The sequence below is a fragment of the Kogia breviceps genome, chromosome 10, assembly GCF_026419965.1.
Source record: "Kogia breviceps isolate mKogBre1 chromosome 10, mKogBre1 haplotype 1, whole genome shotgun sequence".
Taxonomy (NCBI): Eukaryota; Metazoa; Chordata; class Mammalia; order Artiodactyla; family Physeteridae; genus Kogia; species Kogia breviceps.
Window position 1 is genome coordinate 75,931,287 of NC_081319.1, and position 209,869 is coordinate 76,141,155.

General features: G+C 44.8%; 8 protein-coding genes, 1 long non-coding RNA gene and 4 pseudogenes across 19 annotated transcripts; 8 read left to right on the top strand and 5 right to left on the bottom strand.

The window, feature by feature from the left end:
* Positions 1-17,755: 17,755 nt before the first annotated feature.
* TBCC (tubulin folding cofactor C) lies at positions 17,756-20,168 on the bottom strand. Its single transcript, XM_067006232.1, has one exon. The coding sequence runs from the start codon at positions 19,439-19,441 to the stop codon at positions 18,098-18,100; it is 1,344 nt and encodes a 447-aa protein (XP_066862333.1). The 5' UTR covers positions 19,442-20,168; the 3' UTR covers positions 17,756-18,097.
* Positions 20,169-44,205: 24,037 nt separating this feature from the next.
* On the top strand, positions 44,206-127,067 carry BICRAL (BICRA like chromatin remodeling complex associated protein). Of its 4 annotated transcripts, none has more exons than XM_059075645.2 (12): positions 44,206-44,317; positions 92,152-92,197; positions 92,812-92,860; positions 92,949-93,017; positions 96,420-98,099; positions 113,144-113,249; positions 114,099-114,199; positions 115,260-115,321; positions 116,530-116,675; positions 117,776-117,870; positions 120,588-120,690; positions 123,181-127,067. In XM_059075645.2, the coding sequence occupies exons 2-12, from the start codon at positions 92,157-92,159 to the stop codon at positions 123,966-123,968; spliced, it is 3,240 nt and encodes a 1,079-aa protein (XP_058931628.1). In that variant the 5' UTR covers positions 44,206-44,317; positions 92,152-92,156; the 3' UTR covers positions 123,969-127,067. The 4 variants fall into 4 exon arrangements, with proteins under 4 accessions (XP_058931628.1, XP_066862332.1, XP_058931630.1 ...); XM_067006231.1 differs by lacking the exon at positions 44,206-44,317 and adding an exon at positions 73,412-73,440; XM_059075647.2 differs by lacking the exon at positions 44,206-44,317 and adding an exon at positions 81,491-81,508.
* On the top strand, positions 44,975-52,020 carry LOC136792012 (uncharacterized; annotated as a pseudogene).
* On the bottom strand, positions 75,548-76,064 carry LOC131764187 (mitochondrial inner membrane protease subunit 1 pseudogene; annotated as a pseudogene).
* Positions 115,339-116,516, top strand: LOC136794903 (histone-binding protein RBBP4 pseudogene; annotated as a pseudogene).
* Positions 127,068-133,330: 6,263 nt separating the features above from the next.
* RPL7L1 (ribosomal protein L7 like 1) lies at positions 133,331-138,619 on the top strand. The gene is made up of 7 exons (XM_059075694.2): positions 133,331-133,655; positions 134,262-134,370; positions 135,025-135,188; positions 136,511-136,648; positions 137,323-137,432; positions 137,569-137,783; positions 138,194-138,619. The coding sequence occupies exons 1-6, from the start codon at positions 133,615-133,617 to the stop codon at positions 137,775-137,777; spliced, it is 771 nt and encodes a 256-aa protein (XP_058931677.1). The 5' UTR covers positions 133,331-133,614; the 3' UTR covers positions 137,778-137,783; positions 138,194-138,619.
* Positions 138,620-148,530: 9,911 nt separating this feature from the next.
* On the top strand, positions 148,531-149,429 carry LOC131764188 (mitotic checkpoint serine/threonine-protein kinase BUB1 beta pseudogene; annotated as a pseudogene).
* Positions 149,430-152,206: 2,777 nt separating this feature from the next.
* C10H6orf226 (chromosome 10 C6orf226 homolog) lies at positions 152,207-153,068 on the bottom strand. The gene has a single exon (XM_059075708.2). The coding sequence runs from the start codon at positions 153,047-153,049 to the stop codon at positions 152,717-152,719; it is 333 nt and encodes a 110-aa protein (XP_058931691.1). The 5' UTR covers positions 153,050-153,068; the 3' UTR covers positions 152,207-152,716.
* A 14,465-nt stretch (positions 153,069-167,533) lies between these two features.
* PTCRA (pre T cell antigen receptor alpha) lies at positions 167,534-173,280 on the top strand. The gene is made up of 4 exons (XM_059075692.1): positions 167,534-167,591; positions 170,998-171,318; positions 172,168-172,212; positions 172,814-173,280. Exons 1-4 carry the CDS (start codon positions 167,534-167,536, stop codon positions 173,278-173,280), a joined length of 891 nt encoding a protein of 296 aa, XP_058931675.1.
* Positions 173,281-176,234: 2,954 nt separating this feature from the next.
* CNPY3 (canopy FGF signaling regulator 3) lies at positions 176,235-185,139 on the top strand. Of its 3 annotated transcripts, none has more exons than XR_010835102.1 (7): positions 176,241-176,616; positions 180,636-180,759; positions 181,422-181,476; positions 181,580-181,676; positions 183,655-183,777; positions 184,012-184,129; positions 184,462-185,139. XR_010835102.1 is itself a non-coding variant. In XM_067006235.1 (7 exons), exons 1-7 carry the CDS (start codon positions 176,442-176,444, stop codon positions 184,683-184,685), a joined length of 942 nt encoding a protein of 313 aa, XP_066862336.1. In that variant the 5' UTR covers positions 176,241-176,441; the 3' UTR covers positions 184,686-185,139. The 3 variants fall into 3 exon arrangements, 2 of the variants coding, with proteins under 2 accessions (XP_058931674.1, XP_066862336.1); XM_067006235.1 differs by having other exon boundaries at positions 181,554-181,676; XM_059075691.2 differs by lacking the exon at positions 181,422-181,476 and having other exon boundaries at positions 176,235-176,616.
* A 1,305-nt stretch (positions 185,140-186,444) lies between these two features.
* Positions 186,445-192,291, bottom strand: LOC136792013 (uncharacterized). Of its 2 annotated transcripts, none has more exons than XR_010835104.1 (4): positions 191,631-192,291; positions 191,086-191,216; positions 187,170-187,689; positions 186,445-186,971 (listed from the first exon to the last, which is right to left on the bottom strand). It is a non-coding gene; the product is annotated as an uncharacterized lncRNA (long non-coding RNA). The 2 variants fall into 2 exon arrangements; XR_010835103.1 differs by having other exon boundaries at positions 191,086-191,219.
* Positions 192,285-195,333, top strand: GNMT (glycine N-methyltransferase). Its single transcript, XM_059075690.2, has 6 exons — positions 192,285-192,600; positions 193,658-193,785; positions 194,236-194,352; positions 194,498-194,640; positions 194,747-194,868; positions 194,958-195,333. The coding sequence occupies exons 1-6, from the start codon at positions 192,395-192,397 to the stop codon at positions 195,127-195,129; spliced, it is 888 nt and encodes a 295-aa protein (XP_058931673.1). The 5' UTR covers positions 192,285-192,394; the 3' UTR covers positions 195,130-195,333.
* A 119-nt stretch (positions 195,334-195,452) lies between these two features.
* Positions 195,453-207,944, bottom strand: PEX6 (peroxisomal biogenesis factor 6). Of its 5 annotated transcripts, none has more exons than XR_010835101.1 (18): positions 206,967-207,944; positions 205,282-205,445; positions 204,724-204,807; positions 201,022-201,124; positions 200,515-200,648; positions 199,495-199,606; positions 198,920-199,128; positions 198,347-198,542; positions 198,073-198,149; positions 197,791-197,923; positions 197,504-197,709; positions 197,325-197,386; positions 196,994-197,235; positions 196,577-196,693; positions 196,376-196,453; positions 196,084-196,223; positions 195,713-195,889; positions 195,453-195,549 (listed from the first exon to the last, which is right to left on the bottom strand). XR_010835101.1 is itself a non-coding variant. In XM_067006234.1 (18 exons), the coding sequence occupies exons 1-17, from the start codon at positions 207,846-207,848 to the stop codon at positions 195,753-195,755; spliced, it is 2,910 nt and encodes a 969-aa protein (XP_066862335.1). In that variant the 5' UTR covers positions 207,849-207,940; the 3' UTR covers positions 195,453-195,549; positions 195,713-195,752. The 5 variants fall into 5 exon arrangements, 4 of the variants coding, with proteins under 4 accessions (XP_066862335.1, XP_058931631.1, XP_058931635.1 ...); XM_067006234.1 differs by having other exon boundaries at positions 196,994-197,102; positions 198,380-198,542; positions 206,967-207,940; XM_059075648.2 differs by having other exon boundaries at positions 196,994-197,102; positions 206,967-207,940.
* Between the last annotated feature and the right edge of the window lie 1,925 nt (positions 207,945-209,869).

Below are 209,869 nucleotides of genomic sequence, written 5' to 3' on the forward strand. Positions count from 1 at the left end.
ACAGATTGTGAGAAAACATTTGCAACATGTAAAAAACAGAATGAATAAGCAAAAAAAGAAAAAAAAATTAACTGCCACAGTTCCACATCAAAAAAAAAAATCATCGGGACTTCCCTGGTGGTCCAGTGGTTAGGACTCCGTGCTTCCACTGCAGGGGGCACAGGTTCAATCCCTGGTTGAGGAACTAAGATCCTGCATGCCGCATGGTGCGGCCAAAAAAAAAAAAAAAAAAAAAAATCATCAACTGGAAAAACAGGCAAAGGAAAGGAACAGGTGATTTATAACAAGCGAACCTGGAAAGTCCAAGGATCTGAAAAACTTGTCAATCTGAGTAGAACAAAGGGCAATGCAATTAAAACAATAATAAAAGACCAAACTTGCACATCTGTCAAAATTCTGTCACCAATATAAACAAAGATAGTAGAAATGAGATATACATTCTTGATGAGTCTGTAAATTTATTATTTTTTAAAATTTATTTCTTGGAGTAGTTTCAGGTTTACAAAAAGAATTGAACAGAAAGTACAGAGAGATCCTAAATACTCCTTTCCCCCAACCAATTTCCCTATAATTAACATCTTTCCCTTGTGTGATACATTTATTACAACTGATGAATCAATTTTGATACCTTAACTAAAGCTCATAGTTTACATTAGGGTTAACTCTTTGTGTTGCGTGGTTCTATGGGTTTCGCCAAATACATAATGTCACGTTTCCACCATTATATCATATAGTATCACACAGAATGTTCTCACTGCTCTAGTAATCCCGGTGTTCCACCTGTTCATTCCTCCTCCCCTCCCTGCCCAGTCCCAGGCAGCCACTGTCTCTATAGTTTTGTCTTTTCCATGTCATATTGTTGGAATCATACAGCATATAACGTTTTCAGGCTGGTTTCTTTCCCTTTGCAATATGCACTTAATGTTTCTCCATGTCTTTTTGTGGCTCGATAGCTCATTTCTATTTATCACTGAATAACATTCCATTAATGTGAATGTACCATGGTGTGTTTATCAATTCACCTATTACAGGTCATCCTGATTGCTTCCAATTTGGGGCAATTATAAATGAAGCTGCTACCAAAACTCTACTATGCAGGTTTTTGTGTGAACATAAGTTTTCAACTCATTTGGGTAAATACCCAGGAGTGCAATTGCTGGATCATATGGTGAGATTGTGCTTAGCTTTGTAAATACCTGCCAAATTATCTTCCAAAGTGGCTGTATTATTTTGCATTCCCACTAGCAATGAATGAGAGTTCCTGTTGCTCTACGCCTTAGCCAGCATTTGGTATTGTTAGTGCTCTGGATTTTAGCCATTTTAATAGGTGTGTAGTGGCATCTCACTTGTTTTAATTTGCATTTCCCTAATGGCATACGTTGCAGAGCATCTTTTCATATGCTTATGTGCCATCTGTATATCTTCTTTGGTGAGATGTCTGTCCAGCACTTTTGCCCACTTTTTAATTGGATTATTTTCTTTAGATTGTACATTTTTACAGCCTTTTGGGAGAGTAATTTATCTATCTCTATTAAAATTTAAAATGCACATTGCCAGTGATCCAGCAATTCCACTTCTCAGAACAGCCTGTGTATGAACACAAGCCGTTTTAAGAAGAAACCGATCCTGTCCTCACATTCATGTCCACCAAATACCAAGGAAGTCTTCATGATTAGAATAAGAGGCCCATGAGCTCAAGGCAGTAAGAGGGTCAAATCTCCAACCTGGAATCTCCTTTTTTCCCTATGTGTTTGTTGGGTTCCACTAGATTCACCACCTACACACTCCTCTTTAAGATCTCCAAATCACTGAGTAAAATCGAAGGAGTATTTCTCCACGTATAGAGGAGGTGTGAGAACAAAGCAGTGGGACCTGATTTTTTTGTCCTCCAGAGTAGTCGCCTCAGAAAACAAAACACATATTCCATTGCTGGACCCAAGTCTAAACTCCAATTTGGGAGTAATTTCCAAGGCGAGGTTCTGAGTCATTTGGGGAAATCAGTCTTGTTGTTTTATTGTCAGACCACATTTTGAGTCAAAAACAAAATTACCCAGAATGATCACTCTTCTAACAGCCAAGATTCAGCTTCTAAGTAGCTTTGGACCTTCAAAGGATTTTAACTCTTCATCATCAGAGACATTGAACAGAATGTGCTGCAGTTTCTGAAGTTCCCCCCTCCCCCCAAGAGAGGACGTTCAGACAACCAGAAGTACAACCAGACTTGTACCTCATATACACAAAATCTGAGGACAAATGTCCCAAGAGAAAAGGGACATGAATGAGTGTGAAGCTGTCTCAGAGAATCTCCTAGGAGCACACATGCATGTGAGACAATCCGAGGGAAGGAGAAGAAAGATTTGCTGTAGAAAACAGAAACAAGAGTTAAAAATAGTTCTACAGGGATAAACCAATTAGTCAAGGACCTCTTTCTCCTCAAATGACCTAGAGGTGTATATCCCGAGGAGGGGCAGGGTTGAGTCTATGGCAAGTCTTTGGATGCCCCCTGGTGGCCAAAAATATAATGACTTCAGTGGATGGGAAAGGGAGATTTCACCTCTCAGGTTAGAATCTCTGAGGATGTTAAATTATGTAGAAAGGCAAAAGAGAAAGACCAGACACATCAGAAATGTCCCTGGCCAAACTTTTCAAGTAGGAAGCAAGGCAGAATACGCTGAGGAACGAGCCAGGAAAAACAGACTGCAGAGGAAGGAATAATGCATCCCTGCTGGAGGATGGGGAAAGCTGGCTACCTCCCGTGCTGGACCAATGGATGTAAGTCTAGACGCTATAAATCTATTACAAAGATAATAGAATAGGTTAATTGAATTAGGGGTGATTAGTTTTTCTTCCTTAGAATTTCCTTTATTGTTATTATAATAATGGAATGAAAATAATGAAATTATACATTTAAAACAAAAAAAGAGATCATCTCTCTGGACTTCCCACCCAAGGAAGAATGAGGCACAGGTTGGCTCTTTGAAGAATTAACTGACTCTTGCTTTCTTAACCTCTCTCCCTTGTCATCCTGACTTCTCTTTACTCTTTTTCCTTCTTCCTTCCTTCCTTCCTTCCTCCCTCCCTCTTTCCCTCCCTCCCTCTTTCTTTCCTTCTCTTTCTTTCTTTCTTTCTTTCTTTCTTTCTTCTTTTCCTCTTGTTAAATATATTATACATAAGAGCATAAAGAATAATGCTCGTTAAATAAATAAAGGAAGGAACTGCAAAGCAATAAAAACCTTTTCTCGTGAATCTTTGCCCTCCCTCCTTCAGGTATAGTCCTGGTTACTTCTCAGAATGAAGATCAAACAGAGCCATGAGAACCAGTTTAAAATTGAAAATTCCATAATGAACACAAAACTCCAGTTTGATAAGAACAAACAAATCAAGATCATAAGGACTGTTTATGAAAGAATATTTCAGAAAGAGTTAAAGAGCAAGAAAATATCCCTCTGAGTGTCCCTCTGCAACAGCCAGCTAACCCAAAAGCTTGACCTGGAGCTGGCTTGCAGGTATAATGTCCCCGACCTTTACAGCCAAAATTTAAACATCTCCAAGATAGCAGAGGAGTGCAGTGTTCCTCCCACAGGTGCCAATCTGAGTGGAAGAGTGGGATTACACCACTTGATATCACTTGACAAATATTAAATTGTTTGCTGAATTTAGACTAAAGCAGGAAGAAGACAGAAGTGAAAATAGTATCTAAACAGTTCGTTTTTATGTATCTCAAAGGAGAGTATAAGCATTTGGAAAATAGTCATCTTAAGGAACCAATTATATACAATCTTTGACTAATTAAAATTAATATGAGTTTTAAAAAAAGTATAATGCTCAAATGAACATTCCCCCATATTCCCTCCCCCAGCATAAAAAATAGAATATCACCAGCACCATGAAGCAACCTGGGTGCCCCTCCTTCCATACTCCCAGAGGTAACCTGAATTTGGTAATTATTCTTCTCTTGATTTTCTTTAGTACCTATGTGTGTGTGCTTCAACAATATATTGTTTCGTTTTGCATGATTTTGAACTTGCCATAAATAAAATCATACGGTAAGTATTCTTTTTGCTTTTGTTTTTTTCACCCAAACATTACTTTTAAATCTTTTGTACATACAGAAAAATCCACATATCATAAATGTACAATCAGCATTAAAATTTTATTTTGAATTTCACTGATATTAATACACACAGCTATAGTTCATTTTTAATCTTTAAATATAATTTTTATGTAAGTTTCAAGTGTACAGCATTATAATTCAACATCTGTATATACTACAAAGAGGTCGCTACAAAGTGGTCTATATAAACTACAAGTCTAGTTACCATCCGTCACCATACAGTTGACCCCCTTTTCCCATTTCACCTACACCCAACCCAGTTCTTTTCTGTTAACCACTAATCTGATCTCTATATCTGTGTTTGTTGGTTTGCTCTTTTTTTTTTAATATTCCACATATGAGTCAAATAATACAGTATTTGTCTTTCTCTGATTTATTTCACTTGGCATAATACTGTCAAGGTTCATCCTTATTGTCACAAATGGCAGGATTTCATTCTTTTTTATGGCTGAGTAGTGTTCCATTGTGTATATATACCACATTTTCTTTATCCATTCCTCCATTGATGGACACTTAGGTTGTTTCCATATCTTGGCTATTGTAAATAAAGCTGCAATGAACATTGGGATGCAATATATCTTTTCAAATTAGTGTTTTTGTGTTCTTGGATAAATACCCAGAAGTGGAATAGTTGGGTCATATGGTGGTTCTATTCTTAATTTTTTTTTCTATTCTTAATTTTTTTTTTTTTTTTTTTTTTTTCAGTACACAGGCCTCTCACTGCCGTGGCCTCTCCCACCGTGGAGCACAGGCTCCAGACATGCAGGCTCACGGGGCCAGCTGCTCCATGGCATGTGGGATTTTCCCAGACCGGGGCACAAACCCGTGTCCCCTGCATCGGCAGGCAGGTTCTCAACCACTGTGCCACCAGGGGAGCCCCCTATTCTTAATTTTTTTGAGGAATCTCCATACTGTTTTCCATAGTGGCTGCACCAATTTATTGTCCCACCAACAGTGTATGAGTGTTCCCTTTTCTCCACACCTTCTCCAACATTTGTTATTTCTCATCTTTTTGATAATAGCCATTCTAACAGGTATGGGGTGCTATCTCACTGTGGTTTTGATTTGCACTTTCCTAATAATTAGTAATGTTGAACATCTTTTCGTGTGCCTGTTGGCCATCTGTATGTCTTCTTTGGAAAAATGTCTGTTCAGATCCTCTGCCCATTTTTAATTGGGATGTTTGGGTTTTTTGTTGTTGAGATGTATGAGTTCTTTATATATTTTAGATATTAACCCTTTATCAGATATATGGTTTGCAAATATTTTCTCCCATTCAGTAGGTTGCCTTTTTGTTTTGATGATGGTTTCCTTTGCTGTGCAGGAGCTTTTTAGTTTGATGTAGTCCTATGTATTTACTTTTGCTTTGGTTTCCCTTGCCTTTGGAGTCAGATCCACAAAACCTTCACTAAGACAGATGTTGGTGAGGTTACTGCCCATTTTTTCTTCTGAGAATTTTATGGTTTCAGGTCTTACATTCAAGTCTTTAATCCATTTTGAGTTAATTTTTGTGTATGGTGGAAGATAGGGGTCCAGTTTCATTCTTTTGCATGTGGCTGTACATTTTCCCCAACACCATTTATTGAAGAGACCATTCTTTCTCCATTGTGTTATTTGCTCCTTTGTCATAAATTAATTGTCCATATAAATGTGGGTTTCTTTCTGGTCTCTCAATTCTGTTCCATTGATTTGTGTGTTTGTTTTTAGTGCTAGTACTATACTGTTTTTATTACTGTAGTTTTGTAGTATAGTTTAAAATCAGGGAGTGTGATAACTCCAGCTTCGTACTTCCTTCTCAAGATTGTTTGGCTACTCAGGATCTTTTGTGGTTCCATACAAATTTTAGAATTATTTGTCATATTTCTGTGAAATATGCCATTGGAATTTTGATAGGATGCATTGAATCTTAAATATAATTTTTGATATAAAGAATATATGTAACATAAGTTATAAATCATAATAATAAATATTCACTCATCACCCAACTCAAATATCACATGTAACTTGTATCAATATATGTGATTCTTCTCATCACATTCTCCTCTGTTTTGGACTCATTGAGTCCCTTTGAAATTCATATGTGGAAGCCCAATGTGACTGTATTTAGAGATAGGACCTATAAGGAGGTAATTAAAGTCAAATGAAGTCATAAGGATGGGGCTGTAATCTGATAGGACTGATGTCCTTATAAAAAGAGGAGGAGAGGGAATTCCCTGGCAGTCCAGTGGTTAGGACTCTACGCTTTCACGTCTGTGGGCCCGGGTGCTAAGATCCCACAAGCCTCTCAGCCAAAAACAAGGGTGGGGCGGGGGAGAGACCAGGGCTCTCTCTGAGATAAAGGACTGAGGAAAGGACATAGCAAGAGGACATGTGAGGACATAGCAAGAAAGCAGGAAGAGAGTTCTTGCCAGAAAACCAAATCAGCCACTACCTTGATTTTGGACTTCCTGCCTCTAGAACTGTGAGGAAATAAATGTCTGTTGTTTAAGCCACAGTCTATGGCATTTTGTTATGGCAGCCTGAGCTGACTAATATACCTTCCCTCCCACTCAAGATGTAGCCATTATTCTAAATACCTTAGCTTTTCCTTTTCATATAAAAAGCATGTAGTATTTCCCTACGTATATATATATTTTTTTGCTTGTTTTTGAGATTTACAAAATTGTATCATAGAGTAGATAGTCTCCAGGGATCTTTTTTTTGCCCAACATTATGTGTTAAGATTCATGCATGTTGCTGCATGCAGCTTGTTTATTTTCATATGTTGATCATAACACATGTGATCTATTCTCCTGTAGGTGGATACAGAGGTGATTTATCATGTTTATTTTTTAATGATTTCCAGTGTTGCTTTTATGAACAGAACTGCTCTCAACATTCTGTACCTGTCTCCCACTGAGCAGAAGCTTCTCTGGGGTGTAGCCAAAAGAGGGGAAGTGCTGAGAAGTAGCGTACATGAGTCTTCACCTTTATGGAGTGATGTCAAATATTATCTAAAGTGATCAAGCCAACTTTTACTCCCACTTGCAGTGAATATTTATCATCCACAATTTCTCCACCTATTACTATTGAGTCAAGACTTCTTAATTTTTGTTTTCCCTGTTTCGACTGTGGTCTTAATTTGCATTTCCCTGGTTACTAATGAGTTTGTGTACATTGTCATAAATTTATTTGCCATTTGTGTTTCCTCTGCAAAATGTATGTTCTTGTCTTTTGCCCATTTTTCGTATCAGTAGTTAATATTTTTCTGATTGACTTCCTTATATTTTCCATATAATATTTCTTTGGCGTTTATATGTGTTACAATGATTTTCTCCCAATTTGTGACTTGACTTTTCACTTTCTTTGTGGCATCTTTTGAAGATCAGAAGTGCTTACTAATGTAGTAGAATTTTTCAATCTTTTCCTAGTGCTTGTTTAAGAAATTATTCCTTACCCCATACATAGAAACAAAGGTACTATCCTCCATTGCCTCCTAAAATTTTATACTTTTTCTCTCTTTAAGATTTGAGTGTATCTGGAGTAGATTTGTGTGTAAGGTGTGATGAGGGAATATGATTTAATTTTCTTCCATATGGATAACCAGTTGTCCCAGCACACAATTCATTGAATAATCTCTCCTTTTCCCAATAGTCTTAACTGCCCAGTCGTGAACTAGTTTTCCATACGTGCATGGATCTATTTTTCAGTTCCCTATTCTGTTCCATTAGTCACTTTGCATATTCCTGTGCCATCATAATTTTGCTCTAATTAAATAAGTCTTGCGAGTTCGCTGGTGGTCTAGTGGTTAGGATGCTGAGCTTTCACTGTCATAGGCCTGGGTTCGATCCATAGTCAGGGAACTAAGATCTTGCAAGTCTCACAGAGTGGCAAAAAAAAAAAAAAAGGTCTTCGTATTTGATTAGGCAACACACTCACACACACACACACACACACCCCTTTTCCTTTTTCATCAAGAATATCTTGGATGTTTATTGCTGATATATAAAAATGTGATGCTCTTATTAGCACTAATAATTGCTCTATAGATTATTTTGGAATTTTTATGCTTATGATCATATAACACACATGGAGTAAGTTTTGTTACATTCTTTTAAGTGCTTATAACTTTCAAATTTTCTCTGTCTTTTTTAAAAAATTGATTTCTAACTCAGTTGCATTGTAGTAAAATGATGTAACAATACCAAACCTAGAAAAAACTTTTGAGATTTGCTTTATGGCCTTGTTTGTAGCCAATTGTCATGTGGTCAATATTCCATGTGTGTTTGAAAAGAATGTGTGTCTTATATAATAGTTGGATGCAATGCTCTTGTTAAAAAGTGTTAATGTTGTTTAAATCTTTCACGTTATATTTGAATTTTGTCTACTTATCTGTTAATTACTGAGAGAAGAAGGTTAAAATGCTCCCAGTTGACAATGAACTTGTTGTTTGCTCTTTGTTATTTTGCCAAATTTTGTTTTATACATTTTGAAGCTCTGTAATGGGGCATACAAGCTTAGACCTATTATATCTTCCTGTGAATTGAGGCTTTTTCATCTTATAGGGACCTTTTTTATCCCTAGTAAAGTTATTCTATACAGTGTGTTTTTTCTAATATTAATAGATCTATGCCAGCTTTCTTTAAAAGTTTTTGCCTGTTAATTTTTAGCCTTTCACTTTCAACACTTCTCAATCCATGTGTTTAAATCTATCTCTTGAAAACAGAATATAGTTGATTTTTAAAATGCAGACTGACGATCTGTGTTTTAAGTGGAAGCCTTATTCTATTTGCATTTCCTGTGATTACTGATGTATTTGGATTTATTTCTACCAAACTTATTTAGTGTTTTTTCATTGTCCAACTTTTTCTATGCTTCTCTTTTTTCTTCTTCCCTTTATTTTGACTTCTTTAGGATTGGTTAAAGTATTCTTCCTCATTTAACTTTTCCATTTTTACCAGTTACAAATTATACACTTTTTTTTTTTTTTCTGTGGTACGCGGGCCTCTCACTGTTGTGGCCTCTCCCGTTGCAGAGCACAGGCTCCGGACGCGCAGGCTCAGCGGCCATGGCTCACGGGCCCAGCCGCTCCGCGACACGTGGGATCCTCCCGGACCGGGGCACGAACCCGTGTCCCCTGCATCGGCAGGCGGACTCCCAACCACTGCGCCACCAGGGAAGCCCACAAATTATACACTTTATTGCTATGTTTTAAATAATTACCCTGGAAATTTTTTCATGTATATTTAATAAAGTCTAAACTTAATAAGTATATTTTCCTTCCTTTAGGATAATACAAGGGTCTTAGAACATTTTTTTAAAGATTAGTGACGCATTGGCAGAATTTTTTTTAATACAGTAGTTGTTTTTATTTATTTATTTACTTTTATTTTTGGCTGCGTCGGGTCTTGGTTGCGGCAGGTGGGAACTTAGGTTGGGGTGCGGTCAGGCTCTTCGTTGTGGCGCACAGGCTTAATTGCTCCCACGGCATGTAGTATCTTAGTTCTCGGGATCGAACCTGCCTCCCCCGCATTGGAAGTCGGATTCTTAACCACTGGACCACCAGGGAAGTCATTTGTTATACCTCTTAATCCCCTCCCCACCTTCCCTTTCCCCACTGGTAACCACTAGTTTGTTCTCTGTATCTATGAGTCACAAGCATCACTTTTTATTAAGCTCCCTGGGGACATATCCCAGTCAGTGGGAGCTACTGTACTGAACAAGTTAATTTGTTCCTTATCATCAGTTACAAGTCAAGCCACTTCACGTCTCACCCATATTTCCAGCACTGGAAACACATTTCCTACCATAAAAATGCCAAAATTGAAGATGAAAAGAAATGAAAGTAAAATATGAATATACAGCAAACATAAACTAAGTATGTATAAGGTCAAAAAGCTGCTGTTGATGTTCTTTTTGAGGAAAATTTGTGCACAAGTGGGTTTGCTAATGTTTGTTTCTTAAACTACAGCTTCAATGAAATGTTCTTGGTGAATGTCCATAAGCCTTCTCATTACTCAGGGACCTTAAAAATCTTTCAACATTCCAGGCATCTTTCTTGGAAATTTCTATAACCAATGAGAAGTGTGTGAATGCCCCTCCCCCTCTCCTCCCTCCTCCATTTCCTTCTCTTCAAAGATTACAGATAACTTTTGTGTAAGTCTTGGTACTTCTGTGTTGGCACTGGAAGCTTCCCTTTTTCCTTTCCTGTAGAGGTCATTCTTTGGTCTTTCTGAGAAGTTATTCCTTTTTTTAAAAAATTTTATTTTTTATTTTTGGCTGCGTTGGGTCTTCATTGCTGCGCGTGGGCTTTCTCTAGTTGTGGGGCTACTCTTCGTTGCGGTGTGCGGGCTTCTCATTGCCATGGCGTCTCTTGTTGTGGAGTATGGGCTCTGGGTGCTCGGGCTTCAGTAGTTGTGGCACACGGGCTCAGTAGTTGTGACTTGCAGGCTCTCGAGCGCAGGCTCAGTAGTTGTGGCGCTCAGGCTTAGTTGCTCCACAGCATGTGGGATCTTCCCAGACCAGGGATCTAACCTGTGTCCCCTGCATTGGCAGGCAGATTCTTAACCACTGCGCCACCAGGGAAGTCCCAAGAAGTTTTTCCTTTGATGTCTTATCTTTTCTTAAACTTCTTAAAAGACAATGACTGCTGAAATTATTGCTTGACTCAGAGGCATACTGGATTCTCTGTATCTAATCATGCTGCCAGGCCTTCTAAAGTTCTGCCATCACATGAACGTCATCTGAATTGGCCTACACTTCTCACTTTCTTCAAATTTTTTTCTTTCTCTCAAAAATTGTCTCTACTGGAGAATGCAACAACTTGGCCTCAGAGTCTGGCTCATTCACTTTTCTTTCTTGCTCTTATTGTCTCAAAATATCACGCTTCATTCTCAAAGAGACTGAGGGAAATCCCAGAAGACTTCCCAGATTGGCTTTTGCAAAATTTTGGCAACTGCACATGGACTCAAGCTGTGTGGGAACTGCTTGAGAAAAGACCAGAAAGTATGGCAGAAGGTGTTTGTAGCAAATATCTTCCATTTGTTCCTCCAAATCTATTCTTTACTTTTCTCCACCCTGGAGATGTCCTGGGAGCTGGCCCATATGGACTGCATCAACAGACTTCCTTGCCCTAAAATTGGGAAACAAGACGTCCTTGCCCTAAAATTCCAATTGGGTTCAGCCAACGGAAGGCACAATTGAAGAGAGTTTTGAAATTCCTGTTGCTCTTCGGCCCACAGGTCACAACAGATTGGCTACATCCCTCTACTGAAGGCCACAGCTCCTGCCATGTAGCATGCTCTCTTTCTGGGTTCAGGTAACAGTTTTGTCCCTTCAGCCCTAGGAGTGATAAGAGGTATTGCACTGTCTGTTATTGCTTTTCCTAAACTCTGCCCACAGCTTTGTAAATAGCTCCTGTGTTAGGCTTTTCTCAAATTATCCATTTTAAGTGTGCCATCTGTTTCCTGCCAGGTCCCTCACTGATACAGTGTGTTTGATTAATGGGTCTTATTTCAGACTAGTTGGAGCATGGAGTGTGTGTGCTGAAACGGTAAAACATCATGTAGGAACAGTAGGCTGAAAGCAGGTGGTGGAGGGACTTGTCTTCCAAGCCAGGGAGTCCAGCAGGCTATGGGAATCTCAGAAGGTTTTAGACCAGGAGTGACATGCTTTAAGAAAACTAATTTGGTAGCTGCATGCAGAATGCTTTAGAAATTGGAGCTGAGGAGACAACTTAGGAGACAATTACTATTACAGAAAGATAACATTTTTTAACTCTCAGATTGGCAAAAATCCAAAAAATTTGATAGCACAGTATGTCAATAAGGATGTGAAGAAATAGCACTCTCAGTCATTGCTAGTGAGTGTGTAAATTGATAAACCTCCTCAGAAGGCAATTTGATAATATCTATCAACATAATAAATGTTCATAACCTATTGATCCAGCAATTCCACTTCTAGGTACCTAGCCTACCCCTAAGAACCCACTGCACATATGCTAAATAATTTATGTATAAGGATATTCATTGTAGCATTTTTCTACTGGCTAAAGATTGGAAACAACCTAAATGCTCATCAGTTAGAGACTGGTTAAATATATATGGCACATTCCATATAACAGAACACTAGGCAGCAGTTAAAGAGGATGAAATGACTACGTACGTATATGGGAAGATCTCCAATATAATGTTAAGGACAAAGGCAAGGTGCCCAAGCATATACATAGTGTGCTTCTACTGGGGTGGGAGGATAGAAGGATATATTGCACATAAGTTTGTAAATGCATAGACCAGAAGAATACAAAGGAAACAGGTAAAAGGTGGTTGCTCTCCAAAGAAAACTGAATCACTGGGATCAAAGGAAGGAGGGAGATTTTATTTTAATCTTTTTGTACCTGTACATGAATTATCTGTTTTGAAAATCCATTGCACTATCATCTCAGAATCAAACGTCTACCTTGTTATCAGTTCTAAAAATTAGTTTATGTATAGCTTTCTCGGTGAAATAAACACAACTAAAAGGTATTCAACTAAAAAATATTTTTCAGAATATAATAAAGTACTTAAATGCCTGCACAGAATGCTGAGCTTGGTTACCAGGTGAGTAAATGGCCTTGAATTTTTTGCTTGGTCTTGTCAGTTCTTAAAGTTCAGAGTGTACAGTATCTGAAAATTTGGAAAGCAGACCTTTGAATAGTAACTACTTCCTTCTGTGACTGCTGCTGATCTGAGTTCAGCCAGGGAATTCAAACCCTGGATTGGTGGTTAAAATAGAAGCCTTACTTAAGCTCCCTTCTAATCAGGAGAGGTTATATTGATAATAATAGGGCACTACCCTATCGGAGCTCTCAGGGTTTCTCTCTCATGATCGTTGTTTCATTCATCTGATCTTCAACTAGGCAGTAACCTCCGTCAAGGAAGAGCACACACTTACCTTGTTTACCATTGTGCTCTTAGCACCCAACATGGAAAAGTTGCATACTGGATGCTCAAATAGTTATTCAGTTGAATTGAATATGGCTTTTGTGTCATATTGTCCCTGCCCTTCTTGAAACTTAAAGTGGTAAATAATTGACCATCTAATTGTAATGGCCAACTCATTTTCTTTATAAGAGAAGAAAATTGTCAAATAGTGCACTTAAGTTTTTGAGTTGGTGGTGAAACTTTTGAATTAAATGTAATTTAGCTGTCCAATTTCTTTGGTACTACAGTAATTGCCACGATGTTTATGAAACATATTACCATGTAACATTACCCATAGACAGTTGAATCTTTACATCTTGCTGTTTTTATTTCTGCCTGATTAACACAATTAAAACTAAATTTTTTTGTTAAATAATGACTCTTGCATTGCAATCAGAAGTTCAGCATTAAAACTTATAATTGACCATTCTTCTATTCTTATGCAGCTGAGACTAGAGTAACAATTTTTTTTTAATTTTTGCATTATATTGTACATACTGGTTTTTTTATTTTTTTGGCTGCATTGGGTCTTCATTGCTGTGCACGGGTTTTCTCTTTGAAAAAGAGATGCGGTGAGCGGGGGCTACTCTTTGTTGTGGTGTGCAGGCTTCTCATTGCAGTGGCTTCTCTTGTTGCAGAGCATGGGCTCTAGATGTGCGGGCTGCAGTAGTTGTGGCATGTGGGCTCAGTAGTTGTGGCTTGCGGGCTCTAGAGTGCAGGCCCAGTAGTTGTGGAGCATGGGCTTAGTTGCTCCGCAGCATGTGGGATCTTCCCAAACCAGGGCTTGAACCGTGTCCCCTGCACCGGCAGGCAGATTCTTAACCACTGCACCACCAGGGAAGCCCTGGAGTGACACTTTTATAATCCTACAATACTCATATAATACTGTACTAAGTTATATTTAACATACCTGATCATAAATGAAGTTTAATAAACTGATTGCTTGACTAATATGCAATTTTATTGCTTTCCAGAGTTGACCTTAATGAAAATATATGGTCATTACATTTATTGGTGAATATGCCCTCACTGCAATGACCATTGTCATTAGATTTGCTTGATAAAAACTTACTAAAGTGAGTTTAAGTCAATGCTTTTAATTCAGGGGTGTGACTTTAATATAGATTTGTTTTGTCTTATTGTTGTCTTTGTAAAAAACAAAAAATATCCATCCCAGTTTAAGCGTCGGGAAACATAGGGTCTATCTTCCTGAAACGGCAGAAAGACTTGAGAGGACAGGATGAATAGGCAAGACCTTCCAGGGAAGGAACTGACATGATATGCGCATCACTCATCCCTCGGGGCATCACTTATTTTAGTTACAGGTTGGCCAGCTCCGGGACCAGATGCAGGCTGCAGAAAAAGTTTTGCTTGTCTTATCCAATGTTTTTTAAATGCCTGAATTTGTCTGCCACGTTATCTGGTCCCCCACTCCCTAGCGACTTACTCTCAGCAGCCTTACTCATGGACTTCACCTGCCTGGCCCTGGTAAGCATTGGGTGCCTGGAGACAAGTGACATCCTTAAAATAAACATGGAACTTGGGAGGGAAAGAAGTGAAAATGGAGATTTTAAGAATATATGGAGGGACTTCCCTGGTGACACAGTGGTTAAGAATCTGCCTGCCAATGCAGAGGACACGGTTTTGATCCCTGGTCCGGGAAGATCCCACACGCCGCGGAGCAACTAAGCCCGTGTGCCACAACTACTGAGCCCATGCGCCAAGAGTCCGTGCTCCACAAGAGAAGCCACCGCAACGAGAAGTCCGCACACCGCAATGCAGAGTAGCCCCGGCTCGCCGCAACTAGAGAAAGCCCACGCACAGCAACAAAGACCCAATGCAGCCAAAAATAAACAAATAGGGCTTCCCTGGTGGCGCAGTGGTTGAGAATCCGCCTGCCGATGCAGGAGACACGGGTTCGTGCCCTGGTCCGGGAAGATCCCACATGCCGCGGAGCAACTAAGCCCGTGAGCCATGGCCGCTAGGCCTGCGCGTCCGGAGCCTGTGCTCCGCAACAGCAGTGAGAGGCCCGCATACCGCAAAAAAAAAAAAAAATCAGCCCCCAAAATAAACAAATAAATTAAAAAAAAAAAAAAAAAAAAAGGATATATAGAATTTGAGGGAATTCCCTGGCAGTCCAGTGGTTAGGACGTGGTGCTTTCACTGCTGTTTGCCCAGGTTCCATCCCTGCTTTAGGAAACTAAGATCCTACAAGCGGCGCAGCGTGGTAAAAAAAAAAAAAAAAAAAAAAAGAATATATGGAATTTGAAAGGCAGGTGAGCCCAATAAAGGTGGAGGCTAGGGATACAGACACAAGACTACGAATATAGGTTGAGAGTTGAGGCTCTGAGAGAATGAATACAAAGAAGCTGATAGCAAAACTTTGGGCATCACTCATATTTAAGGCTACAAATCATCAGAATCCCAATGAAGGGAAGGAAGCTGACATAAGAGAAACAGGTTAGGGAAAGATTACGGCCAAGGAAAGAGAGAACTTCAAGGATGAGTAAACTGTACCTAAAACAAAGAAACAAACAGAAAAGGGTAAAGGGTACCAAGAGTAAAAAAGCTAAGGAGGGGGAGGGGAGGGAGCCGGAGCCGGTAGATTTGGTGATTAGACCACTAATACCATCAAAGAGCAGTTTCAGCAGAGAAGAGTTAAAATTACAAAGACTGAAAGAGGGAATAGATGTAGGTGTATGTGGACACAGCTATTCTTTTAAGATGTCTGACACCCAGGGAAGGAGCTGGAACATCATTCAGTGACATGTAGGGCGGAGGATCTCAGGATCTGGTGTCTTAAAAGAAAAAAGGCCAGTGGAAAGGGAGGCCATGGGAGGTTGGAGGGGATGGGCACAAGCGGAGAGGAATCTCTGGGCATGAAGAGATATGCCTCTAGTAAGGAAGAAGACCAGCAAAGATGGAAATGCTTTCAAATATTGAGGGACGTCAGTCCGGGGGAGCTAGTTAGATGGCCTACAACTGGTCGAGTAGTCAGCAGAGTTACAGGTGTAAAATTGTGAGCTTTAGTAGAAAAAGGTTGGGAATTCCCTGGCGGTCCAGCGGTTAGGACTCCGCGCTTCCAATTCAGGGGTCCTGGCTTCGATCCCTGGTAGGGAACTAAGATCCTGCAAGCCAGGTGGCGCAACCAAAAAAAAAAAAAAACCAAGCATGGTTTATTCTTAAGTGCACTTGTGTTAAACTATCAGTCTCTAGGGGCACAGCTTTAGGATACCGGTCAGTTTCTAATGTAAAGATATGCTTGAGAATTTCATTATATGTTGTTTCTTTTTATCATCAGGATTAACTCTCCTAAGCAAATGATTTTCCCTCTTGTTTATGGATGCTGCGAATTGTGAAACTGATTAGGATCCCTTTTCAAGTTAGCTAATAGTTGAGGGGAAAGAAATCTGGATTCACCTCCAGCTAAGGAATAGGGCTTGGCAGCTTACATTTTTTTATTGGCTTCATTTCTGCCTCCAATCCGTCATTCTACCCTTGTTCCTCCTTGTCATTTGTTTTTATTATCTTGTTACATTTCACATATCCTAGAAGCCACTTTTTTTTTTTTTTTTTTTTTTTGTGGTATGTGGGCCTCACTGTTGTGGCCTCTCCCGTTGTGGAACACAGGCTCCGGATGCTCAGGCTCAGAGGCCATGGCTCACGGGCCCAGCCGCTCCGCGGCATGTGGGATCCTGCCAGACCGGGGCACGAACCCGTGTCCCCTGCATCGGCAGGCGGACTCTCAACCACTGCGCCACCAGGGAAGCCCTAGAAGCCACTTTAAATCCTTTTTCAGAACAAAAGAGAACATATAATATTAAATACATAAATACTTGAGATATTTAAGCACCTTAATACTTGTGGTAATTATTAAATAAAAAGCACATCCACAGTTACAAGGCCACTAGACCCAAAAAAGCTTTTTAAAAATCTTACAACTTTCCATTTAAGAATAATGAGTGGTAGCATATAGAAGAAAAAGCCAAATTTGTAACAGTAGCGAATTACAGCAAAATGAGTGGAAAAATTAAAGACTCAGCTAGATGTCTGCCTCAATTCTTTTTGTATGAGGATAGATACGTAGTGCCATTATGCCTGAGAATTTAATAAAAGCAATTTGCCCTATTTACTTTTGGAAGCTTTCTTTCCAACTTAATTAACACTATTCAAAAATCAATATCTAGTAGAGGTGAAGAATGTGGGCTCTGGAGCCAGACTACATGATTTCAAATCCCAGTCCACCACTTGGTCTGTGTGCCCTTTGGGCAACTTATCTGTTTCCTCACTTGAAAAATGGAGTTAACAGAACCTACCCTCATAATATTTTGAGGACTTAATAAGTTTACATGTGTAAGGTGCTTACAATGGTGTCGATAACATTTTAAGCGCACAAAAAATTGGTAGCTATAACTACTTTGGCTTCACAGGTAATTAAGACTCATGAGGCTCTTGGGGTCCGTGCCAAAAGTTTGTACCCAAATAAGTCGATGACTAGCTGGATGCCAAAAACCCAAGCTAACATGTAACTGAAGACCAGAGAGGAGTCTTTCCATTGCCCCACTGAAAAATACGTATGGAAGTCAAACCTGCAATTCAAAAAAGCTCTTGGTTAATGGCAGTTTGAACACGTTTGATACCTTACTTCAACATTAACTGGCTCCTACTAGCCCTACTGAATTCGTTTATTAAACAAACATTTATTGAAGGCTTACTTTATTCTGCAATAACTTTTAAACACCACAAATCATTAAAAACCGACACACAACCACGCTCTCTTCCCCTTATGGCTTCAAATTATCACCGTCAAACAAAAGCTCCGAAACATCATCAAAATAGCAAAAATTCTTTAAAGTGCTAGACCTGCCACAAATTTAATGGAAATCGAAAGTAGGAGCCTATCACAATCTAAAGTCTTAAAATAATGAAAACAGACAGCGAGCGTGACAAGAAGTAAATTTGGGGGTCCCATTAGCTGGAGTCAGTCCCACAGAGGAGTGTATTTGGTAGGATTGAAGAAAAGAGTGACAACTGCTTAGTCTCACTGGATCCTTCGCTCTTCTTCAGGAAGAATACTCCAGTTTGGGGAGGCCACATCACGGGCCAGCCAGTTGAAATCGTCAACGTCGCTCCAGTTATTTTTGCTCCTGTCTAAACCAGAGCCCTCGAAGTCCTTGTCGATCCCCGGGTAGCTCCAGGTGTACGGGGCGAACTGTATCCCGGTGCAGTCCTCCACGATGGCCCTGCTGGTCACCTGCAGGAAGATGCGGGTGTCTTTCGTGGTGTGTACGCGGAGCTGCTGGCAGGCCACGGCCAGCACGCAGTCACTGCAGTTCTCCAGGAACACGGAGGTGGACACCGGGCCGCAGAGCAGCGTGCAGCCTCGAGCCTTGGTCAGCCGCAGGGTGTTGGGATTGCCATACAGTTTGATCGTGCAGTTAATCAGTTGGGTCAAAAGGACGTCCCGCTGGTGCAGCTCCTCGGCCCTCTTCTCCAAGACTTGGGACTGCAGGTTGGAGAAGCCGCAGATCCAGCTGGAGCCGAAGCCTTCCTCCTCCTTCAAGGGCGGCGGGGAGGCCAGGATGCCTTCCGCTGCCGGGGCGCCGGGAGCCGAATCTACTTTGGTGGCTGAAGCAGCATCCTTCCTGCGGGTCTTGAAAGCGAAACGCTTCTTAGGCTGCAGCTCCCGGCGCCGCTTGGCCAGGGCCTCCTGCAGCCGCGCCAACGCCTCTTGTCCCTGCCGCAAGTCGTAGGCGGCCAGGAACAAAACCGAGTCGTTGAGTAGTTTCTGCAGCCCCTGCAGCCGAGCGGCCGCCTCCTCCAGCTGCTCGATGGACTCCCCTTCCAGAAGCTCTTCCACGGCCGATCGCTCCCGAGAGAAGGCGGCGGCGAAAAAGTCGCTGTTCTCCTCCTCCACCTCCTGGTTCTGCCGCTTTTGTTTCCGCCTTTCCACCTCCACTTGCCGCTCATGTTCTCGACTCTGAAGCCGCTCAGGCACCAGGCTCCAGTCCCTCTGGGATCCCAAGTCCCCGTTCGCCACAGCAGTGGCAGAGCCACTACCAGTCTCCATCTTGACTTCAAGCTTCCTTTCTCCTGCCTTCCTTCCTCCGGGCGCGCCCTCCGCAAGGCCTCCCACCAACGCGCCCTGTGATTGGCCGGACATGCTGACGTCATACCCCGGCCTTATTTTCTTCACCCATTGGTTCCTCAGCTTTGGAGGGGGCGGGGACATGGGGCGGGGCCGACTGACAGAGGGGGTGGGGAGACAAAGGTCCTTGTAGATGGGTAGGGTGGAAGGCAGGCGGGGGAAGCTTTTTTTCCTCTTAAAGGGGCAGGACTTATATCCGGGATTGTGGGGTGAGTTGCAGCAGCGGCAGCTGCACATGTGGGTTTGTTTATAAGAACAAGGTTAGAAACTCGCAGGCCTCCCCCTCCCCCCCAGCTCCTTCTTACTACCCCCTTACAGGCTGGAGATCCGCTACTGGTGGGGGGAATGTGTGCCTGTGATGCGTGGGTGGGACAGGTAGTGGTGAGAAAGATGGAGGGGGGGGGAATATTACACCGCCCGGCCCGCGCCGGAGGAAGCGGCAGCTGGAACAGCTGGCTACGGAGCCGTTTGCATGCCTCTGTTTTTCTCCTTCTCCCTTCCACCACCCCTTCCCCCCACCCATTCCTGCCGCCCCTAAACCCTCATCCTACCCGCCCCCACACCCCCGCCGCTGCAGTTCCGCGTGGCCTGGGTCTCCAGGATTCCCGCAGGCACTTACGGGGCCGGGAGAAGGCGAGGGGCACCGGAATGGGAGAGACTGGGTTCCTCACTGCAACCAGGTTCAGGGGGCCCTGGGGAAGTCTAAAAACGGCTTATTATTTTTGCCAATTACTGCAGTCGGAGGGGTGGGGGTGGGGGAGGTGAGATTCCACACCCCCTTCCTCTTCCTCCCACGCCCAACCCCCCCCCCCGACCTTGGCCGTCACTCCCTCCGCAGCTGGGCGCTGCTGGTCTCGCCGGGGTGAGACCCCAGACCCGGACTCGGCGGCTGCCTGAGGGCCCGTCGGTTGTTAGGAAAGTGATGGGGGAAATGTTACATTATTTCTAGAAGTGGTGGGAGGGATTTGTCACCGGAAGTGAATGAACCTAGCCTAAAGTCGGGACCAGCCAGAGGTGTGAGTGGGCACCCCGGACGGCGCAGTCGCTGGCAAAACCCAGTACAGCTGGCCAGGCCAGAACCGGGGCGCGGCCGGCAGCAGGCGCAGCGCGACCCCGCGTGCTCGGTGCAGCCCGGCAGAGCGCCGGGGCCTCTGACCCGGCCCACCCTTCCAGTCTTCGATTTCACCTTTATCTCCACCCACTGTTCCCAGACTACGTCGGGTTATTTAACTGCCCGAGAAACTCACTTGAAATTTCAATGATATACCTGCATTTTGATGCAGAGAAGGATGGGAGGAAACAAGAGAATTAAGACTCATTTCCAGTTTTTCACGCCCCACACTCTTCCTTTTCCTTCCCATTGAAAGCCAAAACCACAACTAAACATAAATTCCTGTGTTTCTCCGCTGAAAGTCAGCACAAGTCACACTGTTTGGCAAATTCCACGGGGGCGGGTGTGAGGGTTATTGTGTGTTTGTGTGGGTAGACGTGCACCTGATGGAAACGGGGTTGCTAAAAAAAAATCCTGTGCTTGCGCTTGTAGTATATATTCTAAGTTTTTGTTCTCTTTGTTTCATGGGCGAGGTAGATGGAGGCTTTTGGTTTTTTGTGAGGTATGGTTCCAAGGCTGGTGAATGAAATATAACAACTGGTTGTCTTGTCTTTGGGTAGTCCGGGGGAATGCAGTAGCTGCTTTATTTTCTGAAGGGTTGATTTACCCAAGGAAGGTTTAGAGAAGATTTATTTTTGCTAGGGAAAAAAATCTGACCTGCCTCCCTTAAATTTCTCAGCAGTTCAATCTGTCCTACTCAAATTAAGAAAGTCTGTAGCCAAACAAAGTTTATTGGACTTGAGAGTTGCAAGCTGGCGTTAGGCAACATTTTTGAATTAGCTATAGTGAACCTATGGGTAGGGGGTAGTGTTGTCCGTATCAGAAATGGAATGGAAGATTGTTAAACCCTCTCAAGAACTTCATTTCTGCCCAACGAGAGGTTTTGGCATAGAGTCCAATAGACTTTGGAAGTTTCCAAATATTTTAAGTTGGCTAGTTCAAACTTTTATGGGAAGGGAGCAGTAAAGGACAAGAATGGACAGGCTACCCTGCAGACCCAGTGTGTGGGAGGCACCTTCAAAGACTGATGTGAGACCCCATTGTGAATGGACAGGGGTCAGGAGTATGGTCATCATGAAGCATTGGTTTGACAGTTCTTGACAGACCCCAGCACAACTGCAGGCCAAGGTAGGTGGTCAAGACATGAGTTTAAAGCTGCATTTCAAAAGCAGTAGGAAGGCATTGCCAGACTGTATTTGCCTGTTCTGATGGAAGGAAAGAGGGTGATGCATTACAGTGGAAATGTGGCAAAAGGCAAGCAGCCGGTGAGTGCTGAATCCCACTTTCAAAGATACTTTACAGAGCTCGTGAATCAAAGTACTGCTCTGTTGTAGACTTCTTGGAAAGTGAAAGAATTCTAAGGTGTTCCAGACTTTAAAAATTATTTAACAAAAATTTAGACACTTTAATGGTTCAGTTTGTTAGTTAGACTTCTTTTTTAACTTTTGAAAATTTAAAAGTGGAGAGCAGAGTGTTATGTGTACCAACTTCAACAATTCCCAACTGGCAGTCTTGTTCCTTCTACAACCCTAGCCCTTCCCCACCCCACCTCACTCTGATTATTTTACAGCAAATCCCAAACCTTATATTATTTCATATTTTACAAACCATAAATATTTCAATATGTATCTCAAAAAGATCAAGACTATCTTTGAAAAACATAGCTGCAATACCATTACCACACTCCAAAAAAGTGGTGATTATTACCTCGTTATCATCAGAGTTTCAGGCTATATTCATATTTCTCTGATTATCCTATAATTTCCTTTTTTTTTTTTTTTTTTCTTTTTTTTCTTGTGGTACGCAGGCCTCTCACTGCTGTGGCCTCTCCTGTTGCGGAGCACAGGCTCCGGACGCCCAGGCTCAGTGGCCATGGCTCACGGGCCCAGCCGCTCCGCGGCATGTGGGATCTTCCCGGACCGGGGCACGAACCTGTGTCCTCTGCATCGGCAGGCAGATTCTCAACCACTGCACCACCAGGGAAACCCACCCGTTATAATTTCCTTTTTTAAAAGTTACTATATTTGAATAAGGAGCCAAACAAGTTCTATACAACGTGCCTAGTTAATGTGTCTCTTTAATCACTTTTAAATCCTTCCCCTGTCTCCCAAGTGTTTTGTTGAAAAAAAAAAAACAACGGTCATTTGTTTAATAGAGTTTCCCACAGTCTGGATTTTGCTGGTTGCATCTCCATACTATGTTTCTAATTTTAAATACTTGTCATATTTATTTGGGCTTTTAAAGTCCTTAAGTGAATATTTGTATAGTGATATGCCAGAGGAAATCAGTAACCAAGTAGTGAAAGCGTGTAACACAATAAAATAGTCTTTGGGTGTGGTTAGACAGCAAAGAATGAGGCCTTTTGTGTTCTCTGGAGTTTATCAGGGACCCTGTGCAGGTGGGATATGCCAGCCACACCTGGGCAAATGAAAAGATCCAGGCCCTGTTTTCTAGTAGCTCGATGCCAGAAGGAGGTGTCACCTATTCATCTTTCAGCAAATAGTGAACATGTAGTGGTTTAAAAGGATTCATTAAGAGTTCTGCGTGTCAAGTATGAACTATTAAGCAAATTTTCCTACCTGAGTTGCTGACTTTTCTGACACAAAGACAGTGAAAGGTGTCAGCCATGAAGGCATGTGCTGTTCTGCAAAAGGCCCCAGATTGGTCTGGAAAGCAGGACAGGAGCTGCCCCTTATTTCCACCTCTGCCCCTGGCTTTCTCCTCCCCCTCAACACCCTTCACTTTCTGGGACGTTTTTCATAATTTTACACATAATGCCTGGCACAGGGGCTGGTGCCAATTATTTATCTAACATCAGTTTATTAAGCACTGTGCCCAGCGCTGAGCCGGGGAGGCTCTTGGGCTGCCGAGGGGCATCAAGATAGGCAGAGTCCCCTTCCTCCTTGAGGAGGCCTAATCTGGGCAAATAATTACAAAAAACATGTAAAATTGTAACAGCAACAATTGACAACTGTTAGGCAGGACAGAGGAACAGTGAGTGCCCCTAGTGGGAGGTGGGAGGTCAGTGAAACCTTCTGGAGGTAGGGAGAGGGGTTGAGCCCAGGCTGGAGGAAGGGAGCAGGAATGAACAAGGAGTCATGAACAATGGAAAGTGTCTTCTAGATGTGTGGGCTCAGGGGTCACCGGTGACTTTGCGGACAGCTGTGTGCCAGGAGTGCTGTGGGCAGGCGGCACGCCGAAGGGGTGAGATGAAGGGGTGGGAGCAGGGTATGGAGTTGATGCTGAACCCAGATTACTCTTTGGAGGAGTTTGACTGTGGGGGGGAGAAGAGGGAAAAAATGGGGGGTATGAGGGGGGCCAGTGAGGTGGTTTTGTTTTTCACAGAGAAAGAAGACATAAGGTCCATAATATAAGGGTCCTGGAGGGGATGGGACCCAAAACACAGGTGTGAGGATTAGCCGTGGACGGAGGGAAGGACAGCTTTCTCTATGCCAGTGTTGTTTTAACTTTTTATTGTGAAAGTTTTCAAACATACACACACTTCTTGACCTCAACTCATAGTAACAGATGCATCATAATTGAAACAGAAGCTTCAAGAAACAGTAAATACTCTTAGGATGTACAATAGATGCTGTTTTCTCTTCTTTTTATTGTATTTTTAAATGTTGGTTAAGACCCCCTAAATTCAATGGCAGTTTTTAAATGGTGTATCAGCAGGAGAGGGTGCAGCTGTAGGTAAATTTGCATGTTTGGTAGTTGGCAGATGAGTCTGATGGTGTCTGTGTGCTCTGTAAAGTAGACAGTGGGGAGGGGGAAGGGATGGGGGTTTCTGCAAAGGTGGGGGGAAGGTTTGGAAGCCCTGTGGGAAGAGGGAGAGCATGTTGCCCGGAAAAATGGGGCTCGTGGTGTGTATGTTCAGCAAATACTTGGAGAGTGAAGAACCTTCCCGGCAGCAGTCTAGACTGACTCAGGGGAAGGAGCCGGGTTTGGGTCAGGCCAGAGGAGAGAAGCTGGTATGGAGAGCCTGACCCTCAGAAGGCAGGAATCCCCATAGAGCAGCTTCTGTCGAAGAGTCGGGAGGCTTGACTTCCGTTGCCCCTCATGCATTCCCTACAAAATCTTCAGAAATTTACATCACTCTTCCAAGACCTGCACTGCCTGTCAGCAGATGACCTTCCCTACTCTTCTCTGAGAAAAAAAGGCCATCAGATGTGAACCTCACCTTGCCTCCATCTCACTAATGACTTCTCCGTGAAGATCCACCCCTTTGCCTCTTGTCCTTCTTCTTCAAAGCCAAGCCCTCCACCTGAACTGTGTCCCTCCCATTTCCTAGGACCTCGAGCCACTTCCATCCTCTCATTCTTCGTGATCTTTAATGCCTCTTCTTTGGCATCACCTCTGAGCAAGCAAGTTCCCTCAACTTAAAACAATTTTCCCTTTGTCCTTTCATCTACCCAAGCAAATGCTCTTTTCTCCTTCTCTTGTCAATAGACTTTAATTTTATTTATTTTTTGAAAAAAAGTTTGGGAGGAGGTAATTAGGTTTATTTTTTATAGCTTTGTTGAGCTATAAGTGACATATACCACCGTGTGAATTTAGGGTATCCATTGTGATGATTTGACATATGTATATATTGTGAAATGATCACCATATACTTAACACATGCATAATTTCATATAGTTACCTTTGTGTGTGTGCGTGTGTCTGTGTGTGTCTGTGTCAGTGTGCGTGTGTGGTAAGAACTTTTAAGATTTTCTCTCTCAGCGACTTTCAGATATACATTACAATATTGTTACCAATATTGTTACCATGATGTATGTTATATCCCCAGAACTTATTCATCTTATAACTGGAAGTTTGTACCCTTTGACTGCCTTCACTCATTTCCATCCAACTCCTCACCTCCCACCCCACCCCTGGCAGCCACCAATCTACTATCTGTTTCTTTTATTTTTTTTGTTTAATACTATCTGTTTCTATGAGTTCAGCAGCACGGCTGGCGGGATCTTAGTTCCCTGACCAGGGATCGAACCATGACCCCTGCAGTGGAAGCGTGGAGTCCTGACCACTGGACCACCAGGGAAGCCCACAGATTCAATAGACTTTTTAAAAATAGTCATCTTGGGCTTCCCTTGTGGCGCAGTGGTTGGGGGTCCGCCTGCCGATGCAGGGGACACGGGTTCGTGCCCCGGTCTGGGAGGCTCCCACATGCCGCGGAGTGGCTGGGCCCGTGAGCCATGGCCACTGAGCCTGCGCGTCCGGAGCCTGTGCTCCGTGACGGGAGAGGCCACAATGGTGAGAGGCCTGCGTACCACAAAAAAAAAAAAAAGTCATCTACATTTGCTATGATCAGATTCTCAATTTCATTCCTTCCTTAGCCCCTTATCATCTGACTGCTGCCTCTGCTACTTTATTTGAAACTCCCCATTCCCTCCTAACGTTCAAGTCCATTGTTCTTTGTAGCTCTAAGCACTGGATGACCCCTTCTTCTCAAAGTACGGCTCCCTGGTTCTGTCAGTTCTCTGTCCATCCCTGATCACTGTTCCTTGTCTTCTTCATAAGCTTCTCTCCATCCACCCCTTAAGTATCCACAGGGCCAGATTTCTATCCTGGTACCCCTTTTCTCGTTCCTCGAACCTCCTCTGTTGAGCTCACCTTCCCCTCCCAGGGCACCATGTCCTGTCCTTATGCTGACTGATTCTCGAATCCCTGTCTCCTCCTTCCACTTCTCTCCTGAGCCAAAACTTGAACTTCCAACATCTTTTTTGATATTTCCGTGTCTCCATATTTTTACTGTACAAAATATCTCATATTTTAAGGTGGCTTAAAATGAAGTCCTTATTGTCCCAATGATGTCCTTTTTCTTCTACATAAGTTTAAGTTTATTACTGTGTAGCAAACCGACCCCAAACTTACTGGCTTGAAACAGCAATAATTCATTATTTCTCACAATTCTGTGGGCTGAGCTGGGGCTGGAGTCTCCAAGACAGCCTCTCTCACATGCCTGGGGCCTTGGTGCTGCTGTCGGCCTATGTACCTCATCTCCTCCACACAGCCTCTCTCCCACCTGGTCTCCTAGCATTCAGTAATTGGACTCCAGCTTTGCATGGTGGCTGGCTCCCAAAGGGGCAAAAGTAGGTGCCACCAGGCCTCTTAAGGCCTGGGCCAGAATTGATACAATGTCACTTCATTTGGTCAAAGCAAATCGTAAAGCTGCCCAGATTCATGATGGGGAGAAAGAGACTCCACCTCTTGATGGGTGGAGCACAGGCATTCAGAGGGATGGAGGGAATTGTTGGCAGACAGTAACTCTTTGCAGATAATCTAGCATGCTGTATATAAATAGTTTTGCTAACTCTTATATGGCATTTACTATGTGCCAGGCAATTGCTAAGCATTTATGCATATTGCCCCAATGAGCCTTCACAACATCCCTGTGGTGTAGGTACTACTTGTTATACCCGCTGAACAGATGAAGAACTGAGGAGGTGAGGGTGACTTCCTGAGGACCGAAAGCTACTAAGCAGTGGAGCCAAAATTTTAATTGAGGCAGTTGAGTTCCTGAGTCCAGGCTTTTAACACCACATATCTGGTCTTGATACCACATCTGATCACACTCCTGACACCACATCCGTACTCTTACAAGCAGGAAATCAGAGTCATCCATAGAGCCTCATTCCTCCTCACTGGGCCACCCAGTCTGCAAATACCATTAATTCCCTCTCTCTCTCTCTCAGCTGGCTCTCTCTCTTCAGGCCTCAGCTCCCTCCTCATCTCCTCCTTGGGCTGTTGCTCTAGACCCCCATCTGGTCCCCAGCCCCCGTGCTTCCCTGAACTACCCCAGTCCTCCATGCCTCAGCCACTTATTGCCCTAAAATTCAAGCTGATGGTGTCACTTTACCTAAAACTTCTGCTGACTCCCTATTGTCTAATACTGTTCAGAGTCTTTGGTGTGGATGTCAGGCCGTGTCCCCAGTGTGCCTCTCCAGCCTCATCTCCCACCATTGCCGTTACCCCAGCCGCACCATACTGTGCTGTTACACCCATACTCGGGCTCCTTCACTTCCATTTATTCGTGCTGTGCTTATTAAATCAGAACTGACTCTATGCTAGGTGCTTTGCTAGGGGATGGAGGTGCCATACTGATGAACACACAGAGAGGACTCCCTTGGAGTTTACAGGCTACGTGAGGGATGCAGACAATTACAAGGTGGTGTGATATATACTATAATGGGAGAAATCTGGGGTGCTGAGCTCACACAGAGTCACCTAACCCAGAACAGGGGAATCAAGGGAGGGAGTGTCTTTTAGGAAATCAAAGCTGGATCTTAAAGAATGAGTGAAATCTAACCAGGTGAAGGGAGAAAGCAGAGTTATTCTAGCACTGTTCTAGGTGCTGGAATTACTGCAGTGAACAAAACAAACAGAAAGTCCTGGGCCTCAAGCCTGGAGAGCTCCAGTGCCCCTGGCAGCAGAGACGGGGCATGTGCAGCAAACCTGTGAGATGTGTTGGACTAGGGCAAGTTTCTCAGCCCTGGCTGCGTGTTAACATCACACAGAGAGCTTTACAACACCCTGATGTCCAGGGCCTTCCCCTGAGTAATTCAGTACGATGTCTGGGAGTGGGATATGAAGTTGGTATTTTTTAAAGCTCCCCAGGTGGTTCTGCTGGGCAACCAGGGTCATAAGCCACCGTGTTAGAGGAACTGAAGATCAGAGATGAGGTTAGGGAGGTGAGCAGAGGCCAGATGACCAAGGGTCTTGTAAATCCTGTTAGGAAGTTTTGTCTTAAACTTGAAGGCACTGGGATCTAGTGAAGTTTAAGCAGGATAATGACAGGATCAGGTGATTCCTACCACCCACCTTTTTTTTTTTTCCCTTTAACAAAGGCTCAGTCTAGATGCTCTGTGCTGAATGGATTCACATGGAGCAAAAGTAAACTGATGTCCCTTTGGAGGCTGTCGCAGGAGCCAAGGAGAAATGGTGGTACTGGGCTATGGTGAGGGGAGTGAGGATGGAGAAGGAAGAAGAAATGTCTGAGAGAGACTTAGAAGGAGACTAGACAGGACTCAGGGATTCACTGGAAGTAAGGGCTACAGGAGGGCAAAGAGTTGTGGAAGGTTCCAGCTTGGAGAACTGGATCTGTAGTGGGCTTGGTGCCAGGACGAGCGGGTTTGGAGAGAGAGCTGGTGGGTCCACGTGGGACCTGCTGCTTGCTCCCTTGTTCTGCTGCCTGCAGTCTTGTGCTTTTTCTTCTCTGCATGACAGAGCACTTGTCTCCTATAAGACCTCTTTTACACATCTCTTCTTCCAGGAAGCCTATCTGGATTCTCCCCTCCATTGGCTCCGGGTGAGTGTTTGTCAGTATCCTGACTGTATTTACAGATATCTATTCTGTAGCTTGGGCTCCTCCAAGGAGGGATGTGTTTTATTCTATGCCTAGCACAACACCTGGTACACAATACACATTAATAAATGCTTGTTAAATAGATGAATAATGGATGGAGAGTTGGGCCAGAAGCAAGACTTCTCCTAGGAGTGTGAATAGAAGTGGGTCAAGGGGCTTGCTGTTCTCGTTCCTAGGGTAAAGGATTGAAGGAGTCCAGGGACAGAGAAGAGGATATTTGTTGAGCTGATCAGGAAAGAGGCCTAGTTAAAGAGGTGTCAAGCCACTGACTCCAAGATAGAGCGATATGTAGTCAGCTATCTGAATTGTCTTTAAATTGAGGTATAATTATGTATACTACTATATAAATTTCAGGTGTACAACATAGCGATTCACAATTTTTAAAGATTATACTTCATTTATAGTTATTATAAAAGGTTGGCTATATTCCTTGTGCTGTATAATATATCCTTGTAGCTTATTTATTTTATACATAGTATCAATAGTTTGTACCTCTTACTCCCCTACCCCTATCTTGCCCCTCCCCCCTTCCCTCTCCCCACTGGTAACCACTAGTTTGTTCTCTATACCTGTGAGTCTGTTTTGTTTTGTTATATTCACTAGTTTGTTTTATTTTTTAGATTCCACATTTAAGTGATATCATACACTATTTGTTTTTCTCTGTCTGACTATTTCACTAAGCATAATTCCCTCCAAGTCCATTCATGTTGTTGCAAAAGGCAAAATTTTATTCTTTTTTATGGCTGAGTAGTATTCCATTGTGCATATGTGCACGCACACATACGTGTGTGTGTGTGCGTGTATCACATCTTCTTTATCCATTCATCTGTTGATGGACACTTAGGTTGCTTCCACATCTTGGTTGTTTTTTTTTTTTTTTTTTTTTGTGGTACGCGGGCCTCTCACTGTTGTGGCCTCTCCCATTGTGGAGCACAGGCTCCGGACACACAGGCTCAGCGGCCATGGCTCACGGGCCCAGCTGCTCCGCGGCATGTGGAATCTTCCCGGACCGGGGCATGAACCCGTGTCCCCTGCATTGGCAGGCGGATTCTCAACCACTGCGCCACCAGGGAAGGCCCCCACATCTTGGTTGTTATAAATAATGCTTCTATGAACATCATTTGGGTGCATGTATCTTTTCAAATTAATATTTTCTTTTTTTCAGATTTACCCCCAGGAGTGGAATTGCTGGGTCATATAGTTGCATTTTTAGTTTTTTGAGGCACCTCCATACTGCTTTCCATGGTGACTGTGCCAATTTAGATTCCCACCAAAAGTGTGAATTGTCTTTTGAACATAGTTTCAAATTTCTCTCATATCAAAAGGCACATAAATCTCTTAAAGCTTTTCTGCATCTGTTCTTTCTCTGATGTCTCTTCCTTCCAGTGAGGTGTGATGGTGGCAATAAGTAGACAGATCTGAGTTTAAATTCTGATTACTAGCTGTGTAACATTGGGCATGATATTTAACCTCTCTGAGCTCAGTTTCCTCCAACTAAAAAGTGGAGATAAAGAAAAAAATATATTTCTCATGGGATAGTTGTGATGTTAAAGTAACGTGTGGGAAAGTACCAAGTTTTGGGCCAGACCTGTAGTAGATTCTCAACAAGTGTTCCTTTCTGCCTTCCAATTACCAGGACCTTTGTCCCTTTGCACTTCCCAGAACTCAGGGTCAAGGATGGAGCCAGAATTTGCTGTGTATATTATGACTCTCAGAAAGGACCCTGTAATGATTCTCCTAGGAACAGGTCTCTGGCCTTTCTGCAATTCTGGGGGATATTTGGCCAGAATTTACATGTAAGTAGTACTGCAAAAGAAAACCAAAGAATCCTACAAAGTCAGAGCTGGGCAAGCCCTGAGGGATCCTTAAATTCCAGGACAAAAACTGGCTTATATAGTAAAAGGGAAAAATAAGGCTATGTAATGATTTTTTTTTTTTTTTTTTTTAGTGACAAGTCATTCAGTTTAAAGAATTGTATTGTGAGATCATATTCTTTCTTTTTCTTTTTTTCTCCTCCCACTTTTTTTTCAGTTTCTTTTATGAAATCCTTTTTATCTGTGATATCTTCAGTTTTGAGAACCATTGATCTAATCTTACCTCCCTTTACAGGTAAGGGAGTGTAAAACACTCACATGCTATGTAACATTAATGGAATGTGAAGTATTTTCACAAACTCTAAGCTGTTACTTGACTGTAGGCTCCATGAGGGCTGTGGTGTGTCTTCTATTTTTTATACCCCATAATCCCTGCACACAGGCAGATCATGCCTGGCATGGAAGGCTCACAGTAATTATCTTTTGGAGGAATAAGTGAAATTCTCAACCCAGGCACTCTAGAATCCTAGTTTGTGATGATATTTATTCTTATTGATGGAGCCAGTAAACTCCTTGTGGGATCCTCTGTCCTCTGTTGCCTAGCTGGGTAGGTGTTCAGTGAATGAGCCCCCAGGTCACACAGAGTTCAGGCATGTCCAGGAAAAGATAATCCAAGAAGCTGAAAGATAGCAGGAGCCACGGGGCCCTTCTCTCACATTATCTCATTTAATCTTCATGGTAACCTTGCCAGGAGGGTAATAGTTTGAAGCAACACAATTTTAAGATTCTTTAAAAGGTACAGCTAAATTTTAATTCCCAAACAGATGTGCATTTTTAATACACATGGTTGGGGGAATACCTTTTCAACCTCAGTTTTTTTCTTCAGTGTAAGGGGAATAGTGACCCACAAAGTTTTGAGATACGTTTCTGTAGAAATGGCTCATTTATTGAGATCAAGTGCTTTTAAAATGTCCTGGCAGTTGAAAGTTAAAGAAGCAAAAAAAGTATTCCTCTTCAACTTTTCTGCCTAGAAGTTGAAAGGTTCTCTTCTTTAGATAGGATTTCATTATTTTCTACAAAACACCGCTTTTCTGTGAAATACTATATGTTTTCAAACCACAGGTTCCAACCCAATAAGGACATGAAATCCATTTAGTGGGTGGAAGTCTGCATTTTTTTAAAAAATGACAAAAGAAATAGAATAGAAAATGTCAGAGTGCATTGTACTGCATAAGCAGGTTTATAGTGTACATATACATTTTTCATATACATATACATGACTTGCAGGATAAAAATGTATTTCTTTTTATAGGTTATGGTCAAAAAAGTTTGGAAAAAAATGTTTGGTGATTGATGCCTTGCACATTATGGTGTTCAAACATGCTCCTTGACGTGGATAAAGCGATGTCTTTGTGTCATTATGATGTGATAACGATAAGGAAATGTGGATGCACAGTGAGAACCCATTTGTGCTGCAGATACTTTCTCCTTCATTTGTCAGGATGATGAACGTTTGTTTGCAAAAAGTGAAAGATGCCAATTTGTTCTTTCTTTCTTTATTTGTAAAAGATGCCAATTTGGACGTGGGAACAATGGCACATAAAGTTCAGGGATGTGGCTGTGTGACGGGAGCTACAGCATAAGGCATGTGTGGCTCTGACAAGCGTTGAGTTCCACTCTCTGAGAGGGATCCAGCGGTCCGTGACCTGTCGTAATTTGAAATTTGCTGGGGCACAAATCTGAGCACATCCTAGAAGGCCTGTGGCTGGGGAGAGACAGTGATTTAGCTCATGAGTGAGCCACGGCCCCTGCCCTCCGTCTGCATTTCAACAGAGCATGAGAGTTTTTCTATTCTTTGTGTTAAGAGCACAATTCCCTTAAAGTAATAAAAAGTTTGTTTCTGTGTGAAGAATGAGGCACAAAGTGAAAGGTGAAGTTTGAGTGAAACTTGGGATCTGAAGATAAGCTGAGAAAGATAGCCTCTTGACACAAGTGTGATTCCCCAGAAAGCCAAAGCTGCTGCAGGTATTCCGGTGTTCTACAAGTTGGTGATTCCTGGTACTTTGTGTAGGTAGTTCTAGAGGCTGTCAGGGGTCTATGCAATATGCTTTGCTGCCTTTTTAGAACCTGTGGGGTAAGCATTGATTTGAGCCAATATTCATTTACTATATAGCCTCTGGAAGATAGAAATTTAGAATGTAGAAATCTTCACTTTTGTTTAAAAAAAGGAGAAAATATGTGTATGGGTTTTGGGGGGGGTGGTTTTTTTTTGCTTATTAATTCCGATACTTCTTGATCCATTGCTTTACGAATGACTGTGTGACTTTCTCTGCTATTTTCTTTAGGATTCTGGGTTGTCCGTCTCATGTCTTCCCAGAACTAGTCCTTCCCACAACTCTGGGAGGGAGAGGAAGAATTGGGGACAGGAGAAGGATTATCAGTGGACAAATCAGGACCAGATTCTGCTTCTTCCTTCACATGTTGATGCTGACTCTTTTGAAAAAGGGGCAATGAAGTCACTTGTGGGTTGACTCACCTGCCCTTCTTCTAGAACATGTGAATTATATAACTGTGGAGGTCGCCCCCATTCCCATTCTCCAGTAGTTGTTGACCTAAAGCTTCCATTCTGTAATGTGCCTGTGAGTCATAATTGCAACTGTAGAAAGAGGGGGAAAGAGGAGAAAAGGGGAGCAGCATGTTAGTTTATCAGGATATGAGAAATAGCACCTCGCTTTTTATTAAAAAAAAAAAAAAGTGAGGCTGAGATTCATTCATTCGTTGCTGCACCGTGGGTGTCACGAGGAGTCTGACTCTGCTCTCTCACCTCTGCACGTGCAGAGGCTAGGTGGGCACCTCACCTGAACATCATCAGGTCCAGGGGAAACTTGTTCTTGCCACCTAACTGACTGTCATCGATTCAGTGGCCATTTGTTGAGTGCCTGCTACCTCCATCACCTGGATACAGAAAACACTCAATGAATGTTAAAGTGTTGATGCTTTATTCGGCCCTGGGATGAGAGAAAGATAAACATGAAAAAAGCTTAGTCCTCGTCTCCTTGAGGCTCACCATACAGGGATAGACAAGAAGACAACTAATTATCAGTCAAGTTGACTGCAGTGTGTGTTATAAAGGAGAGAGGAGATTCTGTGGAAGTACAAAGGGGAGAGGGAGGAGGGGCACAGAGAGGAGTGAGGGAAAGTGAGCAGGCAGGGGAGGTACCCAGAGGAAAGGGATGCTAGCGATGGGAAGAACAGGAGCAGAGCAGCGTGGGTACCAGTTGCATTTAAGGAACTTGGAATCATGCCACGTGGCAAGAAGGAGTCAGGAGGAGTGTCGAGGGGTGTGGTGGAAAGTAGGGCTGTCGCCTGCAGTCATTCCCAAGGCACTGGGGACCATCAGAGGTTTTGAGCAGAGAGCAAGGCATTGGATTCTTTGTGTTTTAGGAAGAGAGTTGAAGAGGATGGACTGGAGCAGGGCTACTGCCATGGGAGGCTACTGTAGTGGGTCATTGGATAAATGACAGGGCTTGACCGAGGGCAGTGGAAATGAAATGGAGGTTACTGCAGAGTGATTTGTACTTGAAAGCCAATCTGTGAATTTATAATGGGCATGAACTTACCCAACCTACTCGAATTATTAATTCAGCTGGCCAGAACACAGCTTTTTAAATTGAAGTACATTAATAATCAAAGGATTATTTGGTGAAAATGGAGTTAAGGCAAAAGGAGTTAGATGGTCTGAAAGGACCTTTTACTCCATCTATAGCCATTTTTGCATAGTGGTAATAACACAGCTTAGTCTCTGGCCAGTAGTTGCTCTTCTCTGGAGAGATCCTTGGCCTGCCACGACAGGAGGAGCCACTCCCCTTGCCAGCACTGGAGAGAAGCTGGCCCGAGGCGTATTTGAGGATCTTTTGGTTTCAAGAAAGGGAACTCAGTCATCAATGAGCAAGTAAAATGGGAAGTAATTATAAGGAAGGGGAATCTTCCAACCCTAATACTAGAAAGGCAGCCAGACCTCCTGGGACTTAGAATATCTCAGGCAGTTTCCCCTCCCCACTTCCCTCTCTCCACGTCCACTGAGAATCTGCTTTCTTCTTCTTCCGGACACATTGGCGTTTCTGTTCCTATCCACTTGCATGGGCCCCATTATAACTTCTCCAAGATGGTGGCCTTGACCCCTAGTCTTTCCAGACTTACAGTCTGCTTCTCACAGCTGACCCAGTTTCTGTGTCTCAAGTACTAATACTAGAAGAGAGGATCCCATTTGTCCAAGTTGGGTCAGAGGCCTTTTCCTAGTCTAGTCAGGCTGAAAATGTGACATGATAGATTCTTAGAGGAAAAAAAAAAATGGTAGTCAGTCCTGGATGACTCTAGTATACTGGTATTATTGTTCAGTTTTTCTAGACTTCATGAATAAGTCACTGTATTCGTTGTCTTTTGCTGTAAAACAAAGTACTTCAAAACCTAGCAGCTTAAGTAATAAGCATTTATTGTATTATATACCCAGTTCTGTGAGTCCAGAACCCAGGAACAGCTTAGCTGGCTGTTTCTGCCTCAGAGTCTCTCATGAGGGTTTAGTCAAGCTGTCCCTTGGGACTGTAATCATTTGAAGGGTGGACTGGGGGATGATTTGCTTCCATGACAGAGAGAAAGCCTCCTTTCTTGGCTCTTGGCTAGTGGGGACCTCAGTTCCTTGCCATATGGGTGTCTCCATAGGCTGGGTATCCTTAGGACATGGCCGCTGGCTTCCCCCGGAGCGAGTGTTCCAGAAAGAGCACCTAAAACGGAAGTTGCAACCTTTTATGACCTCCCCTCAGAAGTGACAGTCACTTCTGCCCTATTCTGTTGGTCACACAGACCAACCCTGGTATACTGTGGGAGGGGGATACACAAAGGTGGGGATGCCAGAAAATGAGGTTCTTTGGGAATCTTCTTGAACATTAGTTACCATACTCAGTCAACATTTATTTAGTGCCTTCTTGTGTGCCAGGTGCTAGGAATTGAGAGCTATGTGACACAGAGTTTCTGTCCTTAAGGAGCTCACTGTCTGGTGGGGGATACCTTTTAAAAACACCACCATGTGTCTCCTGAGCTATCACACTTATCCTCATGAAATTCACCTCTGTTCATAGCAGTCTCTTATTTAATCATCCTCAAATGGGTCCCTTTCTTGCCCAGATGTTTTGTTTTTTTAAGTTTAAATCACCACCACAGTAAGAAATACATTGTATATCACAAACCACTATATACATAGACACATTTATATTGGGAAAACATTTCACAAAAGAGTTTATACCCTCAGTGCCCACAATATATTCAAATATTTTCTATTCTAGGCAATTTCATTTTTGTGAAAGCTGGTCACAATTTCATGGATTTCACAACCTATCGTATTGTGACCTGCAAAGTGGAAAGTGGCAGCCTAAAGTGTCATACAGACTCTCTGCCATGAGCAGCAAAGCCCCTCACCATCTACGTGTCTGCAGCTCCCCCCTCCTTCATATTTAATAATGATTCCCCCACATAAGTTCCTCTACCTGGAGCTCTCTCCTCTCCTTCCCCCCATGGTTTGGAGAACTCTTATTCATCCTTTAAAACCCAGCTTTAAAGTGACTCTTCTTCCCCTCTCTCCTTGGAAACACTTGCCTGCTCCATCCTCTGGCCCCCAGAACATCTCACTGACACTTGGTCCCTCCTCCACTTCCAGCCTGTCCTAGGGCCAGCTCCTCCAAGCCCACAATATATTGTCACTAAATCTCAGTACATTTAGGAGAACATTGAGGAAATTAGCATCACACAAATGACGATGCTGCAAATGAGCGGTGTGCAGAGTTGGGGGGGTGTTGCAGGCAGGTTTCCTGTCGATGGAGCCACGTGCTGCAGAAAAAGGATCCCTCCCCCTGCGAGTCTGCTGTCTTCCCCACGCATCCATCACAGGTACAATTCGCACCGGAACTTGCCGCTTAGGTTCATTGCTGTGGTTCATTTTAGGTGGTCTGGTTTCTTTTTGTTTTTTTGGTTTTTTTCCCTACTTTTTGCATGTGCTTGTGTCGATGGGGACAGCCTAGTGAGACATGGAGCTTTAGGCAGCACAGATAGAAAGGCCTCTATATCTGCACCCGCCCTGCGGGAGGGGGGTTTCCTTTCTGAAGTGGTACGGAAGGAGGGTTTTGAGGTTTTTGAATATTTGCTTCTAAGTATCTTAAGTAAGAGATTTGTTTGCCCACATTTGTACTATCTTGGCAAGCTAGCAACCCGACAGAATATTTTCTGGTTGGTTTTGCCTATACGTGGTTTTTATTTTTGAGGGGAAGAAAAATTTACATCTTGGTTAAATTGTACTGAAATACAATGGCTGTTTTTTAAAAATTGCTGTTAACTTAAACGGTTGAAGCTAATATGATTTCCAGGCTCATGGGAATCGCTGATAGACTATGCTGTGAACCATAACCAGAAATGGAAAAAAAAAAAAATTAGACATGAACAAAAGCAATTAAATTATTCCTTCTTCAATATTCTCATTTCCGCATTTGTCAACGGCTGGGTAACTGCCCAAGGATGTGCTGACTTCCTTGTGGTGTGTGCGTGTTGGGGGGAGGGAAGTGGAGGGGGAGACAGACTGTAAACAGATCATTACTGTAGAGTGTGATAAATAGTATAATAGAGTACATATCACTTGCATAGGGAAGGGAGTCATTTGTTCACTTTCAGCAGTATTTTTCAAATGAATGTTGCCTCCCTTAGTGGATCGTGAAATCCATGATGTATAAGGTGGCAAACAGCATTTTTTAAAATGGGATGATAGAATGAAATAGATCAAGTTACATCCTCCATAGTAAGTTCAGATATTGTTTTCTGAAACCTTCATTTCAGTTATATATCTATTGCATTGGAATGTGAAATCTATTTCTTGAAATTGAATGTCAGACAACGTTTTGAAGCCACTGATGTAGGGTTGGAAGAAGTCTTCCCAGAGGAGGTAGCATTTGAACTGGACCTTGCAGAATGGTGGGCTTGCTCCAGAAGAAGAAGGACATTCCAGGCAGAGGGAAAAGGATATGCCCAAATGGAGAAGAGTTTGTTCTTGTTCGGGGATAGGTATTCTCTGTGATTGGACTGCAGGGTACCAGGAGAGGAGCGGCTAGAGATGTGCCTGGGAAGACAGGTGGAGCTAATGAACCACTTGTAAGCACAAATATCAGGGCCTCAGCTCTCCCCAGAAACTCCATTTTTCTGGTGATGGGTTTGGCCTTGAGAATCTGTATTTCTAATAAGCTTCCCCAGGCAGTGAGGTGCTAATGGAGGTGTGACATGAACAACTCTGGGTTTTCAAAAGGTGATTTGGGGTAGTAATTTAGATAGAAGATTAATTGGAGGGAAGTAAAATAGGGAGGCCAAGCAAGAGGTAAGGGCCTGAATTTAGGTGAGGCAGTTTAGTGGCGAAAAGGGGCTGGATTTGAGGGAGATTTTGGAGGTGGGTTGCATGAGTTAAGGTAGATGAGAGAATAAGAAGGAATCATACACGATCCTAAAATACGTTGAGAGTACCTGTCCTTTGCTTTGATTGCCCATCTCTGAACCACCTCCTTGCTGTCTTAGACCTGACTCAAGTTAATCTAACTCACAAGGGACTGATCAATATACCCAAACTGCTGGTTGATTAGTATGATTTACAGTGAGGGAGGTGTCTAAACCTTTTTGGGTACAAAAGTACTTGTACCTTTGTTCAGTATCAGAGTACCTGGAAAATAACCCTAGTAATTAGAAGATTTAGGAAAGAGAGAATTGTATGGTCTGAGGGGTATTTCATGGGAGCTCTACAATTGCCTTATTAACTTTACTCTGCTCACATAATGTGATCAAAATACTTGTGGAGGTGATACAGTGTCTCTACTCCTTCAGTGTTTTTCTTCAGTGTTGAGGATATATCTTGGTGCCTGCTTTGTACCTACTTATTTATTTGTATTCGACTTGTTTTTACAAGTCATCTTTTAGGGGTGGTTCTTTCTTCAGATGTCTTACCTCTTAATTTCATTTTCAGAAAGGACACTGACATTTATTTATTGAGCAAGCCCCTTTGCATGGGTATCCTATCTTCATGAAGGCTGACTTTCTCACCACCAAATTCTGAGCTTATGAGACCTCTCTTCCACTGCCTCTACAACCCACCATCCTCCTGGGCATGGTGGAGTGGAAGGGATGCTCTGTTGAGGAGATGTTGGGAGTTCTGGCACCACAGGGGCCTGCGAGCTGGTGAGTGACACCTCCAAGGCATGTGTGCGGCATCCTCCTAACCTGATGACTGTCCTCCCCCTCACATACTCTGTGGGGAAACAGGCTGGATGTGTAAGACAGCAAGGCCAGTGGGAGTGCCAATGCCTCTATTTTTTTAAACAGTTCTGCTATATTCCTTATCCTTGTACTAGAAGCTTGTAGGAGTTCAGATTTTTTTTTTTAAGTCTGTCAAGGAAAATAACCAGCTTGAAATGTGTCAGGACTAGAATAGCCTTAGTCTCTACAAAGATGACTTAAAGTGTTTATACTCATGTATCAAATAAAATAATAATGTAGTCAAGTTATTGAAAACATTTGTAATTACTCCAGTAATTTGCTTGTTTACCATTGCTTTGAAAACAGTTCCACATGACTTCTTCTTTTTTTAAAAATTTAATTTATTTTTGGCTGTGTTGGGTCTTCGTTGCTGTGCTGGGCTTTCTCTGGTTGCGGCAAGTAGGGGCTATTCTTCGTTGCGGTGCACAGGCTTCTCATCGCGGGGGCTTCTCGTTGCAGAGCATGGGCTCTAGGCACGCGGGCTTCAGTAGTTGTGGCACACGGACTCAGTAGTTGTGGCTTGCGGGCTCTAGAGCACAGGCTCAGTATGTGTGGCGCACGGGCTTAGTTGCTCCGCGGCATGTGGGATCGTCCCAGACCAGGGCTCGAACCTGTGTCGCCTGCACTGGCAGGTGGATTCTTAACCACTGAGACACCAGGGAAGTCCCCACGTTACTTCTAATAATAGTATTAACAACCACAACAGTACTGGCAACCAATATTGAATGTTTACTGTATACTAGGCACTAAAACAAGGGTTTTGCATCCTAATATCATTGAACTCTCCCTGCTACTGACCCGAGATATACATATTGTCACCTTCACTATACATATGAGTAAACTGAGGTGAGAGAAGTTAAAAAATAATATGCCAAGTTTACATGACTAAAAAGGAGCAATGATAAAGGTCTACTTGATGAGAGAGGGAGAGAGAGAGAGGGGGGGGGGAGAGGAAGAACTTCTAAACCGTTAGGCGATACTGCCTGTGATCAACTGGGCAATGGTTTTATGTGATTCAGGGAGACTTACTATATTACCCTCGTAATACATAAGTATCTAGGTAGAAATACACTGATTTCTTGTATTCTTTTTTAAAAAATAAATTTATTTATTTAATTTATTTTTTTGGCTGCGTTGGGTCCTCGTTGCTGCACAAGGGCTTTCTCTAGTTGCGGCGAGCAGGGGCTTCTCTTTGTTGCAGTGCACAGGCTTCTCATTGCAGTGGCTTCTCTTGTTGCAGAGCACGGGTTCTAGGCACACAGACTTCAGTAGTTGTGGTATATGGGCTCAGTAGTTGTGGCTCGCAGGCCCTAGAGTGCAGGCTCAGTAGTTGTGGCACACGGGCTTAGTTGCTCTGCAGCATATAGGATCTTCCAGGACCAGGGCTCGAACCCATGTCCCCTGCATTGATTGGCAGTCGGATTCTTTTTTTAAAAAAAATAAATTTTTTTATTTATTTGCTTTATTTTTGGCTGTGTTGGGTCTCCGTTGCTGCGCGTGCGAACTTTCTCTAGTTGCAGCAAGCAGGGGCTGCTCATCGTTGTGGTGCACGGGCTTCTCATTGTTGTGGCTTCTCTTGTTGCAGAGCACAGGCTCTAGGAGCGCGGGCTTAGCTGCTCCGAGGCATGTGGGATCTTCCCAGGCCAGGGATCGAACCTGTGTCCCCTGAATTGGCCGGTGGATTCTTAACCACTGCGCCACCAGGGAAGTCTCTGATTTCTTATATTCTTATACATCTTGTGGATTGGACCTGTTTCTCTTTTATCCCACAAGTACTGATTGAGAGCTAACTGTATACAAAGTACTCTGCTAGGCCCTTAGAAAATAAAAAGCCTTTGTGGAGCTCCCTATCCTGGACAGAACATGAGAGAGATATATTAGGTGGAATCATGTGAGATTGCCATTGGAAAGTTACATGGGAAGACTTCACATAGTTCCACTTGACACATAACTAAAATGAGGCTATAGAATATTAGCTGAATATACTGACTTCTCGTTATGTTTTAGGCACCATGCTAAACATTTCATGTCCGCTAGTTCCCGAATCCTTAAAATAACTCTCAGATGTGAGTACTATAATTATCCTGGTTTTATAGATGAGAAAGTTGAAGCTCTGTGGGGTGAAGTGACTTGCCCAGAGCCACACACCTGGTGTGTGACAAAGGTGGAATTTGAACCTTGGTCAGTCTCAGTACACAGCTAGTGCCCTTAAGTCTCAGAATATAAGTACCTCAAGAGGTACAAATAAAAGTAACTACCTTATTTATGCACATTGAGAACTTTAAATGTTTTATGTCACAAACACTGTATAGAGCACTTACTTATCAGATATATTTCAGATTTCTGTGATCTGGACACATCTGATCGTGCATATCACCACTTAATCTCCAGCATTTGCATTCTCCCCCTCTGAGAACGGCCAACCAACCAAGGGGAACATTTGGAGGAAGAACACAAAAAAAGAGGAACATTTCCACTTTTACTTGTTATGTGGACATTGGACCTGTTTATTTAGAGGCCCAAACACATGCTAGAATACATCAGTTATAATTACAACTTTTTTTTTCTCCTGTGTCCAGTTGCCCTTCTTTCTAGGTCACATACACAGATGAGCATCATAGGAGTGAACATTTAATTGTACATAATTAAATTGTAGGCAATACAATTAAAGTTTTTTGCATATAGTCAAGCCATTTTAAGAACTTTCCTCTTTAAAAGTTTCCTAATCTTACATTCAGATACCGAAATCCTGTCTATATAAACCATAACTTAAAATTTTATGTACAAAGGGATACCCCTTTTAAAAAATGTTACTTTTTTTTATTTGCATGCAAAAAAATTTAAGAAGTTTTTTATTATTAAATGATATCAATTTTCGTGTTACCTGGTGAATCTGAGATTCTCCCCACTGCTGTCCCAATATTTTTTGACATGCCCCTGAAATATTTTAAATTAGCTTTGACAACTGGCATTCTCAAAGTAGGTCTTCCCCAATTAGAGGGTGGTCCCCTCTGTCTGCCACACCACTGAACTTGGTTTATGTTGAAACATCAAGGACTGCTTGTGCTTAGGATCCTTTTTGGGCCTTGAAGAGAGGGTGAGTTGAGGAGTCAACCATGCCTGGGTTCCCCCAGCCCTTATTAGACTGATGACGTCAGGCAGATTACAGAAACCACTGGGAGACTCATCTGCAAAAATCTGGATAATTAAACATTATTCTATCGGTTTGTGTGAAGGTTCATGCAATAATGTATAAGAATAAAGTATATAGAATAATGCCTGGCAGCACTTAGTAGGCCCTCAATAAGTGTTAGTGCTCTTACATTTGGGCATTCATGAAAAAGCCTGCCATGCCCTATCCTCTTCCTGAATTCACCTCTTTGTTAGGTGATCGCTTAAAGTCAGATTTGTGTTTCTTAGGGGTCTTGGCCTACTTGGGAGAACAGCTTTCTGAAATCCATTAATATTTCATTGGAGCTGTGGAGCAACAGCTGTAAAACTTGCTTGGTGGGCCCTAATTGCAATGAATAATCTATGGACTCTTTTGAAATGTAATTCTTCAAAATGTGTATTATAATTAAACTCCAGCCAATCCAAAGGCACTTTAAAACAGGTTTTAAAATTTCCCAAGCCAGTTAGAAAACTGGTTGGTCCAACTGTCAAGTGTAGAGAAATATGCAAATTTATGCAAAGACTACTGTTCCAGGAAGACCTTGGCTGAATGTGAACACAACACACATCTGAGAAAACACCTCGATGATACTATGTGATACTAAATCATTGACTGTACTTATTAAGGCAGGTCTAAATACAAAGCACACATTGTGAGTGATAGAGTGGCAGTTACTAGAACAAGATACGTTTTGTTTTTTAAAAAGATCTTCTATCTTAAATATGACAACATTGTATGCCAACCTTGACATTCTTACTTTGTGCAATAAAATAGCATAGTTACAGTATCCTTCTAAAAGCAAACAAGGTGTGCTACCATTATGTTTTTTAATGCTAAGGGGATATTATATTAGAAACTAACGAATTCCACGTAAGTAATTTAAATCTAGGGATAACTTTATTTAGAACTCAACAAATATCTGGGGGATATGGGTTTGAGCTTTCCTGTTTATCAGCAGGACCCCATTGCTATATGCATTAGAAACTAATTTAAAATAATTTTAGAGTGTTTCTGGGGCTTACATATGTATTTTTAAAAATCTGAATCACATTTTTGTACAATTTATCTTTTACCTTGATGTTTATTTAAAATAAAAGACAACAAAACCTCCACTATATTTTTGTGGGCATTTACAGGAAAAGTAAATGTAATTTACCTAAACCACAAAGGTACCCACTCCCAATCCACAGTCATAATTAACATTTATTTAAATGCTCTGGATGCTGGATGGTTTATGGAGATGTCTCAATTTGAGATTTGAGATTAAAAATGGGTAGTAATTATACTTGGACTACAGAATGTTAAAAGGTTGGGTAGCTCTCTCTCTTTTTTAACCTATTCTATTTCACTGGATGTTTGGGAAGCTCTCTTTTTAAGACTGGGGATCACGTCATGAAAATTCCACAAATCTGGCGGTACAATTATCTGCAATAAAGAGAAAGCAGTGGGAACTGCATGTTTTGAGAGTGACTTAGCTCCTCACCTTCATCTTCGCTGCTAAAGTTTTTTGTTGTTTTTTGTTTTAATGTTAACATACAGGTTTACAGATAAGGGTTCACTGCATTTTGAAATGGAAAGAGGGTGTTGCAAAGGAAAGCTTACTAGAATTAAAAGTTGGAATGAATCAGTTATTTGCCAAATAACTAAGTTAAAAGTTATGTTTTCGTTTTTGTGTTTTTTTTTAAAGCATATGCAAAAAGTATGTACTGGAACATGTTCCAGTTAGAGTTCTAAACAAATATTGTGTTTTTTGTTTTTAACCCCCCCCATCGGAGCTTCCCCCCCCCCCCAGCTAAAACTGGGGTGGGTGGGTGTGTGTGTGTGCGCCTGCGGAGAATAGCACGCATCTTGTAGATCTTCAAAAAAAAAAAAAAAAAAAAAGCCAAGAACCCTGTTTCTTGAATAAACCACTGCATTTCTTGAAGTTAAAAAGAATCCCAAAGGAAACAGGAATTATCAGCTTTAGAGCTTGATTTTCTAAAAAAAAAAAAAAAAAAAAAAAAAAAAAAAATTAATTGAAAAAATCCTAATCTTCACATTTTTTGCTAGGCGAGAACCGAAGTTTGGAGGTAGACGAGCAGGCGAGCGGTTTGCCCGGGCGCAGAGCATGAAGGCCGGGCGGGCGCGGGGAGCGGGCGCCCGCCGCCCGGCGCGGGGGTGAGCAAGAGAGAGAGCGGAGCGCGTGTGGCCGGCGCCGCTCGGCCGGGAGCTCCCGCGCCCGCGCCCCGCGCCCCGCGCCCGCCGCCGCCGCCGCCGCCGCCCCTGGTGCGATGGCGCAGAAACCCCGTTGACAAGGCACTGCTTTTTCATGACGGTGAGTTTCCCTTTGAGTGTATTATAATTTTGTGATAAAAATTTCAAGGAGAAAAAAAAAAACACACACAACCTCCTTCCTCTGCCTCTTTCCTTCGGGGAGGGGAAAAGCGAGGGGGGGGGGCTGGAGATATATCTCCAGACAGAAAAGAAAGAGGAGCAAATTAAACACCGAGTTGCCAAAACCAGGATATTAGGTTTCAGCCCAGAGAGCTATTGGCTAAGGCTGTGTTTTTTTTTGGGGGGGGTGGGTTTGTGGGTGGGTGATGGTGGTGGTGGGTGGATGTTTAATGGACACGGAGAAAAGGGGAATCGAGTGTTTATGCCTTTCCCAGCGATGCCCGGGCCCCGGGAAGACCAAGTTCAGTGTCTCGGGCGGGGGCGCGAGCGGGCAGGGGGCGGCGGGGCCGGGCTGGGGGCGTCTAGGCGGGGTGGGGGCTCCGGCGCCTTTTTTTTTTTTTTTTTTTTTTTTTCTTTTCCGCGGATGCAAATTTCTGGAGCGGGGAGAGGGAGAGCCTGGGAAGGGGGATGGCGTGGCTGTTGGTGGTGGGGAGGAGAGGGGAGGGAAGCCGTTTAATGACTCATTGATTGAGCCGGTTTAAAATTAGTTGTGTGAGCGAGTGCGAGTGTGTTTTCCGCCCCCCCCCCCCCCCCCGGAGCCGCCGGGAGCCGGGAAGGAGGGAGCGGGGCTCGGCGAGGGGAGGACTGCGCGGCGGGGCCGCGAGCAGGGGCAGGGAGGGCCAGGAGTGACGGCGAGCGAGGAAGAAAAATAAGCTTTTCCAATCTCCTCCCCTCGGTTTTCCCCCCCTCGTTTCTTCTCTCTCTCGGAAGCTCTTGGGTGTGAATCGCATTTTCTTTCTTCTCGGCAAAATGGACCCCGCGTCTCGAGAGGGGGAGGGGAGCGGGTGGGAGGGAGGCGGCGGCAGCTACACGGGGTTTATTTTTCATCTTGGCTTCCTCCTTCCCGCCGCTTGTGCGGGCGGCCGCGGCTGGGAGAGCTCGGGGCCGGCCGGCCTACCCGGCCCGGTGCCCGGTCTGGCCCGGTTCTCGGCGCGCACCTGCCGGCAGGACTGGCCCTTCCCCGTCGCCTCACTGCCTGGGCCCGAAGCACCGCAGACAACCCGCGGCCTGGCCGGGACGAGTCCTTGTGCCGCGCGGAGGACCCTCGGCCCAGCCAGGCGCCTCCTGCGGGGCCTGCGCGGCTGGTCCGAAGAGACGAGAGGCTCGGTGGCACTCTTTTGGTCGAGAGTGCGCGGGCTCGACGCGGTTCGCGCCCCCGGATCGTCCCGGACGCAGGATCTTGCGGGGGTTGTGCGGGGCGGGGTGGGGGGGTGGCAGCTGGAAGGCGCTAAGATGGCGCTGGGCCTGGCCCGTCGCCAGGGCTGGTGGCGCAGTTGCTCCGCGGGCGCCATCTTACCTGGCGGCGCGGGCGGCGCCCTTCGGGGACAGTTTGCCGGCCCCAGCGCCGGGCGTTCCGGGGCGTGGGGGCTACGCTCCGGGGGCCGAAATCTGTACTTGTGTCCGGGGCCGAGTAGCCTGGTCCTTCCCAGTGCCCCCAGACCCGAAAGGCGAGGCCGCCAGCTCGGAGCGGGAAGGGGCTGGGGCCGGCGGCATCTTGTTCCTTTTACCACTTGCGTTGAGGAAGGAAGTGGGCTGAGGGTCGGGCCTTGGCAGCCGAGGGGTTCCCTCCCTGAACCCGCAGCCCCCTCCGCCCCCGCCCCAGTCAAAATTGGAGGTGAGGGCTTCCCGTCGTCTTCTTACAGCTTGGACCTGGACGGCTTTGCTTTCCCTGGCCCGGCTTCGGGCAGGCCATGGACGCTTTTCGTTCATCCTCTTCCACTTCATTTTGAGAGTAAAGTCGAACCAGGTTACAAAATTGCAGAAAAAAGAGTCGAGGACAGTGTCTGCCTGCCTTCCAGTAGCGTGGTTCTGTATAGGTCCCCTACGTTAGTGTTTTTAGTTGGTTGTGTTTTCACAACCCTGGAGAGACTTTCCTCTAGTTGTCAAATTGTGGGAAGGTGATGGGTTCCAGTGATTTGAAACTTCTTTTTGGCTTTCATATCCCCTATTCCAAATGGTAGTAAATTACGATAGTTTCTTAGAACTCTGATCTGAAAAATTGAACTCGCCTTGAAACACCCCGGAGACTTTCCCTTTTCCTTTCTAAAAACAAAACAAACAAAACACTGTGTTTTGGTTCATCTCTTTCTGATCAGTGTAAGACTTCTCAGTTCCCCCACTCATTAAAGTGTTTCCTTAGAAGCTTTCATATAAGTATTTATCTGTGCTGTAGTAGCTGTTTATCAAGGTGTGTGTGGGTTTTAACTTTGTTTTCAATTGTTACTGAAAAGGTTATTGGGAGGAGGAAAAACGTCGATAAAGCTCTGATCTCTCTAGGAGTCCACCGAGATGGAAAGTAAATAGTTAATTTCTGGTGGATAAAAGTAACATTGTGGCACCATTAGGTGTGTGCTTGAGTTTACAAATACTATAGTGGATGTTTCAGGCCCTTTAACACCTACCCTGCGTTGAACACTGTTGTATGCCAGGAACTGTATATATTTACCAGGGAAGGAACTAATAATGTTTGCCAAGATATTCGAATTGTTCAAGGTCTCGAAGTTTTAAGTGGTAGAATTGACAGTGGATCCCAAAAGCCATGTTCCTGGCTCGGTGTCTGTGGTTTCCAAATCTGAGCATCAGAATTAACTGGGGAGATGTTTTAAAATACAACTTTGTAACATCCATTTGTTAGGGAGAGTTGGGATTTTTTCAAAAGGTCTAATGTGTTAGGCAGTCTCAGTTTTAAGATTCCTACTTTCAACTTCTCGATGCCCCTAACTCCCTCCAATTTTGAAATTCTGGCTCATCCAGTATCCCCTGAATCCAAATATGTAGGATTCTGTGTTATTCCAAAGCTCTCCAGGTGATTCCATTGTGACACAGATACACTTTCAGAACATCACTGTACTACCCTATGCACTGTGCTGCTGGCTCTCTTGAATTGTAACATGAGACGAGGTCTATATCATTTTGAGTTTCAGCAGTTTTATTGCTCACATTATTTTTATTTTTCTTCTCTGCCATTTATCAAATTGTTGAAATGATTTTCTTACAGAAAGAAAGCTTAAGTCGCAAGCCTTTAAAATCTTAGTACATATTTAAAAGTATATAATTTCATTCTCCTGTAAGTTACATAACATACTGGCTTCTAGGTCTAACCGGACCATCTAGTTTAGTCAAGACAGCTATGCAACAAAAATATTGATAGAATTGAATCTGGGGTTGATACAGAATTTAGGAATAGGGTAGGAGATATCCTGAAATAAAAACCCAGAGATAAATCCTTGAAAAGAAGGGTTCTTTCTGATTTTGAATTGGGAAGGTATTTTTTGGGTTGTGGGAAGTAGGATGGGGAAGTCATTCTAAACATGAGGCTTGATAAGAACAGAGTATGCATTAAAGACAGAAGGTCAGGAAGAAACATCCAGAGCAAGCAGGTAATGAATAGCCAACCAGACCAAAATGAGGACCGAGTCAGTGAGGAAATCATTAACTTCTCTGGAGCAAGGACCACGTATTTTAGTCATTTTGTGCTTTTCTTTCTTTATTCTAAAATTCTAAGATTTCCTTTCTTTAAAGTGTTTAGTGATTGCTAGAGGGAATGGTTGAAAACTTTGATATTTGATGCAGATATCAAAATTATCTTTGTGTATATCCACGTTCCTCTGTCCTTCTACATTTGGTTAAGTTTTATAAGGGGCAACTATTGGATACCTGAGTGCAGTCTGTGTCCAGTCTAGACTAGTGACTGGATGGAGTCCTAGTATTTGTGTCATGTGGTTTTTCTCCCCTTGTTGTTCATGGTAAATGCCAGAGTAATTATTTTCTTTGACTAAAATCCAATAAAGCTTGAAAGGAGGGGAAATCTAAAATAAACCTGCTCAGAGGGAAAGAGTAGCTTCTTTATTTTAAAGTAGCCTTTACTGAAATTCAAGACAGACAAGATCTCTGCCCTCATGGACTTTATAATATAGTGGGAAAAACAGGAAATAAGTAAACACAAACAAGATAATTACAGATTAAGAAAATTTATAAGAAGTTAATAAGCTGGTGGGTCTAAAAGAGTGTTGTAGGGAATGACTATTTTAGCTAGTAAGAGTCAAGGAGTGTCCCTTTTGAAAAGGTGACATTTGAGCTGAGACTTGACACATGAGCTTGTGCTAGCCATGTGAAAAGCTGGGGAGACATTCTTGGCCTGGGAACAAGTGCAAAGACCTTTAGGCTGAGGGGTGTGGATGTTAGAACAGAGAAAAGCAGGAGGAGAATGCAGTGACCTAGAGAGAAAGAGTGCAGGGCCTCTTCTTATATTAGAGCTTGTGGGAGTTTTGAGATTTTAATGAAAATGAGAAGCTATTGTAGGACTTTAATTAGGACACTGATATGTTTTTGTTTTTAAATGTCACTGGCTGCTCTGTGGAGCAAGAGAGGAAGCAGAGAGGGCAGTTAGGGGGCTACTATTGCAATGGTCAGCTCAAGGCTGATAGTATCTTAGACACATACAGTGGCAGTGGAGATGGCACAGAGTAGATGGTGGGTTTCAGATATATTTTGGAGGTTGAATCAGTATTTTCTTCTTGGGTTGGCTGTGGAGGGAGAGAAGGAGGAATCAAGGATGCCTTCAGATTCTTGGCCCAAGCTTTGGTGGCTGGTGGTGCCAATTGCTTGTAGAGAAGACTAGGAGAGGGAGAGGTGTGAAGGGTGGGTTCTATGTGGAACCTTTTAGGTTTTTGAAAAACTTGTGAGACATCCAAGTGGAACGTCAAGTAGGCAGTGAATATTCAAGTTGAGCTCAGTGGAGTGGACATAAATTTTGGGAGTCACTGTCATAGAGATAGTATGTCATGGAACTGGTTGAGGTCATTTGTGATCATGGAAGACTTAAGATCAAGCCCTGAAAGTTCCAGTGTGTAAAGCTTGGGTAAAGTAGACCGAGAAGGTTCAGCATTAAAGCAGGAGAATGAATTATCCCTTTCAGGAAAAGAAGGACTGGTCTGCTCTGCCAAATACTGTTGAGAAGTTAAACAGTGAGGATAGAGAAATTCCACTTGGATTTGGCTCTCTTGACAAGTAGTTTCAGTGGCACAAGAGGATGGAAGCCAGGTTGGAATGCATTGAGAGAATGGGAGTGAAGTGAATGTAAACTGCTTGTTGGGGAAGTTTTCCCGTAAAGCTGCGCAGCAGTGGTTGGACAGAGAGGTGTGATCAAGGAAGCGCATTTTTAAAAATGATGGGAAATAGAAGATCATTTTCAAGTAGGCTAGCAAGAATATCTAATAGGGAGAGACTAATGCAGAAGAGAAATAAGACTACCAAAGGAGCAAAATTCTTTATTTATTTGTTGGCCTCGCTGCGCGGCTTGTGGGATCTTAGTTGCCCAACCAGGGGTTGAACCCAGGCCCCAGCAGTGTAAACGCCGAGTCCTAACCACTGGACCACCAGGGAATTCCTGCCAAAGGAGCAAAATTTTTCAGAAGGAGAAAAGGAATTCAAAACACAAGAAGAGGCTTTGCCTTTGGTGGGAGCAAGATGACTTGCAGTGTAGCAGGAGAGAAGGCAAAAAATTGGCACAAGTGCAAGTAAGTTTAGGAACTGGAGATAGAATATAGGGCTTTCTGTTCTGGTGGCTTCTGTTTTCTCAGTGAAGTCTGAGGCAGGGCCAGCAACTTAAAGTAAAGGAGGAAAGGGTGTGGATGGTTTGAGATGAGGACACCTCACCTTGGACAGCAGGAAGTGAACTCACTGAGACACCAGATAGGGTGGCTGGGCATTATTGAATGCCTGGATGTGGCTGGAGGTGGGGGGTAGGTCTGAATTTAAGGTGAAACCAATAGACCCAGTTAGTTGTGTGGTTTTCTGCCACCAATGTTCAGCTATAACAAGGGAAGCAAAAGCAGCCAGGTGATCAGTTCAACCAAGATTGGAGTTTGGCCCCCCAGGTGTGATAGGAAGAGAGGAGCTAGGGAATTGAGGGTGGTTGCAAGGGTGTGATTAGTGAGGAACCTTGGGATGTTACCTGGGTAGGAGCAAGAGAGGATAATGGGGTTGGGGGCCAAAGAATTTAACCATGAAAATCAGTTTTGGTTAATAAAAAGTGACTTATTGGGTAGAAAATTTCAGCCGGGGATGATGAAAAAGTTCTGGAGCTGGATAGTGACAACAGTTGTACAACAATGTGAATGTACTTAAAGCTCATGAACTGTACACTTAAATGGTGAATCTTAAGTATGTTTTACCACAATTTAAAAAAATGCATTCGGGAGTTCCCTGGCAGAGCAGTGTAGGACTCTGCGCTCTCGCTGAGGAGGGCCCGGGTTCAGTCCCTGGTTGGGGAACTAACATCCCACAAGCCACATGGCATGGCCAGAAAAAAGAAAGAAAGAAAAAGAATTAACATTTAAAGGTTTGTGGCAGGTACAGATGTTAACTTGCACACTGCCTTGGACTATTTTCAAAGTACTATATTTTCTATGGAAGAAAGGTTTAGAAAGCAGATCTCAAATTATTGAGGCTAAAGAGATGGTATCCTCTCTTATCATGGTCCCAAACTTGAGTAGGCATAACAGTCACCTGTAGACACAGAGGTTCTGGAGTGGGACCATGAAATCTTATGTTTCCCTGTTCACGCACTTATTCTAAGCCTTTAGCATATAGCATTTAAAACAAGATGGGCACTTAGTAGACATTTTCTGGCTAAATACTTAGATAACCTAGGTAGAGTAGAATGATGGGAACCAAAGAAAAAAACATTTTTTGAGGTAGGTAGAAATCAGCAAGGCCTTATAGTACATTGTGATCTCTGTGGGTAAGAGAAAAATCAGATTAAAGGGAGAAAAATAAGGGAAAATCATTTTTTTTAAAAATTCAGATAATACCAAGTGGAACTTCATAGCACTCTCCCTAACCTCCCTTTCTCTCTTCTTTCCTCAGACTGCTGTCATTCATCTTTTCATAAGGTTCCTCTGTTCCCCATATGGCCTACAGAATAAGTAACAGTAAAGTAAAATTAGAGAAGAGGAGAGCAGGGTAGATGATAGGATTCAAAATAGAGGTCTGTGGTCTTTCCTGAGAAGATAGCAAGGTCATTTGTCACGGGCAGAGGCAAAAGAGTTTGAGGGGAGTAAATTTGTGGAATGTGTCAGATGTGGGGAAGGTGGATGAAAGGAATGGTACTTAGCTGCACTGAGGCAACATGAATTAAGCAACATACCAGTTCCATCTGCATGGCATGGTTCTCTCGTGATCAGTAATGTTCTAGGGTAGAAGTAGAAAATACAGTGGGTGAGGGGGCTGGCAGAAAGCAGGGCGGGGGTGGGGGTGGGGGTTAAATGAATGTGAAGTGGGAGAGCTGACAGAGAAGGAAGGAGGTGTGGACTTTAAAGGAAAGCCCTAAAAGGGAAACCTTGTAAGTGGTCCCTCGCTGAATGGAGATGGGCCCAGGAGGCGCCTCTGCTGGGGTGGCTTGCCCACGTGTAGTGCAGTTCGCAAGTGCTCAGGGCTGGCAACATACCCAGTATGGGAACGTGGTAGAAAGAGGTCTTGGGGGGAGGCAACTTGATCTTTTTTCTCCCTTACCTCATATGTGCTTCCACTCAGGAAAAGATCCTGAGACCTCACGGTACCAGATCTGAAACCCAGGTTCCCCTTCCCTGTAATCCTAATCAACTTTTAATTTATATAGTTGTTATTTAAGTATAAATTTCTTTTTAATAAAGTTGGAAAATTGAACATTTTCTGTTTTTGTGGGTTCTTTGGCTTATCTTGCAAACACATTGAACATTCATATTACCTGAAATAAAAATCCTAAATGTGAGGGAATGAGGTATGAATGGTATTGCCTTTCTGGGAAAGGCTTATTTCAGTTAAACTAAAATCCAGGGTGCTTCCTTGTAGCGTCAGAAATTAAACATGTGTCACAGGTGTCCCAACCTGTGACTGTAACATTTTCACAAGAAAGAAAATGGGGGAAAGGAGAAAGAATATTGTTAAACCTTAACATTATTTCGGGCCCTGACGGGTTTTAGTATTATTAAATTCTGACAACACCCTGTAGGTAGGTTTGTCTCCGTTTTATAGATAATGAAACTGAGGTTTAGAAATGATAAATAACTTGCCCAAGGTTACATTACTAAGCGGCAGAGCTGGGATTTGAATATATACTGCATGTCCATGCATCATACATTTTGCCATTGGTATTAAGCCCATGTATAAGATTTTATCTACAAATGACTGCCTACTAGTTAAACATTTTGAGGTTTTAAAATTAAAATTGGATGATCTTTGTTTCAGTAGGAGGAATAGGGAAAAGTAGTGGGGGTTTTTTTTGTTTTTTTTTTAATAGTGTTTTACTGATAAAAGTGATCACAAAACCCAGAATCTTATGTCGATAGTCAAATTTTAGGTCAGAGCAGTTACTCTGCTCCTGCAGGTAATTCAGTTTTTTATTTGCATAGTATGGTGAGTCAAACATGCATAGTATTGCTCCCAAGCTCTATACTTGGGAGCAATCAGGGATTATGAATCATATCTTTCACTTAGCAAAAATCCCAATTGGAAAAAAGAACACTTAGAACCTGAATTAAACGTGATATGGTACAGCTCAAGTTGTTCCCTTGCTTGGAATGTTGTCAGTGTAATCAAAGTACAGATTTGGATTTAAAACATACAAAGTGTGATTCGCTTTAAAGAAACATTCTTTTAAAGAGGCCATACTGTAGGTTGAATATAAGGCCAGTAAAATAACATGTCACAAGGATTTTTTTCCTTTTCTTTTTGACCCTATGAGAAAGCTGAGCCCTGATGGACAACAGTAATAAAAGATGATGAAACATTCTTACTGTGGATTTTTTAGTTCACTGGGGCTGACCTACAGCTCTTGATCGTTAAGTTGGTTCCTGAACAGTCCTGAGGTAGTGCATGAGTTCTTCATGCAACGCTGCCAGAGCTAACCTGAATTTTCCTTCTTTCCCAGTGAGAACCAGCCCTCTCACTACTTACTAGTGGTAAGCCTAATTTGGGGAGATGAAGAATTTCAAAATCTTGTGGTAAATGTTGTATGGGAGAGACGTTCAAAATTTGTTGTGTAGACTAAATATTTCGAACATAACTAAGGAGTGTTAAGACTGCTTTAGTATGTATTAAAATCACTCATCTTTAACAGTTGCTTGCAGTGATTTCAGATTTTTATTGTAATTTTTTAAAAAAGATAATCAGGGGCTTCCCTGGTGGTGCAATGGTTGAGAGTCCGCCTGCCGATGCAGGGGACACGGGTTCGTGCCCCGATCCGGGAAGATCCCACATGCCGCGGAGCAGCTAGGCCCGTGAGCCATGGCCACTGAGCCTGCGCATCCAGAGCCTGTGCTCCACAACGGGAGAGTCCACAACAGTGAGAGGCCCGCGTACCGCACACACACACACAAAAAGATAATCAGTTTATTTATCTGATTTCTTGGTTTTTATCATAGAGTTGGTATTCACCTCTCCTTAGAATAATATTTTACAGTGTTAGGGCCACCACCATCAGTTGATTTTTAGCAATAATTTTTAAAGCCCTAAGCATTTCCCCTGAATTAAAAAAAAAAATGCCATAGTTGTTGAATGTTTAGTTTTAGTCTAATATACATGAAAGCTTTAGGAATATAAAATAACTTAAGGTAGTTTATAATTCTTTTCAGTAGTCATTTCTCAATAAGTAGTAGAGCTGGAGAAACCTGGATGCCATATTGAGAGATTAAATTTAAAATCTTTATATCTGTGTTTGGCAAACAAAGGTATTACATACAAAATTTAAATTACTGTCAAAGTTTTCTAGAGCAAAGTTTAGTTTTTTAAACTGGACTTAACCTGGGAAGTAGAATAATAGATTTTTGTTTTTAATGTGGAGAAATGTCTTCAGATTTAGAAGTAACTCCTTCCATGTGTAGAGACTATTATCCTCAAAAAAAAAAAAAAAAAAATCAGTTTTTTTTCTCCTGATTACTGAGAGTAAAAGTTTTCGATTGTGTGGTTTAAACTTGGAAGTATTTCTCCTAGGATTTAAAATAAAAATGAATGCTGCTACATTTAGATTTTTTAACTGTGATACTTCCTAGAAGTGTAAAGAAATATATTTAGGAATAGGAAGTAAGAATAAACTGAACTATTTGTATTCTGATTCTCCAGATCTGTAAGAATCAGGATTGGAAAGATCATGAGAGTCCAGCCCCTTATCTCTAGGTGTGATCACACTTAAAAGATGCAGATTTACACCTAGAGATGTTTGTAGCTACCTCTATCCATATACCTCAAGAATCACTTGTTTGCTTATTTATTTAGGTATTTTTTTTCACTTTACTGGTCTAATTTACAAGGTAAACAATAACTGATTTCTTTTTTTTGAGCTCACTTCTCCCTCCAGCTACTGCCCTAATCCTTTGCTCTTCTAGGTTTGTTGGGGTGTTTTTTTCCCAAATTTTAAAAACTATTTTACTTGTTTCTCTTCATTAGTCTGATTTTTATGTCACATGTATACTTAGAATTATTTTCTGTTACAGCATATATTACATACGTAAAACAATCTGAAAGTAAATGTCCAAAGAGAATAATCATAGAAAAATGAAATTTGGGGAACTGTGTTTGAAAAAGAGGAGTGGGGAGGGTCTTAACTTACCTAGAAATGTAAAATGGACATTGTGCCATGTGAAAACCTGTGCATACCAGAGAAGATTTCCTTATCTTTTTAATATATTTTATGAGTACCAAATTATTACTGTACATTCTTTTTTCATTTGCACTGTCATGTTGAGGTTCTAAGGTTAAATGAGATAATCAATTAAGAAATCACCGTAAGTCTTGCAGGGGTCTGTTTACATGTCTTCCCCACCAATACAAAGAGAATAGTGCATGTGCTACAGTCAAGATGAGTGAAAAGATCTGCATCTAATGTTAAAAAGTTGTCTAAACTGTTTTTCAAAAATATGCACATTGGGGCTTCCCTGGTGGCGCAGTGGTTGACAGTCCGCCTGCCAATGCAGGGGACACGGGTTCGTGCCCCGGTCCGGGAAGATCCCACATGCCGCGGAGTGGCTAGGCCCGTGGGCCATGGCCGCTGAGCCTGCGCGTCCGGAGCCTGTGCTCTGCAACGGGAGAAGCTACAACAGTGAGAGGCCCGCGTACCGAGAAAAAAAAAAAGCACATTGGATATGCAGTACAAAATGAACAATATAGAGAGATATGTTAAAGTAATGTAAGTGAATTCTTTAGTTCTATACATACATGTAAACTTAAATTGTTTTATAGAACACATTTTCATTACAATTAGATGCTCCCCAACTAAAACTGATATTGCATCAAAAAATGTGACATAAAACCTATTTGACATTAACCTTTTATTTTTTGTCATACATTACATAAATTCTCAACTCATTATTTAAAATATGTTCTATGTTCCAAATTACCTTACTATCCAGATCTTACCTTGAGCTTGACTCTCAAGTATGTCTTCAGGATATAATATACATGAAAGTCACAAAGCAAATAATTTATTTTCAGAGTATGACATGGATTTGGTATGTGTATATGCATTGTATGTATATACCTTTAAAATATTTTCCACCCTTTTAAGATTAATTTAAAGTTAAAAATATTCTGGGAATTTTCTGGCAGTCCATAGGTTAGGACTCGGTGCTCTCACTGCCGAGGGCCTGGGTTCAATCCCTGTTTGGGGAACTAAAATCCCATAAGCCATGTGGCACAGCCAAAAATAAATAAATAAATAAAAATATTCTCGTTTTTTTCTTCCTTTCCAGAATGTTTTTTTTTCTAAATGGAAGATCATGTTTTGAAAAGTTATTACTGTAACTATTTGGAAAGAAAAAGCCCCTGCACTGATAATTCATCATCAAATATTTATTAAATGCTGATTTTGTACAGTGCACTTGGAGGGTACAGGAACATGTGATCTAGCTGGGTGGATAATAGGTACATGCAGAAAAGTACACAGCAGCATGTTAAGTGCCAAATGAGAGCAAAGGAGAGAGCCTTTGACAGAAGTGTGTGAGTGCGTCCATCCATTCACTCATTCAGCAAATATTATTGAGTACCTAATATGTGCCAGGTGCCATTCTAGGCTCCAAGATACCTCAATGAGCAGGACTCTCATGAGAATACAGACAGCATACCTAAGTAAACTTGTAAGTTATAGGGAGATATATAAAGCAAGACAAGGAAGATGTGGAATGCTGGGGGGATGGGAAGGTGGTCACTGGTAGGTCATGATCCTCGGGGCAGAGAGTTGAAAGAAGTAAGGAGTGAGCCTTATCTTAAGGAATGACATTCCAGGCAGAGAGCAGCCAGTGCAAGGGGCCTGAGGCATGAGCATGCCTGGTGAGTTCTCGGCCTGGGAAGTCAGAAAGGGCTAGAATCAGAAAGAAGTCAGAGAGGTTTGGGGGTGGGGGTGGGGGCCGTTGTTTACTCAGTGGTTATTCACAGTTGAACATAGAAAAAGAGTTTGGTTTTTACAATGAGAAAAATGGGGATTCATTGGAGGGTTTTGATTTATATTTTAAAGGCATTGCTCAGGAGGTTGGGGTGAGAATAGATGCAGAGGGTAAAAGAGGGAGAGCAGAGAGGCCAGATGATAGGTGATGACGGCTCGGACTAGGGAGGTAGCAGTGGAGGTGGTGTGTGGTTGGATTCTGGATCTGTTTTGAAGGTATAGCCGATGGGATTTCTTGATGGATGGGATGTGGGGCGTGAGAGAATGAGCAGTGACAGGTTACATATAAAAAATGAAATTTGGGGCTTCTCTGGTGGCGCACTGGTCGAGAGTCCGCCTGCCGATGCAGGGGACACGGGTTCGTGCCCCGGTCCGGGAAGATCCCACATGCCGCGGAGCGGCTGGGCCCGTGAGCCATGGCCGCTGAGCCTGCGCGTCTGGAGCCTGTGCTCCGCAACACGAGAGGCCACAACAGTGAGAGGCCCGCGTACCGCCAAAAAAAAAAGAAAGAAATTTGAACGGGAACCTAAGGAATTTGTTGACCGGAAGAAGATGGCAAAGCAGAGGAATTTAGGTGGGAAAGAAATAAATTAAGTGAGAAGTATATAAGAGGGGAAAGACAGTGGGGAATCTTCTTTGGATGAAGTGAGAAGTTTCTCAAAGAGGAGAGAGAAAAGGAAGGCTGGGATGGGACACTGGGATAACAGTTTGTGAAATGCACTCAGTGCAAGGCCAAAGTATTTGAATTTTTCTTTATGTACAAAAAAATCATAAAGTTTTTCAAGCAAGACAGTTATTTGACTAAGAGAAAAAGAAGAATTGTAGTTAATAATAGCCTTGGAACCAAACAGATCCGTGTTCCAATCCTGGCTCTTTTCCTTTCTGTGCTGTCTCCAGTAAATTATGTAACCTCTCTGGGGTCATGTGCCTTAGTTTCTCTGGATTGAGGATTTACCTTGCAGAGGAAGTTTGCCAGGATTAAGTGAGACCATGCATACAAAGAGTTAACAGTACCTCACTAATTTGGAGCTTAACTATCACTACTTTTTAAAATTATTGTTATAAAAAATGTTAAAGCAGTGTTTAATTAGACTAGTCTGCTAATAGTGAATGAATGAGTGAATGGCTCCTTTACAAAATGAAATTGACTTTTTGTCTTAAGTGAATTATTTCTGTCAGTCAGTATTGCCTTCCAAGACTAGGCAATGCCCCTTGAAATTCCTGTTAGTTGTCCAGTGGTATACTTTTATCAGAACAGCAGGGGTTCTCTAACAGCAGTTAGAGAGATCAAATATAACAAATTCCCATCTTGACATTCTCAGTTTAGTATAGAAAAGACTCAGAAATTTAGCAGTAGAAACCTGATGTCACTTAAAAACCCACTTTCCAAAAATCAGTGTCCTGCTGAACACTGGGCTGCAGAATGGAGGTTTAGAAAATGCTGGGAAAGTGAAAAAAGGCATATGGGCTTTGATTTTGTTTAAATATAAAACATACTTCAAAAAATAAAAATATACTAAAGAAAAAGATTGAAAAAATATGTTCCAAAGTATTAGCTCGGGCTGCCATAACAGAATACAGATGACCCTTGAACAACATGGGTTTGAACTGCATGGGTCCACTTATGCACGGATTTTTTTTTTCACGGAATACTACTACAGTTGACTCATGATCCGCAGTTGATTGAGTCTGCAGATGCAGAGTAGCTGCCTACGTAGAGAACTGACCATAAGGTTATATGCGGATTTTCGACTGCACAGATGGTCAGAGCTCCAACCCTTGAGTTGTTCAAGGGTCAACTGTACCATAGACTGTGTGGCTTAAACAGCAGAAACTTATTTTCTCACAGTTCTGGAGGCTGGGCAGTCCAAGATTGGGGTGCCAGGCAATTCGCTTGCTGGGGGAGGCCCTCTTCCTGGTTTGCAGATTGCCACCTTCTTGCTGTCCTCACAGGAGCTCTGGACTCTCTTCCTCTTCTTATAAGAGCTCCAGCCTTGTTGGATTAGGGCTCTACCCTTGTGAACTCATCTAACCTTAATTATTTCCTAGAGACCCTGTCTCTAAATCCAGTCACATTAGAGCTTAGGGTTTCAACATGAGTTTTGTGGGGGACACAATTCAGTCCACAGCAGTTACTGCTACGCAGTGGAATCATAAGTGATCTGCATTTTCTTCTTTATGCATTTCTGTACTTTCCAAACTTTCTGCTGTTGAGGGTGTTGGGTGAAACTGGGTTCCACTTATATGAGTTACCTACAGTAGTCAAACTCATAGGGACAGAAAATAGAATGGTGGTTGCCAAGCGCTGGGGGGAGGGGAAAGGGAGCGTTAGCATATAATGGGTACAGAGTTTCAGTTTTGCAAGATGAAAAGACTTCTGGAGACGGATGGTGGTGATGGTTGCACAACAGTGTAAAGGTACTTAATACCACTGAACTGTACAGTTAAAAATGGTTAAGATGGTGAATTTTATGTTATGTGTATTTTACCACACATACACAAATTCTCAGCCCCCTCTCCAAAAAAGGCCCCAAAAAACTTCCAAAAAATATATAGCTTTTGGAGTTAGACAGATTGGGTTTAAATACTAGTTCTGTGTTGATGTAGTGGTTCTCAAACATGACTGTGCATCAGGAAAACCTGGATGGCTTGTTTAACACCTCCTGAGTTCCTGGTCCAATAGGTCTGGGATGGGCCTGAGAATTTGGATTTTTTTTTTTTTTTTTTTTAATGTGGTACACGGGCCTCTCACTGTTGTGGCCTCTCCCGTTGCGGAGCACAGGCTCAGCGGCCATGGCTCACGGGCCCAGCCGCTCCGCGGCATGTGGGATCTTCCCGGACCAGGACACGAACCCGTGTCCCCTGCATCAGCGGGCGGACTCTCAACCACTGCGCCACCAGGGAAGCCCGAGAATTTGGATTTTTAACAAGCTCCCAGGTGATTGAGAGCCTACAGCAAGTTCACTGTTTTGTAAAAGTGGGTCTGTTTGTCAGCTGTGAGGCTTATGTGGGAGTACCTGGTTCAGGAGCTCTCAGCATCAGTTTTAGTTTCTTTTTAGCAAATTGTTTGCTTTTTCCTCAAATAATTTACTCTTGGATTTTTTTCTCATGTATTTAAGATCATTTTACACAAACATGAAGAAATCACTTATTTTTAAAATTTATTTTTATTCAAGTATAGTTGATTTACAATATTAATTTCTGCTGTACAGCAGAGTGATTCAGTTATACATATATATATTCTTTTTCATATTCTTTATCACAGGATATTGAATAGAGTTCCCTGTGCTATAGAAGAAACTTATTTTTAGAAATATATATTAAAGTCTTTAAATATGTAAGAAGCATGTAAAATTAACTTTGCTTCTTAGAAGATTAGGATTATTTCAGTCCAGTGGTTAGACTAGGGTTATCTTTGGAACTGATACTTTTTTTTTTTTTTTTTTTTTTTTTTTTTTTTTTTTGCGGTATGCGGGCCTCTCACTGCTGTGGCCTCTCCCGTTGCGGAGCACAGGCTCCGGACGCGCAGGCCTAGCGGCCATGGCTCACGGGCTTAGTTGCTCCGCGGCATGTGGGATCTTCCCGGACCAGGGCACGAACCCGTGACCCCTGCATCGGCAGGCGGATTCTCAACCACTGCGCCACCAGGGAAGCCCTGGAACTGATACTTAATATTCAACTTTTTTGCTTTTCCAAATTATATCTGTGTGTGTGTGTGTGTGTGTGTGTGTGTGTGTGTGTGTGTGTGTGTGTGTAGGGGGTTATAATCTGGTGAAAACAAGGGTTATGGCAACTCCCTTCCCTTCATCCCCCCCTTCATAAAAAAAAATCCCACAAACAAAACCTCTTGGAAACCATATGTAAATAATTAGGGTAAATATTATTCATACCTCTTTAACTGTTCTTAAATCTTAAAGATTTCCACCTTGTGGCTGTCCGTAAAGGCTGACAAGGGGAAAATGAGCCTCTAGGCCAGTGTTTTTCCTAAACTAAGTTCTATAAAAGTCTCTAGATGGGAACTGTCCAATATGGGGGACACTAACCACATATGGCTATTAGTGCCTGACATGCACCAATTGTGATGTACTCCAAGTATAAAGTCCACACCAGATTTTGAAGCCTTTGTATGAGAAAAAGGATGTAAAATATCTCATTAATTTTATATTAATTACATGTTGAAATGATTAAATAAATACTAAATAAATTGTTTTAAATTTTGTCCAAAATATTTTTTGGGTATTCTGGACAAAATAAAACGCAGTTGACCCTTGAACAACGTGAGGATTAGGAGCCAAAATCCACATATAACTTTTTATCCCCCCAAAACTTAAATAATAGCCTACTGCTGAACAGAGAGAGCCTCACTGATAACATACAGTCAATTAACATATATTTGGTATGTTATACTTATTATATACTGAATTCTTATGAAAAAAGTAAGCAAGAAAAAAGAAAATGTTTTTAGGAAAATCATACACAGGGGACTTCTCTGGTGGTCCAGTGGTTAGGACTCCGTACTTCCACTGCAGAGGGCTCGGGTTCAATCCCTGATCAGGTACCTAAGATCCTGCATGCCATGCACCGAGGCCAAAAAAAAGGAAAATCATACAGAAGAGAAAATACATTATTTAGAGTACTATACTGCATATATCCATACCATTAAGTTTATGACGTCTGTTTACAAGATGAATTGTCTTGTCAGTACCTACATCAACATTGTCGATTTTTTAAAAATTAATTAATTAATTAATTAGTTTGTTTATTTGGCCGAGTTCGGTCTTTGTTGCTGTGTGCGGGCTTTCTCTAGTTGCAGCGAGTGGGGGCTACTCTTCGTTATGGCGCGCAGGCTTCTTGTTGTGGAGCATGGGCTCTAGGCATGCGAGCTTCAGTAGTTGTGGCTTGTGGGCTCTAGAGCACAGGCTCAGAAGTTGTGGTGCACAGGCTTAGCTGCTCCGCGGCATGTGGGATCTTCCCGGACCAGGGGTCGAACCCGTGTCCCTTGCATCGGCAGGTGGATTCTTAACCACTGCGCCACCAGGGAAGCCCAATATTGTCTTATATAATACAAAACACTGTAGATGTTACATGTATTTCTAACACTAAACATCAAAAATGAAAAGATAGGGCTTCCCTGGTGGCGCAGTGGTTGAGAGTCCACCTGCCGATGCAGGGGACACGGGTTCATGTCCCGGTCCGGGAAGATCCCACATGCCGCAGAGCGGCTGGGCCCGTGAGCCATGGCCGCTGAGCCTGCGCGTCCGGAGCCTATGCTCCGCAACAGGAGAGGCCACAACAGTGAGAGACCCGCATACCGCAAAAAAATAAATAAATAAATAAATAAAAGAAAGAAAGAGAAGACCTTTAAAAATAAGTAAATAAAAAGCAGGAGGTCTGATCTATATCATGAATTACTGAGACGGGTATGTGGTATGTAACGTTTCCCAAAGTTATTTCATTATGGAACCTCTGCCAGACTTTTTTGTTTAAAGGACTCCTTTCCCTGAAGTCTTACATGGAAAAGACTAAAAAACGCTGCTCTCAGCTACGATGTTCCCACAGCTCCTTTTCTCGAAGCCAGTGCCAATGTATTTCTCCTTATATTTCTCCCTACTTTTAAAATATAATTATTTACTTATTTTATTTTATTTATTTATTTTGGCCGTGCTGGGTCTTAGCTGTGGCACGCTGGATCTTCGTTGCATTATGCGGACTTCTTAGTTGCGGCATGTGGACTCTTAGTTGCGGCATGCGGGCTCTTAGTTGCGGCATGCATGTGTTCCCCAACTAGGGATCGAACCCCGGGCCCCCGCATTGGGAGCCGGAATCTTACCCACTGGACCACCAGGGAAATCCCTCCCTACTTTTTAGAGTGATAGATTTACAATAATGTGCTTCACTTTTCTCAGCAAAAATACCTTATAATAAGTTGATTTAAAGTTTTAGAATTGTAATTGATGGAATAATGAGGTTTTTTGCTGTGGGAGAAAGTGTTTTAAGATTCTCAACTGCTGTGTTTTTGGCATGGGAAACATTTACAGAAATCAGACCTTCCAAAAATCCTGTTTCCACCCACAGAGATGAGAAGCATAGGCTTGGGAATTAGAGATTTGAATTCAAACTTCTGTCTTGCTGCTTACAAATTGCAATGTTGGGCAAGTGTCTTACATTCTCTCTAAAAATAGGGATAATAATACATACCTGGCAGGAATGTGTTAGAAGGATTAGGACTGTGTAAAGTGTGTGGCAGAGGGAAGGCACTGAATGAGCGTTAGCTGCTACTACAGTTTTTATCATATCATATGCCTTTGGTATATTAATAATTAATATTAATTTAATTTATATTTTGTAAGTTAATAGTAATAATAGCAATAATCATGAATTGTAAAAAGGGCTTAATGTTACTGTAAATATCCATGCTAGTATATGTTTATTTTCATGCACATTGATAATGCTTACTACAGTTTGGAAGATTATTTCAGATGTAGGTGTCTTGCCTTTCCAACAAGATTATCAGCTACTTGAGAGCTGGGACATATTATACACTTGTGTGGGGCTTTTTGTGTGTTCTTTAATCCTCTACCCTGCCCTTCCATCACGGGCTTATTTTAATAAATAAATGATCATTGAATCAAGCCCTCATTATCATTAGTATGATAAATTACAGTTCTGCTTAATATATCATGCTATTTTAATGTAATTTGTTAAAGAAAAATTATGATATTAATATGAGAATCATTAACAAAATTTGCAAGCTTTCATTAGAAGTTTAAGTTAAAAGAATAAAAGTTAAATAATAGAAAAATAATTTTACTAAGTGAAGCCAAACCAAAGAACTTAAATATTTAGAGAGGTAAATAAGGTGTTCTAAAGGCAAGACTATGAAGACATAATGAAGCAAGAAAAATTTATTCTAATTTGTCCAAAAGAACGGTACTGAATAATGGTGGTAATAGAGCTATGGGTCTATCCTATTTTAAATGACCCAGAAGTGATAGAAGAGGGTCAACCTAAATGAAAAGTCTTCACCTCTTTCCTAAGGAAAAGGGTTGTGTTGTGGCACAAATCTCTCAGAAGATGGGACTGCGTTCAAAACCAGTTACGCAGTTTCCCAACACCACTTGCTTCTAGCACATGTGACTGCCACTTCAGAATGATGTGGTTTTAAGTCAAAAAAATTTTTTTTTAATTACACTGAGCTGGCTTTAAAAACCAAGCGTAGTGGTTTATTCTTAGATCACCAGAGGCTGTTTCTAAGTTACTTGACTCTTATATGAAGGTTCAATAATCTATAGCAGGATAGCCCAGAAGTCAGTATAGAAAAAGGTGTTAATTTACACGTCTATTCAATTCCAAGCATTCATGTAAAAACTAGAAAAGTAAATGATTATGTGGCTATTTTCTACAGTGGACATTTGGGAGAATAAAGATGTGAATTTTGACTAAGCTTTCCAGAAAGGACTGTTGCATGTTTATCAGATGAAACTTGCCTTTGTATCTCACTCTGGTCCAAGGTGGAGAATGTTGATGGCTTTTTCCACTGCAGTGTCAGATTTTTTAAATTGTAAAATGCATTTCTGTTGCCCTCTACTAAGCTTGCAGAAAAGTGGGTTATACATCACCTTCCTCCCTCAGGGCATTCTTTGATAACTTTGGTGATAGTGAAGAGTATACTTTCTGCACTGTTGAAATTGACAGCTTGCTGCTACCATCCTGAGCATCTGGCAGCACCTTCAGCATCTTTGCATTGCAAAAAAGTACATCCAAACAGTGTGTAGAAATGGCCATTGTGCGCTTAGCAAGTTTAAAAATATATTGTGAATTATATTCAGATGTTCAGAATCCCTTTGTTATTTGTTACTGGATTGAGTTTATTTGTTTCACATGTTGAACAACTGTCCTGGACCCCAATAGTACAAGGGCTCCGTGGACTGACCCCTAAAGGATCCGTGGTTAGAATTGGGGAGAACTGGGGAGAGGGAGGCCCGTGAACTTGGATACGAAAAAAATTGCATGTTACTTTCACTAGACTCCAATTGAAATTTATTATTTCCTAAATCTATGAGTGAAGGCCACCAACCACAGTAGTATTAACAGTGCCTGGGAAATGTTACCAGTAGAAATATTGTTTATCACATTACATTTGCAGGTATCTTGAAAGATTACTATCTCCTAAATGATAGTAGTTACTAGACTCACCACTACATCTAGTATATTAGTGCATTGATGAAGAACCACATATATAACTATATTACAATTTTAAAATATTTTTATAACTGTATTTTTAAAAATCTTCCATATACTTTGCATCTTGGAAATATTACCCTGAGAAGGGTTCCATAAGCCTCACCAGATAGACAGAAGGCACAACAGGGTTAAGAACCCTCCTCCTTCCTTTGTGGGATGATTTCTTCCTACATCTGTGCCTGTTGGTAGTTGTGTGGTGATCTGCCTCAGCTTCTTTCACCCCACTGTTTGCTGGGGTTAATTTTAACTGATGTGCCATAGGTCCCTCATTTTCCCTCAGTGAGCATGTGTCCTGAAGCTGCCAGCTTGAGGGAGAGAATACTTTTCCAGAAATAGAAAGATTTTTGGGGTGGGGGGCGATTTTTTTTTTTATTCAAACAGAAAGTCACAAAAATTATAATCATCCTCATCAGTTCACTCAGTCCCATGTAATTAATTTCTTTGTTCATCTTGATCTTTTTTTAGCACTTTTATGAATTCATCAGTTTTCCATTAGAGTTCTGAAAATGCTTATTCATTCAGTTCAGCAGTACAGTCAGTTACCAGAAAACTGTACTTGTCAGAGTCCTTTCCATGAATTCCTTGAAGATGAAACCCTTTTATAGGAACATTTTTGCAAAAGCATCAGAGTACACCCAGAACTGTCTGTAAATGACAAAAGACTTAAAAATGACCACAGTTAAAGATTTGATGAAAGTTCATAATAATGCAATTGACAAAGAAATTTAGTTATTTCTGAGTTATACATTTTAAAGTAATAACTAGAATTATGACTTATAACGTTATACAAGAACATATAAGATTTTTAGAAATTTCATATAATGTCTGAAACATTTATATTAACATATTTCCATACAAATAACCCAAAGAAAGTTTAGTATTAGTTGTTTGTTTGTTTGTTTGTTTATACTGCAGGTTCTTATTAGTCATCAATTTTATACACATCAGTGTATACATGTCAGTCCCAATCGCCCAATTCAGCACACCACCATCCCCGCCCCACTGTGGTTTCCCCCACTTGGTGTCCATACGTTTGTTCTCTACATCTGTGTCTCAACTTCTGCCCTGCAAACCGGTTCATCTGTACCATTTTTCTAGGTTCCACATACATGCGTTAATATATGATATTTGTTTTTCTCTTTCTTACTTACTTCACTCTGTATGACAGTCTCTAGATCCATCCATGTCTCAACAAATGACTCAATTTCACTCTTTTTTATGACTGAGTAATATTCCATTGTATATATGTACCACATCTTCTTTATCCATCCATTCGTCTGTTGGTGGACATTAGGTTGCTTCCATGACCTGGCTATTGTAAATAGTGCCACAATGAACATTGGGGTGCATTGTGTCTTTTTGAATTATGGTTTTCTCTGGGTATATGCCCAGTAGTGGGATTGCTGGGTCATATGGTAATTCTATTTTTAGTTTTTTAAGGAACCTCCATACTGTTCTCCATAGTGGCTGTATCAATTTATATTCCCACCAACAGCGCAAGAGGGTTCCCTTTTCTCCACACCCTCCCTAGCTTTTGTTGTTTGTAGATTTTCTGATGATGCCCATTCTAACTGGTGTGAGGTGATATCTCATTGTAGTTTTGATTTGCATTTCTCTAATAATTAGTGACGTTGAGCAGCTTTTCATGTGCTTCTTGGCCATCTGTGGCCATCTGTCTCCAAAGACATTTCTTTGGAGAAATGTCTATTTAGGTCTTCTGCCCATTTTGGGATTGGGTTGTTTGTTTCTTTAATATTGAGTTGCATGAGCTGTTTATATATTTTGGAGATTAATCCTTTGTCCATTGATTCGTTTGGAAATATTTTCTCCCATTCTGAGGGTTGTCTTTTTGTCTTGTTTATGGTTTCCTTTGCTGTGCAAAAGCTTTGAAGTTTCATTAGGTCCCATTTGTTTATTTTTGTTTTTATTTCCATTACTCTAGGAGGTGGATCAAAAAAGATCTTGCTGTGATTTATGTCAAAGAGTGTTCCTCCTATGTTTTCCTCTAAGAGTTTTATAGTGTCCGGTCTTACATTTAGGTCTCGAATCCACTCTGAGTTTATTTTTGTGTATGGTGTTAGGGAGTGTTCTAATTTCATTCTTTTACATGTAGCTGTCCAGTTTTCCCAGCACCACTTATTGAAGAGACTGTCTTTTCTGCATTGTATATTGTTGCCTCCTTTGTCATAGATTAGTTGACCATAGGTGCATGGGTTTATCTCTGGGCTTTCTATCTTGCTCCATTGATCTATGTTTCTGTTTTTGTGCCAGTACCATAGTCTTGATTACTGTAGCTTTGTAGTATAGTCTGAAGTCAGGGAGTCTGATTCCTCCAGCTCCGTTTCTTTCCCTCAAGACTGCTTTGGCTATTTGGGGTCTTTTGTGTCTCCATACAAATTTTAAGATGATTTGTTCTAGCTCTGTAAAAATGCCACTGGTAATTTGATAGGGATTGCATTGAATCTGTAGATTGCTTTGGGGTAGTATAGTCATTTTCACAATATTGATTCTTCCAATCCAAGAACATGGTATATCTCTCCATCTGTCGGTATCATCTTTAATTTCTTTCATCAGTGTCTTACAGTTTTCTGCATACAGGTCTTTTGTCTCCCTAGGTAGGTTTATTCCTAGGTATTTTATTCTTTGTTGCAATGGTAAATGGGAGTGTTTCCATAATTTCTCTTTCAGATTTTTCATCATTAGTGTATGGGAATGCAAGAGATTTCTGTGCATTAATTTTGTATCCTTCAGCTTTACCAAATTCATTGATTAGCTCTAGTAGTTTTCTGTTGGCATTTTTAGGATTCTCTATGTATAGTATCATGTCATCTGCGAACGGTGACAGTTTTACTTGTTCTTTTCCAATTTGTATTCCTTTTATTTCATTTTCTTCTCTGATTGCCGTGTCTAGGACTTCCAAAACTATGTTGAATAATAGTGGTGAGAGTGGACATCCTTGTCTTGTTCCTGATCTTAGAGGAAATGCTTTCAGTTTTTCACCATTGAGAATGATGTTTGCTGTGGGTTTGTCATATATGGCCTTTATTATGTTGAGGTAGCTTCCCTCTGTGCCCACTTTCTGGAGAGTTTTTATCATAAATGGGTGTTGAATTTTGTCAAAAGCTTTTTCTGCATCTATTGAGATGATCATATGGTTTTTATTCTTCAATTTGTTATTATGGAGTATCACATTGATTGATTTGCGTATATTGAAGAATCCTTGCATCCCTGGGATAAATCCCACTTGATCATGGTGTATGATCCTTTTAATGTGTTGTTGGATTCTGTTTGCTAGTATTTTGTTGAGGATTTTTGCATTTATATTCATCAGTGATATTGGTCTGTAATTTTCTTTTTTTGTAGTATCTTTGTCTGATTTTGGTATCAGGGTGATGGTGGCCTCATAGAATGAGTTTGGGAGTGTTCCTTCCTCTGCAATTTTTTAAGATTTTAAATCATAGATGTACTGCTAGTTATTTTCAAATAAACCCTTTTGGGTATTTTTAAAGTAGGAATATTCAGGGATGCTTTATTCTTTTTTTGTGGTAAAATATACATAACATAAAATTTACCATTTTAGCCATTTTACTTATTTGTTTATTTAAAATTTTTAGCTGTGTTGGGTCCTCGTTTTTGTGCAAGGATTTTCTCTAGTTGTGGTGAGCAGGGGCTACTCTTCGTTGCGGTGCGTGGGCTTCTCATTGTGGTGGCTTCTCTTGTTGTGGAGCGTGGGCTCTAGATGTGCGGGCTTCAGTGGTTGTGGCACACTGGCTCAGTAGTTGTGGTATGCGGGCTCAGTAATTGTGGCTCGTGGGCTCTAGAGCGCAGATTCAGTAGTTGTGGCACACAGGTTTAGTTGCTCTGTGGTCTGTGGGATCTTCTTGGACCAGGGCTCGAACCCATGTACCCTGCATTGGTGGGCAGATTCTCAACCATTGCGCCACTAGGGAAGCCCTTTAGCCATTTTAAGTACAGTTCTGTGGCATTAAGTACATTCACATTGTTGTATAACCATCACCACCGTTTTTCCCCAGAACTTTTTCCTCTTCCTCAACTCAAACTCTGTATCTTATGGTCTTTTGATAGAAAAAACTATCAATTAAAATTCCAGTTCACATGGCATTTCTTAAAGTTTGTAAAAGATTTCACACTAGATAGAAGTTTATGTTTCTTACACGGAGTTTAGAAGAGTGAGATTAATTCAGCTTCTTTAAAATTTTTGTAGAAACTGGGAAATCTTTCTTGGAGTAATATGCTACATATATATTGGCCCATATTGTTTCTTAAATCTTTTTTAAGCTTTAAAAGTTTCCTTTTATTTTCTTCTCCTTAAAAAATTGACTCATGCACACATCTTTCTTTTGAGCCTGCTTTTATAAAAGAGAATCCTCAGGATCTCTTCCTTGGTAACATCATTGACTTTGTAAAATGGAATTTTGTTTAATATTGTTATTTGTTTTTATAGGGCTTGTTTTTCTTGGAACATACCGTAAAACCAAAATATTTTTAATGTTACTCATTGACAGAGAGCAATGAGAGTCAAGAGTTTTGCATGATAACTTTAACCAGATTGCTAATACTAAAGCCAATAAAAGAAAAATATTTTTTATTTATAATTACTGCCATTTCAAAGTATTTTTTAAAGCAGTTCCATACAAAGAAACAATAACATGTACAAACTACACTAAGAGCAATGGTGTCCTATTGTATTTGAGGAAATATAGAGAAAGATCAGGCAGTTTTTATTTTTTAATAGCTTAATTATTACCATACTGTACTCTAGTAAATTTTGTGATTGTAAGATGGAAATGCAAACAGCAGTCCTTTTTCTATTTATGACCGGTATTGTGCAATAATATCCATTGTTTTTAAAAGCAGGAAGAAAACACATTGGGAGGATTTTTCTTTTACTTCATTTAAAATGCTATCTAAAAGAAATCCCTTTCAATTAGAAAAAAAACACAAATGACTCAGTAAATCTCCATTTAATAAAAGATATCTTTTTTCTGAATGAAACTAAAAATTTTTAAAGTGTCAAGAGCCGTTTGTGTTTAATATTTAGGTAGTTTGTTTTTATGGAGAGGATGCAAGTAAGACTTACTTTTGGCTTTCTAGTTTTTAATTCCTATTCCTAAAATTTTGGCTTAATGTGTTTTTGGTTGATGCATGACCAGGTTCATCTTCATGAATGTTTATTTCAATGTTGGCATTGCTTCCTTTTGCTAAGTCAGCTTGTCATTGGAGCCGATTCTCTGAATGATTGATTATTTTTAGTGGAAGAAAGTAATAAATGTGGCAATCAATGATTAAAACAGAAACTCACCTTTTATTTGGAAGTATAATACAAGAGTTCTTTGAAATTTAGTAGTGTAACTGAAAAGAACTGACTCATCTTTTTAGTACTTATTATTCTATGTAGTGCAGTATTGTGAATTATCACAAAGATAGTTTCAACTTAATTTTATTTAACATTTAATAGCAATCAGGACAGCAGTATTTCTTGGTCACTTCTCAATCATTTCCTGTTTACTGTTTTCCATAGTCATTAAAATCTTGTCTCTTATAAAACACAGTAAAGAAATTATGAAAACATTTTTGGCAGAGCATCTGTTTTTCCTAATACTGCAGAGTTTTTTTTCTTTTCTTTAAAGGTCTAGTGTTGATGCCCTGAAAAAGCCGTTCATGGCTGTGCCAGAGACTTCATGTTAAACTTTTACTTCTGAGTCTTTTAATGAACACAACTTTTTTTTTCTTTGGCTGTGTCGGGTCTTAGTTGCAGCACGTGAGATCTTTTCATTAGGGCGTGCAGGCTCGTCCTTGCTGCGCGCAGGCTTCTGTCTAGTTGTGGTGGGCGGGCTTAGTAGTTGCAGTGCGCAGGCTTAGTTGCCCCGCAGCATGTGGGATCTTAGTTCCCCAACCAGGGATTGAACCCACGTCCCCCTGCGTTGGAAGGCACATTCTTAACCACTGGACCACCAGGGAAGTCCCTGAACACAACTTTTTTTTTTTTTTTTTCGGTACACGGGCCTCTCACTGTTGTGGCCTCTCCCGTTGTGGAGCACAGGCTCCGGACGCACAGGCTCAGCGGCCATGGCCCACAGGCCCAGCCGCTCCGCGGCATGTGGGATCTTCCCGGACCAGGGCATGAACCCGTGTCCCCTGCATCCGCAGGCGGACTCGCAACCACTGCGCCACCAGGGAAGCCCCACAACTATTATTAATATAAATTACTGCTCAAGATTTCGGGACTCTAGGAGTTATTTATGTTTATGTTTAGTGCATAAATCCGTTTTAAGGAGGCTTACTAAATGTTAAGTAGGTTATTATGGAAGGATACACAATTTTTTGGTCATATGGATCTTTTTTTTTTTTTTTTTTTTGTGGTACACGGGCCTCTCACTGTTGTGGCCTCTCCCATTGCGGAGCACAGGCTCCGGACGCGCAGGCTCAGCGGCCATGGCTCACGGGCCCAGCCGCTCCTCGGCATGTGGGATCTTCCCAGACTGGGGCACGAACCCGTGTCCTCTGCATCGGCAGGCGGATTCTCAACCACTGCGCCACCAGGGAAGCCCTGTCATATGGATCTTAAAAAATGACATTTTCATATGCCTCAGAGAGTTGAACTGTCTGATCAGATGGGGAATCAGTTGACCTCGAAAGCCTTTTTCTCCCTGGCAGGAATGCCGGGCTAAGTACATAAGGGCCCAGCATAAGCTGGTGGATCCCGGACAATGGATGACCAGCCTGCATCTGAATCCTGTGTTTTATGATTGTGGTAAAGTGCTCCTGTGTAGCCTAGCTGAATATTCTTGGAAACCAAATGATAAGGAACTGACATCACTCCTGAAAAAGTTAGTTTTTAAGACCAAAATTTTACTTAAGTACTGAGTAAAACATGTTTATTGGGCACATTTGTATCGGGCATTGCACTAAACTCTGGTAACATGAAGATGGAACAAAATTGACCCAGCTTTCATGGAACTTGTAAGCTAATGAGGGAGTCAGAAAAGCAAAGTTTTGTCACACACATGTCAGATCTAGTAACATGTCAGACGTGCTCTAGGGATACAAATAAATGAGCAATTAATTTTGCTTCAGAATTTTCTTTAAATTAATTAGTTAATTTTATTTTTGGCTGCGTTGGGTCTTCATTGCTGCACGTGGGCTTTCTCTAGTTGTGGCGAGCGGGGGCTGCTCTTCGTTGCGGTGCGCAGACTTGTCATTGCGGTGGCTTCTCTTGTTGCGGAGCGCGGGCTCTAGGCACGTGGGCTCAGTAGTTGTGGCTCGTGGGCTCTAGAGCGCAGGCTCAGTAGTTGTGGCTCACAGGCTCCAGGGCGCCTGGGCTTCAGTAGTTGTGGGCTCTAGAGTGCCGGCTCAGTCGTTGTGGTGCACGGGTTTAGTTGCTCTGCCACATGTGGGATCTTCCTGGACTAGGGCTCGAACCTGTGTCCCCTGCATTGGCGGGTGGCTTATTAACCACTGTGCCACCAGGGAAGTCCCAGGATTTTTTTTAAAAAAAGAAAGGCAAAATCATTTTACTCAAAGCCTTAAAAGATAAGGAGGTATTGTCAGTTGACCACTTGGAGATGGGCAGGAAGGTCTTTTGTCTTCTAAGTAAAGGGACAAGTGCAAAGCCAAAGAATTGAAAAAGTGGCAAGTTAAGTTTGGGGGACATCAAATGGTCAAGATGGTGAAGAAACAAGGGTTCCATATAGGGGAGGGTGAGGTGGGTTAAGGTACAAAATGAGGCCAGGGCCTATTGTAATGGGCCAGAATTTTAAGTTCACTCATGCCAAAAAGCCATGCAGTCTTAAAGTTGCTTGGCTTTAGGGTGGGAGAATTCATTGTACTCTTGTAGCACTTTATACTGTTTTTGTTTAAATTTGGGCTCTGCTTTAGTTGGGTACAGAAGATAGGCATAATGAAGCTAATCACACAGAACAGTGGCTGATCAATGTCAAAAGACATGGTTGGTGCTTTTAGAATTCTTGGTAGAAAATCCAAAAGACAGCCCAAGGTTGTCAGAGAAAGACTCAGAGAGGTAGAGTCAAACTAAGTTTTGAATAACGGATGGAATTTCAGTAGATGTAGGAGAGAAAGAAGAGCATTTCAAATAAGAAACTTGTCACCTGAACCAGGGCAGGTGCTGGGAAAGTGTGCATTGTGTTTGGGGGCTAGGAGAGTGGCAGTTTGGCTAGAATAGTGTGCAGGGGAATAGTGGGAAGTAACTTTAGCCCCACTGTATGTTCTAGGTTTAAATATAATTCTTTGTTTTCCACTTTAGATTGCTCTCCCATAGGAATAACCTGGTGTCCAAAGTAAGCATGCTTTCTTGGAAAACTGAAGTAAGTTTCAAGAAAAAGGGAATAAGCACACTTTCCTGGTATGCCTGATCCTGTTGCAGGTCTTGCCATCGTGTGACCAACATATTGGAAAGGGGTGATAAGTTCATTTCAAAAAAATGTTCTTTGACCACAGTGAGATACCACCTCGAACGTGTTAGAATGGCTATCATCCAAAAGACAAGAGATGACAAGTGTTGGCAAGGATATGGACAAATGGGAACCCTTGTGCACTGTTGGTGGGAATGTAAATTGATGCAGCCACTATGGAAAACATTATGGAGGGTCCTCAAAAAATTAAAAATAGAGCTACCATATGATCCTGTAACCCCACTTCTATATGTATATTTGAAGGAAATGAAATCACTATCTTGAAGAGATATCTGCACCCTCATATTCATTGCAGCATTATTCACAATAGCCAAGATATGGAAACAACCTAAATGTCTGTTGTTGGATGAATGGATAAAGAAATTGTTATATATAAATACAAATATATAGATACTTGGATATACACATACGTACAGTGGAATAGTATTCAACCATAAAAAAGAAGGAAATCCTGCTATTTGTAACTAAATGGATGAAACATAAGCTAAGTGAAATAAGTTGGACAACGATAGACAAATACTGTATGATCTCATTTATATGTGGAATCTAAAAAAGTTGAACTTGTAGAAGCAGAGTAGATTGGTGGTTGCCAGGGACGGGGGTGTGGGGGAAATGGGGAGCTATTGGTCAAAGGGTACAAACTTTCAGTTATAAGATGAATAAGTTCTGGGGATCTAATGTATAACATGGTGACTGTAGTTACCAATAATATATTGTATACCTGGAATTTCTTGAGAGAGTAGATTTTAAATGTACTCACTACACCAAAAAAAAAAAAAATTAACTATATGAGGTGATGGATGTGTTTGTGGTAATCATTTCACAATATAGATATATATCAAATCATCAGACTGTACACCTTAAACTTACACAATCTTATTTGTCAATTATATCTCAATAAAACTGGCGGGCATGTTCATTGAGCTCCTGTCACGTGCCAGGCACTATTCTGAGGTTCGTCGGTGAACAGACAAACCTCTGCCCTGATGGAGCTGACATCCTAATGTAAATATGAGTAAGTACAGTAAAGACGGGAAGGGAGAAATAAATTATTTGAGGGGAAGCAGTGGAAAGGGACCGGTACCGAAGGTGGTTGAGAGTGATGCATCCTCAAATAAAGTTTCACCTACAGCGTTTCCTTTAGTCAGATTACCAAGAAGCTACCCTTCCCCTGAGTTTGGAAAGTTGGCAGCCGAGATTTGGGTCTCTGAGCTGACCAGAGGCCCTTGTTTGCAGGTCCCATCTGCCTGCAGTTGGGGACAGTTTCCCCAGTTTGCCTGAAATGTGCCTGTGTGTGCTGTAACATGGGGGGAAAAGAGTGACCAACCTCAGGGGGTCAAGGAGAAAACCCCATAGTAACCCTAGATTCCTGGTGAATCAGAATCTCTGGAGGGGGCAGGGGAGACAGATTTCCATGTTTTTAATAACTAACTCCAGTCCATCTTATTATTATTATTATTATTATTTTATTTTATTTTATTTATTTATTTGCCGTGTCACACAGCTTGCAGAATCTTAGTTCCCCAACCAGGGACTGAACCCATGCCCTTGGCAGTGAAAGCGTGGAGTCCTAACACTGGACCACCAGGGAATTCCCCAGTCCATATTATTTTGAAGCAAATCCAAGACATCGTATTACTTAATTCATACCTATTTCAGTATGGGATCTCTAAAAGATATGAGTTATTTTTAAAAATGTAACCCAAGTTTCATTGTTACGCCTTAAAAAAAATTTTAACAGAATGTAATTGCAAATTTTCAATGCTGATGGACTTTGGGAAATTATAAATTTCTTTTTCAGGATTAAACTAGAATTATGTGAGTTTTTAAGGCAAGGCCTTTGGGAACACAATATTTGCATAAAATGCAGCTGCCCTACATCTATTTATTTATTTATTTATTTATTTTTAAAATTTTTTTATTTTGAATAGCAAACAGTTTATTAGCAAGTACATGGTTTTAGTGACAATAATAAATTCACTTGAACGGAAGACAATAATCAAATCAAAAGAATAAATGCTTGCCAATCAGAAAATCTGTGGCCATTAGGGCTGTCATGTAGAAATCCAAAATCATTGAGTCCAAATCTTAAAGAATATACGTCCTCTTATTAGTCTATGTGGAACAGGTCCACAGTACCTGGAATCTGTAGAATTCTGTAGATCATCACCTTCTAACCAAACATGACCCGTTGGCACATAACTGTGGCTTTTAAATAAACCTGATGGACTGTTGATAAGAATTTTGTCTCCTTCCAAACCAATTACTCTTTTACAAATATTTGATTTTGGATCACTCGGGCTTTTTGTAATCACAGTGCAACCTCTTTGGATACCATAAAAATGTCAACTAAAATTTTCTGCAAAGACTATATCTGAATTTTGAATTTTAGGCTCTATTGATGGTTCAGAACACATGACAACACCACCAAAGTACTCAAAAACACGAGTTATACAGCCAGACTGAATAGTATAACCAACAAGCTGAAAGGTTTTTCCCGGAACACCACGAAGCATGGTTCTATGTAGACTCTGCCAGCATTGGCCATATGTCTTTTCAACAATACATTCAATTTTTAGGGTTGTTGCAAGGCTTCCAGAAAAAAACATCTAAAGCATGTCTCAAAACATATATAGGTGATCCATGGTTTCAAGATTCCTCTAGCCCCAAAGAACCCTGGAAGGCTCTCACCCAGCACTCAGGTGGCTCTTGCTCCACAGCTGCCCTACCTCTAAACCCTGAATATTTATTAAGTATTTATTATACCTGTTTATGTGCTATTTGCAGGGGATATGAAGATGAATATGACAAGATTCCTGCTTTTGATGGTAGCACTGTAATATGTTTTTTACTGTATGCTTCTAGAAGGTAGTCTGTGAGTAACATTTAGATTTGAAGTCAGTCTTTTAGTCCACTATACTTGAGCCATAACTTAATACTCAGAGTTCTTTACCACCACTAGCTGTGCAGTGGGAGAGAGTAGGCAGTTAAGAGCATCCTCCCATGCTGCAGGGCTTTGTTACTTCCAGAATTTGGTATCTCTTGAACCACCTCAAAGACTTTTGAGACCCAACCCACAGTCTCTTTTGATGCCATCCTTTGTTTAGACCTACTTTACCCAGCCTGGCACAGCATTGGCAGTTGAGATTAAAGGAGGATAAAGAGAGGCCTGGAAATGTTTTCCCCAGGACCATCTTTGCATCAGTCAGACAACGCATACACAGGTCTTCTGTCAGTAGATTCCCATTAGATCTCAAGATTTTGAGAGGCTTTTAGCAAACACGTTAAGCACAAATTTTATCAGCCTTGAAAATTTTCAGCAAGTGTATTTCTGGCTGGTTTTAAAATCTGTTGATGTTTCTCCAACTTGAGAACTCAGACCACCCAAGATTACTGCTGCAGATCCCAGTTTGAGAAACACCGATCTGTGTATGATTAATGGTTCTATAGTCAGTAAACTTAGGATCATTATCACTATGTTGGAATTTATCTTAAAGAAGTTTGATGTATTTATCAAACAATATTTATCACTAGTCTCTTGCTTGCTAAAATAATCATGAATGTCTTGCTTTCTATGGATCTTTGTGTTTCCATTTTCAGTTTGACCACCAGTAAAGGTCATTCCTTTACAGCACACAACAAATCACTGAGTTCTGGAGTTGGATAAGTTAAATGATTTTCAAACTTTTTTTTCCCAGTTAAGAGTTCTATCACTGAGTTAAAGGGGAGAAGTGGAGCATTACAGTGCCTCTACTACCAACCTTTAGTCCTCCAAGACAGCTCCTGGACCCCTCAGAGAATCCTAGGTCCCCAGGGATCAAAGTATTTAAATCACTGATGTGGCTATTAATTTCATTTAAAGATGAGAAAACAGGCCCTGAGAGATTGGAATTTGTCAGTAATCACAAGCCTAGTCAATGTCAGTATCCAAAACAAGCCCTTTCCAAATTCAGTGTCCCCCCTGCCCCGACCTGTATGTGTCCCCAACCCCTGTAAAGCCTTACCAGACTTCTCCCTGACGCCCCAAGGTAGGTCACTCTTTCCCCCCATGTTATAGTGCATTGTTTAGGCAACTGGATTGCTTAATGTATTAGATTTATTTTTATTCTACCTCATTCCAAGTTGGAATTAAAGCAGCTTTAAGGCCTGGAATTTTTTTTTTTTTTTGATACCTAAGTTTTTCTCCTAATAATGTTTTTTAGTTTTTTCCACCTTTCTTCCTTGCTGTTAGTATGCTCTAGCTAGTTACAAAAAGAATGAAGGTCTTGTTTGAATAACAAAGAAAAAAATCAGAGCCCACCTTGTTGAGTTTGACAGCTTCTTTTTATTACAAGTGGGCATAATTGTGAAAATACAGTAGTGTTTTCTCCTAGTAAAATGTCATATTATTTCACACAAAAAAAGACTTCACCTGAAAAAGCTTGGGAACCCCCACCAAAAGCTCTAGCACTTCTTACCTTGCGTTGTGACGAATTGTTGCATCTCTCTTCCAAAAGAAAGGGAGTTCCTTACAATCAGGAACTGTGCCAGGAAGTTTGACACAGCCTTGCAATTACAAAATTTAACAGTCCAGGGACTTCCCTGGTGGTCCAGTGGTTAAGACTCTGTGCTTGCACTGCAAGGGGCACAAGTTCGATCCCTGGTTGGTGAACTAAGATTCCGTGTGCTGCATGGTGCAGCCAAAAAAATCATAAAAATAAAATTTAACCGTCCATAACAATGACAATATAGTAAAAGGAATAAGATGAAAATACTTTATATCCTAGATGACATAAACAGTTACTTGCCCTGGGTAAGTGATTGTTTTATGGTGTAACTTTTTGATCATGACACTTATCATAATATTGTTTGCTTAAACATAATAATTTACTTCTTGGCCTTGCTTTTACAGTCCTACAAAAATGTTAAGGGTATTTACATTTATTATTTCATTTTATGTCATACTCATCTGATATTCCCAGTCCTTAACAGAGGACCTGGCACATAGTGGGTGCTAAATGTTGGTTAAATGCTTATTCTTTTCACCCACTGAACAAGTTCATTAAAGGTAGTAATTAAAGAAGCGGCTTTCCCCATTCCCTAAGCTATTCTTCAAGGTAGAAAACAGAAGGAGGCAGGAGACGAAACTACAATTTACTGTCCTCCCTTTCTCCTTTCCTCCTTTGAGGATGCTCTGATTCTATAATTCATGCTAATGAACTCATATAAGCTGTTCTTACCTCCTAAAGTGATTTCTTCCAAAACCTTAAAAATCACTATAGGACCAAGATGCAATGACAGGGACTGGATTGACCTTCCTGCATAAAACAGTTAAAAATTAGATAAAATATATTAAACAATGGTTTTTAGACACTGACTATCAGGCAGCACAGGACAGGGATTCATGAGAAATAGAAAACAGATAAGGTAAGCCCTGTAACTGCCCCAGCTTCTGCCTGGGGAGTTTTCAGGCCATAGCGCAGGGAAGGGGAACCCAGATGGAGTCTGGTAATCTTCCTGAGTTGAGCTGATGCAGCTGGGGGGTAAAAGTGGCTAAAACTCATTGGGCAGAGCACCAGAGGAGAGAGCTACATGGAGATAAAACCCTGGAGAGCTGCAGAGAGTCTCCCTTGAGTCTTCAGCTGGTAACTGATCGGTACATGTGTGTGGGGAAACTACCCAAGTCCTGGGAAAGAATCAACCAAAAGGATTAGAGGAAATAACACTTGGAGCTTACACAGGGCAGAGAAGAGTTTGTGTTCCCACCTGCAAGACTGCAAAAATCCTTGTAATTCATGGGACATCAAGTAAAGTACTCAGAAGGGTATTGTCTCACTATAGGGCAAAATTAGCCCTAGTCTAAAGACTGACAAAGCTTAAAAGCAGACCTCAAGAGAATCAAACCATTTACACGTAACTTAATTGTGTCCTAGACAAAGTTCAAAAATATCTATAGGAGGGCTTCCCTGGTGGCGCAGTGGTTGAGAATCCGCCTGCCGATGCAGGAGACACGGGTTCGTGCCCTGGCCCGGGAAGATCCCACATGCCGCGGAGCGGCTAGGCCCGTGAGCCATGGCCGCTGAGCCTGTGCGTCCGGAGCCTGTGCTCCGCGACGGGAGAGGCCACAGCAGTGAGAGGCCCGCATACCGAAAAAAAAAAAAAAAAAAAAAAAAAAAATCTATAGGAATACAAAAATATCCAGTACTCAATAATGTAAAATTAGCAATGTCTGGAATCCAGTAAAAAAGTACCAGGCATACAAAGAAGGAGAAAAATACCACCCACTATGAGGAAGAAAAAAATCGATCAATAGAAAAAGATCCAGAAATGATATAAATGATAGAATTAGTAGAGAAGGACATTAAAAAGCTGTTACTATTCTGCATAATTTCAAGAAGGTAGAGGAAAGATTGAACATATTAAATAAAGAAATGGAAGATATTAAAAAACCCCAACTTCTAGAGATGAAAACTACAATGTTTGAAAATAAAAAATACATTGGATGGAATTAACAAGCATATTAGACACTGCAGAAGAAAAAATTAGGGTGCTTGAAGACATAGCAATAGAAACTATCCTAAATGAAAGCCAGAGAGATAAAGGTCACTTAAAAAATTTTTTTAAAAAGAGCACCAGTGAGCTGTGGAACCACTTCAAGCAGCATAATCGTAGGTAATTGGAGTCCCTGAAGGAGGGGTAGGGACACAAAATATATGAAGGAATGGCTGAAATTGTTCTAAATTGGAGGAAAACTATAAACCTACAGATCCTAGGAGTTTAATGAACCCCAAGCACAAGAAGCATGAAGAAAATGATCCCAAGCCATATCAGAATCAGATTGCTTAAAACCAGTGATAAAGAGAAAAATCTTTAAAGCATTGGAGTGGGGGTGGGGTGGGGTGGGAAGACCTATCATGTACAAAAGGACAAAAGTAAGAATGATAGCTGAATTCTATTTGGAAACAATGCAAGAAAGAAACAGTGTAGCAATATCTTTAAAGATCCAAAAGAAAAGAAAAAAACTGAATCTAGAACTATATGTCCAGTGAAATACATTTCAAAAATGAAGGCAGAATAAACACTTTTTTTAAAGACATACGAAAACTGAAATAATTCATCACAAGATCTGTACTACAAAAATATTAAAAGAAATATCCTCCAGGGGCTTCCCTCGTGGTACAGTGGTTAAGAATCCACCTGCCAATGCAGGGGACACGGGTTTGAGCCCTGGTCTGGGAAGATTCCACATGCCACAGAGCAGCTAAACCCATGCACCACAACTACTGAGCCTGTGCTCTAGAGCCCGCGAGCCACAACTACTGAGCCCACGTGCCACAACTACTGAAGCCCGCATGCCTAGAGCCTGTGCTCTGCAGCAAAGAGAAGCTACCACAGTGAGAAGCCCGTGCAGCACAGTGAAGGGTAGCCCCCGCTTGCCGCAACTAGAGAAAGCTCGCACACAGCAACGAAGACCCAACCCAGCCAAAAATAAATAAATAATTAATTTTTTAAGAAATAAATCCTTCAGAAGGGAGAAAATGATACCAGATGAAAATTGGATTTACTCAAAGGAATGAACAGCACTGGAACTGGTAAGTATGTGGGTAAAAATAAAAGTGACTACAGCTCATTATACCTTCAATAGCTCAGGCACAGATCACATGAGAACACTGCAACCATTCCATAGCTAATGATTGCTTAGATAAAGTTTCCCAATGATCCCTCTGCTAGCCTCAGCTCCTTTTTTTTTTTTTTTTTTTTTTTGTGGTACGTGGGCCTTTCACAGTTGTGGCCTCTCCCGTGTGGAGCACAGGCTCCAGACATTGTGGAGCACAGGCTCAGCGGCCATGGCTCATGGGCCCAGCTGCTCCGCGGCATGTGGGATCCTCCCAGACCGGGGCACAAACCTGTGTCCCCTGCATCGGCAGGCGGACTCTCAACCACTGCGCCACCAGGGAAGCCCCCTCAGCACCTTTTAGAGGTAAATTTGTTTGTAAATGATTGGGAAATTAGGGTATATACTGATGCTATACCAAATTAATGCAAATAAGGCAAATGTCAGTAATTTTCTGTATGTTGGTAAGATAGCCTATTATATTGACTCTTGGTGATCTTTTAAAGTTTTAGCTTCCTAGTCATTTTCACTATGTGTAATGTTTTTGGAAGAAGAAAAAGAACAGAGAGGCATATAAAAGAGAAGAGAATCATTTGTTATAGCAGTCACATACCAAATTTCATTTTGTGAAGTATTTGAAATCCTGTGTTATGACTTTAAAAGTTTTCTTCTACTGCTGCTAGGTTATGATATCTTAAATCAGTAGAATTAATTTGCTTAGCTAGCTTTCCTGAAATAGCTGTTCTTGAAACCAATACATTTCCTGATATGAGAGCTCAGACTGTTCCCACTGTATGAAAAAAATTTTAAATAGCCTGTCATCTTCCTTTTTATTTCTGTCTTAGAGGTCTTTAAAATCTTTCTGTGATCTTAATGAAAATCAAACTGTCTGGAAGATATTTCTTACAGATAGCTGATGTAGATTATTCTTCAGGCCACTAGGCTGCTTGAAAATTTTCCAGGCATTTGATCTCTGGTATGCTTACCTAGAGTGAGACTGACTTGAGATTCTTGTGTTTCATGGGTCTCCCCCATCCTCTTTGTTTTATTAATTGTATTTGGTGTGGGGGGCACCGTGTGGCTTGCAGGACCTTAGTTCCCCAACCAGGAATCAAACCCCGGGCCCCAGGCAGTGAAAAGCCAGAATCCTAACCACTGGACTGCCAGGAAATTCCCATATTAATTGTATTTATTTTTAAAAATAGGCCTTACATGCATATGGCATAACATTCAAGAGGTACAAAAGGACATATAAGTGACGTGTATACCTTCCTCTGTGTTTCCAGCCACCCAGATTCCCTCACAGAAGCAGCTGGTGTTGCTGGTTATTTGTACCTCATTTCAGGGTCCAAATATTTACAAACACATGTATATATTCTCCCTCCACCCAGCACTTGGGAGCATAAATCATGATTCATCCACACTGGAATATTACACAACCATTAAAAATAATGAGACAGACAATTCTGCAGCCTGTGGAATGAAAACCACGTTCACAGAAAGATAGACAAAATGAAAAGGCAGAGGACTATGTACCAGATGAAGGAAAAAGATAAAACCCCAGAAAAACAACTAACTGAAGTGGAGATAGGCAACCTTCCAGAAAAAGAATTCAGAATAATGACAGTAAAGATGATGCAGGACCTCACAAGAATGGAGGCAAAGATCGAGAAGATGCAATAAATGTTTAACAAAGACCTAGAAGAATTAAAGAACAAAAATCTAGAAGAATTAAAGAACAAACAAACAGAGATGAACAATACAATAACTGAAATGAAGAATACACTAGAAGGAATCAATAGCAGAATAACTGAGGCAGAAGAACGGATAGGTGACGTGGAAGACAGAATGGTGGAATTCACTGCCACAGAACAGAATAAAGAAAAAAAGAATGAAAAGAAATGAAGATAGCCTAAGAGACCTCTGGGACAACATTAAACACAACAACATTCGCATTATAGAGGTCCCAGAAGGAGAAGAGAGAGAGAAAGGACCCCAGAAAATATTTGAAGAGATTATAGTCGAAGACTTCCCTAACATGGGAAAGGAAATAGCCACCCAAGTCCAGGAAGCGCAGAGAGTCCCAGGCAGAATAAACCCAAGGAGAAACATACCGAGACACATAGTAATCAAACTGACAAAAATTAAAGAGAAAGAAAAATTATTGAAAGTAACAAGGGAAAAACAACAAATAACATACAAGGGAACTCCCATAAGGTTAACAGCTGATTTCTCAGCAGAAACTCTACAAGCCAGAAGGGAGTGGCACAATATATTTAAAGTGATGAAAGGGAAGAACTTACAACCAAGATTACTTTACCTGGCAAGGATCTCATTCAGATTTGATGGAGAAATTAAAAGCTTTACAGACAAGTAAAAGCTGAGAGAATTCAGCACCGCCAAACCAGCTCTACAACAAATGCTAAAGTAACTTCTCTAAGTGGGAAACGCAAGAGAAGAAAAGGACCTACAAAAACAAACCCATAACAATTAAGATAATGGTCATAGGAACATACATATAGATAATTACCTTAAATGTGAATGGATTAAATGCTCCAACCAAAAGACACAGGCTCTCTGAATGGCTATAAAAACAAGACCTGTATATATGCTGTCTACAAGAGACCCACTTCAGACCTAGGAACACATACAGACTGAAAGTGAGGGGATGGAAAAAGATATTCCATGCAAATGGAAATCAAAAGAAAGGTGGAGTAGCAATACTCACATCAGATAAAATAGAGTTTAAAATAAAGAATGTTACAAGAGACAAGGAAGGACACTACATAATGATCAAGGGATCAATCCAAGAAGAAAATATAACAATTATAAATATATACACACCCAACATAGGAACATCTCAATACATAAGGCAACTGCTAACAACTATAAAAGAGGAAATCAACAGTAGCACAATAATAGCGGGGGAATTTAACACCTCATTTACACCAATGGACATATCATCCAGACAGAAAATTAATAAGGAAACACAAGCTTTAAATGACATAATAGACCAATTAGATTTAATTGATATTTATAGGACATTCCATCCAAAACCAACAGATCACACTTTCTTCTCAAGTGTGCACGGAATGAATATTCTCCAGGATCACATCTTGGGTGACAAATCAAGGCTCAGTAAATTTAAGAAAATTGAAATCATATCAAGCATCTTTTCTGACCACAACACTATGAGATTAGAAATGAATTACAGGGAAAAAAATGTAAAAAACACAAACACATGGAGGCTAAACAATACGTTACTAAATAACCAAGAGACCACTGAAGAAATCAAAGAGGAAATCAAAAAATACCTAGAGACAAATGACAATGAAAACACAATGATCCAAAACCTATGGGATGCAGCAAAAGCATTTCTTTTTTTTTTTTTTTTAAGTGAGACCCAGAGTTGAGGCAGATCTCTTTTTTTTTTTTTTTTTTTGTGATACACGGGCCTCTCACTGTTGTGGCCTGTCCCGTTGCGGAGCACAGGCTCCGGACCCGCAGGCTCAGCGGCCGTGGCTCACAGACCCAGCAGCTCGGCGGCATGTGGGATCTTCCCGGACTGGGGCACGAACCCGTGTCCCCTGCATCGGCAGGCGGATTCTCAACCACTGCGCCACCAGGGAAGCCCAAAAGCAGTTCTAAGAGGGAAGTTTATAGCTATCCAAGCCTACCTCAAGAAACAAGAAAAATCTCAAATAAACAATCTAACCTTACACCTAAACGAACTAGAGGAAGAAGAACAAACAAAACCCAAAGTTAGTAGAAGGAAAGAATTCATAAAGATCAGAGCAGAAATAAATAAAATAGAAACAAAGAAAACAATAGCAAAGATCAATAAAACTAAAAGCTGGTTCTTTGAGAAGATAAACAAAATTGATAAACCATTAGCCAGACCCATCAAGAAAAAGAGGGAGAGGACTCAAATCAATAAAATTAGGAATGAAAAAGGTGAAGTTACAACAGACACCGTAGAAATACAAAGCATCCTAAGAGACTACTACAAGCAACTCTATGCCAATGAAATGGACAACCTGGAAGAAATGGACAAATTCTTAGAAAGGTATAACCTTCCAAGACTGAACCAGGAAGAAACAGAGAATATGAACAGACCAATCACAAGTAATGAAATTGAAACTGTGATTAAAAATCTTCCAACAAACAAAAGTCCAGGACCAGGTGGCTTCACAGGTGAATTCTATCAAACATTTATAGAAGAGCTAACACCCATCCTTCTCAAACTTCCCAAAAATTGCAGAGGAAGGAACATTCCCAAACTCATTCTATGAGGCCACCATCACCCTGATACCAAAATCAGACAAAGATACTACAAAAAAAGAAAATTACAGACCAATATCACTGATGAATACAGATGCAAAAATCCTCAACAAAATACTAGCAAACAGAATCCAACAACACATTAAAAGGATCATACACCATGATCAAGTGGGATTTATCCCAGGGATGCAAGGATTCTTCAATATACGCAAATCAATCAACATGATACTCCATATTAACAAATTGAAGAATAAAAACCATATGATCATCTCAATAGATGCAGAAAAAGCTTTTGACAAAATTCAACACCCATTTATGATAAAAACTCTCCAGAAAGTGGGCACAGAGGGAAGCTACCTCAACATAATAAAGGCCATATACGACAAACCCACAGCAAACATCATTCTCAATGGTGAAAAACTGAAAGCATTTCCTCTAAGATCAGGAACGAGACAAGGATGTCCACTCTCACCACTATTATTCAACATAGTTTTGGAAGTCCTAGACACGGCAATCAGAGAAGAAAATGAAATAAAAGGAATACAAATTGGAAAAGAACAAGTAAAACTGTCACCGTTCGCAGATGACATGATACTATACATAGAGAATCCTAAAAATGCCACCAGAAAACTACTAGAGCTAATCAATGAATTTGGTAAAGCTGAAGGATACAAAATTAATGCACAGAAATCTCTTGCATTCCCATACACTAATGATGAAAAATCTGAAAGAGAAATTATGGAAACACTCCCATTTACCATTGCAACAAAGAATAAAATACCTAGGAATAAACCTACCTAGGGAGACAAAAGACCTGTATGCAGAAAACTGTAAGACACTGATGAAAGAAATTAAAGATGATACCAACAGATGGAGAGATATACCATGTTCTTGGATTGGAAGAATCAATATTGTGAAAATGACTATACTACCCAAAGCAATCTACAGATTCAATGCAATCCCTATCAAACTACCAATGGCTTATTTTACAGAACTAGAACAAAAAATCTTAAAATTTGTATGGAGACACAAAAGACCCCAAATAGCCAAAGCAGTCTTGAGGGAAAGAAACGGAGCTGGAGGAATCAGACTCCCTGACTTCAGACTATACTACAAAGCTACAGTAATCAAGACTATGGTACTGGCACAAAAACAGAAACATAGATCAATGGAGCAAGATAGAAAGCCCAGAGATAAACCCACACACCTATGGTCAACTAATCTATGACAAGGGAGGCAAGGATATACAATGGAGAAAAGACAGTCTCTTTAATAAGTGGTGCTGGCAAAACTGGACAGCTACATGTAAAAGAATGAAATTAGAACACTCCCTAACACCATACACAAAAATAAACTCAGAATGGATTCGACACCTAAATGTAAGACCGGACACTATAAAACTCTTAGAGGAAAACATAGGAAGAACACTCTTTGACATAAGTCACAGCAAGATCTTTTTTTTTTTTTTTTTTTTTTTTTGCGGTACACGGGCCTCTCACTGTTGTGCCCTCTCCCGTTGTGGAGCACAGCCTCTGGACGCGCAGGCTCAGCGGCCATGGCTCACGGGCCCAGCCGCTCTGCGGCATGTGGGATCTGCCCAGACCAGGGCACAAACCCATGTCCCCTGCATCAGCAGGCGGACTCTCAACCACTGCACCACCAGGGAAGCCCAGCAAGATCTTTTTTGATCCACCTCCTAGATTAATGGAAATAAAAATAAACAAGTGGGACCTAATGAAACTTAAAAGCTTTTGCACAGCAAAGGAAACCATAAACAAGACAGAAAGACAACCCTGAGAATGGGAGAAAATATTTGCAAACCAAATATTATTAGAGAAATGCAAATCAAAACTACAATGAAGTATCACTTCCCAACAGTTAGAATGGGCATCATCAGATAATCTACAAACAACAAATGCTGCAGAGGATGTGGAGAAAATGGATCCCTCTTGCACTGTTGGTGGGAATGTAAATTGATATAGCCACTGTGGAAAACAGTATGGAGGTTCCTTAAAAAAATAAAAATAGAATTACCATATGACCCAGCAATCCCACTACTGGGCATATGCCCAGAGAAAACCATAATTCAAAAAAACACAATGCACCCCAATGTTCATTGCAGCACTATTTACAATAGCCAGGTCGTGGAAGCAACCTAAATGCCCCTCAACAGATGAATGGATAAAGAAGATGTGGTACATATATACAGTGGAATATTACTCAGCCATAAAAAGGAATGAAATTGGGTCATTTGTAGAGTCGTGGGTGGATCTAGAGACTGTCATACAGAGTGAAGTAAGTCAGAAAGAGAAAAACAAATATCATATATTAATGCATATATGTGGAACCTAGAAAAGTGGTACAGATGAACTGGTTTGCAGGGCAGAAATAGAGACACAGATGTAGAGAACAAACGTATGGACACCAAGTGGGGAACATGGCAGGGGTGGAGGGTAGTGGTGGGATGAATTGGGAGATTGGGATTGACATGTATACACTAATATGTATAAAACAGATAACTAATAAGAACCTGCAGTATAAAAAATAAAAAAATAAAATTCAAAAATACAAAGAAAAATTATGCATATTTATACCAACTGACTTAGAAAGATATATGATCATAAGAACAAGAAAGGTATACACCTCTTTCATTATGGACATAGAGTTTTTAAAAATGTTTTAAATAGAATTTAAATACCACAAAATGCACCCTTTAAAATGTACAATTCAGGGCTTCTCTGGTGGCGCAGTGGTTGAGAGTCCGCCTGCCGATGCAGGAGACACGGGTTCGTGCCCCTGTCCGGGAGGATCCCACATGCCGCGGAGCGGCTGGGTCCGTGAGCCATGGCCGCTGGGCCTGGGCGTCCGGAGCCTGTGCTCCGCAACGGGAGAGGCCACAACAGTGAGAGGCCCGCATACCGCAAAAAAAAAAAAAAAAAAAAAAAAGTACAATTCAGTGGTTTAATTACACAACATTTCCATCACCTTAAGAAGAAACCCCGTACCCCTGTCATCGAGGTTTTTAGTCTTTTGCTAAAACCAATCTTTCTGCATTGGATATTCTTATACACATATCATTTCACACGTGTGCAAGAATATCTGCGGGACAAGTACCTGGAAATATTTGCTATGTGAAATGATTTGTGCACTTAAAACTTTTAAAGCGACTGCTAAATTGCCCTCTCCAGAGGTTACATGAGTTTACACTCTCACTACCAGGATATAAAAGTCCCTATTTCCCATTTCCTGACCAGCATAGTCCTTAACCAAACTTTTTTATCTTTGCCAATCTGACAAATAATAGTATCTCATTGTAACTTTAATTTCATTTCTCTTATTCTAAGTGAGGGTAATTACTTTTACATGTTTAGGAGCTACTTGTCTTTCCTTTTTTTATGAACTGATTTTTCATACCCTTTGATTTTCTGCAGGGTGGCTGACTTTTTAAAAATAGGAGTTCGTTATGTATTAAGGAGAAAAGCTGTTTGTGATATGAACTGAAAGTATTTTCCCAACGTATGTTTTTTGGGGGCTTTTTAGTCTTTGGCTTTATTCATTTTTTTTTCTTTTATCATGCAGAATTTTAAAATGTTTTGTCATCAAATTTGGCAATCTTCTTTGATGACTTCTGCGTCTTGTGACATACTTAACCTTTCCCTACTCCAAGATTATAAAAACAAAATTCTCCCATATGTTATTCTAGTACTCTAAGCTCTCCTCCTCCCTCCCATTTAACTCTTAGATCCACCTGGAATTTATTTTTGTGTAAGATGTGAGGTATGGATCCACCTTCTTTTCTCTAGAAGGCTAACATCTTTCCCCCACTGATTTTAAATGTCACTTTCATAGTGCCTCTTGACTAAGAATAGTAAGAGCAATTTTAAATATTAGCTTTAACTTTTTGAGAGTGGTAGTCAGGTGTCTGGGGCAGTGATTTCTGATCTCTTGGGGTGCCTGTGAGGATTCTGTAAGAACTGCAATCCCCTTCTCTCCCTGACAAATTCTACTGCTGTAAACTACTATTACTTAGGGGATGTGTCTTGCTCAAGTGTGCTGAACCAAGAAGTAGTTTTTAACATCTTAGAGGGGGGACTTATCTTTCACACAGCCTTATAGGTTTCACCTGTGGCCAGAGGCCCATCTAGTGAATCCAGGGTTGTTACTTTAATGAGCAAAGAGCCTCAACAAGAGTCCAGAAGTAATGGGAGAATCTTTTCAAAAAAAACCAAGCTCTTCACTTTTGAGTCAGTTTCTGATCCTCAGGTTGTCTTCCCACTTTAGAATCATAGTCAATTTCTGCAGTTTTATTTTGGTAGATTTGCTTTGATGGGCCATGTGTCCTCCTGGGAAAGGACTACTGGCTCCTGCTGTAATAGGACTGTGTTTTGGCACCATGTAGAGCTGGGCATGTAGGGATAAAAGTCATCTCTTCTAATTTGAAACTGTTTATAGTCAGAAAAGAGTGCGGCCCTTTAAAAAGTAGAATTCTTGGGGTACCCCTGACGATTAAGGCTCGTAGAGTTCTACCCAAGGAGGCCTGGAGGAGGAGGTATGTCTGTTAGGACTGGTGCCCCTGAGTAGGGCGGATGTCCCCAAGGAGCGTTTCGTCAAGCATTTGAGTGGCCTGCTTGGTTTGCTGGGGGGGATGTGCAATGGCTTTTAATTTCATCCAGTATTATAAAATTGTTCTCTTACTTGGGCTACGCAAGGAGTAGCTTGTCACTTTGAACTTTGGGGTAACAAATGTCCTCTGTGCTTGAAAGTCCCTGTGGCAGTGACACCTCAGAGGAGTGACTGGGGCTGCCTCCCTCCCTCAGTGTGTGTTAACCCTTGGGCAGCTCATCCACTGGAGGAGCTGGGTACAGGTGTAAAGTAGTGAGGGAAGCTGGGAGAAGCATGAAAGTGTTCTGCTTTGGTGTAAGCTATTTTTCACGCGCGTTTTTATTAATTAGTTTGTTCCAGAGACTGTTAGACACTTTAAAAAAATAAAATTACAAAGGATACAGTGGAGCTCCATTTAAATGGTCATGTTGAAGTAAAGAAATAATATCCACTTTATAGGCTTAATTATACATCATATTTGGCTAATTTAGTCCATGTGATTGTGATGTCTGGGAGACAAGCCCAGGATACGGTAATGAGCAACAGCTAGTGCAGTTCTACTTATTAAATATCATGATTTAAGGGAAGATCTTCACACTGATTTCTACATATCTACTTAATGATAGTTTTCCTGTTTCCTCTTTCCTGTCCCTTTTCACCCCTCAAAACTTGTATTAGTAGAGTCGTCCTAGCATGCCCCTGAGCACCTGGACATCTGAGTGCTAGATGCAGATTTCACTTAGCCTGCTGTGCCTTTCACAGTTTTGGCCATAGATGTTACCTTTTGATAAGCTTTCCCCACTCAGACCTCCTCCTGTCTCACCCGTCATCTCTCCTCTCCACTGATGAGCCACTCAAATGGATTGCAATCGTCTGGGTCATTCAGCAGCTGAACCAATTCTCCCATCAACGGGAAGGTCCCACATGGGGGGGGATACTTACCCCTTCCAGACCCTTCCTGAAGAGAGCAAGTTTCCTTTCATGTGGCAGGAGTACATTTTATATTTGTTTGGCCTTGTGACTGATAGGATGGGAAGCTGAGGGGAAGTGGAGAGGAGATGGCAGTTTTAACCGAGAAAAAAAACTTAGTAGAAACTCTGCCTCTGCCTTCTTCGGGCGTGTCCCTCTTCTGGGCATCTCTTCAGGATTTCATTCCTCCGTCCAACTGCCGTTCACAACTGCCCTTTCCAACGGCTCCAGAACTCTTGGCCTTGGCATTCCGTGATGTAAATTATTCCACGCATGGCTCGAAATGGGTGTGAAGCAGTGTTGCCAGGTGTCGGATCACTAGTGTAAGTTTCCTGGATCTCGGGGGAGGGAGGAGAAAGAAAGGGGGAGAACTGCTCTTGGAATTTATACAGTTGTTATTGTTTCAGCCAGAGCACAGTGATTGCGCTGGGTTAAGCTGGATGCTATTGATGGCTGGGGAGAGAGAGAGATTTGGGCTTGGAGCTGGGGTGAATTTGGAGTTGAGGGTTTCTACTTTAAAGATTTCCGTGTTGGGATGCAGATTGTTTGGAATTGAACAGTTGGCGTTACTGCTGCAGAGGGAGGAACTTGGGACCTTCAGGGCAGAGCCTGTCGCCGTACTGCCTGGGGCGATGGTGCCTCTTCTGTCTCAAAAAGTAGGGACAACTGACTTTTCTGTTTTCCTAAAGATGGCCAAAATGTGGCTAGAAATCCAGATTGCTCACCAGGTTTGGAAATATCCAGTCGCAAAATTCAAAGACCTCTGTATGCATGAGATTTTTTCTAAAACAAAAATACTATTTCTCCTCTTGTTCACTGTGTACATTTTGAGGAAGTTACTGTTCATGGTTTACCGCCCCTTTGAGGAATCTATGTGTGAGTGGTTGCTGCCAACTATCCTTGATTTGTCTAGATTGTTTTTTTGACTTGTAAGTAAAGGATTTGTGTTCAATAAAAACAATTTAAATTGAATACTTCATCTCTTGAATGACCACAAAAATTTAAAAACCACATTCATAATAAGCAATTAGAGGGAAAACTCACATGAATTAGTTATTTATCTAGGAAAGTATAAGGTATATTTTTGTGTTGCATTGATGCTACTGGCTTTAATCTGCTTTGCTGAAACAGTGCTTTCTTATTCCTTTTCTTTATAGTTGTCATGGATGATGATGATGACTCGTGTCTCCTTGATCTTATTGGGTAAGATGCTCATTCCAAAATAAGGGTAAATCAAATGTGTGAGGTTTGCTGTACTAAAACAACCTAATAAGCATATTAAAACCAAGTGGGTTTTTAAAATAAAGATTAAATAATCATCATAGATATAGTAGGGAGACAAAGTGACATGGATTAACATAGGAGTCATAATTAGGTAATTCTTTATTAAATTTATTTTATAAAAAATCCTAGGAGGCAGAAATGAGTGATAATAGGAAATGGAACATCAAAATGAAACAAAACAGGGCTTCCCTGGTGGCGCAGTGGTTGGGGGTCCGCCTGCCTATGCAGGGGATACGGGTTCGTGCCGCGGAGCGGCTGGGCCCGTGAGCCACGGCCACTGAGCCCGCGCGTCCGGAGCCTGTGCTCCGCAACGGGAGAGGCCACAGCAGTGAGAGGCCCGCGTACTGCAAAAACAAAACAAAACAAAAAACAAAATGAAACAAAACAAAACCAACAAAGAAACTACTAATAGTTTTAAAACAGGGAGAGGATTTTACTCAAACTAATACTTCTTTTTCCCCTGTAAAAAATGAACCCTAAATATAAGTAATGTATTTATTTGCTGTTTTCTCTTTTTGGCTGTTGTTTTCTAGAGACCCACAGGCATTGAACTATTTTCTACATGGACCTAGTAATAAATCGGTAAGTAATACTCAGACCATCATAGGCATACATTTTGTTTCTTCTTCAGAGTCAAAGTGATCACTTTTTTGAATTTGTACTTTTGCAGAGCAATGAGGACTTGACTAATGCAGGATATTCTGCAGCCAATTCAAATTCAATTTTCGCCAATTCTAGCGTGAGTATTGGAAACTGAATGCAATGATCAGATATTTCTGTCTCATTGATGCCTAGTGAATTGAAGCTTTAATTGCCTTTGTATCATGATGGGAATCCCTACTTTGTCTTTTGTAATTGACACAAGAGGAAAATCTATTGAATTTTGTTGACATTTTCTACTTTTAACTTAGACTATTAAGATTTTTACTTTGCCATTTTCCTAAGGTTTCAACTTTCTTTCTAAAATGCCTCAGAAACGTTATAGCCTGAGAAACTTATATTAGAGTCTTTTGAATGTTGTTACATAAGCTTTAAAAAAAATCATTCTGTATTGTGGTTACTTTCTAATCATTTTCATCTTAAACAAGGAGACAGATCATAGTAGCTGACACCTATTGAGCACTCAGTATGTTCTTGGCACTAAGAGCTTAACATATATTAACCTTGTTAACCCTTACAATAATTCCGTGAAGTGAAGTAGGTTCTGTTATTATCCATATTTAAAGATGAGAGAACTAAAGGTTGGTATTTACCCAGTATTACACAGCCAGGAGTCGCAAGCTAGGAATTGAACCCAGGCCATCAGGTTCCAGGGCGCAGGTTCTTAAGCTCTAGAAACATCTAGACAAGAAATCTGACCTGAGGGCAGGGAAGTCCTGCCTGGAAACTATATCCGGATTGCTGTGTTTAAGCCTATGTTACTTTAATCTTTTCAGCTGCTTTGTTCTACCATGGATGGTAGTCCAGAGTCCGACCACCCAAGTTTGAATCCTTGCTCTGCCACTTACTAGCTTTATAACCTTGCATCTATCACTAAATCTGTAAGACTCAGTTTCCTTATTTGTGAATCCAGGAGAATGATAAATCTACCTCATAGGGTGGTTAAGATGAATGGACTAGTCCATGGAAATCAGTTGATACAGTGCTCAGTTAATGTCAACTTCTCGTCATCATCAGGGTCTTTATTTTCTTCATCCATAAAATGGAATAGTATTCAGAAAGTCCTTGGGAATGCACAGTTCTCTAAAGTATTTGAGTGTGTGTAAAGTATGTCAGATCATAACATGCAAGACTCCTCCACTTGCTAGGGGTGGCTTTAAAGTCACAACACTGATTTCCTGTAAGGCTTATGAATCCGTAGCAATTCTGAAATTCATTCTGAGTGGGCAATAACTGCACGTGTTGCCATTAAACCCATAAAGTAGATATTGAGCCTGTTTCCCAACACTAATGATTTTTACTTACCAGCTTTCCCACTTCCACGTAAGTATTAATTCTAACTCTTCAGGCTCCTTCATTCAGGGCGTATTTATTGTAAACTTGAGTTGCATCATGTCAGTAAAACATTTTAAAAGCTTTTAAAAATATGGAATTTTAGGGGCTTCCCTGGTGGCACAGTGGTGGAGAGTCCGCCTGCCGATGCAGGGGACGCGGGTTCGTGCCCCAGTCTGGGAGGATCCCACATGCCGCGGAGCGGCTGGGCCCGTGAGCCATGGCCGCTGAGCCTGTGCGTCGGGAGCCTGTGCTCCGCAACGGGAGAGGCCACAGCAGTGAGAGGCCCGCATACCGCAAAAAAAAAAAAAAAAAAAAATGGAATTTTAAACCTATGGTCTGTTAATTTGTGCATTGTAAAAACATTAAACTGTGTACCACCACTCAGGAGATAATCCACTGTTGCCTTGATATTTCTCTGCAAAAACAAACAAACAAACAAACCTCCTTGCTTTCAGTTGCTTTTTCCCACTTCCTTTCAAATGACTGTTCAAGTCCTAAGGGGGTGTCCACCTAACTGAGGCCACATTAGTCCCGTTTCAACTGTTGATTGGGTGTCAAGTGAACTAGTCTTGGCTTTTCTACCTGGCTCTTCCCATCATCTAGCCCCCAACACACCTTATTAGCCTAGGGCTGAGAATCTCTATAGTTTTGAAAGTTGGACTATTCATTCTTTTTTTTTTTTTGGCTGTGCCATGTAGCTTGTGGGATCTTAGTTCCCCAACCAGAGATTGAACCCAGACCCTGGCAGCTAAAGCGCCAAGTTCTAACCTCTGGACCCCCAAGGAATTCCCTGGACTGTTTTTAAAAAAAAAATTTTTTTTTTAATTTATTACTTTTGGCTGCGTTGGGTCTTCGTTGCTGCGCACGGGCTTTCTCTAGTTGCGGCAGGTGGGGCTACTCTTCGTTGCGGTGCGCGGGCTTCTTATTGCAGTGGCTTCTCTTTTCGTGGAGCATGAGCTCTAGGTGCATGGGCTTCAGTAGTTGCAGCGCGTGGGCTCAGTAGTTGTGGCGCACGGGCTTAGTTGCTCTGCAGCATGTGGGATCTCCCCAGACCAGTGATCAAACCTGTGTCCCTTGCATTGGCAGGCAGATTCTTAACCACTGCACCAACAGGGAAGTCCTGGACTGTTTATACTTGATCGATCTATTTTTAGTTTTTTTCTTCATCTTTTTAAAATTTTTAATTGTGTTAAAAATATATATATAACAACAAATTTATCATCTTAACCATTTTAAGTGTACAGTTCAGTAGTGTTAAGGATATTCACATTGTCTTCACCTTATGTTAAATAACTATTGATTCCATTTTTTTTCTTTTATAATTTTGACATATCCCATGATAAACTGCTGGCCAGCAGCATGTCTCTTATTTATCAATGACTGTGTTCAGTTCCCTTCATTTGCCTGTGTTGTCGTCTCTAGTTGGAATGCCCAGTCCTTAAGGACTCATTATGGACAGACACAAACGCACAAGTGAGCGCTTGACAAATGTTGACCAACATTTGAATAGGACATTGAAATGGTTTTTAAAGCATCATAATAAGCTGATAACTTCTAAGAAATCAAATGACTATTCACTTATTTCATATGGGAAGCTTGTTTTTAATCCAGGCCGATTTTGCCTGGAGTGGGGCAGGTTAGAACTAGGGGAGTTCTGAACCTTTAAAGTCAAGGCTGGATCTGGGATACCTTCTGGACCTCTAGTAGAACCACACTCGGAACTCTCAAAACTCACGACTACTCCTGTGGTACAAAAAAACTAGACACCGCTGTGTCCTGGATATGCACATACCCTAGGTTGAGTCGCACTCAAGCTTTGGACTTGGGAGCAATCCTGAAAAAATTAAGCCATGCCACTATCTAAAAAATAAAGCTAAACTCCAGGTAGTCATGGGTATGTTGGCATTATTGATCTGTGTCCTATAAAATAATTTATCAGAGCAGTGAATGCATATACTTACAAAAACAACATTAAACATCATTACTAAGGAAATCAAGTATCAGAATAAAGTGAGCAGTTTGGAGAGTTGTGCCTGAAAAGCAGACTGTTATGCTTTAGTCATATTCAAAAGTGAGATTAGTTTTCTGTTTAAGAATCTCTTTCCAAGGTTAGATATGCCATGTAACATCCTGCTTATTTTTTTAGAATGCTGATCCTAAGTCATCCCTCAAAGCTGTAAGCAGCCAGCTTGGAGAAGGGCCCAGTGATGGACTGCCACTTTCAAGTAGCCTTCAGTTTCTTGAAGATGAACTTGAGTCTTCTCCTCTTCCTGATCTCAGTGAGGACCAACCTTTCGACATTCTTCAGAAATCCTTGCAGGAGGCCAATATCACTGAACAGACATTGGCAGAAGAGGCATATCTGGACGCCAGTATAGGTTCAAGCCAACAGTTTGCACAAGCTCAGCTTCATCCCTCTTCATCAGCATCCTTTACTCAGGCTTCTAATATTTCTAATTACTCAGGTCAGACGCTGCAGCCTATAGGGGTGACTCATGTGCCTGTTGGCACATCGTTTGCAAGCAATACAGTGGGTGTGCACCATGGCTTTATGCACCACGTGGGGATCAGTGTGCCCAGCCAGCATTTGTCTAATAACAGTCAGATTAGTGGTTCTGGTCAAATACAGTTAATTGGGTCATTTGGTAATCAACCTTCCATGATGACTATTAATAACCTAGATGGATCTCAAATCATTCTAAAGGGTAGTGGACAACAAGCCCCATCAAATGTGAGTGGAGGGCTTCTGGTTCACAGACAGACTCCTAATGGCAACTCCTTGTTTGGGAACTCCAGTTCCAGTCCAGTAGCACAGCCTGTTACCGTTCCGTTTAATAGCACAAATTTTCAAACATCTTTACCTGTGCATAACATCATCATACAAAGGGGTCTTGCACCAAATTCAAATAAAGTCCCAATTAATATCCAGCCAAAGCCTATCCAAATGGGTCAGCAAAACACATACAATGTGAACAATTTGGGAATACAGCAGCACCATGTTCAGCCAGGGATCTCGTTCGCCTCTGCGAGCTCACCCCAGGGCTCAGTGGTTGGTCCGCACATGTCGGTGAACATTGTAAACCAACAGAACACAAGGAAGCCAGTCACCTCGCAGGCCGTGAGCAGCGCTGGGGGCAGTATCGTTATTCATTCTCCCATGGGCCAGCCTCACACACCCCAGAGTCAGTTCCTCATACCTACAAGCCTTTCCGTCAGTTCCAACTCGGTACACCACGTCCAGACCATAAATGGGCAACTTCTTCAGACTCAGCCCTCTCAGCTCATTTCTGGCCAAGTGACCTCAGAGCATGTCATGTTGAACAGAAACTCTTCCAACATGCTTAGGACCAACCAACCATATTCTGGACAGATGCTGAACAACCAGAATACCGCCGTCCAGTTAGTGTCTGGGCAGACGTTCACCGCCTCTGGAAGTCCAGTGATAGTCAATCATGCCTCTCCTCAGATCGTTGGTGGGCAGATGCCCTTGCAGCAGGCATCGCCAACCGTCTTGCACCTGTCCCCTGGGCAGAGCAGCGTCTCCCAAGGAAGACCTGGCTTTGCCGCCATGCCCTCGGTGACAAGCATGTCAGGACCTAGTCGGTTCCCTGTTGTCAGCTCATCCAGCACTGCCCATCCTAGTCTTGGGGCTGCGGTTCAGTCTGGTGCATCAGGATCAAACTTTACGGGAGATCAGCTGACCCAGCCAAACAGGACTCCAGTACCGGTCAGTGTGTCTCATCGTCTTCCAGTTCCTTCTTCCAAATCTACTAGCACCTTCAGTAACACACCTGGAACAGGAAGCCAGCAACAGTTCTTCTGTCAGGTAATAGTATCAAACAAATGATAGTATCAAACAAATGTTTGGATGATTACGGAATGGAAGAGTGGAATGAGTGTCTGATAGAATATAATTTTCATCCTAGGCTCCCAATTTATTATCTTAAGATGTTCAACTTACGATTGATTGCCTTTTTTCTTCTTAACTAAAATGTTTTATCCAGGATAGTGTTGTGGTTTAGAGTGGAGGCTCATGGATTTGAATCTAAGCTTAATGACGTGGAGCAAGTCTTACCTTAACTAACGTCTCTAGAGGTTAAGTTTTTTCATCAGCAAAGTGGACATAATAATACTACCATCCCATGGAATTATTGGGAGAATTAAATGAGATAATCTATGTAAAGCACTTAGCATAGTCCCCGGCAAATGACAAATACTTAATAAGAGCCAATATTAAGACATATACTTGATGGAATGTATTATAGGCATTTAAAAGGAAAGCTTGTTTTGGATGGACTGGGTAGAGAAGTCACGGCTGTTTCTTGGGTGCCAACTGGAAAGGCTCAGGGACCCAGTGAGACTCAGCAGTGGGTAACTGGCCTGCACAGAGGGATGCATACGGAGGGAGGGATCCAGGGCAATGGATTTGACCAAGTACCTGAGCCCACTCTTACCAGAGCATTGTGCCGGTAAGTGACTGTGGGCAATCTGTAAAACCATGTAAGGATTATGTTTCTGAAAAGCATTTCAAAGGGTCATCAGCTTTGGTCCTTCACCCCACCTGCCGATCTTTGAACTCCTCTGGCTTTTGGTTCTCACTCATTCTTAGCATGTTCTGTAGTTCCAGCTCCATACCCCACTCCCCCACCAACCCCCTGCCGGCGGTCTACCCTCCTTACTCCTCTATTTTCCCTGTCTTTCTTCTCCACATTTAGAAGAATTCAAAAACTTCTGTCTACCACGTATATCAATATTTTTTAAACTGTATAACTTTGACTTAGTAATTCCACTAAGAATCCTAAGGAAACAAAGATTATTTATGATCAAGGCTGTTCATTGTATTACTTTTGGTGTCAAAGGTGTGTGTGTGTCTTTGTGTTTCGAAAGAATGTCAAGCTTACAGAAAAGTTAATGTTTCGAGACTAGTGTAAAGAATTCTCATATACCCTTCACCAAGATTCCCCAGATGTTAACTTTTTACCCCTTTTGTTTTATCCTTCTCTCTCTCTTTCATACACACACACATACACACACAAACACACACACACATAGTTTTGAGAGTAAATTGCAGGAATGATGCCTCTTGACCCCTACATACTTCAGACTTCAGTGTGTATCTCTTAAGAACAGGGGTATTCCCCTACATAACCACAGTACAGCCATCAAAACCAAGAAAAACAGCATTATTACAATATTATCATCTAATCTACAGACCTTATTCCGATTTAGTCCATTTTCCCAATAATGTCCCTTACAGCAAGAGAGAATAAATTATATTTTGTTTTGTTTTTATGGTCTAGGATCCAACCGAGGATCACTGCCTAATTCTGTTGTCATGTCTTTAAATCGGAAACAGGTTTTTTTTTCTTTCTTTCTTTTTTTAAATTTTTGGCCACACTGCGCGGCATGCGGGATCTTATTTCCCCAACCAGGGATCGAACCTGCACCCCCTGCAGTGGAAGCGTGGAATCCTAACCACTGGACCGCCAGGGAAGTCCTGGAAACAGTTTCTTTATCTTGCTGTTTTTCATGACCTTGATTGATTCATTGATTGATTGGTTGATTGATTGATTTTTGGCTGTGTTGGGTCTTCGTTGCTGCGCGCAGGCTTTCTCTAGTTGCGGCAAGTGGGGGCTACTCTTCGTTGCCGTGCGCAGGCTTCTCATTACAGTGGCTTCTCTTGCTGTGGAGCACGGGCTCTAGGCGCGTGAGCTTCAGTAGTTGTGGCACGTGGGCTTAGTATTGTGGCTGTCGGGCTCTAGAGCACAGGCTCAGTAGTTGTGGTGCACGGGCTTAGTTGCTCCGCGGCATGTGGGATCTTCCCGGACCAGGGCTCGAACCCGTGACCCTTGCCTTGGCAGGCAGATTCTTAACCACTGTGCCACCAGGGAAGCCCCACCTTGATTTTTTTGGAGAGTCAAACCAATTGTTTTGTAGAGTGTCCCTCAATTTGGGTTTCTCTGATGTTTCCTCATGATTAGATTCAGATTATACGTTTTTGGTAGGATTGCCACAGAGGTGATGGATGTGTCCTCACGATGTGAACTTGTCGCATTCCTGGTGATGTTAACTTTGAACACTTGCTTAATATGGTGTCTGCTTCATGTGGTGTCTGATGCATAGTTAATAAGTTTCTTTGGGGAGTTACATTGAGATTATGTAGATATCCAATTTCTTGTCAAACTTGAACACACTAGTTTAAGCTTTCATTGATAATTGCTGACTGAATCAGTTATTACTAAATCAGCTGTTACTGTGACAATCACCAAATAGAGACTTTCTAATTCCATTGTTTGTTCTACATTAATTGTTGGCATTCTACTCTAAGGAAGGGTTTTTCTGTCTCCCCCTTATGCCAGTATGGACACATAGATTCTTATTTTATTTAATGGGTTAAAAATCATTACAATCATTTATTTTGATGCTCAAATTGCTTTGATGCCATTGGGCACCCCTCCAAATTGGCTGCTGGTCCTTCTGACATGTTTCCATCGTGCTTTGAGCACTTCCTTTAATTTCTGGCAAAACATGATGTTCCACATTCCTCTTTCACTTTCCCTGCCCCTGCCCTGGAATCAACCACTTAAGGGACCTTGTTCCTTCTAGTGGAGAACAATATTTAGAAGCCAAGATCTGAGCACTACATATTCATTGCTACTGAGGGTGTCTCAGCTGGGACTTATATGTATTTACACATACACAACATCTATAGCTGTCTGTCTATCTATATTAAAAACCATGAGTTCACACTGATAGTTTCAATTCTAATCTAGTACCACCAGGTTCATTATTCAAGTCTCCTTTTCCATATTTGTAGCTCTCTTTTCTAACAGTGAGAAAGCCTGCCCCACAATATATTTGCTTATTTGCCCAGTCCTAGAAAACAGAGAAAATAGTTTTAGAATTGCTAATTCATAGCACTGTGAAAAACAAACCTACTTCAGACTTCAGTATTGGTTTACATTCTGTCTTTAACCTAAAGGTGTATAGTAAAAATATTGTGTTCAACAACTGAAAATACCACAACATTGTAAATCAACTATACTCCAATAAAATTTTTTTTAAAAATACTGGGTTCAAAAGTTACTAGAGTTAGTACCTTTTTTTTCCTCCCTTGGTATGGTTATGCTATTCTTTTGAACTATACTTTTGCTTGTTTCTGTTTGTGTTTCATTTTAGAATTCTTTTCCCACTACCCTTGTTGATTTTATCTATTTAATTTCTTTTGAATGAGTGAACCATTAGCATGGTTCCGAAAGTCAGGGCTATGCAGAAAGTGTGCGGGGCAGTCTCCCTCCTCCATGGCCTTTCTCCCTGCTCCCACCCCTCCCTCCATCCTTTCCTGCCCGTTCTCATCCATCCCCTATTTTCAGCAATCTCATTAGTTTCTCCTTTATTTATCCTCTTTTTTTTCACACAGATAAGCAGATCCATTTATATTTTCTTATTTCCTTACATGTATATTTTCTTATTTCCCCTCCTTTCTTACTCAAATACAGCATACTATACATAGATATTCTTCTATACTTTTGTTGCAAAAAAGTTTTCTAAACCCAATATAATAATTCTCCAATAGTAGGAGGATTATTGGATATAATGAAGTATTATGTAGCCATTTTAAATGTTTTTGCAAAATAATTAAAGATTTGGGAGAAGGCTTACAAAGTCATTTTAAGTGTACATTTAAATGTGAAATATTTAAAATGCACATTTAACTGTAAAATATTTAATAAGCAGTTAGTTTTCTCTTTTAGAAAAATGATGAAAGACAATTTGGTGAACTAGAAAATTGAAAACCCTCTTGCTTACAAAACATCCAGAAACTTGATTAGGAGGAAATGCACTGCTCCCTTAGCAGCAGTGGAATTACAGATACTCTTGTTTTCTTCTAGTTTTAAAAACTAACCCCACGTAGAGGAGGTGATACCTGGACAGCATTTATCAACATATTGATGCATTTTTCGAAAATAAGTAAAACATGCCATTGGTAATCATTAGAAACAGTTCCAAAATAGTTTAGAATGAAAAGTAAGTCTTCCTCTTCCAGAGGCTGCCACTGTTTCTAGGTTCTTTCTCTTCCCCCAGATATGTCCTCTGCATATACAGCACAAACGTCACATATATGCTTATCTCTGCAACACACCATACCTGTTTTTACTTAATTATAGAACTTGAGGATTACTTTATATCTATATATATTGACCTGCTTTATGTTTATTATAATCAGTTATACATAATCAGCCACAGCATGGTCATTTCCTTTCTTTTTCTCTTTTTTTTTTCAATAATGCTTCAATGAGGGGAAAAATAAATCTGTCTTTCTGACTCCCCAAAGTTTCAACTATCCAAAGGTAACAAGAAGCCTATACCAGCAGCTCCAGAGTAATTTTTGTGACTTTTAATGCCAAAAAGTATTGGGAACTAGATCAGTTACATTATGTCCTGTGTGCTCTGCTGCAGGTTTTCCAGAACAATTAAAGCATCAGGTGTTTTGGAGTAAGGAAGACACAGCCTTGGAGGCAACACAAGTTGGAAAAATAGTGTTGAGGTGTCATCTGACATTTAAACTCCTAGGACATCCAGAGACATTTACAGTGACTCTTTTACTTTATAATTTCTGTATAAATTACGTTATAGAACACTGTAATGAACAAGAATACCATTATCAGGGGCCTTCAGTGTTTATCTACTTGGAGAAATTTAATATGTCAAGTTTTGATACTATAAAGCATTAATATTAGAGAACAATGAGTTTTTAAATATAAACTTTATTTTTGGTATAGATAATACACTTATTTGGTTCAGAATTCAAAAAGTACAGAAAGGCGTATACTGCAGGGAAAAATTTCCTTCCTCCTGTTCCCCAGGCACGCAGTTGCCTGCAGGCAACCAATGTAACCAGCTTCTTGAAGAGCAAACTGAAGTCCCCACCCCACATTTTCCATTATGAAAACTTTCAGAACCACAGAAAAGTTGGAAGAGTACCGTGAACCTATTCACCTAGATTCACCAGTTGTTTATGTTTTGCAACATTTGCTCTGTGTGTGTGTCTCTCTCTACACACACACACACACACACACACACACACACACACACACACAGACATTGACCCCTAAATTCTTTTTTTTTTTTCTCGGTACGCGGGCCTCTCACCGTTGTGGCCTCTCCCGTTGCGGAGCACAGGCTCCGGACACGCAGGCTCAGAGGCCACGGCTCACGGGCCCAGCCGCTCGGCGGCATGTGGGATCTTCCCGGACCGGGGCACGATCCCGCGTCCCCTGCATCGGCAGGTGGACTCTCAACCACCGCGCCACCAGGGAAGCCCTGACCCCTGAATTCTTAAGCAGGTATCTCCCAAGAACAAAGACCTTCTTCAACACGATCTCAGTATTACTACCACCCCCAAGAAATTTAACATTAACATAATAGCATTATATCAAATTTCTTCCAGTTGACCCAGTAATGTCCTTTATGACAATGCCTCCCTCTAGAAAGCAGAGAACACTGATTTCATTTATTGTCCCATCTCTTTAGGCTACCGCAGCCTGGATCAGTTGTCTCCTAGGGTGGCCCTCAGTGTGTTGTCTGATTGTTTCCTCGTGATTAGATTCTGGCTGAATGGTTGGCACATAATGTTGATTTTTCCCATTATGGGTGATTCCGATGTGATCACTTGGTTATGATGGCCCCCTGCCAGGTTTCTCCTCGAGGTATTCAAAGGTATCTTGTTCCCATATAAGGAAGAAATGATCTCTAGGATGGTGCTTTGGGACCACGTGACTCTCCTGTTTCCCGGCCTCTCACCCAGTGATTTGACTCCATTAGTATATATTGCATTAGTGGTTGCAAAATGATTTTCTAGTTGTATTATCCTATCTACTGTTATTGACTGGGATTTTTCCATAAAAAAGAGCTTTTTCGTCTCACATTGTGTGTGTTTAACACTATGAAATCATAGTTGTTTTTTTTTTCATTAATTTAAAAACTTTATTACAGGGAATTTTAAACATGAACAAAAGTAGACAAGCTAGTGTGACGAGCCCCCATGCTCAATCAGCTCCAGTGCTTACCAGCTCATGGCTATTCCTGTTTCATCCATACCCTACTCAGTCTCCCCTGCCCAGTATTACTCTGAAGCTAAACCAGGCATATAAGTTCATCTGTAATTTTTTAGTGTATATCTCCAAAAGGCCATGTATTCTCTTTAAAGTTAACGTTGCAGTTTATTGCTTTCATTATTCTTTTTGATGCTTATTATTGTCCCAAGTTTGGTCCGTGGAGGCCTACATAAGCTGACTTCTACACTTCTGACACATCCTCACCTTCTTTGAGTACTTTGAAGCACAAGATATTGTAGGCATGTCTGGTGATTACCTTGCCACAGACCTAGAATCAGCCATTTCTCTAAGGAGCCCTGTGAATTTAAATCTCTTAATGCAGAGTCATTTACGGGATTTAAACTTTCTTTTAAATGGATTAATATTTCAAAAGTTAGTGATAAAGAAGGCAGTTTGCAAGAGTTTAGCCTATCAAACAAAAGTAAACAAATTATTTTAAGTCCAAATCTCTTTAGATCACTAAAAGTTTTAGTAGATTTTAAATTCCTTGAGAGCAGCACATACTGGTGCTTTGCAGCGCGTTGCGTATGAGATTTCCAAAGCGATTACCACTGAAGTCTCCAGCCTGCCCTGCCCCTCTCTAATTCCTTTCCCCATCCAGCTCAGCCTGTCTACCTTACTGTGGAGGCACTGTATTTTCAGACGCCCAGACTTCATAATCTAGATGTTCTTGTTTTTTCTCTTCCTCTGTACCTTTAATAATTTACAAATCCTACAAATTCTTCTTTGAATGTCTTATATCCATTCTTCCCAATAACAATGAAAATAATGATCATAATATTAACAACTGGTACATGCAGGGGCTATCTGTATTATTTCTAATCCTTACTTTGGGGCTACAAGTAGCATTACTGTTCCCATTTCATAGTCAAGGAGATGGAGGTTCAGAGCATGGGCAAATTGCTGTAAAGGTGAAGTCTTGGGCTTCCCTGGTGGCGCAGTGGTTGGGAGTCCGCCTGCCGATGCAGGGGACACGGGTTCGTGCCCCGGTCTGGGAGGATCCCACATGCCGCGGAGCGGCTGGGCCCGTGAGCCATGGCCTCTGAGCCTGAGCGTCTGGAGCCTGTGCTCCACAACGGGAGAGGCCACAACAGTGAGGCCCGCATACCACAAAAAAAAAAAAAAAAAAAAAAAAAAAAGGTGAAGTCTTTCACCAGCTAGCTGTCTCTGTCACACTGCTTGCCATTTCTCTCTTTTCTACATCCATACCTTGAGCTAGACTTTAAGAGGGACAGCAGTATAACGGGGAAAACAAGAGTTGGAATAGGAGTCAGAGCTCACTTGCAGGTCCTCCTCTGCCAGTGACTGGTTTTGTGATCTAAGTTCCTGTCTTACATTCTGAGCCCTAGTTTTCTCTTGAAAATGAGGAACCCTAGCAATGCAATAGAATCATCTGGGGAGCTTTGTAAAAATATGGATGCTTGGGCCTCACCTTCATAAATTCTGATTTAAATGGTCTAGATTAAAGGTTCTAGGCAGCAGCATTTTTCAAAAGCTCCCCAAGTGATTCTAAAGTGCAAACGAGGAAGAATGGACCGCTGGGTAGACGTTTTCCAAGGCCCATTTGTACTGTAATTAGACAGCTGTAACAATTGTCTGGGTGATGAATCTGCCTTCAAACTCTCCCTAAAGTCTGGCTTCCACCACATTTATCTTCCTAAAACATTTGCTCGGTGACCTGAACCAAATCATCTGGGAGCTTCCCATTGCACAGGAGAAAGTACCAACCCCCAGCCTGGCCGCTAAGGTTCGCAAGCTGAACTGCTCCAGGGTAGCCAGGCAGGACCCCTCATGGCTCCCTGAACAGGCCAGACTCATCGTGAGCCTCAAGCCTTTGCTGATGGGCATTCACTGAATGTTCTTTCCTATCTGGCCTAGATGCTTCTCCTCCCTCAGGGCACCCAAAGCCCCTAAAAGAATGAAGCCTTTTTCGGACCCTCCACTGATCTCCTCTCTGCACTTTTTATTTATACTGCCCACCAGGTACAATATTTCCTTCACTGATTCATTCATTCAACAGTGTATCAGTAGCTGCCGGGGCCAGCCCTGGGCCAAGTCCCAGGGATGCAACAGTCTTTTGCAGAGCAGGAGGCAGCAGATAAGCCAACAGCCACAAGACAGTATTCTAAGTGCTCTGGTGGAAGCAGCCCAGGGCACCAGGCTCCGAAAAGGAGCCTCTCACCAAGATGGGATGGTTTGAGCAGGTTTCCACGAAATAGTGGTTTGTGACTGAGCCCTACTATGGGAGAAGGAGGTTATCCAGCAAGAGAGGGTCTGAGTAAAGAATGTTCAGGCAGTGGAATCAGCAAGTGCAAAGCCTTGCAGAGAGAAGAGAACGTGGTTCTGCAGGGGAAGGAAAACAAGTTCAAGTGAGATGTGAAGATTTAGGTGGGAAAGGTAAGCAAACCCTAAACGCTACAGGACCCTGATGCCGGGCTCAGGAGCCAGTGTACGTAAGCATGAAATAGTGCGGACCCACTTGAGCCTAGTGGCAGAAGAAATGGAGAGAAGTGAATGGATTTTTTTTTTTTTTTTTTTTTTTTTTTTTGTGCGGTACGCGGGCCTCTCACTGCTGTAGCCTCTCCCATTGCGGAGCATAGGCTCCGGACGCGCAGGCTCAACGGCCATGGCTCACGGGCCCAGCCACCCTGCAGCATGTGGGATCTTCCCGGACCGGGGCACAAACCCGTGTCCCCTGCATTGGCAGGCGGACTCTCAACCACTGTGCCACCAGGGAAGCCCAAGTGAATGGATTTGAGAGAGGTTAGACAGAACTTCTGATTGATTGGCTATAGTGGAGGAATAAGGGTGACACAAAAGTTTCTGGCAGTGACACCCAGGTTCACCGAAATAGAGAACATGGGAAGAAATCATGGTTTGAAGGGAAGTTCTGAGTTCAATTTAGGTGGTTTGTCAAGGGTGAGGTACCTTTGGGACAACCAAGTTGTATGGGCAACAGCTACATGTGCTGAAGCAGAGAGTGAATTGTGAGCTGAAGTGGGATTGACCAGCATATATATCGTGTGGGAGTGGATGAAATGGATCAGGAAGAGTGTGTCAGTAGAGAGGAGGAGCAGCCAGGAGAGAGCCCCAAAACACCAACACACTTAGGGGGTGGACACAGAAAGAGGAGTCCGCAGGTAAGACTCAGAATATTCCAGAGAGGAGGTGTAAAACCCATAGGGCTCAGCATTTTGGAAGCTAAGAAAGGAAAATGAGGCAGGCGGGAGGGAAGGTGTCCACAGAGTGGAGTGTTGCTGGGAAGTGGGTGGGAGTCAGGATGGGAATGTTTCTGACACATGTAGCAACAAGGAGGCAGCTGTTGACCTTGGTAAGATTTGTTTCCATGGAGCGATATGTGCAGAAGCCAGATTGCAATAGATTAAGGGGAGTAGGGGGGTGTGGTGATAAGCACAGACAACTTCCAGAAAAATGACAGTAATTAACACTGCAGTAGCTCCACAGATGTGTGGAGTCAGGGTGTGGTTTTTATAAGATACGGAAAAGGCTTGAGCTCTTTTCCAAGCTCATGGGAAGGAGAAGGACATGAATTCCAGAACGTTGGTGGGATTCTTTGTATAAAAGCATTGGGAGATGCTTCTTCCACTGTAACAGAGAAGCAGGAAGGAAGGGATGAATGGGGTTGCAGGTGATGTCGTAGCTTTGGTGGTAGAAAGTTGAATGAATTCTCACCTGGCTTACAGGTTTGAAGATAATGAAATAGGCTTCAGTGGAAAATAAGCAAGGAGCTGGCCAGGGGAAAAAGAGGATTGCTGGTCATGCATGAGGGCCTGAGGTCGGACACCATAATATGGTACACTGTGTCTGGGTGGACCTGGTTGTTTCTGGATGGTAAACTTTCAGAGGGCAAAGACTGTGTGTGGTATCCTTCAGCTGCTTTCTCTGTGATTACCATGGTGCTGTGCATACAGTGAACACCCAAATGTCTTAGTCAAGGTACTTTGGGCTGCAACTGTCTAGAAACTCACCCTAACACATTTAGCAAAAAGGAGAACATCTCGTGTAGTGTAGCTTCTTCTTTTTTTTTTTTTTTTTTTTTTTTTTTTTGCCGTACGCGGGACTCTCACTGTTGTGGCCTCTCCTGTTGCGAAGCACAGGCTCTGGACGCGCAGGCTCAGCGGCCATGGCTCACGGGCCCAGCCGCTCCGCGGCATGTGGGATCTTCCCGGGCTGGGGCATGAGCCCGTGTCCCCTGCATCGGCAGGCGGATTCTCAACCACTGCGCCACCAGGGAAGCCCAGTGTAGCTTCTTTATAAGAGTCAGAACCAGGCTCTCTGCTCTTCCCTTGGCCTCTTCAAGATAGCATGGCCTCACCTCTCTCCTTCATGGTCCTCTCTCACTCTTCCAAGCATTTAACAGAAACTGGCAAAAACAAAACAAGAAAACAAAAACAGACTGGCAAGCGCAGTGGTTTCCAAAACTTAGCAATGCATCAGAATTAACTGGAGAGCTTTTTTAATTTATAGATTCCTAAGCCCCACATTGGATTTCTGAATCGATCTTTGTGGATGGAACCCAGAAACTTTGTCTTTCAGATGCTCCCCCAGGTGATCTTGATGCAATTAGGCTATAAACCTGCGTTTGAGAACCGTGGCCCTTAGTTATCCCTCCCCCTCCCCCAATTCTCAGGTCCAAGGAGAGAGAGTCTGATTGGCCCACCCGTGGTTCAGTCACCCTTGACCAGAGGAGCCAGTCGGGCAACATGAGGAAGTGGCCACACGGGGCCTCTCTACGGAGCTCTATACGTATAGAGTTGATGCTCTATATGGAGTCTTTGTTCAAATTAGGAAAAAGTGCCCCTCTGAGCCAAAATAGAAAAAAGCACCCCTCTGGGTAGAGAAGCTGCTCACTGTCAGGCTTGGCACTTTTCCATGGGAAGAAAAGGTGCTCGTTCCCTGGATTGTAGCTCTTAATGCCCTCTAGCAGGTAACAGACCTTTGTGTGTCCAACTGTGCTGGCTCCAACCCATTTCTATGGCAGTGGGGCAATTTCCAGAGGAGACTGTGGGCTGGGAAGATCCCAGATGGCCTCCCTCACTCAGCAAATGCCTGTCGGTTGATGAATATCATCTTGCTAGTTTTCCGTTGGCTTCTTACAAAGTGTACCACAGCAGGGGATAGGGATATATTGAGTATTCTGATTCACTGGTGGATTTCTGTCTATTCACGTGGTATCAAGATAATGCAGGGTCTAAAGAGTTAAAATTGTACATTGATATGAGCAGAGTTCTTGGAGCCAAGTTCTCAACAAAATATCCTTAAATAGCTTCTCTATATGTGAAGAAAATATATTTCAAGAGCAAGTCTTCTCTAAGAGGGACTTCCCTGGTGGCGCAGTGGATAGGACTCCATGCTCCCAAAGCAGGGGGCCCAGGTTCAATCCCTGTTCAGGGAACTAGATCCCACATGCATGCCGCAATCAAGAGTTCAAATGCCGCAACTAAGGAGCCTACCTGCCTCAACTAAGACCCGGTGCAATAAATAAATAAAATTTTTAAAAGTCTTCTCTAAGAGTTCAGAAAAAAAAAAAAAAACCTGAATGATATATTTTCTTTCTGGAAAAGTTGTCAGTTCGGGGGCAACCTAAATTTGGGGGGAATGAGAGAAAGTTGCTGGCTCCTGGGCAGGGGCATTGGACTAGGAGGAAGTACAGACCCCTATGACTTAATGCCACAGTGGAATTCACTCACTTACTTTCATTTAACAATGACTTACTGTGTGCTCACTATGGTGTCAGGCCCTCTTCTGGTGCTGGGGATACAGCAGTGAACCAGACACACAAAAGTCCTGCCCTGAAATCAGGGGACTGGGAGTGGCCAGTGACCAGCAAACATCTGGGAACAGAGCAGATCCCTCGGGCAGCAGAGCTTTCCAAACATACAGACCTAGTGAATGGAGGAGATTCCAGTGGGGACACCAAACCGAGTTCCCAATGGATTACAATTCTACCACCCCCCTGGCCCTACCCACCCCGCCCAACCTCTGTGTTACCCTCACAGCATAAGAGGTGGGAAGATCATTCCAGTCCCAAGGGGAGGAACACAGTGAGGGGTACTGGCAGTAGCTGAAAGATGAAAATGCACTGATGCCAGTGTTGAACCCCCACATGGGTGGGCAAGGGGACTGTAAAACACTTTTACACCAAAACCTGCTCAGGGCTTCCCTGGTGGCGCAGTGGTTGAGAATCCGCCTGCCAACGCAGGGGACACGGGTTCGAGCCCTGGTCCGGGAAGATCCCACATGCCGTGGAGCAACTAAGTGTGTGCACCACAACTACTGAGCCTGCACTCTAGAGCCCACGAGCCACAACTACTGAGCCCACGTGCCACAACTACCGAAGCCCACGCGCCTGGAGCCCATGCTTCACAGCAAGAGAAGCCACCACAATGAGAAACCCGCACACCGCAACAAAAGAGTAGCCCGCGCTTGCTGCAACTAGAGAAAGACCACCTTGCAGCCAAGAAAACCAAAAACGAAAAAAACCTGCTCAAACCAGAGGTGTCCCTACAGTTAGTAACCTTGTTTTCAGACACAATAGTAATTTATACCCTTAAATGATGGCAATTTTTCAAGCTTTGACATTAGATTAGATTGTTCAGAGTATTTTTTTTTCTCTTTACTCTTCTGTATTATGAAAAAACACATAGAAAAATACAGAAAACATAAATGTACAGTTAACAAATAATTATAAAGCAGATACCCATGCATGTAACCACTCAAGAAATAGATTATCAGTACCTCAGAAAGTACCCCCTTCCATATACCTTCCTAACCTAGCCCCTCTCCTGACTTTTATGGTGATTTCTTCCTTGCTGTTCTTATAGTTTTACTACTTCTGTATGCATGGATTTTGTTTTATTTGTCTGTTCAATAGCTAGGAATCATTCAAGGTGATATCTGATAAATAAGGTGGGAGATCAGGCTGGGTAATGGCATTTATTTATTTAAAAAAAAAAAAACAAACTTGTGTGCTCTTAAGCAATTAGGATGATATTCTTCTGTTTCATGTGAACTAGGCATATTGAAAGAAATTCCAAAAATTTTGTGTCCTGGCAACAGTGCTATGAGGATTTTGGTCATTTGAACATATTCATTCTGGTTCATCTGTTCATCGGTTGATCTCGTTATTTCAGAGTCCCATCTAGAATATAGCCTTGCCCTGTTAGACCACGTTTTTCCAGCTTTTATCTGTTTGTTTTTTTTATTCAAGGTGGCCCTTATTTTGATTTTTATTTATTTACTTTTTGGCTGCGCCGAGTGGCTTGCGGGATCTCAGTTCCCCGACCAGAGGTGGAACCCGGGCCGTGACAGTGAAAGCCCAGAATGCTAACCACTAGGTCAAGGTGGCCCTTAGTGTTCATCCCTTGGAAATATTTGTGAGGAAGGCCTGTGCTCACTGTTCACCCCAGGCCTCCTCACAACATGGGTGCCCTTCTTGTGAAGAGCTTCCCTACAGTGGGAAAGTGTGGAGTTATGTTCTAGGGCAAATGCTGTGAAGACTGGGAGATTTTCCCCCATGGTGTTCTCACTAAGAGATGCAGGTCCGACCTTCCCTGCTAATGGAAGGATGAGCAAAGTGACTGTTTCCAACTTTGTAATGACCTCCTCCAGTCTTTCTTGGTTGATGTCAAATCCATCTCCATTTCTGTGTTAGAAAAAAGGACCAAATAGATAATTAATTGTTTAGAATAATTCATTGTTTAGAACAGAAATAGTAACATGAGTTTAGTTGGCCAATGGCCAGGTATTGCCAAGGTCTGTGTGAGCGGCCACATGTGAATGGTTGGTGGGAATATTTTGCTTAGGCCAAGGTCACAGGTCATCACCCATGGAGATGGTTAGACTAAACTCTAAATCATCTGCTGGTATACAAAATATAAAACTGAAGGAAAAACTGAAAACTTACTGCACTGTGAAGTAGTAATGACATAAAGGATTAAAATTTGGGAGTAGTTTAGAAACCCTTTATCATCTTACTTTAAAGGCATTATAGAGATAACAGATTTTTTTTAGAGCTAAAAGGAATTTGTTACTCCTTAAACATCATCTAGTTCATCTTCCTTATTTATAGAAAAGAAGCACACAACAGTTTAAACATTAGATTGATTTTTCTAATAATATTTTGCTCAGGCTAATATTCAGTTGAATCTACATTTCCCAATTACATGCCACCTGAGGTTATCATGACATGAACTAGAGACATCCCAGACGGCAGGGGTGAGATGTCCTTTAGATCATCCACACGGTGGACAGCGAATGTTGACAGTAGATTTGGGGTTGGTGCTTGGGCCCTGACCGGGTGCTCAGCGTCCCTGCAGACCCCACATAGGAACTGATACTCAAGTTCATAATCCTTGCAGGCGTGACATTGCATTACTGAGGATAGAAACTGTTGGGGGTAGAGACTTGTTTCAGGCTCAGCGTTGCATCTGAGCACCATGAACGCGGGAGTTCCAGGAGTGAGAACGCAGCAGCTATCAATCAGCTCAGCTGGGATCAGTCATCCCTCCTGAATGGCATCAAGAAAATTCAGCAGGCTTGTAGACTTTAAAGGGTACTCTTTGCAGTTCTCCCAATGTGATAGGAGACTAATTTTTTAAACTTTGTTTTGTAAGCTAAACCGAAGGTGATGCGGGAGACTCATTAACAGACTTGGTTGGCACTTTAAGTGATCTGTTAAAGCTTTTATCATGAAATTAATTTTTCCATCTTGGCAATGTTTTTTTCACAGGCTCAGAAAAAAAGTTTGAATCAGACGTCCCCCATTTCTGCTTCCAAGACCGCAGATGGCCTGAGGCAAGCGCCCATCCCAGGCCTCTTGAGCACCACACTGCCAGGTCAGGAGCCCCTGTTGTGAGCTCTCTTTAGTCCGTCCCTGTCCTCCCAGCACCCAGGGGACACTCTTCACGCATCCCTCATCCTGCATCTCTTCCACTCAGCCTCACCTCCTCTCTGATCCTTCCTTCTTTCCGTATCCTTTCCACCCGAATAATGTACCATGTTGCATCTGTAGTATCTTATATACTAATGAGGAAAAAAAAGCACTTCTATTTAAATTACAACACATTAAATTATGTGAAAAAAATGTGTGCTGCTTAGAAACAATGAAACCTAGTATTATACGGCACATGCGACTTTGTAACAATCCTGTATTTGTATATTTAGAATCCCCCCCCCAACTCCCCCTCGCTGACCCAGACAAAAACAAAAACTATCGTGGGCCATGTCTTCCATTTCTTCTAAAGCTTTGAACACCCGCACTGCTCAATAAGTACTAGAAAAGATGACAGCATGAACACTCCTAGCCAGTCCCCTGTTTGGGCCTCCCTTTCTTAAGTTGTGAGTATTTGGGGGTTCGGTAGTACTGACAGATCACTGGCTCGAGGCCTATTCCTTAGACCTTAGATAATTTGAAACTCTAGCATTGACAGCTTTTATTTATTACCATTTATTTATGTGTTTATTTCTATTTATTACCTAAATAAGCTTTAATAATCCTTACCTCTGTCTTTAGAGCTTTGGTAGATAAATGTACTTCCTGCTCTCCTTCCTCACAGCCAGCACCCATGATAAACAAATCCCTTTCAGAATGTTCAGTAATCTGTGTATATTGGACTCTAGGGGTTACACAATGGGCCTGATTTATTGTTTCTGTTGAACATTGTCTCATGTGTTCATTCTAATAGGACAGGATTCTGGAAGCAAAGTTATACCAGTGTCCTTAGGAACCACACAACCACAGCAGGAAAAAGTCGTTGGATCGTCTCCTGGCCAGCCCGCTGTGCAGGTAGAAAACAGTTTGCACAGCTTCTTCTCAATGTTCAGCATGATTGACAGAAAATGTGGTCACATCACTTTCTGCTTGCTCGTGGCTGTCTGGCATCATCTGCACAGTCAGCCTTGTCGCCCTGTGTGCCCACAGAAGTGTTCACTGAAGACCTTCCCTGAGAGCCACGCCTTGTAATGTTAATGTTTATAGGATGAATGTTCTATTTCTCACATATTTACAGTTGTTTCATTTCCTCATGAATTAATAGTATACCAGCAGCCAACACATCGTAGGCACTCAAAAAATGTAGTTTACTGTTGAATGATAATGATTATTATCCTATCAAAAGTGGATCTGTTCCTCTTAGTTACACTAGAGATTTTTTTTCCTACAGGAGTGTATGAAGTAGTCAGTCCCTATGGTCTTTTAACCCATACTGGTCTGAAAAAGAAGAAAAAAATTTTTGTTTTCAGTTTTCTGAGGCCTTAGTCTCTTCTCCATCAAACTTATAATAGCTTAATGAAATCTGTGGTAGTCTGGGCCTGCCTGGAATACTCAGTGAAGGATCTGGTTCAGTTCTCAGGTTCTGATGTAAGGCGTATTTGTTCCTTACCGTGATCTAAGAAATGCCCTACTAGGTCACACACCTGGACTGTATGTGACAGGAGCTCAGACGTGTTTGCCCCCTTATTTACCACTGAGAGGATGAATTAAGGACTGTCTACTGAATTTTCAGATGTTTATGGAGTTGTTAGTTAAAATATATTTCTTCAAAAATAAAATGAAGCTTTGTAGAGGGAGTTGGGAATTCAGGCTTATAAGGTCCAAGCTAAGTCCTTCCAAGGAACTGATAGTACAGTTTTCTATAATCTTGACACAGTGCAACTTCACTACATGGGTCTATGGATTTCCTTGTTTCATTTTTCAACGCTGGCAAATTACAGCAAATGCAACATGCTTAGAGTCTGCTCTTGATAAGGATTTGAAAATATTGGAAACATAGTGACCTTTATGTATAACTGTATTTTGCTTATTTTTTCTACAAAAGGGAATAATAAGAGGTGTGTTTTGTCTTTAGGTGGATAGTCATTCGGGAGGACAAAAGAGGCCTGCTGCAAAACAGCTAACTAAAGGAGCTTTGTGAGTTACCTTCGGAAATGACCCATTTTGAACATTTTTCTAGGTTCCTAACCTTCAACAAATATACAACAGCAGTCAGGTTATGATACTACATATTTTTAAAAGTATACTTTGGAAATCTTTCCCTGTAGTTTATTTCTGTTAGGAGATATATATATCTAAATATCTATCTATCTATATATCTCAAATGTAGTTTGAGCCTACCATTCACCCTTTTGTTCTTAAGGAGAATAGTTCTTTGTCTTTTTAGCAACCACATACCCTCTGATTGGCCTAAGGGTCTCTGAGGAGAAGCAAGGTTTAATAAAGTCCTATGTCCAACCAAGCCACACAGTTGGTGCTCACACTGCTGAAGTGAACTGACTTTCTTTCAGTCCTTATAGTGAGTTCCTTCTTGCCACAGGATCAGCTGACAAGACTGTTGCCTTGTGGGATCTGAGAAATCTGAAACTTAAGTTACATTCCTTTGAATCACATAAGGAGGAAATATTCCAGGTTCAGTGGTCGCCTCACATTGAGACTGTTTTGGCCTCCAGTGGTGCTGATCCCAGACTGAATGTCTGGGATTTAAGTAAAATTGGAACAACCGCTGGAAGATGCAGAAGATGGGCCAGCAGAGTTATTCTTTATTCATGGTGGTCACACTGCCAAGATATCTGATTTCTCCCGAAATCCCAATGAACCTTGGGTGATTTGTTCTGTATCAGAAGACAATATCATGCAAGCTTGTCAAATGGCAGAGAACGTTTATAATGATGAAGACCCTGAAGGGAGCGTGGATCCAGAAGGACAAGGATCCTAGAGAATGTCTGCACTTCTTGTGATTTTAGACTCCCCTTTTCCTCCTCTCAACCCTGAGATTGATTTAACACTGCTTTTAACTACTGGGTTCAGAACAGAAATATTACCATAAGCTTAGCTGGCCAATGGTCAGGCATTGCCAAGGTCTGTGTGCGCACCCACACTTGAATGGCTGGGGGAAACACCATGCTTTTGAGGCCAGGGTCATAGTTTGAGTCCCCTGTGTTGATAGACTAAACTCTAAACCCACCATGATGTATGAAGTATAAAACTGAGGGGAAAAAAGACCCGCTATACTAAGGATAATAACATTCCTGCGTCTCTCATTGTCTTTGCATGCAAATAATCATCCTGATTAGATTTCTTAACATGACTCTACACTGCCATTGGCCATTTCTCTTTAACAGCATTCTCCAGCAGTTACAGAGGGACCAAACCCACACGGTGACACCTGATAAAAGTCAGTTCCGATCACTCAGTGACGCAGTGCAAAGGCTGCTCTCCTACCATGTGTGCCAGGGCTCCATGCCCACAGAGGAAGACCTGAAGAAAGGTAAGCAGGCTGGACCCCCAGAGTGCCACCTTGATACCAGACACCCTCCTAGGGACGCCCTCCTGGGGACTCACCCTACAGGAGAACCAGAGCCTCGTCACCCCCAGATGGTAGCCAGGTTACTGTTTTTCATTGCAGACCTACCTTCTTCCCAATTTACTTGATTTCCCAGTCCATGTTTAGGGTTGTGACTTATTTTTCTCAACATTCTGTGGAGGGATACCCAAATGTCCGAATATTTTATGGACACATTTGAGGGCAGTGAATCCAGAGCACTGTTTGGACTCTGGCTGCAGACAGGATGGCCCTGGACAAGGTGCTCTGCACGGTGATTCAGGCACAGTCCTTGCGTTTAGATAGAATGCCTACATACCCTGAGCTGCTACTATTACTTTTATGAATTAGATAGATACTGTAGCTCCCAAAAAGCATTCTTTGAGGTTCCAAATTGAGTCCAGAGCAGGGTCTCTGAGGGGAGTGCAGCAGTCAATCCACTGTGAGCTTCCCTGGGAGGACCAGGGAAGAGCGTCCACATCCAGCATTAAACAGGGATGTGGAGGCTCTGAGAAGAGTGAAGTGGAAAATGTGAGACCTTTGGAGACAGACAGACAAAGGACAGAGCCACAGGACCATGACCTGCGAGATGCCATGGACGAGTTGGTGTCGTTACATGAAACTGGTCTGCCCAGCCCGGACAGTAGGACTTCATTGTCTCAGCAGTTTCCGTTTTTCATGATGTTGGAAGGAAGTGGAGGCTTAGGTCACCTAAACTAGTAGATCATTCTCTGTTCATTGATATTTGCTGCTGGTCTGTGTTACGTGGTTTTCTTTTATAAATGATCTTAATTAAAGGCATTATGGTTTTGGTTTCCAAATTAGAGTGAAAATAAGCTAGTATTAAAAAGAGTTTCTGTGATCACATTCCAGTGAACAGTGAGGGACAGGAGTGCAGAAGGGTGATGTTTAACCAAGCAAGAACTAAACTAAGAAGAGAAAATGGAGGAATAATTCATTACAGTCCTAAGGAAAAAAGGACCTAGTGGGTGATTTGCACTCTCTCACTTTTTTTTTTTTTTTTTTGTCTCTCTCTCTTTTTAAAGTTGACAATGAATTTGAAACAGTTGCCACTCAGCTCCTAAAAAGGACCCAAGCTATGCTTAACAAGTACAGATGCCTGCTCCTGGAAGATGCCATGGTAAAGTTCCACTACCAAGCATGTTCGTTTCTTAAACTCCACAGGTCACAGCTACTAATTCAGAGAGAAAAACTTCAAGAAATTACATTTTCCCAACATAGTTTAAAAGGCACAGATACTTAAAATTGTAGAAAAACTCACCTTTGACTGAATCTTCTACTAACAGCAGCTATATTTGCTATGGTTTCCATGGTTGATCACACTGAATCAGTGCTATTGTTTTCCTGGTTGCAAATGAGGGACTAGGGCTTTGGTTACGTAATTTGCCCAACATCATACAGCAGGTAAGTTTGCAGTGTAACTAGCAGAGCTAGAATACAGACCAGGACCACCTGACTCCCATCTGCACTCTGATGCTGCCCACTGCCTCTCGCCAACCAGAAGACGTGGGAGAGGACCGGCAACACTTCTGCTGAATATTGTTCAGAATAATATCTGAAAAGATGAGGTGGTGACAGATGTTAACATTAGTTTTGTCTTGGGAATTCCCTGGCGGTCCAGTGGTTAGGACTCTGTGCCCTCACTGCCGAGGGCTCGGGTTTCCGCCCCGGTCAGAGAACTAAGATCCTGCAAGCCACGTGGTGCAGCCAAATGAATAAAAAGTTAGTTTTGTCTTGTTTTCAATTGAGACATCACTAGCATGTCATAAAAATCATGCTTAACAGGGAGATCAGCTTGATGCTTTGTGACCACCTAGAGGGGTGGGATAGGGAAGGTGAGAGGGAGGCTCAAGAGGGAGGGGATATGGGGATATATGTATACATATAGCTGATTCACTTCGTAGTACAACAGAAACTAACACAACAAGCAATTATACTCCAATAAAGATGTAAAATAAATATGAATCTTTTGTCATATATTACAATAATAATTTCCCCCAAAAAAAATCATGGTTAATTTTAAAACGTACAACCTGATGGATTTTAGTATATTCACAAAGCAGCGCAAGCATCACCACTCACTAATTCCAGAGCATTTTCAGCACCCCACATAGAAACTAAAATTAGCTGTTTTTTTTTTCCCTTTGGCCGCACCGCATGGCTTGCAGGATCTTAGTTCCCTGACCAGGGATTGAACCCCAGCCCACAGCAGTGAAAGCGCTGAGTCCTAACCACTGGACCGCTGAGGAACTCCCCTAAAATTAATTTTAAAGCACCAGATAATTAGAGAAAGGAGTAAGGTATCTCAGAAAATGATGGAAAGACCAAACCTATCTGAGATTTTAGAAGCAGTTCTAAAATCATACAGACTTTAATAAACTGGTCTCTTACCAGTGCCACTTAATTTGAGATCAGCTTTGAAAATGTACCTTGAGAGATTAGCTGAACTACATTATACACATATGCAATATAGTATAAATATGTATGTGTGTGTGTTTGTGTTTACTAAAGCGTATATATTTACAGGCATACCTCAGAAACATTGTGGGTTCAGTTCTAGACCACCTCAATAAAGTGAATATCACAATAAATCGATTCACATGAACTTTTTCGTTTTCTGGTGCAAATAAAAGTTATGTTTACACTATACTGCAGTCTGTTAAGTGTGCAGTAGCGTTGTGTCTAAACCAACAATGTGCATACCTTAATTTAAATATACTTTATTGCTAAAAAATGCTAACCATCATCTGAGCCTCCAGTGAGTTGTAATCTTTTTGCTGGTGGAGGGTTTGAAATATTGGGAGAATTACCAAAATGTGACACAGAGACATGAAGTGAGCAAATGTTGTTGGAAAAGTGTTGCCAATAGACTTTCTCAATGCAGGGTTGCTACAGCCTTCAATTTGTAAAAAAAACGCAATACCTGCAAAGCGCAATGAAATGAGATATGCCTATACTTATGTATATTAAAACTGTGCCACCAAAGTCTGAAATAGTTGTTCTTATAATGACAATCATTTCTGAAACAAAACTCTGAGATATCAAAAAGACTAACTGTATCATTTGTGAGAAAAGGACCATTTGGACAGACTTGGACAAATGGACTAATTACTTGGACAAATTATATCTGCCATGAATTTTTATGTTAAATAAGACCCAGAAATATAATTTAAGATTTGATTCTGTACAGCAAAAAATAATTCTAAGGAAAGCCTTAATACAAAACATAATTATAGGGAATTCCCTGGAGGTCCAATGGTTAGGACTCTTGTGCTTTCACTGCCGAGGGCACGGGTTCAGTCCCTGGTTGGGGAACTAAGATCCCGCACGCCATGCAGCACGGCCAAAAACAAAACACAACACAATTATAGCATAGCAGAATATAAAGTAAAAGGTCATCCTAATGAAAAGATTTCCCACATATTAAGCAGAGGAGGAAATAAGAAAAGTACAGAACAGTGTGTATAGGTGCTGCCATTTGTGTGCAAAAATAAAGAACGAAGAACGTAAATTTGTGTGTTTGCGTAAGCTACCTCTGGAAGAGTTTACTAAACTGCTTGGCACGAGGGTTCCTGCAGGGAGGGCCCTGGGTGGGTGGGGAAGGCAGTGCACAGGGGAGGCAAAGAAGGAAGGCTGACTTTCCACATCCCCTTTAGTACCTTCTGAAGTTTGTACCAGTGTGGTGAATTACCTTTCCTCAAAAAACACGATTCAAAAAAGTATGTCAAGGATAAACATATTCTCCTTTCTGATTGCTTCCTTTGTCCCCAAAACACAGCGAGCTGTTTGCACTTGTTAAAGGGCGTCTGAAATGACTGGGCTTTTTCTCATTTTCAGCGGATCAATCCCTCCGCTGAGATGGTGATGATCGACAGAATGTTCAACCAAGAGGAAAGGGCTTCTCTGTCCCGGGACAAGCGCCTGGCACTTGTAGACCCCGGTAAGAAACGCCAGAGTAAAAGCAGAGGAGAGCTACCGCCAGGGTTCAGGGACTATGGCTTTGCGGAGACTGTCTGAAGTGACCTTGGAGTATGAAACCTGAAGGTAGATCCTGAATTCTGGGGAGAAAAGAATCCAGAGTTGAGAGCAGGATATGAATGCTCTGAAAAGGTTGTTCTGCAAAATCCAAACTGGAATTTTACATTCAGTTAAGTGATTCTTCTTCCCCATTGTAAACTCAAACTTATCAATCTTTCCCTAGTTTTTGAGAACGAAAGCAAGTCAGAAGCCTTCCCAGAAGCAACTGAACCTCAGCAAATGATTGAATTTTCTTACTATGTGCAATGCATTGTTGGGGGGGAAATCAGTGAAACATGGTCCCCGCCCACAGGCTCTAGTAGATTGTAGTGCTCCTTGTTGGTACTCTTCCTGCACCCCATCAGCTTCCTGCCGTTTGCATCTGCGCTAGATTCGACCCACATTCTGCCTTTTAAAAATGAATTCTCTTGGGGCTTCCCTGGTGGCGCAGTGGTTGAGAGTCCGCCTGCCGATGCAGGGGACGCGGGTTCGTGCCCCGGTCCGGGAAGATCCCACATGCCGTGGAGCGGCTGGGCCCGTGAGCCATGGCCGCTGAGCCTGCGCATCCGGAGCCTGAGCTCCGCTACAGGAGAGGCCCGCGTACCACAAAAAAAAAAAAAAAAAAAATGAATTCTCGGGCTTCCCTGGTGGCTCAGTGGTTGAGAGTCCGCCTGCCGATGCAGGGGACACAGGTTCGTGCCCCGGTCTGGGAAGATCCCAGATGCCGCGGAGCGGCTGGGCCCGTGAGCCATGGCCGCTGGGCCTGCGCGTCCTGAGCCTGTGCTCCGCAACGGGAGAGGCCGCAACAGTGAGAGCCCCGTGTACCGCAAAAAAAAAAGAAAAAAAAAACAAAAACAAAAATGAATTCTCTGTACTTCTTTCTAGCATCTAAAATTTTTTAAATCGAATAACATAACAATTTGTGGAATATCAATTTTTACCCATACTTTTACTATCCTAGAAAAGGAATGTTTTTATTTCTCCAAGTTTTCTTCCAGTTATGGTTCCCATTTGCATACATCACTTATAATTGTAATCATTATATCACGTGCTAGATATGATTTTGTTCTTCTAATGTTCTTCCATTTATCCTGTTGCTATAGTCTTCAAAATAATATTTAATAAATTTTTAATATACTAATTTGGTTAATCCATTCCCCTCCTATTGGAATATTATTTTCCTCTGGCTTTACTTCTATTTTTCCTAACATCTTTTCTGATACTTAAATATTGAGGTTCAGCCTTGTGTTTGATGTGGCTTAAGAAATTTTCAAAGAGAATACATGATCCTTATACTCAGTGTAAAGGGAGAGTCCTAAAGAATTGCCATATACCTAGGAGAATCCTCAAATCTTTCCAAAAAACAAGAGAATAATGTGAGATATATTTCTGCCCCTTTTTCTTAGAACCTGAAATCCCCTGTTGCCATTGGGTGAATTGGGCTTTGGAGATAAACCCTCCTCTTTTGTCACAGCCCCTCAGGCCTGGTGTCACGCGGGCAGGGGCATGCTCCGTTCTCCTCTGTATTGTACCTGCACAGTGTTTGTTGGGTGGAATCACCTTTTTTGATTTCAAGGCTGTATCCCCTAGATCTCATATTTTGGGATTTAGTGAACAAATTCATGTTTGTGGCTTTGTAGGTATCATCAAAGCTCTATTTCACTTTCATTACTTCCAGAGTGAACAGTTTCTTTGCCCTTGCGTAACAGCAACCTGCCTCCCTCCCTCCGTACCCTCAACCCCCTAAATCCTCACTAACATTTCTCTTGCCATCCTTGGCTCTTCGAGCCTGGCACAGGTCAGCGCTCACCCTCAGACCCGGTTCCTCCATACCCCACTGTCCTTCCAAGCAGATACCATTTAAGGTGCATGTTGACTGTTCGTTTTGTGTTCCTGGCAAAGTGCCACTAGTTATGCCAGGTCCCCTGCCACGTGTTTAGAGGGACTGAAGTGCCATCACCCACAGACAAGTAGTTGTGTCCTCCCCAGCCCCTCCGCCAAAGCCTCTGTTCAGGACCTTCTGCTCCAAGGAAGAAATGAGGCAGATACTAACATCTGATTTCTGTTTTCAGACTGTTTCAAAGCAGTCATTAATAAAAAAAAACTGATCAAAAACTGCAGTAAGAGACCAAGACAGAGTGGAGCTTTTTGCCCATTGGGTTTTCCCATTTGTCATCCAGCAACTCCCTTTTCAAAGAGGTTTAAGCTCCTCTGGAAGCTGCAGCCCCGCAGCCTCGGTTCCTTTTAAAGGACCCCCCCCCCCAAGTACTGTGCTTCTGCACATTCCTGGACATGAACAGCTGACTCGGTGTAGTGGGGTAGGGTGGGGTGGGTTTGCACCTGATCCACTGAGGGGCTACTGTCGAGTCCTGTCTCATTCTTTCATTAATGTTCCTTTTGTTCCCATTTCCAGAGGGCTTTCAGGCTGATTTCTGTTGTTCCTTCAAACTTGATAAAGCTGCTCATGAGACACAGTTGGGCAGGAGTGACCAGCATGGCAGTAAAACAACCAGTTCTGTGCATCTGACGGCCAAGGCCCAGAGCAGAGACAGAGCCAAACCAGGCATGGCAGAACCAACGAATCATGACCAGTTTCATCTAGTGCCTAATCACATCGTGGTCTCCGCAGAAGGAAACATTGCTAAAAAAACCGAATGCCTCGGCAGAGCACTGAAATTTGACAAAATGGGCTCAGTTCAGTACCGGAGTGTGTCCGAAGAGAAAACCAGCCGGAAAGACTCCGTGAAAGGCAGTGAGTGCTCCCCGGGCCCTGAAGGGCACCGGAAAAACTCGTCCAGACCAGATTACGGTCCTGAGAGCAAACTCTCAAGCCTCCTAGTAGATTCGCACCTGGAGATGACGTGTAATAGCTCCTTCCAGGACAAGACTCTGCGGAATTCTCCAAAGAATGAAGTTTTACACACAGACATCATGAAAGGGTCAGCCGAGCCCCAGCCTGATCTCCAGCTCACTAAGAGTTTAGAAACAACATTTAAGAACATCTTGGAACTCAAAAAGGCGGGGCGGCAGCCCCAGAGTGACCCCACGGTTAGCGGCTCTGTTGAGTTAGATTTCCCCAACTTTTCTCCAATGGCTTCGCAGGAAAACTGCCTGGAAAAGTTCATCCCGGACCACAGTGAAGGCATTGTAGAAACTGACTCCATTTTAGAAGCAGCTGTAAATAGTATCCTAGAGTGTTAATAGTCGCAGTCCTCCCCTACCTGCCCCCGAGACTCCGCCCCGGACAAGTTACATTCTTTCCTGGCAAAAGCAATGGAAATGGTCTCCTGTCTCCAGCCTGCTTGATCTTTCATCACAGCTTATTCTTTCTAATCTCAATCCCATTCTTTGTTTAAGAGCAATACTCGTTGTGGTTACAGGGAGATCCTTTAGTAAAACTGATCCTTGTTAGAAAGCAGTCTGATAGGCCCTACACATTTCAAGTGTCTTGAAAGTGCTTATAGTCATTTTTTTGTTTGTTTTTGTTTATTTGTTTTATTTTTTTAAAACACTGTAACTCAATGAGATCACAGTACACTAGGCCCTGGGTAAAATTCTGACAATCATAAGTCTTTTGAAAAGAACAGACTTATTAAAGAAAATCAAACAGGACTGATAGAAGACACTTTGTAAAGAATATCCCACTGCATCTCCAAATTTTGGCTTTGGGGAGGGTCTTGGGGTGTCATGGGCCAGGAGACCACATGGCTCTCCCCTTGGCTGTCTCTGAGCAGTTAGTCCTGGCTGCTCTGCCAGGGCCCACGGCCCTGGCGTGAGCACCTATAGCGCACAAGCAGGGCTTCCTGTTCATTGTTCAGGTGCTTTTCTGATGCTCCCGGAGCAAAACCTCACCTCTTCAGCATATCCACGTTGAGTTTCATCTAGGGAATACTTTGTTTTGAGTTGCGACAGCACGACTTGAGATAACCTCACCAGGCGAAATAAAAGAAAATGGAAACCAGTTAAGTGGCACAGTGCACAGGGGAGGCCGGGATAGAGCCATGAGGAATATAATATGTATATATGTACAAGCATATATATGTTAACTCTTGAGAAAAAGCAAGCGTTTTGCATTCTATAATTGGATCTAGGCAGCATACGATGTATGTTTTTGTTGGTTGCTGGGTTTTGTTCCATTTAACCTCTCTTTGCACCCCTCCCACAACAAACAGGCAAGCGTCAAAAGTATTTTCATTTGAACACTGTGTTGTAATTTTTCAGTTTAAACGTTAAGGGGACTTTGGCCTTGTTTCTGCTTCTTGTTGTCTGAGAACAGTAGTCACCCCTGGCAGCAGTCATTACCAAAACACAGACAAACCAAAGGTAACCAGCCAGCCCACCACTGAGAGGAAAGATCTGAGACCCGGGATTCCCACTTGAGAGCCAAAGGACATTCCCTGCCATAGTTTGTGTTTGGCCCATGTTCCTGTTCGTGAACGTGACTTATTGCTTTATTTATTTATATTTCTTTTCAGGGAGCTTTTCCCCCGTTTCCTTTCTTGTATACCTGCCCCAGGTCATCCCGTTTCGGTTGGCACTTTCATTCTCAATGTCATTGTAACCATCAGTATCTCCTAGCATTGGGAAAGCTACATATGGTATTTTGTACGTACCCTCTTACGTACATGTGTGTGTGCGTGTGTCTGGGCTGTTCAGATCCAGAGGTCATTTTGGCGACAGTGTGTACACACTCGCCCTCCCTGTTATGTGCACGGGCTCTCATTTATTCTGTCCATCTCTCTGGCTTTAGAGGTGCACCCACTGGTCACCATTCTAACCTGTTGCCAAGATCCGCTTCTGGCCACCCCCAGAATGGGGGTGACCCCACTGTCATCCTCATGTTGGGCATTTCTCTTCCAGGTTGGCCCGCAATGGAAAGGAAGGCTTCTGATTACTAGAAAACACAGTAACAGAAGACCTAGACTCTCCCTGCCCCTTAGTCCCCCCCAAACAAAGAAACCCTGTGAGACAGCCAGTCTTCACAAAAGCAAAATACCTTCTCCCCACTCCCACCCCTGAGCCAATAGAAATTGGAAAATCTGGGCCATTTTACGGTGACCATGTTTTCCTAATTTGTGCCAATGTCCAAGTTGCAGATTTCCCCTTTTTCCTGTATTGTAACATATTAGAAAGATAAGTTGGTATTGCCAGTTGGAACTTTCTGTTTGGGTAGCCCTGGGGTAACACCCTGCCCTGAACACCATGATTTCATAGGCTTTTCTCTTAGGGCGCATGCTCCCCTAATTCCTAGCAAGACTTAAAGATGGTCCCTCCTGATCAAATTCTTCTCGTAGAAATTTATACCTAGAAGCCTTCACGGAGGCTACTAATGAGTTACATTAATTACTGAATCAGTGGAATTCTTAAGAGACAAGATAAGCTCCTTGTACCTTTGTCACCTCTCTCTCTTCCCTACCCTGCCCTGCTACCCCAGTCCCAACTTTTCGATATACCATCTTAAAGGGTTTTTTAAGCCTTGACACTTGTCTAGAAAACGGAGAGCCTAATTTACCAAAATGAAACTTGTAAATTTTTGTGTCCTTGTATGTAAGTTTACTTTTTATGGAGGAAAGATTCTAGATAATGACAAATGACAATTACGAAATGTATTTTACTCCTGTGATTAGGTCATGACAAATGACGATTATGAAATATATTTTACTCCTGTGATTAGGTCATAACTCGCATGTCGAGGCCCCTCTGGTGGAGGGTGAGAGCTCAGCCTCAGATGGCCAACATTCAGTTGTTCAGATTCATTAGTCAAAGTTAAGTTTTAGAGCTACTCATACTCAGTAACAAAAATCATTTTCTTTTCTTTCTTTTTTTTTTTCTGTTGTTGTTGTGGAAAAGTGTGAATTTGTTATTAAGCATTTGATTTTCTGTGTCCTTAAGTACTGCCTAAAGATAAAGCAAATTTTAAACTGGCAATTACGAAAAAGAACTATTTTAGCGCTGAAGAATTTAGCAGACTTTGTTAGATTAGGGAGGCCTTACAGACTGACTTGACTTAAAGAGGACGCGTCACTCACTGTCAGTGTGGTGTGGGCTTTATTTGCTTAAATACCTTCATTTGTATAGTATGTCTCACTTGAAATTGCTTTGTATACATTTTGTAAAAATATTTATAAAATGTTTTGTAAAAAAAAAGTATAACAAATTGCAGTTTATTTTGTTATGTTGGATAAATACTGTTAAAAGAAACCAGTCAGTAACTATATTGTTAATCCATGGTTAGGAAATGTTTAGTTGGAGATTACAAAATGAAACAACCATTGCAATACAGCCAAAGATTTGGGAAAATGTGCAACTGTGATTGTCTTGATTTTGCAAAGAGGAATGGCTGCTTCTCCCAGAAGAAAAGGGTAAGTAAATGTCCAGTGGGAGTTCTGTTATTAAATACCATTACCAAAGAATACCCCTGCCAGTGAGGGGGTAGGATTTTAACTGATCAGCCTTTCTAAACAGTTACAAATTAAACAAAATTGGTCAAGGAGAAAGTTTAGTCATGAACATCTCCGGCCTCCCTCCGGAGCTGCTCCCCTCACATGGGCCCTTAACTAAGGGAGGAAAAATGAGGTCATTTAAAAGTTAGATAAATGTGCCTCAATCTGCAGGAAGTTTTCTTTAATCGTTACATTTCTTTTGTTTCTGCAGGAAGGAGAAGGCTAAGGGATAGGTAAAAAATGAAAAAAATAAAAAACTATTTTACATAGAACTTGTTCCAGAATTAACATGTTTCTCTTTGGATTCACACGTTTGACCAAATTGTAACCTTATCTGTAAAATCAGCCCCACTAAGCCCTTTTGAGTTCCTGCCCTCACAAGTGTGACTCTACCCAAATTGTTAGGGAAACTAACAGAGGGAAAACTTCCTAAATTTTCCTTTGGGGCCTAGACTTTATACTTAGACTCCCTACTTTATGGTTTAATTGCTCTCCACCACCACCAATAGGTAGTAGCAGTCAGGATATCAAGATTCTTAAGTAATCAATATATAAAGTGGAAGTTGTCCCCATATAACTAACAGAAGTTAGAATAATTATGGCTAGAATAATTACGTCAGTGGATGGATCCCTTAATGTCTTTTACAGTGGTGTCCTGCTGTCAAGCTTCTCTCCTTGCTAAGGACAAACGTGTGTCCAACATGACGCTCTTGCCCCTCTTCAGGCCATTTGCAATGGGTGTGCCCCATGAATAAAGAGTTAGAAGGATCATCTGGCTGCTTGATTAGGATCGGAGTCTGTGTGTTCTGCAGAGGCACGCCCAGAGGAAAGACCAGGCACCTTCTCCTAGGATGGTTAAAGCCCTCAGGCCCGTGTACAGGAGGCCATGTCCCAGGAGAGGGGCCCTAGCACTGCCTGGTGTGGAGCGAGTAGCCAGGATTTTACTGGGGGGAAAGGAATGGGAAAAGAAAGACACTCCAGTGTCTGGGGTCACTGAAACAGCATTGCTCAGGCAGGACTCGAGCTCTGCTGTCCTCGGGGGGGCTGAGCCCTGGATCTGGGCTCTGGCTCTGCTTCAGCCTTTGTGCTCTGAGATGGAGGATTCCTGGGTGTCTGGCATTAAGCACTAAACTATTGAGCAGTTTACAGGCGCTGTGCTGGACACTAGGAGTCTACAGATCATTCAGGTATGATTTCTACTCAGGGAGCTCAGTCTAGAGAGGAAACAAGCACATAACTAACTACATTTCAAGAGAAGAAACTGGGGCTAAAATTCTTCTAGATTGCCGGTAGGGAGAGAGCTGTGACCTATATTCCCGTGCCCCGCTTACTTCCATGGTTCTTAGTGAAATTTCCTGAGGTATGTTTGAGAAAAAAAAGTATGACACTTTTTGCAGGAATGAAGATAGAGGAATTTTATAGTGTTAACTACGTGGAGAAAACTGGTTCAGCGGACACACAAATTGTAGAAACACATTTGCAGTATGAAGTGGATTCTGTAATGTAAACAGCCTGTATGTACACTGCTTCAGGTAAAAGGCCTGTATGAGTCCCTCATCTATATTCCTTTTAGGCGTGTGCTGGAGCCTGGCCTTTGAAAACACTTTCAAGGGTGTGATCCTTAGGGAAAAATCATGTCTGTGAAGGTCAAGGAAAGCAGTACAATGGGCGGGTGCAGAAGGTGCCTTTGGCAGCAGAATCTGGAAACAGGTCCCAGGACTTCACCTAACCCATCATCAGACACCTTTGTGCGAGTTCCTCTCAGCCTCAGCTTCCTTGTGGATAAACTAGGAAGACTTGTCCCGACCCTCTACTTCTTTGGGTGTAAAATGAAGTCTTACTAAAGAAGTGTGGAAGGTAGGAAAAGCTAATGTTCCATTAGCCCCGAAATAATTCAGAAGAGGTTTGGGTTTTTCCGTTTTGCATTTATTCTTACCTACTGCATACTGTCTCCTTCCTACCCTAGCTCTCCTGTGTCTACCCTCTACCCTCAGAAGGCTGCTGCCCTCCACCTGTTCTCTCCTTTTTCCTTCTCACTTTTGCTCCCTTTGCTCGTTTTTCATCAGGATCAAAAGCTGTTGTCCAGGGCATCCGTGGTGGCGCAGTGGTTGAGAGTCTGCCCGCCGATGCCGGGGACGCGGGTTCGTGCCCCGGTCCGGGAGGATCCCACATGCCGCGGAGCGGCTGGGCCCGTGAGCCATGGCCGCTGAGCCTGCGCGTCCGGAGCCTGTGCTCCGCAATGGGAGAGGCCACAACAGTGAGAGGACCGCGTACCGCAAAAAAAAAAAAAAAGCTGTTGTCCATGTTGTCTTCCCTAACTCCAGGCTCATCTGGCTGCTCTTTTCCACTTGCCTCCTGGTAACCCATGTCCCACTCTGAGGAAGCAACAAGGAAAACTTGAAGCAAAACGAAGTCAACTGCAAGAAGGGTCATAATCCAAGAACGAGGTTTGGGGCAGATGGGAAATTGCAAATTGAGCCCCCTTTTGGGTGTGGGGTGGTGTGGGGGGGGGGGTTGCCTTACGGAGAAGGCATGGATTCCAAATAGTCCCCAAATGCACACAATACTGAGATAACTTATTGTGGGATATGTTAGGAAAGGGATCCTGGAGTCAATTCAAAGAACCACAAAATGTTAGTCCTGAAAGAAGTCTTTAAAAAAAAAGTATAGTCAAGTGGTTTCTTTTTTTTTTTACTGTACGCGGGCCTTTCACCGCCGCGGCCTTTCCAGCTGCGGAACACAGGCTCCGGACGCGCGTGCCCAGCCGCTCCGTGGCACGTGGGATCCTCCCGGACCGGGGCACAGACCCGCATCCCCCGCATCGGCAGGCGGACTCCCAACCACTGCGCCACCCGGGAAGCCCCAAGTGGTTTCTTGAACAGGCAAGTCACAAGAACCTAATTACCCAGAGAGCACTTTCTTAAACTAATACGTAAGTGATAAACAAAGGCAAAGCACAACTGTAAGTCTTCCTCCCATTCCAGGCCCCACTCCCATTTCCCAAAAATAACCCCCATCAACTCCTTCTTGTACATCCTTCCAAAACTGTTACACATACATCTATAGCCAAGAAACAAAAACAAAACAACTGGGAACCACTCTCTTAACACCCTATTCTCTTACACCCTATTCTGTATCTTGCATTTTCAAATGTAACCAAATATCTGGGAGTTTTATAGTCAGGATTCTTTGGTTTTAAGCATCAGAAACCAATCTGCTTGGTTAACCAGCATAAAGGAGTTTTATAGGAAAGATAACAATTAAAGGGAAGATTGAAGAACTTAAAGTCTTGAGAGGGACTTCCCTGGTTGTCCAGTGGGTAAGACTCCAAGCTCCCAATGCAGGGTACCCGGGTTTGATCCCTGGTCGGGGAACTAGATCCTGCATGCATGCTGCGACTAAAGATCCCACATGCCACAACAAAGATCCTGCATGCCACATCTAAGACCCAGCACAGCCTAAATAAATAAATATTTTAAAAAAAAAAAAAGGCTTGAGAAAGATAGGAATAAGAAAACTCCAAGAGGTCTTAGTAGGTGGAAATCCTTAAAAGTCTCCTTTTCTTCCATCATCACTCTGCTGAAGATTCAAAACGTGGAAGAGAGGGTCTTATGGAGAAGTGGGAGGAGTTGAAAAGATCTTCCAGAGACCCCTTCAGTTTATGTATTGGGAGGGCAAGTGTGTTTGGCTTAGATACCCCACCATCCAAAGACTGTATGCAATGAGGGAGCGATCAGTCCAAAAGAGAAATGGGGATGGATGTCAGTGGGCAAAAAATAGAAAATACTCCCCATCGAGATTTCGGGACATAAAGACCTACCTCACTGCATATAATTGCATAGCCTTCCATAAATTTTTTAACCATTCCCTAATGAGGGACAACTGAAATGGTCAAGAAAAAAAGAGAACAGAGGCCTATGGGGACAGGCTAAAAAGAGTAAGATTCTTGAGGCGGTAAATGGCCCTGCCCCATTCTCATTCAGGAATGTCAGTTAAAAACCTCATGTCTTGCCCAGGGCCCAGGGCATATGCTTAATGGTCAGTAAGCATGTTTTCAGTTAGTGAACATGTCTGGGTTCAGGAGGACTCCGTCTCTTTTTTTTTTCTCTGGATCAGTCTGGTGGAACGATGGCTTTCACACTGAGAATAAGTGCTCTTCTAGCACCATCTGCTGGCATTGGAAAGCCTTTCCTGAATCCCCACCTCCGAGTCTTTCAGCCAGGAGTATTGTTGTAGTGTTATGTTAATACCTCCTAAATACCTTCAGTACCACAGAACCTACCTTTTATCTGTAGACAGGGGAAGTTACGAAATGTTTACTTTTTTTGTTTCTTGTTTACTATTTAATGGACACTTTACAGTTTGCCAACCTTTCTGGTTTTGCCTTTCCACAAAGTAAGACACATGGTGAGGTGCTGAAAAAGCGAGTAAAAATGAGGCTCACGCCATAGCCTGTGACTCTGAAGACTATGTAGACCTTTGACATTTATTCATCAGCTGCTGAGCTCTGCGCAAAGCACTGTCTTTCTGGTTGAACTAATTACATAGCACACATACCAATACGATGCCTTGAGCTTACGATGGTTAACAAGACCCTGCAGGTGCCCATTGTTGTGAGAGGTGCTGCAGAAGATTCAGAGAAGTATGTGACAAGTTCTCGGCCTCCAGAGAAGCCAGTCTAATCAGGAAAACAAAACAAACAATATAGGATAAAGTCTGGATATGCCTGTAAGCACTGTCAAAATATGGCATTGCCTCAGACCTTAAGAGAAATATATATACATACTGTGCTAGACATTTGGCAATGCCTGGAAACATTTTTATTGTCACCACTGGGTGCGGATGCTACTGGCATGCAGTGGGTAGAAGCCTGGGATGCCGCTAGACATCCTACAATGCACAGGACAGCCTCCGTTACAAAGAATTATCTCGCCCCAAATGCCAATAGTGCCGAGACTGAAAAACCTGTGCTAGACTCTTAGGATCAGCGATGAGCAAGGCAGGCATGATCTCTGCTCTCCTAGTATCACGGCGAAGAAATGTTACAAATAGAACAACTTGCTGAAGGAATTCAGAAGGATAGAGCCTACTCAAGAACCCTGCTGGTTACAGACGGTGAAGCATCCCCATCACTTTGAAGCATGTTTAAAGTGCAGAATATCGACCCCCCGCCCCTCCTGAATAAAAAATGTGCGTTTTAACAAGATCCTCGGGGACTTCCCTGGTGGCTCAGTGGTTAAGAATCCGCCTGCCAGTGCAGGGAACATGGGTTCAAGCCCTGGTCCGGGAAGATCCCACATGCTGTGGAGCAACTAAGCCCGTGCGCCACAACTACTGAGCCTGTGCTCTAGAGCCCGCGAGCCACAACTACTGAAGCCTGCCTAGAACCTGTGCTCTGCAACAAGAGAAACCACAGCAATGAGAAGCCCGCACACCGCAACAAAGAGTAGTCCCCACTTGCAACTAGAGAAAGCCCGTGCACAGCAACAAAGACCCAACACAGACAAAAATAAATAAATAATTTTTAAAAAAATTTTTTTAAAAACAAAAATACCCCCACAAGATCCTCAGGTTACTCCTATGCACATTAATGCTTGAGACGCGCCTGCTCTAGAGGTTTCAGAAAAGACAGGACGGGACTTTTCATTGTTTTATGAAGACCGGGAAAGAAGGAAGCATATGGCAGGTGGTAAGAGTTATATGAGGGAAGGTTCTGACTTGGTAAGTTGGAATTTCTAGTTTTCGGTTCAGCACCAATAATAATTAACAAAGTGTTAACTGCTTACTGCCAGACTTTGTGCTAAACGCTTCATATGGAGTAGCTCATATAACTCGCCTAAGGCTATGTATGGCAAGATCCATCATTATGTCCATTTAATGGGTAAAGGAAACTAAGGGACAGAGGGATTAAAGAACTTGCTCAGGGACTCACTGACGGAGCCAGGCCGACAGAATCAGAGTTGCCTTTTTTCACCGTCCTAAGTAGTTCATATACAGCTCGACCCACACGTGGGAGCCAAAACCATAGCCCCAGCTTTCCCCACCCAGAAAAGGAAACGTGCAACCCAGCAAGCGGAAACTGGAGGAGCAGCTCCCACCCCCCCCACCACCGGAAATCGGAGCATTGTGGGAAGCGTTTCGTTGTTTACACCGCGACCTCCAGCATTATGAGAGTACAGCTGGAATGAAAAGGGCTGCGTTTTGAAGATAACACGGCTCTAAAAAGCTTCGAAGCGGTGCGAAGGAAGCTTTGTGCAACTCTTGGCGGGAATCAGGGTTAGCAAAACCTCAGCTGTTCACTGCCGCCAAAACGGCCCGGGCCGCCCCTCCATGAGCTAGAGTAGACGTCTCTATGGCCGAGTGAACAGAGACGTTTCTCTCTTCCCCACGCGGTGGGGCTGCGCATGAGCAGTAGCCGCAGAGTTGGAAAGATGGCGGAGGAAGAGTAAGTCTTGGGGGCTGTGAGACTCTGGCTTGGCGTCTCGATCATCCGGTGCCATCCACGGTGTTTATTTCTCGGTGGCGGAAAATAAGGATAATTGTGGACTGAAAGGAGAGAATAGGAAAGGTTCCAGATTACAGAGGGAGGAGTAAGGAGCCGTAGGGGTGGGGTTGGGTGGGCGGAGGGGGCTGCAATAGAGTTCGGGTTACCTCAAGGGCAGAGGATTGACTTTTAGGCAGCGGGGCTGGAGAGTGGGTTCCTCCAGCCTGGCTTAAGTGTTACCCCTACAGATGGGTCTGCACCCGTCCCAGCCCCACGGGGCGGAATCTCATCGCTAATGGTGTCTATAAAGCTGTGGCAGTAAAAGCTCCGTTGACGTATATGAGGACCAGTGGCTAAGGGGTTCATGACTTTTTAAAAGCTTTTGGAGACGAGGGAATGTGACGGGTCCATTTTGAAGACTGGAGCCAGAAACCACAAATTTCAGAGGCGCCTCAGTCCTTAGGAATTTGAAGACAGTAATATTTACCGAAGCCCAGGATATCTTTTGGAAATCCATTGAAGATTTGTTTACTTAATACTATCTCTCGTCTCCATTTTCTGTGTCAGGCCAAGAAAAAAGATCCCTTTGGTTCCAGAAAATCTCCTGAAAAAGCGAAAGGCTTATCAGGCCCTGAAAGCCACCCAGGCAAAGCAGGCGCTTTTGCAAAGGAAGGAGGTAATGGTGGGGAACCAGGTGGAGGGAATTAGAATTTGTATTTGATGAGTTTTAGCCAGCATGTGTTGAACTAGATTTGGTACTGACGGTCTCCCATCTGTTGGATTATACAAGGTATAGGGTTCTTGTCTTTGCTTAGCAAATATGTATCCGTTTCCGCGAACAAAATACTGGCGTAAAGTTAAGGAAAAAGTGAATGGAGAGTTCCAGGTTCATACCAAGTGACTCGAGAGACCAAACATGCTTGTGTACCTGAAAGAAAACTGTTTTAATATACCAAACGATTTTTGCTATTTGCTAAATGTTTTTGGAGAAATATGTATTTTGGAGGCAGGTAACAAAATAAGTTATGATGCCTAACACAGTGTTAGGTTCCATAAACACTTGCTGGTAAACTGGCTGACAGCATGTAAATTAATTGGGGTTTTGTTTATTTAGCAGGGACTTTTCCCAATAAGTTCCCAAGTTTTTCTCAACTCCACCTTCACTTGGGTATTTTGGTTTTTCCACTATATAAGAATAGAGGATGTTTTTCTGCGCCCCTTTCAGAACATAGGGGGGAAATAAGCTTTATCAGTAGTGACTAATGAATTACTGTTGTGGAAGTAAAGATGACTAGAGGCATAAAATGGTGATGGTTTGCCTTCTCTGTAGCAGAGGAAAGGAAAAGAGATCAAGTTTAAGCGACTAGAATGGTTCCTACATGATTCCTGGCGGCAACTACGTGACAGGGTGCGACTCAGACGACTAGAAGTGAAACCTCATGGCTTGGAAGTGCCAGATAAACATTCCTTGGCCTTTGTTTTACGCATCGAAAGGTAGGGAACTTGCTGGATTTCATGAGGCTGGGGCAAACTATTGGTTCAGCTTTAAGCCCTTTTTAGGGAGATGAGATAGTAGGCCTTAAGCCATCAATGCAAGTTGTGCTAGGAATTCAGGGCTGAGCAAAACATAGATTTTGTCTTCAAGATTAGGGAGACTGGGCTTCCCTGGTGGCGCAGTGGTTGAGGGTCCGCCTGCCGATGCGGGGGACACGGGTTCGTGCCCTGCTCTGGGAGGATCCCGCGTGCCGCGAAGCGGCTGGGCCCGCGCGTCCGGAGCCTGTGCTCCGCGACGGGAGGGACCACAGCGGTGAGAGGCCCGTGTACCGCAAAAAAAAAAAAAAAAAAAAAAGATTAGGGAGACTGAGCTTAAGCAAACAGACATGAGAATACACTGACTGCTTTGAGGGTAAAGTGCTGGATGTGGGGACAAGGGGCCCTCGGTGTGGTGTGTCATGGTTTGGGACACTGGGAAGCAGGAACTTGAAGGTGAGACCTGCAAACATGAAAGGGTTGGGGGAAGGCTTTCCAGGCACAGATGGAAAAAGTCCTGAAGTGAGGGATCAAGGCATCTTTTAGGAACTGAAGCAGGGTCGGGTGGATGGAGCATATTCAGTGCTGGGGAGAGTACAGAAAGCTTTTTCCACGTTTAGTGATACCTATTCCTATCAGCACATACAGCTCTGCCTCTATTTCCCTACCCAGTCACCCAGATCAGTAACCTGTGGGTTTTAAATATGTATAAGTCTACCACTGCCGTAATCTCTTTCCTGGACTATCGCATCAGCTTTCTAGCCGTGTTTCCCAGACTCTGGTGTCATGCTCTTGTTTCTGTTTTATATGCTCCCTCAGTGATTGCCAAACAAATCTGATTGTGTCTCCTTTATTTAAAATCTTCCGTAGTTTGGTTTTTTCTGTTTTGTTTTTTTGGGCCCTGCTGCGTGATTTGTAGGATCTTAGTTCCCCGACCAGGACTGAACCCAGACCCTCGGCACTGAGAGCTCGGAGTCCTAACCACTGGACCACCAGGGAAGTCCTTCAAATCTTCCATAGCTTTTAATGCTCACAAGAGCAAGCCCGGCTTCCTTAACTTGTTGTGTTCAACCCCACACACACAAATTCAGGGACCATTTCTGTTCCCTTAGCACCTCAGGCATTGCTCCACATAGCATGGAAATGATCTGTTTACATAGCTGCTTCCCACTTAATTGCACTTAGTAAATCACGGTCTGTGTCCTACCCTCTGGGTGCCCAGTAGTGGCAGACATTTCATGGGTGCTTGCTGGACAGAGCCTGACTTCCTCTGGTGTTCATTTCAGGATTAATGGGGTGAGTTTACTGGTGCACAGGACCATTGCAAGACTTCGCCTGAATAAGATTTTCAGTGGTGTCTTTATGCAAGTAACTCCTCAAACCATAAAAACGCTTCGTATAGTGGAACCTTATGTGACCTGGGGGTGAGTATGGATTTTTGTGTGAATTCACATGCTTGAGAAGGTTGAGAACATTAGGAGGCACAGGGTACTGTCCTCCAGTGCTCATGTTGCCGTGTCCAGGGGACATTTTGCTGTGACCACGGTCATCAGGAATCAGCTGCCAGCCTTAAGAGTCTCAGAACATGGGGCGGGTAGAGCAGGGGTTCTCACAGCGGCTGATAATGGTCTGAACAGGGCTGTGGCAGGGCTTGGTCAGTTGTAGGCTAAGGCTGAGTAAGACGAGTAGAGGACAGACTAATTCTTGGAATCTTGAAGCAGAGCTAGGTAGTATTCCTTCAAACAGTAAAACCTGAAAAAGGCTGGGATTTCATTTCAAACTCTTGAATGGGGTCACTTAAGGCCAAAGTCCTAGACTATAAGCCAGGACGTATTTTTGCCTGGAAAATAAATATCTTTATTTGGTGAGCGTTTGTATGCATAAATTCTAATTTCTCATTACGTAGGGCCGCTTGGGTTTTTCACCTCCTTCAGGTGAATTTCCGAGCATCCCAGCTGCAGCATGTTGCAGGACACTTTGGGGAGGGGGGCTGGGAGAATCCTTAGCCAGGCTGCTGGACTGTGTGGCCAGTGTAATACAGTGTGCCCGGTGGCCGTGGGGGGGTGGCTGAGGTGGTATTGTACTCTGCCACTCGTAGATTTCCAAATTTGAAGTCAGTTCGGGAACTCATCTTGAAACGTGGACAAGCCAAGGTCAAGAATAAAATCATCCCTTTGACAGACAACACAGTGATTGAGGAGCACCTGGGTGAGTGAATACCTTAGGAGTCGGAGCAGAAAGAGTCCCAAGAACCTGCCAGAGTGCCGAGCTCCGGCATGTAAGAGCCTCCCTGTGTGTGCTGGGAAAATGTTGAATAAAGGAATCCGAACCTTATGTTTCTTAGGGAAGTTTGGTGTCATTTGCTTGGAAGACCTCATTCACGAAATTGCCTTTCCGGGGAAGAATTTTCAGGAGATCTCACGGTTCTTGCGCCCTTTCCAACTCTCAGTGGCCCGTCACGCTACCAAGAATAGAGTGGGCTTCCTCAAGGAAGTGGGCTCACCTGGCTATCGAGGTGAACGCATCAATCAGCTCATCCGGCAGCTGAACTAAACCCAGGTAAGGCAGGGCTGAAAACTGCCCTTGGGCTGACTTTGGATGGGCTGTGCCTTGCCTCTTAAAAGATCTTTTTGCATTTACGAGTGAGAATGATTCGGGGTAGGGTAGCTGGTATTCCCAAGTCTAATGGATGGAGATACTTGGAACAGTGAATGCCTGGTTAGAGCATGGGGTTTTGTGTACCCCAAGAGTTACAGGATAGAAAACACTGACTAACCAAAAAACCTGTCTTGCTGTGGTCGTTCAGCTGGAGATAGAGAATAATATTGAAAACTAATTTCAAAAAGGACCTGAAGATCTAAATCATCATTTCTGTTGAAGGAATGTTAATTCTTTGAAATTGCTCTTTATTGTGATTACTCTTAGGTGCCAAGTTGCATTTGAATTAATGAAGTGTTTTTCTTCCTCAGCATATCTGAAGGCACAGTGCATTGGAAGCATGTGTTTTTGTTTTATGGAATTGTTACCCAGTATCTTCAAGCAAGATTATTTTCTGCTGTATCTTCAGAAACTGGAGGGGAAGGGTCAGGGAAAAGCTGGTGATGTTCAGGGCAGGCACTTTTCATCCCACTTCAGTTCCAAGAAAAAGTTCCTGTGTGTTTTCTGCAAAGACCACCGTCCATCTCTGAAACCAGCAAAGGACTTGTGCCATGGAGGAGGGAGTCCTGTTTTATCACACCTATCCTGGGATTTAATGTTGGTGAACGAATGAATACCCACATATGAATACAAGACAGCAGTGGACCAGGCCCAGGGGCATATTGAACCTGGGGTATCCAAGGGCCTTGTTTTGGAAAGAACTTGAAATACAATTAGAAAGAAGCGCAGAAAAACAATGCCCCGTTGTCTGCTGTGAGTCTGTGTTCTAACTTCCGTGAGCTTAGTGAGCTCTCCGACTGGCTGGCTCTAGGTGTATCTGGTAGCTTCCTTATCATCTTTGCAACTAACTTAGTGCTTTTCTCTAGCTCAGGATTTTAACCGACTCTTGGATCTATGCAAAGGGAAGGACCCTTTCCCCACAAAAACATGAATACACTCCAGTTTTTTTCTTGGAAGTTTAAGGTGTTTGTAGATCTTTCTCAGGGACCCAGGCACCTTATGTGAAGAAGTCTTGCACTGCCAGGATTGGTCACACAGGCTCTGACCTTGCTAATGTCCTCTGGCTCTGTGCCCTGTGGAAGAGCAAGGCTTACCAAGGTGGCTTTTTTTCCCTTCAAGCCAGTGGGTGTTTCCTATTAAGAATATGGTGGTAGATTGCTGAGCCCCTGTGTCTTTAATCAGTTGATCTTAAAAAGAAATGGAAAATTTTATTTGAGCCAAATTTGAGGATTATAACCCAGGCGGAGCATCTCACAAAGCCTTGAGAACTGTTCTGCCCATTAAAAGTCAAGACAGTTGTATAAGCTTTTTGAGACAGAGGAGGGTTGTACATCAAGTGACATATAATTGACAATTTACATAATACAGACCTGAGCACCATGTGACCCCTTACCAAGAAGGAATTTTACCCTTAAGGAATTGTTGTCTTAGGAGAACTTTTCTCATGGTTGAGTGGAAATTTCTGCCGACGGGGAAGGTTTGGTCAATGCATAACACAGTTAATACAGTGCACAGTGGTGGGAGAGAGGAGGCCAAATGGCACAGATTTTTTGTTTTAATTTTTCTTGTCTTGCCATAAAATATGTATTTCACAATTTCCCCGTTGATCATTAATCTTTTGACATAAAGCATTAGGTGACCAAATGTTTGGTCCCTCAAAGCTAGGGGGCTGCCTGCCCACCTCAGTGTCCATCATGTCCCTTGATGCCAGGTCCTAGTAGCCCGGTTCTCTCTTTTAGAGGGTTATACTGGCAGAATATTTGTCAAGGATTGACAGCCAATTCCAAGTTGTCCAAAAAGGTACTTACGCCAGTTTTCCTTGCACGTACATTGTGTATGTCCATAATTTTACAGAAAACTATAAAACTGTGATCTATAGTTCAAGTCGTTCAAACATCATTATCTTAGGAGCAAATGACACAATGTGAAAGGCAAGAAACTATCACCTTGTAAGTTCCACAAAGTCATTTAAATTGGTAGTAGGAGGAATAATGTTATTAGCAAAAGTTCAAGCCAAAATTCTCCTGAACCAAACCATTTTTGTAGTATCAATATTTCCTCTAAACTGGGAGAGAGGATTGTTCAGAGCAAAAGATTGACTCTTCATGGGTCATGAGGTGAATTAAATACACGGCCAAATGGTAGTACATTGGAAAACTGATAGAAACCAGTGTGCCCGCACTAAAGTCAGACTGACAGCTTGCTAGGAACTGTTTCCAAGGCTGCCTGTTAAGTAACCAAGGGAAACCAATTGTGAATCTCCCTACTGGGGAAAGCCAAGGTCATAAACTTGTTACATAAATCTACTGGTTCCCGTTAGGAGCTACCTGATATTCAACATCTAATATAACGTATTATTTATGGCCAGAACAGGCAGCATTAATTAGCTGGTTAAAAGGGGTCTCACTGGGCTTCCCTGGTGACACAATGGTTAAGAATCTGCCTGCCAGGGCTTCTCTGGTGGCGCAGTGGTTAAGAATCTGCCTGTCAACGCAGGGGACTCAGGTTCGAGCCCTGGTCCAGGAAGATCCCACATGCCGTGGAGCAACTAAGCCCATGCACTGAAACTACTGAGCCTGTGCTCTAGAGCCCGTGAGCCACAACTACTGAGCCTGTGCTGTAGAGCCCATGCTCTGCAACGAGAAGCCATCGCAATGAGAAGCCTGCGCACCGCAACAAAGAGTAGCCCCTGCTTGCCACAACTAGAGAAAGCCCGCGTGTAGCAACGAAGACCCAATGCAGCCCAAAATAAGTAAATTTATTAAGAAACAAAAGCCAGTTTCAGTTCATTCAGGAGAGACCTGATATGGTCCCTTCCAACATGGCTGCAAGGAGTTCCTTACCTGATGTCTTTTCCAGTATGAATAATGTCCTGGTTGCAGGTCATGGTGAATCTGATCTTCATCCAAAGTTAGAGTACTGTGATAGCCTTCAGAAAGTGTCCTTTTAATTAAACTTTGCAAGGAGCTATCTGAGAAGTGAGTCTTAGCCAGTAAATACCTGAATTAACAAAACTAGAATATTCACTGAACCATAATCTTTTTCTTCCAAAGTTAACCTCATTTCTACCAAATATCTGGTTAACTGACCATATAGCTAGCTATAAATGACTAAAGACTTTACAAGTCAAGGTTAAAGAACTTGATTACAATGCAATTGAAACTTAGTTACTGCTGTGACATACACTAAAATTATGACTGATATCATAATCCACATCTGAGTACCGTGTGACCCCTTATCAAGAAGGAATGTTACCTTTAAGGAATTGTCTTAGGAGAATGTTGCTCTTTATGGTTGAGTAGAAATTTCTGCCAATGGTAAAATAAAGGTTTGGTCAATGCATAATGCAAGATACACAAGGCACAGTGGTGGGAGAGAGGAGGCCAAAAGGCAGAGAAGATTTTTTGTTTAAATTTTTCTTCTCTTTTCATAAAATATGAATTTTATTTCACAGTTAACTGGCTCAAGAGTGAACCTGCCAGGATTAGATGTTATAGATGTTACTCTTATACTGTAAAGCATTGTGAAGTCAGATTACCTTAAAATGATGTATCGGGCTTCCCTGGTGGCGCAGTGGTTGAGAATCTGCCTGCCGATGCAGGAGACACGGGTTCGTGCCCTGGTCCGGGAAGATCCCACATGCCGCGGAGCAACTAAGCCCGCGAGCCATGGCCGCTAGGCCTGCGCGTCCGGAGTGCTCCGCAACAGGAGAGGCCACAACAGTGAGAGGCCCGCGTACAGCAAAAAAAAAAAAAAAAAAAAAAAAAAATTAAAAAAATGATGTATCAAAAAGTCACGGGAAAAGAGCAATTGAGTGTGGAAGCCCAGGGTTTATATCTCAGATCTGTCGTATACTAAATATGGAAATGTTTCCACTCTTGCCTATAAAATGGGGCTAATATAGGCTAGCCTGTCTGCCTCCCATGGTTAAGAGTATTAAGCAAAACAACAGTTTTTAACTTAGAAATCTATATAAAGGAAGTTTTAAAAATTACCCTTCTGGGGGCTTCCCTGGTGGCGCAGTGGTTGAGAGTCCGCCAACCGATGCAGGGGATGCAGGTTCGTGCCCCGGTCTAGGGGGATCCCGCATTCCGCGGAGCGGCTGGACCCGTGAGCCATGGCCGCTGAGCCTGCGCGTCCGGAGCCTGTGCTCCGCAACGGGAGAGGCCACAGCAGGGAGAGGCCCGCATACCGCAAAAAATAATAATAATAAAATAAAATTTAAAAATTACCCTTCTGTATTGTGTACCATGTTATATACCATTCCCTGAACAAGTTACGGGACTATCCTTTTTTTCTGGGGAAAATTAGTCCTATTAGTGTGTGCTTATGTGGGATCATGACAGTCAACATAAATACCTGATATGTTCTAGGTGTAGGGAGAACAAAAGACCTAGTTTCAGGAAACAATAGTGGGTGCAGTCAGCCATGCGGCTGATTTAAAGACACTGACTTAGGGCTTCCCTGGTGGCGCAGTGGTTGAGAATCCGCCTGCCGATGCAGGAGACACGGGTTCGTGCCCTGGTCCGGGAAGATCCCACATGCCGCGGAGCAACTAAGCCCGTGAGCCATGGCCGCTGAGCCTGTGCGTCCGGAGCCTGTGCTCCGCAACGGGAGAGGCCACAACAGTGAGAGGCCCGCGTACCGCAAAAAAAAAAATTAAAAAAAATAAAAAATAAAAATAAATAAATAAAGACACTGACTAAGAAGGTAGTTAAAGCTTTTCCTTGGCTCTAGGGCCTCTAGCCCCTTGCCTGACCCAGCTGGTTCTTAGAGCCTAAGGTTCTAGGGATTGTTGTTGACTGGCTCTTTTTTATGCTTTGAGATTTCATTCGTTGTCATTCTGGGGCCAAGTTTTTTCATCAAACCTTTTTTTTCACTGCCTATCTGGAGAATGGCTGTCTGAAATTAAAATGCCACGTGGATCCCAAATTCACTTCCACAACCACCAGAATAAGCTGAATCGGGAGATAAACACTAACTTATACACTAAGAAATCGTTCCCAGTTGGTCAGAACCGTTTATTGTGTCCTAAGTAGCATTTTTTTTTTTTTTTTTTTTTTTTTTTTGCGGTACGTGGGCCTCTCACTGTTGTGGCCTCTCGCGTTGCGGAGCACAGGCTCCGGACGCGCAGGCTCAGAGGCCATGGCTCACGGGCCCAGCCGCTCCGCGGCATGTGGGATCTTCCCGGACCGGGGCACGAACCCGTGTCCCCTGCATCGGCAGGCGGACTCCCAACCACTGCGCCACCAGGAAAGCCCAGGATTACTTTTTTTTTCTTTTTTAAAAATTGAGGCTCACGGTCTAGAGATACAAATACAAAACCACCACAGTGGGGCTTCCCTGATGGTGCAGTGGTTAAGAATCCACCTGCCAATGCAAGGGAAACGGGTTAAAGCCATTGTCTGGGAAGATCCCACATACCGCGGAGCAACTAACCCGTGTGCCACGACTACTGAGCCTGTGCTCTAGAGCCCTCATGCCTAGAGCCCATGCTCCACAACAAGAGAAGCCACTGCAATGAGAAGCCCGCGCACGGCAACAAAGAGTAGCCCCCACTTGCCGCAACAAGAGAAAGCCCACGTGCAGCAATGAAGACCCAACGCAGCCAAAAATAATAAATAAATAAATTTAAAAACAACAACCACAGTGATGCTCCCAGGAGGCTTAAGTCCAGCTGATAGGTGGTGGTGAATGCACAAAAGAGAAACAGCAGAGTGGCCAGTATCCAGGGTCCTAGTCTATGCAGGACATAGTCACACCCTCCAGATCTCAGAGTTATATCGACTGAAAGATGCACAACCTAAAAGTTGAGAATTATGTTTTATCTGGTGTACTTTCTGAGCACTCAAGCCTGGGAGGCAGCTTCTCAAGATAGTTCTGAGAGGCCACTCCGAAGAGGTAAGGAAGCAGCCTTTACAGGATATACAGGAGTTCTGCAGCAAAAACCAGGTAGTCAGAACATCAAAAGATGACTGTTAAAGAAAACCAAACATCTCAAGTTAACGAGTTTAACACTTTTCTATGTATGAGAAGATGCAAGAGCCTGGGCTTATTGAAATCATTCCTTTGCTATGCACCTTAGCTGTCCAGGGCCAGTATCCTGTTCTTTCCCTTCCTGAGTCGCTGCAGGGTGCACCCTTCGGGTGGCTGCAGTGGCTGAGGGCTTGGCAGTAGCAGCCCATTTGTCTCTCCTGTCCCTCAGGGGCGTCTGTAGTGGATGATGGCGTGATGGCCACAGCATCCTTTGTTTGTTGATATGGCAGGCAACATTTTTCACCCACAGTGAAAATTCGACCAACATTTGGGAGACATTTCATGACCAATTTTGTCCCATGGTGCTAGGAAGGCTCATTCCTAGATCAGGCAAAGAGTCTGTTGATAGCCTACTCAATGTGTTAACTTTTTTTGGATTAGGCCCTGTTGATAATCTAAAATTCTCTGGATCACCTGTCTTACTAGTCTATTATGATCCAGGAAATGTTTTCCCTTGTTGCTTCTTCTCATATCTAGAATCACACTGTTACAATTATTGATCTATTTTCTCAAGATGTTTAGCCATCATTAATTTTGTTGGAGACCTGGTTACACATTGGGTAATGCAAGAGACAATCTTATAAACTATATGGAATAAGTAATATAGCTAGTAACATTAATAAGGTCATAGTACAGCAGAGAGAGACACAAAGCATAAACAATCTGGAAACAAAGGGAACAAATTAAAACAATGATTAGTATAACTAGTTGTAATTTGGTTGTAATAAACCATCAAGTCCACAGGAGACCCCGCTGGAGAAGCCAAATTCTGTAAGGATTAGGTAGAGTGAAAAAGATAAATGTTTCATCTTTGTTTATAAAGGTATACTTTATCAAATTTTTGTAGGTCATAGCACAAGAGGAAAGGTTTTTCTAGAAAACCAAGATTAAAAGCCAGGATATTACAGAAAAAGTCATAAAATTATAAATCATGTTTATCAGTTTATTCAGTCCCATGTAATTAATTTCTGATGATCTGGATGAAGTGTTCAGGTTTGCCATTAGAGTTTTGTAATTTCTTACCTAGTTCAGTGGTATGATCCAAAAGTTATCAGAAACTTACATTTGTCAGAAATCCTTTTTATGAATTTTCTTGAAGATTTTCATTTTATAAAAGCATCAGAGTAAAACAATGATTGTCTATAAATGACAAGACAAATGGCATGGTTAAAGATCTGATTACAAGGCAATTGGCAAGAAACTTGGATATTTCTGTGACATGTAACATTTTAAGATAATAACTAGAATTATGACTGATAACACTATACCAGAGCATATCAGAATTTTAGGAATTTCACATAAATTTTGGAATATCTATAACATTTATCCATACAATATAACTAAGGTTCATCTCCAATCATTTGACAATGTCTCTCAAGTAATTTAACATACCAAATAGGCCTAATTAATATTCCTCTCTGAGATGTCTTAGGGTTTCTTTGAAGCATCCCAGAGTTAGCCAGAGGTCAAAAGAACTTTTGTTAGAATTTGATATTTGGGATATTTGTCAAAAATATTAACACTTGGTCAAATAGGATCACAGGTCACTGTGAAACAATACTCACTTAACCAAAGTGACAAAAAATGTCAAAAAAAAAAAAAAAACTCACAAAATCTGTTACCAAAAGCAGTATTTCAAGAAAACTTTATTCTCTTAAAAGAGAGAACCAAATCCAGTCTTGCACCAGTCTACTTTTAATAACAAAATCCATTTACGAAATTAAATTGAATCTAATATGAGCCTGACTATGTATAAAACTCCTTTTTCAGGGCTCCCTTTTTACAAATCTTCTACAAGTTTCTGTATTCATATTAGTTTGTCCCTTATTTTTTTTAATACAGAAATAACCAGCTCTAGGACAAAATCATTTTTTCCCCTTAACAAAATGTACTTCCATTCCTCATACCTTCTTTTGCTGAAAACACACATCCTACTTTCCTTGCATACTGAAATACTTCCCTTGTTATCTTTAGTAGTTCTAATTACATACTACAATTTTAACTGTTAAAAACCTTAATCTCTAGGACAAACCAACAAGCAGCAAGTAATTATAAGCTGTTTGTCATACCAGCATTCCCTGATTGGAGTATCCCATAACCTCTAGAAACATATAATTTCTTTCCTCAATGTGGTACAAGATATGTTTGTAATAAACCCAGACATCTTTAGTTTTTCCTTTCCTAAGAAGAATAAAGTGATTAACTTTAGACCTGTTTAGCAATTAATGTTTCAGCATTTTATCTCATTTGAAACGATCTGGACATTCAATAAATTCCCATCATTTAACTTAACTTAGCAAAACTCAAGTTACCAAAAATCTAGAGAAACTATTTTAGACAGACATACCCAAGACATAATTATTTCTTAAACAGTTCACCTGAAAACTTTTATCTCACTTACCTTCATTTTATAACTTAAGAAAATATTATCCTATCACGTTAATTTGTTGTTGTTGTTGTTGACAAAGTCTGTAACTGAAATAACATGAATGCAGGGCTTCCCTAGTGGCACAGTGGTTAAGAATCAACCTGCCAATGCAGAGGACATGGGTTCAAGCCCTGGTCCGGGAAGATCCCACATGCCGTGGAGCAACTAAGCCCGTGCACAACAACTACTGAGCCTGCGCTCTAAGAGCCCACAAGCCACAACTACCGAGCCTATGCTCTAGAGCCCACGAGCCACAACTACCGAACCCCATGCGCCTAGAGCCCGTGCTCCACAACAAGAGAAGCCACCACAATGAGAAGCCCACACACCACCAAGAAGAGTAGCCCTCGCTCACCGCAACTAGAGAAAGCCCACACACAGCAACGAAGACCCAACACAGCCAAAAAAAAAAAAAAAAAAGACATGAATGTATTGACCTTTAGTAAACCTAGGTACAATACAGTAAGACATGTCTATATTAATTAAGTCAGCGAGCTTAAGCTAGCTTTAATACCAGATGTTATACTATATATAAAATAGATAACCAACAGGGACCTACTGTATGGCACAGAGAACTATACTCAATATTTTCTTTTCCTTTATAGAAAAAGAATCTGAAAAAGAACCACTTTGCTGTACACCTGACACTAATCCATTGTAAATCAACTATACATCAATAAAAAAATATTTTTTAAATGAGATATTAATTTAAAATTGAATATTTCTTAGATCACAGAAACCTGAAATTCATTCCAACCACTGTGTGTGTGTGTGGTACACGGGCCTCTCACCGCCGCGGCCTCTCCTGTTGCGGAGCACAGGCTCCGGACGCGCAGGCTCAGCGGCCATGGCTCACGGGGCCAGCCGCTTCGCAGCACGTGGGATCTTCCTAGCCCGGGGCACAAACCCGTGTCCCCTGCATCGGCAGGCGGATTCTCAACCACTGCGCCACCAGGGAAGCCCAACCACTTTCTTTTATATTTAGAAATATTTAATTTGTAACACCTTACTTTTAAGTCAATTATATAGAGCTCTTTTTAAGTTTTAGTTTTTATAATATTTCTAGAGGTACATACATCTCATAATAATGTCTCATAATAATGTACACACAGACACATAAACAGACAAAACTAGAGATCTCACAGCTTCACTTTAAAACTTAGTTATTGGGGGCTTCCCTGGTGGCGCAAGTGGTTGAGAGTCCGCCTGCCGATGCAGGGGACACGGGTTTGTGCCCTGGTCCGGGAAGATCCCACGTGCCGCGGAGCGGCTGGGCCCGTGAGCCATGGCCGCTGAGCCTGCGCGTCCGGAGCCTGTGCTCCGCAATGGGAGAGGCCACAACAGTGAGAGACCCGCGTACAGCAAAAAAAAGAAAAAAAAAAAAAAAAAAAAAACTTAGTTATTGGGAGGAACTGCGCATTAGGGGAGAGGCAGCATGTGGAAAGGAGGGCCTCTGGAGTGTGGAGTACGGCAGTTTGGGGCCCAATTATTGAAGACAGCCTTGAAGCCACACACCCCTCTGGGTTCTCTGGATCTTCTGCCTCAGTTACAAGCACCTCCTCCATCAAATGCCTTCAAATTCCTGAGAAACTGGAGCTCACTAGTGAGACTACAGACAGCCCTACTCAGTCACCCTGGTGTTCACAGTATCGCAGACAACTACTAAAATCCTAACCAGAGCTGAGTACCACTGCAGAGTTTTTTGTAGAAGATAGACCAATGCCTAATTTGGAAATAGAGAAGGAAATTGAATTAGATAATGAAAATTATTGCATTAAACAAGAAAACCTGTTATGCGAAGACGACAAATTATTCTGGGTGACCCCAAGAAACTCTGCAGAGTTAACCATAATAAAGGTATCTTCTCGGGGCTTCCCTGGTGGCACAGTGGTTGAGAATCTGCCTGCCAGTGCAGGGGACACCGGTTTGAGCCCTGGTCCGGGAAGATCCCACATGCCACGGAGCAACTAAGACCGTGCGCCACAACTACTGAGCCTGCGCTCTAGAGCCCGTGAACCACAACTACTGAAGCCCACGCACCTAGACCCCGTGCTCAGCAACAAAGAGAAGCCACCACAATGAGAAGCCCACGTACTGCAACAAAGAGTAGCCCCCGATCACCGCAACTAGAGAAAGCCCGCGCACAGCAACGAAGAGCCTACGCAGCCAAAAAATAAATAAATCAATCTATTTTTTAAAAAGGTATCTTCTCAACCTGTCCCATGGGACTTTTATATCAACTTCAAGTTAAAGGAACGTTTAAATGAGGAGTGTGATAATTTGTGTAGCTGGTATCAATACCAAGATGGCTGTATCATTTGGCACCAATATATAAACTGCTTCACCCTTCAGGATCTTCAATACAGTGAATTTATTACCCATGAAATGACAGTGTTGATTATTTATAACCTCTTGACAATGGTGGAGAAACTACACAAAGCAGAAATAGTCCACGGTGACTTGAGTCCAAGGAGTCTGATTCTTAGAAACAGAATCCACGATCCCTATGATTGTAATAAGAACAATCAAGCTTTGAAGATAGTGGACTTTTCCTACAGTGTTGACCTTAGGGCACAGCTAGACGTTGTTAACCTCAGCGGCTTTCAGACTGTACAGATTCTGGAAGGACAAAAGATCCTGGCTAAATGTTCTTCTCCCTACCAGGTAGATCTGTTTGGTATAGCAGATTTAGCATATTTACTATTGTTCAAGGAACACCTGCAAGGTCTTCTGGGATGGGTCCCTCTGGAAACTTAGCCAAAATATTTCTGAGATAAAAGGTGGTGAACTGTGGAATAAATTCTTTGTGTGGATTCTGAGTGCCAGTGATGAGTCCATAGTGTCTGTTCTGTGGGAACTTATGGCAGAAATGAATGGGGTGTTTGACACCACATTCCAAAGTCACCTGAACAAAGCTTTACGGAAGGTAGAGAAGTTAATCAGTCCTGGGGCTTTCCTCTTCCAGCAAGATAGGCAGTCAAGCCTCTCGCAGATTCCTGCCTAAAACCAATGGTGGTACTGAGGAACACTGAACCTGTATATGCTACGATTTAATTTAGGTACACTACTAACACTTTTCTACTTTTTGGTAGAAGTATATTTCTAGGTAACTGGCATTTTCTACTCAACAAGGTACTTCCTCTTGGCCTTGCCTAACAAAGAACTGTTTTATTCTAAATGGATTCCGTATTAATGGGTACCTTGTCATTTTTTAAAACATCTTTATTGGAATATAATTGCTTTACAATGGTGTGTTAGTTTCTGCTGTATAACAAAGTGATCAGCTATACATACACATACAGCCCCATATCTCCTCCCTCTTGCGTCTCCCTCCCACCCTCCCTATCCCACCCCTCTAGATGGACACAACCTTGTTGTCATTTAACGCATTTGTCTCAACTTTTCCCTGTGCTTTTCCCGTTTGTAATTTGTGACCTGTACCCTTATGATCACTATGTATTTTGTAAAGAATAAAATAGTATTTGTTAAAAAAAAACACTTAGTTATGAATCAGTTATTACAATATAAACGTACTAGTTTATAAATAACACTTGGAATGAATTAAATTCGCTTGATCAGAAGACTAAGCCTTTACTATTTATGGAAAAGACTTTTAAGATTTGTATTTGTCCTTGATAAACCCTTAAGGAGGCTATGAATTAGATTTTGGCTGAGGGAGACTTTCCAGCTGTTTGAGTTTAAAAAGGCCACTTTTTCCTTTTTTTCTTCCTTGGTTTCAGGTTCTTTCTGATTGAATTAATTAGGCTCAGTCTCAGGTTTCTGTGGTTTGTATTTACATTGCTGTTGTCAAGATTTGCAAGACAGGGACTCCCCTGGTGGTCCAGTGGGCACCAAGGGATTCAGGCGCTTTTGTCAATCTTTTAAGTTGATTAATTGGCCTGTTGCCCCAAGTAACTGTTGGTCAAGTATCTCAGTTTAATTTTTTCCAGCCCTTTAAATATATTTTTTTAAACTAGGGTAAATAGAGCAGACTTGTTCGGGGCCCTTTAATGTTGGGAACCAATAGTGGGTCCCTTTGGCCCATCCAACCTTAGGTAGTTTTGTATCAAACCTTTAATTTAATCCCATTAACGTCTGATTTATTTATTCCATTTTTAAGTAACCACTTTAAAATTTCCAACTTGTTGGGAAAAAGTCCGTAGACTTTCCCTTCAGTTTTTTCTTGTTTTCCTGTTAATCAACCTAATTAAACTTAATTATTCTAATGTTTTCATTGTTATCCATAAGACCCACTGAGGGGAAGCAGAGACCACAATAAGGCTTCCCAAACCATTTTTTTGGGGGGTGGGGGGTCGTTTTAAACTAAGGGAGTTCTTAGGTTAACCATCGTATACATTTTTCCCACCTTTTTTTTCCCTCATAGGTACCAATAAAACAGCTAGTTATAATGAGAGCTCCCTAAAACTTTACCAATTCAGAGTTTTTCCAATTTAAAGGCTCCATCATCTGGCCATTAATGAGATGTATCTTAATAGTGACTCAAACCAATAAGATGCAAGAGGCATTCCCCACAAGAGAGTGTGAAGGCTGCTGCCTAAACGAGATCCAGAGGGATTCCCTGGTGGTGCAGTGGTTGAGAGTCCGCCTGCCGATGCAGGGGACACGGGTTTGTGCCCCGGTCCGGGAAGATCCCACATGCCGCGGAGCGGCTGCGCCCGTGAGCCATGGCCGCTGAGCCTGTGCGTCCGGAGCCTGTGCTCCGCAACGGGAGAGGCCACAACAGTGAGAGGCCTACGTACCGTTAAAAAAAAAAAAAAAAAATTGACTGGCTGCCAACTGTACACCATATGTGCACCTTTTGGATGGCAGAGACCAAGTTCTCGAAAGCCATACATGCAAAAGGCTGGAAGAAAATCAGGTAGAACATTTACATCTCAAAGACACAGGAAGAGAAATGAAACTTCCCCAGCAGGGCTTTTTTATTTGTTTTTGTTTTTTTAAGGTCAGAATTTTGAAAAGATGTTTTTATCAAGCCGGCTTTTTCTAACTTAACTGCGTATTCAATAAATGAGCCCAATCCGAGTCATTTTCAGGGTGAGATTTCCTTTGACTCCCAATTAAGTAGGTACTTGCAAGTATGAGCTCCGTACATTCATGAATCTGGCTGGAGTGTTAATCGGAGTTTGGTTTTCTGATGCCCCTCGTTTTTGTTTGAGAGAATCTATTTCCCGTTTTAAAGTTGAATTCGTCGGGGATAAAATTTACTAGTGCACTTTTATCCTGACAAATTCTTATTAAGGTAGCCAATCTGAGGAAAACATCAGGTCACCCTCTTATCTAAACATTCAGCACAGACTGCTCAGTACTTTTTTTTTTTTCCTTTGGCCGCACGGTATGGCATCTTAGTTCCCTGACCAGGGATGGAACCCGTGCCCCCTGCAGCGGAAGCGCAGAGGCTTAACCACTGGACCACCAGGGAAGTCCCCATATATCTTTTCAACTGAACAAATCCAAGTGTCTTTCGGCCGGGATACCCCAGTATCTTTCAGCTGGGAGGCATTTTCTTCCAGTGTCTTTCAACTGGGCTCCCCTCGTATCTTTCAACTCGGGAGGTCACTCCCCAATGTCTTTCAGCTGGGGAGCCAGGCATCTGTTAGACACTGCCAATTAAAACTCAAGATAATCAACCGATAATCAGGAGATCCAAGAACCAGGAGAGACTCACCCAAGTTCGTATGAACTCTCCAAGGAGGCGGATGGGCACAAGAGGTCTCTGCCAGTACCAAGGGTCCGGTTCCTCGTAGAGTTCAGGCGAAGAGGAGAAGTCTGCTCTGGTTCCCTCCATGGTCACCAAAACTGTGGACTGAAAAAAAAAAAAAAAAAAAAGCAAAACCTCAAAGTTGAGAATTATTTTATTTGGCAGACTTTCTGAGGACGCAAGCCCAGGAGGCAGCCTCTCAGATAGCTCTGAGGGACTGCTCTGAAGGATAGGTAGGAGTTCTGCAACAAAATCAGGTAGTCAGAACATCAAAAGATTACTGTTAATTAAAGAGAACCCGACATCTCACGTTAATGAATTGAGCTTTTTTCTGTGAACAGGTAGATGCAAGAGTCTGGGCTCACTGACACCTTGCCTTTGATATGCGCCTTCGCTATCCACGGCCAGTATCCTGTTCTTTCCCATCTTAAGCCCCCTCAGGGTGCGCCGTTGGTAGTGTCTGCAGTGGCTGAGAGCTTGGCAGCCGGCGGCCCATTTGTCTCCATCCTGGGTTCCCTAGGGCTCGCCGACGGGGCCGCAGTACTGGTTGATGGCTAGATGGGTGCAGCGTCCTTTGCTGATAGGGCAGCAACATTTTTCCTTCACAGCTGCAAAGGACCTCGAGCCTCAGGAACCCACTATATATGCCATCTAGGAAGGCGCTGTCGCAGCCTCCCCGGAGCCAGGTTCTTCCAGGAGGGTCCTCTGCCCATAGGGAGCGTCGTCGGGCCTCTGGCCCCGGGTCTGGAAGGGCGGCGCGGGGGCGTCGGCGGAGCCCGAGGCCTCCCAGGGCTTGGGCCTCCGCGGGAGCCGGGACGCCGTGGGTTCGCCGAGGGTCGCCACGACGTGGCGCCTCTCCAGGCCGGGGAGACCCCGGCCCTGCTGGACCAGCTGCAGGAGCTGCGCCAGGGTCACCGAGGCCGAGGCTGAGTCCGCGGGTGCAGGAGCCGCGCCAGGCCCCTTCTGACTGCCGGAGGGCTCCATAGTTGGCTTGGAGCCTGAGCGCTTCCGGGAGGGATGGGTGCAACCACCGTCGGAGGAAGTGAAGGGGGGCGTAGACTGTACCAAGCGGCCCAGAGAGCGGGGAGCACTGGAAAACATGCTCCGCGCGGAAACGCTTCACGCACACATACACCACTTGGCCCGCCCCACAGCCTCCAACATGGAGTGCTTTAAAACACGGGAAGGGGCTTCCCTGGTGGCGCAGTGGTTGGGAGTCCGCCTGCCGATGCAGGGGACGCGGGTTCGTGCCCCGGTCCGGGAAGATCCCACATGCCGCAGAGCGGCTGGGCCCGTGAGCCATGGCCGCTGAGCCTGCGCGTCCGGAGCCTGCGCTCCGCGAAGGGAGAGGCCACAACAGTGAGAGGCCCGTGTACCACACACACACAAAAAAACAAAACAAAACACGGGAAGGCTTGCACAGAATGGAACTTGCCTGCCGACACGCCGATGCAGGCAAAAACACCTGCGTTTGCACACTCGCCCGGGCACCGCGCACACACCTGCGTTCATGCATGCGCTGAGACTACTGCATAGACACGTGGTGGGGGGAGGGCGAGGGAGATAACCTCCATCCCAGGCTCCAGAGCACCAGACAGAAAATAATGGAGGAGATGTCTCCAGTGGTCTCAGGAGAACTGGGAACAAAGGACACCACTGCAGAGCCTCGCCACTCTCTCCCCATTTCCTGCCGTCAGGACTATTCCAGGCTTTCCCAGAGGGGAGGAGAGAAGATGAAGGCAGGCCAGGAGTGCTACATTCCCTCCAGCTGCTTGGGAAGCCAATACCAATAAAACCCAGGTTTCTAAGTTTATCGAAAGCTAGCCTGATCTGGCACAGACCACCTTAATCAAGTAAGCAAAGCTTAATTACTACTAATCGGACAAACTGGCATCATCTGACTCCTGAAGTGATGCACTGCAGGGACACTACAGGTGCAGGGACACTGTATCTCCTCTGTAGTGTTCCTGCCAAAAGTGTTCACTCTGAATCTAAACTGGAGGAAATGAGCAGACAAACCAAAGTGAGAGACATTCTGCAAAATGACTGGCCTGGATGCTTTATAGATGTTGATACCATAAAAGACAAAGACAGAAAGAAAAAGACAAGATTGAGGAACTATGTCACACTAAAGGAGATGTGAAAAATGCAAAATGTGATCCTGTACTGGAGCAAAATGAGGGGAAAATCAGTTACAAAGGACATTTTACCCTTGGGAAAATTTGAATATACTCTGTATATTAGATGACAGTGTTACATCAGTGTTAAATTAGGTAACTGTGCTTTGGTTATGCGGGAGAATGACCTTGTTCATAGGAGATACATGCTGAAGTATTTATGGGTGAAATGTCATGAGAGAGAGAGAAAGAGAGAGCAAGCAAATGTGGCAAAATTGCTAAGAGCTGGTGAATCTAAATGGTTTGAAATTTCTCAAGATACTTCAAAAACAAACGTATGGTTACCAAAGGGTTGGGAGAAGGAATAAATTAGGAGTTTGGGATTAACATATACACACTACTATATATAAAATAATCAACAGGACCTACTGTATAGCACAGGGAACTATAGTCAATATTCTGTAATAACCTGTATGGGAAAAGAATCTGAAAAAGAATGGATATATGTATAACTGAATCACTTAGCTGTACACCTGCAACTAACACAACATTGTAAATCAACTATACTCCAATATAAAAGAAAAATTTAAAATAACTTTAAAAAATTTGTCAAGATGAAAAGTTGGAAGGAGTGAGCTTGAGAAGCCAGTCTGGAGGAAACTGACCAAACTAAGTGTTGTATAACAAAGAATTTGACTGGCCTTTGTCCCTGGTTCCTTACGGGAGACTAAATCCTTGGACTTTCCCAAGTATTAGAAGTGATATTCATGGTGGGCCTTGATAATTTATGCCAAGGAGGTGACTCATGGTGGCCCCTAAATGGTTTCAGGACTGAGGCTGGCCAGTTATGGGAAGAGGGTTGGGGCTTTGAGCCATGGGGGGGGTCCAGGAAGGGGGCCTGGAGATTGAGTTGAGCCTCCAGCCAATGATTTAATCACCCATGCCGGCACAATGAAACCCCTATAACAACTCTGGACACAAAGCTCAATGGAGCTTCCTGGTTGGTGAACTCATCAATGTGTCAGGAGGGTGATGTGCCATGGTTCCACGAGGAGATAACACAGAAGCCCTGCATGCCGGACCTTCTCAGACCTCGCCCTATGTGCCTCTTCATTTGGCTGGTCCTGCTAATTTGTATCTTCTCTAATAAAACTGTAATCCTAAGAATAGCACTTTCCTGAGCTGTGTGTTCTGTGAATTGTTCTAGTGAATTCTTGAAACTGAAGGGGGTTGTGGGATTCCCCCAAACTGTACCCAGGGAGTCAGAAGCACCTGTGGCCTGGGACCCCTCTGAACTTGCAGCTGGCACCTGAACAAGAGCAGTCTTGTTGGGGATTGTTCTCTTGAACTTGTGGGATCTGCGCTAACTACGGGTGCTTAGCACTAGAGCTGAATGCCAGTACTCCATTTGGGGTTTTTAACCGAACACTGAATGAAGGAAGAACTCACCTTTCTCTCTGTGGCCTGCATCAGTTTCTGGACTCCCTCCTAAATCACCAGGTTCCCTTTCTCTCTCAGATGTCCTTGGCCCCAGTTCTACTCCCAACATCCTACCTGGGGGGCTCTGGTTTTCTCCTCCACCATTCCAACCAGCCAAGGGCAAGATGAAGACATCTTTATGAGATTAAGACCAACCTTGGGGCTTCCCTCGTGGCACAGTGGTTGAGAATCTGCTTGCCGATGCAGGGGACACAGGTTCGAGCCCTGGTCTGGGAAGATCCCACATGCCGCGGAGCAACTGGGCCCGTGAGCCACAATTACTGAGCCTGCGCATCTGGAGCCTGTGCTCCACAACAAAAGAGGCCGCCATAGTGAGAGGCCCGCGCACCGCGATGAAGAGTGGCCCCCACTCGCTGCAACTAGAGAAAGCACTCACACAGAAATGAAGACCCAACACAGTAAAAATAAATAAATAAATTTATAAAAAAAAACAAAACCCCGGACTTCCCTGGTAGCGCAGTGGTTGAGAATCCGCCTGCCGATGCAGGGGACACGGGTTCGTGCCCCGGTCCGGGAAGATCCCACATGCTGTGGAGCGGCTGGACCCGTGAGCCACGGCTGCTGAGCCTGCGCGTCCGGAGCCTGTGCTCCTCAACGGGAGAGGCCACAACAGTGAGAGGCCCGCATACCACAAAAAAAAAAAAAAAAGAATCCACCTGCCATTGCAGGGGACACGGGTTCGAGCCCTGGTCTGGGAAGATCCCGTATGCCGCAGAGCAACTAAGCCCGTGCCTCACAACTACTGAGCCTGCGCTCTGGAGTCCACGAGCCAGAACTACTGAAGCCCACACGCCTAGAGCCTGTGCTCCTCAACAAGAGAAGCCACCACAATGAGAAGCCTGTGCACCGCAATGAAGAGTAGCCCCCGCTCGCCACAACTAAAGAAAGCCTGTACACAGCAACGAAGACCCAATGCAGCCAAAAATAATAATAAATAAGTAAATTTTTAAAAAAAATTCAGGGAGTAAAGGAAACCTCCTTACAGTGGGGGAAATGCACCCAGGTAATGCACTGCATGCAGAGGTATCACTATTACTTAAATTATCATTGGAAAAAAAAAAAAGAAAAACAAAAATTATCATTGGGGGTGGCAGGGATGAAGTGTAGGGTACTGCTTTGCTGGGGTGGGGAGATGGGAGATGGAATGGCTGTGGCCCTTCTTCACTATGGTGGGGAGTCATTTGGCTTCCGGGACCATATGCAGGGGAACGGAGAACTGGGACCAGTTCCTGATGAGGAATGTGAGTGAGCAGTTAGGACTCCTTGATGGGACCTTGAAGGAGTCCCTTACCTCCTACAGAGAGGGATCATATGGCTGACTCAGTACTCAGCCCTCTAGGGAATTCCTGGCGGTCCAGTGGTTGGGACTCTGAGCTTTCTCTGCCAATCAGGGAACTAAGACCCCACAAGCCACAGGGCCCGGACAAACAAAACAAAACAACCTCAGCTCTCTAGGTCTCTTATGCTAAAGCGAAGGCATTGATGGGGAAGGGGTGGGAGCCTGAGATGGGGACATTTGGACAGACATGGATAAGGCTAATTCTGAACTCCTAAATTCTTTTGAAGTGTCTTGTCTGTAGAGACAATCTCCTCTTGTCGTGATCCTGTCTCCTGGGACATCAGCCTCAGAACCCTTCCTGCCTCCATCCCTCCTGGCCGCAGGCCCTTCATGAGTTAGAATCCCAGCACAGCCTGGGTGGAGAAGCACAAGGCCCATACTAAGAGGAGAATACCCCCAGACAGAAAGAGTGACAGGCCCTGGCAAACTGCCTTGGCAGGAGCCACGGGAGCATGTGTGGAAGAGGGTTCGAAGGGAAACAGACCCAGGAGCATGAAGTGTAAGATCCAGTTTGGCCAAACTCATGGCCATGGATGCTCATCCAGGATTTGGAACTTCATGTATTGGCTCGAGCACCTGGGAGAGGAATTCATAGCCTGCTAGCATGTTTAACTAAAGCCTGGACTTAATGGTAACCTAGAGTTAATAAACTTGAGATGCCAGAATTTCCCTGGCATACTATAGAGGAAGGAATCCAAAATCTCAGAGAGATGGGAATGCTGGATTGGATTTATTATATGCAATCTGCTTAGCCACCCCTAGCCATGTATTTTAAGGGAGTCTGGAAAACACTCCCTTCACCAACGCATTAAGAAATGCATTGGTAAGGGCCACCAGCATCCTTGGCTAGCTCTGACGGCTGTCCTCTGTAGGCTGGAGATGCTAATGGAGGATGCTGGATAGTGAAACTTAATTCCTTGATCTTGATGAGAATAATGGTATCCTGGTGCAGTAAAGAGCAGATGGTAGTGCTTAACAGCCAAAGGCAAGGTAACTGCAATGACCCAGAATAAAGCGTGGGAAAGAATGGTCATCAGGTGGACAAAGTGATAGGTGTTGGACCACGGTCAGCCGTTTCCCCCAGGCACTCCAGGGCTTGTTCAGTGGACCCATGATGGCAGGGATGGAAGTTATGCTTTGGCTTAATAACATGGTCTTCCCCTCTCTGAGGCTAACCTGGCTGTAGCCAGTGCTGAGTGACCATCCTACTTACAGCCTGATTGGGTACCATTCTCACCTGGTGTAAACTGATTTGATTGCTGCCCCCCACCCACCCATGTGGGTGTGGATGGACTGTGCTTTATCCTCAAGAGAACAGACACAGGGGTCAGGGAACTAAGATCCCACATGCCGCTAGGTGCAGCCAATCAATCAATCAATCAATAAGTAAATAAATAAACAAGTAAATAAATAAGTAAATAAGTAGGTAAACAAGTAAGTAAATAAGTAAGTAAATAAGTAAATACATAAATACATAAAATAACGTATATAAGAAAAAGAGAGAACAGACACATATTCTAGGTATGAATTCACCACTGCCTACAGTACTTCTGTCAGTGCCACCATTTATGGACATACAGAATACCTTATCCATCACCATGGCATGCCACATAACATGGCCTCCAACGTGGGCACACGTTTTATAGCCAAGGAAATGTACAAATGAGCTCACACCCAAGGCATCCACTGGTCTTACCATGTGCCCCATGACCCAGGAGCGGCTGGCTTGATAGAATGGAGGATTGGCCAGCTGAAGGCACAGTTAGAGCAGAGCTAAGAAACTACACCCTACAAGGTGGAAGTGCTATTCTACAGGATGCGGTGTATTCTTTAAACCAAAACCAGAATCATATTATATGTAACCGAGAGGTGGGGGTAGCAGGAACGTTTTCGCTATTATAGCTAAAGTCTGTAACCTACTGGAAGAACTTTTGCTACCCATCCCCAGAACCTTGCCCTCAGGGAATTTGACTATCCTTAGCATTCAAGGGAGAAACATTTGCACTGTGGAATGATCACAGTACTGATGACTTGGAAGCTGAGATGGCCCTGGCCATTTTGGTTTCTCATGCTACTGAGCCAACAGGCAGAGAAAGGAGTTACTGTAATGCCTGGGTTGACTAATCCCAATTACCAGAAAAAATAAGCTTGCTACCATGTAATAGAGGTAGGCACTAGAACTGGAACCCAGGGGATTCACAAAGGGCCTCTTAATAATTCTCTGCTCGGTTGTCCTGGTTAGCAGAAAACTTCAGCAACCCACAGTGTCAAGACTACCAAGGACTCAGACCCCATAGGAATAAAGGTTTGAGTCACCACCAGGTAAAGAACCCAGTCCTTGGTGGCACAATGGTTGAGAATCCGCCCACCAATGCAGGGGACACAGGTTCGAGCCCTCATCTGGGAAGATCCCACATGCTGCGGAGCAACTAAGCCCATGCGCCACAACTACTGAGCCTGCGCTCTAGAGTGTGTGAGCCACAACTACTGAAGCCCGCAGGCCTAGAGTCCGTGTTCTGCAACAAGAGAAGCCACCGCAATGAGAAGCCCTCGCACCCACTCACTGCAACTAGAGAAAGCTCGCATGCAGCAACAGACCCAACGCAGCCAAAAATTTAATTAATTAATTAATTGATTGATTAAAAAAAAAACTGCCCAGCCAAGGTGCTGGTAAAGGATAAGAAGAATACATCATTGGAGGAAAAAGTAGGCAGCTCTGAATATGAACTTAGGCCTCATAACCCCCACTGTCCCCTGCTAACTTATGGGAGCTAATATTTTAGGTTTCAGTGAATATATGATATCACCTCCCAATGATATAGTAGCCAATGTGACCCAGTGTGTCCTCTGTGCTGGGGACATGGGATTCTCTTCTGGAAAAGGCTAAGAGGAGCTTCCTGAGGATGCTCCAGATTCCCCCTCCCCCTCCTCACCCCACCAGCCCTGTGCCCTGGAAAGCTGAATGGCATCAGAGGGCTCCCACAACCCCCCCCCACTTGGATTCAGCCAGTGAGGGACCAGTCGGGGGTCTGAAGATGGGAGGATAGTGAAGTCAGGGAATTTATTCTCCTGCTTCCTTCCCTGCAGAATCAGCACTACCTACAGTGATTGAAGGTCACAGGTCTTGTCAGGCACCCTCTCCACACAGCTCCCTCTGGCTCGGGGTTCCTGTCAACTGCTCCCTCCCCTCTTCAGACCTCAGGTGCTGACACTCCACTATTACTAACCATGAGGTACTGCAGCAGCCCCAGCGATTTCTCCATACCCCACCCACACCTTTATAAACAATCACTTTATTAAACTCTCTTCAAAATTACCCATCAGTGTTCCTGCTAGGACCCTGGGCACATACAGCATGTATTTTAATTAGGATTAGTTTTGGCAATGAGCAACAGAAAACCTAAAATAACAACAGTGTATGCAAGATAAAAGTTTACGTCTTTCTGGCCTTCCCTGGTGGCGCAGTGGTTGAGAGTCCGCCTGCCGATTCGTGCCCCAGGTCCGGGAAGATTCCACATGCCGCGGAGTGGCTGGGCCCGTGAGCCATGGCCGCTGAGCCTGCGCATCCGGAGCCTGTGCCCCGCAACGGGAGAGGCCACAACAGTGAGAGGCCCGCGTACCAAAAAAAAAAAAAAAAAAAAAAAAAATTTTATGTCTTTCTTATATAAATTAAACTTGGTGTTACGCATCCCAAAACTGGTATAGTGGCTCCATGAACATCAGATCATACTATTTTTTGTATCCTTTTAAAATTAACCTCATAACAAAAGTTTTCCATAGCATTACAAACTCTTTAGAAAGAATCAAGACTTGGCTCAAGTACCATCTTCTAAAGCACTTGTCCTGATGCTCATTCCAGCTCTAGAAGAATAATTTCCCTGTCTCAGAACCCCAGTCTCTACCCCTAAACACACACACATACACACACAGACACACACACACACACACACACACAGACACACACACACACATGCTTCAGTCACTGCGTCTGTCACACTAGAGTCCCTTATCTGTTTATGAGTCTGTCTCCTTCCTTGACTGCAGGGAGCTTCTCTTTTTGTCTTATTATCTCCAACCCCAATCTCTGGCATAAAACAGAGACCAATAAATGGGTCTGAATGAAAGGACATTTTAAGGCCTACATAATATTTCATCATGTAGACCCACCCTAGATTATTCCTTTATTACTTTAACATTGAACATTTAGGTGATTTTAGTTTTTCATTTTAAATATTATTGTAGGATTTTCATTTGATCAATGGAATGAATAGGTGTCCCTGGAAGAGACTTACACTTGTTATTTCATCAGACACACGCATGCTGACCCCGTTTTCCCCCTCTGGCTACAGTCTAGTCAGATAGGTCAGATTTACACTCAGTAATTATCTGGTAATATCAGCAATCTTCTCCAAGAAGCCCGGCTACTTTTCCTTAATTTTCTTTTTCACATTCTATGTGGCTCATCTCAGTTTAACCACAGCACTGGTTTTCTACCTGTGCATGTGAAAAAAGAGAGGAGAGGGATAATCTGCTGTGTACCAGGTACTCAGGTGTATCCTCATATTTAATTGAATTCTCCCCAAAAGCTTGTGAAAAGAGTTTTGGAGAGACAGACCTGTAAACACAACCCTGTAATGAACGCACAGTTCTACCACTTGCCTGCTAGAGAATCTTCCTTGAAGTAACTTCGTTTTTCAGAGCCTCGGTTTCCTCGACTGCAAAACCGGGATGAAAATACTTGATGCGTGATTGTGAGGATTAAATGAGATGTCTGTGAACATGGCCCGGCTCTAGGTAGCGGGTCTGCAAATAGCAGGTTCAGTCCCAAGTGAGGAGCTCAGAGCAGGGTTTCAGCTCGGGGATCTAAAGCCGGCATGTCGGGGCATCCTCACCGCCCTAGGGGAGGGCATCTTTAGGACCAGCAAGACTGTGGGGTCAGGGGGAGATTCCTGGGGCTCTTGGAAGGAGGGAACCGATGTAAGAGAGGGCAAAGAAAGCTTCCAGGCCGACCTGTGTCCAGGGAGCTGGGAGTGGGCCAGGGGAAGGGTAGCTGTCTCAGCGCGAGGGGGCCCAAGCGGGCAGCCGGCGAGGCAGGCGGCTGGCTGAGCGGGGTGGGGGTCTTCGGCTTTCTCGTCCTGGGAAGATCTTGAAACCCAAAAAAACGAAGCAAGCCGGAGGGCTCTTCCCCATCTGTATTGTGGTAACTGAGCCCAAGCTAGCACCTCCCCAGGCTGGAAGGCGGGAGAGTCGTTAGGGACACCTGCCTCTCTCCCTCCCCCGCCCGGCGGGAACCCACCGAGACTGCGCGCACCTGGGCACCCGCTGCGCCTGGGAACACTTGGCGCCGGAGGCCGCCAGGCTACCCCGCGGGAAAAGGGGCGGGAGCGCAGCCCTGGCTGCAGGGAGTCCCTTAGGACACCTGAGAGTGCTATTGACATGATTATTAAAATAACCATCCAGAAAGAAACGGAGTGAGGCTGGCACCAAAATAAAGAAATCCGGGAGCCAGGAAGAAGTAAAGCTGCCAATGTAAAAGACATTAACACGTAATAGAGAATGTTTTGCAAATAGTGGGGACAGAAAGGATTATTTATGAATAATCCTGGGATAACTGATTAGCTCTTTGGGGAAAAAAAAGAAATTTAGATGCACATCTTCTATAATACACCAAAATTAATTCAATTCCTGATGGAGTTAAATTGGGCCCGGGAGATTAAACTACAAGTGCACAAAAAGACAACAGAAGTAGGAATGTATCCATCCTTTGGAGGAGAGAGGACTTTCTAGGCTTGAAGGAATGAGATAAATCCCAAAGGGAAGATGGATATGTTGGTTCATACAAAACAAAACAAAAAAAACAAACAAAAACAAAAAAATTGTAGGCTTAAAAAAAGTGAAATTAGAAGTAGTCAGTGAGGAGCTTCCCTGGTGGCGCAGCGGTTAAGAATCCCCCTGCCAAAGCAGGGGACGGGTTCGAGCCCTGGTCCAAGAAGATCTTACATGCTGCGGAGCAACTAAGCCCGTGTGCCACAACTACTGAGCCCTGTCGCCTAGAGCTGGTGCTCCACAACAAGAGAAGCCACCACAATGAGAAAGCCACACACTGCAACGAAGAGAAGCCCCCTCCCCCCTGCCTTGCTGCAACTAGGGAAAGCCAGAGCACAGCAACGAAGACCCAACACAGCCAAAAATAAGTAAACAAAGAAATTAAAAACAAACAAACAAACTAGTAAGACACTAAGACTACAAGCAGACAACAAACAGACAATAAAGTGAAGGAAACAATTAAGATGGGAAAATAATGTTATCAGAGAAATGAATATCATTTTAACTGAAGAAATTAAGATTTTTAATTTTTTATTTTATTTTATTTTTAAAGAAATGTTAGGGCTTCCCTGGTGGCGCAGTGGTTGAGAGTCCGCCTGCTGATGCAGGGGACACGGGTTTGTGCCCCGCTGCGGGAAGATCCCGCATGCTGCGGAGCGGCTGGGCCCGTGAGCCATGGCCGCTGGGCCTGCGCGTCCGGAGCCGGTGCTCCGCAATGGGAGAGACCACAGTGGTGAGAGGCCCGCGTACCGAAAAAAAAAAAAAAGAAAAAAAAAAAGAAATGTTAAATGCTGATGGGGATGAAGTGGACCTTTCATACATTGTGGTGGTTTTATACTAACATAAATTAGTACAACAGGTGTTATCAGGGAGGCTTAAAACACAGAGGCCTCTGAGGCTCAACATCACTAATCATTAGGGAAATGCAAACTGAAACCACCATGAGATAACACTTCACACTATCAATTATGATGGCCACTATCAAAATTAAAATTAAATTACCATATGATCCAACAGTTCCACTTTTGGGTATATACACAAAAGAACTGAATGTACTTGGCTTCCCTGGTGGTGCAGTGGTTGAGAGTCCACTTTCCGATGCAGGGGACACGGGTTCGTGCCCCACATGCCACGGAGCGGCTGGGCCCATGAGCCATGGTCGCTGAGCCTGCGCATCCAGAGCCTGTGCTCTGCACGGGAGAGGCCACAACAGTGAGAGGCCCGCGTACCGCAAAAAAAAAAAAAAAAAAAAAAAGAACTGAAAGTAGGATCTTTTTGTTTATTTGTTTTTGGCCATGCCACGTGGCTTGCTGGGATCGTAGTTCACTGACCAGGGATTGAATCTGGGTCCAGTGAGTGAAAGCACGGAGTCCTAACCACTGCACTGCCAGGGAATTCCCTGAAAGTAGGATCTTGAAGAGATTTGTATGCCTGTGTTCACAACAGTTAAAACAGGGAAACAAATGTTGAGGGATGTCCACTGAAAGATGAATGGATAAGAAGCAAAATGTAGAATGTACATACAGTGGAATATTATTCAGCCTTCAAAATTTTTTAAAAATTTATTTATTTTTGGCTGTGTTAAGTCTTCATTGATGCGTGTAGACTTTAGTTGCCGTGAGCTGGGGCTACTCTTCGTTGCGGTGCATGGGCTTCTCATTGCAGTGGCTTCTCTTGTTGTGGAGCACGGGCTCTAGAGCGCAGGCTCAGTAGTTGTGGTGCACAGCCTTAGTTGCTCTGCGGCATGTGCAATCTTCTCGGACCAGGGCTCGAACCCGTGTCCCCTGCATTGGCAGGCAGATTCTTAACCACTGAGCCATTAGGGAAGCCCCAGCCTTTTTAAAAAAATGTATTTTAATTTTATTTTATTTTTGGCTGCGTTGGGTCTTCGCTGTGGTGCGCAGGCTTCTCATTGTGGTGGCTTCTCTTGTTGTGGAGCACCGGCTCTGGGTTGACAGGGCTTAGTAGTTGTGGTGCATGGGCTTAATTGCTCCGCAGCATGTGAGATCTTCCTGGACCAGGGCTCAAACCCGTGTTCCATGCATTGGCAGGGGGATTCTTAACCACTGCGCCATCAGGGAGGTCCCTATTCAGCCTTTAAAAAGGAAGGAGTTTCTCACAAGTTACAACATGGATGATGAACTTTGAGGATATAGTGCTAAATGAAATAAGCCAAGCACAAAAACCCAAATACTGTATGATTCCACTTTAATGATGTAGTCAAAATTACAGAAACAGAAAGTAGAATTGTGGTTGCCTGGGGCTGAAGGGAGGAGGAATGGAGTGTTTAGTTTTGCAAGAATTCTGGAGATGGATGATGGTGGTGGTTCCACAAGAATGTGAATGTACTTAAGGCCACTGAACTTGAAGTGGTTAAGATGGTAAATTTTGTTATATGTGCTTTACTACAATTTAAAATTTTTTAAGTTAAACAAATCCCCCCCCTCAAAATCACAGAGGCCTTTAAGCCAATTTTAAGGAAATAAGTATGAATTTGGAAAATACTTTATGACCAAAGATATTTATTGCCCCAAACTGGAAAACCCAAATGTCTGAAAGTAAAGGAATGGCTAAATAAACTATAGTACATATGTAGTTTTATGTTTTAATGATGTTTATTTTCCTGATTTAAACAATAATACAGATTCATCATAGAAAATTTAATAAATGAACAATTATAAAGATGAAAATAAAAACTATCCAAAAGCCTAACATGCAGAGATAACCTTTGTTAACATTTGGTCTGCATCCTTCTAAGAATAGTTATATATTTTTTTATACAAAATTGGGTATATATTGTCCATTTAAATTTGCATCCTGTTAGTTTAGACTTTCTGTGTATCTAATTATGTATACAATATATAAAGAAAGGGAGAACATTTATTGACTTCTTACTATGTATAGAGAATAATGCTAGAGCTGCTTCACGGATGATCTTGTTAACTATCCAGAACCCCTCTGAGGTATTATCATTCCCATTGTACAGATGAGGAAATGGAGGATTAGGGAAGTAAGTAATTTGGTGAAAGTCACACAACTCCTGAATGATATAGTCAGGATTGAAAGCCAGGTATTCTGGCTTCACAGCCCACACTCTGAACCAAACTCTCCTCTATATCCCATGTCATTAAACATTCTTTTGAAAACATGTTTTTTAAAGCTGCTGCATAGGGACTTCCCTGGTGGTCCAGTGGTTAAGACTGCGCTCCCAAAACAGGGGGCCCAGGTTTGATCCCTGGTCAAGGAGCTAGATCCAGCATGCCGCAACTAAGAACACATGCAGCCAAATAAATATTTTTTTAAAAAGCTGCTGCATGGGGACTTTCCTGGTGGCGCAGGGGTTAAGAATCCACCTGCCAATGCAGGGGACACGGGTTCCAGCCCAGGTCCGAAAAGATCGCACATTCCATGGAGCAACTAAGCCTGTGTGCCACAACTACTGAAGCCCGCGCGCCTAGAGCCAGTGCTCTGCAACAAGAGAAGCCACTGCAATCAGAAGCATTCACACTGCAACAAAGAGTAGGCCCCACTCACCGCAACAAGAGAAAGCCAGCATATGGCAACGTAGACCAACACAGCCAAAAATAAACAAACAAATAAATAAATAAATAAAATTTTTTAAAAAGCTGCTGCGTAATATTCACTAATATAAATACACCAAACATCATTGAACCCTCTCCTAGCATTGAACAATTAAGTTGTTTCCAATTTCTATTGGTTTTTTAATATAATACTTCAAAGAATATTTTTGTGCATAAATCTTTGTCTTATAATGACTGAATCTCTTATTATTCCCTTAGGGTATATATTTAGATGTAAAGTTTCAGGGTCAAAATAACAGCTACAGATAAAATTTAGTGGAATCACTGAAGATAGAATTTATAAAGTTTTTTGCAGGGAGGGGGCCGTGACCCACGGGAACTTAGTTCCCCAACCAGGGACTAAACCCAGGCCCACGGTAGTGAAGCACCAAGTCCTAACCACTGGACCATCAGGGCATTCCCTAAAAAGTTTATTTTTAAGAAGAGGTTTGATATGACAGGGCAGGGAGTATGTGGGAAATCTCTGAAATTTCTGGTCACTTTTGCTAGAAAATGCTGAAATGGCACTAAAAAATAAATTATATTTAAAAGGGTTGTAACTACATGGAAATAAGTTTATTGGGCTTTTTGGCTACAGTAAGGCCAGCCATCAGAAAACAGTTCAAGCCCTGGCTCTGCCACCTGCCAGCTGTGTGGCCTTGGGAATGTCACTCAATCTCTCTGAGCCTCAGTTGCCTCACCTGTGAAATGGAACTCACAGCTGTTGGCTGGATGGAATGAAGTGCTGTATGTTAAGCCCCTGACCTACTGTCAAGTGCTCTGGATCCTGTAGATGGCAGGGGCAGTGACTGGGAAAAGGCTTTGCACATTGTGAAGTGCTCTTCAGATGGGAGGGGGTGTGGCATCTGACTCCTGGTGTGGTAGTGGCACTCTGAGTCCCCTGGACCCGTGAGAGAGTGAGAGAAGGCTGGGTTTGGGGGCCAGGGTGAAGGTGGGAGGGGCCCCTCACCTGGGGAAACGGCTCCGTGGTGGAGCAGCTGAGATGCAGCTGGGCCTGTGGCCTGCGAGGCAGTCCTGTGGCCGCCTCCTCCCCCAGCGCACAGCCCAGGTCTGCAGTTGGGTCCTGCCTCCTCTCAGGTGGGCCATGCCTGGGACTTGGCTGCTGCTTCTCCTGGCCCTCGGGTGTCCAGCACTGCCCACAGGTGAGCGCCCTCCCTGTGCCCCATTAGTCTGCCCAAGCCTACTCCTTCACTCTGGGCGTCCCTAGGTGTGGGAGGGATGCAGGGAGGCAGGACAGAGGTACCTGGGTCCCCTGGGGAGGGTCTCACCAGAAGCCCATCATCCCCTTCCCCACTGTATTCTACCTCCCAGCTACCTTGCTCTGGGGCCCCCAAGTCCTGCTCCCCTGGAGTCCACAGTGTTGGGAGGAAGGGTACTCACCTCTCAGAGCAAGCTGGACAGGTGTGTATGATGGGGGGGTAGCCTGGCTGTGTTGTGTTATATGGGGTGATGGGGCACGGGCAACATGGTGAGGTCCCACCCTCCTTACTGTCCAGTCTCCTACCCTCAGGGCTCAGGGTGTCTCACGTTCACTCCCAGCTCCCCCTACAAATGGGCTCTCAGAAGTCTCAAGGCCTCAGTGACTTCCCAGTGCATTGACCCCTGACCCCGATCCCAGTCCTCCAAAAATCAAGGCTGGAGACAAAGGAGTTAAATTCTGAGAATTCCAGCTTCATCTAGAAGCTTGTGCATGTTCGCATGTGCACGGTGGGGATAGGTCCTTGCCTTTGAGTTGGGGCATCTCCTTGTTCTAAAGCTGGCTCCCAGTATGTCACCAGCGTGCCCTCTCTAGGGAGATAAACCACACCCATGTGGATCGGGAAGAGCCCATGTCGGGAGGCCTGAGCTCTGGGAAAGAAGCAGCTAGGGTAAGGAGGAGCAATCCTGGGAGGCTTCGTGGAGGAGGTAGATGCTGAACTCAGCTAGGGGAGTGTGTCTCTCTGTACAGCTGAAAAGGCTCAGGAAGTTGAGGGTCCTGGAGCTCATTGCCAGCCTTCTCTCCTCCCTTTGTTTGTGATGCCTTATCAATATTAGTATTGATGATACTTATCTGCCAAGGTGTTTTATATTCATGATTTTTATTCTTCACAGCAATTTTACTGGGCTGGTGTTATTAACCCCATTATATCAATGGGACAATTAAGACTCTAAATTAAGTGGACAAGTCGAGTCAAATCAACTCTGTCTGCGGCCATGTCCCAGGCTTGGTCCACTGTGTCATGTAGCAAATCTTAGTCATCCTTCCAAGTGGGGTGGTCTGTGGGATTTGGAGTCACAGAGGTCTGAATTCAAATCCTGAGCGGGCTACTTACCATACTCCTGCTTCTAGGTCAGTTATTTGACCTTCAAGAAATCTTTTGTGAGGGAATTCCCTGGCAGTCCAGTGGTTAGGATTCCTCTGCAGGGGGCACAGTTTTGATCCCTGGTCAGGGAACTAAGATCCCACATGCCACGTGATGCAGCCAAAAAATAGAAATCTTTTGTGAGCACCACAACACCTCTAAGTCCCCACGAGATTCTATGGCCTCCCTTCCCGGCACCCTCAGGCATTTCTTTAGCTTGGCTGCACCTAACTCATGGTGTGAATTTTTTTTTTTTAATGTATTTATTTCATTTATTTTTGGTTGCGTTGGGTCTTCGTTGTGGCATGCGGGCTTTTCATTGGGGTGGCTTCTCTTGTTGCAGAGCACAGGCTCTAGGCTCGCGGGCTTCAGTAGTTGTGGCTTGAGAGCTCTAGAGCACAGGCTCAGTAGTTGTGGTGCACAGGCTTAGTTGCTCCGCGGCATGCGGGATCTTCCCGAACCAGGGCTCGAACCTGTGTCCCCTGTATCGGCAGGTGGATTCTTTCTTTTTTAATTTATTTTTGGCTGCAGTGGGTCTTCGTTGCTGTGCACGGGCTTTCTCTAGTTGTGGCGAGCAGTGGCTACTCTTTGTTGCGCTGCGTATGCTTCTCATTGCAGTGGCTTCTCTTGTTGCAGAGCACGGGCTCTGGGTGCACGGGCTTCAGTAGGTGTGGCATGCAGGCTTATTAGTTGTGGCTCGTGGGCTAAGAGCGCAGGCTTGGTAGTTGTGGTGCATGGGCTTAGTTGCTCCATCACATGTGGGATCTTCCTGCACCAGGGCTTGAACCTGTGTCCCCTGCATTGGCAGGCAGATTCTTAACCACTGTGCCACCAGGAAAGTCCCTGGCAGGCTGATTCTTAACCACTGCGCCACCAGGGAAGTCCCTTGTTTGTAGGTTTTAACCTTTGAGATTTTATTTATATGAAAAGATATCCAACTGTTCTTTTTCTTTTTGGCCGCACCAAGTGGCTTGTGGTATCTTAGTTCCCCTACCAGGAAGTGAACCCAAGCTATGTCAGTGAAAGCACTGAGTCCTAGCCACTAGCCTGCCAGGGAATTCCCAATGTCCAACTATTCAAAAATAAGATTTTGTTATATATTAAATGAGTCATCTTTACCAAAAAGAATAAGTTTTTGGAAAATCAGGACTATTCTGAAAAATATAGGACAAATGTTTGCAGTACCCACATGACTTTTGTTTTTTTTTAAATTATAAAATAATACAGACATACACTTTATTTTATTTATTTATTTATTTGGCTATGTCGGGTCTTAGTTGCGGCACTCGGGATCTCCGTTGTGGCATGCGGGATCTTTAGTTGCCGCGGTGAACTCTTAGTTGCGGCATGTGGGATCTAGTTCCCTGACTAGGGATCAAGTCCGGGCCCCCTGCATTGGGAGCGCAGACTCTTAGCCACTGGACCACCAGGGAAGTCCCCGGACATACACTTTAAATGGGTGAATTGTATGGTATGTGAATTGTACCTAAACAAAGCTGTTAAAAAATACTACAGACTTACAGAAAAGAACAGAGAATAATACAACAAATAACCATGCATACTCCACTCAGATTAGCAAATAGTTAAAATGTTGCCATATTTGAATCAATGGATGATGGAAGAAAGAACAGATGAGGGACTTCCCTGGTGGTGCAGTGGTTAAGAATCCACTTGCCAATGCAGGGGACACAGGTTCGAGCCCTGGTCCAGGAATATCCCACATGCCGCGCATGCCGCGGAACAACTAAGTCCGTGTGCCACAGCTACTAATCCTGTGCTCTACAGCCCGCGAGCCACAACTACTGCAGCCCGCATGCCTAGAGCCTGTGCTCCACAACAAAGAGAAGCCACTGCAATGAGAAGCCCGGACACCACAACAAAGAGTAGCCCCCGCTCGCCGCAACTAGAGAAAGCCCGCACACAGCAACGAAGACCCAACGCAGACAAAAATAAATAAATAAATAAATAAATTTTTTCAAAAAAGAAAGGATGGATGAATAGATGGGAGAATGTAAGGATGGAGGGAAGGAAGGTGGTTAGATAGGTAAATGCAAGGAGAGAGGGATGGATGAGTGGGTAGAAGGATAGATTGATGGTTGGTGGAAGGATAGATGGAAGGAGAGAAATCCAGAGTGAAGGATGTGAGATGCTGACCTGGGAGGGCATGGACAGATCTAGCCCCCTACAAGTGCATGCTCTCTTGCAGGTGTGGGCAGCACACCCTTCCCCTCTCTGGCCCCACCAATCACACTGCTGGTGGATGGGAAGCAGCAGACTCTTGTGGTTTGCCTGGTCCTCGACGTTGCACCCCCTGGCCTTGAGAGTCCCATCTGGTTCTCAGCTGGGAATGGCAGCTCACTGGATGCCTTCACCTATGGCCCTTCCCCAGCAGCTGATGGCACCTGGACTAGCTTGGCTCAGCTTTCCCTGCCGTCTGAGGACCTGGCAGCCTGGGAGACCTTGGTCTGCCACACTGGACCTCGGACTGGGGACCACAGCCAGAGCACACAGCCTCTACAGCTGTCAGGTGGGGACAGAGCCTGGGCCCCTGTGGTTGCTCCCTGCCCCTTTCACACACTGAAACCAGGATATGGTGGCAGGGAGGGCAGAATCCAGGCCATGGGGGCATGAAGGGCATCTAAGTGCCAACCATCTAGGTGATGTGATGTCTGGGGTCAAAGGAGGGTGGCTTCAGGGCCTTGAGTTCTGGGATTTGAAACAGTGATATCTCATTCAAATCCAGGCTCTGATGCATGACTTCTAAGAGGTAATAATGTCTCCTCCCTCCTAGGTTAATATCTTTCTATGTATACCCAGGGTTAAAGCTATATCACCCTAAATATGATACCCTACCTATTAGAATCAAACAATAATTAAATATTAAGTTGCTATCACTTACTTCTTGTTTATTCTGTGTCAGGCACTATTGTAAACACTTTACACTTATGAAGTAGGTCATATTATTCTCCTCATTTTATAGGTACAGAAAGGTTAAGTAACATGTCCAAAGCCAGCTATTATTATTATTGACCAGATGACTTACTTTCTCTTTTTGAATTATGTTTGTTTTCTCATCCTCCAAATAGGAATGTTTGTTGAATAAATGTACTGCCTTCCAAAGAAGGCTGCTAAGTAAATTGATTCCTTGTCTAAAAGTGCTGAGGCATCTCTAGGGGCAGGAGGACAGCCAGGAGAGAGGGAGATCTGGGCCCCTCAGAGGACTTGCTGCAGATGGGCTCAGGATTCCCACTACTGGTTCATTTGTCCACTTATCCAGTGCTCCAAGAAGAGCTGCCCTGAGCAGGACCAGGGCATAGCACTGGGGTGGAGAGCACAGCCCATCCCAATGACTTACTCCTTTCTCCTTGACTGGCAGGAGAGGCTTCCTCAGCCAGGACTTGCCTCTGGGAGCCTCTCAGGGGTGAGTAACGGGAACCAGGACCTCAGGCCCTGTTGGGCTCTGGGCCTGATGGGTCCCCTCAAGAGGCTGCCTTGCCGGGTTGGGGAACTGGCTAGCCTGGGCCTCTGTCTACCCCTGGGTCAGGTGGGGATAGATCATCTGACCCCAGCATAATTCCTGGACGCCAGTTGAGAAGCACGGGTGAGAGCTAGCAGAAGGGTCCTTGAAGCTCTCCTTGGGCAGCCCAGAGGGATGGTCTCAGCATCCGAGCCTTGGGAGACTCTTGGGAGTCTAGGGAGCCTCGGAAGACAGAGCGGGGGAAAGTCCCACCCCCCGCTGGATGCAGTCATGAGCCAGGTTCTACTTCCCTACCAAACAGAGAAATCTGAGCTGGTGTCTCTCCTCCGCAACCAAATGCTAATTCCTGCCTGGCTTGCATCCCCTGGGTTGCTGGGGAATAAAATTAAATGAAGGCTAGGAAGGTGCGTGTTATTATCACCAGTCATAGGTTAGACACCAGGAAGGACGTCCCCTGGGTTCCCTCTCCTCTGGTGAACCTTCTCGCGTGCGTGGGGCTGAGCGCCAGCCTCTAGGCCGCTCACCGGCTCCTTCTCTCCCGCAGGGACCCGGGGCCAGGCGCTGCGGCTCGGGGCGCTGCGGCTGCTGCTCTTCAAGCTGCTGCTGTTGGATGTGCTTCTGACCTGCAGCCGCTGCCGCGCCCCGCCCGCCGCGGGAGGGGACCCAGCCCGGGCGCCTCGCCCTGGGGACCCCGGGCTCCCCGCGGCCCCGCGGTCGGACCACCTTCTCCTCCCGCAGCCTCCGCCACCGGAAGGATCGCCCGCAGACCCCACCGACTGGATTCGCCGCAATGATGGGTGGCCCACAGGCCGAGGGTTCAGCCTGTCCACCCCGCCGGCGCTGCAGTCCCGGGACGGCCGCTGGGTTCACACCCGCCCTCCGGGTCGGGATCCCAGGAGCCCTGTCTGGGAGGAGGGGCCGCTGGTGCCCAGGGCGTGGTGCTCGGGACCCGCCCCCAGTAATCCTGCCTCTAGCCTTGGAGCGTTTCTCTGCTCTGCCTCCTTCAGCTGACCTGAGCTTCCCCGGGGGCTAGGCTCCGTCTCCCCCCTCAGACTGACGGCTTTCTGAGGGAAAAGGCTTTGTCTCTCCCATCAGATTGGAAGCCCCTTGAGGGTGGTGATTGACCCAGACACTTGGACATTTGAGGTGCTGATAACTGAGAACAATTAAAGGAGAACTTATATGACACAAGCAAATGAAAAATATTTTAACTCCTGTCTGCTCTGGGAGGAGGGAATTTGGTGGATTTACAGGAGGCAGAAATCTGGGAAGGCTTCCTGAGGGTGAGAGCCTGGAAAATGCAGAGTGGGGCTGGGGGTTGGGGTGGATGTGGTCCCAACTCTGTCTCCTTTCCTCATCACCAGGCATGGGGCAAGGCCCCCTCTCTGTCTCCTCACCCTCACCCTGACCTCTCAGAGAGGTCAGGGCGAGGAGCCCAGGAACCCAGGAAGATGGGGCACTGGGCCTGTTGTGAAGTCTTGTACAGACTTGACAGAAAAGAATAGGGCCAGGATTCCAGAGTAACAGGATCATAACCACTGCCAAGAGCACAGATAGTAATTCCAAACTTATACATTATTAATCAATTAAGGGTCATTATTCATTTGACAAATATTCACTAAGCTTCAACTCTGAGCCAGGCACTAAAGAGGTTTTTGTTTCGTTTTGTTTTGTTTCCTAAAGAGGGTTCTTGCACTGATGGAATATGAGGCTCCCACAATGGGGTGCAGCCTGTGTGTCCTCTGTTAATCCAGCTCTTGCAGGAAACCCAGCCTTTTCCAGAGTTTCCTCTCCAGTAATCACCCCAAGAATCTCTGGGTGCATTCATGTGAATCCAGATGTCCCCTGGGGCAGCGCAGGACAGTTCCCTGGATCAATGGCCCTACTTCAGTCTTCCTTCCCCCAAGGTGGCAGTGAGGAACTGTACTCTAACACTCCCCACACACATGGCGCCAGTGACTCCCAGCTTGCCAGAGTCCCTTTGCCCTTTTAGCTACTCTTCCACAAAAGACCTCACCTCTCCTCCACTGTTCATGTCTCACCAGCCTGTAAGGAGATTCTACCAGTTCTTTTTTGGATCCTTCAAGGAGGGAGAGGGCACAACTTCTGGGGAATCAACCTGTCCACCGTCCCCACAGAGCCGGCTCCTTCCCTAACACACAGAATGAGGGAGGGGTAGGCTGGGTGGGGGTGGGGGCGTATCCAGCCATAATCTCAGCATTTCTCCAGCCATTGTCCCTTCCCAGCTCTCAGCCCAGATGTTGAGCCCAGGGCTCCTGCCAAACTAATCTGTGTCTCAGTAAATGTCCTCTCAGAGGCCCTTTTGTTTATTCTGGAAGCAGGCTTCCCTTAGTTTCAGTGCTCCTACTCATCTTGCCCCCCTTCCCCCAATCCTGCCCTGCCCCGGACTCTGAATCCCCACTGTGGCTGGCTTAATGTTATTTCCCAAGAGGGTTCCTGACCAGACTCTTGAACCTCCTCAAGTCTTTTGAAGCCTAGAGAGCATGGAGGACCTCAGGACAATATCCTGACCCTCTACACTGTGGAATTCTACATACTACAGTTCCTGCCTATCCAAAGTGCCTTGTCACCCCCACAGCTGTTTTGAGAAAGAAACTAAGATCAGGGGCTTCCCTGGTGGCACAGTGGTTAAGAATCTGACTGCCAATGCAGGGGACATGGGTTCGAGCCCTGGTCCGGGAAGATCCCACATGCCTGGAAGCAACGAAGCCCATGCGCCACAACTACTGAGCCTGTGCTCTAGAGCCCGTGAGCCACAACTACTGAAGCCTGCACACCGAGAGCCTGTGCTCTGCAACAAGAGAAGCCACCGCAATGAGAAGCCTGTGCACCACAACAGAGAGTAGCCCCCGCTCACCGCAACTAGAGAAAGCCCACATGCAGCCAAAAATAAATAAATTAAATAAATAAATTTTTAAAAATAAGATCAGGAAATGACAAGTCAATGGACTGAGCATCAGTCCTTTAAAGTCTTTATAAAATAGCATAAATATCCAACCTCTAGGAAGGAAACAAGAGGTACCGGGAAACACAGATTTATGGACAAAAATGGAATTTGCAGACAACCTCCCAGAGAAGCAGCCTTGGTCTGTGCGTGTCCATAGAACACTGAGCTCAGAGGCAGCCTGAAGCGGCCCCAAAGACCCAGAGAGTCCTCCTCTTGATGACACAGCACAAGGGGGTTTCACTGAGCAACTCCTTGTGCTAGGCACCCTGTTGCTGGGGAGGTGGAAGGGAAATCAATCATTCATTAGCCAAGTCCCTACCTTGTGGGAGCTCAGAATCCAAAGAAATAAACAATAGGCCAGAAAAGGGAGCCAGATTACACACTAAAAAGAAAATTATTACATGAACTTTTTACAATCTGCTCAATAAACTTTAATTCTATTAACCCGTTTGAGCGTCGCAGGAACAGGCAAGTCTTGAAGAGCAGCTAGGAGGATCACTTTGTCATCATACAGATAAAAACTGAGGCTCAGGGAGGAAATGATTTGTTCTAGTTCTCACTGGGACAAATCTAGGGTTAGTGGGCCCTAAGAAAGCTGCTTGAAGGCTGGGGACTCTTTGAATCGTCCAGGTCTCATCCACAGCGCCTACCAGAGTGACTGGCAATTAGAACAATAACAACAGCAGCAATAGTAATAATAAAATTTAAAAACTGGTGCTCAGTAAGTACTAGCTTCATAATGACCCCAGGGGAGAAACGACATGCAAGGAGGCGGAGAAGGCAGTGAAGACTGTCTTTCCCATACCTTTCAGGACCAGGGCGCTGCTTCCTCTCCCCTAGCCCGGGTCCTCCAGCCCCGCCCAGAGCCTCCGTTATCAGATGGGAAAACATGTTGCCATAGGTCACTGAGGGCACCATCCGCTCTCTCATTGGCCGAGGCCGAAAAAAGATCGTCCTCCCTTTCGCTAGAAGGCAAACCCCGAAAAGCCCATTGGCTGCCTAGTCCGCGGGCCTCCGTCGGCTCTGGGGGCCGGACGAGGCGGCCTGAAGCGGGAGCAGGCTGCGGGGGGCGGGGGGGGGCTCCCCGTTGTCCTGGTTACGCCGAGGCAAGTGTGCAGTCCCGGAAGCGACTCCGGGGAGCTGCCTCGCTCGCGCAGCCGGAGGAAGCGCAGCCGGGTCCGCTCGGGTCGGGTCCGGCTGGGCCATGGAGCCGTTACCTGAGCCCGCGTCCCGGCTCCGGCCCGGTCCCAGGCCCCGCTGTCTTCTGCTTCTCCCCTTGCTATTGCTGCTGCTGGTACTCCTGGCGGCCCCGGAGCTGGGCCCGAGGCAGGCCCGAGCAGAGGAGACCGACTGGGTTCGACTGCCCAGCAAATGCGAAGGTGAGGGGGCGGGGCTTGCGGAGAAGCGTCGGGGGATCCGAAAGTCCTGGGCTCTACAGCGGATCTCCACTCCCGGAACCTGCCATGTGCCTGGCCCTGTGCTGGACGTTGGCGACACAGGGGCGGGTGAGAGTTCAGGTCTCAGTGCACTTGGAGCTCAGAAATCGGTGAAAACAAGCACTTATAGTCGGGGTAGTAGATGCCGTGATAGGGGAGGCACAGAACTTTGGGGGCTGGGTGAGGAGCATCTAAATCTAGCCCAGAGATGGGGGGAAAGGCTTCGTCCAGGAAGCCCTGAATGATTAGGAGTTAGCCGGGTGAAGAGAAGTGAAGCCACAGATGGAGAGGCCTACAAGCAAAGGACAAGTTTGAGGAACTGAAAAGATCCATATGACTGGTCTTGGGGGAAGAAGAGCTTGAGACGCTCCCTTTGTGCCCTCAGCGCAATCTACTTTGTGTTATTGGAAGTCTCCCCCACTAGCTGTGAGCTCCTTGAGGGCAGCGACCTTGGCTCAGATAGCTATTCACACAGTGCCTAGTAGGCACCCAGTAGTTGTATTTGGAATAAGTATGAGTGAAGGGGGGAGGGGGCTCTGTGGGTGTGTGTGGAGGGGGGAGGAGGGTCTGAGGCCGAAGGGGTCACTTTAGGAGAAGAAGAGAGCCTGGGGGAACTTCGTGAGGGAGGAAGATTTTAGGAATATGGGAAAAGAGTGAATCCCAAAGGCCTCCCAAGGTGGAGGTGTGGCACTGGAGAGAGAGAGAAGGAGAGGGAGTGGGAAAGAGAGAAAAGAGCATCAGCACACAAACCAGTGATTCAGGACTGGGAAAGGCCTACCTTTTTTTTCCCTCCCCTCCATTTCTCAGTTTCCTCCTCAGGCCTTTACACCCACTCTTTCCTTGTCCCCTCCCTAACCCTAGCCCCCCACGAAAGTTGGCTTTAAATCTGTTGCATCCTAATACAAAGGGTACGGTCGGCCAGAGGTTCCCCAAGCACTGGGAAGTGGGGGTAGTTTGGAAGGCATAATCTTTTTGTTTGAGAGATTAAAGGTGAGATGCTTCAGAGATGAGCTGACCTCACTGGTTGGCCTCCCAATGTGGATTCTAGCCTCTACTTTCTCCCTCACTGCTTTGAATAGACAGAGGGTTATGATGCCTTACTTTCACTCTTCTTTTAGTCATAGCCAACATCTTTTGGGGGTTTCAGTTCCCCTTCTCATTTCCTATCTTATTCTAATACCAAAGAGCCCTTACTGTTTCTCTTATTATTCTCATAGCCTAAGAAGCTCACATTTCTTTTCCTTAGACTCATAATAGCACAGAGCTAGCAAAGCTCTTTAGATCATTCTAGTCCAACCTGATTTTGTAGGTAATTAATAAAAATAATTTTAAAGGGATTTTCAGTCATAGGATGGCTTGGCAAACTCCAACCCTTAGGCTCCTCTTAATCATGTATATTTACTTTTACTTATCACTGTGACATCTTTGGTATTAAATGCTGACTATCTGGCCAACAAATCCTGCCTCCTGGCTCAGTAGCCTGAGTGGAAGAGGCCTTGGCACAGAGGAAGGAGAACCTGCCCAGAAAAAAGTGGGTGGGTGTCCATGAGGATCTGGGGTCTGTGCCATGAGTCTCCTCCAAGTCTGGCTCTGGGTGGGACCCCCAGAGGGGGTCTTGAAGAGGTAAGGTTTGGAAGAGTTGGGCAGCAAGGTTGTGGTTGATGGGTATAAGAGAGATGAGTTGATGGGTTCCAACCTCCAGGGCCTGGCATACTGCATGTTGAGGGTGTGGAAGAGGGGGGCACAGGATCCAGAAAAATGATGAGCTTGCACACAGTACAGAAGAGGGGAGGGAGCCCAGATGGTCCTGGATGGAGAGCCAGGGAGGAGAGACACCCTCAGTTCATTGCAGACTCTGAGGTCACTGGCTTACATTTTGGAATTTTCATGTGTTCCAAGTTCTCCAAGCCATCTATTCATGCACATGTTATAAAATTTCACCAAACAAGCCTGCAGGGGATTTATTTGTTTCAGTAGTAAGTTGGTTTTCTACCCAACTCTGCTGTGGGTGTTATAACAACGCTGATGGCATTTAGCCTGCAGACCATGTTCCACTCGGAGACATCAGGAGCTGCTCGAGTACCAGCACAGTCTCTCTGAGCAATATTTATCAAGTATCCAACACATACAAAGTCTAAGACTAGAGGAATAAAGAAAAAAATCCAGTACATCATCCTCATTTTGAGTGCCCTTGTAGTCGAATCAGAGAGACACATGAAATGACTCAGGCCCTTAGTGAGAGCATGGATCCTGCAGAGTCTCAGAATGAAATCAAGAGCAGGTGGGATTCATCCAGAAGGGCTTTCTGGGGGAGGAGGTTTTTTTGTTTGTTTTTGGTTTTGTTTTGCGGTACGGGCCTCTCACTGTTGTGGCCTCTCCCTTTGTGGAGCACAGGCTCCGGACGCGCAGGCTCAGCGGCCACGGCTCAGGGGCCCAGCTGCTCTGCGGCATGTGGGGTCTTACTGGACCCCGGGGCACGAACCCGTGTCCCCTTCATCGGCAGACGGACTCTCAACCACCGCGCCACCAGGGAAGCCCAAGGGGGAGGAGGTTTTTAAGGTGAGATTAGGAGAATGGACAGACAACCCCTGAAGGGGGGCATCATGCACTTTCCTGAAGCCCCAGGCACTGCCCACTTTCAGTGGTAGCACTCCTAATGCAATGATAATTATTTGTTTACACTTCTCTCTGCTCCATTAGACTGAGTATCTGGAAGGAAGGGACCTTGTTTATGTCTGTGTATCCCCAGGCAGTGCCTGACACACAGGAGTTGCTTAATAACTGTTCAAGGAAGCGTAAGAGGAAATGAGAAAATAAATGAACAAAAACAGTAGAAACAGACCTGTGGGGGGAATGGAGCAAATTAACTTGGTAGGAATAGAGAGCTGGTGTTGGAACAACATATGAAATTAAGAAATAAAACAGCCATGAAAGACATTTTGGGGGCTTCCCTGGTGGCGCAGTGGTTAAGAATCTGCCTGCCAATGCAGGGGACATGGGTTTGAGCCCTGGTTCAGGAAGATCCCACATGCCGTGGGATGTGCACCGCAACTACTGAGCCTGTGCCCTAGAGCCTGCGAGCCACAACTACTGAGCCCGTGAGCCTAGAGCCCGTGCTCTGCAACAAGAGAAGCTGCCGCAATGAGGCGCCCGCACACCGCAACGAAGAGTAGCCCCCCCCCCCGCTCACCACAACTAGAGAAAGCCTGCACGAAGCAAAGAAGGAGACCCAACACAGCCAAAAATAAATAAATTAACTTAAATTTTTAAAAAATAAATAAAAAATTTTAAAAAGACATTTGGGGAACAACTGGGGAAATTTGAATATGGACTGAGTATTAGATGATACTGGAATTGTTGTTAATCTTCCGAGTATGGTGATTTTTATGGTTAGGTAGGAGAAGGTCCTTGTTCTCAAGAGATGCATGATGACTTGTTTAGGAGTGAAGTAAGTCTACTTACTTTCAAAATGGTTTAGCAAAAACAATGTATATTGTTGATATCTATTATTATCACATTGCTTTGTATTATATATTGGGGAGAGAGTGTGATAAATGACTAAGGACTGTTTTTTTGTTTGTTTGTTTTTACTAACTGTTCACTGTGAGTGGAAGGTATATAGTTATTCATTGTACTCTATCAGCATTTCAGCTTTTCTATATGTTTGAACATTTTTTAAGTAAAATAAATGATTGTGGGGGTGGAGAGCAGGAAGGAGCTGGGAGAAATGAAGCCAGTAGGAATAAGGGCCAAGAGTGGACAGGGGCAGTGGATCTTGGATCCCGCTTTCACCTGCTGAGCTCCATTTGGTGGTCTGGTGCTAACTGCTTTCTCTGCCCCAAGTACTGACTCAACCCAATCTGGGAGAGGCGTCCACTTGAGTCTGTTCTGCTGGGAGCCAGCTCCCATCAAAGGCTCAGATGCACTCAGTAGGCTGTGCTGTGTGTGTCTCCTTCCCCCAGTGTGTAAATACGTCGCGGTGGAGCTGAAGTCAGCCTTTGAGGAAACTGGCAAGACCAAGGAAGTGATTGACATGGGCTATGGCATCCTGGACCGGAAGACCTCAGGAGTCAAATACACCAAGTCGTAAGTGAAGTGGTAGGGAGGGGGGCACTGGCCTGGTCTGCTTTGTTCCTCGAGGCATCAGCAGCTTGAAGTTCCCTTCTCCCTTCTGGCTAGGCAGACCCACCAAAGGGAGGCAGCTCTAACTGAGACCTAAGTTTGCCCACTGGTTCTATCCCCAACTAATTATGTGGCCTTCATAAATCCCTGAATGCCTCTGGGCGTCACATTCCTCATCTGTAAAAGCAAGACTGTTGGACCTTATCAGTGATTCCCAGGCTCTTGGATTTTATGGGTTAATTTTTTAAAATATAGGATTACTGGGGAATTCCCTAGTGGTCCAGTGGTTAGGACTGGGCACTTTCACTGCCATGGCCCGGGTTCAATCCCTGGTCAGGGAACTAAGATCCCTCAAGCCTCGCAGCATGGCCTAAGGAAAAAAAAAAAAGATTACCAACTTTTAACTCCGCCAGGTATAAATATTAAAAACAAACCAAAAAACACTTCCATCAACTGTGATCATCCTTTCAAAATGAAGTGATATCTTAACATCAAACTTTAATACATTTTGCTTTATTTTTTAAAAACCTACTGAATCATTTAGCTTTATTAAAACAAAACAAAACAAAACAAAACTTCCTTCCCGTAGAGCTGTTAAAATTGTGTCTCTCTGGTCTGTGTTCCAGCATGTCAGAGCCCCCCCAGATGACCTATCTTCCTTCCAGCTCTGCCTTCCCGTTGGTGAGATGTGCAGGTGTTGGGGTAGCAGGGCTGGAGGGACGGACCACTGATCCACAGGGGTGAGGAGGGGAACTCAGGCCCTCTTGTGCTGCTGTCTCGGCAGGGACTTACGGTTAATCGAAGTCACTGAGACCATTTGCAAGCGGCTCCTGGACTACAGCCTACACAAGGAGAGGACCGGCAGCAACCGATTTGCCAAGGTTCGGTTTGTGCTGGCCCTTCATCCCCACCGGGGCTGGGTTGCATGTTTAAGTGTTTCTGCTGCTCTGGCTGCCACTGGAAGATCGTGCCCTGGGAGCATCCCTCCTCGGTCTCTCCCCGTTCTTCATCCATTGCTGTTGGCACCCCTCCCCTCCTGAGCGGCCTGACTTTTCAGTGGCAGTGGGCACATCCCTGATGGTCTGGGCCTGCCCATTGGGGTCCTGCCTCAGTCCCAGTCAGAAATGCTCCTGGGTGGCAGCCCCCTCGGAGGCCTAAGCACTTGCACAGGGAGAACTCAGGCTGTGCCGGATTGTGAGGGTTTAGAGGAGATGTCAGAAGACTCTTGGGGGGCGGTGACTGCCACGTCCCTCCTCTGGGCCCACAGGGCCCCTACGTGGACCTCCATCATGGTGCCTTTGTGACATTTATTGTACTTGCTGCGTACACGAATGCTTCTCTCCCTGGAGAATGAGCTTTCTTGCAACAAGGCCCATGTTTCTTTGTCTCGGCATCTTCCATGTTTGGTAGGAGAGTTGTCTCCCACATTTCTCCACCTAAGTACCCTTATAGCAAAGGAGAGGCAACAGAAATCCCTGGGAAACCTAGAGGAATAGTATCAAACCACAGAAGTCTTAGGTTTTATCTTTATAATTGGTGTTAATGTTGTACTTGGTAATAAATCCATGTTTAATGTAAAAATGTTTAACATTTTCCGTAGCAAAAAAATTAGAGCCAACCTAACCATTCACCAGTAGGGGAGTGGTTAAATAAATCAGTGTGGCCATTCAGTAGACCATTTTGCAAAGTGTAAAACGAAGAATGAGATAGCTTTTTATGAACTGAACTAAGATCATCTCCAAAGTATATTATTAAGTGAAAAAGGCAAGGTGCCGAACGGTGTGTATGATACATACTGCTGCTTGTGTAAAAAGTGTGGGGGCTTCCCTGATGGCTCAGTGGTTGAGAGTCCGCCTACCGATGCGGGGGACACGGGTTCGTGCCCCGGTCCGGGAAGATCCCACATGCTGCGGAGCGGCTGGGCCCGTGAGCCATGGCCGCTGAGCCTGCGCGTCCGGAGCCTGTGCTCCGCAATGGGAGAGGCCACGACAGTGAGAGGCCCGCGTACCGCAAAAAAAAAAAAAAAAAGTGGGGGTGGAAGAGAGGATATGTTTGTGTGTATATTTGCGTATATTTGCTTCTAGTCATGTGCATGATCTCTGGAAAGACAGAGGAGAAATAGATAGTGTGTTGTCTCCATGGAGAAGAATATTTTTTACGCAACCAGGAGTCCTCCCTGCTTCGCCTGTGCCTCTTCCCCTCAAGGAAAGACAAGGAAGGCCATAGGAAGAACCCAAAGCAGGGAGTGGGCCTGGATATGGGGGAGGCCACAGTGAGGGGGAAGAGCCAAGACCAACTTATTTCCTGGAAAAGGAGTATTTGTCCAAAGGGCCTGAGGGCAACAGCAGACTTTTTTGGTTATGGGGTTTTTTATAAATTTATTTATTTTTGTCTGTGTTGGGTCTTCGTTGATGCGCACGGGCTTTCTCTAGTTGCAGCGAGAGGGGGCTGCTCTTCTTTGCGGTATGCCGGCTTCTCATTGCGGTGGCTTCTCTTGTTGCAGGCTCAGTAGTTGTGGCACATGGGCTTAGTTGCTCCGCGGCATGTAGGATCTTCCCAGACCAGGGCTTGAACATGTGTCCCCTGCATTGGCAGGCAGATTCCCAACCACTGAGCCACCAGGGAAGCCCCAGCAGACCTTTTGGAAAGGAGGAGTGTGGGGAGGCAGGACAGGGCGTGTGTGTGGAGGGGTTGTGGGATGCAGGCTTCAAAGAGGGGAGGGGAAGGTCAGGACAAGTGTGAGAAGCTATAGGGGGTTCTTGACTTCCAGCTGGGTCCTTGGGCCTCCAGCTCCACCTGGAGAGGAGGAGGCAGGGAGAGGAAGGGTCTCTGCCTCTCATGTCCGGTCGCCTCTTCCAGGGCATGTCGGAGACCTTTGAGACGCTACACAACCTGGTGCACAAAGGGGTCAAGGTGGTGATGGACATCCCCTACGAGCTGTGGAACGAGACCTCTGCAGAGGTGGCTGACCTCAAGAAGCAGGTACGGGCCCTTCGGCCCTCAGAGGCGGCTGTGCCCCACAGAGCTGGGTGGTGGTGGGTCCTTGGCCGAGGAAGGCCACCAGGAGCTGGGGGACCATGGTCAAGTCGTTTCGCCCGTCTGGCTGCAGCCTCCTCGGGAATCAGCCACCAGCCTCGTGGGTGGCGGGGCTCGGCTGGGCTCCTCTGGGAGAAGTCGGCGCCGGGCTTTGCCAACGCGAGGCGTTGTGGTTAACAGTGCGACGTGCTGGTGGAGGAGTTTGAGGAGGTGATCGAGGACTGGTACAGGAACCACCAGGAAGAGGACCTGACTCAGTTCCTCTGCGCCAATCACGTGCTGAAGGGCAAGGATACCAGTGAGTCTGAGGGCACGTCGTCGGCCCTCGATTGTGTTGTTTGCCTCCTCCTCAGGGGAGTTGGGTAGGGGGAGGACTGAAAAGAAATAAGAAATGGGGGGAAAAAAAAGAAAGGGGGGCATCGTAGCATCTGTCCTCAGGGAGCTGGATGGGACAGGGTGGGGTCAAGGCCTGACGCACCCGGTGCAGAGTAACGTGCGGATGCCTCAGATGCCCCAAAACGGGCCTGGGGTCACAGCAAGGCAGAGCTGGGACCCGTTCCAGTCGCCGCCTCCAGTGGCTCCGCAGCCAGCAAAGCAGTCTGTTGACGGTGTCTCTCGTCTTTGCCCCAGGCTGCCTGGCAGAGCGGTGGTCTGGCAAGAAGGGGGACACAGCTGCTCTGGGGGGGAAGAAATCCAAGAAGAAGAGCGGCCGGGCCAAGGCCTCAGGTGGCGTCGGCAGTGGCAGCAAACAGAGGAAGGAGCTGGGTGGCCTCGAGGGAGACCCCAGCCCCGAGGAGGACGAGGGCATCCAGAAGGCTTCCCCCCTCACCCGCGGCCCCCCCGAGGAGCTCTGAGCCTAACTCAGCGCTCCTGCTGACCCAGAGCCCTGACCTGGGAGCTGAAGGTTCTGGGCCCCGGCTCTGGCAGACAGAGCGGCACCGGGCTTCAGCTGTGCCTGCCTGGGCTGTGCCTCTTCCTGCCGCAGACGGACTCCAGCCCTGGAAGAACTTAGATCAGCTGCAAGCAGCCCAGGCCGGCCTGTTCCTCTCCTGACCCAGACTTCAGGCGGGCTCTGTGCTCTCAGGACTGCCCAGGACTCCAGTGTGAACTCGGGCAGGCAGGTGTCGAGCTGGGCCACGGGACTGGGGCTCCAGAGCCCCGCACCCCCTCGCTCCTCCGGCACTGACACCGGGAAGCAAGACTGAGGCCCCAGCTCCTCCTCTCTGCACCCACCCCTCCTGTGGACACCTTGCACTCTGCCCGGCCCTCCCCAGGGCTCACAGAGTAAAAACCTTTCGGCCTTTTTCATTTGGATTTCTGAGTCCTTTTCAGCCCCTCAGAGGGGCCTGCAGACCCCTGTGGCGCTCTTCCCTGCCCCTCACCTTCCAGCCTTGGGGGCTGAGGATGGGAGGCTGTTCCCATCCTCCCATCACTGAGGCCGAACCGGCTGACTGTAGGGAAAGCAAGTGCAGGGAGGGCCCGGGGGGGCTGGGGCGAGGGGTGGGCCTTGGGTATGCGGTGGAGCCAGGCACAGTGCTCCGGTGCTGCCCCTCAGCTGCTCTTGGTCTCCCCGAGCCCCCCAGGCTGGGAGGGGCCTCACTTGTGCCCTGGCACCTGGCTGCCCTCATGCCTTCCCTTCCTCCCGCCTCTCCTCTCCCCGCCACCAAGGCCTTCCCGTTGGTTGTGTAAAGTGTACGCCAGTGACCCCACCAGCTCCCGCCCCTCGTCTCCACCTCTGCCTGGCCCTGTCTTTTGGTCTTGAACCTTGCTCCCTGATGACGACACCTGACCACTCCATGCTTCCTAGCTGTTGTGCCCGGAGCCCACAGGGGAGGGAGGAACCCCAGTCCCCACAAAACAGCTGGTTGCACCATATTCTCTGGGAGTAGGGGAGAAATAGGAAGGCTGGCCTCTGGGGAGAAGGGGTGGGAGGCTCTGGCACCTCCCTTTCTGTCCTGAAGGCAGAGATCTGTGGTGGGTCAGAAGCAATAGTGGTGACAGCTGCGAGTAGTCAGTGCTTTAACCCTGCAATGCACTCGGGTGGGCGCTGTTAGCCCCATTTTGTAGAAGAGGGAACTGAGGCTTAAGTCACAGGACGCACCCAGAGTCCCGTTGGCAGTGGCACAGCTGCACGCGGACTCTGGCTTTGAGACCCCAGCCCACTGTATTCCTGCAGCCCCAGGGCCCCTCTCCCAACACCTGGTACTGGCCATGTGATTTGCATTGAACTGGTTTGGTTTCTTGCCCGTAACCCATGCCCACCAACAAGTCTCTTTTAGAAGGAAAATAGGATGCAGCCCCTGCTTCTAGAAAGGAGAGAAGGGTGGAAGGTCCCGCCAGCACTGCACCCACACCAGATCCCCTGAGCACCCGCACCCAGGCTCCCTCACACTCCAGTCTGGGCCCAGCAGGTAGGAGGGGTCACTGCTGAGGTGCCCCAGAAGGATTTTCCCAGCTTCTGGCACAAAGGCTCTGGGGTCCCCCCAACTCAGGCTCAGCCTCTCCCCCCTCCCCCCTCCCCAGGGCTGGGAACACCAAGGCCATAGAGAGTGGAGCAAATTGGAAGCTGCTTCTCCTCTGGCCCATGAGGCTTAGAACAGGCCCTTGGAGGATGATACTTTTTGGTCTAGCGCCCCCCTCCCCATCTCCAGCGCTGATAGTAGCACCTGTTGAAGGGGCTATGGGCAGAGATTCCAGCCTAGACTGTGGTCCCATCCTGGACTCTGGTCTGAGAATAGGAGGTGACTGCGGGGGTCCGGGATTGGAGCCCAGGGCTGGGGAAACATTTGCAAGCCCCTGGACTGTCTAGGATTTGGTGGACAGTCTCTGACCACCCCCATCCTGTCACTAACCCACAGCACTTCAGTACTTGGCTTAGGTCTGTCCCCAGAGCTTCACTGTCCTTAGAATAGGATGAGACAAAGACCTATCCCCTTACTGGGGTGTTGGCCCAGGGGCCCAATCCCAGGCCTAGGCCCAGACCAAAGAGGGCAGCGCTGTGACTGCTTTGCTCTTTGACCTGTGGCTGCTGCAGGATGAGTGCCCTCACTTGCTCCCCATTCCCCACAAGGCCAGGCGTGTTGCACACTCACTAGCTCTCTACTCACCGACCCCAGCAGGCAGCTTCTCCCTGGCCCAGCCTAGAAAAGAAAGAAGGCAGGATCAGGATTCCTTTTCCTCTCCCCACCACACACACAAGCCTTTCTGAACTGGAGTACTGCCTCCCACTTTCCCACACTCCTTCCCTCCATAAGGTGAGGGGTCTGGCCGAGCTCGAGTGAACCTGATTTCAGTCCCCTTGTTAGAAACCCAATTAGAATGAGGTCTCCTACCCTCACCTGGACATGAGAGTCACTGGATGCTTGTTAAACATACAGATGGGCCCCCCTCAGACTTGCTGGGTTGGGGATCTAGGAGTCTGTGTGGGTCCTAAGATGAGGCCAGCTGGAACCCACTCCACCAGGAGAAATTTGCGTGTTGTGCTAAGAGGGGCCAAGACCTCAATGAAGCCGCACCGGAAGGAAGTCTTGTTCTCAGAAACATGAATTATCAGAACCCCAGAGAGGATGTGTCTCTCTTTTGGAGACTTTCATCATCCAGAACCACAAAGGCTGATGGACAAACCACAAGGCCAGTTTGTTCCAGTTCAATGACAGTCAAGTCTCAGGGGTTGGGGTTCTGTAGTCTCAGAAGTGGCTGCATCAGGGTCTCTGTGTATACGTTTTAAGGAACAGCTCCTAGGAGGCAGGCTCCTCTCTTCATTTCCAAGTTCCTGGGTGGTATTTTCATGGAACATCTTTTCGCAAGTTACAAAGTGGTGCTTTTCACACGTTTGACTCCCATCTGTCAGAAAGTTGTCTTAATAAAAGTTTTGTTAGAATAAGACACTTGACTGCCAGAATTCCTGCCAGAAAATGATAATAAATATACAAGCCCATGAAGTTTACAGTTTGAATGGAAGCCCTTTAAATAAGGACACCTTATGCAGTTCACAACTTGTCTACATGTTCACAGCAGCCCTAAATCGCTTTAGTTCACAAGTATGAACAAAATTCTTCATATCTTTGATCTTGAAAAAAACACATTTTTTCGTGACAGATGCACGGTCCATGCCTAACTGGTTTGTGGAAGGACTCTGTGTACTAGTCCTAGCAGCAGAGCCAGCTGAATCCCTCTTGAACATCCACTGATGGCCTGGCTTGCACTATTAAGAAATTTCACTGGAATAAGAATAGTAGCCACTGTTTCTTTTCTTTTTTTTTTTTGCGGTACGCGGGCCTCTCACTGTTGTGGCCTCTCCCATTGCAGGGCAGAGGCTCCGGACGCGCAGGCGCAGCGGCCACGGCTCACGGGCCCAGCCGCTCCGCGGCACGTGGGATCTTCCCGGACCAGGGCACGAACCCGTGTCCCCTGCATCGGCAGGCGGACTCTCAACCACTGCGCCACCAGGGAAGCCCGTAGCCACTGTTTTTTGAGCGCATATTACTATGTGGCAAGCACAGCCCTACATGCTTTAATTAACTCATTTAATACAGCTGTGATCCACACAAGGCCATGGAGTTTTAAACACGTTATCAAAGTAAAATACACATACAGAAAAGTACACTTAAGTGTAAGCTCAATGAATTTTTACAAACTGAACACCAAAGTCACCAGCATGCAGATTGTGAAATATTATTACCATCACTCCAGAAACATCCCACACACACCCTACAAAAAGAACAGGGATTTTTGTCTACTTTGTTCACTGCTATATTCCCAGTGCTTAGTACAGCGGTGCCTGGCACAGAGTAGTTGCTTTCCCCCCCGCCGCCAGCCGCACCACAGGGCTTGTGGGATCTTAGTTCCCAGACCAGGGATTGAACCCGGGCCCTCGGCAGTGAAAGCTCAGAGTCCTAAGCCCTGGACCGCCAGGGAATTCCAAGAGTAGCTGCTTAATAAATATCTGTTGAATGAACGGAGCACAGAAAGGTTACATAACTTGTCCAGGTCACACATTTAGGAAGTGGCCCAGCCAGGTTTTGAACCCAGATGGAATGGCTTCAGTGTCCTGGGGCATAGCCTCCATGCCATAGAATCTTGCAGCCATAGCTGGTTGGCTCGTCCACCATCCTCCCCTTAGACATGGCTCTCTCTTCTAGAAAGCAGACCAGCTGCTGTCCACTAGTCTATTTATGTCCTCAGAGTTTAAGGTTGGACATGCAGTTAGGAGCAAATTAACCTTCAAGTTTTTCTCCCTTTTCAAAGTTTACAGTTGTGTATAGCTTAAAGGCAGCTTGACCTTTCACGCTGCCCTCAAGAGCTGGCTTCTCTTTACAATTTCTTTAAGAGGAATCCGATTTTACTCATTCTTTCTTTAAAAGTGTACTCTCCATCTATCAAGGTTATACAGGCCAACAGAGCTTAAACTTCCGCTAAACTGGGTGTGATTCTCTACAGGAGGTGTAGCTGCACATTGAGAGGGGAGAAGTGGGCCAACCCCATCACCAGCTCCAGGGGTGGCAACATCTACCATCATTACTTTTCTAAAATAGAAAAGGTTCTCTGTCCGAAAAACAAAACAAAACAAGACCCTCAAAAAGCCAGGTGTGGGAATTCCCTGGCAGTCCAGTGGTTAAGACTCCACGCTTCCACCACGGTGGGCACGGGTTCCATCCCTGGTCCAGGAACTAAGATCCCACATGCCACGCGGCCAAAAATGTAAAAAAAGAAAGAAAGAAAGTAATGTAACCACCATTAATTAGTATTATAACCTACCAATATAGGGACCAATTTTATACTCATTTGATGGGGCTTTATTAAAGCAGAGTGAGTCATATCGTATATTGAAAAGGCTAAAAAAGGATCCATTGTAATAAATCTGCTAGCAGAGTTCATGTGGGTGGGTGGCATTCCAATGGTCAATCTGAACAGATAGTCAGCAGAGAAGAGTTTTTTCCAGCGGCTTGGACTAGAGTTTGGAAATTGGCATCCCTCCTCTGAGCAATGTATTTCTACTTGTTCTGAATCAGAACAAAACCAGCCAGAATGTCTTCCATTTGTAGTTACTGTATACACATAATTCACAATTCTAAGATTTTAATGTGTCCTCAAATAGGTATAGCCTTGGAGTTTGTCCAGTTGCAGCCATGTTCCCAACCTAAAATCTCTTTGCAAACATATTATATACATTTGGGGATGAAGTCTTTTCAGCCAGTTGCAAATAATAAGCATTGCATATTAAAAATATCACCTATTCTTATTTTCAGCTAAGTCAAACTGTAAATTGATTTATATTCTGTGACCTTCTCTTCCATGGGCCAGGGTTATCTAAATTTGGGTTTGGGTTATCTAAAATTCACATAGAGTAACCAAGTAAAACAAAAGGCTGTTTTGATATATTTCAGTGGGTAGAAGACATGGACAAACAATTTAGCAATGAAGGACTGCAATTACTTGGTACATTTTGGTGGTAATTAAAGAAGATTACAACAATTAAATACAATTTTCTACCCAATGAAATATCAATGAATAATATCTTCATGTAGAGAAGGTTGAAACAAACATTTGTTTTGGGTGACAGCATCAATTAATAGAAAAATATCATTTGGAAAATAATTTTATCATAACCATCCACATGTTCACTCTTTTGAAAAATTGTGGGAGCATTTTAAATGTTCAGAGCTGGGGGAGTGAGTAAACAAGTTGCAGCACATCCTCTCAGTGTAGCCAAAAAATGCTTAAGGCCAAGTAATTTATGGTCAAGAGAAGACAATATGCTTTTGATAGTTAAAAGCAAAAAAAAAAAAAAAAAAAAAAGAAAGAAAGAAAAAAGGTCCATGCAATTCCATGTGTACTCTGTTCTCGACTTTTTTTTTTTAATGCCTCTGGATGAGAAAGAAATCAAATAATTACTAACTTCAGGACAAAAATCTTATCTTTGAAATGAAAAGCACGTTTAGAAGCTATTCACAACCTATATATTTTTTTAAAAAGCCAATTTTACCATCAGCATTCATATTATTTAAAAAAATCATATTATAAACTCCCCAGGACAGTGTCTTTCTAAGCCTGTAGCCAAAGACCTGTCTGTAGGGTCAGTGTGAGCACAGACTCCACTGCTAGGGCATGGGCAGGCCCACTTGAGGTTGTCTGTGCGCTAAATATAGAAAGGTAAGAATGATTACATATCTTTGGGGTTCCTCCAGCTCCCGGATTCTATAGATGGTAAAAGGGGGAGGGGATGGGGAGGCTCCTTTGTTCTAAATTCCATACCTCTACTTTTTCTGAAGCCAGAAGAACAAAGACAGGTGGTGGAGGCTGTTCTTGCTGTCTTGGGCTTCCCTGGGTGGCATCATTTTCCTGAATCCACCTCAGTCCAGGCTCTTGTCCCAGGAAGAGACCTTCTGCTTTGGGGAGGAAGGATGGATGTACAGTAACCAAGCCAAACGACCAATTTATGAAGTGACAGTGAACAACACGATAGCAAGAGCACCAAGCACTCCCAGCCCTGACCCTGGACTTCGCACTCTGTGGGCACCTCCATGGAAAGCAGTTGGTCTTTAGAAGGGCACTTGGCTGGAGAGGAACTGGAACCAGACTTCACCTTAGGCAGCTCAAAAAAAAGCTTGATGCCTCACCTACAGGACAGAGGAACACCTGCCCCCAGGTGGGTGGAATGATTCCTTGGGCCAGAACTGCTCCTGGACTTGAATGGCCAAGCCAGCATTTACCCAGATACTCCCCATTCCTTCCTTCCCTGGATGACCAGGCCCTCCTTCAGCTGGACGGGGTTATTTTTTAAAGATTTATTTATTTACTTTATTTTTTTGTCTGCTTCCGGTCTTAGTTGCAGCACGCGGGATCTTTGTTGAGGCATGCAGGGTCTTTCATTGGGGCGCAGGCTTCTCTCTGGTTGTGGCGTGCGGGTTTTCTCTTCTCTAGTTGTGGCGCGTGGGTTCCAGAACGTGTGGGCTCTGTAGTTTGCGGCAAGCGGTCTCTAGTTGAGGCCTGCGGGCTCAGTAGTTGTGGGCTTAGTGGCCCTGCAGCATGTGGGATCTTATTTCCCTGACCAGGGATAGAACCCGCATCCCCTGAATTGTAAAGGGGATTCTTTACCACTGGGCCACCAGGGAAGTCCCTGGACAGTGCTTCTTTAGATACTCGAATACCTTTTTTTCCCTGCTAGGGAGGGTCCAGCCCTGGGATGGACCCATCTCTGTGGACTTAAAAGTTTCTTTCCAGCTTGGGGCGGGGGTGGAGCGGGCACTCTCACTTCTCCCCTCTCTCCTGGCCCTTCCTGGGCCCTCCTGCGACCTGGGTTAAGTGGGCAGCGGTCTGGGAGGGTCCCTTCCCGCCGAGGGATCGGCCAGAGGGCCGGATCTTCAGGCGGGCGAGAATCGCTTGTCCAGGTTTGCCAGGCAGCGCCCTCCCCGCGGCCCTGCAGCCGCGGCCCCGGGCCCGGAGCCCAGCAGGGGCGTGTCCCCGAGCTCACCTGCCATTGGGCAGGTGAGGCAGCTGCAGTTTGTCAGGGGCCGTATTATAAACGCGGAGCCGGTGGCAGCGGAGCCAGGCACGTCGCAGGATGGTGGACAGCGTGTACCGGACCCGCTCCCTGGGGGTGGCGGCTGAAGGGCTCCCAGACCAGTACGCGGACGGAGAGGCAGCGCGCGTGTGGCAGCTCTACATCGGGGACACCCGCAGCCGCACCGACGAGTACAAGGCTTGGCTGCTCGGCCTGCTGCGCCAGCAGGGCTGCCAGCGGGTGCTCGACGTGGCCTGTGGCACTGGGTGAGCCCGGGCAGGGGCCAGGGCACCGGAGTGAGTGAGAGCGGGTGGCAGGTGGCGGGTGGGGACCCGGGTGAGCGGGCGCCGGGGGACTGGGGTGAGTGAGGATCGACCCGCGCAGCTTGATCGCAGGACCACGGCCGGGCACGTCAGGGCAGCCTGCTCCGCCGACACTGAGCGGGCGGGGACGCGACGCCAGGGCCAGGAATGAGTGTTTGCCCAGGCATAACAGGCAGGGCGAGGCCGACGATGGCAGGACGGGCCTCTGGAGACCCAGGGTGAGAGCGAGGGTGTGGGCACATCGGGCGGGGAAGGCGGGTTCCGGAAGGCGGCGCAAGGGCCAGGCTTCGGGGCCATACCTACCTAAGCTCTGTTCGGGCTTCAGCGCGGCAGCGTTAACACTTGTTCGATATGTGCCTCGGCCAAAGTACTGTGCCAGGTGCTTTTGATACATCAGTTTTTAAACTCCTCACAAAACCCCATGAGGTAAGAAGTGATATCCATTTACAGCTGTAGAAATTTGGCCTCAGAGAGGTAAAGGTGGAGAGAAGATGCAGACCCAGGTTGTTTAGGGTCTGACCTCTGCTCTGAACCAACATGCTGGGAGTTCCCTGGTGGATTAGTGGTTAGGATTTCACCCTTTCACTGCCGAGGGCCCGGGGTTCAACCCCTGTTGGGGGAACTGAGGTCTCACAAGCCTTGTGGCGCGGCCAAAAACAAAAACAAAAAAATCATGCTATATTACCTCCTGTGCTCAAGTTACCTAACTTCCAGGAGCCTCAGTTTGCCCCATCTCTCAAATGGGGATAACACCATCTACCTTACTGGATTGCCATGAGGATTAATGCACATTTGTAGAATACCTGACTCGGTGCTAAAACAAAAAAGAACAGTTGCTACTGGGTTCTCAGCAACAGATTTGCCAGGTCAGTTGAGGTCAGTGGAGAGAGGCTGGGGACAGGATATAGAGGAGACAGAAGTGTCCAGCACAGGGTCTCCTCCTTGCCTTCCCAGGCCCTCCTGACTGCCCTCTCTGCCTGTCATCCCTGGTCCTGCCCAGGGTGGACTCCATCATGCTGGTGGAAGAGGGCTTCAATGTGACAAGCGTGGATGCCAGTGACAAGATGCTGAAGTATGCGCTTAAAGAGCGCTGGAACCGGCGGCACGAGCCTGCCTTTGACAAGTGGGGTACGTGGGTCCAGCCAGGCGCCCTCAGCCCAACCACCAAGGACACGGTTCTCTCTGCCCTGGGCTCCTTTAGCTCCTGTGGTGGGGTGTTTCGTTTTCCTCAAGGGAGACAGTCAAACCACTGTCATTTCCCTGAAAAGGGAGGCTTAGGAACCAGAATGAGGTATTGAGTATGAGGGGCTAGTTTTAACTATGTTTATAGAGTCTTGTCTTTCCCCAAAATAAAAACCTGTAAGCACAGAGCCTTCCTTCCCAACCATGGCTTCCTCCTCCCTGGACCCCTCTTCCCCTTCACCCCCCATGTCCATAATGATCCCCTCCCCCTGACTGGATGGGGAGTCCCTGTGTGTGTCTTGAAGGCGAAACTGAGGCAGGACTCCACGTGGTGGAGGTAGGCACTGCTGGGACCATGATGCCACGCTGACCCCTCTTCCCCTTCCCGGCCCTCAGTCATTGAAGAAGCCAACTGGATGACTCTGGACAAAGATGTGCCCCAGCCACCAGGGGGTGGCTTCGACGCCGTCATCTGCCTTGGAAACAGTTTTGCCCACTTGCCAGACTGCAAAGGTGAGAGAGGATGTGGCCTTGGGCATGGACACTGCTTTGAACTATATCCTTTCCAGGCCCCTGGGGAGGAGAAAGATGGGAGGGAGACTGGTGCTGGGGGCCCTGAGCAGACGCAGCCTCTCTGTCCCTGGCCGGCGGAGTTCAGGGGACCAGAGTGAGCACCGGCTGGCCCTGAAGAACATCACAAGCATGGTGAGGTCAGGGGGTGTGCTGATCATCGATCATCGCAACTACGACCACATCCTCAGCACAGGCTGCGCACCCCCAGGAAAGAACATCTACTATAAGGTGGGGCCCCCGGGGGAGGGGGCGCCCAGAGAGGGAGGTATGGTACTGGGGTCCAGGTCCCATTGGTAGCTGCAGAGGCTAACGCAGCTGGCGCCACCACCTGCAGAGTGACCTGACCAAGGACATCACAACGTCAGTGCTGACGGTGAACAACAAGGCCCACATGGTGACCCTGGATTACACGGTGCAGGTGCCAGGCACTGGCCAGAGCGATTCTCCTGAGTTGAGGTACCCACTTGGCAAGGCAGGGCGGGTGGGGGGGTGGTGAGGGTGCTGAGACCACCAGTCCTCATGGTTGGTCGGGGGCTCTGTCGCAGTAAGTTCCGGCTCTCCTACTATCCTCACCGTCTGGCATCCTTTACGGAGTTGCTTCGAACAGCCTTTGGGGGCAAGTGCCAGCACAGCGTCCTGGGTGACTTCAAGCCTTACAAGACGGGCCAGGCCTACATTCCCTGCTATTTCATCCACGTGCTCAAGAAGACGGACTGAACAAACCCTCAGCTCCCACAGCCCTCTGCCCAGGCGCTGCCAGGCTCTGTCTGGGGAGGGGGGGACCAGTAGCCCCACACCAAGCCCAGCCCCCCCAGTGCAGATCTTGGGGGTGTGGGGAGGGGCAGACTGCAGCTGGGGGGCAGGGATTTGGGTTCAGGCAGATGGAAGGCTGAACAATATATGCCTTTTTCAGGTCCTGTATACCTTGTGTTTGTTATCAGAAGGGTCAGGCTCCTGCAGTGCCCACCCTGCCCTCCCCTGAGTTTACTCCGCCACCGGCTTGCTCTTCTCCACACCAACCTTTTAGACCGCAACACCAGCAGGGGGCGGCATACGCTTTATTTTCAGCCACAGATGGGGCTCCCTCAGGACCTGATCCTTCCTCCTGAGCAGAGGGGCCTTAGTCTTGGAGTTGGCCTGGAGGGTGGACAGGTGGGAAGAGGATGCCTCCTGAGCTCTCTCGGGGCTCCTGATGCCACTCGGCACTCAAGGGAGTGCCTGGACGTAGGCAGCGTTCAGGTGGGTTGGTGGCACTGGCCCGAGAAAGAGCCTTTGCTCTCTCAGGTCTCTGTGGAGATACCTTTAGTCCTGCGGGCAGGGTCCCAGGCTGCAGGAGGCTCCTAGCAGGCAGCAAACTTGCGCTGGATGCTCTTGTACCGGAGCAGCTCGTGCTCGCTGACTGAGGGCTGTAGCCGGGCCGCAGCCTGCAGCAGGTCCTCCATGGTGAGCAGCAGTGCCGAGCTCCCGGGCTCCAGGCCTGGGGGTGACAAGGGGAGGTGAGGCCAGCTGGGGCCCAGAGGCTGTGGTCTCTGCCCGAGCAGGCGAGCACCCTGGTAGGCACCTTCTTGCCCAGAGTCCCCTAGTGATCAACAGTCCCTCCTCTGAAATCCAGAACCAGGCCTGGTGCCCACTAGGTCCTTGGCTGACCTCGGGGGCTGGTGAGTGGCTCACCTTCCTCCAGGTCCCGAACCCTGCGTTTGAGGGCAGCTGTCATGGCATCGGAGCATAGAGAGTAGAGGTCTGCGCCCGTCAGCTGGGGTGGGCAGTGGTCCAGCACATCCACCAGGCTCACAGAGGGCTCGAGCCGGAATCTGTTGTGGGGATACAGGAAAGAAAGAGACTTACCTGGCATCCCCTACTCTGTCAGAAGGCATCCCTGACCAGCTTGTCGTGCACTCTGCACTTATCCCCTAACCATCCCAAGGCCCAAACCCTGTGGGGGTCTCCCTCTAATAGGGCGTACTTGCGCGTGATGGCGCTCAGAACACGCAGCTGGGAGGCGCGGTCCTCGCTCACTCCCACAAACACCAGCTTGTCAAACCTTTAGGGAGACAGGTGGGCGTGAGTGCCAGGGTGCCTGGCATGAGGGTGGAGAGGCACCGGATGGGGGTCAAGGGACAGGCCCAAATGGGCCTGGCGGAGGTGAAAGGTACAGGGTACACACCTGCCGGGCCTCAGAAGGGCAGGGTCCAGGAGGTCTGGTCTGTTGGTGGCTCCAATCACAAACACATCCTGAGTGCTGTGAAGCCCATCCAGCTCGGCCAGGAGCTGAGACACCACCCTATAAAGGAGGAAGTGAAGGTGAGAGAGTGCTTGGTGCACCCTCAGCCTCTGCCCTGCTTGTGGTGCTCCTTGCAGGCTGTCTCCACAGGGCCCCCTGCCCGGTTGTGCTTTGTGTACCCCTCCACACAGGCCCCCATCTCCTCAATGCCCCGCAGCCAATTCCACAGCCCCTTTTAGCTTCTGTTCAACTATCGCAGAACCAGAAGGGCAGGAACTCTTTGGGCTCCAAAGACTAGTGCAACCTGTCTCCCATCCCTCTGTCCTGGACCCCAGATTCCATTCTGGCTCAGACCCCCACCTGTCCATCACACCTCCAGAGTCTCCACTTCGCCCCCGGCTTGGGGCCAAGGAGTCCAGTTCATCAAAGAAGATGATGCATGGAGCTGCGGCCCTGGCCCTGGCAAACACTTAGGAGAGAGAAGGGCTCACAGGACAGGGAAGCCCAGGCAGGTTTGAAGTCAGGAGATGGGGAGGGAAACCCGTGTTGACAATTCATCACTAGCACTTCAGGTAAGAGGCCCCCCCCAGCAGGAACCTGACCTGGGGAGAGGAAGCCTAGCAGTGACCGTGAGCAGCCTGGGGGTAGGGGTGGCTCAGGGGCCAGAAGCCCTGCCCCACCCCCCACTCACCTTGCCGTACATTCTCCTCGCTTTGGCCCACGTACATGTTGATCAGCTCGGGCCCCTTCACGCTGAGGGAGGGGGTGGGAGAGGGTGAGACTCCTCAGACGCAGAAACACACAACACACCTCCTGCCCGCTGCCGCTGCCCCCAATCCACCCGCCCTCCCTGCCAGGCCCCCTCGCCACCTGAGGAAGGTAAGGCTGCACTCAGTGGCTACTGCCTTGGCCAGGAGGGTCTTGCCCGTGCCAGGGGGCCCGTGGAGCAGAAGGCCGGAGCGCCTCAGGCCCAGGCTCAGCAGCTCAGGGTGCTCTAGAGGGAGCTGAATAGTCTCCAGAATCTCCTTCTTCACCTCCTGCAGCCCACCTACATCGTGCCAGGACACCAGGGGGATCTAGGAGACGGAAAGGGCACGGTTAGGCACGTGTTGGTGGAAGGAGCTCCGGTCCCACCTCCAAGGACCTGGAGTGTCTACCTTGGGGGCTCCGACGGCCTGGGAGTGAGCTGACTGCAGCTGCTCCAGCGCCTGCCCGAAGTCCTCAGCCAGGAGAGGAAAGCCAGCAGCACACAGCTCCCCCTCATCCTCCTCACTCAAGCCACCGGCCCAGCTGTAAAGGAAAATCCAGGGAGGCCTCTGGAGGACCTAACCTGAGGTCTCCTCCCCATCAGGGCCCTCACCCTCCTCCCTTCCTCACCAGCCCCTACCCACCCATACCGCCTCTTGCCGCCTTGCCCCTCCTGTGCCCAATTTCTTTACCCCGAGTTCTTGATCCTGGTGCAGGCTGCCCGGCTGCTGTGGGTCAAAAGGGCATAGAGATCCCCTACCACAAAGCCCTGGGGAACCACAGGAGAGGACACGTGAGCAGGGCACAGTAGGCAGGAACCCTTGGGGGCCTGGACCCCTGGCTGGAGCAGAGGCCCATCACTGATGCCTCGGGTTTTCTACCCTCACTTGCACACTTGCATGGCAGCAGGACTGAGTACCCCCGTCAAAGAGTGCAGGGCGGCCCGTATCCTGCCTGGGTACTCACTGCACACTGCCGTGCCAGCTGCGCCAGGTTCACCTCTTGGCCCAGCGGGAGGTGGGCGGTGAGGGCCCGCAGGATGCTGAGCCGCTGCCCCTCTGACAGCACAGGCACCTCCAGCTCGTGAGGAAACGCTGTCTGCACATCCACAGGCAGGTCCCGGGCCCGGCTTGTGGTGGCCACGACCATCAGGGGAGGGCAGCTGTAGACAGGGAGTGGGCAGCACTCAAGGCAAGAAGGTGGCCGGCAGCCCCTGAGCACTGCCTCCTCCCGAGGCTGGTGCAGGAGAGCAGGGAGGAGGGTAGGGCTGGGATGGGACACGGAGATGGGCACTCCAAAGCTTCCTGGATGGGGTATCCCCCACACACAGGGCGCTCAGTGAGGGCAGAGGCTGTGCTTTAGTGTCCCCCAAGAAATACCAGGGACTGCATCCTCCTCCCTCTGGGTACCCCCATGCCCCTCAGCTCAGGGCTGCCTGGAGAGCAGCCAGATGGGCCGTAGACGTCTAAGAAGCCACTGAGGGGGTGGTGAAGAGAGGGCTGGACCCTACCCACTTCCAGGCCCAGCGCTGGATGCTACCTGGTGAGGGGGTCTTCATCCAGGAGGAGGCGACGCAGTGTGGCCACCACACGGGAGTCCTCGCCTAGTCCATCACGGTCCCGGCCCAGCAGGTCCACGGCTGTCAGCAACAGAACCACAGGCCGGCAGCGCCCGGCCCGGGAGAAAGTGGCCTGCAGTTTTGTCTCCACAGCCCCACTGCTGTCTGCACAGAGGCTGGAGCAGGGCACCTGGGGAGGGGTTCCCGATGGGCCTGTGAGCAAGGGGGCAGGGGTGACTGGGGCAGGAGAATGCGGGGAGGAGTCACAAGAAGGTACAGGCCATCTCTTTTTGGAGGGCAGGGATGGGGGAGGAAGGTAACACTGGCCGAGCCCTAACTCTTCTTTACCCTAACCTCATTTCCCGGGCTGTCCACCAAAACCTTGGAGCATCCTCCTTCTTGAAAGCATCTCTCAGTAGCTCAGCACCATGGGACTACGCCTGACCCACTGGCCCACTAGGCTGAGGTGACGGGGTCAGGCTTGTAGCCAGGGGGAGAGGGAGGATCCGGGCTGGGGAGGAGACGTGGTTGGGATCTACTCTCCAGGGACCCTCACCTTCAGTAAGTGGAGGCCGAGGCAGCTGCAGGCGGCAGCAACTGCAGTGGTCTTCCCACTGCCCGGGGGGCCCCGCAGAAGGACACTGCCTGTTCCTGTCAGCAGGGCACCCCTGCAACCAGAGGAGAGACGTTTGTTTCCTCCATTCTGCCCAAATGTGAGAGTCTCCAGTGACACAGGGCCCCTTGGATCCAGAAAGCAGACACCGTCCTTGAAGCAAACCCCCTCCCCAACCCCCGGGGCTGCCGCCACACATGGTGAGGCCATATTTCCCACACCACCTTGGTACTCTGGCAGGGGCATGGAGCATATCTAGCAGCTGAGACTAATTATCTTTTGTCATCAAGAAAGCCTTGGCTATTCTGTCTGGTTTGGACTGTCCTGGGCGGAATTAGGGAGGCGTGTGTGGCTACACTTAGGCCAGTGGTATGAGGACCTGTGTCTTTCAGGTACAGGAGGGTGAAGGTCAGGATGGCTAGTGGGCTCCCCAAGGGGAATGGCAGTCTCAGAGACAGTTGTCCCCGGTGGAGATTCTTCCTCCATAGCTGACCTTGGAGGACAGTGGTTATCCCAGGAAAGGAGCCTGGGAATTTGCTTACAGAAAGGACATGGGGGCTTCCCTGGTGGCGCAGTGGTTGAGAATCCGCCTGCCTATGCAGGGGACACGGGTTCGTGCCCCGGTCCGGGAAGATCCCACATGCCGCTGAGTGGCTGGGCCCGTGAGCCATGCTGGGCCCGTGAGCCATGGCCGCTGAGCCTGCACGTCCGGAGCCTGTGCTCCGCGCAACGGGAGGGGCCACAGCGGTGAGGGGCCCGCGTACCACAAAAAAAACAAAACAAAACAAAACAAAACAAAAAAAACAGAAAGGACATGGGCTAGTGGCCTGGGCCTAACAGTTGGAGGGAGGTCCACCTAATTCCACTCTGAACAGGGCATTAGGAACTACTTGTCTGGCCTGCCACCCCTCCAGGGATGTTCTGAGCAGGCTTTTCTCACACGGAGGCGGAGGCCTCACTCACCCTGGCTGGAGGCGAGGCTTCAGGGCAGCACAGAGCTCCGTCACCAAGCCCTCCAGGCCTGGAGGAGACAAGCTGCTCCAGGGAGTGGATTCACCTGAAGGAAGCCTTGGAACAAGGCTCAGGGTAGAACCCACCTGTGAAAGGTGGGAGGAAACTTTAGTTTCTAGAAGTTTTGTTTTTTTTTTTCTAATTTATTTTATGGTTAATTTACACTGTTGTGTTAATTTCTACTGTACAGCAAAGTGATTCAGTTATATAAACATATACATTATTTTTCATATTCTTTTCCATTATGGTTTATCCCAGGATACTGAATATAGTTCCCTATGCTATGTAGTAGGACTTTGTTGTTTATCCATTCTATATATTAATGGTATGCATCTGCTAATCCCAAACTCCCAGTCCGTTCCTCCCCCACCCTCCTTCCCCCTTGGCAACCACAAGTCTGTTCTCTAAAAGTTCTTTCTGCTCCTTTCCCCAAGTCTACCCCCACCGCTAGGACCTCACCAAGTACAAGGAGGTGTGGGTGGTGTCGGCTACGTAGGCCCTGGTTGGCCCATCCGGAGCTTCCCCAACTGTTTTCTTCACTTTAAAAAACATCTCCCGCCACCTGCAGGAAAGAGGCCCAATGAACCCCAGATCCAGAGCACGCACACCCCTCCCCAAGGGCAAGGTGGCTGTCTCAGTCAGAGGTCCACTGCAGGGACAAACTCAAGAGCAGCACAAATAAATATCCCTAGACATTGCGGAGGTGGGGAGGAAGTGGGGGACGTGGAGGAAAAGGAAAGCAGATGGTCTTTCTTATCTCCCCGACTGGATCATATGCATTTTGAGAGCAGGAACTGTGCCTGTCCTCTGCATCCCGCATGACAACATCACCTGAGGGTGTGTTTCTTCAGGTAAGTAGCCTGCCCACCCACTCCAATGGGAGAAGCCACGGCTGCACCAAGCAGTGACCATCTGACTGTTTTCACTGGCTTCAGAACAGTCTCTCCCTCAAATATGTACCCACCAAGGCCACCCAAAACCTCAGAGGAAAGAGTCCCTTGGCTCTTTTTTTTTTTTTTTTTTTCCGGTACGCAGGCCTCTCAGTGTTGTGGCCTCTCCGGTTGCGGAGCACAGGCTCCGGACGCGCAGGCTCAACGGCCATGGCTCACGGGCCCAGCCGCTCCGCAGCATGTGGGATCTTCCCAGACAGGGGCATGAACCCGTATGCTTTGCCTCGGCAGGCGGACTCTCAACCACTGCGCCACCAGGGAAGCCCCCTTGGCTCTTATTAAAGCATCCACAAAATCTAATTGCAGGCAGATTCCTTCATAATGACATTTAATGATTAATGATTCTCTGTTTTGGCTGCACATTAGAATTATCTGTGAAACTTAGAAAAAGAACCAACATCTCTCAAATATTGTCTGATTGCATTCAGTAGATTAGAGGCTGCCAGGAGCTGAGGGAAGGAGGGAACAGGGAGTGACTGCTAATGGGGAGGGGTTTCTTTCTGGGGTGATGAACATGTTCTGGAATTAGTGATGTTGATGGCACAACCTTGAGACTATACTAAAAGCCACCGAACTGTACACTTTAAAAGCATGAATTTTATGGTATGTGAATTATATCTCAATTTAAAAATTAACATTTTCCTTCCTTTGGAAAAAATAAAGACTGCACAGGTCCCAGCCTCACCCTGCTGCTCCAATAAGTCTGGGGTGGGACTCATGCATTTGTATTTTTCGAAAGCTCCCAGCCATAACCAGGGCTGTGCAGTCACTGGCTAGTGTCAGTGAGTTAGTGTTACTCAGCCTACTAAGGGGGTGGGTAGCAGACAGCAGTCACTAGTCCAATTTTCCAGATAAAGAAATGAACTACTCCCATCTTTAATCCTCAGACAGCACAGCAATGACAGAACCTGGGCCTCTTTAAGGTCCAATCAGGGTGCAAATTCCTTTGCTCAGTGATGCACAGTCACAGAACTGCTCCCTCTGGCAGCAGAGGAGGGTGGGGGTGGGAATGCTCTCAGGTGGAGGGGGAAGCATACCAGGTTAGTAGTATGAAACTCATGTAACTATAACCATAGGCAGTGATTGTGGTAAAAACTAGAACATAAGGAAAACGGTCCTCCTGTTATTCATTATAAATAAATGATGGAAGTAAATAAATGATGGGTGGGTCCATAACCTAGAGTCTCAATCAAGCTGAACATCCTGAGTCAGAGTGCATATGGCAGGCAGTGGAATCCAAGGAGGATCAGTGCACTGGGGCGGGGAGGGGGTGGGAGACACGCCCACCCCACCCCCCCTTCCCCGGAGAGCAGAGGGACCACCTCAGTGAGTACACGGGCCAGACCTCGGGAACATATCTGGACACTGCTGGGGAACACCGGGCTGCGTTCCCGAGAGCCAGATGGGAAACAGTGGAGCTGGAACCCACAGGCCTGGCGTGGGAAAGCGGAACGCTGTGGAGTCTGAAGGGGCTATAGTGGACTTCCTTGCCAGGAATCACAGAAGCCTCCCTGCAGGGCTTCCCTTACCAAGTCCAAGAAGTGGGGCTAAAGCACTCATCTCTGTCCTTGGACCCACCTGTCCACCCCAACCCTGCTTTCCAGGACCTGCTCAGGGGGGAAGAACCGTGTGCTCAGCACCCAGAGGAGGGAGACATGTCTCCAGGGGGCTGGAATGGCAGAGGTCCAGGAACAGGACGGGTTTGCCAGTCTGTCTCAGGAGGGCCTAGTGCCTGTTTTCCTTTCAAAGTACAAAGGGTGGGCATTCTGCAGTTTTCCTACAGAAAGCTAGCTCATAAACATCTGCTATATTTAAGATGGGATACAGAGTAGGAAGTGACGGATAGCAGCCTGGCATTCTCCACCAGGCCCCAGTTGTAGATTTGAACTGGGAAAGCTCAAAGAGGTGCCCTGCAGCACCAGGTAGGATTACATGGGGCACTACCAGCCCCTTCCTCTGGGTACCATAGCCCTGAGACTGGGGAGACAGAGTGCTGGCCAGAACCCAGCTCTGAATACCGACCAACCAAGGATGAATCAGGTGCTCCAGACAAGGTGTCCCTCTCTTGGCAGAGGGCCCAGGCTGGCTCGGCCCGGGACCTTGGGCACTATGGCTCTTATGCCCAAGTTCCTGCAGGTGGGTCCCACCACCTCAATGAGATTTCCTGGAAAGTTGGGTTAGTGTGCCTACCAGCTGTCTTCTCCTTCTAGTAAATCCCGACAGGAAATCAGTCCTGGGGTGTGGAGCTACACATTCTTCCCCCTTCACATAAGGGCAAGTGGTCTCTAAATTCTTCGCCTCACCATTTTACATGCAACCTCTGTAGTCAACAGGAGTCAACAGGAGGAGGAGAAAAGTTGGACTCCTTGTTTTGGGTCCCTAGCTCAGTTATGCTCTATTTCTCATTCTGTTGAGGATAAGGAAGGAGGGAAGGCCTCCCAAGGACAGCAGAAATCCCTCCCTCCCCTGCCTTGGGAGACAGGATTGAAAGCAGCATGTGCACATTCCATACATTAGGGTAGAAATCAGGGCCTGGGTCTCCTCCTGCTGAGTGTATGGGAGGTGTGGCCTAAACAACACTGGTTAAGAATGGAAAGCAGGGCTTCCCTGGTGGCACAGTGGTTAAGAATCTGCCTGGCAATGCAGGGGACACGGGTTTGAGCCCTGGATCTGGGAAGATCCCACATGCACGGAGCAAGTAAGCCCGTGAGCCACAACTACTGAGCCTGCGCAGCTGGAGCCTCTGCTCCGCAACAGGAGAGGCTGCAACAGTGAGAGGCCTGCGCACCACGGTGAAGAGTGGGCCCCGCTCTCCGCAACTGGAGAAAGCCCTTGCACAGAAACGAAGACCCAACACAGCCAATAAATAAATTAATTAATTTTTAAAAAAATTTATATATATTAAAAAAAGAATGGAAAGCAAGGAATCCCAACTTGGTCTAGGCCATTAAACTGTTCTAAATGCTTTACTTTATTTAGGACCACCAATCGATTTGAGGATAAACACCCCCAAAAGCTAGTAGGCTGTGGTTCTTAATTCTTTTTTCAGACACATGCCTACTTGAGAACCTGAAGAAGGTATGTGCCTTCTGTCCAGAAATATGTGTGACAACAACAAAATGTTCTTATGCACAAAATTATTCCACTCAACTTGAGGACTCCTGCACCCAGGTTAAGAATCCCAGCTGTAGGAAAGGAGGCAGCTGCGTACCTGGGCAGTTTCTCTGGGCTTCCTTCCAGGATCTCTACTTGCCCGACTGTTGGCACACACAGAACATCCCCTTCCTGGACTGCCCTGTAACACAGCAGTGGCCCTGGTCAGCTCACAATGGAAGTCAAGAGCATGGGCCTGACACGCGCCCGCACAGCCAACCCCAACATGCAGACTATTTCTTAGGGGCCTACTGCCCACCCAGAGATCCCAAGCAGTTGTACAGAGAACAAGTCTGACCTAGAAAGAGCTGCAGGAAATGGCAGAGAGGCTAGAGAGGGGATCAGCGACCAGAGAGGGGCAAAGCAGGATCCTGGCTGCTTTGGGGTCCTCCCAAATCAAAGTGGTTTCTCAGTTTAGGATGTCTGGATTCACCTCCTGGTCCAGATTACTCTTCTATTGTCCGCCTGACACAGCAAGAGGCTTCTAGCCACAATATTGCCTTAAACTGTGGCTTTTTAAAATCAGATGCTCTGTGGTACCTGAATCTAAGGCGTGGGATAGGAGAAGAGCAATGAGGGTAAGGTGCTATCCTCCTGAAAGGGTGACGCAGCTAACCTGGGTGTCTGAAAGTGCCGGTAAAGAATATGGTCATAAGTTCCATTAGTGCTGTAGTGAGGAGAGGACACAATTTCGATGTGTAACTCTTTGGCAAACGGAGGCCCAGGCAGCACTGAGCAGCTTCCTTTGTCTTCAGGGGTGCTGGAGCCCTCCAAGTATCTCTATTAGAGAAATAACCACCACCTTATAACCTTCTCCCAAGGAATCAGGCTCTACCCAATCTCTTAGCAATCAATATTTCTGCTTCCATCCTTTATCCTTCCCATAACCATAAGGCTTGTGGGAGAGGAGACCTAAGGTAGCAGAGCTGAATACCTATATCTTCCTGAGAAAACAGAAATCTCTCCTTCTAATGGGCACCAGGAAGAGATTTCTGACTGACTTTTCTGACTCTCCCTCCAAAAAGTTCACCAGGAAAGATAACCATTCCATAATACCTTTATACTGGCCCAGAGCCAGTGAAATAGTAAAGACATTTAATGCCCACAAGTCATTTGAGTGACACTAGGCAGCCACTGGGAATATTAATTGGACATTAGTGGGGACACTCTGAATTCGGGCTGTAGTTAAAGGATATGATCACAATGAAGCTGAATGGGCTGCGTTAGCTGAATGAGCTCCAGTCTGAGTACTCCAGTATTTTTCCTCCATTCAGAAGGAAATCCACACCTGACTCCCATTCCTGCATATCTTCTATCTCTTCTTGACATCCCATAGCACTAACTGGCTATGCCAGCATTACCTAATATAACTTTCTACAGTGATAGAAATGTTCTATATTAACATATGGCTGTTGAACACTCAACATATGACTAAAGCAATCAACGAACTGAATTTTTTTACTTCATTTACTTTCAGTTGATTTAAAGCGCCACCAAGGGGCTAGTGGCTTCCATACTGGACAGTGCAGGCCTAAACCATACATCCAGGTGCTTAATTAAACAGTAGACTATATTTGTACCCCCAAAATAATTACCTTCTTGAAGTCAGCTTCTTAAAGGCAGAAACCAAAAACTCTTCCTGGATATATTTAATAAAATATTAAACACCAAGCACTAAAGATAATAAAGAGCCCTTCCCTTCAAGGAATTTACAACGTACAGTTGAGGATTACACAGATTACATGATCATAACAAAGCAATAAAATGCATGCTTTCTGAAAGGTACAATACAAAATGCTATAGTAAGAAGAAGTAATGTTAAATTTGTGGTAGTGAGATTATATAAGGCTTTGAGAAGATAGTGCCACCTTTAGATGGGCCTTCAAGGAAAGAATGGTAGGATTTTAACCGAGGAGGCTAAAAGAATAGGAAGGAACTTGAAGTCAAGGATAGCATGAGCAAAAGCTGTAGGTATCATCCTCCATACTACCCAGTACAATACCGGATACACTGCAGCAATTCAACAAACAACTGATTAGATTTAGTAGATTAGTATATACATGTGGTAATTTGACCGTAATTTTCACCTTTCACCCAAATCGTGAAAGCCCTTCCAATGCACCACCAACATGTTTTAATTGTAGAAAATGGGTAAACAAGGCTAAGAGGCATTAAGTGAAAAGTCCAAGCTCTAAGGAGTAAGGGACCTAAATTCTACAGCTCTTATCTTCCAATTCAGTTAAGACAAAGAAGAGGGGATAAAGACGAGGAAGCATTCCTGACCTCAGTCTGGTATCCTACCTGAATTTTAAGCTCTCCCACCTCCAGGGGATCACAGCCGAGATTAAAAGCCAGAGTAGCAGGCACGAGTGCCAGTCCGTCAGCGAGGGGCTCTCCCAGCTGCCCAGAGCTGGGTCCCAGCCTTTCACAGAGGTCCCAGCGAGGCTCTAGGACCTGCACGGTGGCCAAGTGTGGCTGGGAAGTGTTCGATGACTCTCCAGCCCGGGTCACCCACACCCATTCGCCCTGGAAGAGGCTGAGGCTACGGAGACAGCTCCGGCTCACCCCCAGTGCATCTCCAGTCCCTCCCAGAACTCCCCGGAGTTGCCGGACTGTGCCAGAGGCCGCGAAGGAGGACACCACCGGCGGGGGTGGGGGCCGGCTGCTGTCCTCAGTCTCCGGACCAACTTTGGCCTGCCCACGGAGCTCAGTCACAGCTAGTCGCGTCCCTGGGCCCAGTAGCCCTTGTAACGCCGGCCGCGTCTCCAGCACCCGCGGTCCGGGTACTGGCAAGGTCTCTCCGCGCCTCACCAGCAACGGCCCGACTCTCGATCCGAGCCCAGGCCCAGACGAGGTGCCGAGCAGCGCCCAGCCTAGCGCCGGGGGCCGCCGCACCGGCCGCGCCCGCACCCATGCCCCGGATCCCAGGGCCAGGAGCCGCAGCAGCGCGCGGCTCACCAGCAGCTGCGGAGGCCCCGGCCCCTGATCTTCGGTGCCCGCGCCCGGTCCCTCCAGGGCGGCCACTAGCAGCGCCGGCCCTGCCGGGCTCTCCCCAGCAGGCCGCAGAGCCAGCACCAGGCCCAGCCCCGCCGCAGGCCACGGGCCCCCGGGAGGCAGCAGCACCGCCAACGGGGGAGTCTCCGTCGGGAAGGGATCCAGGACCCGCAAGACTGCCAGCGCCATGGTGAGGGGAAACCAACAAGCACAGAGAACAGCAAAGGAGGGCGCCTTCCGGAGCCGGAGAGCCAGACGGCCAGACGGGCCCCACGCCGCTTCCGCTTCCGTCAGGGGAGGTGCGAGGGAAGTGGGCGGGGCGTCGGGTGCAAGAGCTTGCTACAGGAGGGTGAGCTGCGCCTTGGATCGATCCGGGTGGTTCGTCGGTGGCAGTAACACAGTCACTGTGGTCGGGTAGTGTACGCAAGCACCCTTTGAGAAGTGTTTAGAGGGATTTACCTTCCGAACTCGGCCCACTGCTGGGAGCTGTGGGTGGAGTGTTTAGGAAGGAGTCCACTCTGTGGAACTGTACGCACTGAGGTTTGAGGGTTGTGGGGAAGGTTGCAGGAGGGAGTGGTAGGATTATAAAACTGTCTCAGACGGGCTTATGGGGATATGTAGTGGCTGCTGGCTGAATTACTACATGTGATTCACGTAGCCCTGGAGTGCTTGGTGCTTCCACACCTGTTCCAACACATCCTACACAAAACCCACGTTCCAGTGTGTTTTGTGCTGTTTATTGTCCTGTTCGTTCTACTCCCACCAAGGTTGAAGCAACGACAAAGTAGCCTCACTTTTTCATCTCTCCAAAACCAGATGCTCTCCCCCCACCAAATCCTTGCAGACTGGAGATCCATTCCTACTTTCACCCTACAGAGGAGTGGGCAGCAGAGCAGACAGGAGAGGTTCAAGGCTTCAGTCATGAGTATGAAACCAACAGCTTGCTTCCCATCTGTGCTGTTACCTAGAGTTCATCCTTGTCTCCACCTCCACTGCTCTGTATAAAACACTTGGACACTGGCTTGCTGCACTTCCAGTTATTAACAATATTCTTGCATTTTAAAAAAATAATTAATTTATTTATATTTTTGGCTCCACTGGGTCCTCGTTGCTGCACCTGGGCTTTCTCTAGTTGGGGCTACTCTTTGTTGTGGTGCGCGGGCCTCTCACTGCAGTGGCTTCTCTTGTTGCGGAGCACGGGCTCTAGGTGCACGGGCCTCAGTAGTTGTGGCTCGCGGGCTCTAGAGCGCAGGCTCAGCAGTTGTGGCGCACGGGCCTAGTTGCTCCGCGGCATGTGGGAATCCACCCAGACCAGGGATAGAACCCGTGTCCCCTGCATTGGCAGGCGGATTCCTAACCACTGCGCCACCAGGGAAGTCCCTATTCTTGCGTTTAGAATCAATGGATTGGGGAATTCCCTGGTGGTCCAGTGGTTAGGACTCCGTGCTTCCACTGCAGGGGGCACTGGTTTGATCCCTGGTTGGGGAACTAAGATCCCACATGCTGTGTGGTGTGGCCAAAAAGAAAAAAAGAAAAAAAAGAATCAGTGAATTGGTTGGTGGCAATCTCCCCTTTCTGGACCTTGCATTCTCTTCCTTGCATTCCCTGCCTAACTTTCTCCTTTCCTTCACCTTGAGGCAGTCTTCTACTTTGTACATTCTACATTCCTGAAAATTTCCTGAAAATCTGAGAGGTGAATATTAGATTTACATGTTATAAGGTATTTTTTTTATGTGGACCATTGTTTTAAAATTAATTAATTAATTAATTTATGTTTGTTTGTGTTGGGTCTTCGTTGCTGTGCGTTGGCTTTCTCTAGCTGTGGCGAGCGGGGGCTACTCTTCGTTGCGGTGTGTGGGCTTCTCATTGTGGTGGCTTCTCTTGTTTCGGAGAACGGGCTCTAGGCATGCGGGCTTCAGTAGTTGTGGCATGTGGGCTCACTAGTTGTGGCTCACAGGCTCTAGAGCACGGGCTCAGTAGTTGTGGCGCACGGGCTTAGTTGCTCTGCGTCATGTGGGATCTTCCTGGACCAGGGCTCAAACCCATGTCCCCTGCATTGGCAGGCGGACTCTTAAACACTGAGCCACTAGGGAAGTCTGATGTGGACCATTTTTAAAGTCTTTATTGAATTTGTTACAATATTGCTCCTGTTTTATGCTTCGGTTTTTTTGGTCGTGAGGCATGTGGGATCCTAGCTCCCTGACAAGGGA

What these genes read in the sequence shown, in the direction of transcription:
- TBCC (XM_067006232.1), bottom strand. Translation starts at nt 19,441, where the DNA reads ATGTGCAGCTGCCGCTGCTGCAACTCACCCCACAATCCCGGATATAAG.
- BICRAL (XM_059075645.2), top strand. Translation starts at nt 92,157, where the DNA reads ATGGATGATGATGATGACTCGTGTCTCCTTGATCTTATTGG. An exon ending in CTTGAGCACCACACTGCCAG is followed by an intron (nt 113,250 to 114,098) that starts GTCAGGAGCCCC and finishes TCATTCTAATAG; the next exon opens with GACAGGATTCTGGAAGCAAA. An exon ending in CTGGCCAGCCCGCTGTGCAG is followed by an intron (nt 114,200 to 115,259) that starts GTAGAAAACAGT and finishes TTTTGTCTTTAG; the next exon opens with GTGGATAGTCATTCGGGAGG.
- RPL7L1 (XM_059075694.2), top strand. Translation starts at nt 133,615, where the DNA reads ATGAGCAGTAGCCGCAGAGTTGGAAAGATGGCGGAGGAAGA. An exon ending in GGAAAGATGGCGGAGGAAGA is followed by an intron (nt 133,656 to 134,261) that starts GTAAGTCTTGGG and finishes TTTCTGTGTCAG; the next exon opens with GCCAAGAAAAAAGATCCCTT. An exon ending in GAACCTTATGTGACCTGGGG is followed by an intron (nt 136,649 to 137,322) that starts GTGAGTATGGAT and finishes TGCCACTCGTAG; the next exon opens with ATTTCCAAATTTGAAGTCAG.
- C10H6orf226 (XM_059075708.2), bottom strand. Translation starts at nt 153,049, where the DNA reads ATGGAGCCCTCCGGCAGTCAGAAGGGGCCTGGCGCGGCTCCTGCACCC.
- PTCRA (XM_059075692.1), top strand. Translation starts at nt 167,534, where the DNA reads ATGCCTGGGACTTGGCTGCTGCTTCTCCTGGCCCTCGGGTGTCCAGCA. An exon ending in GTGTCCAGCACTGCCCACAG is followed by an intron (nt 167,592 to 170,997) that starts GTGAGCGCCCTC and finishes GCTCTCTTGCAG; the next exon opens with GTGTGGGCAGCACACCCTTC. An exon ending in CCTCTGGGAGCCTCTCAGGG is followed by an intron (nt 172,213 to 172,813) that starts GTGAGTAACGGG and finishes TCTCTCCCGCAG; the next exon opens with GGACCCGGGGCCAGGCGCTG.
- CNPY3 (XM_067006235.1), top strand. Translation starts at nt 176,442, where the DNA reads ATGGAGCCGTTACCTGAGCCCGCGTCCCGGCTCCGGCCCGGTCCCAGG. An exon ending in ACTGCCCAGCAAATGCGAAG is followed by an intron (nt 176,617 to 180,635) that starts GTGAGGGGGCGG and finishes TCCTTCCCCCAG; the next exon opens with TGTGTAAATACGTCGCGGTG. An exon ending in GGAGTCAAATACACCAAGTC is followed by an intron (nt 180,760 to 181,421) that starts GTAAGTGAAGTG and finishes TCTGTGTTCCAG; the next exon opens with CATGTCAGAGCCCCCCCAGA.
- GNMT (XM_059075690.2), top strand. Translation starts at nt 192,395, where the DNA reads ATGGTGGACAGCGTGTACCGGACCCGCTCCCTGGGGGTGGCGGCTGAA. An exon ending in GCCTGCCTTTGACAAGTGGG is followed by an intron (nt 193,786 to 194,235) that starts GTACGTGGGTCC and finishes CCCGGCCCTCAG; the next exon opens with TCATTGAAGAAGCCAACTGG. An exon ending in AGCGATTCTCCTGAGTTGAG is followed by an intron (nt 194,869 to 194,957) that starts GTACCCACTTGG and finishes GCTCTGTCGCAG; the next exon opens with TAAGTTCCGGCTCTCCTACT.
- PEX6 (XM_059075648.2), bottom strand. Translation starts at nt 207,848, where the DNA reads ATGGCGCTGGCAGTCTTGCGGGTCCTGGATCCCTTCCCGACGGAGACT. An exon ending in AAGCCTCGCCTCCAGCCAGG is followed by an intron (nt 199,607 to 200,514) that starts GTGAGTGAGGCC and finishes CTCTGGTTGCAG; the next exon opens with GGGTGCCCTGCTGACAGGAA. An exon ending in GGTTCGGGACCTGGAGGAAG is followed by an intron (nt 195,890 to 196,083) that starts GTGAGCCACTCA and finishes TGTCACCCCCAG; the next exon opens with GCCTGGAGCCCGGGAGCTCG.